Consider the following 280645-nt stretch of genomic DNA (forward strand, 5'->3'; position numbering starts at 1 on the left):
GGGTTGAGATCTGGAGACTGGCTAGGCCACTCCAGGACCTTGAAATGCTTCTTATGAAGCCACTCCTTCGTTCTCCGGGTGGTGTGTTTGGGATCATTGTCATGCTGAAAGACCCAGCCACGTTTCATCTTCAATGCTCTTGCTGATGGAAGGAGGTTTGCACTCAAAATCTCATGATACATGGCCCCATTCATTCTTTCCTGTACACGGATCAGTCGTCCTGGTCCCTTTGCAGAGAAACAGCCCCAAAGCATGATGTTGCCATGCTTCACAGTAGGTATGATGTTCTTTGAAGGCAACTCAGCTGCATCGATGACTGCTCCATCGAACTGGTGCCTGGAGCCAAACTCCCACGATTGAGGATGTATGCTATGTCCCCTCTCGAAATGGAAGAGATGCAGCGATACATGAACAAAAACCTAGCGGGGTTTATCGAATGGGCCAAATCTTCTGTGGGAGCCCCTGTGTTGTTCAAAGAGAAAAAAGATGGGTCTCTTCGTCTCTATGTAGACTATCTCAATGCTGTGAGTGTGGAAAATAAATACCCCCTCCCCCTCCTAAAGGATTTATTGACCCATCTGGCTAAGGGGAGTGTCTTCACTAAGTTAGACTTAAGAGAGGCATACTACCTGGTGAGAATAAAAGAGGGAGACAAGTGGAAAACTGCCTTCAACTGTCCTATGGGAAGCTATCAGTTCAAAGTCATGCCATTTGGACTACAGGGGGCCCCAGCTGTATTTATGCAGTTGATTAATGAGGTTCTACATGATCACTTGTACAAAGGGGTTTTGGTGTATCTTGATGATATCCTGATGTACAGCACGAATATGACTGATCACATAAAGCTAGTGAAAGAAGTGTTAAACTATTGAACGACAAGCTTTATGTCAAATTGTCGAAATGTGAATTTCACCAAACCCGATTAGACTATCTTGGCTACTGAATTTCCAACGAGGGTATTGAAATGGATCCAGCCAAGGTGAAAACTATAATCGAATGGCAGCCCCCAAGGACTCGCAAACAACTCCAGAGTTTTCTGGGCTTTGCCAACTTTTATCGTTAATGCATCCCCTCTTTTGCCGAGATTGCCCTACCTCTTACAGAACTACTCAAAACAGGCAAAGGAGGAGGGAAGCCACAACCAGACCAACCACTAGCATGGACAATGAGCTGTCAAACAGCTTTTGAGAATTTAAAGAGACTATTTGCCGCTGAACTGGTTCTAAAGCACCTCTACCCAGGGGAACCCTTTGTGATTCAAGCTGATGCCAGTGATGTGGCAGTTGGAGCTGTGTTACTGCAAAAAAACAAAAATGGGATCCTGCAACTCTGCACCTACACCTCTAAGAAATTACTGAGAGCGAGCGGAGATGGGCAATCTGGGAAAAAGAGGCCTTCGCGATTAGATGGACGTTATTAAACAGGCGACACTATCTGGAAGGGAGCAATGAAAGGTATGGACAGATCAGAAAACCTAGAAGCACTGAAAACTCCCCGCAAATTGTCCCCAAAGCAAGTACGGTGGGCACAGTACTTTAACTCCTTCAACTTCACTCTAAAGTACATACCAGGAGGAAAGAACTTCCTAGCTGATGCGCTATCCCGGTTACCCCAGTACAAAAGCAAACAAGAGCAGGTTAACGAGGTGATTATTCCCAATCCACAAACTGTCGCTCAACTTACACCTCACAGGGTCCCCAATCCTGATGACCCTGGAACGAAGAAAATAAAACAAGAGCTCCTTACCGACCAATGGTTCAGAGATAATCAAGCGTCCCTAACATGCAGGGATGGCTTGGCTTACAAAGGGGGGAAGCTATACTTGCCAGAAGCGCTCCGTCTTAATGCTCTCAAGCACAGCCATGATGTAAAGTTTGAAAACCCTACAACTCACCCGCCGGCAATTCTGGTGGCCGGGGCTGAAAACGGATGTGGAAAACTATGTAAAAAGTTGTACTGTATGTGCCACAATGAAAAGAATGCTGGGAAAAACTCCTGGGTTACTAACCCATGGCAGACCCTTCTCAACCCTGGGAAGAAATAGCTATGGACTTTATAGTAGACCTACCTGAAAGTAGTAGAAATACTGTCATCTGGACTGTAATAGACTTGTTCTCGAAGCAGGCTCATTTCATCGCCTGCAAAGGACTCCTACCTGCCCAACGACTGACCAAACTGTTCCTGGAACATATTTACCGGCTGCATGGCGACCCTAAGCAAATAATTTCAGAAGGGGGTGGAGTTCACAACAAAGTTTTGGAGAAGTTTTCTTAAATTAATTGGATCATCTCAAGGTTTATCATCTGCTTTTCATCCGGCCACCAATGGGGCCGCAGAAGCCGCTAACAAAATGGTGGAGCAATATGTTAGATGCTACGTTTCTTACCAACAGACGAACTGAACTGATCTCCCTTTTGTGGAGGTGGCATACAATAATTCTGTACACAGCAGCACTGGCTACACACCTTTCAGAGTGGCCACAGGAAAAGAGTTCAACCCAATATCTGAATATCCTCAGTTGCCCTCCGTTTCCCAGACACTTGATCAGTGGGTGAGAGGGTGGGAAGAAGTTTGGAAAAACACAAAAATTGCTTTAAAATAGACTTTTGAGACCTATAAAAAGCAGGCTGATAAAAAGAGGGCTCCCCAAAGAATATTCCAAGTTGGGGAAAAGGTCTATCTGTCAACTAAATATCTACGCCTCAAATTGCCCAGCAAGAAATTGGGACCAAAATTCTTGGGGCCTTTCCCCATAGTAAGGATCATCAACCCGGTCACAATAGAACTAAAACTCCCTAGAATTTTAGGGAAAATTCACTCAGTTTTCCATTATAGTTTGTTGAAGCCTTTATCGGGGCTCCACTTTAAGACCACCTCCGAAGAAGGTGCCTGGGCCCCTCGTAGTCACAGGACAGACCCACTATGAAGTAAGACGTATTCTTGATTCTAGAATTTTTAAAGGAAAATTGCAGTACCTAGTCTAATGGAAGGGATATCCATTGTCTGAAGCCACCTGGGTGAAATCCAGTGAAGTGAAAGCTGACAGATTGGTCAAAAGGTTTCATATGAAACACCCCAACAAACCAAAAGATAACCCTTAACACATGCTTTTGTTTACTTTACAGGATCTGTCCTTCTTGTAAGGGGGGCCGGATGTCAACGCTACAAATATTGTATATTCTTGCTTTTGACAATATGTAGAATTGTCTGGTAATTATGGGATTAATACAGAGCAGAAGGGGCGTTGGGGGTAAAGCCCAGGAAAAAAAGAGGAAGAAAACATTTGACCTTCACACTAATTGGATAATGTGAGATATGACGGGTAATTTAGGGAGGGAATATGCTGATAATTTAACTGCTCAGAGGAAGAGAACTTAGATCCTAGCATCCCTCCGTTGTGCCTGTGCCGACATTTTGTAACAATAAAAGACTTTTAGGAAAATAAATGCCTGGAAGTTCTTTGGAATGTTTCATTAGCCAGAACCACAACATTAGCATTCTCTCTCCTCCAAACACGATGAGTTGTGTTTCTACCAAACAGTTCTACTTTGGTTTCATCTGACCATATGACGTTCTCCCAATCCTCTTCTGGATCATCCAAATGCTCTCTAGCAAACTTCAGATGGGCCCAGACATGTACTGGCTTAAGCAGGAGGACATGTCTGGTACTGCAGGATCTGAGTCCCTGGCGATGTAGTGTGTTACTGATGGTTGTCTTTGTTACGTTGGTCCCAGTTCTCTGGAGGTCATTCACTAGGTCCCCCTGTGTGGTTCTGGGATTTTTGCTCACCGTTCTAGTGATCATGTTGACCCCACGGGGTGAGATCTTGCGTGGAGCCCCAGATCGAGGGAGATTATCAGTGGTCTTGTATGTCTTCCATTTTCTGATTAGTGCTCCCACAGTTGATTTCTTCACACCAAGCTGCTTGCCTATTGCAGATTCAGTCTTCCCAGCTTGGTGCAGGTCTACAATTTTGTTTCTGGTGTCCTTCGACAGCTCTTTGGTCTTCACCATAGTGGAGTTGGGAGTGTGACTGTTTGAGGTTGTGGACAGGTGTCTTTTATACTGATAACGTTCAAACAGGTGCCATTAATACAGGAAATGAATGGAGGACAGAGGAGCCTCTTAAAGAAGTTACAGGTCTGTGAGAGCCAGAAATCTTGCTTGTTTGTAGGTGACCACATACTTATTTTCCACCATAATTTGCAAATAAATTCTTTCCAAATCAAACAATGTGATTGTCTGGATTTGTTTTCTCATTTTGTCTCTCATAGTTGAGGTCTACCTATGATGACAATTACAGGCCTCTCTCATCTTTTTAAGTGGGAGAACTTGCACAATTGGTGGCTGACTAAATACTTTTTTGCCCCACTGTATCTAGAGTTGTTTATGTGGTTTTGGTCAATACATAATTCTTAATGTTGGCTTTCATTGACTGATATTAAACTTTGGAAAAATGAAGAAGATTGAATATTGACATGTCCTGTCCTGCCCACCCCACTCATGCCAGCAGAGTGGGGTGGGCACTCCAGATCCCATTGGTTAAAGGACTTCCAGTTGACAGGATCCAGGAGAAAAGCCTTGTATGCTCTTATCACCTCTTCTTTGTAATATTCTGTCTTTTGGGGTAAGATCTGACTTCAATCTCCTATCACTCCATAAGAGCTTAAAGAGGTTAAAAATTGGCCTGAGGACCCAATAGGGGAGCACCAGTCTAGTAGATGGCTACTAGACTGATAGCATTCTCTACCTCCCTCCTGTGCTTTTATTTCAATCCATTTTTAATCTCATATTGTTTTTTGCATTGTTTATTTTTACTGTTAATTACTTTGGTATTGCTACATTTAAACTTCAATTTTATATTTTTATTGTTGTAAGCCACCCAGAGTAGCTCCTTGGCAAGATGGTGAAAAATAGATTTAATAATAATATTTGCTAATAAGTTCAGTTTTGCTCCTTTTGTATTTCCCATAGTCCTTCTTGCAAGCCCATCCTTCTATCTATTACTATAATAATTGAAAATTCATAATAATACACTTGTTTCATTCATAGGTTTTATATCTGGAACATAAAATCACTAATATTTAGATGCCAACTAATAATTTCATGAAACTGAAAAATTACAGTACACTTAAAATATAAAAAACTATGCAATAATTTGATATATTTTAAATGTGCCTTTGTAAATTTTAAGTTTTGCACACTATATTACTGATCACAACTGAAGCTGTAAAACAGTTAATTCATAAATCAAAAGCTACTAGTTTTAAAATCAGTATGAATAATATCAGTTTAAGTTTGCTTTTATACAATTGGCATATGAAATAAAAGCTAGAACCTTTACAATTATTTTAAAGGAATTATAAAAGTAAACTATACAGAAGCAATGAGCTTGTTTAAACAATTTTTAAAATATTTATTTCATGATGAAAAAGAGTACAGTACACTTCAAAATAATCCCAAATACTTGTATACTTAAGGGCATTCATGTGAAGACCAGTTAGGGATTTGAGTTTCTGCAGAGGTCTTTTATAGGAAGATTTCCTTTTTCCTTCTACTTTTTTTGGTAATAATTGAATACAGTTTTGTTGATTCCCTAAGGCAATTTCTGTAAACAATCTTCTAATTCTTTCCCTTTCATCAAGCGGGATTAAAAAAGGTGTCAGTACAGGAAGGGACAAAATGAAAGTGTTTTTCTTCCATCTTCCAATGTGTTTCAAAATTGAAAGCAGCAGCTTTAGGGAATTGGCACTGTGGATTTAAAGAAGAGGGGATAAAAAGGAACAGAAATTATCTCACTGTGGTGGCTATTATTGTTTTTCTTGTTTCTCAGTTTTAAGATAAAAATTGCCAAGGAGAAAACATCTATCCTAAGGAAGTCTATTCATTGGAAAAGAAATAATATAATGCACTGGGTTGAACAAAAGATGAAGGAACCTTTTCTGTCCCCATCCTGGTCAAAATTAAAAAGCAGATGACAGCAGTGAATGTTCTTAAAAGTATGCCAACGGAGCCAGTTACCAAAACACTATGTCATCTGTGAATTGGCTGGAATTCAAATAGACGCTGGAACCCTGGGGGAGTAATAACATTGCTTTTAATATACTGTTCGCCTTGTTTTCCCTGCTGTCACTAGCTCCCTAATAAAAGTTCATTTTGAGACAATGCCTGTTTCAAGAGTTCTACTTTCTTGGGAGGCTTAGATGAGGTACGTCCTTACAATTCTACTGATTACCAATTAAGTTGAAAATGGTGAAAAACATACAAAAATGTTAACTTTAAAGAGATTTTAAGAATCCTATACTCTTACTAAAGCTCCACAAGTATTGAGTCATTTTATAATTTATTTCATTTATATACATACAGATATAAAACACATTCTGTTGACTTCTACTGTAGTTACATTGCTAACCTAAATGTTCACACGGTAGCTATTTGATAAGGTTGTAATAATATTTAAAATTATAGATACTGATCATATCAGATTACCTATAAAATGATTTTAAGGAACAAGACCCTGTAACTCAAAAATTTTTTAGATGTATACTCACTTGGATCAAGTTCAATTCATTATTTAATTTATTCAATTTCTTTCCAACAACTCCTTAACTCTCTGCCTATTCAAATTCTCATTTCCATGAAGTTACATGGATGAGCAATGAAACATCTGTTTTAATAAACTTTGGTCCATTTGCCATGATTTAACCTTTTAAGATACTTTTGGCCTGGATGATTGAATCTTCTTTTACATGATCTGGAGGAATAGTAAAATACTGTCAGAATCCAATTATATTTCATCTCTAGTTATTAAATATAGAAAACCCCAATTCTGCCTTCTCTGGATTCTGCCATAAGAGGGAGAGAAGGGGGAGAACAAAGGGGCTTTTTGGCCCTCACTTCCTTCAGTATACTTCTAAGGAACTGAATGTGTGTATTGCAAAAGAACTAACCATAAGAATGGGGCCATTTCCTTTCATGTAGTTTCTTTGAAGTCATCCAGCTGGGCAGTAATGAAAAGGGGGTGGAAGTGTAATGCCTGAGACTGTCGCTGAAAGAGGAGGTTGACTGGGTGGGGCTACTGGGGAACCCCTTAAAACCTTGAATCAGAGAGCTTGGACCCCAAGTCCTGTCTAGAACACCTGCAAACATTTTCTCTTAATAAAGGATTCCTGTTGGAAGAATTATTAAGTCTGATGAAATTACATTTAATTAATTAAATTATTAATGAGATCCCTGAGGTTGATGCTGCGAAACTAAATACTGGATATCTGGCTCAATTTTTGTAAGGAACAAACGAAGATCTCCTCTTTTGGAAATATTCAGGCAGTTTCTTTCTTTGGTCATAATACGATTAACAGCACTAAAGCCTGATTCCACAAGATATGAGGTAGGGAAAGATATCAATAAACTGAATATCATTTTCCACATATTTGGATATAAGACAGGCATTTTTTTACTTTGCCATAGGTTTTCATATCCACCACTATTGAATTTATGTTTACTTTCTTCATCATATCTAATTTCTGACAGTTCTTCTTGGCAAGTTGTATCAGCCTCTTCAATGTTTGCAGTAAAAGGATTTTTTCTCCAGTCATACACCTTCAATTTCAAAATATCTTCAAATCATTTTTCCATGTCCAATTTAAGTTCGTTGAGGTGGCTACTGAATCTGTCAATATTCTCTGGAGTTACATCATCTTTTATAGATGATAATTCAGGAAACTGATGAAATCCTCTCTTCAACAGATTATAACGAAGTAGTTCAAGTTTGTCAATAAATAATGACACAATACTTTGGCAACCGTTTTATTAGCTCCTTGAAGCTGCAAATTGACATCATGAAATCTCTTGAAAATCTCTGCCAAATAAAAGGCATCATTCTTTACTGTTTTTAACTATTGACACAAATTGGTCTCATTATTACTTTCAAAAAATTGTATGACACTATCATCTAATCCTACAAAATAAGACAAAGATGTTCCCTTTGACAGCCACTGAACTTCTGTGTGCAAAAGTAATGTAATAAAATCTTCATTATTGTCCTGGCAAAGCTGTCAAAACATTCTATCATTTTTTGCATTGGATTTGATCTTGTTTATGGCTCGAATTATTATAGTTAATGATGAATAGAGACTTGAACTTAGATATTTTCCTACAAGATGTTGTCTGTGCACCACACAATGAATGCATAAAACATTTGGCACTTCTTCCTTCAAATAAGCAACAAATCCACGATAGTGACCTTCCATTGATGGTGCTCCATCAGTAGCACATGCAACAATATTATTCAAAGGAGTATTATTTTTTCTAAAGTATGATTTCACAGTATTAAATATAGGTAATCCTCTTGTATCTGTAATGAGATTTATTACGAATAGCATTTCTTCTCGTAATGTATTGTTTTCATCAAAATAATGTACATATACCATCAATAAAGCATTATTATCTGCAATGGTAGACTCGTCCAATTGCATGGAAAATGAAGAGTTTGGAGAATACTTATCAGTTTGTTTCAACATTAACTGCCATTTCTTCAATTCGTCGCTTTAGTGTGCTATTGCTTAGGGGCAACGTTTTTAAAATTTCAGGTGATAATGCATTACTGTTTTTTTTTAATTGAAAGTTTTTAAATTTTACAAAACAAATCCCTTCCCCAGACCCCCCCACCCTCCCATACCCTCCCCCCTCCCCAGACCTCCCATACCCTCCCCCAACCTTCCCAGAGTTGAGTACAGGCTTAATTAAAATTTTTCAAAAAAAAATTAAAACACATAAATCCTAAGCAAATCTAAATACATTAAATTAAACAGATTATCTTCTCTAAAAAATAATTACAATCATTAAACACGTTATAATATACTCTAAACATTTTCTAATATCATACTTATATTATTATCCATCATTCTTTATAAACTCCCTCCAAAACACAAATTTAAACATTACTTTAAATGTCTATACCTACAATATAAAATCTAATCTCTCCCTCTTTCTTTATCCTAAAACAAAAAAATAAACATATAAACATTCATTATACCATTAAGACTAAATACTCTTTTGAATACTTAAACTAAGTACTTAAACTTAAACTTCTTATCTAAAATTTTCATTCAATCTCTCTCCTAACAAAAAAAAACAAACTTGAAAAACATATAGTTCCTAAACAAATCTAAATACATTTAATTAAACGAGTTATCTTCTCTTAATAATAATAATAAAAATAAAAAAACTCAACCATTAAACACATTATAATATACTCTGAACCTTTTCATATCATACTTATATTATTATCCATCATTCTTTATAAACTCCCTCCAAAACACAAATTTAAACATTACTTAAAACATTGAAATTCCCTTATACATTCTTAAATCTTTACCAATAACAAATTCCATCCACAATAAACACATTCCTTATCAGTCTCTCTTATCCATAAACCTCAAAAGAAATACTTTGAAATCTGCCCTTAAAGGTAGCTCCAAAAAGTTTGTGAATCTTGCTTCTCCCACAAACTCAGTACTTTTGAATACTTAAACTAAGTGCTTAAACTTAAACTTCTTATCTAGAATTTTCATTCGATCTCCATAATCTTCTCTCCAATAACCAATTCCATCCACAGTAAACACATTCCTTATCAGTCTCTCTTATCCATAAACCTCGAAAGAAGTGCTTTAAAATCTGCCCTTAAAGGTAGCTCCAAAAAGTTTGTAAATCCTGCTTCTCCCACAGCAGGAACCAATACTTGTGGGGCTTCCTTAATCTCCTTTTTCTGTTGCTCTTTTTCTTTACGTTTATATGTTGCACGAGTTGTCCTCTGCTCCTTCATCTCAACTTGTTGAGGCCCCTCGAACTGAGATTTCCCATTTTTCAATAATATAACCTCTTCAGACTGCAATTCTACCCTTAAAGGTTGCTCCAAAAAGTTTATAACTCCTACTTCTCCCGCAGATTCAGAAACCAATACTTGTGAGGCTTCCTTGACCTTCTTCTGTTGCTCCTTTTCTTTACAGTTATATATTGCACAAGTTGTCCTTTGCTCCTCCATCTCAACTTGTTGAGGCCTCTCAAATTGAGATTTCCCAATTTTCATAAGTATAAGCTCTTCCGACTGCAATTCTACCTTCTTTTCTTCCAAAACTTTAAACGTAATAGATGGCGATGAACATACCCCCAGGACCGAAGTATAAAAGTCTTTTGCTTTAGAAACAGTATTAAGTCTATAACGTATCCCCTTACCATCTTCTCTTTAGTGGACCTAGTTTCCCTAACCTTTTTGTTGTTAATATGTTGAAACTAACTTTTTTTTTTAATCCTTGATTTCTGTTGCAAGTCTTTGTTCATTCTGAGCCTTTGCTTTCCTGACTTCATTTTTGCATGTTCTGGATGTCTGCTGATAATCAATCTTAGTTATGTGTCCCTCTTTCCATTTTTGTACTTTTGCCTTTTTTTGTATTTTTTGCCTTTCAGTTTGTGGTTGGATTATTTTCTACTGCTTGTTTGCATTATATTGAATTCTAGTATGACATTGTCACTTTCACCCAAGATTCCAGCAACTTCAAATCCCTCTATCACTTCTACTCTATTAGTAAGAATTAGGTCCAGTATAGCTTTACTTCTAGTTCCCTCCTCCACCTTTTGGATGACAAAGTGGTTGGCTAGGTTGGTTAGGAATCTGTTTGATCTCCCACTCGCTGCAGAGTTTGTCTCCCAGTTGATATCTGGATAGTTGAAGTCTCCCATTACTATGGTATGCTTCCTATATATGTTTGTTAACTGGTTGGCAAAGAGTTCATCTATTTCTTCTGATTGGTTGGATGGCCTGTAATATATACCTATGGCAATGCCACTTTTTCTCTTATATATGGCCCATATATATTCTGAAGGGATTTTATCTTTGATCATGTGCATTTCTTTAGATACGTAGTGTTCTCTTACATATAATGCAATCCCCCCTCCTCCTTTTGTAGATCTATTTCTTTTGAACAATTTGTATCCATCCAACAGTACATTCCAGTCATGGGTTTCGTCCCACCAGGTTTCTGTAATGCCAACTGTAATGCCACACCTGACCTCATGTACTATTGTTTCTAGTTCACCCTGTTTGTTCATTTGTATATAAGCATTTAAGACTTTTATTACTGTCCGTGGGTACGTTTCCTGCATCTCCTAATTGTTGTTTCTCTCCATCTTCTCCATTATTTGTCCTTTTATTTGTCCATTATTTTGGAATTGTTTTCTCACCAAAAATACACACCCACTTTCTTCCCATCTTTTTCTATAAATTTCAAGCCATCTCTCTAAATTGCCACCTCTTGCAGAATTTAATATGTAATCCTATGTATACACAAATGGGAATAATCATTGATTTTATGACAGGGATTTCTTGTAGATTTATAGCAGCGGTTCTCAACCTATGGGTCACGACCCAATTTGGGGTCGATCGACCATTTCATGGGGGTCGCCAAGCAAGGCTGTCTGCCATTTTTTCCCCTTTTCCGGCGGGTGCCTTACCTTCCTTGGGCTGGGCCAGCTGGTGGCCCAGCCGGTGGTCGGCCTGCTCCATCTCTACTGCTTGCCAGCTACGCCTCTGTCGGCACAGGGGGCGGCACCACGCATGCGCGGCGCTGCCGGGCAGGGAAAGTCCTCGACTTATGACTGGTTGGGTAGTCCTCAACTTACGACCGATTTAGTCCTCAACTTATGACCGGTTGGGGTCGCAGCATTAAAAAGGTTGAGAACCATTGATTTATAGGATTTGATGAATGACACAATACAACAATTTTATTGAGTAAAGGATATTAAAAATATATTAAATCTAGAGACATCAGTTTCATTTCTACTGGTCTCTTTCTTCAAGAAAATACAAGTAGCCAATACCGTATCAATCTACTTTACTTTCCAACAATACTGTCACTTGATGTTTTAAAATACCTTACAGAACTTTTTCTGTATTACTAAATATAACCTAAGTCTGTGGTGGCGAACCTATGGCACGGATGCCACAGGTGGCACACAGAGCCCTCTCTGTGGGCACGCGCACCTTCGCCCCAGTCCTAGGCCTTCAGCTGGGTTTTATAAAACCTTTTCACTTTAGGCCTCAGCCACCATGTGCAAACCAAGTTCAATCAATCAATTTTAACTTCTCACGGGAAAAAAAAAGATCTTGCAAAGTTGGAATTGATTGATTGAACGTTTCAATTCCCACCTAGTCTGCTGTTTCCACTGCAGCCATGCCCACCCAATAGGCCACACCCATCCAAGGCGCCACACCAACCCAGTGGGTCATGCCCGCCCGGCACCCGACGATACATAAGAGGATTTTGGGTTGCAGTTTGGGCACTCACTCTCTAAAAGGTTCGCCATCACTGACCTAAGTTATATTTAAGGGAGATGGGTGCTTCAGAAATATGAAAAATGATTTTCTTTAACTTCACACATATTCACAAGCTATAATTTGCTGTAACAGTTATGTGCACCTGGTTATTTCTATTTAAATTTTATTTTAGAAAGCTCTGGATGTAGAACATCTTGTCTGTTTAACTTTTCAGGAATCATTTGAATTGAGAAAACAAAATCCCTGGTGCATCCCTCTTTGGGTTTTCAGTGAATTTTCTGAAGTGACTGAACATCCATTTGAACTGCAGAGAGGCAGGGCCTATTCAGGCAGCCCTCCAGAAGAGATTGATGGATCCAGTAGGTTATTCCTAAGTCTCTGGCACATGGATTTGACAAAACATGTCATGGGTTGCAATGACCGCTTTGGATTTTTCTTTAAATCTTTTTATTTCTCATCCAAGAAGCTTCTTCAGTTCAGGGCAGAACAATCTTCTTGGATGAGAAGCGAAACAAACATACCAAAAAACCATTTTTATTTATCATTAATAATTGCCTAGTAAGTCTTAAGGTACTGTTAAGATACGACTTTCACTAGCACTAGCATTATTTTTACAAGAGATATAAAAGGTATTTTGATAGTCATCTAGTTCAAAGAAACAACACAAAATCATAGGTATTCCAACTCCAAGGAATGTGTCAAAATTATTGGGAACAATAACTTTTCTTGGAATTCCCCTAATAGTAAATGGCATCTTGATGACCCAAACAAAACAAAACCTTTAAATATATAGAAGTAATTTATTATATATGCAATAATTGAAAAAAGAAAGCCTAAATTGTTCTTCAGGTTAAGAATTCATAGTTCTTAATTAGCAATCTTGGTAGGTAGAAAAACAAAGTGAGAATGTGGGTAAAGAAAATTACCACAAAACAGAGTAGGAAAGAGCATATCAAACACAATCTGAAAGCTTTGCTCGTTCTTCAAATTGCTTGTCCACTGCAAGTGATAAAGCTTGAAGGAAAGTTGTCATTATGACATTAGGAGACTAGAAGGAAAGATAAAAATGTTAAGTGCCAGAATAAAAGCTTTTAAATTCATTATATAAAAAGAATTGAACAGTTATTTAACTTTTTATATGAAATATTACAAGTATTACATAAAGGAACACTTCTAATGGCATTTCTACAGCATAATTTATGCAACATTATTAAGCAAGCAGTTGGGTACCTCAGAGTTCTCTCTCGGGCACAGTGCTCTTCAACAATGGCTAAGGGAAGTAAATATTTTATCCCAGGGACACCCGCAACCCTTGGCTCACTTCTAGGCTGCAGCCTGCTTGGAACTGGGCCGTGCAAGCGGTGGGCAAACACATCCACACAGCTCCATTTGTATGAGCAGTGGGTGCATGTGCCTGCTACTTAGGCAAATGGAGCTGTGCACGCTCACACACCTACTACTCACACAGGACCATCTCCCCGACTAGGCCACCAAGCTGGAAAGGTTGGGGACCACTGGTGACATGATAACTATCTTTCAATACTTGAAGGGTGTCTCAGGGAAGAGGGGAGCTGATTTATTCTCTAAAGCACCTGAAGGCAGGAAAGAACCAATGGGTGGAAGCTTGTTACAGAGAAATCCTATTTGAAATTAAGAAGAAATTTCCTGACAATAAGAACAATTAATCAATGGAACAGTTTACCTCCCAGAGTTGTGGGTGTCTACTGCTGGACATTCTCAAGAAAAGATAGGACAATCATTTGTCCGGGACAGAATAAGGAGTTCTGCCCAGGGCAGGGTTTTATACTAGGAGACCTCCAAAATCTCTTCCAGTCCTATGATTCTATGTTACTAACCTAATTAAATCTGAATTATTATTTATTTTGCTATTGCGTATGCTATTGCATATTGTTTATGCGTATTCTTTGTAGCTAATAAGTACCAAAATTAAAAATGTCAAAATTATAGTTATCATTGAGTGAAAATCAAGCTCATGTATAGGGCTATTTGTGTATTTTATGATTTTTATAAAATAAAATCTTACTTGAATATACAGTGCATGGGCTAGAAAAGGAAGCTTTCTTAAGCTACGGCCGCTAAGTCCTTCGCTTTTCCTATAAGCAGAAATATGTTATGTATTAGATTTAGTTTTGTCAATACGAACGTATAAGGAACTTGGAATATATTTCAAAACATAATATATATTGAACCAACTTGCTATTGGATGGTGGGCCTTGTTTGTTTGATGGTTATATTTTTAGATTGGAAGCGGGATCTCATTTGATTGAATTCACTTTCTATAAAGATTACACATTATTTAAGTATATACTTGCATAATACTACTCAAGGTAAAATAATTAACAGTTGTGCAAAATATTAATCTCACACCTTTTTGAGCTAGGAATAAAGGTTCCAAACTCAAAAGAAATTTTGAGGATATATTTTGTGATTTATAGAAATATTTTGTTTTTGCTTTGTGTTATTTTAAGTGCCCCAGATTTGGATTATTGTTTTTTTAACCTGCTTTTTTTTAATCTTCTAATATTCGCCAAGTAAATTGCAGGCCAAAAGAACAAGTAACAAGAAACCTATTAGAGCCAGCAAAATATACTGTTTATACTATATAGCAGTAATGATTTTGCTATTATTTGTGTAATCTATGTTCTGTTAAGGATATATAAAATATTTCAGACCTTTCCAAAGCATTAATTTGAAATACCCCTTCAATCACTTATAAACTAGCTGTTCAATTTCTCAGCTTTTAAAATAACTTATTTTAAATATCTTCTTCAATTTCTTAGCTTTTAAAATAACTACTTTCAGGTTGCAAACACCGCAAATTTAAGTAGGCTTTCAAACCAGTGGATGCTATAAATAGATGTTCCCGGAATTAAATCTGTCCTTCAGCAATACTAGATGTTTCTTCTTATTGCAAAGGTATTGCTTTTTCTTTTTGAACAAAAATGAACTGTCAGTATGCATTCAGTTTTTAGCTTTCAGAGTAGTGAATGTAAATGTATTACTTTTTGGCATTCTTTCTAAGTTTTGCTGAGAAGTTAATATGAGAATGCAGAAATACACTTATGCAATGTGCATTAGGAAGAGGTTTCCGACAACAGCCAGAGATGAGTACTTTTCTGCTGTTAACAATCATACTATACAGAATAGAAAAAGGCAGCCAGGACAGACTATCCCTCAAACAATTTTATATATCTAGAGCAGTGGTTCTCAACCTGTGGGTCGGGACCCCATTTGGGGTCAAATGACCATTTCACGGGGGTCGCCAAACAACGCAGCCCGCCATTTTTTCCCCCTTTTCCTTAGCTGTGCTACTCCCTTTTATTCTATTGGCTTTTGAAAGCCAATAGAATAGACTCTCTTGAATAGAGTCTAATTCTATTGGCTTTCAAAAGCCAATAGGAATTGTCCAGACTGTCTCTGCCCTGCTGAGCCCACCCAAAGTCCCATTCTGCAAACGGTGCTGCACCAGTTGAGTAGTCCTCGAGTTACGACCAGGTGGGGGGTCACGGCATTAAAAAGGTTGAGAACCACTGATTTAGAGGAAAAAGGTATAAAGCATTAGGTTTTATTTCCATTGTTCCCTAAAGTAAAACTTTTAAACTATTTCTAATTTTGTCCCAACGTAGCTTTCTTGAGACTTTGTGAGATTGAGTGTAGAGGGCATTCTACTGTGGGGTACCAGTGAATTTTCTTTGGAAGGTAGTATCTGATGAGGATTGCTTGGTAGCATAGCCTTTAGGCTAAGGAGTTCCATCTTATTTTATTATTTAATATCTACATGAAATTTATGAAAGTGTTCATTTAGAGCAGTGGTTCTCAACCTTTTAATGCCACGACCCCCAACCGGTCGTAAGTCGAGGACTACTCAACCGGTCGTAAGTCGAGGACTACTCAACTGGTGCAGTACCGTTTGCAGAATGGGACTTTTGGCGGGCTCAGCAGGGCAGAGACAGCCTGGACAATTCCTATTGGCTTTTGAAAGCCAATAGAATTAGACTCTATTCAAGAGAGTCTATTCTATTGGCTTTCAAAAGCCAATAGAATAAAAGGGAGTAGCACAGCTAAGGAAAAGGGGGGAGAAATGATGGACTGCATTGTTTGGCGACCCCTGTGAAATGGTCGTTTGACCCCAAATGGGGTCCCGACCCACAGGTTGAGAACCACTGATTTAGAGTATTAAAATTAGGTACAGTGTTACAAACATTCAATTCTATTACTCCTTCTCATTAAGACAAATGAAAACGTTGATGCCGAAGAATCTTGTCCAAATTTGATATGAACCTGAGATAAATCCTGAAAATGTGAATGTGCTGTTGATTAGTAAAAAGTATTGCTCATTCAACCTGGTGTAGAAAAGTTATATTCTGAAAAATCAGATGTGTTTAACTGGGATTCATCGATACTATGCTATACTTTAATTATTTAATCAGAAATAATTATAAGACAGAATCACTCTCTCAGCCTTAAGAAAGGGGTAATATCAAACTACTTCGGAAAAATGTCAACAAAAAAACTGCAGTGAGTAGTCCAGACAGTTGACAGATATCACAAACTGATTCAAAGGCATCCCTCTCTCCAAACATACAAATAACTCAATATTGCAAAGTGCATCAATTTTTCAATTGCTTTTTAATTGTTGAGGGATAATCTAACTAAGAAATCAGCTGTCTCATTATAAAGTTATTATTAACATCTGTACGAAGGGAATTTTTGTTGACATCATCACAAGCAAAGATCCATTTATTGAGCACAGACGAAAAGCTCTCCTGAGTTGTCCCTAGTTCTTTCCAGGTACTATCTATAAGTAGATACTGAAATACTGTACTTTCCATTTCTACTCCAGTCATGGTGGAGATCCAGTAGAAGAGTTAATCCAGTGCTTGGGGGTTGTTATAGTCTGAAGGAAGCTGAAGTCAAATAGAGATGTTATTTGTTTCAGACAGTTCCCTGCCAGTATCAGATGGAGATACAGTCTATGAAGATCTCTGACTTGGGCTTCTCCCGCACTTACAGTTACCAACTCCATCTATTTATGTAGCAAAGACATAGGGTGTATGTCAGATTTGGCACTATCTGATATGTGAAATCTTGGCTATTCGATTCTGAAAACACATGTTTGATCTTATGGAACAATAATCAAAAGAAGCATAAAACAAAACAAAAAGTTAGCAAAACTAAGCACTAATATATACCTTGAAATATCTTTTAGCAGGAGACTTAATTTTGACACGTCGTTTTCTAAGTAACCAATCACCTCTAGCTCACGGAGTGTTAACAATTGCTGACGGGGATATATTATCTGGCACTTCAGGAAAAAAGTTTTTATTTACAAAAAATATATATCAAGCTAAAAATCAGTTATTTAAAATGTGCTAACCACTAATTCAATAAATATAAAGACAATATTCAAAGCAAAGAAGTTATTAAAAAGGAATGGGCATTGCTTCCTTATCCAAGTTAAATAAACAGAAAAAATACATTATCAAGAATAAAAATAAAAATTATTTAAATATAATCCTTTCAAGGATAAGAATTATGCTTTGAAAATTTAAAAAAAAAAACAAAATTACCTTCATTAGTTCTTCTATGCAAGAATGATAGATTTTGAATATTGCTGCAGGAGAAGGTGGCCCAATGTATTGTTTAATATCAGCTCTATCTACAAAAGCAATATCAATTTTCTCTGTAATATTTGAAGTCGTCAGTATAACCACATTGGGATACCTTTAAAATCACAATTGCGAGAATGTCACCTCATATATTTAAGAAATACAGAAAAATTTCTGATTCAAATAGTTTATCAAAACATAAAATACAGAAGTACCAAAAAAAAGAAAGAAAATTAAGAGGAAAATAAGGGAGGAAAAGGGGAAGAGAAAAAAGTGTAGGGAAGAGAGAAAAGAAAAAGAAACATACTTTTGACTCTTTGATGCAGTAGAATAAGGGAGTAACATAAAATCTCAACTTTTTACTTTGATATACTAACCATTTCTGTAACAACAAAGCTATCTAATCAGCAAAATCAAACTTTCATTTTTTCCATCTCAAGCACAAAGTCCAAAAGCAGTTTCCAAGCAGAAACAAAAATAATTGTGTTCTCTTCTTTAATCACAGCAGTCAATCTCTGCTAACTCTATCAACTTTTGATATCAATTTTATTCTTTAAAATATATATAATTGAATTTTTTCACAAGTTTCTCTGAAAGGAATATTTTCTTGCCTCAAGGTAGTCCTACTTTATTTCTGACCTTTTATAATAAATGATGATTAATGGTTACCTTTTGATCTGATCAATTTGTGTCAATACAGCATTTACAACACGGATTGCATCAGAAGGCTCAGTACCTGCTTGAAAAGCATTACGAGCAGCTGTGAGACTTTCCACCTGCAAAAGAAAAAAGATTGCTTTCTATATATTTTTTGAATAGCAATTCAAAGAAAAAAGAAAAAAAGAGAGTTCTGCCTGATCTTTTAAGCAATGTGTCATTTCTATTCTTTCTTTAAAAATTATATACTGCCTCAGAATAAAAAAAAAATTAAGATATTATATATTACTGCAATTAAAAAGACAGTGAACATCTAACACAGAGCTTTCTAAAAAAAAAACCAACCAAAAAACTTTGCTGCCCAAAAATTCAGCAGAGAAAATCCTTGGACTCCTAGGAAGTGCAAATGGTTTTGCTGAATTTATTTTTGCCTAGATTCACTTTGATGGAGTTGGATAACCATATAATTGTTTAAAATAAAGTAAAATTTAAAAAATTGAAAGAGAAATAGAAATGAGATTTTGGAATCCCACCAAATGTTAAAACTAAAAAAATGTTCTTCCCCAAAGATGTTTCCCTGATGTTTGTATGCCAAATCCAAATTTGAAAGTTGTGGCAGTGAACTATTCTCAAGCCTGTAAATGAGCAGCCATAAAATAGAAATGTTAAAATAATCAGATCTATTCAATTTATCATTACCAATATCATGATTTTCTCCTTATCCCCAAAAAACTAAATGATATGTCATACTTTTGTTGTTAAATGATCAAATTTTGTGATTAGTTTGGAATTTCCATGTCTTCTAAAAATTTATATAATTTGTACTCTGGTTAGGGCCATAAGCTTATAAAATCTAGCCATCACTGAATAAAAGAAAAAAAAAACCTAACACAGATGGATGTACAAAGGAAAATGGCTAACACTTTCACTATAAGTCTAAGCTTACTAGTATGTGAATCACTGAAACCACTTCTTTCTTCCAGAGAGAAAATATTGTTGGTTTATCAGTGAACCTGATTAAAGACTTTTGTCCCTGATGTTACATAGCTCTGCAACATTTGCAGTAGAAGTTAATCCCAGCCTGCACACCTGATTCTTAAACTAGACTGTAATTAAAGCAGTATTTCTTCAGAAGCTTTGGCTCTGCTATTTGTGAGTTTAATCTCATGCTTCTCTTAGTTCTTCTGGGTTACTTGGGGGAATGTGACAGCCTGGCTCTGGGAGATTGTCTATGATTTGTTAAGTGACAGAATGTTGTTATTTTAAAGAGGAAGTGATAGGCCTTCTTCAAAAATCCTTGTTGAGCTAAAATTTTTAGACAACTATTTTTTTTTCTAAGAAGTCAGCAACAGAATATCCTTAAAGATGCAGGCATAGGATGAAAAGAGCATTGATCATTATTGTCAATAATCTTAAATGGAAACTAGATGGAAAACAGTACACCCCTTCTAGTCCTATCACATCTCTCCATAGCAGGATACCATCAACCATGGCATCCTCCAGTTGACATTGGGAGTAGGAAGCTTTGTGCTTTAGGAGTTTATATAAATGGGAAATTTCAATTATCAGTAGAAAAATTAGTCTAGTGGAAACCATATGTAGGTGTCTCAGACCTCATACAATGTAAAGACTGTAACAGCCACTATGTAAGATAGATAGAAGACAGCAGAGTGCATCCATGAACTGCCTTTGGAAATACGTCTCTAACTTATAAAGTTCTATAGTATATGGCTTGCATCCTAGGTATTTCAGATGACTTTCTCTGTGTAAAATTGACCTGTAGGATCTTTCTGGAGTGTACACTGAAACAAAATCTTTTTTATAAACCAGTTTCATGAAAGACAAATGCTCACAGACAGTGTCAGTGCAGGATATCTCCCTCAAAAACCGGCTTTCTAGAAATTAGTAAAAACAAAATTAGTTCAGAAAACATTTGAAGTGTGAAAGTAAATTTTCATTGGTACTAAGGTGTCAAGACTCAATATGTAGGGATATAAAATATAAGAGCATGATGTATATTTTCTAATGTTCTAGATATAAAAACTGAGAAAAGTATAGCCTCTAATAATGTCTAGCGCAGATTTTAGTAGAAGAAATGTAATTGGAGCCACAAAAATCTGAACAAAGTTGAAAGCTAGATATATTTGCAAACATTTTGTATAAAAACTATAATAAAAATAATTATCAAGTTAATGTTTCTATATTGAAAACAAGTATCTTCAGAAAATGAAAAAATATGATCTCAGATTATAAAGATTATTTGACTAAGGAAGGTACGGTAGTACTTAACCTCTATTTGGAATTATTATCTTATAATGAAAGACAAAAGGCAGAACTGAAACTAAAATAACATTTTACTTTGAATTTAAATATCCAGAGTAAAATGCATCCAAGAATAAATCTTGCCAGATCAACCTTACGGTAGTTTTTGATAAGACAATTTCTTCAGATTCTAGGAATGGTACATGGACAATTTTTCTAGATTTTTATGTCAGCCAAGCATTCAACAAAGTATCCCATTACTTTTTGATGAAAAAGTTAATTAAGTGTAAGCAGGATAACTGAATGGTATGCCATTTAATTAATTACATAACTAACATAAAAACTGTAGTCAAAGAATGCTGATATTATGGTCTCAATGAATCCTCTAGCCAGAGGCTGAGGAGGTAATTAGTCTGAATAGTCAGTAGAACAATCAGGCATTTGTGGCAACTTCCAAGTTTGAGAAGATGAGTCTGGATTCAAATGTGGGAGCAGATTCTGGCAGGCTGCCTAGAATTAGAACAAACAGGTAATAACACAACAGCAACTGGAGTTGAGAACAGCCTTTAGCTCCTTTCTGTTGGAAGCCAACTCTCTGGCTATGGATTTGCATTTGTGCAGGTAGTCTCCAGGTTATGTTTATTTGTTCAATGACAATTCAAAGTTAGGATGATGCTGAAAGAATGGACTTACAACTGATCCATGTACTTTTGATTGTTGTTGCTGTGGCAAGGTGGAAGCAAGCAATAAAAAGGAACCTTCAATCACATGAAGCCATTTTTAGGGTGGCCTTAGCTGCAGCTACACCTTTGTAACATGCTGCTCTCTGCTCTGGTCTTGGAATGTGCATGTGTTCTGCTTAAGGAATTCTTGCCTATGAAAGCACTACATAAACTGGGTCTGCTCAGGGGAAGGCACCATTGCTACTCATGGTCTCCATGGTGAAGTTTGACCAACCTGGCCAGGCCTTGGGTGGGAGAGGCAATGTAGGGCTTGGTTGTAGGAGAAACTGTATCTCTAAGACTGGGCTAGGGTTGGCCTGGGCAGACAAGGAAGGAAAGGGAGGGAGGGAAATATGACAAAGATCAGTTGAAGACAGAGGTGGGGGACAAGAGCAGATTTCAGTAGCCATCTTGGCCACGTTGTACAGGGTGGCCAAAAGGGGAGAGATGGATTGAAATAGACAGTCAAGCACCTAGACTGCAATCACATGACCATAGCGATCTGCAAATCATAAATGTAAATCACTTTTTAGTGCTGTCATAAATTCAAAACAATGGTTCAAACAAATGGTCAGAAGTGGAGGATCATCTATATGCATCTTTATATGTTTTAAGTGCTTATTAATTTATTATTTCTTCCTGTTTTTTGTATAGTATGAATTTAGACCACTTTCAGGCAAGAGTTATTATGGAGGCATTCTTGGAGATATTTGTAGGTGACCTATGGCAGAACTAGGCTGGAGCTAATGCATCAATTCTTGTGCCTCTTGATCTCTTGTGGCTTTTGATATACAATATTCTTTTGAATTGGTTCCAGGGATTGGAAACATTATTTTATGGTGATTCTCTTCCTTTCTTTTGCAACAGTTTCAATCAGTGTTGGACTATATGATAGACTTGACTCTCTAGGTCCTTCCTTTGTGGAGTGCCAAAGGGCTAAATGTTTTCTCACCTCACCTGTTTAACATCTACATGAAACCACTGGCTCCATTGGTTTAAGGTTCAGTGTCATAAGTATGCCTTTCTTCCAGAATGAGATTTCCTGAGAGACCTGTGTGGTTCATCCCGTTGGCTTTCCGAAAAGTTTTAAAGATTAGGCTCTTCTCCCAGACCTTGAGCTAAGGTTGGAGGGAGGGGCTATTAAATATATTTGTGTGCATGGATGTTGTTGACCACAATTGATATCTTGCTTTCTTTTTATCATTACTGTTGGTCTTTTGTCTTGTTTTATTGTAAGCCACTCAAAATTAGTTTACAGTCAGTCAGTGCCTAAACTGAACCAAATGTATTTTTACTTGTAAACTAGCATAAGTCATTCTGAGTTCGGTGGCCTATGAATCTGCACTATAAATATAAATTAAAATTCAGATTAAAAATATATTATGCAAATATATCTGATGTAAAGTTTTTATGAATAGGTGTATATATATTTAAATTTGCAAACAAACACAAGCAGAATCATGAACATATTCAGACTTTAACCTAAGGATTGAAAGTACTATAAATGTAACCCGTACCCTACAGATGGATTTTGAATTACCAATAGAACCTGCAAGGATTGAAATCTGATTTCTTTGCCTTCATACAGCCCAGCTTGGATTTTAATAGAAAAGTGACATAGAATTTTGTAATCAGTATACCAGTAATATTTTAGTGCAAACAATTTTAATACTGAAGTACTACTATAATCATACCTCATCAATAAGTACAAATACAAGGGCATCTTTGTCATCAATTAATTCTTGAATCTTCTGAAACATTTTTGTAACAAGTTTGCCACTCTAAAAAAAAGTAGTATATAAATTGATTTACTTTTTTTTATAGGATATTAACAAGGGTTACAATTTAACACCTGCTGGATTATTGTTTATTCTCAAGGCAATGTGGTTGCATATTTGCTGCTGACACAAATTTTGCATGACTGAAACAATACGTTTCACTTGTAAAATCTTAATTATGAGTGTTCCCCCAAGAAGAGATATATGGAAATTTGTCAGCAAAAAAAGAAATCTGAATTTGTAATGTATTGCAGTTGCGACTTGAGCCTGCTTAACCCCCCTAGTTGGGGGCTGCAAGGCAAAAGAGATTATATATATATATAGGAAGTTTTTCAGACAGACCGGTCTGATTGATTACACCTTGACATTTTTAACTGCTATACTGCAGTTATACTTTTTACAATTTTTTTACATACATACATACATACATACATATATATATATATATATATATATATATATATATATATATATGTTTTCTGAGGTTTTCGCGGGTATTTGTATGTAGGTCTTTGGTTATTCGGGTTTTCTCCCACGTAAAATTGGAAGTGTCTTGGCGACGTTTCGACGAAGTCTCATTCGTCACCTTCAGGCTGGTGCTTTCGGTTTCGTGCTTCTAGGAGCAATGTGTGATTGTAGCTGTTTCCTCCTTTTAAATGCCAGTGGGGGTATGAACTGATTGGTTAGGAGCTTGGCTGTGCTCTGATTGGCTGGGGGGTTGGCTGTGCTGATTGGCTGGGGGGGTTGGCTGTGCTCTGATTGGCTGGGAGAGTGTTCTGTTTGGGTGGGGGCTTTGTTGTGCTCAGGTTAGTCTGAGTTGCAGAGGGATTTAAAATGGTGAGCTGCATTGCTATTTTTTGGCCTCGCGTTCGTGGTCGTGCCTCATCTTCATGGTGGGTGTCAGTTTGCTTCATGTATGGATTGGAGGGGTTTAAAGTGGCTAATGATGCAGCTGTGGTCTGGCTTCTGGTTTGTGATCATGCCTCATCATCGGTGTGGCTTTGGGTTTGCTTTTTGCGTGGATGTGTGGTGGTGACATCCTGTGTGGTTTTTGTGAGTGTGGGTCTGGTGTCATTTTTTGTGTTAGGGAGTCGTTTGTCAATAAGGGCGGGTTTCCAAATGGCTGGTAGGCGGGAGGTATCATCTCGTTTGTTCATGCTGTGTGGGCGTTTTTCTATCTCGATGGCTTCTCTAATTATTCTGTTTTTAAAATGTTCAGTTTTGGCGATAGTTCTGGTCTTTTTAAAGTCAATTTCATGTCCTGTGATTTTAAGGTGTTGGACCAGGGAAGAAGTTGGTTCCTCTTCTTTGACTGAGTTCTTATGTTCTTCAATGTGTGCACTTATTCTTCTGTTGGTTTGTCCGTTGTATGTGGTGGGACAAGTGGTGCATGGGATTTCGTATACTCCTTGATTTTCTAATTCAATTTTATCTTTGGGGTTTCTTAGGATGGTGGATATTTTTCTGTTTGGGCAGAATGCTGTCTTAATGTTGTGTTTGTGGAGGATCTTACTGATTCTGTCTGTGGTGCCTTTTATGTAAGGGAGGAGGGCTTTGCCGTTTTCTTGTTCTCTGTCTTGGGTTTTAGTGGGGGTTTCTTTTTGGATTAGTTTGGTAATCTTATTTCGTTGGAATCCATTGGATGTAAGTACATTAGTGAGAGTGTGTAGTTCGGTTTTTAGGTGTTGTTCATCAGCTAAGCGTTTTGTTCTAGAGATGAGTGTCTTGGCTACGGAGTTGATCTGTGCTGGGTGGTGGTGTGAGAGAGCATGCAGATAGCGGTTTGTGTGTGTTTTCTTCTGGTAGATAGTGTGTCTTAGGGAGCCATTGGATTTCTTGTAGATTAAGACATCTAAGGAAGGGAAGTTGGTTATTAACTTCTGTTTCCATGGTGAACTGTATTTTGGGGTGTAGGCTGTTGAGGTGTATGAGGAAGTTGTCCAGTTTTTCTTTCTCGTGTGGCCAGATTATGAAGGTGTCGTCTACGTATCTGAGCCAGAGTTTGGGTTTGTGTTCAGATTTTTCTAGAGCTTGGGTTTCAAAGTGTTCCATGTAGAGTTTGCAATGACAGGTGAGAGGGGTGATCCCATGGGTGCTCCTTCTATTTGTTTGCATTTTTGTCCGTTATAGATGAAGTATGTGTTGGATAGGCAATGGTTGGTCAGATCTAGGATGTGTTTTGGGGGGTTATATTTGTTTTGGATAGCTGTCAAGGCTTCTTTGATTGGCACTTGGGTGAACAGGGATATGACATCGAAGTTCACGAGTAGGTCGCTGGGCTGTACGTTTTGTTTCTTTATGATCTCTAAGAAATGGAATGAATTTTTTACGTGTGAAGTGATGGATTCTGCATAGGGCTGTAGTCGTTTGGCGAGAAATTTGGATAGGTTTTGTAGAGGTGAGCCTATGGAGCTGACTATGGGTCTAAGTGGGGTTCCTTCTTTGTGTATCTTGGGGAGACCATAGATACACAAAGAAGCCGAGATCAAAATTTAATCCCCACATGTTTCCAACTGAAATTCCACTCCAACTCTGCAGCTACCAAACGCATCCTGAAAAGAACAGAATTGGCCCTAATCAGAAATGAACTTCACACAAAAAGATTCCTCCTAGACCGAATTAACAAAGATCTCCTCACACTTCACCTCAAACTCAGCAACAAGATCCACCCCGCACTTTGGGACAAATCCAAACAACTCGCCGTCTGGAGAGCTGAAACACAGACCACCCTCAAGACAGACACACACACCAATAAACTCCAAAGACTACAAGAACACCAGAAACAAACCCCTCCTCCCTCACAGCCACACATGAAACAAACAGTGCATAACACCTCAGATAGGATCATCACCAAAGCCGAAACCAATGTCCTTTCCAAAGGATTCAACTTTGCAGTTGCTCCCAAACACATCCCCACTGAAACCATTATATGTGGAGTTGAAACCAGCGTGACCAAAATCAATCCTGACGACGCTAACAGAATCAGACTCGAAATCACCAACATCCTCTGCACCAGCAAGCCACCCAAAAGCAACTTACCCAAAGAGGAACAGACAGCACTACGTAACCTGAAAGAAGACACCAGCATAATAATCCTTACCAGCAGACAAGGGCAATGCCACGGTGGTTATGAACATATCTGACTACCAAACCAAATTAACCAACCTACTCCAAGACTCTACATACAAACCCCTAAACACAGATCCCACCACCTACCTGGAAAAAACCACCAGATCCAAAATAAAAGCCTCCCCCATTAGCGAAGAGATCCAGCAAAGAATCATTCCCAGAGAGAAATCATCCAGATGCCCTAAGCTCTATGGTCTCCCCAAGATACACAAGGAAGGAACCCCACTTAGACCCATAGTCAGCTCCATAGGCTCACCTCTACAAAACCTATCCAAATTTCTCGCCAAACGACTACAGCCCCTATGCAGAATCCATCACCTCACACGTAAAAAATTCATTCCATTTCTTAGAGATCATAAAGACACAAAACTTACAGCCCAGCGACCTACTCGTGAGCTTCGATGTCATATCCTTGTTCACCCAATCAAAGAAGCCTTGACAGCTATCCAATCAAAGAAGCCTTGACAGCTATCCAAAACAAATATAACCCCCCAAAACACATCCTAGATCTGACCAATCATTGCCTATCCAACACATACTTCATCTATAACGGACAAAAATACAAACAAATAGAAGGAGCACCCATGGGATCACCCCTCTCACTTGTCATTGCAAACCTCTATATGGAACACTTTGAAACCCAAACTCTAGAAAAATCTGAACACAAACACAAACTCTGGCTCAGATACGTAGACGACACCTTCATAATCTGGCCACATGGGAAAGAAAAACTGGACAACTTCCTCATACACCTCAACAGCCTACACCCCAAAATACAGTTCACCATGGAAACAGAAGTTAATAACCAACTTCCCTTCCTTAGATGTCTTAATCTACAAGAAATCCAATGGTTCCCTAGGACACACCATCTACCAGAAGAAAACATACACAAACCGCTATCTGCATACTCTCTCACACCACCACCCAGCACAGATCAACTCCGTAGCCAAGACACTCATCTCTAGAACAAAACGCTTAGCTGATGAACAACACCTAAAAACCGAACTACACACTCTCACTAATGTAGTTACATCCAATGAATTCCAACGAAATAAGATTACCAAACTAATCCAAAAAGAAAGCCCCACTAAAACCCAAGACAGAGAACAAGAAAATGGCAAAGCCCTCCTCCCTTACATAAAAGGCACCACAGACAGAATCAGTAAGATCCTCCACAAACACAACATTAAGACAGCATTCTGCCCAAACAGAAAAATATCCACCATCCTAAGAAACCCCAAAGACAAAATTGAATTAGAAAATCAAGGAGTATACAAAATCCCATGCACCACTTGTCCCACCACATACAACGGACAAACCAACAGAAGAATAAGTGCACACACTGAAGAACATAAGAACTCAGTCAAAAAAGAGGAACCAACTTCTTCCCTGGTCCAACACCTTAAAATCACAGGACATGAAAGTGACTTTAAAAAGACCAGAACTATCGCCAAAACTGAACATTTTAATAACAGAATAATCAGAGAAGCCATCGAGATAGAAAAATGCCCACAGAGCATGAACAAACAAGATGATACCTCCCGCCTACCAGCCATTTGGAAACCCGCCCTTATTGACAAACGACTCCCTAACACAAAAAATGACACCAGACCCACACTCACAAAAACCACACAGGGTGTCACCACCACACATCCACACAAAAAGCAAACCCAAAGCCACACCGATGATGAGGCACGACCACAAACCAGAAGCCAGACCACAGCTGCATCATTAGCCACTTTAAACCCCTCCAATCCATACATGAAGCAAACTGACACCCACCATGAAGATGAGGCACGACCACGAACGCGAGGCCAAAAAATAGCAATGCAGCTCACCATTTTAAATCCCTCTGCAACTCAGACTAACCTGAGCACAACAAAGCCCCCATCCAAACAGAACACCCCCCCAGCCAATCAGAGCACAGCCAACCCCCCAGCCAATCAGAGCACACCAACCCCCCAGCCAATCAGAGCACAGCCAAGCTTCTAACCAATCAGAACACACCTCCATCCAATCAGAACACAGCCAAGCTCTCATCCAATCAGTTCATACCCCCACTGGCAGTTAAAAGGAGGAAACAGCTACAATCACACATTGCTCCTAGAAGCACGAAGCCGAAAGCACCAGCCTGAAGATGAAGAATTAGACTTCATCGAAACGTCGCCAAGACACTTTCAATTTTACATGGGAGAAAACCCGAATAACCAAAGACCTACATACACACACACACACACATACACACACACACACACACACACACACACACTGTACATACATATACATACATACACACACACCATCAACATTAGTCTCACTCTGTGTGTGTTTTGTTATTATGACATGTTCATAAACTATCAAGGGTAATGGTTTCAATAAATTTCCCATAATGTGTACTAATTGTAACATTTTCTCATTTTAAATGGGTTAACATTAAACACAGTTAAACTGCAAGTATAGAAGGCCTATTTTATAGGGAACAAATTATACAGATTAAATCCCACATATTGTTCAAGTTTATATTTACTGATTTCAGTTTCTACTTAGTTCTCAGTAAAATTTAATTAGAGTAGTTTTGGCAGGATTCTCTCCCTTTTTTTGTTAATATGTGACTAAGGACTGTTATCTTGTTCATAAGAAATTTATATATGCATGTACTAAATCAAATATGTTAAAAAGTAATTCTCACTGATATAATAATTTGTAAATTAAGGAGACTGAGCATATTTATGAGCACTCACCAGGAATAGTAAGATTAGGAATTATATATGAAAAGAGTGCTTCTGGATATGGCTACAACATAATTATAGAGGAAAAACATTACAGGGGAAGGCTTTGGACATCATAGTAGTGACAAGAATGGGACAATATGATAGGAGACAGGGAAGTAAAGCTCTTAGGGAAGACTGGCTTAGTATTTAGTACCAATGTTGCATTCTAGCCTCTTGTGCTCAACCCTGAAGATCATCTTCAGAGCTTCACTGCTTTTGGTCTCTGTTTGTTTTTTAATATAATATTAGTCTATAATAAGATTCTCCTCATCCACGATCTAATCATGAATGAAAGGACCAACTAGATGCATTACCAATACCCAGATATACTTGAATGTGCTCTCCCTCTTGGAAATGTGCTTTCTTTTGTTTTGAGGGTGGTACCACCTATACAGCTTGAACAGGGTAGCGGTATGGCTGCAGGTGTCAGAGAATTTCTGGTGATTTTTTAGGGACACTACACTTGACAGATGCAAGATCCTTGACTCCATGGACAAATTGGCAGTTCCTCCAAATGATCATTATGAGGGATTTGATCTTGCTTTCTCTGAGTTACCATGGACCTGATCTAGAATGCTGCATGCCAAACTCATAGTGGAGTAACATGTTGTATTTGGTTTATGCAGTGGTACAGGCCATTTATATTATGCAAATATATTAAATATTACTGGGCTAATATGATGACAAGCAAAGGAAATTAGATGCCTGTTCTAAATAATAAGCCATTCACTTCTACTATTATTAAACTTGTTCTTTCAAACTCTATTTCTACAATGATTATAATTGCTTTCTTCTAAATCTGAGGAAATTTTAAGTGTGCAATATCAATAATTCATTTTGTTTGTTAAAGGGGTACAATGGAAAATATGCTTCCCCAATACTGTTACAGAGGGGCTGGCTACCCATAGTGTGAAAGAAAGATGGGAGGTCTCAAGTTTGCTTTCTTCTCCTGAGATTATTAGCTCCACTTCTTGCTATGAGAAAGGTTTTATAATACTTTCCTACTTTAACCTCTAAATTGTGATAATAGGTCTGAATTGATCTGGCACACTACTATGAATGTTGATTATTATATTATTGAGGATAACAATTTGTTTTGGTTTGTTAATTTTGTCCCCTTTTATCCTTTATTTCTGCTGTGTAATATTTTTTCATTTTTATATGGCGGTTGTTTTATATAATACTTTTATGTGCTTGCCAAGAGGTGCTTTTCATCGCAATGACATGCAAATATATTTAACAATAATAATAAAGTGGTATGGAAAAACTCTGTGGCATCACTTTGAGATGTGTGGATAAGATCTAAGATTTAAAACCATACAATGGCACAAAACATTTAGGACTTGATATACCACAAATTATAATAAATTTCACACATTCAATGGGTGGGTCCTGAGGATCAAAGGTTAAAGTGTTGAAAAAAGATAAGAATTATTTGCTTTGTTTAAGAACAATAACATTTAATTACAAAAGTTACAAGAAATAATTAAGCAGGAACAGGTCCCATAAAATAAAACTTAAAATCTTATGGTAAGCCTATACGTTGGAGACAAATAAATTTCTGCAATAAAACTTCTTACTATCTTTCTAGGATATATCACTTTGAATTTTGCTCAGAGATTTAGCAGTAATTCTTCCATGCTCCTCTAGTCTCTCTCCTTTCCAGAGATGTTTCTCAGCCATCTGCCTCCATTCCCCCCCCCCAAAGTTCTCTTCCTGAAAGCTCAGGAGTACCTAATTTACCTAAGGGTAATTTACATTCAAAGTCCATTTCAGCTTTACCCTACTCTACCATCAAGATTTATCACACAACATTCTTCATCTATTTCACTTGGAGAGCTCTCTCTTCAGAATCTCCCTCAAACCTATTTTCTTTCTCTTATCAGCTTTTCTTCCCAATCTCTTTCTTTATTTCTAGAAGTTGCTTTTTTGGTTTTGCTCTCTTCTTCCCCCTCTCCTCTAGATATAAGGATTCTAAAACAACTAAGCTTTTGTTCTCTTTAGCGCAAAGGAAAAGTATGATTTATTCCCTGCCCCTTCCCTTCATTATTAGGCATATCCTTCTGGAGAACAAAAGTATGGAAACCCTGTTTGATTCATCAGTGTTAAATAGTCTTTTGGGCTGAGTCAACCTGCCTACTTTTCCAGTACGTGGCAGATTCTGTAATAAATAGTGGCTTGTCCATTCATTATACAGGTTCATTACACTGAGATATGAGAGTTTATTTTTACACCAAAAAGGGAGTATAAATTCCTACCAACTCAACATATCCCAGAAATCACAAATGGAAGTTAAACATCTGAAAAAAATATATAAATACATACCTCTGAGAACCATTTAGAGAAGAGGCTATGGCTATTTATCTCTATCAACTGTCCATAGCAGTACCTAAAAGTTCAATTAAAATTAACCCTTAAAACAAAGAATATTATTTCTGTCATGTCTTTATAAAGCATTAGACCAAATGAGACTTTTCCCAAGTCTTAGACTTACTTTACTGTGAGAATTAACTAAAACAAATGAAGCTGAAACAGGGTCAATAAATAAATATTATTAAATAAGGAAATTAACTTTAAATAATAATTATTATTATTTAAAAATAACTTTAAATAATAATTACTTAAAATAACTTTAAATAATAATTATTTAAAAATAAAGGAATGAACAATTTCAGAGTTATTACGGGTTATGATGTTTCATTTATATTGCTCTGAAATACACAAATACTTTTGTTTTCATTTAGATCTTACATTGTTGTGGAAGTGGAAGTTGTACAATAGGAATGGAATGATGTCCAAATGAAAAAGGTTCAGATTAAAAGAAGAACAGCATACATACAATAATATTCAACCTTTGCAAATTAAGGTTGAAATGCTAGCTTGTGAATTAAATGCTATTTTAATTTTGAATATAGAAAACATTACTTAAAATTACCTATGTGAAAGTCTAATAGTCAACTTCTGAGCCATTGCTCTACAAAGAGATGTTTTACCAGTACCAGGAGGACCTACAATCAAAATATAGCATACTATTAAATAACTTAATTCAGCATGTTTCTGACCACATCAGCTGACAGTATTTGCTACTGAATTATGGCAGTCTCACAATAGTGACAAATCACACAAAGTAGTCCAATATATGAAAACACAGTGCAAGGCAGTAACTGGGACTATATTTTGCTCCATCTTTCAGCTTCCATTGTAGTACAGTAAGGGAGAAATAATACTGATTTTCTTACAGGATTATTCTACAAATTATTTAATCACTGAAGAATACAGTCATACAAAATGCTGTAAGTTAAGTATTACATTAAAGTATTCTAGCTGCATACATTTTAATTAGAAAGACAATAATTACCATGTAATAGAATAACTCTGTTCCATGATATCAAGTTGTTATCAACACCTCGGTCAGAGAATAGTAATGTTGTGGTCACATAATTTAATAGCTAATTAAAGAGCAAAGTAGAAAATAACATATTAGAATAAAAATGAACATTAAATGTTTCCATCAATGTGAAGAGCAAGTCAATTCAATGATATTAAGGCATAACAAAAAATCTACAACTAACCTAATATCTAATACTTTTATTATAATGTCATAATAAAATTATTAGACATTAGGTTAATTGTAGATTTAGTAGACTTGAATAAAAACAAAAATCAATTTTTAATTTTATCATCAAATGCTGAAAAAGCCTTTGACAAAATTGTAGCTGTTGATACTATATTTTGTTGTTTATTTTTCCTTTTTCTATTGTATTTTTCACTTTTTATCTTCCTGGGCTCCAAGATCACCACAGATGGGGACTGCAACCAAGAAATTAAAAGACGCTTGTTCCTGGGGAGGAAAACTATGGCAAATCTAGACAGCATACTAAAAAGCAGAGACATCACCCTGCCAAGAATGTATAGTCAAGGCCATAATTTGCTCAGTTGCAATGTATGGCTGTGAAAGCTGGACCATAAGAAAGACTAAGTGCAAAAGAATTGAGGCCTTTGAACTATGGTGGTGGAGAAGACGAGTCCCCTGGACTGCAAGGCGATCAAACCGGTCAGTCCTAGAGGAGATCAACCCTGACTGCTCTTTAGAAGGCCAGATCCTGAAGTTGAAACTCAAGTACTTTGGCCATCTAATGAGAAGGAAGGACTCACTGGAGAAGAGCCTAATGCTGGGAAAGATTGAGGGCAATAGAAGAAGTGGACGACAGAGAATGAGGTGGTTGGATGGGGTCACTGAAGCAGTAGGTGTGAGCTTAAATGGACTCTAGAAGATGGTAGAGGATAGGAAGGCCTGGCGGAATGTCCATGGGGTCGCGATGGGTCAGACACGACTTCGCAACTAACAACCACACAATCCATATTACTGTATTTCCTCTACTTTCTGGCAATTCAACAATAAAGTCCATAGCAATCTCTTTCCATGGCTGAGAAGGATCTGCTACAGGCTGTAAGAGTCCAGAGGGCTTTCCTGGGATTCTTTTTGTGGTAGCACAGACTGCACAACTTTTTACATAGTTCTCCACATCTTTCTTTAAGCTTGGCCACCAAAATTGCCTCCAAATTAAACGTAGTGTCTTTAAATATCCAAAATAACCAGCTTATTTAATGTTGTTGCTATGCTGGAGCTCTTGGAGTCTGAACGATTCAGACAAATACAATTTCCCCCTTTTCCAAGCTAATCCATCCTTATGGGTCAGGATGGTTTGGTTTTCTTTGAGCCATTTGTCATTTTCCAGTTCTGGCTTTAATTTCTTTGTTAATGGATTGTCTGGGTTAGGTGACTTCATGTGTCATTGTTTCCTAGGAGTTATTTGAGAAATGAATTGAAGCAATAACATAATTAGAATCTATGATCTGTTTACATTGGCTTTTATACTGAGGCAGTCTAGAGAGGGCATCAGCTAAAAAATTCTTTCCTCCCGGTATATATTTCAAAATAAAGTTAAAGCGATTAAAATCTTGCGCCCAGTGTACTTTTCTGGGGGACAATTTACGGGGAGTTTTCAGTGCCTCTAAGTTTTTGTGATCACTCTGTACTTCAAAAGGCACCTTGCTCCCCTCTAGGAAGTGAAGCCAAGTCAATAAGGCCCATCTAATTACAAAGGCTTCCTTCTCCCAAACGGCCCATCTTCGCTCCGTGTCAGTGAGGTTTTTTTTTTTCCAAAGTGTAAGCACAAGGTTGTAATTCTCCTTTATGGTTCTTTCGTAAAAGAACTGCCCCCACAGCCACATCACCGGCATCAGCTTGAATTACAAATTTCTCCTTAGGATGAGGGTGTTTGAGGACTGGTTCTGCAGCAAATAGTCTTTTTAAATTCTCAAAAGCAGCTTGGCATTTTATCAACCAGTGTAGGAGTTTACCTGGTCGCAGCTTACCCATCCTTGCCAGTTTTTAATACTTCTGTAAGAGGTTAAGCAAACTCAGCAAATGAGGGGATAATTGGCAGTAGAAATTAGCAAATCCCAAAAAACTTTGGAACTGTTTCTGAGTTCGTAGGGGCTGCCATTCAATTATGGCTTTTACTTTAGTAGGATCCATTTCAATGCCTTCACTGGAGATTCTGTAACCCAGATAATTCAAACATGTCTGATGGAACTCGCACTTCGAGAGTTTTGTGTAGAGTTTAGCATTCAGTAGTTTTTTGAGTACTTCTCATACTAAAATTGTATGTTCTCCTATAGTCTCTGTATAGATTAAGTTGTCATCAATATAAACCAAAACTCCTTTATATAAATGATCATGCAGTACTTGGTTGATCAGCTGCATGAACACAGCAGGAGCTCCTTGTAATCCAAAAGGCATGACTTTAAACTGAAAACTACCCTGGGGGCTGTTGAAAGCAGTTTTCCATTCATCTCCCTTTCTTGTATAATAATACACCTATCTTAGGTCTAACTTGGTAAAAATTTGTCCCTTTGCCAGGTGGGCTAACATGTTTTTCATTAAGGGGAGAGGGTACATATTCTCCACACTAACAGCGTTTAACCTTTTAAAATCCACACAGAGCCTCAACAATTCATCTTTTTTTTCCTTAAAAAGTATGGGGGCAGCCACTTTGGATTTTGCGGGTTCAATAAAACCTCTTGCTAAATTCTTATTAATGTATTCCCTCAATGCCTTCACTTCGAGGGGGGGTCACTGCATACACCTTTGGCTTTGGCAATTTATCTTCTGGTAGGACCTCAATGACACAGTCAGTGATTCTATGGGGGGTAGGATATCATATTCAGTCTCACTGAACACTTCAGCCAAGTCTCGGTATTTGCTGGGAATGAGAGGGTAGGGGATTTGGTGCCACATTTAGGGTTTCAGAAGGCTGATCTGGGATCCTGCTGGTGTCATTAGAGGGGTTGGGGGGTGATGGCCTTTTGGCTAACCTCAGAGTTCTCATTCCATTCTCCCACAATATTAAAGGTTTCCACTTGTCCAACCAGACTAATCCTAAAATCACTACCTCGGTCATTTTTGGGACCGCCACAAATAAATAAATAATGGATAAATTCCCAATGCTCCCCACCTCTAGTCGTACTGGTTCTGTTAGGTGGGTGACTAGGACTCTGCCCATAAGGACCCACCCACCTCATGGGGGAGGAAAGCTTTTTTAGCTCTGATGCCTAACTTGAGAACGGTAGGGAGGTTGATTAGGCATTGTGAACACCCAGATTCTATCAGTACAGGTAAGTCCATCTGTGCTCCATTCTTAGGGACCATGAGCTTGGCATAGAGGGAAAAAGGTGGAACAGGCTGACTCACTATTGGGTAGTTTTCTCCTTCATCATCGCTTTTATACAGAGTGGGTGAAAGACTGGCTTCAGACAGGCCTCGGCTTTCTCTTAAGTAGGGGAGGTGACTTGAATGGCTTGCTCTTGGTTAATCCAACTCGATTTTTCTCTGGAGGATTGCAAGCTCTATTTTGGTTTTACTGACATGGCCAAAACATCTGAGCAGAAGTCCAGCCAACGCTTTTGGAGCTCCTGTGGTCACGGCTGGTGGGATTCATCGGGAGAGCCGACGCCTCGCTGGATCTGGTTTTAGTCTAGGTCCAGGGGCCGTTGGCTTCCTGTAGTGGTTTAACTTGATGTCTAAATTCATGGCCGATACCATTCGTGGAGTTGATCAGGGATCTCTCTGAAGACGCATGCCTCGAACAGATCTGGTCCTATCTGGACTTGAAATGAATTAGTGCAGGGCTTTTCAACCGGTGGTACGCGTACCACTTGTGGTACATTAACAAGGGGCAGGTGGTACACAGCCCTGCCTAGCCAAGTGTAGTGGAGGAGGGAAAGAGCCAGTGCAGGCAAGGACTTACTATGAGAGTCCTCTGGAGCTACAGAGTAGCTGGAGCGAGGCAAAGGCCCCAGGCTCTCTTTTGGCTCACCCTCCCCCATGAGAAAGGAGGAGGGGGGCGGAGACAGAAGAGGCTATAAAAGGAGGCAGTTTGGGCGGGAAAGGGAGAGAGAAAAAAAGAAGCAGCCTTGGGAGGAGGTGGAGTCAGCTCTAGCTGCACCGAAGGGGAAGGAGGAGGGGGGGCAGAGATCAAGCAGGCTGGCCATGAGCCAATCCACAACTTCTGTGGCAGCCACCTGTGCTGGCAGCAACAAACAGACAAGAAATGCAACAGGGGAGGGGTTGCCCTCCATGAGGAATGAAGAAAGGTAACATCAGCTGGAGGTGAGACACGGAGGGAGGGAGATTGAGAGTGGAAGGATTCTTATGTGCTTTTGTGACTTTGAAGTTCTGGGATTTGTGCAATGAGGGCTTTGTGTTCTTAAGGAGTGTTTGGAATTTGTATTTGGCTGATGGCTGATGTCACGTGTTAGCTTCTATTGCTCTGCTATTGTTAGCTGTAAGTTTTGTTGCAAGGGATTTTGAAGTATTTTTCTCCTGAATGGATTTTGCCTGTAGCATTCCTTTACTTATGAATGGAGCCATTTGGGGAGGCTGCCTTAGCTGGCAGCCAATACTTACTACTTTTTTTTTCTTCCTTAAGTGCTGGCTGCGCTCCTTAACTTTCCTTTCTTGCTAGTAGCTAATTCTTAAAGGGAAATGTACCTTTTAAAGCTAGTTCACTCAGCAGCTTGTCTTTTCTGTCTCTGGAGGCTTTTCCTTGTTTGATGAATATATAGAAGAGAGAAAATATGGGGATATGTGTGTTCAAATTCTTCCTTTAGAAGGAGGTGGGCATGAGAAAGAGGAGGCAGGGAAGGAAGTCCCGCCTTAGCACTTGGCCACCAGCAGCCCTGCCATTGACTTTGCTTGTCAAAAGGTTGCAAAAGGGGATCACATGACCCTGGGACACTGTGACCATCATAAATATGAATCAATTGCCAAGCATCCAAATATAAATCACATGACTCTGGGCATGCTGCAATGGTCATAAGTGTGAAACATGGTCATAAGTCATTTCAGTGCAATTGCAACTTTGAACAGTTATTTTTGTTTTTTTTTGGTCATCAAGTTTTTGACACCTTTCTAGGTGGTACCCGAATATTGCCATATCCTAAAAGTGGTGCAGTCGGTGAAAAGGTTGAAAAGCCCTGAACTAGTGATTGCTCAGGCCACTGCACAATTCTGCTAGCCACTCTCCGGAATTCACGCATGTATTCCTTTGCTGACTGACCTGTTTCACCTCATGAATGTCTTTTTCAGCTTGCAGGGCTAGGGAACCATCTTCAAATCTGGCCCTTAGTCCTTGGATAAACAGGTTGAAGCTCCATAGCTCAGGTGATTGCTCGTTGTACAAACCGTTCAACTACTCCGCTGCCTCCCCCTCTAAGTTTGCCACCACCACATCGACCATGTTGGCAGATTCTGGATAGGCATTGGCATTCTGGTTCATGTGGGAGTGCACTTGATTCAAGAAGAAAGTTATCTTCTTGGGATCACCATCAAATGTGGGATTGAAAGGAGGGGCTTCCATGGGTCGTTGATGCTCAGGACTTAAGTCACCGGGGGTACCAATCAGGACTGAGTCTGTAATGATAATGGTTGGGATTAGCATGATGCCAATATCAATCCGGACTAGCCCAACATGGATATCGATCAGGGCTATCCGAGTATTGCAGTGATTGGGACTTGCTCGATGCCGATAGCGTTCAGGGTTGACTTGGTGTGGGTACTGGTCAGGGCTCACATAGCAATGGTACCAACCATTGCTGACGGTCAGGGCTGGTATAACATCTACGGCAATCAGGGCTGACAGGCTGCTGACACTGGTCGGGGCTATCGTGACACTGACACCAGTCTGGGCTTTGCGTCCACACAGGGCTCGAAGTTAAAGCTGGTGGCTTTGGTCACTAGGAGGTGGCTTGGGCCCCAGCTATGGGACTTGGGCTTCACCTGGATTGGGGATGGTCTTTGGGTCATCTGTCATCCTGTTCACTGGAAAGTAACTGACAGGTGACCTGCTCCTTTCCTCCCACCTCCAGTCCTTCAAACTTCTGTCTTAAGTGCTCGACGGATTGGCTCCAAATTGCAGTCAGATATTTCCACTCACCCGACTCATCCCAAGCTGCTAGTTGTTTGGCGCCTCTTCGGTCAGGAGAGTGTGATTCGTGAAAAGCAGTTAGCGGGAATTCAGCTTCAGCGGCCTTTACTGAACTCTTTTTCGGTTGGGTTGTTTCTGAACACCAAGCGTCTCCAATAGATAGGACTCCCTCAGATAGCAATAAGGGCTCCAACTGGATCTCCTGTTCCTTTGGTCTCGCGCCTGCTGCTGGAGCCACCAAAGTCACACTCTCCATTGGGGTGATGGCCTGCACTCCATCCACTGATGTGACTGCTGTAGTTTTGAGGCCAGCAGCAGGCTCTTCCTTTTTCTCCATCATGGAATCTTCCCTGAGTCTTTGTCGTCCTCCCATGACTTTGGGTAGGCAACCGGAGCTCAGGACTCCATGGTATTAAAAGAGTATGGAGTCTTGGGTTAATGTCATGGTTCCGATAGATGAGACCAATTAAAAGAGCTTCAAGGCAAGGAATTCTTCCTCAAATAACATTTTTATTTGGCTACAAAATAATGGCACGTACAAAGGTCAATCCAAGAGTAAATTCCCCTTCCCCTGACTGCAAAGTTGCAAGTTGCAATTCCCACCCCAGTTAGATGTCATAAATCACATTCATCAATTGTTACTAAACGTGGGCACTCCTCCCAGATTTCCAGCCCACCAAAATGTTATCAGTAATGATCTTGGTTCCCATACTTGAGAATTGTTATGGCTAACCTAAAACTACACTTCCCCCCTACTTCCTTTCTAAATATGTGGCAACTGAAAACGAAGTGAAAATGGCTTTAGTTCAATCCATTGCAGCGTTGACATTTAATCTTTTCACGCTTTCACTCAGATGTTACATATCCTAATTAAAAGGAAGTTTTTCAAACTGTCTTCCTTCAAATGATATGACTAGCCTATAAAAGGGAAATAGCTTTTGACACTTAAGTATTGTAATATATATATATTTGTAAACTAGACTCCACTTTGCAGGATGCATGAAGTCTTATTTTCAGGTATCCAATCCATTTTATTTTTAATTCCACTTTATTTTTAATATTCCTGTAATACCATTTTTATTTTGCAGAGATCAGAAGGCACCAAGTTCTTCCAGGAACTTGGAAACATAGTGAAGTAATTTAAGTAAAGTTATTAAAAAAATACTTGTTATCAATCATGGATGGAGGAAATTCCTGTAATTAATAATGTAATTCTAATCCTGTAAAATCTCTGCAAAAAAGGCATCTTTTTAAATGAAGAAAATCTGACATAGCCAGTTTGACCCAATTTGTATTAATTGGAGTTAGAACTGAATAAATTTCTTCGAGGGAAATCAAAATGTTTTTAAAGGGAAAAAAAAGTCCAGTTACCTTTTGATACAAGTATCTTTGGGATACTTGAGGTTGAGGTTGAGAATCTCCATAGACCTAGCCATACTGACTTTGTCAATCTGATAAATTATAAATTACATTGTTTCAAACATAGACAACCATTTAGAAACCTGATAAAATGCAACTTACATCTGATTTTATTTCAGCATCATAAATCAGACTTTCCCACAGACAATGAAACTCAACTGTGAAAGACAAAAACTGTATATTATTTTAAAGAGAAAAAAAGGCAAACTATTAAAAACAATATAGTTGGCAATAGAAATCTTGGAATTTTTGAAGTAGAGTATAGTGATTATAATAATGAGGAACTGAGTATTTTACCCATATTGCTATACTGGCCAGTCAGAAAACTCCCAATTAACTGAAAAGAAAGGTTTGCAGAAATGAAAAATTGAAACCACATGGCTTCTAAGTAAAAATGAAACCAAAAATAGTGATAATTTTGTAAATTTTGTAAAAACATACAAATAGTGATTGTATGTATCTTTTTTTTTATTGAAAATTTTTAGTTTTACAATAAAATAATCCCCCTCTCCCACCCACCCCCTTCCCCCCCATCACCCTCCCCCATCCTTCCCAGAGCTGAATACAGGGTTAATAAAAACTAGAAAAAACCTTACAACTTAAATAAACATCAAACAATTATAAATACATTCAAAAAACAAAATTTTAAATACTTTAACTCCAATATATAAAAACAAAACAAAACAATAATTCTAATCGTTTCTCAACTTCTTCATTTTAACTTCACAAAAAATAAACAAACTTAATAAAATATTCTGAGTAACTGAAAGAGATTTATATCAAACCCTAGTATTGGTTTTAATATAAAGTTAGTCAAATTCCAATTTAATCAAATTCCATTCAGATGGAAAGAATTTTCCATTAAGTAGTGATTGTATGTATCTTATGGAGTACTCATTGTCTTCCTTTAAAGTCTAAATCTAAGGAAGTGCATTTCTGAAGAAATAACATCCTTTTTGATATGATCATCTTTGCCTACACTATTCATGAGGTATAAGCCAAGAGTATCCAACCCCTGGCCCACTACTGGGCCTTGAGCCTTTCGGATCTGCACTGTGGAAGTGGCGGACAATCGCAAGCAACGAGTGTGTGAACTCCATTTGCACGAGCGGGAGGCGCACATGCCTACCACTCGCACAAATGGAGTTGTGCACTCGCTTGCCCACTGCGCATGCAGAACTCCTCACACACACACGTCAATCCACAAAGCTGAAAAGGTGGGGGAACTCTGATATAAGCCAACTGTTAAAATTTTTTTCCCAGTTTCCAGGAATTTTAGCATGAACGCTCCTCAGTTCATGCTTCATTTTCCCACTGGCATTTGAAAATTTTTAAGATACTATGTCTACTAGAATACACTTTTTTTTGCCTCAGAAATATTTCCAATTTCAGAAAGCGGTATACTTCATTTCAAAATGATGTTCAATTTGCTTATTTTTTTAAAATCCCCATTTAAACAAAATCTTGTCCATTTAAATAACCAATCTGTACTTAGGTTCTTTTGAAATACCTGTGGGTAATAACCAATGATTAGCTGCAATGATATGCTCATCCTCTGCATCCAGATTTTCTGTACTAGACCCTTCCTCATTGAGATGAAAAATATGGATTAAAAGTTTGCATTTATTCAAGCTGATAGGCTGCAGTGAAGAAGATGAAAACAAGTTAGGCAGCAATTAAACCCTTGCTTACCTAAAAATATATTGCAATTGTCATGACCCATTGGACCCTGGTTCAGAGGAATTGAAACCAGGACCATCCAACAGGGGGGCACGTTTCCTTTGCATGTTTGGAGAGGCCAGGAGCTGAGGACGATGGTGTCCCTTAGGTATTGGGGTAGGTGGTCAACCAGATGGAGAGCTGCCTATCTTTACAGACACAGGAGAGGATCAGCTGCTGATAGGCAGTGGTGCTGATGGGCAGCAGATCCCCTCTGATGAGGAACAGCTGCCACTTCCACTGATCCAAGAGCACAGAGAGCGGCATGTAGACAAGCTCAGAGAAGAGCTGAAAGGCTACTTGGGAGGAGGTCATCCCATCCCTCCTCACAAGGAACATCTGAAGTGGAGTGACTTAAGGAGAAGCCATGGGGAGTTAGTCTTTGCCAGGAATAATTCTTTTGGCTTATACTCCCCTGGCTTTGATTCATGCCTTTTGCTTTGCCTAGCAGCGAGGACCGTCTTCTGCCTTTTGTCTTGGACTTGTCTTGTGGACTGCTGTTTGTCCTTTGCTTTGCTCTGTTTTTGAATTGCCTTTTGCCTTGTACCTTGTCTTTGCCTTGAGAATTACCATTTGTCCTGTGCCTGAATTTTGCCTTGTGGACTAGTTTGTCTTGTGGATTCACTTAGCTGGGTGAACTGGACTTGCAACCCTGGATTTTGCCCTGTGAGCATGCTCCTACTCTGTGGACTTTCTAATATATGGGCCGTTGTTTGGAGGACTGAGAGTATCATGGGTGCAGACTTACATGTTGTTGGAGGGGCGTTTGTTGGAACATTTATTGAGAGTAATAAATGGACTTTCTAGAGGTCTGCCATGAGAAGTACTTCTTGATATGTATAGACTATCACAATCACCCTTTATCAATTATTTTAGAAATCTCTTAAATTTATGATTAAATGTTAGAAAAAATACTGATAGTTCATAAAAATATTTAATATGGTTTTCAAAAATTAATTTAAATGGGTCTTATCCAACACAAGACAAGGATGCATCTACCTATAAATTAGAATGAGATAGTACTGTGTCTTCTTTTATTCAGTTGGTAGTTTTAGGAAACACATTCTTTGTTATATATTTTCAATCTGCAGTGAGTTTTTCATCTAAGATGCATTTCAACGTGTGATCCATTATAGATGGTGGCATAGTTCATCTCTAGAATCATGGTTTTGCATTTTTATGATTAAATTATGGCTTATATAAATTATAGATTTGGGGAGAAGAGAAAAACTTTGGATCACTTTTTTCATAATTAATGCAAAAATAATTGTGTTAGACTTTGCTTTCACTTTAGTAAACTTGTTCTTTGGAAGAAATTGTTAGTATTTTATCGAAAGTCTTGCAGCACTGTTTCTAACAATTTTATTATTAAAAGGGTTCATAAACTTTGTTAGCCAGAAAAGGTGCTATCAAAGATTACTTTTTGCCACCACAAACTTATATGGCTCTCTTCCTACAATAATAATATTTTACCGGTAATTATACATAAATGTGTTAAAAATCACATTTATTAAAATAACAAATTAATGATTGAATCGTTAATTTGACATTAAATTTTTAACAATATATATTGAGTTGATTTTTGTAATTGACTGCCCAATTACAAAAACTCTGAGTGACTTACAAGTAAACATCTAAACTAGAATAAGAGCAGCAGAACAACAAAGATAACAGAATTAATTGAAGCCAACCAAGCATACAACATCTTTTTCTAAATAGGGTCGTCATGTATTCTGATCCAATGCCCAAGGGAAGAATCAGGTTTTCAGGTTTACAGAATAACAAAAAGACCAGGACCATGTTATTCCACAAACGAGGCATTAAAATAGAGATATGGCAGGTTTTGGAGTCTATCAACTGATACTATTTCATAGAAAGAATCTGAAGCATGCCTAGGTTGTTGGATTTCATGGATCAAGCAAAGATAATTGGAGAAGATGATTCCTCAAATAACTTGATCCTATGCCACTAAGAGTGGTGATACTGATTATGTGCCATCAAGTTGGTGACATCTCTTAGCAATTTAAATTGCAATTACAAGCTTATATAGAGCCAATGCAAATACAAATAATATGCTATATGGATGCATGCTTTTGTGAATACTCATGACACTGCATAACTAATCATATTTTTAAAACTTTTCAATTTTAATAATACATAAAATATGCAACCTTTTGGTAACAGCTAATTATGGAGAAGCAAATGAGCAAAAGAATTACCTGCCTATCTTTCAGCGTTAGTTCTGTATCCACAACTGCAATTGACTGTATATTATTTGTTAGGAAGCAGTCATCAAACTCAATCCATTTGTAATCACCAAAAATAACACTGTGCCTGTTTAGTAGCTTTAAGACACTTAGTTTGATATCTTCTTTTTTTGCAGTACTGGTTAAATAGGAGAAAAAAATAATCAGCGTCACCCACAATCAATTATACCCAGGAAAAGATAGAATGCCACTTATTTCAACCAGCTGAGACACAAAATATCATCTGCTGTGTTATCAGAGGAAGGTATGCAAAGGACACTTCACTGATAAATGACAGTCTTCTGATTATAATACCCTCAAACAATTGAAGACAATGTTCTAAGCTGACACCAATATTAAAAGAAACTTCAAAAAAATCTAAATAGTTATGATTATATTAAATCTTAACAGCACAAAGAATCTCCTGTGAGTACTCATGTACCCATTTACCAAAATACAAAGTAGCATTACTCCCTCCCCCCCCCCCAACTTTCTAGGATGCTTATCATTTTTGTATTTTTGTCAGGTTGGTACCCAACACTTTTTAAAGAATGCTCAGAGAGCTCATAGACAAATTTCTAAACAAAAATTACCCTGGAGGCTAAAACTTTGTAGGTTCCCTTATATTAGTTAGGAAAAGGATTTTAAAACTTTTTTTTAGGCCATGGAACTATTAATTTAAAAAATCCCAGATCCTTGATCTGAAAAATAGTGGTTGTAGTATTTTTTTTCACAGGAGAAAAAACTTTCTACAGTATGTTTGAAAAACAGCTACCGTATCAAGTCTCTGGCTGTATTTGAGTGAACTTTTCGTGGTGGTGGGGTTCTGTCTGTTGTCCCACATGAAATCTATTCATGAGGGGTAGAGTGAGAAAGTTCATGTGAAAAAAACTGAGTAAGGAGACTGGAAAATACTTAAAACAATCTACAACTCTTATAACCCCTTATCTTTGCAGAGGATGGTTTCATATGCTTAATGTGCCTATTATATCCATTGCAATACTGATTTGTCAGTATTTTTGCTTCTCTAAATGTTATGGATAAAATGAAGGCTTGCATCCTTTAGAACAGTGGTTCTCAACCTGTAGGTTGGGACCCCATTTAAGGTCGAACGACCATTTCACGGGGGTCGCCAAACAACGCAGTCTGCCATTTTTTCCCCCTTTTCCTTAGCTATGCTACTCCCTTTTATTCTATTGGCTTTTGAAAGCCAATAGAATAGACTCTCTTGAATAGAGTCTAATTCTATTGGCTTTCAAAAGCCAATAGGAATTGTCCAGGCTGTCTCTGCCCTGATAAGCCCGCCAAAAGTCCCATTCTGCAAACGGTGCTGCACCAGTTGAGTAGTCCTCAACTTACGACCAGTTGAGTAGTCCTCGACTTACGACCAGTTGGGGGTACACGGTATTAAAAAGGTTGAGAACCACTGCTTTAGAACTAATCATGTGTCCACCAACCTACAGCATGTTATTCATTTGATAAAAATGGTAGGACACTTTCTACAATATGAACAAAATCTTTTAATGCAAAACCAACCTGTTTGATTTCTGATGAACTTCCACATGTATCTGCAGGGATTCACAATCATTTTGAAGAGGCAGTTTTAAATCACCTGTTGCTTCATCCATTTTATATAAACCTAATTAGGGAATAGTTATGCATAAAAACAGGCCTAGAAATAACTTATTTGATCACTTGAAGCATATTTTTTAAATTTTTATTAGCCAATTTCTTTTTATTGTTTTCATTTCTGATTTGCTTATCAGACACATTAAAGCAAAAGTGCTTCTATGACTACTATTTTGTGGACACACCCTTGTCATTTTCTAGAATTTTCAATCTGGCCATTGGCTGAGAGATTTAAGTTCTGAATAATGAGCTCAAAATGAATTTAAACCTGTTGGAATATTCATGAGCAGGAAGAGTCGTGTGGTAACTCAGTCAACCAATGTGAAGAAAGTGCTGCTGAGTCTGTGCAAAAGGGTATTGAGTTAGGAGCTGGATTTCCAGTCTCAGGTTTGTCTCTGTATCTCTCTGTAAGAAGTATTCATTGAGCTATGTTGCTGTAAAGAAGAATGTATGGTATTGTAAATATTTTGATATAAAGAAGTTATTCTGAATCAGCTAAATGCAGTCAACTATGAGAGCTTCTGATTTATTTTTTCACCAACAGAGAAATTAAAATTCTCTAACAGTTTATGGGCCCAGAACTTACTAAGGACTGCATTGTAATTTAAAGCTGGAAGAAATTGTCTGTGTTTAGAAAGTATAAGAACAAGGCAGAATAAGCAGAATGGCTGCAATGGAATTTAAGGAAAGCTCTGTGCCTCGTTTAGGCCAGAAGAATTACATTATATGGGCTGCAAAAATGGAATGTTTGCTGAAAGCTAAAGAACTATGGTATATTGTAGAAAATCCACAAGTATTTGCAGCAGCTGATCAGAAAAGTCATGATCAAGCAATAGCTTATCTCATCTTGAATTTAGACGATGAACAATTTCTAAATGTTGCAAATTTAAAGACTGCAAAGGACATTTGGTTGAAGTTGAAAGCTGTGCACATGAATGTTTTTGCATGCAATATAGTGCAATTGTCAAGAAAACTTTACAGGGCTTGTTTGCAACCAGGTGAATCTGTGGAACAGCATTTAAATAAAATGCAAACTTTATTTTTGGACTTAGAACAACATGGGATTAAATTCCCTGAGCCCCAGAAGGTTTTATTGGTGTTGAACAGTTTAGATAAAACCTGGGACACAGTTTGTACGATATTTGAGTGTAAAGAAGAGCAAAACTTAAATTTTGAGGCTTTAAAGGCATGTTTGCTTAATGAAGAAGAAAAGCACCATTTTAGAAGCAGCCACGAGGAGGTGAAATTCCTGAGGAGGGGGTCCAGACTGCAAGTCTCCGAAGAAGAAACATTTTGCAAACAAAGGGCTCAGTGAGAAAAGAATTGCTACATTTGTGGAGCAAAGACACATCTGAAAAGGAACTGTTTGCAGAGGAACAATTTGCAGCGAAGGACATTTGTGAAACCAAAAAGGACTGATTGCAAAAGGAACATTTTGGTGTTGCAAAAGTTTGCTATAGCAACAACAGAGACAAGTGGCTAATAGATAGTGGGGCAAGTCAAACAATTGTTAATGACTCTGAATTATTTTGCAGGTTTGTTCCAGTAGCACAAGAAGCTGTGGCTTTGGCAAATGGCCAGAAAGCAAAAGTCATAGGAAGAGGCGATGTAAAAATTCCATATTTGGAATCAAAGTTTACCAATGTGCTTTGTGTACCTGAGATGGAACATAATTTGTTAAGTGTGTCTAATTTAGACAAACAAGGATTTGAGATCATTTTTGTAAATGGGAAGTGTTTCATCAAAAGAAATGGGAATATTTGTGCAGAAGGCATAAAGGAAGATAATCTATATGTATTGCAGGGACAAAAGGTTCAATGTTCCCAGATATTTAAGAATGTTGGAGAGCATGATTTGTGTGATCATCTTCTACATAGAACATTTGGCCATGCAAGCTTTAAGGTTTTGCAGCAAATGCAAGAGTTTGCAGAAGGGCTAAATTTGAAGGGATGCAAAACATATTTGGACTGTGCAGTATGCAAAGCATCGAAATCAAAGGCATTCCCAGTTAGTAAATACAGCACAAGACAAACAAAAAGAGCTCTAGAGCTTGTCCATGCAGATCTGGTGGGACCTATGCAAGCCAGTTTGGGAGGAGCAAAATATGCACTGGTAATTGTTGATGATTATAGCAGGTATTCATTTTGCTACTTGCTTAGAGGAAAGACAGCGGTGCTACAACAATTCAAACAGTGGGTAAGTTTTGTAGAGAGAAGGTACAGACAACAAGGGTGTCAGTTGCAAACTGACAGAGGTACTGAATTTATGTCAACTAAATTCCAACAATGGTTGGGGCAGTTGGGGATGAGACAGACGTACAAATCCTTACACAGCAGCAGAGAATGGTGTAGCTGAAAGAAGGAATGGTATTTTGCAGACAATGAAAGATTCATTATTAGAGGATCCTGGTATGAGCAGGTCATATTGGGGAGAAGCCATATTGACTGCCAATTATATAGTTAACAGGCTGTGGAATTCCTCCATTAATAATACTCCATATGCCATTCTATATGGCAGAAAGCCATCACTGGCACATTTGAGAATTTTTGGAAGTACTGCATGGGTACATATTCCGAAAGCAATCAGAAGAAAGGGACAACAAGAAAGCTCAGGTTTGTGGGCTATGAGCCAGGGTCAAAAGGATATCGCTTTAGCGATGGAAGTAAAAGAATTGTAATTTCAAGGTCTGCTAATTTTGCAGAACAAAACTGGGACAGAATTAATGCAAATTCTGGGTATGTCTCACTTAATGATGGTGATCTATTTAACAACAATAACTCATCTAATAATAAAAAAATGATTATTGAAGATGTCAATGTTCAGGGAGGAGAAGCTGAACAAGACATGAAGCCAGAAAGACTTGAGACACAGAAGCAGTTAATACCACGTAGGTCAGAGCGATGTAATAAAGGAATTCCGCCTGACAGGTATTCTGCCAGCAAGGCAAAGGTTTGCAATGTGTGGTATGAGCCAAGAAGTTATAAAGAGGTGTTGGCATTACCAAAAGCTGAACAAGAAAGATGGAAGGAGGCCATGGATAAAGAGATGAAATCCATGGGAGACCATGAAGTATTTAAATCAGTGACTTTGCCACAGGGAACCAAAGCTGTGGGTTGTAAGTGGGTATATAAGAAAAAGGTATTGCCAAATAATGATGTACAGTATAAGGCCAGGTTAGTGGCACAAGGTTTTTCACAATTAAAGAATGTGCACTACGATGAAGTATTTGCGCCAACTGTGAAAAGTGAGAGTATAAGATTAGCACTGGCGTTGGCAGCAGCATATAAGCATCAAATCTGGCACTTTGATATCACAACTGCATTCCTCAATGCTGAGTTAGAGGAAGAAATATATATGATCCAAGCACCAGGATATGAAATTGCAAAACCTAACATGGTGTATAAATTAAACAAGGCTATTTATGGGCTGAAGCAGTCAGCCAGAAACTGGAATATCTGTTTAGATACTGCTTTAAAGCAGTGGTTCTCAACCTGTGGGTCGGGACCCCATTTGGGGTCGAATGACAATTTCACAGGGGTCGCCAAACAACGCAGTCTGCCATTTTCCCCCCCTTTTCCTTAGCTGTGCTACTCCCTTTTATTATATTGGCTTTTGAAAGCCAATAGAATAGACTCTCTTGAATAGAATCTAATTCTATTGGCTTTCAAAAGCCAATAGGAATTGTCCAGGCTATCTCTGCCCTGCTGAGCTCGCCAAAAGTCCCATTCTGCAAACGGTGCTGCACCAGTTGAGTAGTCCTCGACTTACGACCGGTTGAGTAGTCCTCGACTTATGTCCGGTTGGGGGTCGCGGCATTAAAAAGGTTGAGAACCACTGCTTTAAAGGGTCTTGGATTTAAAAGTTGCAAAGATGATAATTGTATATATACTGGACAGTTACAAGGAGGGAATTGTCTACTGTTATCATTTGTGGATGATCTTTGCTTCATCGCAAAGGATGCATCACAAGTCAAGGAATTTGCTGATAAATTAGGAAAGAAATTTGAATTAAAGAATTTGGGAGAAATAAAAAATTATCTCGGTGTAGAGATACAGAAAAATGAAAAGGGTGGTTATATTCTCAAAGGAGAAAAATTGAGCAGTTATTGGAGAAATATAATATGAAAGATTGCAATACTGGTCCCACACACATGAATACGGATTTTTATAATAGTTTAAGTGCAGACAAAGATGAAACCTGTGATCAAGAGATATATCACTCAGCAATAGGGAGTTTGTTATATCTTTCACAGTGGTCCAGACCAGACATAGCTTGCGCAGTAAGCATTTTGAGTCGTTTTACTGCTGCACCTACAAAGTTACATTGGATGGGTGTAAAAAGAGTTCTCAGATATTTAAAGAGAACTATAAATTTCGGTCTTCAAATACAGATTACTGAAGAATTGAAATTAAAGTGTTTATGTGAACAGTGACTATGCAAATAACATAAACACAAGGAAATCAAATTCTGGGATTATAATATTGTTTGGAGGGACTCTGATTGGATGGAAGTCCAGAAAACAAACAACTGTTGCTATTTCAACAGCAGAAGCAGAGTTTATTGCTTTATCTGAATTGTGTTCTGAAGTAACATGGTATGTACAGTTGTTGCAAGATTTAAATATTAATGTAAAAGAATCTGTAAAGGTATTTGAAGACAATGCTGCCTGTATAAAAATGGCAACTGGTGACAGGGTGAAGAACAGAAGTAAACATGTAGACATTAAGTATTGTTATTGTCAGGGAAGCTGTAAAAGGAAAATTGATTAGTTTACATCATTGTTCTTCTGAGGATAATTTTGCAGACATGATGACTAAACCATTGGGTGGTGTTCACTATGGAGAATGTATTAAGTCAATAGGTCTGATGTCTCTTCTTGTCACGAAGGGAGGAGTGTTGGAATATTCATGAGCAGGAAGAGTCATGTGGTAACTCAGTCAACCAATGTGAACAAAGTGCTACTGAGTCTGTGCAAAAGGGTATTGAGTTAGGAGCTGGATTTCCAGTCTCAGGTTTGTCTCTCTATCTCTCTGTAAGAAGTGTTCATTTGTGCTATGTTGCTGTAAAGAAGAATGTATGGTATTGTAAATATTTTGATGTAAATATAAAGAAGTTATTGTGAATCAGCTAAATGCAGTCAACTGTGAGAGCTTCTGATTTATTTTTTCACCAACAGAGAAATTGTCTAACAAAACCAAGTCTATTTGCATTTTAAATATCCCTGGAACAATAAAAACACATTGGCTTGCAACCAAACACTGCCTTTATACCACTTAGAAATAATGGTATAGAAAGCTTCTAGTCATGCAGGTTATATTCCTATGTCAGGTTTCCATGTGACTTACTGTACATATACATACAGGTGGTCCTCAACTTACAACAATTGAGCCCAAAATTTATATTGCTAAGCAAGATATTTAAGTGGATTTTGCCCCATTTTACGATCCTTCTTCCAACTTGTTAAGTGAATCACTGTAGTCATTAAATTAGTAAGCTTGACTTTGTCAGAAGTTGCAAAAGACAATCACATGACCCTGGGACACTGCTACTATCAATTGCTAAGTGTCTGAATTTTGATCACATCACTATGGGAATGCTGTAATGGTCATGAAAAATGTTTATGTCACTTTTTTCAGTGCTTTTGTAACTTCGAATGATCTAAGTTGAAGACTACAGGTATTAGGATGAAATCATTTCCTAGATTGGTAACAAACTACCTGTGCTCCCAATTTATTTAGGTTTTTCCCTTCTTTGTCTTTTGTTATTACTAAAACATGGAAAAGTATGGAAGAACCAGCAGTAGGCAAGTTAAGTCCACAATTTTTTCTTTTCCAGAAAAGAAAGCTAGTTAATTAATTTACTTATTTTATATTTCTAGATCGCCCATTAGGCAAGATTAGAGCTGCAGAAATCCAGACAACCACTAAATGACAACAAAGAGTTAATTTTAATTTCTATCTCTTTGCTCCATCTAATGATTGCTGGGAATTTTGCAGCTCATCTATATATAGCAAATAACGCATTTCTTTAATGTATTTATAGTGGTTTGGCTATTTAAAGTTGAAAGCAATTTGGTTAATTACATGTTAAGCCTAAGAACATTTTTGTTGTTTTTTCATTGCAATTTTTGTTTCAGATACCAAGAAAATTAAACAATTGCTGTGTCCATCCCTCCTTCCCTTGTCCTTTCTAATTTTCTGTTGTCTCCTTTGCCTGTTCAAGTTACTGGTAATCCTAGACTAGCTACCTTCTATGTCTGCCATTTTGTGACCAGCCAAGTCTTCACAGCAGCCACTGTATGACAGGGCTCCCCTTCCATCTCCAAAGGTCTAAATATGTTCTCAAGATCTCCAAAGTTGCTCACTCCCAACTTACTCAGAAGGAGTCTGAAGTTTTATGGCAAATATTCAGAAACAAATTCAGCTGAAGTAAATATTGTTTCTCTTATACATTTAGCAATCAGGCAGTTGAAGAGTTGAACTCCCCTATCTTAGATTAGTGAATGTTAAATAACTAAGGATTTCTTGCATCTTAATTTTAGATAAAACTGCAAAACGAATGCTTGACTTTTTGTATCAATTTTTTTTCCCTCTGGGCCCGCTTTCTGCCACAAAGACTTTAGCTTAAGTTGATAAATCATTTGTAAAAAGCCCAATAGGCGACTGATTTTACCCGCCCACTTCCCAGTTTTATTATTTAAGTATTGTATGTAGCACTATTTTCGCCAATAATCTCTCAGTTTACTTACGCAAGAAAACGAAAGTCACATCCACAAGGCTTGTAATTACATCCGTCTATGGAATCCTACTGCTTTTTGTTTTCTTTTCCCAGGAATGCGCTCAGCCTATTTAAAAAAGGCAGATAAAAATCAAATTTCCTTCGCTTCCCTCATAAGAAATGATTTTCCAAAGCCCTAAAAAATTTGGAACAATTTTAACTTATACAATCTCATCAATTCACACATTTTATAAAAGGCGAGGGTAAAAAAACCTCTTGACTACGTACCCAATAACCAAAATGTCGTCAATTGCTATCAAGAACATATGTTGGTCAATTATTTACCTTTATACAAATTTCCCGCGCTTCTTTCTTCACTAACCAGGATCCTACTTGAATCTGAAGTATTTCCGTGTTAGCATCTTACGTCATTTCCTTCCATTTCCGTGTTCCCTAGATTGGAGGAAGAGTGGCTTCAAGGTTGGCTGGGAAAAGAGGGATTTACTAGTTATAACTAATTATAATTATGGGGAAGAAACATAAGAAGCATAAGGCGGAATGGAGATCAACATCTGCCCCAAGTGTTACTGCTACTGGAACTGGCGCTGCTGCTTATGATGGTAGGTTAAATGAGCAATCGTGGAAGAGGAAAGGGAGGTAGGAAGGGAGTGGAAAGTAAATCTGGAAAAACGTTCCGCTTTGCGCACAATTTGCGCCCCTTTGTCACTGAACTTCGTCCCATTTCCCCCAGGCTGCGATAGTACTTCGTGGGGAATGGTATTTTTTATCTCCCAATAATCTATCATTATTCTGGAGGAATCCACTTCTTTCTGTAAATGTGTGAATTAAAATCAAATAAGATTTCACATATGTGACAAGCAAGCGCGATATGCTGCCTGAGCCTTTAAATGGGAAGTATATTAAAACTGCCAGCTTTGCAATTGTGTGTAAAACTTGGGAGGTTACTGACGTTATTGATTCCTTAGAGGAATTCATGGATTGATTTTTTTAAAAATTGCTCTGGTTCTCAAGAGTTCATCTCTGATGTTATTTTATTTCAGTCAGATCTTGCTGTTAGATCTGAACTGAAATAAGGCTCAGTGCCCCTTTGTCACTCTCCTACTTCTGTAATTTATATGATTGGGGCATCTCTACATTAGATGACATTGCAACAGTAGGATATATAATATTTCAGTATTAACAATCCTGTCACTATGTGCACTTATTATAGCTTTTATTTGTGTAGGCACCTGTTATGCTGTATGAAGATAAAATTATGAAGAACTTAAATTATGAAGTAATAAGGATTTCAGCAGAGAGTGCTATGATATAAATTAGAAGGCTTTAGGCTTAAATCATGAAAAAATTATAAGATCCATTTGATCCCCAAGTTCACTGTGAACATTGAACAATTTATAAATATGGTTAGCTAATTCTACCTCAAAAATCATTTGTAAAGAAAAAGGACAATTTTCTCTGTTCCAGACTAAACATATCCAACTGTTTTTCCTTTGAAGCTTTTATCATCTTTGTTGCTGTCTTCTGCACATATTTCAGTTTGTCCTTCCTAAACCTCTGTTCAGAATTAAATGCAACATTCTACATCAGTGGTGGCGAACCTATGGCACGCGTGCCAGAGGCGGTACTCAGAGCCCTCTCTGTGGGCACGCGCATCATGCCCTGGAGATGGCAACTGTCCCTCTTCAATCAGCCGGCGCTAACTCGCTGAGGTCCCACGTGGCTGGATGCATCCCAGCACCCATGCGCTCGCTGGCCTCTGTGAGCAGGGGCCGATGGTGTCAGGTAGCAGCTGCCCTGGCCCCTGCCTCACCTTGCCCTGTAACAATGGCACCTCCGCCCTGCCTCGCCTCTCCCTGCAGGATAAGCCTCCTGCCCACCGCCCCACCTGCCAGAGACCCCCTGGATCTCCCCCAACCCTGCCTGGCCCCCACAAGCATCCCTCCCAACGAGCAACATTGAGGTGATCACGCTCACCTTGGCCACACCCACCCAATCTGCCATGACCACCACAGCCATTCCCATCCAGTGGGCCATGCCCACCTGGCATTCGGTGATAAATAAGTGGGTTTTGGGTTGCAGTTTGGGTACTCGGTCTCTAAAAGGTTCGCCATCACTGTTCTAGATGCTGTCTGATCAATGTAGAATAGAGAGGAATTATCACTTCTCTTGAACTGGATAGCATATTTACAGGGTACTTTAGTTTTTTTTTTTTTTTCAGATGCATTGCAGTGTTAGTTTCCCGTGTTTGTATTATCTGCAAATTAGCAGTTATATTTTCTGAACCAGGTTATTTTATAAATATGAAAATAGGAATTGAGACATCTATTTCCAACTTGATTTCATCAATTTTTTTTGTAACGCCTTTCATTTTTTTGTCTAGCCTAGTTTAATTTTAAAGAAATCAATCAAAATTGCTATGTGTTTTCTTCTAATATTTTTCCAGGAATCAATATCTGAGTGGACCCTCCCTTATTTGATGGTATAGAGAAGATTTGTTATAATCTAATTCTCTGTGATTACTCAAAAATATTCATAAAACTATTAGTTTCTTCAGTATTTTGCAATGCAATTCCTCTAGTCCTAGATATTTCAAATTAAAGTAAATATAAATATTATCTGATAATGTTTGATCTCATGATTCAATCTTGCCCCTTAATCATGTTTTTTCATAGTTTCCAGGTAGAACACAGGAAATAGATTTTCTATTAGAAAAAAAATGAACTAATTACTCAATAGCATTTTTCCATTTTTTTAAACTTAGTAGCTGGTAGGCTGATTTTTTTCTTTTTATTCTGAACATATCTAAAGAAACTCTTTTTATTTTTATTTATTTTGGCCAAAGATCAGCATTAGATAACATTATAACTAAGATTATGACTCTTATCAAACTAGCAATCTGTGTATATGAATTATAAGCAAGATAATTAAAGGATTCAGTTTGCAGTTTACTTGCCAGTTTTGTTTGATTTGTTTAATTCCCAGCAAATTTTATAGGCTTTTGTATAGAACTTAGCAATGTTACAGTAGTGATAAAAACAGAAAAAAGTAAAAAGATTCTGAATTGATCACTGGCCAGACAACCTGTAAAAGGTTGGATAAGCTCAGTGTGCCCAGACTAACTTATTCTAGAAAAGCAGTCTTTCTATAGCTTCCATTAAGTACTTTATTTAGCCTAGCTGCTGTCTACAGCATTAGCAAATTCATTCATTTGGACATTTGAGGATGAATTTTTTTCCATATACATAGCATCTCATTTTCTACTGTTTTGTTTCTTTTGAACAAATATGGTATGATAGATATACTAGTCTGAACTCCCAGGAGGGAGAGGATTCATTCCAGAGGAATAAGAGCTCAGTTCAGATATTTTATGTGAGGAAAAGAGGGTGAAGGAGTGAGTATCTACTATCTCTATACCATTCGTTGCTGCATTTTTTTTATTGAAAAAGTTTTATTAACAATTAACAAAAAAAAAATTTTTAACCCCCAAACCCTGGATATTCTGAGCCCATTTAACCATACAATCTTTAACCAAATCCATTTCCGAGTCCAATTCTATTAATGCATTATAAATTCTTTTTATGTGGGCCTGATTCTGATCTTTAATCTGAATTACCAAATTTTCATCTCCTAATGTTATTCCAACTTTCTTATCTAAAGTCCACCTATCCACTAATTGTAAATACTGAAACCATAACTGTAAAATATTTTCTTGCCTTAATACATCTAAAGATTTTAATTGCCAGTCAGTACCTGACCAGGCTGCATTTATTTTGAACCTGGACTTTATACAGTCAATTTTTTTTAAAAAAAATAAATAGAACCAGTGTATAGAATAGTGTATCTTTTTAATAACTTTATTTTGCTTAGAAAACAAACAGATACAGGGTGAAGAATATTTCAATTAACAGATAAAAGAATACACATTAAAAACAATTAGAGTAAAAGACTGTAGTTAAAATTTAAAAAATATCATAGTATAATTAACAAACTTATAAAAAAGTTCTGAGAACAAAAGACTCCAACAACAATTTTGTATATATTGGAGTAAACAAAAAGAATTTTCCCTATTATGTTTTGCAAAAAAGAATAACTTTGTCCCAAATTAAAACAAAGTATATCCCAACACCTCTCATTTTTTTATATATCAAAATTTTCCACAGTATAAACACACACACACACGCACACGCACACACACATCAGAGATGGAGGCCCTGTATTTTTCTTTATAGTCATTTTTATTGAGGTGTACAGATCCAAAGATAAACTAATACAAACTAAGAATATACATACATACATACATACATACATACATACATACATACATACATATACATTGTCTCTAATTATACTAAAAATGCGAATCCCGGGTATATTCATGTTGAGAAAAGTAGTCGAACACCGAGATAAATATAAACAACTGTTTAATAAACTAACAACTGTTTGATAAACTTAGCTTTCGTTGGCTAACTGCCGACGTCGTCAGTGGAATGTTGGAGGTTCAAAAGGCTGCTCATAAGACCGGCAGTTTGTGCGCTCTGCTCATAGAACGCATCACCGGTCTACTCACCCCAGTTGACCATATTGCTTCTAATAATGGCAAAGAAATACGACCAGCAAAGGGGAGAAATCTCCAAAAGAGCCACTAGGTCTTAATTTCCGAGAATGTCTTACCTTAGGACCACCATAACCAAGCCTCCCACACCCCGACATCTGTTGCGCTACTGCTTGACTTCTTCTGCAGCCACTTGTCACCACTTGATGCTTTGTGCCATTTCTGTTGCTCGCAGCAAGAAGCCACACGCGTTTCGGGCCATTTCTGCTGCTTGCAGCAGGACACCGTGTGGCTCTTCAGGCTGTGTCTGCTACTCATGGCAAGAAGCCACTTGGCACTTTGGGTCATTTTTGCTGCTTGCAGCAGGACACTGCATGGCTCTTTGGGCCATTTCTGCCAGCAGCATCCTGCCGCAAGCAGCAGAAACGGCCCGAAGCGCTGTGCAACGTCTTGCTGCGAGCAGCAGAAACAGTCCGAAGAGCCACATGGCATCCTGCCAGGAGGAACAGAAATGGCGCAAAGCCCCATGCATCATCCAAGCAGCAGCAACGGCTCGAAGCGCTGTGCAACCTCCTGCTGGGAGTGGCAGCACTGATGTGATGAGCCACATGGCTTGACAAGTGTCGGCATGGGAGGCCTGGCTACAGCAGTCCTACCAGTAAGGTAAGTGGGTGCGGAGCACATGGGGCAGCTTCACCACTCTACCCCCTCCCTAGTTTGATTTTTAGACGTGCACTTCGCCTTAAAACTAGGGCTTATTTTGGGAATAGGGCTTATATTAGGACCACCCCCCAAAATAAAACTAGGCCCAGAGCTTACTTTTTGGCTGGGTCTTACTTTCAGGAAAACATGGTAGCAATCTTTTCCACAGAAAGTTTTTTAATAGTTTGTTAAAGTCAAATCTTCATTATTTAGCACTATTTAACATTTAGTATGATTTCAGCATTTATTATTATTATTTAAACAACCCATCAGAAGGAGTCATAATTTTTTTTATGTCCCCCGCCCTTTAATTCATTTATAACTTTCCTAAATCAACATTCTAATCACCTTTTGCTGTTTCTTCATGAAACTGCTATCATGAAGAATAAAAGGAAACTCACTTGGTGTAATGAAACCTGCCTTAATTTTTTTTATTGAAATTTTTATAAACTTTTTACAATAAAATCCCTCCCCACCTTCCTCCCTCCACCCCCCCCTTAACCCTCCCCCCCTTCCCAGAGCTGAATACAGAGCTAAAAACAGCAGAAGAAAAAACATAAAAATTAAATAAATTCAATCAACTATACATAAATCCTAAAAAAATAAAAAAAACCTTTAACTCCATTACATTAAAATCAACAAATTTAACCATAACAACTTTACACTATAAGTTATTCAAAAGCTAAATAATACTTTCTAATCCCATATTTATTCTGAACAAAATTTACCCATCTTTTCCATACAGAATTATATCTCTCTTGTGAATGGTCTTTCAGATAAGCCGAAATTTTAGCCATTTCTGATAAATAAGAAACTTTAAAAAACCATTCCTCTAAGGTAGGCAAGGAATCTTTTTTCCAATATTGCCCAATCAATAATCTTGCCGCCGTAATAAAATTCAACATTAAAATAATCTCTTTACTATCACAATCTTCAATAATACCTAACAAAAATAATTGTGGTGTAAATTTTATCCTTCTATTAAAATTTTTTGGGATATTCCACCAAATCTTAATCCAAAAAGCCTTTATATTTCTACATGACCACCAAATATGATAATATGTTGCATCCATACAACCACATCTCCAACATTTGGGCTGTAAATTGGGATACATACGAGACATCTTTTGTGGATCAAGGTGCCATCTATAAAACATTTTATAAAAATTTTCTCGTAAATTTTGAACTTGGGTAAACTTAACATTCCTCACCCAAATTATCTCCCATGTATCTAATGGAATCGGCTCTTCAAAATTTTGAGCCCATTTAACCATACAATCCTTAACTAGTTCTATTTCTGAATCCAATTCCACCAAAACATTATAAACTTTTTTTATATGGGCTCGATTTTGATCTCTAATTTGTTTCACCAAGTTCACATCTTCCGTGGTAAAACCCACATTTTGATCTATACTCCATCTTTCCAATAATTGCCTGTACTGAAACCAAGAATAAGTGATATTTTCTTGCATTAACTCCTCCATCGATTTTAATTGCCACTTATTCCCTTCCCACTTAGTCAATTGCTTATAAGAAATCCTATCCATTTTCACTCCTTTCCTTATCCCTTCTATAGGATGCCCAGGAATTCCCCACAATGGTATTCTAGAATTTACCCTATAATATTTCTTCCAGACACGCAGTAATGCAGTTCTTAAAACATGGGATTTAAAAACCCTATCCACCTTTTTATTATAAATTAAATACGCATGAATCCAAATAATATATCCCATCCTTCCAAAAAAAGTATATCTAAGTTTGTTAAGTTAACCCAATCACTAATCAAAGTCAAAACCACCGCATCATAATACAATTTTAAATTCGGCACCTTGAGTCCATCTCTCTCTTGAACATCTTGAATAATTTTAAGCTTAACTCTTGGTTTTTTCCCCGCCCAAATGAATCTATTAATACCCCTCTGCCATTCTTCTAGATTTACCTCTTTCTTTAAAATAGGTATCATTTGAAAGAGAAATTTTGGCAGAAGATTCATTTTCACTGCAGCAATTCTCCCTAACAAAGATAGTTGCAATTTCTTCCAATCATTCAAATCCTTCTGCATTTTGAGCCATAACATTTCATAATTATTTTTATAAAGTTTTGCATTAGAAACAGTTATATAAACCCCTAGATATTTCACCTTTTTTACAATTTCGAAACCTGTCAAATTAACTAACATTTCCTTATCCAAATTAGACATATTTTTTGTTAAAATTTTAGTCTTATTATTATTAACTTCAAAACCAGAAACCTGCCCATACTGATTTATAATCTGCAACAACTCTACTACTGAATCAGTTGGTTGAGACAAAGTAACAACCAAATCGTCTGCAAAAGCTCTTAATTTATATTCTCCCTTATTAATCATTATTCCCTTTATTTTAGATGATTCACGAATTTTAATCAACAAAATCTCTAATGTTAGAACAAACAACAATGGAGAAAGAGGACACCCCTGTCTTGTACCCTTTTCAATTTGAAAAACCTCAGATAAAGCCACATTAATTATAAGTTGCGCTGATTGTTTTTGATAAATACTTCTAAAAGCTTGCAAAAATTTTCCCCCAAAATTCATTTCTTCAACCAACCTCAACATAAACTGCCAATTTAACTGATCAAAAGCTTTTTCCGCATCTCAAAAAATCAGACCCGCAGGGATCTGGTTATTTTTATCCAAATATTCTATTAAATTAATAATTTGTCTAACATTATTCTTCATATACCTCCCAGTTATAAAACCAGTCTGATCAGTATGTATAATTTGATTCAATACCATCATAAGTCTATTCGCCAAAATTTTTGCAAAAATTTTATAATCTGTATTCAAAAGAGATATAGGTCTATAATTTTTAGGTAAAGTAAGATCTTGATCCTCTTTTGGAATTAAAGATATAAAGGCCCTTCTCCAAGATAGAGGTGTCTCCGAACCCAATAAAATTCTATTAAAAAGTTCCTTTAAAGGCTCAATCATCTCCTCACTTAAAGTTTTATAATAAATTGATGTCAATCCATCTGTACCAGGTGCTTTACCAACTTTTAATTGTTTAATTGCCTTAATAATTTCCTGTGAAGTAATTACCCCATTAATCTCATCTCTTTGATCATTAGTTAATCTAGGAAAATGAGCATCTTGTAAATATTTATCTATATCCAAACTCTGAACCTTCTAGCCCATATATAATTTTGTATAAAAATCTAAAAAAGATTTTTTTATCAATTCTTTCTGAAAAACCACCTTACCATTATAATTTATTTTATCTATAATTCTCGACCTCTGTTTCTTCCTTAATTGATAAGCCAACCACCTGCCTGGTTTATTTGCATTACAAAATGTATTATGTCTCATAATAAATTAGTTGCAACCTGGTCAGCCATTAACATATTAAATTGTGATTTAAGCAAATTTATAGAAGCCTTTACATTCTTGCCCAAAGGATTCATAATTAATATTTTTTCTTTTATTTTAATCTCCTCCTCCAAATCTTTACATTTTTGCATTTGTTTTCTCCTATAAGAATTATTCATTTGAATCAAACCCCCCCGCATATAAGCCTTACTTGCATCCCACACCATTGACATTGAAGTTCCCTTAAACATATTTAAAGTAAAAAATTCCTTTAAATGTTCTCTAAGTTTCAATACATTCGCTTCATATCTAAATAAATTTTCATTCAACCTCCACGATCTTCTTTCCTCCTTTTCAGGAGTTAATTCCAACTATACAGGACTATGATCAGTAAGTGTTCTTGGAAAATTTTTTACATTTTTAACACTAAAATATAAATCCATAGTAATAAAAAAAAGTCAATTCTTGAAAACAATTGGTGCCCATCAGAAAAAAAAGTGAAGTCCCTCTCATCCATATTACGCTCCCGCCAGATATCTCTCAATTCCAAATCTTCTTTCAGTTCAAAAAAAGCCTTTGGTAATTTAGCTTGCTTGAAAAAAGTAGAAGATTCTTTCTTATCCTTGTATGTATCCAAAACACCATTCCAATCTCCCATCACGATCACAGATTTATGATCCAATGAAATCAATTTTTGATGTAAAAACTTAAAAAACTGTTTTTGTTGTTGATTAGGAGCATACAAGCCCACTATAAGCAATTTCTTTCCATATAACACTACTTCAATCATAACATATCTTCCTTGAAAGTCTGAATCTATTAATTTAGCTGACAAATTTTTCTTAACATAAATAACACCCCCTTTTTTCTCTGGAGCAGAAGATACAAAATGAGAGCCCAGTCGGGCATTTATCAAATATTTTTGATCCTTTGAGATAATATGAGTTTCCTGCAAACAAATAATATCATTATTATATTGTTTCAAATAATGAAATATTTTCTTTTGTTTCTGAGGAGAATTTAAGCCATTAACATTCCAGGTCAGGAGCTTTGCCATCTCCTCCAGCTGCAAGCCTGGAGAAGACTGCTTGAAGATCTAACATCGAGGATCGAATCGAAGATCTCTTGGGTGTTGCTCCTCCCACAGGCTCAGAAACAGATTCTTGAGTAGACTCTTTTATACCCATCTCATATTGCTCTTTTTCTCTTCGTCTATGAGCTGCTCGGGTCATTCTCTGCTCTTTTACCTCAACAGACTGCTGCACAGCCTGTAATTTTCCAGCTTTCATTGATGCAGCATCTCCAGCCAATTGCTCTCCCTCTTTCACAACAAGAGCTTTAAAGCATAAAGGTGATGGTGAGCAAGCTCCCAGGACAGACATATAAAACTCTTTTGCCTTTGCAACTGTATTAAGTCTATTTATTTATTTATTTATTTTATGAGACTTATATACCGCTTTAAGTGCGAGCACTCTCTAAGCCACAGGTCGGCAGCCTGCGGCTCCAGAGCCGCATGCGGCTCTTTGAGCCTTCCCCTGTGGCTCACAGCCTCCTCTGCCTTTGCAGAGAGAGACAGAGACAGAGAGAGGCAATTGCGCTTCCCTGCTTCTCTCTCTCTCTGTGTGTGTGTGTGTGTTTGTGTTGTGTGTGTGTGTGTGTGTGTGTGTGTATAAAAGAGAGTGCACTCACAGTGTTCTCCGAGGAGCTGAAAAGCTTACTGGGCGGAGCTCCTCCCTTTGCTGCGTCTCTGCAGGAAGCAGGAAGCAGGAAGGGCAGGAGAGAGCTAGCTAGCCCAGCTAGGCTGACTCAGGAATTCTGGGAGTTGAAGTCCATGAGTCATAAAAGCGACGAGGTTGCCTACCCCTGCGCTTGCTGGACAACAGCTTGAAGCTTGCCAGGTGAGCAGCAGATAGGAGGGGGGGAGAGAGAGAGGGAGAGAGAGAGAGAGAGAGAGAGAGAGAGTGGGGGAAGAGGAGTGGCAGACCAAGGGCAGATAGAGAGGGAGGGAGGGAGAGAGACAGAGAGAGAGAGACCCTTTTGAAATCTAAAATGAAGATAACACTGCATATATCCTTTTTTTACCTGTGTGTGTATGTAATTTTATTCTCTTAAAGCATTCTCTTGGTGATCATTGTTTTAATAGTATGGATATTCCCAAGAGTCATATTTTTACGTTTATTTTTAATGTGTGTGTGTGTGTGTGTGTATGTTTTCTGAGGTTTTCGCGGGTGTTTGTATGTAGGTCTTTGGTTGTTCGGGTTTTCTCCCGCGTAAAATTGGAAGTGTCTTGGCGACGTTTCGACGAAGTCCCATTCGTCATCTTCAGGCTGGTGTTTTCAGCTCGTGCTTCGAAGCACGAAGCTGAAAACACCAGCCTGAAGATGACGAATGGGACTTCGTCGAAATGTCGCCAAGGCACTTCCAATTTTATGCGGGAGAAAACCCGAACAACCAAAGACCTACATATATATATATATATATATATATATATATATATATATATATATATATATATATACACACATACACACACACACATATACACCCACCCACACACACACACACACACACACACACCCCTATAATAAAGGTAAAAGATATATGCAGTGTTATCTTCATTTTAGATATCAAAAGTGTTTTGCGGCTCCCGGTGTTTTGTTTTTGGTGGGAAACGGGTCCAAGTGGCTCTTTGAGTGTTTTGGGTTGCCTACCCCTGCTCTAAGCGGTGTACACCAGTAAGCAATGTAGATATATTTACATTGCCCCCAACAATCTGGGTCCTCATTTTACCTACATTGGAAGGATGGAAGGCTGAGTCAACCTTGAGCCGGTGAGATTTGAACCGCTGACCTGCTGAACACAGTCAGCTAAAGTGGCCTGCAGTACTGCACTCTAACTGCTACGCCACCTCGGCTCAAGTATATAACGTGTCCCTGCATGGCTCACCACAATTCCAATTGGGATATCCCATCTGAATGGCATCTGCCGTTTTTTAAGTTCCTCTGATAAAAAGGCAAAATCTTTCCTTCTTCTTAAAATTTTTGATGGAATCTCCTTTAAAATTATCACATCCTGAGCAGCAATCTGAAATCTCTGGTTGTAAAATGCTTGTATTACTTCATTACGTAAAGATCTTTTTCCAAAGTAAACCATCACATCTCTTGGTAAATTTGTCTGCTTTGCAATCCATGAGTTAACTCTAAATATTTTCTCTATTTCCCTCAATATCTCTTCTGGTTCCCTCTCAAGTATCACAGCAATATCATTTGCCACCACCTCCCTCAAATTTTCTTGCATGTTTTCCCTCAAGCCTCTGATTCTCAAAGTGAACTCCATTTCTCTATACTGAGACATGAGAATTTCATCCTGTGAAGTCTCCACCGTTTTTTCCACATTTTCAACACAGTCTTCTAATAAATCCACTTTATCAACAACATCCTCAATACAATTGTCCAGCTTTTCAACAACAGAGGCGAGTCCTTGCAAAGTGATTACTATATCCTCCCTCATAACTCTATTTCTCTCTTCCAAAAGTTCCTTCATTTCTTGTCTAATTTGACATACATTACCCATAACATCTTGAATATCTTTTACCGTGAGTGATGGTACCGGCGGTGAGGGTGGTGGTGATCTAGCTTTAGGTTGTTGAACTGTAAGTATTGCCGGAGAGGAAGCCACCTTAGGCACAGCAGAAGTTGCTTGACGCTTCGAAGCCATCTTAAGAAAAACTTTTCTCCAAAGAAAAAATCCAAAAGACCAGAAAAAAAAACAAAAAAAGAGGGAACAAAAACCCTCTTATAATTATATATAAAAAGGGGGAAATAATAATATATTTACCCTTCTCATGCAGCCACTAAAAGTCCCCAAAATTACCACTTTATAACAATCAAAAAAAAAATTGCATGAGAGGGAAAAACATCTCATCGCCATTTTACTTTTCCCTTATAACAAGAACAAAAGAGAAACTCTTCTTCCAGGAGTTAAAGTTCAAATTAAGCTTGTAAATCAGTTCCCCTGATCAGCTCTGTCCGCATTTAAAATTAACTCACCGGTTCACATAAGTTGCGGAGGTGGGAGCTTTGTCTTGCTTCATCCCCCCCCCCAAAAGGGACAAAGGCGTCTGAGTCGTGGAGTTTGCCTAGGACTCCGTGGGAGCTCACCCTTCGATCCCGAAAAAAGATCTTGAGATCTTAGTGGCTCTACCACTATCCGCAAGGCAAAAAAGCTCACCTCTCTCCCTTTGCCCGGGAGAGAAGCTTCAAGCCGCGGGACAGCTGATCTTCGCTTTCACCGCGGTTTTCACACGATCTCAGGCGGACGGCTACAAAGTAACCGCCATCGGCACAGAACAATGCCACCGGAAGTCCAAACCTGCCTTAATTCTTAATATTCAAGTAAGCATAAACAAGCAGTTTTCAGAAGTGATTAAGAAATAAAGTGTGTGAACCTTGTGTCTATATAGCCTCCAAACTATGAGCTTGGGAAAGACAACTACATCCTCAACTCCCAGTGACCTAAATCCTACTGGAGACTGCTGTTTTACAGTTTCCTTCTGGAGAGCATTATATGGAGCGCTTATGACAGTTCTGGTCATCTCCTTGCTGGGAGACATTCCAAGCCACTGATCCATTCGCTGGCATCTCGTTTCACTGTGTTCATCGGTTTTACTCTCCTCTGTATTGTGCTATAACCAACCTTGCAACAACCATCATGAATTGAACAGTAATGTTTTCAGTTCTATGAGTTATCTCACTAAATAATGACAAAAAACATAGTTACATAACTGTAACTATATTTTCCAATATCCATGCTGTTAATCTCTCTTTACTTCTGTTCAGAAACTTTGTATAACTTCACAGGATCTCATATATGCATTGAGGTGTTTTTCATTTTAGCATATATCTGTCTAATTCTCAATCATCCAGGTCATAGTTGTCCCAAAAGTACTTTTCAAAAGACAGTTGGACTTTTTTGTCTTTTTCTTGAAGACATTTCATTTCTCATCCAAGAATCTTCTTGAGTTCAGTTCAGTTTAGCATACAGTCCAACTTTTATTTGGGATTAATTTTAGTCATTTTAGTCTTTTGGGGTATAAATACTATCTCTGAATAATTTTAATGGTTTTTTTTTTTATCTTTGCTCATATGGATCATAATGTGTGGGTCTTCCAAAGGGTAGCCCAGTGGTTTTCAATCTTTTCTTCACCACGGACCCCCTTTAAATACCTTTTGTGGCCACAGACCCCCAAGATTTAACTCAAGATTTAAATCATAACATTTCTTCAAGACAACATTGCAGCCCTCAGGGGTCCTCAGACCACAGGTTGAGAACCACTGGTGTAGTCCATTGTATGTCTGAGATATTCTTAAATCTAACTCCCAAGTTTCTTTGAGAGATGTTGATCCTACTTTGACCATTTTAACAGAATTTTGTATGTTTCAGATATTAGAACTTTATAGGACTGTGACACAAATGTGTTTCATTAATTAGCAGCCAATTAAGGTTCATGCATGCCAATTTAAAATAACTTCTGGAAATATTTGATTATTTATGAAGTAATTCCTCAGTCTAAACAAATTCCCCATACAGTACTGGATAGCCCTGCTAGGTTGTTGGGGAAACAACCATGATCCATATTTGGCATTGGGGGGGAAAGAAGTGGAACTATATTTTTTCCCAATTTCCAAATTCTCAGTAAACAGTTGAAAAACTTTTAACACATATTGAATTTATCCATACATCTCTTGCTTTAAGAAAGAGTATCAGTTCTGTTCTTTAATTTATTAATTATTTAGTCTCCATTTGTGCCCACTTTCTATATTCTTCAGGCAGTGTGTCAAATCTAATCATTATTAGAATTAGAAATTCTAATTATCTAATCGGATAATTACTATTACTACTTCACTATTAAATCTATTCTTTAAAAAACCTTGGAACTAATGTAATCCCGTCCCTCTGCTTAATGCAATTCTTATCAGAGTATCTCTGACTCGAGATGTCTCTTTGAAGTTCCATACCTTGCTTCTTGGGGACCCTTCTCTTCAATTACTTGACCCAATTATAAGTATGGCTAACTGTAGGTTGTCCCACACTTCTTTGAAATAGAGTGATAGAAGGCATCTTATTAAATTCTTCTACAAAATTAATTAAAGGGAAATCTACATTAGCTTTCATATAGTTGTCAGTAATACTAATAGAAACAGAAATGCATCCAATATTCATCTCTTCCATTTGAAGCTCTGAATTTTGTTTAATTGATACGGGGAAACATATCGTCGGAAACATAAATAAGATAAATACTATTTTTTAGATCCTTTTAATAATTTTTTATTTTATTTTTTATTTTAAAATTAATTTTATTATATGTGTTCTTATCTATCATTAGATCATGCTCAGTGTATTTTTATACATGAATGTATGTAAGTAGGCTATAATTGGATACTTTTCTGTTTCTGGCTATATGGCTGTAATAAACTGATTTGATTTGATTTGATATGAAGATAAATAAAATGTGGATTAGTCTTTCCTTTTTGACTTTTAAAATCTCATTCTGGACTCACAAAATAATTGCTTTGTCTGTAGAAATTTCTGATAATAAAATGTCAATCATTTTGAAATATTTTGCTGCTTTAGTTGGTTTTAAGATCCCAGGGCTACTTCTATGCATTTATTTTGTCCATACTAGTCTAAGAATTATGAAAACAAATATTCACCTAACAGCTAGCTTATTTTTTCTTTATAAGACAATAAATTCTAATACTTTACAAGAACTCTCTTCCATAGCTTGTCTATGTATACTCATGTAGATTTTTATATAATCATCCATATAGGGCAGGGGTGTCAAACTGCTAGCCCGTGGTCCAGACGCATCACACGGAAGATGCGCCCACCCCATTGCCTGCAATGGCAAAACCGTCCCAATACGATATGTGACGTCACATGACGTCACAAGTTTGACATGTCTGATGTAGGGGGTAATATATATATATCTTATGGAATTCTTGAAATACCAGATGAAAGTGTTCTATTTCCATTACTTCTGTTTCCCATTCAGACTATTTAATTTATTTAGCATAGTCATTAAATAATTAGATCCTTTGCCATGTGGGTCTTTACAGGTCATAACCAACAAGGTATGCATGGAAAACCATTGCTCCACATCTCAAAAATTAAGTTGTCAAAATACCAACAATTTGAGTGAAAATTAAAAATGAAAATTAGTGAATTATGAAACATTTTTAATAAAAGACATTTGAGCAATGAAACTAAAAGAACAAGAAATCCCATCTAATTTGACAGAAACATTCTGATCCTGTTTCCTGATTACACCATGTCAGTAGAACTAACAATCAAGAATTATAAATTGAGATATGCTACAGTAATTCGTTCCTTCTTTGATTTCCATATAAATTGTAGAAAGTGACAGAAAAGTTAATTGTAAAAGTAAATGGTATACAGATATCGGGAATATTAGTTTACATATATAAATATGTTTCTAAAAATGTTTAACATAAAAATATTTTACACTTTGGAGAAAGAGATTGAGTTAGCAGAATAGGCTGTAGGCTTATTTTTTCAGAGAATACCAGTGTATAAGGACCAAAATGGAAAAGGCCAACGTATAGCACAATTCTATATGTGGCTAAAAGAGTGGAGTAAAGGGGAAGGCTTTGGATATATTTGTCACGATGTCAGCAGCTGGTCCAATGAAAAAATGTACAAAAGAGATGGTTTGCATCCATCAAAGAAAGGGACTGAGTTACTTGGCTATAAATTCAGATTTTCTGAAGGAACATTTAAACTAAACAGCGGGGACAGTGAGCTAACTGATACAGAACATCCCTGTCCCCAGCAATCTAATAATTATAGGGCTATCAGTGCATGTAACATAGATGTGTGTGTGGACAAGAACATCAACCTTGCTGTCAAGCAAAATCAAGCTCTTAATAGCGAGTGCCACACAAAGTGCACTAACCAAATAGGTGGTAAGACATTAGGGGAATTCAGGCACCACATAGGTTATGTAGGAAGTAAACACAAGGTCAGTCATAAAGGACTCAAATGTCTATACACCAATGCACAGAGTATGAACAGCAAACAGGATGAACTAGAAATTCAGGTTAATAAGGGCAGATATGATATTGCCATTACGGAAACATGGTGGGATGAAACCCACAAATGGAACAAACAGCTAGAGGGATTTAAATTATTTAAAAGAAACAGACCAAATAAAAGAGAAGATGGAGTTGCTCTCCATATAAGAAATAACTACATCTCTACAGAAATAGAGCTCAATAATGATGAAAACTGTGTTGAATGCATTTGGATCAATATAAAGGGGGGGGGGGAATGACATTGCTATAGGTGTATACTATAGGCCACCCAACCAAACAGAGGAAAATGATGAACTTTTTGCTAGTCAGCTAACTAAGGAATGTAGGAAGCACATCACAATAGTAATGGGGGACTTTAACCACCCTGACATCAACTGGGAGACAAACTCTACACCAAGTGGAAGATCAAACAGATTCTTGACAAACCTAGCAGACAACTTTGTCTCCCAAAAAGTAGAGAAGGGAACTAGGTGATTAGCCATTTTGGATCTAATTCTCACTAATCGAGATGAAATGATAGAAGGTGTTGAAGCCATAAAAACCTTGGGAGGAAGTGATCGTGCAATATTGGAATTCAACATTATGGAAGCACAAGGAATAGAACACAGTCAAACTAGAGTCTTGGACTTCAAGAGAGCTAATTTCAATAAACTTAGAGTTTGGGAAGGATTCCATGGATGAGAATCCTCCAGGGGAAAACAACTCAAGAGGCTTGGGAAATGTTGAAAAGTGAGATAATAAAGGCCCAGTCTAGCACAATACCAACAAAGAGGAAAAATAACAGCTCTTAAAAGAAACTGGCATGGCTGCATAAAGAATTCTCTGACAAATTGAAAGATAAAAAGGACAAGTATAGAAAGTGGAAAGAGGGACACATAACTAAGTCAGAATATCAGCAAACAGCCCAAGCCTGCAAAGATGAAGTGAGGAAAGCTAAGGCTCAAAATGAACTAAGGCTTGTGACCAAAGTTAAAAATAACAAAAAAACTTTTTTCAACATGTAAAAGACAAGAAAAAAGTGAAGGAAACGATTGGTCCATTAGTGGATGAAAGTGACAAGGTGACAAGCAACAGGGAGAAAGCAAAATTATTTAATTCGTTTTTCGCATCTATCTTTACACAAAGGGAAAAAACAGACCAACCTATCAAAAATAGTGCCATAAAAAACAAAATAGAAATACAAGTTAAGATAGGCAAGAAAATGGTAAGTGAGCACCTGTCCAGTCTAGACGAGTTCAAATCACCAGGACCAGATGGATTACACCCAAGGTTCTCAAGGAACTGTCAAATGTGATCTCAGAACCACTGAACTATATTTTTCAAAGATCCCGGAGCACTGGGGAACTACCAGAGGACTGGAAAAGAGCCGATGTAGTTCCCGTCTTCAAAAAAGGGGGAAAAAAGGACCCAGGAAATTACAGACCTATCAGCCTGACCTCAATACCTGGGAAGATTCTGGAAAAGGTAATCACAAAACAACGAATCAGCAAACACCTACAGGCAACCTAAGTCATTACTAAAAGCCAACACGGGTTTGTCAAAAACAGATCATGCCAGAGAAATCTTATTGCATTCTTTGACCAAGTGACAAAATTAGTGGGTCAGAGGAATCCTGTAGATATAATTTACTTGGACTTCAGTAAGGCATTTGACAAAGTAGATCACAACCTACTACTTGATAAGATAGAAAAATGCGGGTTAGATAGCATCACCACCAGATGGATCCGTAGCTGGTTGACCGGCCGCACTCAGCGTGTGGTCCTCAATGGAACGACATCTACATGGAGGAAAGTGTGTAGTGGGGTGCCCCAGGGCTCTGTTCTGGGCCCAGTGCTCTTCAACATCTTCATCAACAATTTGGATGAGGGGATAGATGGGGAACTCATCAAATTTGCAGATGACACCAAGCTGGCAGGAATAGCCAATGCTCCAGAAGACAGGCTTAGGATACAGGAGGTCCTGGACAGACTTGAACACTGGGCATTATCTAACAAAATGAAATTCAATGGTGAAAAAAGTAAGGTTCTACATTTAGGCAAGAAAAACCAAATGTACAGGTATAGTATAGCTCAATAGTAGTAACTGTGAGAGGGATCTCGGAGTCCTAGTGGACAATTATTTAAATATGAGCCAGCAGTGTGCTGCAGCTGCCAAAAAGGCCAACACAGTGCTGGGCTGCATTAACAGGAATAGAATCAAGATCACATGAAGTATTAATATCACTTTATAATGCCTTGGTAAGGCCACACTTGGAATACTGCATCCAGTTTTGGTCACCAAGATGCAAAAAAGATGTTGAGACTCTAGAAAGAGTACAGAGAAGAGCAACAAAGATGATTAGGGGACTGGAGGCTAAAACATATAAGGAACGGTTGCTGGAATTGGGTATGTCTAGTTTAACGAAGAGAAGGACGAGGGGGGACATAGCAGTGTCCCAATATCTCGGGCTGCCACAAAGAAGAGGGAGTCAAGCTATTTTCCAGAGCGCCTGAAGGCAGGACAAGAAGCAACAGGTGGAAACTAACCAAACAAAGAAGCAACTTAGAACTAAGGAGAAACTTCCTGACAGTTAGAACAATTAACCAGTGGAACAACCTGCCTCCAGAAGCAGTGAATGCTCCAACACTGGAAGTTTTTAAGAAGAAACTGGACAGCCATTTGTCTGAAACGGTATAGGGTTATCTGCCTGAACAGGGGGTTGGACTTGATGACCTCCAAGGTCCCTTCCAACTTTATTATTATAATTATTAGTTGCCTTAATTTGTCAGGCTCCAAAAGTATAATTTAGCCAAAAATATCCATTGAGTTTCTATGGCTAAGAGTGAATTTGAATTTGGGTCTCCCCTGTCTTTGCCCAACATTTTAACTGTTACGTAGTATTATGTCTCCAGGAAGTTTGACTGTGTTCTTCAAAAACTAATAAATTGTTAAGTTATTTGAAACATAGATTACCAAAAATGTAGTTTTCTGACTATAGAGAGTTGGTCCCAATACACATCTTCTTTGATATGCATTTCTTCAACCATTTGTATTATGGGTATTACCTGAATTTAATGGTGTCTTGATGCTTGATTAGTTAGTTAGTAAAATCCAGAACACATAACTGTTGTCTCATATTTATATATATTATCTTTCTGCAAGGGTTAGTTCAGGCAGAAGTGTCTACTCGAGATATTTTGGAAAAGATTTCATTCAGATTTGCTGCAGTGCAAAAATATATAAATTTTATATTGTTTTGTTACTGTTACTTTTTTTGATTAGATTATATGGACAAACCTTTGGAAAAGCCATTGAAACTGGTGCTGAAAGTTGGAGGCAGTGAAGTGACTGAGCTTTCAGGATCAGGACATGATTCCAGTTATTATGATGACCGATCAGATCATGAAAGAGAGCGACATAAGGAAAAGAAAAAGAAAAAGAAAAAAAAATCAGAGAAAGAAAAAGAAAAGCATCTTGATGAGGAGGAAAGGCGGAAGAGAAAGGTAAACAGCAATTTCAAGTAATACATGTTGTGTTGCACTTTTAAATATGTTTAAACACTGTCATCAAATCATATAACTAGAACGATCCATTTTGTCCTACACGGATATAATCTGTATGTCAGACCTGCCCCAATCTGGTCCCTTAGGAAAGAAAGATTTTCAATTCCATTAGGTTGAAGCAGAAGCTTCTTTTATTAAGGAAGTTGGTTGCAGTAAAGTCAGGCTAGCTCTAAGGTTTTCCCACATGAAAAAGATATAAAAAAGATTATCTTCTCCCATTCCCCCTGTTACCAGTCTGTGCTTCACCTATCAGAGCACAATCATATTTACCATTTGTCCCATACTCCCCCTCCAGCCTTTGATGGCAAGAACTGGCAGGACCTGACATTCTGCCTTGCTGGACAGGTATGTTAGTCCGGCAAAGGAAGAAAAGAGGGGAAGGAAAGACACAGAATGTTTCATCATTAGTAATTGGTTCAGTAGGATTTGTCATAAAACCTCTTAAGCAATCTGGAGGCTTTAATATGTTTGGAATCAACCCATTCAGTCTCTGAGGGAGGAAAATCTTTCCATGCCACCAGATATTGGTTTTTCCCCACTACACAAGAGTCCAAAATGTCTCTGACTTCAAAGTGTTGTTCTCCCTCAATCATGATAGGATCAGGAGCTGGTTGCAACTTTGGATGCAGGGAAGTGACCTCCGGTTTCAAAAGACTGCTATGAAATATGGGATGTATGCGTTTGAGCATTTTTATAGTTAAAGTTCCACGATCACTGGGTAAATAATTCTTTTTATGGGGAAAGGTGCAACTTATTTGGCACTATTTTTTTGGATGGTTGTCTAGACTGGAAGAATTTAGTAGACAGATAGGCCTTATCTCCCGGTTTAAAGTCCTTAAGCTTTGTGCACTTTTTATCGGCTTGCCTTTTGTACGGTTTTTCTGGCTTACTCCAAAACCTTTCTCACCCCTGGCCAGGTGGTTTGTAATTGGGCACCCATTCCTGCAGTGATACAATCGATGGGGTAGCCTGAGGCAATTCGGGGATAGATACAAAGTTTTGTCCCATGGCCACTTTAAATGCAGTGAACCCGGAACTACTGTGTATTGAGTTATTGTAAGTGATTTCTGTGAAATGGAGAAGGTCCATTCAATTGTCCCGCTGGTAATTAATATAGCATCTGAGGTACTGCTCCAAGATCCCATTGGTACGTTCACAGCCACCATTAATAGCTGGATGATATGAGGAGTTGAGCCCCTGAGAAGTCCCCAAAAGTTTTAGGAATTCTTGCCAAAATTGCAAAGTGAATTGGACTCTGTGATCTGAGCTGAGCCACTCTGGAATGCCATGTAACCAGTAAACAATAAAAGTTTAGCAAAAATGCAAGCGGAAGAGATTTTATGGCAGGGAACAAAATGTACCTGCTTGGAAAATAAGTTGGTTATCACCCAAATTACTGTGTTCCCTGAACTTTCGGGCAGTTCTACTATAAAGTCCATTGATATCGCTTTCCATGGAGATTTTGGTTCTGGTTTGTGGTCGTGCTTCATCATCGGTGTGGCTTTGGGTTTGCTTTTTGCATGGATGTGTGGTGGTGACATCCTGTGTGGTTTTCGTGAGTGTGGGTCTGGTGTCATTCTTTGTGTTAGGGACTCGTTTGTCAATAAGGGTGGGTTTCCAAATGGCTGGTAGGCGGAAAGTATCATCTTGTTTATTCATGCTGTGTGGGCGTTTTTCTATCTCGATGGCTTCTCTGATTATTCTGTTATTAAAGTGTTCAGTTTTGGCGATAGTTCTGGACTTTTTAAAGTCAATTTCATGTCCTGTGGCTTTAAGGTGTTAAAGGGAGGGGAGGGAGGGAGTCTGGGCTCAGGGACGGATTGACAGCCGCCCTCCAAGTGCTTGCACACGCTCTAAAAGAGCACTTGAGGATTGTCAAACAACCAGTGGAGCCAAGGGCAGTTTGCCTGATACGGAACAACTTGGCGCAATATGGATTAATACAATCAACGGGCCGATGATGCGCTCAAGGAGCCGGGCACAGAGGCAGGAAGCTATATGAGCTGCCTTCCTGATCTCCTTCTATTCTAACTCTGATGACGCCGGCAGTTTTTGGCCGGATGAATGCTTAGTGGCTCTTCTTAACCACAGGCTTGTTTATATTAAACAGGCTGGTTTATTATATCCTGGTGTTCGTTTTTTCTTTTATTTGTTAATATATATATATTTACATTTTTGCAGCTATCAAGGATATACATATATGTATATGTATATATATGTTTGTGTGTGTGTTTGTGTGCGTATGTGTGTGTGTATGTGTGTGTGTGTGTATATATGTATGTATGTATGTATGTAGGTCTTTGGTTATTCGGGTTTTCTCCCGCGTAAAATTGGAAGTGTCTTGGCGACATTTCGATGAAGTCCCATTCGTCATCTTCAGGCTGGTGTTTTCGGCTTCTTGCTTCTAGGAGGAATGTGTGATCTTAGCTGTTTCTTCCTTTTAACTGCTAGTGGGGGTATGAATTGATTGGATGGGAGCTTGGCTGTGTCCTGATTGGGTGAAGGTGTGTTCTGATTGGTTAGAGGTTGGCTGTGCTCTGATTGGTTGGGGGGCTGGTTGTGCTCTGATTGGATGGGGGAATGTTCTGTTTGGGTGGGGGCTTTCATCACAGGACATGAAATTGACTTTAAAAAGACCAGAACTATCGCCAAAACTGAACACTTTAATAACTGAATAATCAGAGAAGCCATCGAGATAGAAAAACGTCCACACAGCATGAACAAACGGGATACCTCCCGCCTACCAGCCATTTGGAAACCCGCCCTTATTGACAAACAAGTCCCTAACACAAAGAATGACACCAGACCCACACTCACGAAAGCCACATAGGATGTCACCACCACACATCCACGCAAAAAGCAAACCCAAAGCCACACCGATGATGAGGCATGACCACAAACCAGAAGCCAGACCGCAACTGCATCATTAGCCACTTTAAACCCCTCCAATCCATACATGAAGCAAAGTGACACCCACCATGAAGATGAGCATGACCACGAACACGAAGCCAAACAATAGCAATGATCACCATCTCAGATCTCCATTCAACTCAGATTAACCTGAGCACAACAAAGCCCCCATCCAAACAGAACACTCCCCCAACCAATCAGAGCACAGCCAACCCCCCATCCAATCAGACCACAGCCAAGCTCCTAACCAATCAGAGCACACCTCCATCCAATCAGAACACAGCCAAGCTCTCATCCAATCAGTTCATACCCCCACTGGCAGTTAAAAGGAAAAAACAGCTACGATCACACATTGCTCCTAGAAGCACGAAGCCGAAAACATTAGCCTGAAGATGATGAATGAGACTTCATCGAAACGTTGCCAAGACACTTCCAATTTGACGCGGGAGAAAACCCGAATAACCAAAGACCTACATACAAACACCTGCGAAAACCTCAGAAAATATCTCTATCTCTGTCTGTCTATCTATCTATCTATCTATCTATCTATCTATCTATCTATCTATCTATCTATCTATCTATCTATCTATTTCTAAAATTTGGATTGCTAGCAAGTATATGTATACTTTTCTTGAATTCAGTCACATTCAAGTATCCAAAACATTTCATCCCTCTTAGAGTGGTGTGTTTCAATTTTTTTCTATTTCTTTAACCATATTCAAACACATGTTTCTTTTTTAAGTATTCTCTCTGATATGTCCCATTATCTATTTTCTTGGTTTTCATCTTAATCTTTTTTCTTTGCCCAGAATCTTTCTTAATCAATGTACTTTGCTGAATCCAAAGGTTTTCCCATACGATCGTAGGTGTTACTGTAGATGTAGAAAGTAAATCAATGTGGACGAGCCATATTTCTATGGCCGGTCCGTTTGTTCGCCGGTTTGGAGGAATCGCCAGTTCTAACAGGAGAGTTGCTGCTCTCCTGCGATCCAGTGAAAGCCTCTCCTTGCTGGTCGCCTCTTCAGGGTGACTTTCCGCCCTTTTCAGGGGCCCCCAGTGATGCGGCCACGTGACAAACCGGAAGGCAGGAGATAAAATATCTTTGTCCACACTTTATATCTTCTTTGAGTTCTATTTCAACAGCCATTGTACTGTTTCCGGCTTATTTTGTTTCTTCTGTACAAAAACTATCTTTCTATGCGACCACTTCAACTAAAGGAGGAGACAGCAGTGACTATTGTTCCTATTGCTGCAGTTCCCATATTGACAGTATATTTGGAGAAATCATACCTAACAACTCATCTCAGTTCTCTTTTGCCTAGAGTTGATAAAATGAGGACCCAGATTGGTGGGAGCAATATATTGATTCTCCAGCATGATGAGTGGAGAATCCACCAATGGGTTCTACTTGTCTTCTGCCCATAGACTAAGTCAGCCAATTATTGCTCTGCCTCCCCTCTTGGGATGCCCCACTTTCCCAGTCTTGATTTAGTCTCAAGCCCGGACAGACAGATTTTTTCTTGGCTCCAGACTCAAAGACGTTAAAATCAGGTCATATTTCTTGATTATTATTTTAAATCGAAGGGGGGGGGGGAAGGAAAGAACAAACAGAGGTTCGCTCTAAATGTTTCTCATTTTGGTCAAGCGCAGCGCAGCCATGAGGCTTTCCCTTGGGCCAAACGATCCCAGAGGGAGAACAAAGAGCTGGACACCATTTTTGGCTCCGCGTGGACTCTAGGAACAGGAGAGGATCCCCCCCATCCATACCAACGGAAGGGATCACCTCAAATTCCTCAATTTCCTCTTTTCAGGACAGCCAAAAATCCTTTAAAATCAAACAACCACAAGACGGGGATTCCCGAAAATTCTCCAAAGCCCAGCTGATCTGCAGAAGCCCAGCTGGCTCGCGGACAACTAACTGGACTCTGAAGTCTTACCGAGCCTCACCTAAGCGCAGCCGAGCCGTGGAGGGCAACAAATTTCTTGCGATTTTTTCCCCCTTAATCCAGCTGATCCGTGGGGAGCATCAGAGCTCCTGCAGCTTCCCTTGATAAACTGCGGCCTCACTGAAGCTCGGCCGGTCGGCAGGGAGCTTCAAATTGCAGCACGCTTTCCCTTGGAACTCTGCCAACAGGCAAAGTGCAGAAGAGGCTTCTGACGAGTTTGGGGATCTCAGCCGAGCTGCGGAGAGCTACCAAGAAATCTGATCCTCTCCCGTTATCCCTCGTCTCTATCCAAGTTATTATTAGTTAAATAATAATAATAATAATAATAATAATAATAATAATAATAATAATAATAATAAAATTTTAAAAATACAGGATTGTCACAGGCCAGATTGTCCCGTGACTAGATTTTCACCATACTAATAGAGACCTCTCTCTCTCTCAGCCCGCACTGGGATATCTCCCCTTGACAAATGGCGGACACAGACGCTATCCAGACAACACAGGAAGCTTCCATTAGCCCCCCCAGGCCGTAAGAGGCAAAAATCAAGAAGTGGCTGGCAGGATTAAGGCCAAGGCAATATGCGGTAAAAGACCTTCTAAGACAGCAGATAGGGAGGCCAAACGCCGACACCAGGCTCTGGAAAAACAGTTTTCTAATACTGAGAAGAGGCAATGCTCAGGGGAAGATGGGATAGAACCGCCTAGTTACAAGGAGGAGGAAATATTCAGCCCAAAAAAACCTAGTCAGGAACCTGAGCAGGGGAACGGATCTCCCCTATGCGAGGGGCCTGGAGGTCCGGGGACGGAAACAGGCACCCGTCTTTCAGACAATCAGGGAGCAGTGTCATCAGCACACTTACAATCCCTGATATCTCAGGTTGTCTCTCAGGCCATGGCTTCCTCAAGATACCATTGGTCCAGAACAGGGTCTGTGGTTTCAAAGGGTGGCTCCTGCCTTTCCCAAGAGGAAGCCTCTGTGTATCAGGACTCAATTTCTCCCTCCCGGTCCTCCAGAAGCAGGAGGTCTCCTGCGGAGGACCATGAGCTGACAGATCAGTGGCTGTCAGAGGAAGAAGATATATCCCCAGATCCTCCTCCATTCGTGGGCCTCTTTAATCCATCTCTATTCAAACCCCTGCTTCACAAGGCAAGCAGCACTGTGAAGATTAGGAGACCTTTGATTCTCAGAAAGGACCCTCAACTAGTCAGGTCACAAACAACGAGGTGTTTTCACAGCCCGCTTACACACAACAATTTATCTCCTGCCCCCCTCTCTTCTTTGATTCTGTTCAGAATAACATGGGGGCACTGGGGTCTTTCCTCCCAATGGGGGGGGGACAGACAAGAAAATGTTCAACATAGATCAGGCACTATTGGAGGTAATAGAGGTTTCGACAGTAGATGCATATCTGCTCTTTTTTCTCCATCCACGGTAGCCGGGGATGCAGCAGAGGCCCTGAAATCAGAAGATAAGAAGATGGACCTCACCTTCCGCAGGGCACACCAGGCACAATCAAGGCAGCCATCTCTACATCCTTTTTCGCTAGGACTTCGCTACTCTGGCTGCGCCAAGTCCAGGCGAGTATCTCCCCGGAGAAGGAGAGAACCCACCAGAACTTAAGAAGGTTAGTGATGGCAGCGGAGTTCATGTCAGATTCATCCTTACACGCATCAAACTATTCTGCTAGGGCAATATCATACAACACCGGAGCACCCAGATTGCTGTGGCTCAAACAGTGGAGAGCCGACATGAAGGCAAAGTGGCGGTTAGCGGCAGCACCCTACAAGGGCGGCCGGCTTTTTGGTGAGGCCCTTGATCCTTATCTGATAGAAAACAAGGACAAATGCAAAATTCTGGCCCACCTGACAAGGAGAACGAAGAGGAGAGTCTCCTCCTACTGCTGCAGACCGTCCTTTCGATCTGACACAGGCACAGAGCAAGGTTCCTTTTCTCGCCCTATTAGCCCAGGTCAGACCGACAGGGTGAGAGAACCAGCAACAGGGACAGATTCAGACAACAGTTCCAATCAAAGCGGCCCTTTCGAGGAGTGGGAGGGTGCCCCTACCGAAGATCCAAGTGACAGCGGGGAGGAGTCCCCCATTGGTGGCAGGCAAGCTCTCTTCGCTCACAAATGGCAAGCCACACCACGGACCTTGGGTCCTAAATACCGTCAGATTCAGTCTCTCACTGGAATTCATATCAACACCCCCAAAACGTTTCATTCCTCGTCCATCTTCAAAGGATCCAACCAAAAAGAACCTTATAAGGGAGGCCATCCAACATCTACTGGACATCCAGGCTGTAGAACTGGTAGGGAAAGATCAGCGGGGTCAGGGATTCTATTCCATCTTGTTCATAGTCCCGAAGAGTTTGTGGGGATGGAGAACAATCCTAGACTTCAAAAGCCTCAACAGCCACTTGGCTTACAGAAAGTTCAAAATGCAAACTCTACAGTCAATATTAGCAAGCATCACAAGGGGAGACCTTCTGACGTCAATAGATCTGACAGATGCCTACCTTCACATTCCCATACTTCCAGAACATCGGAGGTTTCTCAGATTTTGCCACACAGGGCAACATTTTCAATACAGGGCCCTGCCTTTTGGACTTTCTTCAGCTCCCAGAGTATTCACAAAGATACTGGCGATACTCGCGGCACATCTGCGAACAATTCCTATGTGCATTCAATGTTATCTGGAAGACATTCTCATTCAATCTTCATCAGTTCAGACAGCACAGTCAGACCTAGCACTGACCCTAACAACCCTTCAGGAACACAGTTTCTCAGTAAATTTTAAGAAGAGTCAGACGGTCCCATCGACCCATCTTCTACATCTGGGGGCTGTGATAGACACACTACAGTGCAAGGTCTACCTCTCTCGAGATCACCAAGACAGCATTCAAACCATGGTCAGATTGGTTTGAAAGAAGCGAACCACCACTGGCCACACTCTCCCAATTATTAGGAAAGATTATTTCATGCCTTGCAATCGTGCCCTGGGCATGACTACACTCCAGAGATCTACAGTGGTTCCTATTCCCGTTCCAAAAGAGGAGACTGAGCTCATCCAACTGAAGAGTAAGGATACCACCAGGGGTCCTAAAGTCCCTCCAGTGGTGGGTGTCTCCAGCACTCAGGAAAGGACACACGTTCAAGGACACCAACCGGGTCATTCTGACCACAGATGCCAGTCTATTCAGCTGGGGAGCACACCTACAATCACAGCTGACACAGGGCCAATGGTCAAGGGAGGACCTAAAATACAACATAAACTGGTTAGAGCTCAGAGCCATTCACCTAGCCCAGACATGTCAAACACAAGGCCCGGGGGCCGGATGCGGCCTGTGAAGTGGTTTCATGTGGCCCGCGAAGCCATCCTGGAAACAGTGAGGGAACGGGCCCTGCTGCCTTGGCCCTGGCCCAGGCCAGCCGGGAGCCAATGTACAATTTTGTGGTGGTCATCTATGCTGAAATGCATTCAGTCTTAGCTCCACACGGCTGTCTGGAAACAGTGAGGAACCAGCCCCTGCCATGTTGGCCCCGCCCTCTGGGTGCATGCTGGGGAGGTGTCACCCTTTGTGAAGAATGAAGGAATGGACCATGCCTTGGTGCTTGCCCTGGTCCCACCCCCTTCTGCCAGAGACCCTCAGATCTGTCCCAAGCCTGCCCAGGCCCCCACAGGTACCCTTGACGCAAATGATATATAGTTGGCCATGCCCACCCAATAGGCCACACCCACTCCAGCCATGCTCACCCAGTAGGCTGCACCCACCCTGGCCACACCCACCTGGCCCCCCAAGAGCAACTGCAATGCTGATGTGGCCCTCAATGAAATTGAGTTTGACACCCCTGACCTAGCCCTTTGCCACTTTCACAACACAGTTGCGGATCAGCATGTCCTGGTTCTCACAGACAACGTGGCAGCCAAAGCCCATGTCAATTGACAGGGGGGCACCTGATCCAGGGCACTGGGCAAAGCACAGGCACTGGGATCCTGGGCAGAAAGCAACCTAGCCTCCCTCAAGGCCGAGCACATATCAAGAGAGGCAAATCATCAGCGGATTTCCTAAGCAGGGCGACGGTAGACCACTCAGAGTGGAGTCTGCACCCTGCTCTCTTCAGGGAAGCAGCGGAGAGTGCTGGATCTATTTGCCAGCCCCAAGAATGCTCAGCTCCCAAGGTTCTTCTCCTGTTTTCCATCACCAGGGGCAGAGAGAACAGATGCACTTCGTGGTCATTGGCCAAAAGGATTGCTATATGCATTCCCACCACTTCCTCTGATACAAGGCACCATCAGAAAGATATTGCTGGAACAAGCAGAGGTAATTTTCATTGCACCACACTGGCCAAGACGGCCGTGGTTTGCATACCTCATAAGTCTCTCTACATCCCCACCATTGGGGATTCCATATTATCAAATCTCCCTCAACCAGGGGGCTCTACTTCATCCAGAGCCACAATGGCTCCAATTAGCTGCCTAGCACTTGAACAAAGCATCCTAGAGGAGGAGACTTTTTCTCAAGGAGTCATCAGGACAATGCAGGCCTCTAGAAGACCTACAACTAACAGAATCTATGACTCCACGTGGAAAAATTATTGCAGCTGGTGCACAAAGCAGCAGCTGGACCTTTTTAGTATTTCGATTCCAAGGATCTTAGACTATCTAGCACAAGGTCTGGATAGGGGACTGGCACCCAACACAATTCGCAGATAAGTGGCTGCCTTATCCACCATTCTCACCTATGGCAACTCTGAACCACTGGCCAGACATCCAGTGGTATGTTTCTTCATTAAGGGCACAACAAACGACAGATATCCCTCCTGGGATCTATCTAAGGTCCTACAGCAATTACCTTACCCCCATTTGAACCGATTCGGACCTGCGCCTTACAGTACTTGACCCTTAAGGTTGCCTTTCTGGTCACTGTTACCTTAGCTAGATGCATTTAAGAGTTGGCAGCACTATCAGTTAGAGAGGACCTGTGTATCTTCCATTCGGACAGGGTGGTCTTATGTTTGGACCCTTCCTTCATTCCCAAGATCAATTCCCTTTTTCACAGAACACAGGAGGTAGTGCTACCAGATTTTTGCCCCAAGCCCTCCCATGAATTGGAGTGCAAGTGGCATACCTTAGACATTCGCAGGGCCTTAAGACGATACATTAAATGGACAACACCCTTCCACAAATCAGAAACCCTGTTTGTCTCCTTCCACTCTCACACAAGAGGTCAAAGGGTCACAGCTTCCACAATTGGAAGATGGATTAGGTGGTGCATAGCAGAGGCATACAAGGGACAGTCGTTAGCAGTCCCCAGGCAAATCACTGCACACTCCATATGCAGCGTGCCACCTCGGCAGCCTGGGCGACGCAGGCATCAATTGAGGAGATATGCAGGGCAGTGGCATGGGTGTCACCTTCCCTTTTTATAAGACACTACAGACTAGATAAGTTCGCATCTGCGGAGGCCTTCTTCGGCAGGAGGGTCCTCCAAAGTGTAGTTTCAAGGAGTGGGACACAGACCCAGATTGACCCCCGCCCGTAGGGACAGGGAGGCTTTGGTATGTCCCATTGGTGGATTCTCCACTTGTCAAGCTGGAGAAGGGGCGTTGTCTTACCTGAACGCTTTTTCTCAGCATGACGATGGAGAATCCACTCCCACCCTTAGGGCCAGTCAGGTCCTGTGATGGGGGAAGATTGAGCCAACACAAGATTACATAGCCAACAGCTGTCGCCTCAGTCGAGACTGGGAAAAGGGGGTGTCCCAGGAGGAGAGGCAGAGCAATAATTGGCTGACTTAGTCTATAGGCAGAAGACAAGCAGAACCTATTGGTGGATTCTCCATCATCATGCTGAGAAAAGGCGTTAAGGTAAGACAATACCCCTTCTGTAAACAGCTTAGAGAGAGCTATAAAGCACTATGAAACATATATAAGTCTAAGTGATATTGCTATAAGCTACAAGGTTGAAGGAGCCATTTTCCCTTTTAAAATCTTATAGTCATTCTCAGTTATTTTTGTTCTCAGTTTAATATAATTAAAGTGCTTGCTAATCTTTATATTGCAATAATAAATGTTTTTATAAATAAGTATTTATATTTTATATGAAAATATTGACCATATTTTTTTAATATCAGGAAGAAAAGAAAAGAAAAAGAGAGAAGGAACATTGTGATACTGAGGGTGAAATGGATGACTTTGATCCAGGAAAAAAAGTGGAAGTTGATCCACCCTCTGATCGTCCAGTCCGGGCCTGTAGAACTCAACCCAGTGAGTAATTTAAATTTGGTATATCAGTAATGTCAGTCATGATATGCATTTACAACAGTCATTGCAAACCTATAATATGCATGTCAAAAGTGACATGCCATGATATTTTGGATGATACCAACATTCACCAACACTCAATGACTATTCTGAAAAGCGCACGTCCCATTCTCACCTGGTTTATAGAGACTGTGAGAATGGAGTGTATACTCACAGGGCCTCTGGACCCTCCAGAAGTTGTATGCGAGGGCTATACTCTTACATAGCATCCAGAGACCCTGAAATCATGTGAGAGGGGAACATGCTTTCATGCAGTTTGGGGATTTCAGAGGCTACAGAAGGGTATTATCCAAAACCACTTCAAGAGTGAAGGCCTTGTACAATCAGTTGCAGTCTTGGGTAGGCTAGAGCCTCAACAAAAAAAAAGAAAGAGAACACCACCAAAAGCAAACAGTGTGTGGTAGATCCTGGGACCACAAGGCAGTGGTCAGTGATGGCATTAGGGCTGAAGTAGGGGCCCATATCTTTACTTCAGGTCCAGACTTAGCATTACTGTTAGGCTTGTCCGAACTTAGATGTTTAGGAAAGAAAGACCCTTGACTCCATTCTTTGAACTGAAAGGTTCTTTTACTAAAGTCAAGTGGTTACAGTGAAAGCAAACTTGGATCTGAGTATTCCTGTGCAAAGGTTGTAATTTTCCCCTTCCTTTGGCCCTTCCCTATTGACCAGTCCATCAGCATCCAACAGTATTCCTTTTTGATTATTTGGGAATGGCTTTGAAGGTTAGCACCTTCAAGTTTCACATACTGTTCTCAGGCATCATCTTTGATCGGCTGGTTTAGTCCAGATGAATACCTCTGGTTCCTATCACTCTGGCATTTTGTGCCATGCCCTAAGATTCCCTATTCTTGCACATTTCCTTGTCCAATTCTTACTTCCACAGAGTCGTGGTGGCGCACTGGTTAGAATGTAGTACTTCTGCTGACTGCTGGCCGCCAGTAGTTCAGCAGTTCAATTCTCACCACCTCAAGGTTGACTCAGCCTTCCATCCTTCTGTGTTGGTAAAATGAGCACCCAGTTTGTTGGGGGCAATATGCTGACTCAGTAAACCGCTTAGAGAGGCTATAAAGCACTGGGAAGCAATATATAAGTCTAAGTGCTATTACAATTTCTATTCCCCAATTGCCTTCCCCCCTCCCTTGCATTTTATGCCAGGATGCCAGTGATGTGAGGTATGCTGAAGGTAGCAGGTGTGACATTCTGCCTCTTTTGAAAAAGATGTTTGTCCTGTAAGGAGACAAAAAGGAGAGAAAGATAGAGTTTAATTAGGCTTATCTGGATATTTGTGGTGGAATTTACGAAGACGTTTTGGCACTCACATGTGTTGGACATCTACCATTTTGTCTCTGAGGAAGGGAAATCCTTCCACCCAATTAGATATTAGATTATCCCTCGGCGTCTACAAGATTCCAAAATGTCTTTAACTTCAAAATGCTGTTCTCCGTCAATTAGAATGGGAGATGGTGGTGACTTCATTGCAGGGCATACGGAAGAAGTGATTGCTGGTTTCAGTAGGCTATAGTGAAAGATTGCGTGGATAGGCCTGAGGATTTTGAATTGTTATTGAATTGATGACTGTTGACAGAGAAAGTGCCAATGTATTTAAGACCCAGGGTTTTTTTAATGGCTGCCTAGACTGCAGTTATTTGGTAGAGAGATAGACTTTATTGCCTATGTTAAAATCTTTTGGTTTGGAGCATTTTTTGTTGGCATGCTTTTTATAAATTTTTCGCACTTCTTCTAGCACTTTGCAGACTACTGGCCAAATACTTGAAGCTGTATAATCCATTCTGCTTGTGATGTAGTTTATGACTTGGCCTGGAGCATGGCTACAAAGTACTGGCCCATGGCGACTTTAAAGGTAGTGAAGCCCTGCTACTATGTATTGCATTATTGTAGGCCACCTCTGCAAAGGGGAGGAGCTCAGCCAGTTTTCCTGTTGGTAGTTAATGTGATATCTTAGGTATTGTTTCATGATGCCATTTGTACATTCACATACATACATCCCATTTGTCTGGGGATGATGGAAAGAGCTAAGCCAAGCAATGCCAAGCAATTTTAGGAACTGTTGCCAAAATTGCAAAGTGAATTGAACTCCGCAATCTTAAATGATGAGATCCAGGGCTCCATGGAGTATATATACATGTTGCACAAAAAGTTTGGCTAGAGAGCAAGCTGAGGGAATGTATTTATTCGGAGAAAAGGTCTGTTATCACCCAAATTTTCTGGTAGTTCTACTATAAAATCCATAGATATTTATTTCCAGGCACTTGGGATTTTGCCATTGGTTGGAGGAGACCTGGCATTTTTCCTAGATATCTCTTTGCCACTGAGCAGATGGGGCACTAACCACATATGTTTCAATGTTCTTTTTCAGGGACGGCCATCAGAATTAGCATTTTACAAGATGTAAAATTTTCACAAAACCAAAATGTCCCTGTAAGGACCCACCCCACTTTGCATCTTAAGAAGACAGAACTCTTGGAATAGCTCTTCCAACAGGAATCCTTTATTAAGAGAAAATGGTTGCAGGCATGCTAGACAGGACTTGGGGTTCAAGCTCTCCCATTCAAGGTTTTAAGGGGTTCCCCAGTAGTCCCACCCAATCAACCCCCCTTCCAGTGATAGTTTCAAGTATCACAATTCCATCCCCTTTCTTCTTCCGTCTGGATGGAGACTTCAGATAACTACATGAAAGGCAATTACTCTTCTTTGATATGTTAAAGCTTAGAGGCCACAATAAACACACATTCAGTCCTTTGAAGTGTGCTGAAGGAAGTGAGGGCCATAAAGCCCCTTTGCTCTCCCCCTTTTCTCCCTCTTATGGCAGAATCCAGAGAAGGCAGAATTGGGAGTTTCTATGTTTGATAATTAAAGATGAAATATAATTGGATTCTGACATCCGGCCCCTCTTAACAATAAGAGAGATCCACCTGAAAGAAAACACAAGTAAAGAATTTAGTTAGGCTTGTTAGGATACTCTGTGTGAAACTTCTTCAATAGCTTCGGAGCTCTGACGTGACGTTTATGGACCCACTCATTTTGTGAGGCAGGGAGGTGTTTCCAGGCAACTAGGTACTGAGTTGTTCCATGATATCTCCTAGAGTCAAGGATCTCTTTTATTTCGAAGTGTTGTTCCCCCTCCACCATGATTGGAGGTGGTGGGGGGGGGATTTTTGGCCGTAGAGGTGACTGATGCTCTCTTTTCAGCAAGCTGCAATGAAAAATTGGGTGTATTTGCCTGAGGTTTTTGGGTAATTCTAATTCTACTGTTACTGGATTTATGATCCTTTTAATTGGAAAAGGTCCTATATATTTTGGTCCAAGTTTTTTACAGGGCTGTAGGGACTTTAGGTATTTTGTAGATAAGTACACCATTTCTCCTATAATGAATGGTGTAGGCTCAACCCTTTTTTTATCGGCTTGTGCTTTGTATGCCCGCCTAGCTTCATCTAGTGATTTTCTGACTATTGGCCAGGTGTTTTGTAGGTTTTCCATCCATTCTTTCAGTGAAGGGATCGTTGGTTCTTTTGGGGTTAACTCTGGCATAGGGTTGAAACTTTGGCCGTTGGCTATTTGAAAAGGAGTGTAGCCTGTGCTGGAGTGGACTGCATTATTGTAGGCAACTTCTGCAAAAGGAAGTAAGTCCGTCCAATCACTCTGTTGGAAATTTAAAAAACATCTCAAATATTGCTCAAGTACCGACTGGCACCGTTCCGCTTGTCCATCTCCTTGAGGGTGGTGGCTAGATGTCAATCCCTGAGTGGTCCCTAAGAGGGATAAAAATTCCTTCCAAAATGCAGACGTAAATTGCACTCCCCTATCAGAGATGATGCGTTGGGGTGCCCCGTGCAATCTGTAAATGTGCTGGATGAAAAGTTTTGCTAAGGCCTTTGCAGTGGGAATTTTTTGGCAAGGGATAAAGTGCACCTGTTTGGAAAATAGGTCCGTGACTGTCCAGATAACAGTATTCCCATTGCTTTCAGGCAATTCCACTATAAAATCCATGGCTATTTCCCTCCAGGGGGCTGAGGGACTTGCCACTGGTTGTAACAGCCCTGGCGATTTCCCTTGCAACCTCTTTGCTGATGCACAGGTTGGGCAGCTGGCAACATAACTTTCTATGTCCTTTTTTATTGATGGCCACCAAAATTGCCGTTTAATTAAGTGTAAAGTTTTTACAAATCCAAAATGCCCTGCTGATTTTGTGTCATGGCAAAGTTGCATGAAAGTTAGTCTTTGAGTTGTTGGTATATATAACTTTTCCCCTACCCAAGGCAATCCGTCTCTCATTGTGCACACATGTTTGTTTTTCTGGAACCAATCATCTGTTTCCAAACTTTTTCTGAATTCAATCCCAGTTTGGCTGTCCAGTTGTGGTTTTATTTTGGCTTGGGTTCTTGTGGTTACTGGCGCTGCCAGTTGTGATTCTGCCATTATTGGTCTAGAGTCTGTGGTTCGTGCGCTGTTATATTGGGGCATGCGAGATAGTGCATCTGCCAGGAAGTTCTTTCTTCCTGGTAAATGTTTGAGCTTAAATTGGAATTGGTGAAAATGCTGGGACCAGCGGGCTTGTTTGGGATTGAGTTTCCTGGAAGTTTTCAGGGCTTCTAAATTTTTGTGATCAGTCCATACCTGGAAGGGGATTTTGTTGCCTTCCAGGAACTGTCGCCACGTGAGTAATGCCCAACGTATCCCATAAGCCTCCTTCTCCCATACGGGCCAGCGCTGTTCTGTTTCCGTGAGTTTCTTAGATGTATATGCACAGGGTTGCAATACTGCATCATCATTTTCTTGTAATAGCACAGCCCCCACTGCCACATCACTTGCATCTGCCTGTATTATGAAGGGCTTGTCCATATCTGGGTGCCTTAGTACTGGTTCGGCAGAAAAAAGTCTCTTTAGTCTCTCAAACGCTGCTTGGCACTCCATTGTCCATGTTAGTGGCTGGCTAGGTTTTACTGAGGATGTTCCCTTCGTTTTTAGTAAGTTGGTGAGGGGCAAGGCTATCTGTGCAAATGAGGGGATGAATTGGCGGTAAAAATTTGCAAAGCCCAGGAAACTTTGTAGTTGCTTTCTTGTGCGGGGTGGTGCCCATTCTAATACTGCTCTGACCTTCTCTGGGTCCATTTCAATGCCCTGTGGGGATATGCGATAGCCTAGGTAGTCTATCCTTTCCTGGTGGAATTCGCATTTTGAGAGTTTGGCATATAGGTGAGCGGCTCGCAGCTTCTTTAAAACCGCTCTGACAAGTTTGACGTGTTCTTCTTTTGTTTCGGTAAAGATAAGAATGTCGTCCAAGTAAACAAGGACCCCCTTAAACAGGTGCTCCCTTAGAACGTCATTGATTAATTGCATAAAGACTGCAGGGCCCCCTTGTAATCCAAATGGCAAGACTTTGAATTGATAGCACCCCATGGGGCAGTTAAATGCAGTCTTCCATTCGTCCCCTTCCTTGATTCTCACGCGATAGTAAGCTTCCCTTAAGTCTAGTTTAGAAAAAATTTTCCCTTTCGATAGGTGTGACAGCATGTCTTTCATGAGGGGCAGCGGGTATAGGTTGCTTTCACTGATTGTGTTCAGGGCCCTATAATCCACGCATAAACGTAAAGAGCCATCCTTCTTCTCTCTAAAAAGGACCGGGGCAGCCACTTTAGGCTTAGCTGGTTCAATGAAACCTCTCTCCAGGTTTTTTTTTATAAATCTTTCCATTTCCTCCTTCTCCTTTGGGCTCATGGAGTATAATCTGGGTTTCGGGAGTTTTGCCCCAGGCTTGAATTCAATGGTACAGTCTGTGGGTCGGTGGGGGGGAAGCTCATTCGCCCTCTCCTCACTGAAGACTTCAGCAAGGTCCCTATATTCCTCTGGTATTTCTGTTAATCTTTTTTCCTCTCCTATGGATGCTTTTTCTATTCTTGATTCTGGTAGCCTCTCTTGGGGTTTTAAGTCCATAGGGTCCCCCTTCGGGAATTTGATTTCTGTCGTCCTCCAATTTACCCAGGGGTTCCATTTTTTCAACCATTCCATCCCTAGAATCATTGGGCATTCCATACCTGGGGTCACCACAAACGTTAAGTCCTCTTCATGGTTGCCCAGGGAGAGGTGTATTGGCAAAGTGGCTAGGGTAGCTGGCACCCCCCCTGCTATGGATCCATCTAGCTGGCCAAATGAGATTGGTTGTTCCAGTCTCCTGGATGGGATGCCCAGATTCCCCATTAGTGTTGGGCTAATGAGGCAGCGGGTGCAGCCAGAGTCTATTAAGGCTTTCACCTTCACAGCTTCGGGCATGGGGGGGATTAATATAGTCACTGTTTTGAAGATGGGTGTGATGCGTCCACTTACCAGGGGTTCGCCTTCCGAGCTGTCATCTGAGGCATCCACCGTCCCTGTGGTGTAGGCTGGAGTTCTTTCCCCTTGGTGAGCAGAGGTGGGGTTTTCTGCAATTTCCATCATTTTCATGGCTGTTTCTTTTGGCTTAGCTGAATACCCTCTGGGTTTGTTGATTGGGGATCTGTCTGGGTTGTGCTGGGGGGCCTTTGAGCGGCATTCTACAGCTCGATGCCCTTCTCTTCCGCACTTGAAACACCCCATCTGCTTCTTGGCTGTATCCGATGATTTCACCGGTTGGTGTGTCAGCTCAGGCGGGGGGCGGCTCCATTGTTTTCCTCGGCGATGCCTCTTCAATATGTCGATCTCTGCTTCCTCTGCCAAGACGTACCATTCCTCAAGTCGATGTGGGTCTCCTCGGGGCAGGCAAGCATCATATAGATCATAGTTTAGTCCGTCTTTGAAACGGCCAAGGAGGATGTCTTCTGGCCAATTCAGTTTGCTGGCAATGGCTCGGAATTCTTGTGTATACTCAGCCACTGGGCGTTTGCCCTGCCTCATCGTTGTTATTCTTTCACGGGCTTTGCGATCAGCCAGGGGGTCTTCAAATCGTCTTCTCAACGAGGACATGAAACGGTTGAAGTTACTGAGTTCTGGGGCATTGGAGTCATGCAGGTTCACCACCCAATCTGCAGCTGGTCCATCCAGGGCAGATTGCACGATCCGGATGCGGGCTTTGTCGCTGGGGATGTCCTGCCCATATTCCTCCATGTAGCTGAGGACTTGGGTTAGGAAAAACCCCAAGCGTGTTGGCTCCCCTTTGAATTTCACCTCCAACGGTGGACGTCTTGGAATGGATCGGTGCCTCCATTGTGGGTGGTAGTGTCTTCCGTCCAGATTTCCATCTGTGGTCCGGTAGGGGGTGGGAGCTCCTGGATCAGTAAATGTCCCTGGGGTTGCAGGTTCCACGTCCCCCTCGGTGTCTCTCCCTTTGTGGCTCCAGGAACTGGGGCGGGCGTAGGGCTCAGGAATCTCCTCTCCTAGGGAGCTGAGAGTTCTCTTCATCAGGTCAATAGCTCTCTCTAGGATCCAGTCTGAGTACGGCATACAGCTTCCTCCCTCTTCACTTGCGTGCAGGGATTTCTCCATCTCCTGCTTCCATTCTGGTTGCTTGGTCCCCCGTCTCAGGGTCACTTTTCTTGATTCCTTTCCCCACTCGCTTTTCTTTCCAACGCCCATCGACCAGCGAGGCTTGTGGTCCTGTGTCTCCACCACTTCTTCTTCTGAGAAATCTGGCCTCTCGGATCCCAACATCTGGCAAGGTTCCAACTGGGTCAGCGGCTCTCTTTCCAGGGAGTTTTCTCCCTCTCTTGCTTCGTTGTCTGACATGGTAAATTTTTGCAAAATCCCCCGGCAAGGGTCTACCTTCCAGGTGGATTAATTTTGCAAGTCCTGTCTAATGTAAGGACCCACCCCACTTTGCATCTTAAGAAGACAGAACTCTTGGAATAGCTCTTCCAACAGGAATCCTTTATTAAGAGAAAATGGTTGCAGGCATGCTAGACAGGACTTGGGGTTCAAGCTCTCCCATTCAAGGTTTTAAGGGGTTCCCCAGTAGTCCCACCCAATCAACCCCCCTTCCAGTGATAGTTTCAAGTATCACAATTCCATCCCCTTTCTTCTTCCGTCTGGATGGAGACTTCAGATAACTACATGAAAGGCAATTACTCTTCTTTGATATGTTAACGCTTAGAGGCCACAATAAACACACATTCAGTCCTTTGAAGTGTGCTGAAGGAAGTGAGGGCCATAAAGCCCCTTTGCTCTCCCCCTTTTCTCCCTCTTATGGCAGAATCCAGAGAAGGCAGAATTGGGAGTTTCTATGTTTGATAATTAAAGATGAAATATAATTGGATTCTGACATCCCCCCAGTTTTTGAATCCAGGATTTTTTTAAAAGACCACGGTTCATTAGCTTTCCAGGATGTATAGTTTGGTATCCACCCAAGCTAAGCCATCACTCAAGGTGCAGTCAGATTTGTGAGTTTTGAACTACTCATCTTTTTCCAATGCTGCTTTTAGCATGGCGAGTAGTTCATCTGACATTTGCCATGTGGTTTCCCCCCCTCCTGCCCTGGGGATGGCAGTAGGTGCTAGTTGTTGGGAGGAGATTACCAGTATAATGACCAGAACTTTAGAGCTGTTAAATTAGGGTGGTCTCGAAAGGCATCGGCTAAAAAATTCTTCCTGCCTGGGAAATATTATAGGATGAAGTTGAAGCTATTGAGATACTGAGCCTGACATATCTGCTTTGGGGATAGCCTTCTAGGAGTTTTTAACGCTTCTACGTTTTTATGGTCTGTCCACACCTCAAAAGAGATTTTACTTTCTTCTAACACTCCAGGCTAAGAGTGTACTATAGCGTACTACATATGCTTCTTTTTCCCAAACCACCCACCTCCACTCTGCCTCAGATTGTTTCTTGGAGGTATAAATGGATGGCTTCCGAACCATTTGGTCAGTTTTCTGAAGCAATATGACACCCACCGTCATGTAAGACAAACAGAGCGTTCAGGTCCAGGTACTTCAGAATAGGCTCAGCTGCAAACAAGCGTTTTGAGTTCTTTGAATGTCACTTGGCATTCCAATGTCCACTTTAGGAGTTGAATGGGTTTGAGTTTCCCCTCATCATTGGTCTTCATTGGTTATGAGCAATGCTATCTGGGTGAATGACAGGATGAATTGTTGGAAAAAATTTGCAAACCCCAGGAAGCTTTGGAGTTGTTTTCAGGTGCGTAGGAGTGCCCACTTTAATACAGCTCATACCTTCTCGGGGTCCATCTCCACCCCCTCATGGAAGATGCAATAGCCCAAATAGTCCATTTTACATTTGTGGAATTCATGTTTGGAGAATTTGGCATAGAGTCAGATAGCACAAAGTTTCTTTAGCACTGCTCTGACTAGTTTTACATGCTCTACCATAATCTCAATATAAATCAAAATGTTATCTAGGTAAACTAAGACCCCCTTAATAGATGTCCATGCAGGACTCCATTAATCAGCTGCATGAAGATGGCGGGGGCACTTTGCAGTCCAAAGGTGAGTGTGTGAAGTTGAAAACATCCCAGAGGGCAATTGAATATGATCTTCCATTCATCCTCCTCTTTAATCTGCTATAAGGACCTGTCTCAGCTAAACCTCCTAAGAAAGCAGAACTCTTGAAATGTGTATCATTTCAATAAGAACTTTTATTGGGGTTGCTGACTACAGGGAAGTAAGCAGGATCTGATGGTTTCCTATGCAGAACAATACATTCAAAGTAGGAATCCAAAAGCTCACCCCAACTGTCCATCCAGTCGGTTCAAACAGAGCCAATTCAAAGGTGTCAAATTGTTGTGGGAACGAACCGATAAGGCTCAAGATTGTCAGATCTCGTCGCACCATCTTCCCTCCACCTGGAGATAAGGCAGATGGCTGGAGGCACATTCCTTTCTCACCCCAAGGAAGGGATGGGATATTTCAAAGAGAAAGAAGAAAGCAAAGGAAATACACTGCAGAAAGCCGCATGCCCCCTCCTCCCCCATTAGAATGGCAGAATCCCGAAAAGGTAAAAGGGGAATAAGGAATAGGGGTTCTGACATTTGTGCTCTGTAGTAGACTTCCCGCAGGTCTAATTTTATAAAAAAATGGGCAAGCATGTCCTTCTTTAATGGCAGGGGGTAGACATTCTCAATGCAAATTGCATTTAATCTGTGGTAATCCAAGCATAAATGAAGGGCTGCCCTTCTTTTCTTGGAACAGTACTGGGGAGCCACCCGTATTTTATCCGGCTGAATAAACCCCGTGCACGTTTTTGCCTATAAAAGTCAGGAGCTCCTTGAGCTCTCTTGGGCTCATGGAGTACAATTTAGGTTTAGGTAGTTTGGCACCTGGTATTATTTCTGTGGAGCAGTCAGTGGGACAATGAGGGGGAAGTCCTCTTCACTGAAAACCTGTGCTGTCTTGCTCCCCCCCCCCACACGTACATCAAGAGTTCTACAGGTGTTTATTCAAACCCTCCAAACATCTTCAGAAAGCACCCCCATCCACAAGTCCGGATTCCAAGTCAATGGGTAACTGAATCCATTAGGCACACAACAAGTCTAGAAAGGTAGTCCATGTTTCCAATGGGTCAGGATACACCGCACTAGCATACAAGGCACGGAATTGGGCACATTGCTCCAGCAATGCTCAAGTCCTTAGGGCAGGATTAAATAGGCAACACTAATGCAGCCCTTCATGAGAGGTGAAACTGCCTTTTCACAAGTAGTCTAGCTGACTGGTATTGTGCCTGTCTCCTCTCTGCTTTATGTGTCCTTAGATCAGGAGGAAGTGTGGACTCTACCTCCTTCTTATTGCTAACAAATGGCAGCAGTTCCTGTCCTAACCTAGAGTCTACTGGTCAACTTGTGCAGCTGTGCCTCGCCTTGCCTCACACAACCTCAGCCTGTTGCTGGTCCTATTGAACCAGCTGAGGCTGCGGTGTCAGGCTAGCACTTTCTCCCGATCCTGACCAACACTCAACTCTCTGCTTTCCTCTGCTGACTCAAATTTACACTCCTCTTCTGAACTTGCATCCAGAGAGCAGTCTGGAGGCAGATCCATGATAAAATCTGTAAATCCCAGTACTCTTGGAGAATACAGGGTTCTGCCTTAGATTGTTCTCGCACCACAGCAACAGCCTCCCCTTTCACTTTTCCACCCAGCAGTTTGGACGAATGTTGTGGGGGCTCCCCCTGCCACTGAGTCATCCAGTTGACAAAATGCCACTGGTATCTTCAGTTCTCTGAGTTGCACCCCCAATTTTACTATTAATCCAGGGCTGACCGGGCACCTCATATAGCCTGAGCCCAATAAGGCAATCAGATTTTCCCAACATCCCAAGGAATACAGCTCCAGATCTATTGGAATTGTTATGTGTATCACTGGGTGACTTACCAGTGGGTTGTCATTGCTGTCACTTCCCATAGGACTCCTGGGTTGTGAGGTTGGAATTCCCTTGCCTTTGCTGGGCAATGGACTGAATTCAACTATCCCACTCCTTTAACATTCTTTCTCGGGGTTCTGCAGGAGGCTTTCCCACCTTCTTGATGGGACTGGGGATTGGCTTTTGTGTCAGACAGATCAGCAGTCGACAGCTCAGTGTTTCTCCTTCCCACATTTGAAGTATCCAATGGAGCAGCGCTATGGGTTTTATCTCGTCCTCTTTACTTTGGAGTCTCCCTCCTCTCCACAGGGAAGGATCAACCTTGGTTTGGGTGGTTATGGGATCTGGCTAAGTAGATTTCAACCTTGTCAGCCAGGATGTACTACCTATGGAGGGTGCGTAGTGTGCCTCTGGAGATACAAGTATTGTAATGTCATTATTCAGCCTGTCATGGAAGGACTATCAGCATGTCCTGTGGCCATGGGTCATCTTCTTTGGGTTATGGTTTTAATCCTTGTCCTGGCTTTTCCATCGAGGAGGGAGTCCTCAAACCTTTTCCAGAAGGCCCCCATAAATTGGTTAAAGTTGCGTAGCTCTGGGGCATCATCATTGTGGAGAGTCACCATCCACTTTCCTGCTCTCCTTCCAGATCATGCTCTGTACCTTGGCCCCTTTGGATGGTAGATCGGCCCCTACTCCTGCATTTTGGTCCACACTTGGGTCAGGAAGAATGCCAGTTGTTTTGGATTATTGTTGAATTTCACACCCAAAGCCGAGGGTCTGTACTTCCTTCTCCATAGTGGGATGGACCACACTGGCAGTGGTGGTTGAGCTAGTGGTGCTGGTTGTCCTGGTTGTCATGTTGGTGTTGGCTGTGGTGCTGATGTTGGCAGAAGCAGAGTAAGTGCTACCCCAGCAGCAGGTACAACAGTGCCATCATGCACTTGGTCTGGCACCAGCTGGGTGGGCAGCAGTGCCAATCCATCCAGGGTTTCACGGACTCGGTAGCTCCCAGAGGCATCTCCTAGGAAATTAATGGCCTGTTTGAAGAGGATATTGTTGCGGTCCACTTCACATCTCACTGCCCTGCACTCATCTTCGACATGTGTGGATCTTCAGTGACTTCCTCAACTTCCCTGGGTGAAAGTTATTCCCAAGGGCTTTTCCTCACAATCGTCCTTTCTGCCGACCCCCAATGAGCAAGGGACTTTGGCTGATTGTCAGAGCATTGTGCCTCCTCTTTTCAGTCAGAGTAGTCTCCGCTGCTCTGGGATCTTGAAGCAGGGTCTTCTCATGCCTCCATCTCCTGTTTGTTTTCGTGTATAGACATCTCGTGCATAGTCCCCACAGTAGAAGTGGTTCTCTGGATTGACCGCTATTGCAAATCCAGCTTAATGTGAAGCTTATTCCGGCTTAGACATTTAGGAAAGAAAGACTCTCAACTCCATTCTTTGAAATGAAAGGTTCTTTTACTAAAGTTAAGCTGTTACAGCAAAAGTATAGTTGAATGTTAGCATTCCCATGCAAAGGTTGCAGTTTTCCCCTTCCTCCAGCCTCCCCCCCCCCTTGACCAGTCCATCAGTGTCCCATAGGTTTTTTTAAAAAAATGTTTTGGGAACATTTTTGAAAGTTGGCACCTCTCTGGTGCAGTTTCACATACCATTTTTAGGCTTTGTCTTTGATCAGCAGATTTAGTCTAGTTCGACATCTGATTCCTGTCATCCTGACATCTTTCTTCTTATCCTTACATATTCCCATGCCCAATTCTTATTTTCCCAGTTGTCTCTCCCCTTCCTTGCATTTTATGACAGGATGCCAGCGGAGCAAGGTATGCTGATGATGGCAGGCCTAACAGCTACTGCTGATTGCTATTGTTCATGATGGCCTGGAGATAAAGAATTGTTTATCTTTTTTTTTTTTTGCAGGGGGTGACATGCAAGCAGAGTCAAATTAGGCATTTTCTGAATTTTTGACATACCAAGCCCAAAAGGTCAATATCATTGGATTACAATGAGATCAATAACACTGTTTCCAAAATGCTGTGTCAAAATGTATACAGATAGTCTTTGACTTATGACCATTAGTTCAGCAACCATTTGAAGAATGGCAGTACTAAATGAAGGGACTTATGACCTATGGCCAAACGTACGACCATTGCAGTTCCCCATGGTCATATGATCAAAATTATGGCACTTGGCAGTCCAACTGCACTTATGACTACAAGGACACTGCAGTATCTCTCTCCCACCTCTTCCCCCATCTCTGCTGTTTAAGCTACTATGCAGCCTCCCTTTGGTGGCAGCAAGCAGCCCCAGAACTACAGTGTGCCAAAAAGTTATCTCAGCTGCACCTGTCAGTTGGAATGCCAAGGAGTTGCAAAGAAAGGATCCAGTGGAACTGAGCAAAACTGAGGTTTGACTTTGCCACTCCACTCTTCCTGCCCCTCCTTGCCTTTGCAAACCTCAATCACCAGTTGAATTTTTCAATATAAAAGCAGCAATACCCTTTCCCCATACACACACCTTATTTTTAGGCTATGTCTGCAGACAATGACTTCCCTCCTTAAAAAACATCTGCCACTAAAGGAAAACTCATGGGAATGAGGCAAACTGAATGAAAGCTTTCTGCCCCCTCCCTTTCCAGTTTGGAAGAGAGATCTTGACTGAAGATGGATCGTGTTAGGGAATTTTAATTTCTCTATTGGTGAAAAAATAAATCAGAAGCTTTCACAGTTGACTGCATTTAGCTGATTCAAAATAACTTCTTTATATTTATATCAAAATATTTACAAATACCATACATTCTTCTTTACGGCAACATAGCTCAATGAATACTTCTTACAGAGAGATACAGAGACAAACCTGAGATTGAAAATTCAGCTCCTAATTCAGTACCCTTTTGCACAGACTTTCTTCACATTGGCTGACTGAGTTACCACATGACTCTTCCTGCTCATGAATATTTCAATACTCCTCCCTTCATGAAAAGAAGAGACATCAGACCTATTGACTTAATACATTCTCATAGTGTATATCACTCAATGGTTTAGTCATCATATCTGCCAAATTATCCTCAGAAGAACAATGATGTAAACTAATCAATTTTCCTTTTACAGCTTCCCTGACATTACAATACTTAATGTCTACATGTTTACTTCTGTTCTTCACCCTGTCACCAGTTGCCATTTTTATACAGGCAGCATTGTTTTCAAATACCTTTACAGATTCTTTTACATTAATATTTAAATCTTGCAACAACTGTATATAACTATGTTACTTCAGAACACAATTCAGATAAAGCAATAAACTCTGCTTCCATTGTTGAAATAGCAACAGTTGTTTGTTTTCTGGATTTCTATCCAATCAGAGTCCCTCCAAACATTATTATAATCCCAGAATTTGATTTCCTTGTGTTTATGTTATTTGCATAGTCACTGTTGACATGAACACTTTAATTTCAATTCCTCAGTAATTTGTATTTGAAGACCCAAATTTATAGTTCCCTTTAAATATCTGAGAACCTTTTTTACACCCATCCAATGTAACTTTGTAGGTGCAGCAGTAAAACGACTCAAAATGCTTACTGCGCAAGCTATGTCTGGTCTGGACCACTGTGACAGATATAACAAACTCCCCATTGCCGAGTGATATATCTCTTGATCACAGGTTTCACCTTTATCTGCATTTAAACTATTATAAAAATCCGTACTCATGGGTGTGGGAGTGGTATTGCTATCTTTCATATTATATTTCTCCAATAACTGCTCAATTTTTCTCCTTTGACTGAGAATATAACCACCTTTTTCATTTTTCTGTATCTCTACACTGAGATAATTTTTTATTTTTCCCAAATTCTTTAATTCAAATTTCTTTCCTAATTTATCAGCAAATTCCTTGACTTGTGATGCATCCTTTGCGATGAAGCAAAGATCATCCACAAATGATAACAGTAGACAATTCCCTCCTTGTAACTGTCCAGTATATATACAATTATCAGCTTTGCAACTTTTAAATCCAAGACCCTTTAAAGCAGTATCTAAACAGATATTCCAGTTTCTGGCTGACTGCTTCAGCCCATAAATAGCCTTGTTTAATTTATACACCATGTTAGGTTTTGCAATTTCATATCCTGATGCTTGGATCATATATATTTCTTCCTCTAACTCAGCATTGAGGAATGCAGTTGTGATATCAAAGTGCCAGATTTTATGCTTATATGCCGCTGCCAACGCCAGTGCTAATCTTATACTCTCACTTTTCATAGTTGGCACAAATACTTCATCATAGTGCACATTCTTTAATTGTGAAAAACCTTGTGCCACTAACCTGGCCTTATACTGTACATCATTATTTGGCAATATCTTTTTCTTATATACCCACTTACAACCCACAGCTTTGGTTCCCTGTGGCAAAGTCACTGATTTAAATACTTCATGGTCTCCCATGGATTTCATCTCTTTATCCATGGCCTCCTTCCATCTTTCTCCCAAATTCTTTAATTACCAAATTACTTTTGGTAATGCCAACACCTCTTTATAACTTCTTGGCTCATACCACACATCGCAAACCTTTACCTTGCTGGCAGAATACCTGTCAGATGGAATTCCTTTATTACATCGCTCTGACCTACGTGGTATTAACTGCTTCTGTGTCTCAAGTCTTTTTGGCTTCATGTCTTGTTCAGCCTCTCCTCCCTGAACATTGACATCTTCAGTAATCATTTTTTTATCATTAGATGAGTTATTGTTGTTAAATAGATCACCATCATTAAGTGAGACATACCCAGAATTTGCATTAATTCTGTCCCAGTTTTGTTCTGCAAAATTAGCAGACCTTGAAATTACAATTATTTTACTTCCATCGCTAAAGCGATATCCTTTTGACTCTGGCTCATAGCCCACAAACCTGAGCTTTCTTGCCTTTTGCTGTCCCTTTCTTCTGATTGCTTTCGGAATATGTACCCATGCAGTACTTCCAAAAATTCTCAAATGTGCCAGTGATGGCTTTCTCCCATATAGAATGGCATATGGAGTATTATTAATGGAGGAATTCCACACCCTGTTAACTATATAATTGGCAGTCAATACAGCTTCTTCCCAATATGACCTGCTCATACCAGAATCCTCTAATAATTAATCTTTCATTGTCTGCAAAATACCATTCCTTCTTTCAGCTACACCATTCTCTAATGCTGTGTAAGGATTTGTACATCTGTGTCTCATCCCCAACTGCCCCAACTATTGTTGGAATTTAGTTGACATAAATTCAGTACCTCTGTCAGTTTGCAACTGACACCCTTGTTGTCTGTATCTTCTCTCTACAAAACTTACCCACTGTTTGAATTGTTGTAGCACCGCTGTCTTTCCTCTAAACAAGTAGCAAAATGAATACCTGCTATAATCATCAACAATTACCAGTGCATATTTTGCTCCTCCCAAACTGGCTTGCATAGGCCCCACCAGATCTGCATGGACCAGCTCTAGAACTCTTTTTGTTTTTCTTGTGCTATATTTACTAACTGGAAATGCCTTTGACTTCGATGCTTTGCATACTGCACAGTCTAAATATGTTTTGCATCCCTTCAAATTTAGCCCTTCTGCAAACTCTTGCATTTGCTGCAAAACTTTAAAGCTTGCATGGCCAAGTCTTCTATGCAGAAGATGAACACTTGAATCATGCTCTGCAACATTCTTAAATATATGGGAACATTGAACCTTTTGTCCCTGCAATACATATAGATTATCTTCCTTTATGCCTTCTGCACAAATATTCCCATTCCTTTTGATGAGACACTTCCCATTTACAAAAATGACCTCAAAACCTTGTTTGTCTAAATTAGACACACTTAACAAATTATGTTCCATCTCAGGTACACAAAGCACATTGGAACTTTGATTCCAAATATGGAATTTTTACATTGCCTCTTCCTATGACTTTTGCTTTCTGGCCATTTGCCAAAGCCACAGCTTCTTGTACTACTGGAACAAACCTGCAAAATAATTCAGAGTCATTAACAATTGTTTGACTTGCCCCACTATCTATTAGCCACTTGTCTCTGTTGTTGCTATAGCACCTTCTTCACATTGGCTGACTGAGTTACCACATGACTCTTCCTGCTCATGAATATTCCAATAGATCGGATTTGGGGTCTACATGACAGGGACCTGCTAGCAGAGCAAATGCAAACTCCTGTATGAATGCTTTTCCATTGGGTGAAAACATTTTCAGCTTCCCTGTCTGGTTGCTCTGCCACGTTGGGATGATGTTGGTGCAGCACAACTTTGGGACTGTTTGCCATCTGCAAAAGAGGATGCAAGGTGGCCAAAAAGACAGAAATGAGATAAGAAATAGGAAAGTAGAGGAAGGTGGAAGCTGTCCCTATCCATACTGAGGCTCTAACCTGGAAGGGCTGAAACCTGGAGTGGCTTTGATTGGAGTCTGTACTTGCTTAGCAACCCTGAATCTCTGGTTAACAACAGCAGAGAGTTCCTGAATTGTCATTGCTAAGCAATGCAGCCACATGATATCTCGTTTTATGACTGCATCGTTTAATGATAGAAATTGCAGTCTTCCTTGTTCTTCAAGTACTACCTGTATATATTATAGAAAATTTTAATGGTAAAAAATAGTCAGAGATTTATCCACTTACACAATTTGTTTGTTTATTCTGGAAATTATTTACATAGGTAGAAACATATATTTATCTTACCTTCAATATTCCTTTCTTGTTTGTAAACGAGCTGAGTTGAAGGTACTTTGAATTAAATAAGTTAATGATAAATCTGTTACCACGCACAATCAGCAACCAGAAATCTGGCTGATCCCTAACTTGTACTGTGTACCATAGAATCAATCATGAGTAGACTACTCCACTGCAACAGCTATATTATACTTTTAGAAATAGCTTTTCTAAATGAATCCTCATTAACTGAGGATTACCATTCATCCTTCTTTGTTCTAAGTACAATTCATTCAGCAACCAGAGTTCAAAACTGAATGAGTTGTGGTTAAAGTCTTAAACATTGCAGCATTCCTGAGGTCACATGATAACAATCCAGGTCTATTGGCAACTAGTTCATATGTTATGATGTTTGCAGATCAGGCAAAGTCAATGGGGAAGCTGCAGGAAAGGTCACAAATCGCTCAGGTAAATTTTCTCCATCTGCACAGTCTCCCCCATCCTCTCCAGGCACACATATACCCTCCCCGATCCGGGCTACACTTGAAATTCTCATGCATCCTGCTCAGCCACTTGTGCACCCTTCCTGAGCCTTCTATAGTTTCTCCACCTCTGTCAGGTCACTGATGCCAGGTCCCACTCAGCAATAGCTAACTCAAGCTACAGTGCACTTGTGCCATGCTTTTCTTACCACTTACGCATTATCTCCAAATCTCTATACTTGGGCCATGCCTCTTCAGCCACTTACCCAACTTTCCCCACCCAGCAGCAGCCACCTGAAGCTCCGCCACATTTGTGCCATGCTTCTTGCACAGGCTTCTGCACTCTCACTCACCTGGCAGCAGAGATTTCAAATGCCATTGGTCTCACATCACACCTCACTGGGCACCCACACAGCCCCTTGCTCCATCACTCACCTAGCAACAGCCACTTTCTTGCCTGCTGTCTTATTTGTAAGCTACTTGGGATTTGCAACTTCCTACTGGCTTCACCACTGACTTTGATTGTTGGAAGGTGGTAGGAAGTTCAAGTTGTTGCTTGCCTAACAACCCAGAAGCCTTTCTTAATGGTGGCAATGGGGACTGCAGGGATTGACAACATTAACCAGTGACATTACATCTTATGTCTTCATTGCTTCATAGTGAATCCATTTGGCATTAGGACTACACTTCCCACTTTGTTCCAGTTTCTCAAGAAGAAGACTGCCCTGCTTTGTCAAATGTTTTATTAAAAATCTACATCAACTATATCTATATCCTCATTAATCTTTATTAACATTATCAAAGAAAGGAATAAGATTTATCTAGAACAACCGTTTAAAGAAAATTTTTTTTCCTTGTTATGGCCATATTAGTTTCTAAGTATTTGTAAGCTCATGTTTATCTTTTCCAAGATTTTCTCAAGCTGTTTGATTGGGCTATAGTTTTCAGGGTCATTTTTTTTTCTTTTTTTAAAAAAATAAAATAATATTAGCACTTTTCCAGTGTTTTGATATTTACCCTGTGCTCCAGGATCTCTTAATGATTTCAGTCAGTGATACTGAGATGATATCTGCCAGGTCCTTTAGTACCCTGGGGTACTAGTCCAGGAGATGTTATTTAAAGCAACAAAGTGTTTTCTTACCAGTTCTTTATCTATTTTGATCTGCATTTCTCTTCTGAAAGTTGAATTGCTCTTTCCTTTGGCAAAAAGACAGAAATAAGGCAGAAATTAAGCAGCTTTATCATTGTGTGTCTTCCTTGTAATGTTTTTTAATCAGCATTCTTCTTCCTGTTTCCATGACTTACCCTTTGTCCCAGTCATACTTAAATAACCTTTTTGTTATTTTTGGAATTTGTAGAAATTTCATGCTGAGCCTTACTATTCTGATCTCACCTTTGCAGATTTGGGCTGTTTCTTGATGTTTTGTCTTTGTTACTGTCAATAGTCTAGTAGGATCCATTTTACAATCATGAGGATTACCTGTATTGTAACATCTGGATGTATGTAAAATAAATTAGTATAGGTAGTCCTTAAGAACTGTTCATTCAGTGCCTGTTCAAAATTACGACAGTGAATGGAGAGAGAGAGAGAGAGAGAGAGAGAGAGAGAGAGAGAGAGAGAGAGAGAGAGAGAGTGTCACCCATCCAACCTTCTTTCCCAAGGCAGGACTAGAACTCAGAGTCTTTTGATTTCTAGGTTAGCACTGCACCACATCTTCAGTTAAATCTTCTGTAAAATTAAATTAAGGCATGATCATGGGATGCTGTGCTTGGCATGAGTTTGAAGGCGGATTGTAAGTATAAAGACCCACTTCAATCCTACATCTTAAGAAAGCAGAACTCTTGGAAACAATTTCTTCTGACAGGAACTTTTATTAAGAGTAGTTGATAGCAGGCATAATAGACAGGATGTGAGGGATTCTTTACAGATCGATACTTTAAAGGGTCCCTAAGCAAACCCCACCCACAGTTCATCCAGACCAGTGGTTCTCAACCTGTGGGTCGGGACCCCATTTGGGATCGAACAACCATTTCATGGGGGTCGCCAAACAACGCAGTCCGCCATTTTTTTCTCCAGCATGATAGATGTAGCATCCACCGATTGGGTAATCAAAGCCCTCCTGCTCAGATTTAGACTAAGACCAAACTTTAGCCACGCCTCCCTTGGGCGCTCCTTTCCCAGTTTTGTCTTAGTCTATGCTCAGAGAGGACACAGTTTTGTTAGCTCCTCAGCAATTGTTAGTTTAAATAGTGTAGCATTAGGATTGTTAATATAGCTTCCTGTAGTGTACTCTTTACATAATTTTTGTTTTTTTAGTAAAGGACAGTGAATTAGCAACCTTGGTGAGTTGCTTTCCAGAAGGCCTAATTGGCCTCGTGGATCGTCGGAGCTTTGCCACTGAGGCAGTTTTCAGCTCAGAGTATCTGTTCAGCACACTGAGGGAGGCTTCCCTTGTGTGTGATAACAATTTTTATTGCTAGCGTTTCTGGAGAATTCAGCTGATTACCAGAGCTTCTCTCTTGCCTCGTGGCCACGAGGCTCTATCCAGGATCACACAGAGACTCCCCCAGGCTGCAGAATCGCAAGTAGTTTGTGGTGCCTTATAGCTGTAAGGGGGGAAGTGTGTGTAAGGTTCCCTCCGTCCTTTTGCCTGCCTGAACGGGGACTTCAAAGACGAGGCTGGAGAAGCTGTCTTACAGCTCTGACTAAGAGGAGAGGCCATTTTTAGGCACAAAGAAGACCTGCGGCCGCCATTTTGAATTTGGTGCTGGGCGTGGTCGCCATTTTAAGGTTGCTGTTTGCCTCCAATTCAGGCCTAGCATTAGTGACTCACTGCGTTGGGTCCTCTTGGGGGTTTAGCTGTTGTTTTTTCGACGCATTGCTTCTCAGAGATTGATTACAAAAGTAAAATAAAATAAGATAAAATAAAATAAAAATAATAATAACAATAATAACACCTATTATCTTAAATTGTGGGGTTCCTGACCTGTTCTGTTTAGCTCCCGGCGCTGTGCCGGCAGGGCCCAGCAGACAGTTTTAGACAGCTGTTCTGGCTGTTTGCCATTGTGGTTGTCTTAGGGCGTGGGAAGCTTCCCTCCCGGACAACTTGATCTGCGTAGTTACCCCCATCCCAGGGCTTCTCCTACCTGGAAAGCCTGGGCACAATGGCAGATGGTGAGTCTCCTCAGGCTTTGCAGGGTTCTGATACTCCCCCCATTCAAGCAAAACGCAGATCCTCTGATTCAAATACAGGGGGGAAGAAAAAAGCTAAAACCAAGCATTTATCAACCAAAGAACCCTCCAAGACTGCTGAGCGAGAGGTCTCGAGGAGACACCAGGCACTGGAGCAAGAGTTCTCCAAAGCACAAAGGCTCAGGTCCAGAGAAGCTGAATTGGTTCCCCCTGCTTCTCTGGCCAGCTCACCTTATGAGCCCTCACTGGTGCCGTCTTATCAAGCCCCCAGGGCAGGGTCTCCTCATGGGGGAAGTGAACAGATCAGTCTATCTGCCCCTAGACAACATATCCCTATATCCCCTCTGCCAGGGCCTTCCATTTCTCCTGTAACATTAGTACGCATACTCCTGAGACCACCGTTGCTGGTGTGCCTTCAGCTGAGCGATCCTTATGGGCTCAACAGTTTCAGAGCTTTATGCACCAGGCCTTCAATCAATTCATGTCTTCTTCCTTAGCAGCTGGTCCCTCACAGGTTTCACCTTCTCCACCCTTGCCCGCAGACCGCACTGGACGTCCCCAGTCAGCGGGTTCAGGTATTTCTGAGACTTCATCTCAGTTTGGGGAGACTGAATCTGTTGACCTGGTGACAACTGAAGGAGCTATGTCTGAGGATGAGGAGGTAAATCAGGATCCAACTCCAACATCGGGGCTTTTTGATCCAAACCTATTCAAATCTCTTTTGTTAAAAGCCTGCACAACAGCCAACCTGGTCTCGGAGCAGGAACCCAACTCGGCTGCACAAGAGTCAAACCCTTTGTTTGTTAGAAAGGTGGTAGAGGAAAAACAAGTTCCTTGTCCAGCTGTTTTCCACGAGACGGTGGAAAAAGAGTGGACCTCACTGGCCACCCTACCCTCTCCTAACAGCACAGAAAAGAGATTGTATAATGTATCTTCTGCATTCTCTTCCCTTCTAGAGGTTCCCACAGTGGACGCTCCATTAACATCTTTGTTCTCCACATCCACTGTTCCTGGAGACATGGCCGAACATCTCAAGGCGGAAGATAAACGTTTTGAGTTTTCTCTCCGCAGGGCTCACCAGGCCTCTGCCTGGGCCATCAGGGCGTCTTCGTCCTCGTCCTTTTTCGCGAGAACTTCTATCATGTGGCTCCGGGAACTACAGGCATTAATTCCTCCAGACCAGGTACGCGCACATCATACTCTAGGTAAACTAGTAACAGCGGCGGAATACATGTCAGATGCTTCCCTCAACTCCACCAAATTTTCAGCCAGATTTATTGCAGCCACAGTTGCATCCCGCAGATTCATGTGGCTCAAACAGTGGAGGGCTGACCTAAAGTCAAGATGGCATCTTGCTACAGACACCTACAGTGGCAAGAATTTATTTGGCCAAATCCTAGAGCCGTACCTGGTTGAAGGGAAGGATAAGAGAAAAACCTTAGCTCATCCATCCAAGAAGACGGATAGGAGACCTCAACAAGAATTTCGCAGGCAGTCCTTCAGGGCCGGAAGTTCTTGGGGATGGAGGCAGCCCTTTCGATCAGGGCAGTCCTGGGATTGGCCCAGAGTTTCCCGATCCTTCTCCCCCAGACAGGATCGCCAACAGGACTGTCAGAATTCAGGAGCCAGGGGTCAGCTCCAGACCAAGCGTCCCTTCAGGGGGACGGGAGGCCGTCCATTCCGAAGGTCTAAGTGACGCCAGATTGGACCCTCCCATAGGCGGACGCTTAACCCTGTTCAGCGACACTTGGGAGGTCACCACAAACGATACCTGGTGAGAGAGACCATAAGATTTGGTCTAGCCCTAGAACTAAAGTCCATACCACCAGACCGTTTCCTTCAGTGCCCCGCCTCAAGACACGCACACAAGGCCGAACTAGTGGACACAGCAATATCACACTTATTAGAAATAAGAGCCATAGAATCAGTTCCTCCGGAACAAAAAGGAAAAGGGTTCTACTCCATTCTCTTCGTGGTTCCCAAGCCCTCAGGGGGATGGAGAGCGATATTAGATCTAAAGGGACTCAACCGCTTCCTAATCTACAGGAAGTTCAAAATGCAGTCCCTCAAGTCCATTCTAGCAAGTGTCAGGAAGGGAGATTACCTCTCCTCCATTGACCTGACAGAAGCCTACCTTCATGTTCCTATCAGACCACATTACCGCAGATTCCTCCGTTTCTGCCATGCAAACAGACATTATCAGTACAGGGCACTTCCCTTCGGTCTATCCTCGGCACCACGGGTATTCACAAAGATACTGGCAGTATTAGCGGCACATCTCAGATTAATACCGGTAAGAGTACAATGTTACCTGGACGATATAATCATTCAGTCCAGTTCATTCCACACTGCTCAACTAGATTTACAGACTACAATAGAGACACTTCAGAGACATGGCTTCTCAGTAAATTTCAAGAAGAGCCACACCACCCCTACCACTCGGATCTTGCATCTAGGGGCGGTGATAGATTCAGACCTATGCAAGGTCTACCTCTCCCAGGAACGCAGGGACGGTATCAGATCCTTAGTTCGCAGGATCCAGAGAGAGAAGGTAGTTCCCCTTGTCCAGTTGTCACAGCTGTTGGGGAAGATGATTTCTTGCCTAGGAATAGTGCTGTGGGCCAGTCTTCATTCCAGACATCTACAATGGTTCCTGCTTCCCTTCCAGAAGCGGAACATGAGTGCCTCCACACGGAAGATGAGAATTCCGTACCACACTCTACAGTCACTCAGATGGTGGGGGTCACCAGCCATACACAAGGGGACATTCTTCAAGGAGCCTCACAGACTTATCCTGACCACGGACGCCAGTCTGTTCGGTTGGGGAGCGCACATGCAGACACATATGGCTCAGGGTCAATGGTCCAAGCACGACCTCACGCACAATATAAATTGGCTAGAACTCAGGGCAATACACCTGGCTCTTTGCCAGTTCTCCAACATAGTGAAGGGGAATCATGTCCTGGTAATGACGGACAATGTCGCAGCCAAGGCTCATATCAACAGACAGGGAGGGACCAAATCTTGGTCCCTCATGCAGGAGGCCCTAACATTGGGTCTGTGGGCAGAATCCCATCTGAAATCCATCAGAGCAGAACACATTTCCGGGGAGGAGAATCGTCAGGCAGATTCTCTAAGCAGGGCGAAGATAGACCACTCGGAGTGGCGATTGGAACCGAACCTCTTCAGGGAAATATCGGAGAGGTTCGGGCAGCCTCAGGTAGACCTGTTTGCTTTGCCAGCAAATACTCAGCTTCGCAGGTATTTCACGCGGTTTCCGTCACGGGGGGCGGAGGGAATGGACGCGCTACGCAGCAGATGGCCCAAGGGACTTCTGTATGCCTTCCCTCCACTTCCCCTGATTCCAGCTGTCATCAGGAAACTCCTATTAGAGGGGGCAGAATTAATCTTGCTGGTCCCACATTGGCCAAGGCGTCCTTGGTTTGCAGATCTCGTGGACCTATCCATCTCCCCACCTTGGAAGATTCCAGCAGATCGCATCTCCCTCAGTCAGGGTCAGCTCCAACATCCGGACCCGCAGTGGCTTCAACTAGCCGCTTGGCACTTGAAAGGGAGAGCTTAATTAGACAGTCCTATTCGACTGGAGTGATTGCTATAATTCAAGCCTCCAGACGTCCCTCCACTAACAGGATCTACGATGCCACGTGGAAAAGTTTCTGTGCATGGTGTAACACCAGGAGGGTCAACCCACCGGCTACCACCATTCCGATATTATTGGACTACCTTTTAGACGGACTAAACAGGGGACTGTCTCACAATACCATCCGTAGGCAGATCACAGCATTATCCACGGTCCTCATTTGCGAGGATCAGGTACAGCTATCTCATCATCCAGCTGTTACGGCCTTCCTTAAGGGAGCCGTTAATACAGGTCCCCCTGTAGTACACAGATATCCCACATGGGACCTGCCAAGGGTTCTGCAGGTTCTTACCAGTTCACCATTTGAACCCATCAGATCTTGTTCACTACACTTCCTTTCATTGAAAGTAGCCTTTTTGATAGCCATCACCTCAGCAAGACGCATCTCGGAACTTGCTGCACTCTCGATCAGGGAGGATCTTTGTGTTTTTCTGGATGACAGAGTGATCCTAAAATTGGACCCTTCTTTCATTCCGAAAGTCAATACTAGCTTCCACAGGTATCAAGATCTGATTCTTCCGGACTTTTGTCCGCGACCTTCTCACCGTCTTGAAAGATTGTGGCATACATTAGACGTACGCAGGGCTTTGCATCACTATGTGAAGCGAACCACTGCATTTCGTAGATCGGAGGCCCTGTTTGTATCTTTCCAACCTTCTTCCATGGGTCTGAAAGTATCATCCTCGACCATTGGTAGATGGATTAGGGCCTGCATCTCTCACGCTTACAGGACTCAGTCTCTTCCTGTTCCTCCTCACATCACTGCTCATTCTACACGTAGCGCTGCTACATCTGCGGCCTGGTCCACTCAGGCCTCGATTGAGGAAATTTGCAGGGCAGCCACCTGGGCTTCCCCCTCTTCATTTATAAGGCATTACAAGCTTGATAAATTCGCTGCCTCAGACGCATCCTTCGGCAGAAGGGTTCTGCAGCAGGTAGTCCCTATGCATGAGCCACAAGCCTAGACTTCCCTCCCGACAGGGACACGGGTGGCTTTGGTATGTCCCAATCGGTGGATGCTACATCTATCATGCTGGAGAAGGGGCGTTGTCTTACCTGAACGCCTTTTCTCAGCATGAAGATGTAGCATCCACACCCACCCTTAACACTTAGTCTAGTCAGATTTTTTTCAGGAGGAGCTACTGTGTCGGACCTAATGAATGCTTCGCCTCGACAAAACTGGGAAAGGAGCGCCCAAGGGAGGCGTGGCTAAAGTTTGGTCTTAGTCTAAATCTGAGCAGGAGGGCTTTGATTACCCAATCGGTGGATGCTACATCTTCATGCTGAGAAAAGGCGTTCAGGTAAGACAACGCCCCTTCCCCTTTTCCTTAGCTGTGCTACTCCCTTTTATTCTATTGGCTTTTGAAAGCCAATAGAATAAACATTTAGCCACTAGTGCTGAGTTACTTGATTAATTGTCAACTGTTTCTGATGTGAATTCTATTGCATTTATTATAGGCAGTAGTTCCCAAGAAGCCTGGCCTTCTCCCTATCCCAGCACATCTGGAAAGCCTCAGTTGGCTAGACCCAGCGGCATGCGGCATCCTGCTGCAGGCCTCAGAAGACCTCAACTAGCTAGGTCATTCAGCTTACAGTCCTCCTTCCTCCCCCACCCCTCAAGAAGCTTAGCCTTCCTCCTCTCTCCACTGGCCTTCTTTCTGCTCACCATGCCCAATCCATTTACTTGTCACTTCCTTGCAGGAGATGACAGTTGTGCTCAGCTAGAATGTTAGCAAAGGCAATTTTCCTCAAGGTTAGAGAGGCAGTACTTCTCAAGCCTGGCCAAGAATAGGAACTTTGCTTGCTGGCTCCCCAAGGCCTTCCAGCCCATGGCAGGTTTCCACACACTAGTGGGCCTAGCTGACAGAGGCCTTCTGCACATGATGGGGAATAGGAGAGGTAGGGAGCAGACCAGTAGAGAAAAGGACAGGATTATTGTGAGTGATGGTGGGGAGGCACAGGGCCTATGCACTGCTGGACTTAACTGGCTGAGAGCTTCCAGCCCTTGGCAGGTTTCTGCATGCCAGTGGGCCTAGTTGACTGCCAAGCACCCAAATTTTGATGACAAAATCAGTTAGGTGCTGCAATGGACAGTGGTTGTAAGTCTATTTTGGTCATTGAGCAAATGGTTGCAAATCAAGGACTACATGCATTGAAACAGTTTTGTTCTCAAACTTTCTACAAGAAACTTTTGAAAGAGATCATTTAGAGATCTATTCAAAACAGGTTTGGGTACAGCTGTTTGAAATACTTCCTTCAGCATAATTCTGGATCTGTTCAACCTTCTTATATGTAATGATATGTTTAAGGTTTGTTGATGATTGCCTGTGTAAGGCTCTTCTTACTGCATTGCCCCATATATAAAACTCCACATGTTGAAAGTTTTCTTCTTCTTCGCTAGTATCTCTCTAGGTTTTTTTTAGAAGATACTTGATTTATCTGTCATTTAATTTTATTTATTGCAATTTTAATTGGGGTATTTTGGGTCTTTACTATTTCTTTTTATGTATATTTTAATGAATTCTATTTTTAACATTTGCATATTTCATAAGCTCTTTTGATTAGTCCTTTTTCTGGGGAGGAAGATAGAGTATGCATTTCTTAAATGAATGATTAATTTATTATCTTTCTTGTTTAGAAACACATTCAATAGTAGAAGCCCTCTGTAGAAATAGCTTATATTATTAGAATTGAAAAAACATGAGAATTACTAACAAAACCTATTTTTTTATGTTGGATTGTAGCAGAAAATGAGAGCACTCCTATTCAACAATTATTGGAACATTTCCTTCGTCAGTTACAGAGGTAAGAATATATAATATATAAATATAATAAGATGTACAGCTGCTGTTTTGAGTTTTGAAATTTAGGTGCTTAACAATGTGTTCTCTCTGATTAAGAGATGTTTTAAAGTTTTTTTTCTATTGAGAGTGTAAGCAAATCTTTCATATAGATTCATGTCTGTTTTAATCTTGTTGAAAGTCCTGGTTTTAGAAATACAAGTGCTTTGGACGTTCAACATTCTCTCTGTCAAGCTGTCCTTCGTTGGCTGAAAACAGAATCCAGGAACGCAGTGACCAACGGGGTTTTATTCCATGCAAAGTTATTCCCGTGCAAACCACTGGGAGTGGTTTTGCTCCCAGTGTGTTACATAGAAGATCCCCGCCCTACAACCCCGTCCCAAACAGCAAGCCAGCATCCGGTCTGTGAATGTAAAAGCGACAGTTCTTCCGGCCTCCCTCCTGCCAGACTTTGCACTGCTGCCTCCCTCTCTCCGCTGGTCCAGTCATTCTGTTGCCGGATGATCTCTGGCAGCATCCCATGGCAACCGGTGTCCTCCCTGGCCTCAGGCAGTGCTCCGCAGTGTGTGGTGGCGTCTGGCAGTGTCTCCACCTCCTAGCTGATTCAGCCAGCGACCGGCTTCCTCCCTGGCCTCCGGCAGCGTGCCGCGGCGCATGGTGGCATCCCGCGGCGTCTCTGATGCCCAGCTGATGTGCTAGGTAACCGGCTGACTCCCTGGCTTCTGGCAGCGCTCCGTGGCGGGCGTTGGCGTCTCTGACACCCAGCTGGCCCATCCAGTGGCCAGCTGACTCCCCGGAGTTCAGCGGCATGGCGGCAGTCAGCTGCTTGGCTCTGGCTGGCTATTGGGTTCCTCCTCCCTCCCATATGTGTCGAGCCTACGGGGCTTGACAGGTGACCCCTTCTACCAGGGCTTCACCTGCAAGGCAAGAAGACATGGGTGAGTGCATATCAACCCCCCAGACAATTCAGTGGACCCGTCCCCCGGCTTTCCAGGGTGTTGGTGATGGAACTCCCGCACCAGCCGTGGTGCGTGGACGTCCTCCCTTCTCACCATGATGCTTCCGAGAGAGGGTACCCCTTCCACCTAACCAGATATTGCACCGTAACAGGCCCGGGAGTCCAGGATCTCTTGTAGTTTGTATTACTCACCAGAGACTGGCCCCAGTGTTTTGCTCATGGCCCTGGGGGGGGGGAACCCTGAACTGGTTTCAATAGGCTTCCATGGAACACAGGGTGTACCTTCCTCAGGAATCGGGGTAGCTGCAGCCGCACGGTCACTGGATTAATGACCTGGATCACCTGAAAAGGCCTTACGTATATGGGACCTTACAAGGCACCCCCAGGCGGAGGTATTTGATTGACAGGTACACCCAGTCACCAACCTGAAAGGGCTTGTGAGCTGCCCGTTTATTGTCGGCCTGTGTTTTTGTTTCTGCCTTGGCTTTTACTAAGGCATTTTTCACCATCCCCCACAACCCTTCTAAACGTGCCATCCATTCCTGGGGTATACATGGTAAGGGGCCACTCAGGGATAGGGACAAAGTCCACCCCATGCACCACCTGAAAGGGGGCAAACCCCATGCTACTATGCACTGCATTGTTGTAAGCTACTTCAGCAAACAGCAACAATCCGACCCAGTCCGTTTGCTGATAGGAGACGTAGCTTTGCAGATAGCGCTCCACCATGGCGTTCACACATTCAGCTGGTTTGTTGGTGCTGGGGTGATACGCTGAGCTGAGGCTCTGGATGACCCTATGTGCCAGAGAAATTCACGCCAAAACCGTGCTGTGAACTGCACCCCCCCCGGTCCGAAATGATTTGCCGGGGCACACCGTGCAGACGGTATATTGTTCGACGAACAATCTAGCCAACCACTGGGCGGATGGTAGCCCCTTGCATGGGATGAAATGGGCCTGTTTGGAGAACAGGTCGATCACGGTCCAGATAACGGTGTGGCCCTGGCTCTCTGGCAACTAACCTACAAAATCCATGGCAATGTCCTCCCATGGCCTGGTTGAGTCTACTACCTTCTGCAGTAAGCCCAAAGGCTTACCTGTACAGGGTTTTGTGGTGGCACAGATGTGGCAGTCCTTCACATAGGTCTCCACATCCGCCTTTACTCGGGCCCACCAGCATTGATGCCTTACCAAGTGCAAGGTTTTCAGGAAGCGAACATGTCCAGCCTGTTTAGCGCCGTGGCACTGTCAGAGGACCGCTTGCTTCAGGACCTCCAGGACATACAGTTTGTCTCCTTTCCAGGCCTCCATGTTAATAGGCTTGGGTAGTCCCTCAACCATGGATCGTCTCGGACTGCCTCTTGTAGCTCTTGGACCAGATTACCTGTCACTGGGCGAGGAGCCGCCCAAGCTACGCATTGTTGGTACGGAGGCATAATGTCTTCCGCCACCTCCTCCCACTTGCTATGGTACAGAGGCATGTGCGACAAAGTGTCGGCTAAAAAGTTCCTTCCTCCCGGCACGTACTTTAAGGTGAACTGGAAGCGATGGAAGTACTGTGCCCACCGGACATGTTTGGGTGACAAGCATCTTGGTGTTTGTAGTACTTCAAGGTTTTTATGATCTGCCCATACCTTGAACGGCTCCTTTGTTCCTTCCAATAAGTGCATCCATGTTGAGAGCGCCCACCGCACCGCAAACGCCTCCTTTTCCCAAATGGCCCCTGTCCGCTCAGCGGCAGTGAACTTCCGCAAAGTATAGATACATGGCTGTAACACCCCCTGACCATTCCCCTGTAGTAGCATCGCCCCCACTGCGACATCGCTGGCATCGACTTGCACTACAAATGGGTTCTCGGGGTCCGGGTGGAGCAAGACCAGTTCTCTAGTGAACAGGGCTTTCAGGACCTCGAACGCTTTCTGACCCGACATGGTCCAACCTATCGGTTAGCCAGGGCGTGGCTTGTTCGCTGTGTGCTTCATGTGTAGCAGATCCGTCAGGGAGGGCTACCGCGGCAAAGGAAGGAATAATTGCTGTTAGAAATTTGCAAATTCCAGGAAGCTTTGCATCTGGCAACGGGTTCGGGATGTCTGCCAGTCCAACACTGCTTTCACCTTGTGGTGGTTCATTTCTATGCCGTCCCCTGATATTCTGTAAACCAGATAATCCAGACTGGTCCGGTGAAACTCACACATGGAGAGCTTCACAAATAGGTGGGCATCGAGCAGCTTCTGCAGTACCTGCCGGACCAGGTGGACATGTTCCTCCAGGGTGGTGGTATAAATGAGATTATTGTTCAGATAGACGAGAACCCCGCGGTATAAGTGTTCATGCAATACCTGGTTAATCAGTTGCATGAATATCGCGGGAGCCCCCTGCAGACCGCACAGCATCACCTGGAACTGATAACTGCCGAGCGGGCAGTTAAATGCCATCTTCCACTCATCTCCTTGTTTTATACAGACTCTGTAGTATGCCTCCAGCAGGTCCAATTTCTTGAACACACGCCCCATATCCAAATGGGCCAGTAGATCTTTCATCAGTGGGAGAGGGTACAGGTATTCCACGCAAACCCCGTTGATACCTCAGAAGTCCACACGAGCGGGAGGGAACCATCCTTCTTCTCCTTAAACAGGACACACCGAAACACACAGGCCTGGTGCAACTCCTGGTAAATGGTGAACGAGGAGGCGTTCTGCCCAGGAGCGCAGTCAACCAGCCACCCACCAAAAGTCACAGATATAATCAGTCACGGTCCGGCCTCGCTGCTGCAGTGCCAACATCTCTGCCTCAGCCTGCTGGATCAGGGAGGCATCTTCAAAGCAGGAACACAGCACGCCAGGAACAGGCCAGCATCGGCCAACTCCCGGGCATAGTCACTGTAAAGGTCCGCTGACCACGCTGCTGCTTTGCCTTGCAATCCTGCCGTAACCGCCACCACCATCACCCACTAGGACGGGTAGAGCTGGGCATACCGATCCAGTTGGCTTATAACGTGGCTCAAAAACATCACCAGGCGATCCGGGTGTCCATCGAATGTGACAGGTATCGGTGGTGGGTCCCAAACCATCTTGGGATCCCAGGGCCTATAGGCTGACCCAGTCCTCGTGCTGCATCGGCCATGGGTGGCAATCCCTGGTTACCAGAATCCACACCCTGCGCGTCTGAGCTCCTCCCAGAAGGCATCACCCATGGGTCAGGTGCTGACCTACCTGCCCACACAGGTTGGAACTGCACCTGCGGTGCGCTCAGACCAGGACCCCCTACCATAGAGGCATCCAGAGCAGAAGGCCTTCACAGTCATGGGCTAGCCAGACGGAACCGGGCTGAATCGGGATGTCTCGCTGGTGCCTCCATCTGGTGCCATGAGGCTATCTCTCTTGTTGCCGCCCATCTTGGCCATGAGGCGGTTTCTTGGTACCCAGTCTCCCCAAGCCAGTCTCTCAAAACCTCCATGGTGTATTGTCCGGGCGCTGTGGAATAGCTCCATTCCTCCTCGTCCTCCTCTGTCAACCGCCTCTTCCTTCATTCCAACAGAGGGGCCTGGCACCCGGAGTATATGCCCGTCCAGCTCTTGGGTTGGCCAGCGCAGGGCTGTGCCACAACTCCCCCAATGCCCCAGGGACCCCAGTCTCCTGAGTCCCTTGTACAGGGGCCGCAGGCCGTGTTTCCAACTCCTTTGGCCTCACTACCGGCTGTACCTTCTGGGCCAGGCACAGGTCCCGTTCCTCCAGCCGGGTCAGCTTCGTCTGCCACCAGGGGAGCCTCCTGTTTATCCTCCACCATCCCCATAAAAGTTCAAAGGCAATAGGAGGGGAACATAAAAGTTTTGAGTGCTGACTTACTGTCAAGCTGTCCTTCGTCGGCTGAAAACAGAATCCAGGAACGCAGGAACAAAGTGATCAACAGGGTTTTATTCCGTGGAAAATTAAAGTCAGCCCTGCAATCCCACCCCAAACAGAAAGCCAGCATCCAGTCCGTGAATGTAAAAGCTGCAATTCCTCTTCCGGCCTCTCCCCTGCCGGAATTTGCACTGCCGCCTCCTTCTCTCCGTCGCTCCAGTCATTCCGTCGCCAGATGATATCCAGCGGCGTCCCGTGGCAACCAACGTCCTCTCCGGCCTCCGACAGTGCTCCGCAGCGTGTGGTGGCATCTGGCGGTGTCTCCGCCGCCCAGCTGATTCAGCCGGCGACCGGCTTCCTCCCCAGCCTCTGGCAGCACGCTGTGGCGCATGGTGGCGTCCCGCAGCTTCTCCGATGCCCAGCTAATGTGCTTGGTAACCGGCTTGCTCCCCGGCTTCTGGCAGCGCTCCGCGGCGGGTGGTGGTGTCTCCGACACCCAGCTAGCCCATCCGGTGGCCAGCTGACTCCCCAGAGTTCGGCGTGTGTGGCGGCGGTCAGCTGCTTGGCTCTGGCTGGTTGTTGGGTTTCTCCCCCCTCCAATATGTGTCGAGCCCACGGGGCTTGACACTCTCCTCTATAGCTTCACAGGGACACTTTAATATTTATTATTGAACCAGACAAGGCAGGAAAGTGTTTTGGATTTGATCTTCTAACAGGGTTTTGGAGCATGATGAGCACAAACTTTCATTCAACACCTTAAAGTACCATAACCTATTTCTAACTTATTAAAGTTCCCAGGCCTCCCAAATCAACTTTTGAAAACTGATTGCAAAGTGCTGCACAGCTCTAGTTGAGGACCAGAGGAAATCAAATGTATACTTAATAGTTAATAAACTTAATACTGAACTTAAAAATGTGCAGTCAGCTTTCTCTTTCTTGCTAACATACCTTTCAGTATGATCACTTATGTGTCTGTTTAGGTAAGCTTTACCAAACTTGTTAGAACTTATTTTCAAGTAAGCAAATTATGCTTAGAGAGTTTTTATGGACAAGGAAGAGAATGAATGTCAAAGACAAGCATCATCCTGTTTGCTCCAGCAATTCCCCTTTCCTCCTGGACCCTGGGACACAGTTTCCCTGAATTTTATTATCAATCTTCCAGCTAGGCAATGACCATTTTGATCATAGAAAATTTCCTTACCAGTATGATTCACTTTATTCTTTGCAATAAGAAAAGGGCTCAGGAGACTCTGGAAATATTTATGGATCACATTGCTTAGTATAGGTAGATGAACTTTAATCATGGTTCTTAATTTACCTTCTGGTTTGGAAGACACTTTCCCACTTACTGGACATTTATATTCATTTATCCTCCTTTATTGTATGGAATTTAATGTAAGAGGAAAAGTTGACCACAGTGAACTATATTTGCATTGCTATGTCTTTTATCAGTGGGATAACTAAACTGAATTATTGTCTTTTGCAGATTCTATCTTTAGCAACTGATAAATCTCACTTTCAAGCAAACTATAATTAACAGCACCAGCACCAAGCTTCTTGTCCTCAGAGCACTTGTTTCGAATTTCTGACTTTCTCCGGGAAAATAGGCTGCTGAGATCCTCTTAAAGGACCAATTAGATTTGGCTTAGGCCATGTAGGTGTACATAGCAGCATCAAGAGTATAATGGATGATTTAGTTTTTCACTAAATTTGCGCTTTCCTCCTACGTACCCAAGACATAAAGTCTATAGGTCCTTTCATGGTTATACATCAAATTAGCTCAGTGGCTTATATCTGCAATTGGTTGCTTCAAAAAAGATTAATCCAATACAGGTAGCCCTCAATTTAAAACAATTCATTTAGTGACAAAAGTTAAAATGGTGCTGAAAAAAGTGACTTACAGCTAGTCCTCACACTTAACAACCTTTGCAACATCCCCAGAGTGACATGATCAAAATTCAGGTACTAGGCAACTAGCATATATTTTGATGGTTGCAATGTCCCAGGATTATGTGATTGCCATTTGTGATCTTCCCAGATGGCTTTTGACAAGCAGAGTGAATGGGGGAAGCAAGATTTGTTTAATGACTATTCACTTAATTGCAATGATTCACGTAACAACCATGACACATACTATCTCATCCTACTTCTAATGGATGAGAAAGAAGACTACCAAGCGAATATATTCACTGGAAGGCTAATCTAATCAGAGAATTAGTGGGAAGGAACAAAGAGTGTCTAGTCATCACAATTTGTTGTGAGTTTTATCTGAAATTCTCCCATAAACCCCATCCTTATGAATTGCCTCCAAAATTATTAAAGCTTATCTCCCAGGATGAAGGAACTTGACTTTCGGTCATGTCCAATACCTCCTTTGTGTTTGCTGTGTAAAGGAAGAGATAGACACTTCCCAGTTATATCTAGTTCTGCTCTGCCATGCTTGCCCCTTAAACTTGGCAAGCTGCTCAGCCCATCTTCAAGCAAAGGAGGTGGGGAAAGATTATGTGTCTATTTTCTTTCTGATGGATAAAATGATGTGATGAATACAGATCTGACTTTCAGAAAGGAGAAGAAAGCAATGAAATTAAAAGGAAGGAAATGACAATTCAGTCCTGAAAAAGTGGAATGTATTAAATAGAAACTCTAAAAAACCTCAGTGATTTTATTTGATATAAGATGGGACAGATAAAACTCTTGAGAGGCTTTCATAATTGTATAATGCTATTTTGTAACAATGAAAAACATTTCTGGAATTCTTTATGGTTTAATTTTATCTACATTGAAAGACTATTAAAAGATTTACTGGATTGTTTGGTAATTAAGTGCTGAAGGCATCTAGCTCAAGATAAAAAGGGATATCTTATCAGGAGTCTGCTGCAGATCCCCAAATGACCCAGAAGAACTTTAGTCAGATAAATTAAGCCTTAAAAACTTACGAAGGCATCTCTTGGAAATTTAATTGTGCCCTAAACAAGAAGTCAGATAATTTCTGACTTCTCTTTGCCTTTTTCTTTTTCCTTTTTTCCCCCTTGCCCTTTTCAAGGGGCAACCTTGCAGCCTTGGACTGATTGATTGACTGATTAAATTTATATGATGTCCATTACACTGTCAAGCAACTCTGGGCTTCAGTCTATACTATCAGAGAAAGTAGTTGATTGAAAATCTCAAAGTGGTAGGAATTTTGAGTAAAAATGATTATTGTTAGAATTCTTGATTTTATTTTTTTTTTAAATAGAGCCTAGATTTTCAGAGGGCCAATTTTAATAACTCGGAGAAATAGTAAGATATTCTGGGAATAAAACTTTAAAATCAAAGAGGTTGTAATTGTTAGAGATTTCTTCATACAGCAGTTAAAGATGCTGAGCTTGTCTGCTGGAAAGTTGACAGTCCAGGTTGGAGACCCAAGTGCCGTGCAATGGGATGAGCTGCTGTTCCTGCCTCAGCTCCTGCCCACCTCACAGTTCAAAAGCATGCAAATGTAAGTAGATTAATAGGCACCACCTTGATGGAAAGGTAAAGTGTTCTTTGTGCCTTTGGCAGATAGCCATGCTGGCCACATGACCATGGAAAATGACTTCAGAAAAAACTGACTCCCTTGACCAAGAAACAGAGATGAGCACTGTACCCTAGATTCAGACACGACTGGATAGGGAAACCTTTACCTAATCTTTACTCTTGAAAATAGAACTAAGACTAATGTAATCTCAAACAGTATCAGTGAGAAAAAAAATGAGACATCTAAACGAGCCAATATGATTAAATAGGCATGTTGCAAAGAAGTAAAATTAAATAAGATTCCTTATAGGAAATAGAAGAAGGGCTAACAGCCAAGGAAGTCTATAGTCCGCTCTTCAAGCTAGGTCATGAAACAGAGCAAGTATTTGAAAAATTCTACTTTACTATTGTAGGATATAAAAATAGACTATTGAAAGTTTGGTAGAATATCCCTTTGTTCCCTCATATACCAAACAGAATCATGGCAGGTTACTTTAAGTTTATTTCTCATGCCTTCTTCTTTCTTAAGACTGAATTGTCATTTACTTACCAATCCTTGGTAAGTAAATCCAATCCTTACCAATCCTATGTCTTCATCAAAGTTGTACTGATACTCCACTATATCTACTCTATGAAGTTTCAGCCCAGTAGGAATGAGGTCAGGAAAGCTACGCTAGCAAAGTCATCAATAATGACTTTTTAAAAATATGTGAATAGCAAGAAAAAAATAACAGACTCATAGCCTCTGTAGAAAAAAAATAAGATGAGCAAGAAAAACAGAGGAACTCAACTCCTATTTTGCCTTTTCTTTACATCTAAAGGATCTAATGATTTAAATAGCATTTGAGGAGTCCTGGAGAACTGGCTGGGGGTGCCAGAGGATTGGAGAAGAGCAAATGTCTCCCTGTTCAAGAAAGGGAAAATAGAAGATCCTAGTGATTATTGAACAGTAATCCTAAAATCAATACTTGGAAAGATATGTTAGAGCAGATAATAAAGCCAATCATTTGTAAGTTTCTTACAGACAGTGTTGTGATTTGCTAAGAGTCAAAAGTAGGCCATTTGAGACAAATGTTATTTTCTTTAACAAAGCAACCATTTTAGTAGTTGGGGGAATACAGCAAATATAATTTGTGATTTTAGTAAAACTTTTAACAAGATTCCATGTGTTGTATTCATTGACAAATAGCTAAAGTATGGTTTGGATGGTTCTACAGTAAAGGGGTCACAACTTACTAACCATATTCAGAGTCAACATGGGTCTCTCTTGGGACCAATACTATTCAACATTTTTATTAATAATTTAGATAAAGGAATTGGTAGACTACTTGTTAGTTCATGGATGACACAAAATGGAAGGTCTGACCAACCTGGGAAGATAGAACAAGATTGCATTGTAATCTGGACAAGTTGAAAGACTTGGATAAGAGCAACAAGGTATCCTTCAATAGGGATAAATCTAAGTTATAAAGTTTAATGAAGGGAAATATTTGGCATACATAAAATTTGGGGGATTTTTAGCTTAGAAACACTCATTTGAACAAAGATTTGATTATGATCATTGCCAACAAGCTGCACATGAAAAACAATGTACCGTATATTCCGGCGTATAAGACGACTGGGCGTATAAGACGACCCCCAACTTTTCCAGTTAAAATATAGAGTTTGGGCTACACTCGCCGTATAAGACTACCCCTCTTCCATGAGGGAGGGGGAAAGGGAGCACAGTTTCTGAGTTCTCATTGGCCACCTGTAAGTCCAAATGAGTAGCTCAGGGTGTGTGCGTGCACGTGTAGGCATGCGTGTGACTCCCCGGGTCCCTTCCATTGCCCCTCCCCCAGTAGCAAGCTTTGGCTTGGAGCAAGCAGGTTGCACACAGGGATCTCCTCCTCTCAGTTTTCCACCCTGCGAATCCTCCACAGCCTCTCCAAGCTGAGTGAGCAGAAAGCCTGCCTGTTTGTCAAAGGGTCTGCCTTGTCAATCGCACACACACCTTGATGAAAATTGCCCTGCCTGCAAAAGGACTTCTCAGCAATTTTTTTAAAGCAACACTACCAAGAATGAAATTGGAGACAGCCAGAATGTTTAGGGAAGAAGGAAAGGAAGCAGTTAACAAACCAAGTAAGAAAGGCATTCGCCCTTCGAAAACTTGCATTTCCACAAATGTGATAAGTTGCTCCCTTGGGGGGGAGTAAATGCTTTCCTTTTAATTTGTTATTAAAACTCAGTGCACTACAGTACTTATAGATGGGAGCCAGATTGACCAGCCAGGATCTGTCATAAATAACACCACAAATGCACCATGCAAGTTTATTTAGGCGGGGGGGGGGGAACTGTTTGCATAAGCTCGGTGGAAGTTGACAGGCAAAAGGATTGTGTAGCTGTTTTCTGTGCCCACTCCATTCCTGCTTCGTAAATCCGAGAGGAATTTAGCTGACACCCCTCCCCTTCCAGACCCATAAGCTCCACCTCCCCCAAGCTACTCTCACCGGCAGTGAGAGGTAAACGTTGAAAAGCCTGCATGAAGAAGCACTGAGAAGTGCCTCGAATGGACGCAGATGCTTAGGTTTGTTTTCATTATATAAAAAAAACCACCCTACAACTCTTTTCCCCCCTTCCCCATTACATGGGCCATCCCTTTCTACTTCCTTTGAATGAATTAATCAGGGGATGGCCACTACCAATCCGCAGTTCTGGAGGGGTGGGCAAGGAATTGGGATGCAAAAGGGAGGGAAGAAGAGAAGAGACGGTTTGCAATGTAGCATTATAGAATGGGGATTAAACCTCCAGGAAATCTTACTGTCACGACAGCCAGATAATGCCTATCGTACTCCCAGTATAGAGGCTGGAAAGAGATATCTTTAGTTGATCGGCTGGTTTTAATAATAACCCTAGGACTCTTTTTGAGTGAGAGAGAGAGGGAGGGGAGAGAAAACTTGCTGAGTAAATATTTTTCCGGCATATAAGACGACCTCCGACTTTTGCGAAGATTTTAAGTGTTTAGAAAGTCGTCTTATACGCCGGAATATACGGTAAATGTAAGTCAACTTCTAGAAGGGCTTATGCAATTCTGGGCTACATTAGAGTTATTGCATGAGAAATGTGTGAAATCTTTATTCCCCTCTTTTCCACACTATTAAAACCATATCTGGAGTTCTGCTGTCTTCTCAGCTGTCCTTACCACTCACTGTATGGACCTTCTATCTGTGGCACTGCTACCACCAAACCAAACAATGATGCAGTTTGTTAAAATACTCTCAATCATGTGTCTGTAAAAAGTGGCCAGGACAGAAGTAGAAAGATATGCTTTCCTCATCCGATGCAAGAAATGCAAATGCTGGTTTGCATGCTTCCCTAAAGATAATGTTTGAAAAGACTAACTAGTTTGTTAGTTATTTGCACTGCCAAGTACTTAATACTATTGACTACTTCCGAAGCTTCTGGTTTGGTAGAGAATGAGACAGACATGAGAGGCTGGAACTCCAGCTTCTCAGTCTGGTTTCGCTTTGCCCAACCTCTCTTAAAGGGATGGAAAGTTGCCCTGGAGGGGCAACGAAGGAAGGATACTTCAGGAGCTTGGATCTGGTGGCGACCGATCTGGGCGAACTGGAGTCCCCTCTAAAGGGGCAAAAGGCAGGCTGCCGGGGGAGCTGAGGCAGCCCAAGCTGTCTACAGCCGGAAGGGAAGCTATGCAAAACAACTGATCTTCAACAACGAGCTGAGTCTGGGTGAGCTGAAGTCTTCTCCTTCTCCTTGGGATTGAAAATGTTGAGACCCTGAAAGGGAGAACCTGAAAAAGTAAAGACCCCCAGAGAGACTATTCAAAAGCGGCAATTTATCATTAAGGAGAAGCAGTTCATGAATATTAGAGTATTGGAGTATTGGAGACTGATAAATACCATATATGCCGGCGTATAAGACGACTTCCGGAAGCACTAAACTTGGCGCCAAAGACGGGGGTCGTCTTATACGCCGAATCATCTTATACGCCGGAAATACTGGTAGTTTCCGGCATATAAGACGACGTTCTAGGAAGGTGACTCGGCGATAAAGATGGGGGTCTTTATCCGGGTCGCCTAATACGCCGGCATATACGGTAAGCCGAGGAGGACATCTAGTGGCAAAAAACAAGAAATAAAAAGAAAAAAGTCTTATATTACAAATGACCTTGGAGAACTTGAGAACAAACAGTGCCTTGGTTTGAGATTACAAGTGAAAAGACTGTTTATAGCTATACTTGTTGATGCTGGCCAAAACCAAACAGACACTATCTGGAAAAAAAGAACATTTTAGACTTAAGACGTGACTGGAGGAGGTGGATTTGCCTCACAACAGCTGATTTCTGTTTACACTTTGGATATAGGTTTAAGACTGTGAACCACAAAATGAGTATATCCAATATTTCCAGACTTGCAAAGAAAACCTCTTTAGTGTCTTCTGTTGGACAAGCTAGCCCAACAACTCAGAGTTCTGTTGGTACAATGCTACAACGTGATAAAGCAAACACTGCTCAAGACGAAATGCAGGTCTCATTAAAAGTAATTCAAGAAATGATGCAGAGAAATTATGGGAAGACACAAAGCAAACTGGAAAGAGTAAATGAAGAAATTCTGGATATAAAGGCACAATTTGAAGCTCAAAATCAAAAGATCATTAAAAATGAACAGAAAATCCAGGAAATGGAGAATAAAACTGAGGACATTGTTAAAAAGGTGGAAATGTTATTGCAGAAGAATGAAGAATTAGAACAAACAAATCAAGAGCTAGAACAGGCTATGGCAACGGTAGAAATGGGAAAAGCCGAACATTATCTGAGATTCCAAAATATTCCTGAAGATAGTAAAGAAAATATAGAAATGGTGATTATTGAATTATTGGCAGAATTCTTAAATGCAAATAGAGCAGATATCTAAAACAAGACAGATAGATATTCTGCATGAATTCAAGCTACGCAAGAAAAAACAGACTACCAAGAGCGTCTCTACATGTGAGATTCATGAAGAAATCAGCAAGAGATGAAGTATTGAGAAAAGTGAGAAAGGAACCATTACAATACAAAAATAAAGAAATTGTGGTCCTAAAGCAGATACACAAGAGAGTAAGGGATACTCGAAGACCCTACCATTTTCTAACTACAAAGTTGATTGCCAAAGGCATAAATTTCAGATGGCTAATGCCGGAAGGCATTCTAATAAACTGGAATAATACAAGATATCGACTGGATTCAATTTGGAAAGTAGAGGACTTCGAAGTAAGAAACAGAGCAACTTTGGATGAAGGACTGCATCACAACAAGGGGACAAGTAAACGGGAGAGATGGCCCAAGGAGCAACGGCACAAGTAGAACAACAGAAGGAGAAAGATGAACAAAAGGGTGAAGGGGAAAGAACTGCCAGAGAACAAAGGACTACAAGATAGACTAGACCAAAATATAAATAATGGAAAAGGAAATGGAGAAAAAAAAATGGATTTTTTTCGGTAAACGTAAATGGACTAAACTCCCCATTAAAAAAGAAATAAAAAAATTAGGAAACTTCAGAAATTAAACACAGATATAATCTGTTTACAAGAGACACACATAAAAAACAACATTATAAACTATTGGAATACCCCAAAATGGGAAAGCTTTATTACACATCAGCACAACAACAAAAAGAGGGCTTATATAGAACAATGGATTATAAAAGTAACAAACAGGAAAACCCGCAAGAAGAAGACTACCCAAGACATTCTTTAGTATGGCAGAGGAAATTGGAATACAAGATGTCTGGAGAGAAATTAATCCACAAAACCGACAATACACTTTTTATTCAAATAGCCATAAATCCTGGTCAAGAATTGATAATGATTTGGATGACTTCTGAATTGAGGATGGATATACAGAAAATTGAGATAGAAATAGGTACATGGGCAGACCATAACCCTCTAAAAGTGACATGGAAAAGAACACAAAAAAAACTAAGATGGACTTTAAACCAATCCATACTAAAAGACAAAGAATTCATAGAGTTAGCGAAAAGAGAAATTGATTTTTTCTGTAAAGAAAATAAAGAAGAAGATACATCAGTACAAAATCTATGGGATACAGCCAAAGCATATTTTAGAGGCATAGCTAATGTATATGGCAAAGAAAAATAAACAGAGAAGACAGCAATATTCATCCTTAAAAGCAAAATTTAGAAAGTTAGAGATAGAATTACAGAAAAAAAACCCACAGAAAAAGACCTTGAAAAGAGTAATAGAAATAATAAAACACAAGCTAAATTTGTTGGACTCAGAAAAATTGGCAGAACAGATAAAGAGAGCAAAACAAAACTTCTTCGAAAATGCCAATAAGCCAGGAAGATAGGTAGCCTATAAGCTTAAAAAACAGAAAAAGAAGAAAATAATACATAACTTAGTAGATGGGAAAGGTTGTTTACAATTCAAAAAGGAAGAAATAAAAAAGATAATTAAGGAATACTATAAGGAATTGTATGATAAAGACGAGGCTGTAAGAGAGAGAACTGCTCAATACTTAGAAGAAAGTAAATTGCCAAAAATTCCAGAGACATTTAAAACTATGTTAGAAGAAAGAATAACAATGATGGAGATATTAGAGGCTATAAAACAACAAAAAAATGGGAAAACACCAGGCCCAGATGGGCTCCCGGCGGAACTTTACAAAAATTTGCAAGACATATTAAGCGAACCACTGAAAGATGTTTGTAATGGACTATTGTTAGAAGCTAAACTTCCAAACACATGGATAGAAGCAAATATTACTTTGATACCAAAAGAAGATTCAGACTTGATGTATATTAAGAACTATAGGCCGATTTCATTACTTAATGTGGATTATAAAATTTTTACTTCAATAATGGCAGAGAGATTGAAAAAAATACTTAGTTGAATTCATACATCCAGATCAAAACGGCTTCTTACCAAAGAGATAAATCAAAAACAATTTAAGGGTGATAATGGACGTATTAGAATACTATGAATTACATCCAGGGAAACAATTAGCATTAGTATTTTTAGAAGCTCAAAAGGCATTTGATAATGTCTCTTGGCAATTCATGATTCAGCAACTGCAAACAATGGTCTCTGGAAAGAACTTTACAAATATGATAAAAACAATATATAGCAACCAGACAGCAAAAGTGATAGTGAATGGAGATTACACTGAGAGCTTTGAGATAAGAAAAGGCACGAGACAAGGGTGTCTACTATCTCCATTATTATTTATCTTCACTTTGGAAGTGTTAAATAGAAGAATTAGACAGGACATAGAAATTAAAGGATTGAAAATAAAAGACGAAACATATAAGTTACAAGCATTTGCCGATGATCTAGTATTTATCTTGGAAGAACCTTTAGAGACAATTCCTAAGCTATGGGGAAAGATAGAAGAGTATGCAGAAATGGTGGGATTAAAAATAAATAAAGAAAAAACTAAAGTAATAGTTAAGAACCTCACAGATAAACAAAAAAAGCAAATGCTAGAGAAAACAGAGGTACAGATGTGAAAAAAGTTAAATATCTAGGTATTCATCTTTCGGCTAAATGCTCGTTAATAAAAGAAGACAACTATATTATTGAAGCAAATAAAGCTAGACTTGGAAAGATGGAAAAATCTGCAACTCTCAATATTAGGAAGAATTGCTACAGTAAAAATGAATGTATTGCCGAAGATTTTATTTCTATTTCAAACAATTCCGATAACACTTGAGAAATTTTTTTTCAAGATTTAAATTCATTAATTTTGAACTTTATTTGGCAGGGGAAGAAAGCTAGAATTAAGATGAAAACATTATAAGATGCTAAGGAAAATGGAGGATTTGGGCTGCCGGAATGGGTGTTGTACTATCAAACATCTGTTTTAACATGGGTGAAAGAATGGATAATGCTTAGAAACAAAAGGTTGTTGTGTTTAGAGGGACATGATTTACAATTGGGGTGGCACGCTTTTTATGGTATGGGAAAAACAGAGTCCATAAGTATTTTCAAAATCACTTTATAAGAAATGCCTTGTTAACAGTATGGGAAAAAATTAAAGCTAATATATATCTAAAAATTCCATGGTAGCTCTCAGCGATGGAAGCATTTGTATATCCGAACTTGGTAGACTTTGAAAAAATATGGGCATATAGAGATATTCTAAATACTGATGGGAATTTAAAATCTAAACAAGAATTGGAAAATCAGGGAATCAACTTGTCATGGTGGGCACATTTACAGATACAAAGTAGATATGAAAAAGATGTAAAAATGTATGGATTTTATAAGGATCAAACAGTGTTTGATAAGATTTTGTTAACCTCAGATGAGAAATTAATTAAGAAAATGTATAATTTTTTTGTTAATTTTGGAAATGGAAAGCGAACAAGTGAAAGAAACAGTGATAAGATGGGCAAAATTTTTTGGTTACAATATAGAACTAGAAAAATGGCAAATATGGAAGAGAAACTACAAACTAACAATGTCAACTTCATATAAAGAAAACTTGTATAAAATGTTTTATAGATGGCACCTGCCACCAGCAAGATTAGCAAAAATGTTTAAAAATATGTCAGATAGATGTTGGAAATGTAAACATAATATAGGCAAGTACTACCACATTTGGTGGACATGTGACAAGGCAAAGGCTTATTGGAAAAAGATACATACGTGGTTAGAAAAAATATTGGGTGAATAAGTTGATTTTAAACCTGAACTTTTTTTACTAGGTATAATGTCTGAAAAGATTAATAAGCAGAGAATACTGGGGAATCAACTGGTGTGAGAGGGAACAGCTGTTGGTCAGTAGCCGGACACCGGAGATGCCGCTGAATGCCAGAGACCACTGGTGCAAGCAGCTGGCCATGGGAATCGCCGTTTCAAGTCTAAATATTTATGATTCTAGGATACTTTTCATACATATAAACACTTTCTCAGAAAAGGGGAGTTAATTTACTGGCAAAGGAGTAGAAAGAGCTGGCAATTTTGAACAGAGAAGTTGAAGGAAGAATAATAATGATTCCTTCTGACACAAAATGGATTCTGGGCGGCATTGGCTACTTCAGCTTGTTTGTTCCAGGGGAGCCCAAGACCATTAAATCAGCGCAAAGGACAATGGAATAAAAATCTTGAAATACAGCTGTATATGATTCAAAAATCATTAGAGAAGGGAGATGGGAGTTGAGGGCATTTCTTTTTGGTGCAGATGGTCCTGGGAAGGAGGGTTTATGTAGTTGAATATAATAGACTTCATCTTAGCTGCCTGAAAAAGATTTCCATTCAGTTAATTTATGCCCTCAGTCTGGAATGGGAAGATTGTAGAAATACTATGCAAAGTTCTTTTTTTTTTTTTTTTTTTTTTGCTTCTGCTTTCATTGGGAACAAAAATAGAAGGGTTTTTTGTCATAAGTTTGCACATCCAGGTGGAAATAATGGCATATGCTGAATATTTGTTATTGTAAGGACCCACCCCATTTTTCATCTTAAGAAGACAGAACTCTTGGAATAATTCTTCCAACAGGCATCCTTTATTAAGAGAAAATGGTTGCAGGCGTTCTAGACAGGACTTGGGGTCCAAGCTCTCCCATTCAAGGTTTTAAGGGGTTCCCCAGTAGCCCCACCCAATCACCCCCTTCTTCCAGCGACAGTCTCAGGCATTACACTCCCACCCCCTTTTCCTTACTGCCGGCTGGAGGGAGACTTCAGAGAGGAGTACATGAAAGGTAATAGCCCCATTCTTATGGTTAGTCCTTTTGGTGATATCCACATTCAGTCCCTTTGAAGTGTACTGAAGGAAGTGAGGGCCATAAAGTCCCTTTGTTCACCCCCTTCCCTTCATCGTATGACAGAATCCAGAGAAGGCAGAAATGGGGTTTTCTATAGTTGATAACTAGAGATGAAATATAATTGGATTCTGACATCCTGCCCCCTTAAAAAAAAGACAGATCCACCTGAAAGAAAACAAAACAGGTATAAAAGTTAGTCAGGCTTGTTAGGATAGTCTGTGTGAGACTTCTTTAATAGCTTCGGGGCTCTGACATGACGTTTATGGACCCACTCGTTTTGTGAGGCAGGGAGGTTTTTCCAGGCAACTAGTACTGAGTCGCTCCATGATATCTCCTAGAGTCAAGGATTTCCTTTATTTTGAAATGTTGTTTGCCCTCCACCATGATTGGAGGTGGTGGGGGGGGATTTTTGGCCGTAAAGGTGACTGATGCTCTCTTTTCAGCAAGCTGCAATGAAAAATTGGGTGTATTTGCCTGAGATTTTTGGGTAATTCTAATTCTACTGTTACAGGGTTTATGATTCTTTTAATTGGAAAAGGCCCTATATATTTTGGTCCAAGTTTTTTACAGGGCTGTGGGACTTTAGGTATTTTGTAGATAAGTACACCATTTCTCCTATAATGAATGGTGTAGACTCAACCCTTTTTTTATTGGCTTGTGCTTTGTATGCCTGCCTAGCTTCATCTAGTGCTTTTCTAAATATTGGCCAGGTGTCTTGTAATTGTTCCATCCATTCTTTCAGTGATGGGATCGTTGGTTCGTTTGGGGTTAATTCTGGCATGGGGTTGAAACTTTGACCGGCTGTCCAGTTGTGGTTTTAATGTAGCTTGGGTTCTGGTGGTTACTGGTGCTGCCAGTTGTGACTCTGCCATCATTGGTTTAGAGTCTGTGGCTCAAGCGCTGTTATATTGGGGCATGTGAGTGCATCTGCCAGGAAGTTCTTTCTCCCTGGTAAATGTTTGAGCTTAAATTGGAACTGGTGAAAATGCTGGGACCAGCGGGCTTGTTTGGGATTGAGCTTCTTGGACGTTTTCAGGGCTTCCAAATTTTTGTGATCAGTCCACACCTGGAAGGGGATTTTGTTGCCTTCCAGGAACTGTCACCACGTGAGTAATGCCCAACGTATCCCGTATGTTTCTTTCTCCCATACGGGCCAGCGCTGTTCTGTTTCCGTGAGTTTCTTGGATGTATATGCACAGAGTTGCTATACTCCTTCATTGTTTTCTTGTAATAGAACAGCCCCCACTGCCACATCACTTGCATCTGCCTGTATTACGAAGGGCTTGTCCATGTCTGGGTGTCTTAGTACTGGTTCAGCAGAAAAAAGTCTCTTTAGTCTCTCAAACGTTGCTTGGCACTCCATTGTCCATGTTAGTGGCTGGCTAGGTTTTACTGAGGATGTTCCCTTCGTTTTTAGTAAGTTAGTGAGGGGCAAGGCTATCTGGGCAAATGAGGGGATGAATTAGCAAAGCCCAGGAAACTTTGTAGTTGCTTTCTTGTGCGGGATGGTGCCCAATCTAATACTGCTCTGACCTTCTCTGGATCCATTTCAATGCCCTGGGGGGATATGCAATAACCTAGTAGTCTATCCTTTCCTGGTGGAATTCGCATTTTGAGAGTTTGGCATGTAGGTGGGCGGCTCGCAGTTTCTTTAAAACTGCTCTGACAAGGTTGACATGTTCCTCTTTTATTTTGGTGAACATAAGAATGTCGTCCAAGTAAACAAGGACCCCCTTAAACAGGTGCTCCCTTAGAACGTCATTGATTAATTGCATAAAGACTGCAGGGCCCCCTTGTAATCCAAATGGCAAGACTTTGAATTGATAGCACCCCGTGGGGCAGTTAAATGCGGTCTTCCATTTGTCCCCTTCCTTAATTCTCACGCGATAGTAAGCTTCCCTTAGGTCTAGTTTAGAAAAAAAAATTCCCTTTCGAGAGGTGTGACAGCATGTCTTTCATGAGGGGCAGAGGGTATAGGTTGCTTTCACTGATTGTATTCAGGGCCCTATAATCCATGCATAAGTGTAAAGAGCCATCCTTCTTCTCTCTAAAGAGGACCGGGGGAGCCACTTTAGGCTTGGCTGGCTCAATGAACCCTCTCTCTAGGTTTTTTTTAATGAATCTTTCCATTTCCTCCTTCTCATTTGGGCTCATGGAGTATAATCTGGGCTTCGGGAGTTTTGCCCCAGGTTTGAATTCAATGGCACAATCTGTGGGTCGGTGAGGGGGGGGGAGCTCATTCGCCCTCTCCTCACTGAAAACTTCAGCAAGATCTCTGTATTCCTCTGGTATTTCTGTTAGTCCCTTTTCCTCTCCCATGGATGTTTTTTCTATTCTTGATTCTGGTAGCCCCCCTTGGAATTTTAAGTCCATAGGGCCCCTTTTCGGGAATTTGATTTTTTTAACCATTCTATCCGTAGGATCATTGGGCATTCCATGCCTGGGATCACCACAAATGTTGTGTCCTCCTCATGTTTGCCCAGGGAGAGGTGTATTGGTAAAGTGGCCAGGGTAGCTGGCACCCCCCTTGCTATGGATCCATCTAACTGGCCAAATGAGATTGGTTGTTCCAATCTCCTCGACGGAATGCCCAGATTCCCCACTAGTGTCGGGCTAATGAGGCAGCGGGTGCAGCCAGAGTCTATTAAGGCTTTCACCTTCACGGCTTTGGGCATGCAGGGAATTAATATAGTCACTGTCTTTAGGATGGGTGCAATGCATCCACTTACCAGGGGTTCGCCCTCTGAGCTGTCATCTGAGGCATCCACCGGCCCTGTGGTGTAGGCTGGAGTCCTTTCCCCCTGATGAGCAGAGGTGGGGAGTTCCGCAATTTCCATCATTCTCATGGCAGTTTCTTTTGGCTTAGCTGAAGACTTTCCGGATTTGCTGATTGGAGATCAGTCTGGGTTGTGCTGGGGGGCTTTGGAGCGGCATTTTACAGCTCGATGCCCTTCTCTTCTGCACTTGAAACACCCCATTTGCTTCTTGGCTGTAGCCAATGGTTTCACTGGTTCGTGTGTCAACTCAGACGGGGAGCGGCTCCATTATTTTCCTCGGCGGTGTCTCTTCAATATGTCGATCTCTGCTTCCTCTGCCAAGATGTACCATTCCTCAAGTTGGTGTGGGTCCCCTCGGGGCAGGTAAGCATCATATAGGTCATAATTTAGTCCGTCTTTGAAATGGCTAAGGAGGATGTCTTCTGGTCAGTTCAGTTTGCTGGCAGTAGCCCGGAATTCTTGTGTATATTCAGCCACTTGGCGTTTGCCTTGCCTCATCATTTTTATCCTTTCACGGGCTTTGCGATCAGCCAGGGGGTCTTCAAATCGCCTTCTCAGAGAGGACATGAAACGGTTGAAGTCGTTGAGCTCTTGGGCATTGGAGTCGTGCAAGTTCACTACCCATTCTGCGTGCGGTCCGTCCAGGGCAGATTACACGATCCGGATGCGGGCTTTGTCACTGGGGATGTCCCACCCATATTCCTCCATGTAGCTGAGGACTTGGGTTTGGAAAAACCCCAAGCGTGTTGGCTCCTCTTTGAATTTCACCTCCAACGGCGGACGTCTTGGAATGGATTGGTGCCTCTGTTGGTGGTGGTAGTGTCTTCCGTCCAGATCTCCATCTGTGGTTCAGCGGCGGGTGAAGACTACTGGATCATCAGATGTCCCTGGGGCTGCAGGTTCCACTTCCCCCTCGGTGTCTCTCCCTTTGCGGCTCCAGGAGCTGGGGTGGCCATAGGGCTCAGGATTCTCCTCTCCTAGGGAGCTGAGAGTTCTCTTCATCAGGTCAATAGCTTTCTCTAGGATCCAGTCTGAGTACGGTGCCCAGCTTTCTCCCTCTCCACTTGCGTGCAGGTATTTCTCCATCTCCTGCTTCCATTCTGGTTGCTTGCCCCCCGTCTCAGGGTCACCTTTCTTGATTCCTTTCCCCACTCGCTTTTGTTTCCAATGCCCATTGACCAGCGAGGCTTGTGGTCCCATGTCTCCACCACTTCTTCTCCTGAGGAATCTGACCTCTCGGATCCCGACATCCGGCAAGGTTCCAGTCGGGGCAGCGGCTCTCTTTCTGGGGAGTTTTCCCCCTTTCTTGCTCCATTGTCTGACATGGTAATTTTTTGCAAAATCCCCCGGCAAGGGTCTCCCTTCCAGGTGGATTAATTTTGCAAGTCCTATCTAATGTAAGGACCCACCCCACTTTGCATTTTAAGGAGACAGAACTCTTGGAATAGTTCTTCCAACAGGCATCCTTTATTAAGAGAAAATGGTTTCAGGCGTTCTAGACAGGACTTGGGGTCCAAGCTCTCCCATTCAAGGTTTTAAGGGGTTCCCCAGTAGCCCCACCCAATCACCCCCTTCTTCCAGCGACAGTCTCAGGCATTACACTCCCACCCCATTTTCCTTACTGCTGGCTGGATGGAGATTTCAGAGAGGAGTACATGAAAAGTAATAGCCCCATTCTTATGGTTAGTCCTTTTGGCGATATCCACATTCAGTCCCTTTGAAGTGTACTGAAGGAAGTGAGGGCCATAAAGTCACTTTGTTCACCCCGTTCCCTTCATCATATGACAGAATCCAAGGAAGGCAGAAATGGGGTTTTCTATAGTTGATAACTAGAGATGAAATATAATGTAGATGCTCTAAGATTTTTGGCACTTCGGTAGGTTAGGGATTGTATTTCAATTCTTTATATTTTCCATTCCTTGGCTTTGCCTTCAGATATTGCATACTGCAGAAAGTTGTTAATTGACATTAATATGTGGGAATATTATGCCTAAATATAATATTGTATGCTTTTTTTTAGGAAGGATCCTCATGGTTTTTTTGCCTTTCCAGTCACTGATGCTATTGCTCCTGGCTATTCCATGATAATAAAACATCCTATGGATTTTGGTACAATGAAAGAAAAAATTGTAGCAAATGAGTACAAGTCAGTAACAGAATTCAAGGTAAATTAATAGAGATTTATTAACCCAATATTAATGTTCATATGAATGTTTTTTTCTCTGTAACAAAGATAAGATTCCAGAGATAGACATAGAAATATTTGTATTCTACAGGAATATGCTTCATCCTATATCTAAAAAGTCAAAGCTATTCAGTGTGTTCAATGTATTATATTACTACTTGCCATAAATAATATGCATTTTATAAACTAAAAAAGTTTGTTTTAAGATTTATAGCAGTCTTCTAATAATTTAGTGCCTTCATTTTTATTGTTTTTCAGATATGCCTCATAAGTTCCTTGGAAAATTGCTTAATTTTTTTTCTAAATATATTACAAAACAGGACAAAAATAAATAGTGAAATGAAATAGGTTTCTTTATTTTGGGGGGGATCTTGGAAGCATTTTCTTTCTAGCTCTTTTTCTGCCTTTGCCAAGATAAACCCTGTATTTCATACTTTTTCCTCCTTTTCAATCAAACTATTCTCTAAATAAACTTGCCTCGTTCACTTGTCCTTCCTTCCTTCTTTTTTTTTGCTAGCTTTTTTTCATTCCAGAGAAAAAGTAATCTAGAACTCCATACTCTAAGAAATAACATTATTTCTTGAATGGATGAATAACAAAATTTTCACTAATAGTTCCAATCTAGACTAATTAATAGAATATTCTAAAGGCACCTATCTTTTGCATCAATATTAGAATATTATATGAGGTTTAGAAATAAACAAAAGAATATCATCTGCAGATAAAATATATGTTCAATTTAGCTATATACTATTTTGTAGGTCTCCCTATTTTATTTAATTACACAAGCCAAATATTAAAAAGCAAAGATGAAAGTAGACCTTGTTGGGTTCCTCTAAATCAGAGGTCCCCAAACTTTTGGGCACTAGGGACTGGTTCGATGGTTCTGTGGAGAAAAGTTTTTCCCCAGACTGGAGAGCGCGTGGTTTTGTGTGCTGCCTGGATTCCATGGATGGGGCTTTGCTTGTTTGTGTGGACCAGTTGCTAGCATGCTATGGCCCGGTACCAGTCCATGGACCAGGGGTTGGGAACCCTGCTCTAAATAGTAGAAAAATAGGAGAAAACATTCCATTAACCTTCACTGTAGGCAACTCATTTAAAACCTTAATCCATTTTATAATTTAAAAGGAAATCCAAATCTATTAGTACAGCAATCATGTACTGGTTATGTATTTTGTCAAAGGCTTTTTCAGCATTTAATATTGAATTTATCATTTTTAATAAATGCAATCTATTTACTAATATTTATGTTAAATTCTTTGTATCAACATTAATGATATAGGACAATAATTAGCACTCTGAATATGTTCTTTAGTTATTTCTAGTATAACCATAATATAATCCTGATTAAATGCCAGTGATAAAATTCTCTTACCAAATATGTCTTTATACAAAGTTTTGGCACCAAAGATATATAAATGTTTTATACTATTCAATAGGGAAAAAATTTAATCCTGGTATTTTGCCATTTTTAAAATTATTTGTTTAATAATCTCTACCTCATATAATGGAGCAAGTAGAAATTGTTTGTATGTATCATCTAAATATGATAAATTAATTTTATTTAAAAACACCTCTATATTTTAATCTGATATATCCTCAGTTTACTATATAATTGTGAATATGTACTTTATATGCTTCCCATTCAAAAATTCATGCACTTGTTGTTTCTGAATTCAAATCAAGATATTGCAAGGTCTACCCATATTTGATATACATTTTTTTTACCATTCAGTGGAAAAATGTTGAATGCCAATTTCCCAATACCATAATCAATTTTTGAAATATACAGCTAAAGATAACTGCATAACATTAGATGCATAACAAACCTTAATATTACATTCTTGAATTTGATGATATATAAAGTCAGTCATTAAAAAACAGTCAAGTCTAAAGAAATTCTGATAGATATGTGAATAAAGTGTATATTCTCTTTTAGTTGGATGCATCAAACGCCAAGGGTCCATTAAATTCAATTCTTCTGAATAAATATTGTTTCCCTCACTTTCATGCTGGCATATTTCTATCAACCTCAGGAACCAATAGTTCACTCAACTCTCTTTTTCTTATCACATCATTAACACACTTATTCAAATATTGAAAACATTCATATAACATAAGGGAATGTAAATTAGATCTATAAAGATTAACTATAGCTATTACAATCTCTGCTATATTAGCACATAAAATTAAATAAGCCTATTTACATCAGTAATAAATTGTTGTACGTCAGTAATAAACTGCTCTACATCAATTCGGAATCTCTTTCAAACCAAAATGACTATACCTTTAGCTTTTGTTGAAGTATCTGTGTGGTAAACCTGTCTTACCCAATTCTTTATTAATATAAATTTATTCATTTCCATTAAACGAGTCTTCTATACATATGCAATATCTGCTCTTAATTATTTTATATATACTAATACGTGTCTAAATTCTCATGGGTGTTTACATTAAGACTCACTAACTTCATCTGTAAATTTTATTTTGGTCCACTTATCAATATTCTCCTGATACCAATTCACTTTATGATCTGTATCATTTAACAAATGTCTAAGTATCTTTTTAATGTTTAAATATTTAACATATTTTCTAGTGTTGCTCACAGACATAGAGTCTCAATTTAATATTCAAATAGCATTGCATTAAAACATATTTTTTTAAAAAAACATGATTATGGCATAAAAATTAAAAAATGAGATTCAAAAAAGTGCTAAAAATAGAAAATAGAATATATAAGTTAAAAGAATGAAAAAAATATTCCCAAAGGTGATAACACAGTGATTTCATCTTTCTTATTATATTGAAAATAACACAGCAGTACTATTTGTTAAAACTAATGTGTAGAATTGATCATATGCTCAGATTCTCGATCTTTGAAATAACCAAAATATGAATTCAGAAGAATATGTTAAAAAAAAATAGAGATATAGAGCTTTTTAAATTGAGATTTTTACAGCAGGACTATGGGCAAACTCAAACTTTTTCTGCAGCATATTCCATGGAATGAAAAGTTAGGCTTTTCTATCAGCATATTTTAAAGATAGGATAAAGGTCTGTATTGAGATTATTGAATCTGTGAATCTGATCTTGATAGTTAATGTAGAATGTAGCTGGATTATGCATTAAACATTGAAGTTGTAATCTGATGAGGGTTTCAGCTTTTGTAAACATCTTTTTTTTTCCTGAAACCTCCTTAGTGAAATCAGGATAAATTGAACCCCAATTTCAAAAGTCTTGATTCCTGGCAACATATGTGTAAAATCTCATCTCTTGTGGTAACATGGAAGAAAAATACAATAAATATTGGATCCGGTTCTAGTCAGTGTAGTATTATTTTCTTGACAAATTTATGTTCACCTCTGGTTATTTTTGTCCAAATGCATACAGATCCTCTTATAATAGAATTTCCTCAAACATCTAAACAGCGGGGACAGTGAGCTAATTGATACAGATCATCTCTGTCCCCGGCAATCTAAAAATTATAGGGCTATCAGTGCATGTAACATAGATGTGTGTGTGTGTGGACAAGAACATCAACCTTGCTGTCAAGCAAAACCAAGCTTTTAATAGCAAGTGCCACACAAAGTGCACTAACCAAATAGATGGTAAGACAATAGGGGAACTCAGGCACCACACAGGTTATGTAGAAAGTAAACACAAGGTCAGTCATAAAGGACTCAAATGTCCATACACCAATGCACAGAGTATGAATAGCAAACAGGATGAACTAGAAATTCAGGTTAATAAGGGCAGATATGATATTGTTGCCATTACGGAAACATGGTGGGATGAAACCCACAAATGGAACAAACAGCTAGAGGGATTTAAATTATTTAAAAGAAACAGACCAAATAAAAGAGGAGATGGAGTTGCTCTCCATATAAGAAATAACTACATCTCTACAGAAATAGAGCTCAATAATGATGAAAACTGTGTTGAATGCATTTGGATCAATATAAAGGGGGGGGGAATGACATTGCTATAGGTGTATACTATAGGCCACCCAACCAAACAGAGGAAAATTATGAACTTTTTGCTAGTCAGCTAACTAAGGAATGTAGGAAGCACATCACAATAGTAATGGGGGACTTTAACCACCCTGACATCAACTGGGAGACAAACTCTACACCAAGTGGAAGATCAAACAGATTCTTGACAAACCTAGCAGACAACTTTGTCTCCCAAAAAGTAGAGAAGGGAACTAGGTGATTAGCCATTTTGGATCTAATTCTCACTAATCGAGATGAAATGATAGAAGGTGTTGAAGCCATAAAAACCTTGGGAGGAAGTGATCGTGCAATATTGGAATTCAACATTATGGAAGCACAAGGAATAGAACACAGTCAAACTAGAATCTTGGACTTCAAGAGAGCTAAATTCAATAAACTTAAAGAGGGTTTGGGAAGGATTCCATGGATGAGAATCCTCCAGGGGAAAACAACTCAAGAGGCTTGGGAAATTTTGAAAAGTGAGATAATAAAGGCCCAGTCTAGCATAATACCAACAAAGAGGAAAAATAACAGCTCTCAAAAGAAACCGGCATGGCTGCATAAAGAACTCTCTGACAAATTGAAAGATAAAAAGGACAAGTATAGAAAGTGGAAAGAGGGACACATAACTAAGTCAGAATATCAGCAAATAGCCCGAGCCTGCAAAGATGAAGTGAGGAAAGCTAAGGCTCAAAATGAACTAAGGCTTGCGACCAAAGTTAAAAATAGCAAAAAAAGCTTCTTTCAACATGTAAAAAACAATAAGAGCCGAAGTTTGCGCAGCAATTAGAGTGCAGTACTGCAGGCCACTTTAGCTGACTGTGTTCAGCAGGTCAGCGGTTCAAATCTCACCGGCTCAAGGTTGACTCAGCCTTCCATCCTTCCGAGATAGGTAAAATGAGGACCCAGATTGTTGGGGGCAATGTAAATAAATATATATATATATATATATATATATATATATATATATATATATATACATACATACATACATACATACATACATACATACATACATACATACATTGCTTACTGGTGTACACCGCTTAGAGAGTGCTTGCACTTAAAGCGGTATATAAGTCTCATAAAAAATAAAAAAGAAGAAAAAAGTAAACGAAATGATTGGTCCATTAATGGGTGAAACTGGCAAGAAGGTGACAAGCAACAGGGAGAAAGCAGAACTATTTAACTCATTTTTTCGCATCTGTCTTTACACAAAGGGAAAAAAACAGACCAACCTATCAAAAATAGTGCCATAAAAAACATAATAGAAACACAAGTTAAGATAGGCAAGAAAATGGTAAGTGAGCATCTGTCCAGCCTAGACGAGTTCAAATCACCAGGACCAGATGGATTGTACCCCATGGTTCTCAAGGAACTGGCAGATGTGATCTCAGAACCATTGAACTATATTTTTCAAAGATCCTGGAGCACTGGGGAACTACCAGAGGACTGGAAAAGAGTCGATGTAGTTCCCATCTTCAAAAAAGGAAAAAAAATGGATTCAGGAAATTATAGACCTATCAGCCTGACCTCAATACCTGGGAATATTCTGGAAAAGATAATCGAACAACGAATCAGAAAACACCTAGAGGCAAACAAAGTCATTACTAAAAGCCAACAAAGTTTTGTCAAAAACAGATCATGCCAGACAAATCTTATTGCATTCTTTGACCAAGTGACAAAATTAGTGGACCAGAGGAATCTTGTAGATATAATTTACTTGGACTTCAGTAAGCCATTTGACAAAGTAGATCACAACCTACTGCTTGATAAGATAGAAAAATGCGGGTTAAACAGCATCACCACCAGATGGATCTGTAGCTGGCTGACCGGCCGTACTTAGCATGTGGTCCTCAATGGAACCACATCTATATGGAGGGAAGTGTGTAGTGGGTGCCCCAGGGCTCTGTTCTGGACCCAGAGCTCTTCAACATCTTCATCAACAATTTGGACGAGGAGATAGATGGGGAACTCATCAGATTTGCAGACGACACCAAGCTGGCAGGAATAGCCAATACTCCAGAAGACAGGCTTAGGATACAGGAGGATCTGGAAAGACTTGAACACTGGGCGCTATCTAACAAAATGAAATTCAGCGGTGAAAAAAGTAAGGTTCTACATCTAGGCAAGAAAAACCAAATGTACAGGTAAAGTATAGGGGGTACTTTGCTCAATAATAGTAACTGTAAGAGGGATCTCGGAGTCCTAGTGGACAATCATTTAAATATGAGCCAGCAGGGTGCTGCAGCTGCCAAAAAAGCCAACACAGTGCTAGGCTGCATTAACAGAGGGATAGAATCAAGATCACATGAAGTATTAATATCAGTTTACAATGCCTTGGTAAGGCCATACTTGGAATACTGCATCCAGTTTTGGTCACCAAGATGCAAAAAAGATGTTGAGACTCTAGAAAGCGTACAGAGAAGAGCAACAAAGATGATTAGGGGACTGGAGGCTAAAACCTATAAGGAACGGTTGCTAGAATTGAGTATGTCTAGTTTAACGAAGAAAAGGATGAGGGGGGACATGATAGCAGTGTTCCAATATCTCAGGGGCTGCCACAAAGAAGAGGGAGTCAAGCTGTTTTCCAAAGTGCCTGAAGGCAGGACAAGAAGCAACGGATGAAAACTAATCAAAAAGAGAAGCAAGCTAGAACTAAGGAGAAACCTTGACAGTTAGAACAATTAACCAGTGGAACAACCTGCCTCCAGAAGCGATGAATGCTCGAACACTGGAAGTTTTAAAGAAAAAATTGGACAGCCATTTGTCTGAAATGGTATAGGGCAGTGATGGTGAACCTTTTAGAGACTGAGTGCCCAAACTGCAACCCAAAACCCACTTATGTAACGTAGGGTGCCGGGTGGGGGTGGCCCATTGAGAAGGCATGGCCCATTGGGTGAGCATGGCTTCGGTAGTAACGGCAGACTGGGCGGGACTAAAAAGTTCAATCAATCAATTCCAACTTTGCAAGATCTTTTTTTCCCCGCCAGAAGTTGAAGATTGATTAATTGAACCTCTTTTTTTTTTGCACACGGTGGTGGAGGCCTAAAGTGAAAAGGTTTTATAAAAACCAGCTGAAGGCCTAGGACTGGGGCGACAGTGCGCGTGCCCACAGAGAGGACTCTGCGTGCCACCTGTGGCTCATGTTCCATAGATTCGCCACCACGGGTATAGGGTTACCTGCCTCAGCAGGGGGTTGGAATTGATGACCTCCAAGGTCCCTTCCAACTTTATTATCTGTAAGGACCCACCCCACTTTGCATCTTAAGAAGACAGAACTCTTGGAATAATTCTTCCAACAGGAATCCTTTATTAAGAGAAGTGGTTGCAGGCATGCTAGACAGGACTTGGGGTTCAAGCTCTTCCATTCAAGGTTTTAAGGGGTTCCCCAGTAGTCCCACCCAATCAACCCCCCTTCCAGTGATAGTTTCAAGTATCACAATTCCACCCCTTTTCTTCTTTCTTCCGTCTGGATGGAGACTTCAGATAACTACATGAAAGGCAAATACTCTCCTTTGGTATGCTAACACTTCGAGGTTACAATAAACACACATTCAACATTCAGCCCTTTGAAGTGTACTGAAGGAAGTGAGGGCCATAAAGCCCCTTTGTTCTCCCCCTTCTCTCCCTCTTATGGCAGAATCCAGAGATGGCAGAATTGGGAGTTTCTATATTTGATAATTAAAGATGAAATATAATTGGATTCTGACATCCGGCCCCTCTTAACAATAAGAGAGATCCACCTGAAAGAAAACACAAGTATAAAATTTAGTCAGGCTTGTTAGGATACTCTGTGTGAAACTTCTTCAATAGCTTCGGGGCTCTGACATGACGTTTATGGACCCACTCATTTTGTGAGGCAGGGAGGTGTTTCCAGGCAACTAGGTACTGAGTTGCCCCATGATATCTCCTAGAATCCAGGACTTCCTTTATTTCGAAGTGTTGTTCACCCTCCACCATGAGTGGAGGTGGTGGTGGGGGGATTTTTGGCCGTAGATGTGACTGATGCTCTCTTTTCAGCAAGCTGCAATGAAAAATTGGGTGTATTTGCCTGAGGTTTTTGGGTAATTCCAATTCTACTGTTACTGGATTTATGATTCTTTTAATTGGAAAAGGTCCTATATATTTTGGTCCAAGTTTTTTACAGGGCTGTAGGGACTTTAGGTATTTTGTAGATAAGTACACCATTTCTCCTATAATGAATGGTGTAGGCTCAACCCTTTTTTTATCGGCTTGTGCTTTGTATGCCCGCCTAGCTTCATCTAGTGATTTTCTGACTATTGGCCAGGTGTTTTGTAGGTTTTCCATCCATTCTTTCAGTGAAGGGATCGTTGGTTCTTTTGGGGTTAACTCTGGCATAGGGTTGAAACTTTGACCGTTGGCTATTTGAAAAGGAGTGTAGCCTGTGCTGGAGTGGACTGCATTATTGTAGGCAACTTCTGCAAAAGGAAGTAAGTCCGTCCAATCACTCTGTTGGAAATTTAAAAAACATCTCAAATATTGCTCAAGTACCGACTGGCAGCGTTCCGCTTGTCCATCTCCTTGAGGGTGGTGGCTAGATGTCAATCCCTGAGTGGTCCCTAAGAGGGATAAAAATTCCTTCCAAAATGCAGACGTAAATTGCACTCCCCTATCAGAGATGATGCGTTGGGGTGCCCCGTGCAATCTGTAAATGTGCTGGATGAAAAGTTTTGCTAAGGCCTTTGCAGTGGGAATTTTTTGGCAAGGGATAAAGTGCACCTGTTTGGAAAATAGGTCCGTGACTGTCCAGATAACAGTATTCCCATTGCTTTCTGGCAATTCCACTATAAAATCCATGGCTATTTCCCTCCAGGGGGCTGAGGGACTTGCCACTGGTTGTAATAGCCCTGGCGATTTCCCTTGCAACCTCTTTGCTGATGCACAGGTTGGGCAGCTGGCAACATAACTTTCTATGTCCTTTTTTATTGATGGCCACCAAAATTGCCGTTTAATTAAGTGTAAAGTTTTTACAAATCCAAAATGCCCTGCTGATTTTGTGTCATGGCAAAGGTGCATGAAAGTTAGTCTTTGAGTTGTTGGTATATATAACTTTTCCCCTACCCAAGGCAACCCGTCTCTCATTGTGCACACATGTTTGTTTTTCTGGAACCAGTCATCTGTTTCCAAACTTTTTCTGAATTCAATCCCAGTTTGGCTGTCCAGTTGTGGTTTTATTTTGGCTTGGGTTCTTGTGGTTACTGGTGCTGCCAGTTGTGACTCTGCCATTATTGGTCTAGAGTCTGTGGTTCGTGCGCTGTTATATTGGGGCATGCGAGATAGTGCATCTGCCAGGAAGTTCTTTCTTCCTGGTAAATGTTTGAGCTTAAATTGGAATTGGTGAAAATGCTGGGACCAGCGGACTTGTTTGGGATTGAGTTTCCTGGAAGTTTTCAGGGCTTCTAAATTTTTGTGATCAGTCCACACCTGGAAGGGGATTTTGTTGCCTTCCAGGAACTGTCGCCACGTGAGTAATGCCCAACGTATCCCATAAGCCTCCTTCTCCCATACGGGCCAGCGCTGTTCTGTTTCCGTGAGTTTCTTGGATGTATATGCACAGGGTTGCAATACTGCATCATCATTTTCTTGTAATAGCACAGCCCCCACTGCCACATCACTTGCATCTGCCTGTATTATGAAGGGCTTGTCCATGTCTGGGTGCCTTAGTACTGGTTCGGCAGAAAAAAGTCTCTTTAGTCTCTCAAACGCTGCTTGGCACTCCATTGTCCATGTTAGTGGCTGGCTAGGTTTTACTGAGGATGTTCCCTTCGTTTTTAGTAAGTTAGTGAGGGGCAAGGCTATCTGTGCAAATGAGGGGATGAATTGGCGGTAAAAATTTGCAAAGCCCAGGAAACTTTGTAGTTGCTTTCTTGTGCGGGGTGGTGCCCAATTTAGTACTGCTTTGACCTTCTCCGGGTCCATTTCAATGCCCTGTGGGGATATGCGATAGCCTAGGTAGTCTATCCTTTCCTGGTGGAATTCGCATTTTGAGAGTTTGGCATATAGGTGAGCGGCTCGCAGCTTCTTTAAAACCGCTCTGACAAGTTTGACGTGTTCTTCTTTTGTTTCAGTAAAGATAAGAATGTCGTCCAAGTAAACAAGGACCCCCTTAAATAGGTGCTCCCTTAGAACGTCATTGATTAATTGCATAAAGACTGCAGGGCCCCCTTGTAATCCAAATGGCAAGACTTTGAATTGATAGCACCCCATGGGGCAGTTAAATGCAGTCTTCCATTCGTCCCCTTCCTTGATTCTCACGCGATAGTAAGCTTCCCTTAGGTCTAGTTTAGAAAAAATTTTCCCTTTCGATAGGTGTGACAGCATGTCTTTCATGAGGGGCAGCGGGTATAGGTTGCTTTCACTGATTGTATTCAGGGCCCTATAATCCACGCATAAACGTAAAGAGCCATCCTTCTTCTCTCTAAAAAGGACCGGGGCAGCCACTTTAGGCTTGGCTGGCTCAATGAAACCTCTCTCCAGGTTTTTTTTTATAAATCTTTCCATTTCCTCCTTCTCCTTTGGGCTCATGGAGTATAATCTGGGCTTCGGGAGTTTTGCCCCAGGCTTGAATTCAATGGTACAGTCTGTGGGTCGGTGGGGGGGAAGCTCATTCGCCCTCTCCTCACTGAAGACTTCAGCAAGGTCCCTATATTCCTCTGGTATTTCTGTTAATCTTTTTTCCTCTCCTATGGATGCTTTTTCTATTCTTGATTCTGGTAGCCTCCCTTGGGGTTTTAAGTCCATAGGGTCCCCCTTCGGGAATTTGATTTCTGTCGTCCTCCAATTTACCCAGGGGTTCCATTTTTTCAACCATTCCATCCCTAGAATCATTGGGCATTCCATACCTGGGGTCACCACAAACGTTAAGTCCTCTTCATGGTTGCCCAGGGAGAGGTGTATTGGCAGAGTGGCTAGGGTAGCTGGCACCCCCCCTGCTATGGATCCATCTAGCTGGCCAAATGAGATTGGTTGTTCCAGTCTCCTGGATGGGATGCCCAGATTCCCCACTAGTGTTGGGCTAATGAGGCAGCGGGTGCAGCCAGAGTCTATTAAGGCTTTCACCTTCACAGCTTCGGGCATGGGGGGGATTAATATAGTCACTGTTTTGAAGATGGGTGTGATGCATCCACTTACCAGGGGTTCGCCCTCCGAGCTGTCATCTGAGGCATCCACCGTCCCTGTGGTGTAGGCTGGAGTTCTTTCCCCTTGGTGAGCAGAGGTGGGGGTTTCTGCAATTTCCATCATTCTCATGGCTGTTTCTTTTGGCTTAGCTGAATACTCTCTGGGTTTGTTGATTGGGGATCTGTCTGGGTTGTGCTGGGGGGCCTTTGAGCGGCATTCTACAGCTCGATGCCCTTCTCTTCCGCACTTGAAACACCCCATTTGCTTCTTGGCTGTATCCGATGATTTCACCGGTTGGTGTGTCAGCTCAGGCGGGGGGCGGCTCCATTGTTTTCTTCGGCGGTGCCTCTTCAATATGTCGATCTCTGCTTCCTCTGCCAAGACGTACCATTCCTCAAGTCGATGTGGGTCCCCTCGGGGCAGGCAAGCATCATATAGATCATAGTTTAGTCCGTCTTTGAAATGGCCAAGGAGGATGTCTTCTGGCCAATTCAGTTTGCTGGCAATGGCCCTGAATTCTTGTGTATACTCGGCCACTGGGCGTTTGCCCTGCCTCATCGTTGTTATTCTTTCACGGGCTTTGCGATCATCCAGGGGGTCTTCAAATCGTCTTCTCAAAGAGGACATGAAACGGTTGAAGTTACTGAGTTCTGGGGCATTGGAGTCATGCAAGTTCACTACCCAATCCGCAGCCGGTCCATCCAGGGCAGATTGCACGATCCGGATGCGGGCTTTGTCGCTGGGAATGTCCTGCCCATATTCCTCCATGTAGCTGAGGACTTGGGTTAGGAAAAACCCCAAGCGTGTTGGCTCCCCTTTGAATTTCACCTCCAACGGTGGACGTCTTGGAATGGATCGGTGCCTCCGTTGTGGGTGGTAGTGTCTTCCGTCCAGATTGCCATCTGTGGTCCGGTAGGGGGTGGGGGCTCCTGGATCAGTAGATGTCCCTGGGGTTGCAGGTTCCACGTCCCCCTCGGTGTCTCTCCCTTTGTGGCTCCAGGAACTGGGGCGGCCGTAGGGCTCAGTATTCTCCTCTCCTAGGGAGCTGAGAGTTCTCTTCATCAGGTCAATAGCTTTCTCTAGGATCCAGTCTGAGTACGGTACCAGCTTCCTCCCTCTTCACTTGCGTGCAGGGATTTCTCCATCTCCTGCTTCCATTCTGGTTGCTTGGTCCCCCGTCTCAGGGTCACCTTTCTTGATTCCTTTCCCCACTCACTTTTCTTTCCAACGCCCATCGACCAGCGAGGCTTGTGGTCCTGTGTCTCCACCACTTCTTCTCCTGAGGAATCTGGCCTCTCGGATTCCAACATCTGGCAAGGTTCCAACTGGGTCAGCGGCTCTCTTTCCAGGGAGTTTTCCCCCTCTCTTGCTTCGTTGTCTGACATGGTAAATTTTTGCAAAATCCCCCGGCAAGGGTCTCCCTTCCAGGTGGATTAATTTTGCAAGTCCTGTCTAATGTAAGGACCCACCCCACTTTGCATCTTAAGAAGACAGAACTCTTGGAATAATTCTTCCAACAGGAATCCTTTATTAAGAGAAGTGGTTGCAGGCATGCTAGACAGGACTTGGGGTTCAAGCTCTTCCATTCAAGGTTTTAAGGGGTTCCCCAGTAGTCCCACCCAATCAACCCCCCTTCCAGTGATAGTTTCAAGTATCACAATTCCACCCCTTTTCTTCTTTCTTCCGTCTGGATGGAGACTTCAGATAACTACATGAAAGGCAAATACTCTCCTTTGGTATGCTAACACTTCGAGGTTACAATAAACACACATTCAACATTCAGCCCTTTGAAGTGTACTGAAGGAAGTGAGGGCCATAAAGCCCCTTTGTTCTCCCCCTTCTCTCCCTCTTATGGCAGAATCCAGAGATGGCAGAATTGGGAGTTTCTATATTTGATAATTAAAGATGAAATATAATTGGATTCTGACATTATCATTATTATCATCATCATCATCAGAGTGAGTGTTCTGTGGTTTGCTGGATTTTTTTTCCCTCCTCCCCCCACTTTTCTTTTGACTATAGGAACAACAATTGCTGTCATCCAGATATCTGGTACTTCATTCAGGATTTCTCAAATACTAAAGTAGAATAGAATAGAGCTGAAAGGGACCTTGGAAGTCTTCTAGCCCAGTCCCCTGCTGAAGCAAGAGAACCTATACCATTTCAGACAAGCGACTCTCTAGTCTCTTCTTAAAAACTCCAGCACCCATGATTTCTGAATGCAAGCTGTTCCACTGGTTAATTGTCCTCACTGTTAGGAACTTTCTGCTTAATTCCAGGTTGCTTCTCTCTGTGGTCAGTTTCCAACAATTGTTTCTTATCTTGCCCTTTGATGCTTTGGAGAATAGTTTGACGCCCTCTTTGTGGCAGCCCCTCAAATACTGGAATACTGCTATCATGTCACCCATGTTTCTTCTTTTCTTTAAACTAGCCAAACCCAAGTCCTGCAGCCATTCTTCATATGTTTTAGTCTCTAGGCCGTTGATCATTTTAGTTGCTCTTCTTTGATCTTTTTCCAAAGTCTCAACATCTTTTTTGTAGTATGGTGACCAAAATTGGTTGCAGTATTCCAGGTGTGGTCTTACTAGGGTTTTATAAAGTGGACTAATACTTCACATGTTCTTGATTCTATGCCTCTGTTTATACAACCCAGGATTGTATTAGCTTTTTTGGGTGCTGCTGCACACTGCTGGCTCATAGTGAAGTGATCGTCCTCTAGGACTCCAAGGTCCTTCTGACAGTTACTGTTTTTGAGCCAGGTCTCACCTAATCTGTATTTATAACTTTGATTTTTCCTGCCTAAATGTAAAACTTTGCTTTACTGCACATTGAAACTCATTTTGTTGGATAGGGCCTATTGTTCAAGTTTGTCAAGATCTTTTTGGATCCTGAGCTTGTCTTCCTGCCAGTTTAGTGTCATCTGCAAATTTGATGAGTTCCCCTTCTGTTCCCTCATCTAAGTCATTTATGAAGATATTAAAGAGTACTGAGCCTAAGACAGGGCTTTGTGATACCCCACTGCTTACTTCTCTCTATGTGAATGTAGTACCATTGTGGATTACTCACTAAGTACGGTTTGTCAGCCATCTACAGATCCATCTGGTGGTGATGTTGTCTATCCCATTTTTTTCTAGCTTACTAAGCAGCAGGTTGTGATCTATTTTGTCAAATGCCTTACTGAAATCTAAGTATACTATGTCCACAGCATTTCACTGGTCTACTAATTTAGTCACTTTATCAAAGAATGAAATAAGATTGGTTTGGCATGATCTGGGTTTTTTTTTTGTAATATTTTATTAATATTCTAATTTTACATTTAAGTATTTAAAAAGCAACGTGGTGGTTGGGTTAATCGATAATTCAATAACATACAAAAATCTTTAGTACAAATCTCAAGCTACCACATCAAATGTTTCCTCTCTTTTTCCCTTAATATCTACTGTATAATATTTGAACTAATACAGTTCTTATTATATCAATTAGGTAAAAATAGCATTGTTACGTTTATCAATAAATTTTAGCTTATAGATATCCTAGTTGCTTTAACATTCAATCTTTATAGACAATCAATGTCCTATTATTAGTTTTTCCCAATTTTTAATTTCCCATCAATATTTAAATTTAACATTTGATATTTATAATTTCCACGTTTTAGGTAACCAAAGTTTCCTTTATCTCAATTCATAACAAAGTCTAATATTCAAGATACACATCTTATCTATTTGAGTATATTCTATTTCCCACCACCTTACATCATCTAGTTAATAGTGCAGTATAACATTGTTATTTTCAACTAATTTCCAAGTGTCTTAAGTTTAATGACCAAAATTTCCCTTATTTCAACATCAAACATTTCGCTAATACAGTTCTTATTATATCAACTAAGTAAAAACATGTTTATTACATTTATCAATAAAATTTTAGCTTATACATTTCTTAATTACTTTTACATTCAATCTTTATAGACAATATCCCCAATTTTTAATTTCCCATCAATATTCAAATTTAAGTTTTAATATTTATACTTCCATGTTTTAAGTGACCAAAGTTTTCTTTATCTCAATTCATAAAAAAAATCTAGTATTCAAAATACACATCTATTTGAGTATATTCTATTTTAATTAGTAATATAAAATCCTCTCTAATAAATCAAAACCCCAATTTTCTTCAGTCTTATTCTGGCTTTCTTCCTTTACCAGCTCGCCTTCCATATCAGTACTTTTAAGTCATCAAATAGATCTCCCTCTGTTGTTATATATATTATTTGAAATAAAAGAGACCATCCAGTCACCATTTTTTTGGAAGTGTTAGCGAATCGTCTCTGTTATTCCAAATCCTCATAGTTGTCCTGATATGTTTGTCTTCCCTTCGATCTGTTCTTCTTCTGGCTCCTCAAGTTTCTTCTGATTTATATAGAAAGTCTTTTCCATTTTCAGTGTTGTCAGTCCCTTTTCTGGATTTTCCATTGACTCTGTTTGTTGGTCAGTTGAATCCTTTATCATACTATTTAATTGTTCCACTTCTTCTGTTATCTTCTGCATAGTTGATTCTTTAATTATAGACAAAATTTGGGTTCGTCTATTTAGGCTGACATCTTGTTCTTTGCTGTAGCATCTTATTTCATCACAAGCTGAAAGAATGGTTTCATGTACTGCTTTCAACATAAAAAGAATCTGTTCCTGGTCTTCATCCATATTCTCTTAATGGTGTGTTAAATTGAGGGCTTTAAAGTCAGAGAATGAAAATAATTTTATAGCTGAGTATAGAACACAGCTGAGCTTCTCATAGTTGATATATGTCAAGGTTGAAAAAATCTTATGTGTAGTCTGGGCTTCAAGTCAAGTCTCCTTTAGACAATAACAAGTTGTAATATCAAACTTGGCCACAAGATGTCACCAATGTTGTTTAAGGTTTTTTAAGTCCAAAATTTTTATAATCCTTTTTCCAATTTTATTTCCTTTTTGTAAATAAAAAACAAAGTCTTCAGTGAACATAAGAAATCTTTTGGTCCCCAAATTTTAGAAGCATATAAATCCAGTTATATTAAGGTTATTCTTTCAGTGTTTTAACTCCCGTGGATAGTCAGTCGCTGCTATTCTTAGAGGGTGGGATAGAAATTTCATTCCCTCTTTCCTCAGAGGGGGGAAGATACTTTGGGCAGCTTTTACAGGAAAAGAAAATACTTAGGATTGAAGAGAGGTTCAGATCTCACCCAGTCTCATCCGCGCTGCTTTAGAAGTGCCTGGTGGTAAGTTTGGCCTTTCTGCAACCTAGTGACGAGCCACATTTCTATAGCCGGTCTTTCTTCACCGGTTTGGAGGGCTGCCCCGGATTGAGCGGAAGGGCTACCGCCCTCCTGCGATTAAGCGAGGATCCCTCCTTGCTTGTCGCCCCTACAGGGAGACTCTCGACCCTTTCCAGGGTCCCCCAGTGGAGCAAAACTGGACGCGGAAGATGGAGTTTCCGGCGGCCATGGTAGCCGCAATGGCAAACCAGAAGTCAGCATGATCTGATTTTAACAAACCTGTGCTGGCTGCTAGTTATAACTTCGTTTCCTTCTAGTTGTTTGCAGATCTGGGTTTTTTTTTAAATCTTTTCCAGGATCTTCCCAGGCATTGATGTTAGGCTGATTGGTCTGTAGTTTCCTGGGTCTGTTTTTTTCCCTTTCTTGAAGATGGGAACCTCATCAGCCCTTTTCCAATCCTCAGGTACTTTCCCAGTGCTCCAGGATTTTTGAAAGATATGGTGCAATGGTTCTGAGATAAGATCTGCCAGCTCCTTCAGGACTCTAGGATGTAATCTGTCGGGTCCTAGTGATTTATATTCATCAAGGTTGGATAGGTGTTCTCTTACCATTTTCTTATTTTAATTTTTGTTTCTAGCTTGTCTTTTACAGTAGTTTTTTTGGTATAATTTTGGTACAATGATTATAATTCTTTTTGTGTGAAGACTGATGCAAAGAATGAGTTAAGCAGCTCTGCTTTCTCCCTACTGCCTGTTACTTCCTTGGCATCTTCTCTCTTTAGTGGACCTTCAGTTTCCTTAACTTAACCATTCCTTATATGTTTTAGCCTCCAGTCCCCTGATCATCTTTTTGTTCTTCTCTGTACTCTTTCTAGAGTCTCAACATATTTTTTACATCGTGGTGACCAAAACTGGATGCAGTATTCCAAGTGTGGCCTTACCAAGGCATTGTAAAGTGGTATTAATACTTCGCATGATCTTGATTCTATCCCTCTGTTAATGCAGCCTAGCACTGTGTTAGCTTTTTGGGTAACTGCAGCATGCTGCTGGCTCATATTTAAATGATTGTCCACTAGGACTCTGAGATCCCTCTCACAGTTACTGTAAGGACCCACCCCACTTTGCATCTTAAGAAGACAGAACTCTTGGAATAATTCTTCCAACAGGCATCCTTTATTAAGAGAAAATGGTTGCAGGTATTCTAGACAGGACTTGGGGTATAAGCTCTCCCATTCAAGGTTTTAAGGGGTTCCCCAGTAGTCCCACCCAATCACCTCCCTCTTCCAGCGACAGTTTCAGCCATCACAATCCCACCTCCTTTTCCTTTCTGTAGGCTGGATGGAGACTTCAAAGAAAACTACATGAAAGGCAACAGCTCCATTCTTATGGTTAGCTCTTTTGGCAATACACACAATCAGCTGCTTTGAAGTGTACCGAAGGAAGTGAGGGCCATAAAGCCCCTTTGTTCACCCCTTCCCTTCATCGTATGGCAGAATTCATAGAAGGCAGAAATGGGGTTTTTTATAATTGATAACTAGAGATGAAATATAATTGGATTCTGACATCCTGCCCCTCAAAAATACAAGAGATCCACCTGAAAGAAAACAAAACAGGTATAAAAGTTAGTCAGGCTTCTTAGGGTATTCTGTGTGAAACTTCTTCAATAGCTTCGGGGCTCTGACGTGATGTTTATGGACCCACTCGTTTTGTGAGGGAGAGAGGTGTTTCCAGACAACTAGGTACTGAGTCGCTCCATGATATCTCCTAGAGTCAAGGATTTCCTTTATTTCGAAGTGTTGTTCGCCCTCTACCATGATTGGAGGTGGGGGGGGGATTTTTAGCCGTAGAGGTGACTGACGCTCTCTTTTCAGCAAGCTGCAATGAAAAATTGGGTGTATTTGCCTGAGATTTTTGGGTAATTCTAATTCTACTGTTACTGGATTTATGATTCTTTTAATTGGAAAAAGGTCTTATATATTTTGGTTGAAGTTTTTTACAGGGCTGTAGGGACTTTAGGTATTGTCAGAATCCAATTATATTTCATCTTTAGTTATCAAATATAGAAAACCCCAATTCTGCCTTCTCTGGATTCTGCCATAAGAGGGAGAGAAGGGGGAGAACAAAGGGGCTTTATGGCCCTCACTTCCTTCAGTATACTTCTAAGGAACTGAATGTGTGTATTGCAAGAACTAACCATTAGAATGGGGGCATTTCCTTTCATGTAGTTTCTTTGAAGTCTCCATCCAGCCAGGCAGTAATGAAAAGGGGGTGGAAGTGTAATGCCTGATACTGTCACTGAAAGAGGGGGTTGATTGGGTGGGGCTACTGGGGAACCCCTTAAAACCTTGACTTGGAGAGCTTGGACCGCAAGTCCTGTCTAGAACGCCTGCAATCATTTTCTCTTAATAAAGGATTCCTGTTGGAAGAATTATTCCAAGAGTTCTGTCTTCTTAAGATGCAAAATGGGGTGGGTCCTTACAGGTATTTTGTAGATAAGTACACCATTTCTCCTATAATGAATGGTGTAGGTTCAACCCTTTTTTTATTGGCTTGTACTTTGTATGCCTGCCTAGCTTCATCTAGTGCTTTTCTAACTATTGGCCAGGTGTCTTGTAATTGTTCCATCCATTCTTTTAGTGATGGGATTGTTGGTTTGTTTGGGGTTAATTCTGGCATGGGGTTGAAACTTTGACCGTTGGCTATTTGAAAACGAGTGTAGCCTGTGCTGTAGTGGACTGCATTATTGTAGGCAACTTCTGCAACAGGGAGTAAATCTGTCCAATCACTTTGTTGGAAATTCAAAAAACATCTCAAATATTGCTCAAGTACTGAATGACAACGTTCCGTTTGTCCATCTGTCTAAGGATGATGGCTAGATGTCAGTCCCTGAGTGGTCCCTAAGAGGGATAAAAATTCCTTCCAAAATGCAGACGTAAATTGCACTCCCCTATCAGAGATGATGCGTTGGGGTGCCCCGTGCAATCTGTGAATGTGCTGGACGAAAAGTTTTGCTAAGGCCTTTGCAGTGGGAATCTTTTGGCAAGGGATAAAGTGCACCTGTTTGGAAAACAAGTCCGTGACCGTCCAGATAACAGTATTCCCATTGCTTTCTGGCAATTCCACTATAAAATCCATGGCTATTTCCCTTCAGGGGGCTGAGGGATTTGCCACTGGTTGTAATAGTCCTGGCGATTTCCCTTGCAACCTCTTTGCAGATGCACATGTTGGGCAGCTGGAAACATAACTTTCTATGTCCTTTTTTATTGATGGCCACCAAAATTGCCATTTAATTAAGTGTAAAGTTTTTACAAATCTAAAATGCCCTGCTGATTTTGTGTCATGGCAAAGCTGCATGAAAGTGACTCTTTGGGTTGTTGGTATATATAACTTTTCCCCTACCCAAGGCAACCCGTCTCTCATTGTGCACACATGTTTGTTTTTCTGGAACCATTTGTCTGTTTCCAAACTTTTTCTGAATTCAATTCCAGTTTGGCTGTCCAGTTGTGGTTTGAATTTAGCTTGGGTTCTTGTGGTTACTGGTGCTGCCAGTTGTGACTCTGCCATCATTGGTTTAGAGTCTGTGGCTCGTGCGCTGTTATATTGGGGCATGTGAGTGCATCTGCCAGGAAGTTCTTTCTCCCTGATAAATGTTTGAGCTTAAATTGTAACTGGTGAAAATGCTGGGACCAGCGGGCTTGTTTGGGATTGAGTTTCCTGGGCGTTTTCAGGGCTTCCAAATTTTTGTGATCAGTCCACACCTGGAAGGGGATTTTGTTGCCTTCCAGGAACTGTCGCCACGTGAGTAATGCCCAACGTATCCTGTATGCCTCCTCCCATACGGGCCAGCGCTGTTCTGTTTCCATGAGTTTCTTGGATGTATATGCACAAGGTTGCAATATTCCATCATCGTTTTCTTGTAATAGAACAGCCCCCACTGCCACATCACTTGCATCTGCCTGTATTACGAAGGGCTTGTCCGTGTCTGGGTGCCTTAGCACTGGTTCGGCAGAAAAAAGTCTCTTTAGTCTCTCAAATGCTGCTTGGCATTCCATTGTCCATGTTAGTGGCTGGCTAGGTTTTACTGAGGATGCTCCCTTCGTTTTTAGTAAGTTAGTGAGGGGCAAGGCTATCTGGGCAAATGAGCGGATGAATTGGCGGTAGAAGTTTGCAAAGCCCAGGAAACTTTGTAGTTGCTTTCTTGTGCGGGGTGGTGCTCAATCTAATACTGCTCTGACCTTCTCTGGGTCCATTTCAATGCCCTGGGGGGATATGCGATAAGCTAGGTAGTCTATCCTTTCCTGGTGGAATTCTCATTTTGAGAGTTTGGCATATAGGTGGGCGGCTCGCAGTTTCTTTAAAACCGCTCTGACAAGGTTGACATGTTCCTCTTTTGTTTCGGTGAACATAAGAATGTTGTTCAAGTAAACAAGGACCCCCTTAAACAGGTGCTCTCTTAGAACGTCATTGATTAATTGCATAAAGACTGCAGGGCCCCCTTGTAATCCAAATGGCAAGACTTTGAATTGATAGCATCCCATGGGGCAGTTAAATGCGGTCTTCCATTCGTCCCCTTCCTTAATTCTCACGCGATAGTACGCTTCCCTTAGGTCTAGTTTAGAAAAAAAAATTCCCTTTCGAGAGGTGTGACAGCATGTCTTTCATGAGAGGCAGAGGATATAGGTTGCTTTCACTGCTTGTATTCAGGGCCCTATAATCCACGCATAAGCGTAAAGAGCCATCCTTCTTCTCTCTAAAAAGGACCGGGGGAGCCACTTTAGGCTTGGCTGGCTCAATGAAACCCCTCTCTAGGTTTTTTTTAATGAATCTTTCCATTTCCTCCTTCTCCTTTGGGCTCATGGAGTATAATCTGGGCTTCAGGAGTTTTGCCCCAGGCTTGAACTCAATGGCACAGTCTGTGGGTCGGTGAGGGGGGGAAGCTCATTCGCCCTCTCCTCACTGAAAACTTCAGCAAGATCGCTGTATTCCTCTGGTATTTCTGTTAGTCCCTTTTCCTCTTCCATGGATGCTTTTTCTATTCTTGATTCTGGTTGCCCTCCTTGGGGTTTTAAGTCCATAGGGTCCCCCTTCGGGAATTTGATTTCTGTCATCCTCCAATTTACCCAGAGGTCCCATTTTTTCAACCATTCCATCCCTAGAATCATTGGATCCAGTCTGAGTATGGTGCCCAGCTTAATGTCATGGTTCTGACAGATGAAACACTTCAAAAGAACTTTGAAGCGCTGTTTACCTTAAAGCAGCGATGGCGAACCTTTTAGAGACCGAGTGCCCAAACTGCAACTCAAAACCCACTTATGCATCGTCGGGTGCCTGGTGGACGTGGCCCATTAGGTGGGTATGGCCCATTGGGTGGGTGTGGCCAATTGGGTGGGTGTGGGCCATTGGGTGGGCATGACTGCAGTGGTAACAGCAGACTGGGTGGGATTAAAAAGTTCAATCAATCAATTCAACTTTGCAAGATCTTTTTTTTCCCGCAAGAAGTTGAAATTGACTAATTGATCGAACCTTTTTTTTTTTGTACATGGCAGTAGAGGCCTAAAGCAAAAAGGTTTTATAAAACCCAGCTGAAGGCCTAGGACTGGGGCGACAGCACACATGCCCACAGAGAGGGCTCTAAGTGCCGCCTCTGGCACCGGTGCCATAGGTTGGTCACCACTGCCTTAAAGAATCTTTTATTCGAGTAGCATAATTTCGACACTACATAATCGAAGTGAAAAACTGAATTCCCCTCCCTTGGGCACATAAAGCATAATTCCCTCCTCCAATTAACAGTCATAAATCACATTCCCCAATTAGCTTGAAGCGCGGACTTCCTCTCCAGTTCTCCAGCCCGCCAATTCTTTATCAGCTCTGGGCTCAATAATCTTGATTCTCACACTATGCTTAGTGTTATGTCTAGCTAGAGTCTAGACTCTCATTCACATTCCCCCCTCCCAGAATCATTTAATTCTAAAACGAAAGGGAAAAAGATGGTTATATTTGTATCTGTTGTCAATGCAAAACATCCGATGTTAGCAGTGTTGACATCTGGGGCACCTTACAAAAAGGACAAATCCTGTAATGTAAACAAAAGCACAGGTTAGGGATTGCCTCTCGGTTTATTAGGATGTTTCTTATAGAACCTATTAATGAGTCGGTCAGCTTTCACATTGCTAGACTTCACCCAAGTAGCCTCAGACAACGAATATCCCCTCCATTGTACTAAGTACTGCAATTTCCATTTAAAAATTCTAGAATCAAGAATACGTTTTACTTCATAGTGAGTTTGTCCTACCACCACGAGGGGTCCAAGTGCCTTCTTAGGGGGAGGTCTTAAAGTGGAACCTCAATAAGGTTTCAACAGTTTGCAATGGAACATAGGGTGAACTTTTCCTAAGAGCTTAGGGAGTTTTAATTCCATTGTGACCAGGTTAATGATATTTACAATGGGCAAAGGTTCCAAGAACTTTGGCCCTAACTTCTTATTAGGTAATTTGAACCATAAATATTTAGTTGACAGATAAACCTTTTCCCCAACTTGAAATGTTCTTTGAGGAGCCCCTTTTTATATGCCTGCTTTTTGTATGTCTGGAAGCCTTTTTTAAAAGCAGTTTTCGTGGATTTCCAAACTTCTTCCCACCCCATCACCCATTGATCAAGTATCTGGGAAGTGGAGGGTGCCTGGGGGTATTCGGGTATCAGGCTGAACTTTTTCCCTGTAGCCACTTTAAAAGGCATGAAGCCGATGCTTCTGTGAACAGAGTTATTGTAAGCCACCTCTTCGAAAGGGAGGAGGTTAGTCCAGTTCGTCTATTGGTAGCTAACAGCATCTGAGATATTGCTCCACCCTTGAGTTCGCAGATTCAGCCGCCCCATTAGTAGACGGGTGAACAGCAGATGATAGACTTTGAGATGAGTCGATTAGTTTGAGAAAACTTCTCCAAAACTTAGCTGTGAACTACACCCCCCTATCCGAAATTATTTGTTTAGGCACACCATGCATCTGATAGATGTGTTTCAAGAACATTTTGGTCAGTCGTTGGGTGGACGGGAGCCCTTTGCATGTGATGAGGTGAGCCTGCTTTGAGAACAGATCTATCACAGTCCAGATTATTGTATTTCCTTTACTTTCAGGTAGATCTACTATAAAATCCATAGAAGTTCTTCCCATGGTTGGGAAGGGTCTGCTACTGGTTGCAATAACCCAGGGGGTTTCTCCAGAATTCTTTTCATAGTGGCACATAAACACAACTCCGGAAATAACTTTCCACGTCCCGTTTCAATCCTGGCCACCAGAATTGCTGGCAGATGGGGTGTGGTGTTTTTAAATATCCAAAGTATCCAGTTTGTTTTATGTCATGGCCATGTCAGAGAGCATTAAGGGGGAGGGTCTCTGGCAAGTATAGTTTCCCCCCTTGTAAGCCAAACCATCCCTGCATGTTAGGGAGGTTTGATTGTCCTTGAACCATTGGTCGGTGAGGAGCTCTTGTTTTATTTTCTTTGCCCCGGGATCATCAGGGTTAGGGGCTCTTGAAGGTAGGACTCTGGGGCGTGAGTTGAGAAGCTATTTGTGGCTTGGAGATAATTGCCTCATTAACCTCTTCACACTGGCTTTTGTACTAGGGCAATCCTCCCAGTATGTACTTTAGAGTGAAGTTAAAATAGTTAAAGAACTGCGCCCATTGCACTTGTTTCAGGGACAATTTGCGGGCAGTTTTCAGTGCTTCTAGATTTTTGTGATCAGTCCATACTTCAAAAGGCACCTTGCTCCCTTCTAAACAATGTCTCCAGTTTAATAAAGCCCAGTGGATTGCGAAAGCCTCCTTTCCCCACACAGCCCACCTCCTCTTGCATTCAGTGAATTTTTTCAAAGTGTAGGCGCAGGGTTGTAGGGTCCAACTCTGGTTCTTTTATAGTAGTGTGGCTCCGACGGCCACGTCGCTTGCATCAGCTTGAATTACAAAGGGCTTCCCTGGGCAGGGATACTTTAAGACTGGTTCAATAGTCTTTTTAAATTTTCAAAAGCGGTCTGACAGTTCATAGTCCATGCTAGTGGTTGGCCCAGTTGCAACTTTCCTTCTGTTTTGCCTGTTTTTAGCAAGTCCATAAGGGATAGGGCAATTTCGGCAAAGGAGGGGATGAATTGACGGTAGAAGTTGGCGAATCCTAGGAAGCTCTGGAGCTATTTGCAAGTCTTTGGAGGCTGCCATTCAATTACGGCTTTTACTTTGATCAGGTCTATTGCAATGCCCTTGCTAGAAATTCTGTAACCAAGATGATCTAATCGAGTCTGGTGAAACTCATACTTCGATAGTTTGACATAAAGTTTGGCATTTAACAGTTTCTTTAGCACTTCTCTTACTAATTTTACGTGGTCAGTCATATTGGTGCTGTATATCAGGATGTCATCAAGATACACCAGAACCCCTTTGTGTAAATGGTCATGTAGAACCTGATTAATCAGTTGCAGAAAGATAGCTGTTAAAAGAAGCCTTCCACTCATCTCCCTCCTTTATCCTCACCCGGTAATATGCCTCTATCAGGTCTAACTTAGTGAAGACACTTCCCTTTGCCAGATGGGTTAGTAAGTCCTTTAGGTGGGGGAGGGGGTATTTATTTTCCACACTTACTGCGTTCAAACCCTTATAATCCACGCAGAGATGAAGCGACCTGTCTTTTTTTTCTTTAAACAACACCGGGGCTCTCCCAGCAGTTTGACCTGTTTGATAAATCCCCTTGCTAAGTTTTTGTCCACACAATGTTGCATCTCCTCCATTTCAAGGGGGGACATAGCATACATCCTCGGTTGTGGGAATTTGGCTTCTGATAACAGTTTGATGGAGCAATCATTGGGTCGATGGGGAGGCACAGCGTCACATTCTTTCTTACTAAATGCATTCCGCTAGTTCCCAGTACTCACTGGGGATGAGTGGCTCGCCTGGTTACGATAAGGCAGCCATGTGCACTAGCTCATTGGGTGGGCTAAAATCTCCTGTAACATCCATCGAGTTCTCATTCCCTTCTCCCACCAAATAAACAGCTTCCATTTGTCCAACCCTAGGATCACAGCCTCAGTCATTTTTGGAGCCACCATGAAACGAATGAACTCCCAGTGCTCACCTATTTCGAAGTGTAGGGGTTTGATTAATTGTATGACTAAAGTTCCTCCCATTAGGGAGCCATCGGCTTGCTCAAACCTCACGGGTTTGGAGAGCAGTTTTGCCACTTTGAGTTTGGCAGGTAGTGGAAAAGGTAGAACGTGTCAACTCACCATTGGGTCATTCTCTCTTCGTTGTCGCTTCATAGGAGCATAGAGCAGTGGCAGGTCCAGCTTGAGTCTCAGCACTCTCCTGCATGGGGTACAGGTTCAATAGGTTCCTGCACAATCCAGTTGGTTTTCTCTTTTATTGGCTGCTGGGTTGGTTTCTTCCTCACTGGTGGTCCCAGTCTATTCTGCTGCTGGGGATAAGGGACTGGGCAATTCACTGCTTGGTATCTCTGTTGTTTACATCTGAAACACTTGATCGGTGGCCCAGCAGGTGGTCTAGGATTCTCAGTAGCCATAACAGTTGGAGGCTTTCAGGGGGGGGCTGTCGTTTGGGTTGATTTTGGCCTCGACTCGGCTTCTTGTGGGGGTGGCTTCTAATAGCAGGTGAGCTGAACATCTAGTCTTACTGCTGTCTGGTACCACTCTTGCAGCTGATTAGGGATTGCTCAATAGATACAAGCCTGGGAGATGTGGTCGTCTATTCTGCCGGCTACCTTGCGAAACTCTCGTACATATTCTAGGGCAGGCCTGCCAGCTTGTTTTATTTTGTGGACTTGCTCCTCCACTTTGAGGGCAATGGATGGGTCCTCAAACCTTACTCTCAGTTCTAGGAGGAAGAGGTGGGAGTCCTCTAACTCGGGTGCTTGCTCGTTATACAAATTGTTCAGCCAATTGGATGCTTCTCTTTCCAAGCTGGATGCAATCACATCGACCATAGCAGCTGGGTTTGGATAGAAACAGGCACAGCAGTTCAAGTGAGAGCATACCTGATTGAGGAAAAAGATCAACTTCTCCAGGTCCCCATCGAAGGTGGCTCTAAAAGTTGGTGCCATCAGTGGTTGCTGGCCTCCCTACTATGGATGTTGCATCCCCAACTGTTGCTGGCCCTCCCATGGTGGCTGCCGCATCCCCAGTTACTGCAAGCCTCCCAGCGGTTGTGCGCCCAGAGGCTGTTGCCACCCCCACAGCTGTTGTTGCATTGCCGGCAGCTGTGGCACCTCCAATTGCTGTCCGGCCCCCACCAGTCTCAGCGGCTGCTGTAATGGCGCCCCCAGCTGCTGTGAGCCATCCACCAGTTGCTGCATAGGTGGGGGCTGTTGCCATCCCCACTGCTGCTGACCTGTGGGGGTTTGTGGTGCCCCACAGGCCAGCAGCAGTTGCTGCAGGCCCTCCTGCGGTCCCAGAGGCGATTGTTGCTGGATCCCCATTGGTTGCGGGCCCCTCAGTGGTTGCTGCATGCTTCCAGCAATTGCTGATCCCCTGGTGGCTACATCATCCCCAGTTGTTGCAGGGCCTCCATCTGCTGCTGCACATTCGGGGGCTGTGGCCATCCCCAGTTTGGCTGCTGCGCCTCCAGCAACTGCTGGCTTCTCACCTAGGAAGGCTGAGACATTCCCCATTGCTGTATGGGCCCTGGGTTGGGTGGCTGGTAAGCATGTCGATCTGGAGTTTGGCTGTCCCAGTGATGGCTCGGGCTCTTTTCCCATCAGCGGCGATCTGGCTTTGGGAGGGGCGACAACTGGAGCTGTCCCTCCCACGGGGCTGGAGGCCATGGTCGGTGGCTTCAAGGACGAGGCTGTCTATTCTGCACAGGGGAGACTGGGGGTTCCCCTTGGTAGGAGTTGGTGACTGTCTTGCCGATCATCATGATTGCTCGCATATGGGGAGCAAGAAGATTGTTCTCCACTCTTCATTTCTAGCTCTTCAAAGCTTTCCACTAACCTCTCCACTGACTGACTATGAACTGCGGACAGGTACTTCCACTCACCCGAGTCCTCAGCAGCAGACAATTTTGTGGTTTTCCATAGGTCTGGGGAACATGGTGTGCGAGAACCCCCTCTTTGCAGCTCAACCTCATCCACCTTTGAAGCATTTGATGGTGGCAAGGCCTTCTCAAGGTGTCTGGAGTCTCTGCTGGGTAGGGTCCATTCAGATGACCAGATCAGCTGTCCTTGTGGCTTGGGCTTTCCCCAGCTGGGAGGCCTGAAAAAATTTCTTCTCCACTAGTGCGCTGGCTGTCGCTCCCCCTTCCGGGGTAGCAGCTGCCACCGGGGTGCTAGTTTCAGGTTCTCTATCTTTCTCCATGTTGATATCTTCTCTGAATCTTTGTCAGCTTATCCCTCGATTCTAGGGACAGTGACTGGGGCTTGGGACCCCAAGAAAGTTAAGGGAAAATTGGAGTTTTTGGCTTAATGTCATGGTTCTGACAGATGCAACTCTTCAAAAGAACTTAGAGGCATTGTTTACCTTAAAGAATCTTTTATTTAAGTAGCGTAATTTTGGCACTACATAATCAAAGCGAATAATTGAATTCCCCTCCCCCAGGCACATAATATCAAAGCATAATTCCCTCCTCCAATTAACAGTCATAAATCACATTCCCCAATTAGATTGAAGCACAGGCTTCCTCTCCAGTTCTCCAGCCCGCCAAACTTTTTATCAGCTTTGGGCTCAATAACCTTGATTCTCATGCTAAGTTTAGAGTTGTTATATCTAGCTAGACTCTCATTCACATCCCACCCCCAGCATCATCTAACTCTAAAAGCGAAAGAGAAAACGATGGCTACATTTCCATCTGTTGTCAATGCAAAGCATCCGATGTTAGCAGCATTGACACGCTTGTACCTGAGGGGGGGTTACCTGTAAGCACGTTGTTTTTTCAACTGCTCTCCATTTTTCTCCCCTTGTTGGAATTTTTTGTACAGGTACAGGTAGTCCTTGACTTACAATAGTTCATCTAGTAACCGTTCAAATTTATAACAGCACTGAAAAAAATAACTTATGATCATTGTTCACACTTAACAACCATTGCAGCATCCCCCATGGTTATATAAGCAACATTCGGACGCCTGGTAACTGATTCATATTTATGATGGTTGCAGTCTCCCGGGGTCATGTGACCACCTTTTGCAAACTTTGGACAAGCAAAGTCAGTTAGGATATGGGGTAAAACTAAATTAAATGTCTCAGTTACAGAAATTTTGGGCTCATTTGTGGTCACGTGACCCCTGGACTACCTGTTATAATCCTCAAGTTATAACTGGTCATTTAATACTGTTTGAATTACAATTGCCTCATAAAATGGTGCTTTACAACCTATTAAGCACTTCTGGGTATTATAAAATGTTGTCCATGCAGCCCTGTGATCATATGATCGCAATCTTTATGCTTTGTTGGCATTTATGTCAAGTTGTCAAGCACCATGCAAACATGTACTATTATTTGCAATCTTCTCTGCTGGCTTCCTCAGAAAGTCATTGGGGAAGTCAATAGGGAAAACTGCATGCTGGTGCTGAGTGGACTCCCTCTCATTCTATCTGAAAGAGCTGCTTGCTGAGCAGGGGAGCTGAACTCAGTCAGCCACCAGAGATGAGAAAGAGCTGAAATCCAAGCAGAGAGCAGGGAAGCAGGGCAGTAAGGAGTATGGGGTGCCTCAGGTAGGTAGGTGGGACCCTGGGAGCACAGGACTGCCTCTCTTTTTTAAGAGCTGAAAATCCCGCTGATATTTGTACAAGGAGAGTTTTCAGCTTCTGTGTGAAGCCTGCCAGGGTTTTCCCTGCCTCTTTACATTGTAAGATTCTACTGAAATTGAATTTCTTAGGATATAAATCGTTTTTGAAAATATAGCAATGATTATGTTTATGTTTTCCAGGCAGATTTTAAACTGATGTGTGATAATGCAATGACTTACAACAGACCAGACACCGTGTATTACAAACTGGCTAAAAAGATTCTCCATGCTGGCTTTAAGATGATGAGTAAAGTAAGACAACTACAACAGAGAACATATTGGGACCAAAATTAACCTTTGTAGAGGATCACAGTACAACATTATTTTATACTTCCAATTTAGACTTAGTTTCAAAAAGGAGGTTCAGATGAATGGGATGTGAATGCAGCATGTGTCTACCAGACTTATTACAGCAATTGCTTATAATGCTGCATTCATACTTCTACATGCTCTTAAACATTTAACTTTACTTTAAATAAAGTATTCTGTTGTAGATTAAATATTTATAGCCCCAGAGTGTCTTTATAAAATAAAACTGGAGATTTAAGGAAATTGAATTTGTTCTTAGTGTTGGTTTCCCAGACTACTGGATTTACTAAAGGTCTCGTTGGTATTTCCATTATATATCTCTTTTCTTTTAAGGTGAATACTACTATTTTAAGATTTGGTTTATTCAAGATAAAAATGTTAAATTGAAATTTTCACTGAAGAAATAAACATTGTCTTATTTAAATAAACTTGGAACTATTCTAAAATGTTAAGCATTTTGTTATTTTTATGTTTCTTCCCATAAAATATTGGAAGAAACGCATACATACTCTTTATTTTAAAGTTCTTTGATTATATATTTAATGAGTTCCTAAATACAGTATCTTTTCCTTCACCTATTGAATGAATCAGAAGAGTATAATGGAAATGTTTATATAAAATAAGCGAAAGATGGATTTGTGTAAGCCATACTTATTATATAATACTATTTTTCAAATTATAAAAAGCTGAATAATTGATTATCTTGTATGAAGATTTGTACAGGTAGGTGGCCATTTGTATGTATGGTTTCCCTTCTGAAATAGGTTGCAGGTGTCCCCGTGTCATGCTGTCATGATTGAATCACCTTGCATCCTCATTGAAGACGTAGTTCTTAGGTGCAAAGCCATGGCCATTCCCATCCCATCCCATCATCATAGCATCTTCGCTATGAGGGAAAGGTGTAAAGTCCCTGCTGCTCTGTCCTTTCTAATTCTAGGAACGGCTGTTAGCTTTGAAGCGCAGCATGTCGTTTATGCAGGACATGGATTTTTCTCAGCAGGCAGCTCTTTTGGGTGATGAAGATCCAGCTATTGAAGATCCAGTGCCCGAAGTTGTTCCTGTGCATGTAGAGACTACCAAGAAATCCAAAAAGCCAAGTAAAGAAGTTATTAGGTAAATGTTGGAGGAAGTGTTTTGCTCTTTTATGCCTTTATTTGCAAATTAGCACACCTATTTTTAAAATGAATTAATTAAACCATTAATTTATAACTTTGAAATACTAGGCACAACATATAATTATTTTTCAAGGAGCACCTTGGGCATCTTGAGCAGAATCATTATGCATCCCAGAAGTTCCTTCTGGAATTTAGAGCCAGTATAGGTGGCATTCGATAAATATTTTGAAAATGAGCTGGAAGAATTGACAGTTATGAGTACAGAATATTCTTTGCATTCGTTGTAAGTTTTCACATGAGCCAGAAAAAAGATACAGTTGCAAGAGGTGCTTTAATTTTAATGATCTTAAATCAACCACATCTTTTTGGAGGATGGAATAGAAGTGAAAAAAGAGATATTGTTTTCATGAATAGCATGACATGTGTTCATTCTCATGCAAGAACTAAAGCAATTCTTCAAAATTATTTTAAAATGAGGGGTCCTTGGTGCTCTCTGAGCTTGCTTGTTTTCTTGCAAATGCTTCGTTACCCAAACTAGGTAACATCATCAATGCTAGTAAGAAGTACTGTTTGCTGTCAGTTTATATTCTAATGCAGTGGTTCTCAACCTGTGGGTCAGGACCCCATTTGGGGTCGAACGACCATTTCACAACGGTCGCCAAACAACGCAGTCTGCCATTTTTTTCCCCTTTTCTTTGGCTGTGCTACTCCCTTTTATTCTATTGGCTTTTGAAAGCCAATAGAATAGATTCTCTTGAATAGAGTCTAATTCTATTGGCTTTCAAAAGCCAATAGGAATTGTCCAGGCTGTCTGTGCCCTGTTGAGCCCGCCAAAAGTCCCATTCTGCAAACAGTGCTGCAAGTTGTCTGCAGCGAAGGCGAGCTGTCTGGAAGTTTCCACCCCTCCCTGCTGAGCAACTACTAAAAATGTAAGTAAAAGAGGGCCAGGGGTGGGGAGTGGATGGCCGGCAGGCGCAGGGAGGGTTGCTGGAGCGTGTGGGGCCCGGCGGGTGCCTTACCTCCCTTGGGCTGGGCCAGCTGGTAGCCCAGCCGGTGGTCACCCTGCGCCGTCGCTGCCTCTTGCCAGCTATGCCTCAGCTGGCGCAGGGGGCGGCACCACGCATGCGCGGTGCTCCCTGGCAGGGAAAGTCCTCGACTTACGACTGGTTGGGTAGTCCTCGACTTACGACCAGTTGGGTAGTCCTCGACTTACAACCAGTTGGGGTCGTGGCATTAAAAAGGTTGAGAACCACTGTTCTAGTGGCTTGCCTGCCACTGTTGGTGAGGGTGCTCTTAGAGATTCTTTGATTGGGCTGTTTGCTGTTGGCTTCTTTGGCAATTTCTTGATTAGGGTATAGTTTACTTGACTGTCGATCTGATGCTAACCTTGGAGTTAATTTATGCTAATCTGGGTGCTGATTGCTGATGAAAAGGTGCTTTGGTCATTTTGTTCACTTTTGGGCTGGGTGAAAGTCTCTTTTGCATAGCCTATCGATGTTGTTAATGTCTATGTGTCTTTTGATGACTGGTTTTTCAGAGTGCCTGTCTTCTAGAAATTCCCTGGTGTTTTGAACTTGCATTGGTCTAGGATGGTTACATTTTCTTAATTGAAACTATGGTCAAATCTGTCTATATGTTGTAAAATTAAAAGATTTTCATCATGTCTTCTGACTGCCAGTTAGTGTTCGTGGATGCATTCTGCCAGTCTTCCGCCTGTTCGTCCTACATAGTTGTTGTTCCAGTTTTTACACTGTATGTTGTAGATCAGAGGTCCCCAACTTCTGGGCCACGACCCACTACTAGGCCATGGCCTGCTGGCCACCGCACCGCAGAACAGATGCATGTGTGTGCACGCAATCACTCCCACTCGCACTAACATCACTGCTATGAAAACGCAATGCTGCACGGCTAAAACAGGGTGCCATGTGGCAAAACTGGGTTGCTGTGCAGCAAAAACAGGGCGCTGCTAGGGCCAGCACAACAAAAATGAGGCGATGTTAGGGAGTGTCACGCAGGTGCTAGCACTACCCCGTTTGTGTCGCGTGTACTTGTGACGGCATTTGTGCACATAAAATGCTTCACCCTCCCTTTCCCTCTGGTCCACCAACTGAGAAAGGTTGGAGACCTCTGTTGTAGATGGTTCCTGTTTTTTCTTCTGGGATTGTTTGGTCTTTGGTCTGCTTAGGGTGTTTTGAAGGGCTTTAGTTGGCTTGTGTGCTATGCTGATTCCATGTTGTTGTAATAGTCAGTTGGTGGTTCCTGAGATATTCTTGATGTATGACAGTGTAATTCTTTTTAGACTTTTTGTTGATGTGCTGTATTGTGTTGAGTGGTCCAAGACTTTTGATAACATTGCACGGATATCCATTTTGATGGAATATGTTATATAGATGCTCTACTTCCTTTTTCTGCTGTTCCAGGTTGCTGAACGCATCCACGAACACCAGCCATCAGTAGACACATAGACATTAACAACATCTATAGACTATGCAAAACAGACTATCACCAAGTCCAAAAAGGAACAAAAAGACCCAAGCACCTCTCCACCAGCAATCAGAACTCCAATCAGCATAAATTAACTCAGGAGGCCCCAACCTCTGGGTCACGGCCTATTCACAACTGGGCCACATGAATAGTGGGCTGGCTCAACTTGCATGAGCAGCCTGCTGGCCCACCACTCATACAGGCTGGTTCCCCTCTCCCCACCCCCCAGCCAGGCCACCAAGCTTGAAAGGTTGGGAACCATTGGATTAACTCCAAGGTTAACATTAGACCAACAATCAAGTAAACAATATTCCAATCAAGAAACTACCAAAGAAGCCAACAGCAAATAGCCCAACCAAAGAATCTCTAAGACCACCCTCCTCAACAGTGGCAGGTAAGCCAGTAGAGCAGAAATGTCAAACACAAGGCCCATTGGCCAGATCCAGCCCACAAAGTGGTTTCATGTGGCTCATGAAGCCATCCTGGAAACAGCGAGGGAACAGCCCCCACTGTCTTGGCCCCGGCCCAGGCCGGCTGGTAGCCAATGTACACTTTCATGGTGGCCATCCTTGCTGGAACACATTCAGTCTTAACTCCACAAGGCTGTCCTGGGAACAGCGAGGGACCAGCCCCTGCCATGTCAATCCTGCCCCCTGGGTGAGTGCTGGGGAGGAGTCACCCTTTGAGAGGAATGAAGAAATGCACCATCGCCTGGAAGTGGCCAGCAAATGGCCCTCTCCTACTTCACATATCTGGCTTGGTAGGCTCTGGGGGAGGTCGATGTTACCTGCACAACGCCAGGCAGCAGGCAGCGAGGTGCTCTCATAGCGACGAGAAGCTGGGCAGGGCAGCACAAATCTGGTGAGAAGTGCAATGCTGCCCAGCCCCCAGCCTACCTGGTTTCGGCAGGCAGTGGGGCACTCTCCTCACAGCGCCGAGAGGATGGGCTGGATGGCATGAAGCTCATCAGCTTTGCTCTGCCCAGCCCAGCCTCTTGGTGCTGTGAGGACAGTGCCCCACTGCCTGCTGAAACCAGGCAGGCTGGAGGCTGGGCAGCGTTGCGCTTCTTTCCAGCTTTGCACCACCTGGCCCAGCTTCTCAGCACTGTGAAAGTGTCCCGCTGCCTGCCAAAACCGGGCAGGCTGAGGGTGGGGCGGCATTGTGCAGGTAATGTCAACTCTCATGCTGCTCATGGCATTCCCCCCCTCCCCCCGGAGCCCACCAAGCCGGATTTGTGAAATAGGTAAGAGCCATTTGCTAGCCACTTCCAGGCGATGGTGCATTTCTTTCATTCCTCACAAAGGGTGACACCTCCCCAACTGCGTTTCTTGCCTGCTTTTCTCACATATTTTCCCGCCGTTCTAGAAGGAAGGAAGGAAGGAAGGAAGGAAGGAAGGAAGGAAGGAAGGAAGGAAGGAAGGAAGGAAGGAAGGAGATATTGATGAGAGGGAAGGAGGGTCTGAGAGAAGTCCTACCTTAGTCCTGCCCTACTGTCCTTTTGCCATCCCCTTGCCCTCTCTTCCTGGCCTATCCCAGAAGTCTCCCATCCTATCACTAAGGATGTTTTGGTTACAAAGCCGGGTTTCCTCACATGGAGAGGGATGGGCCTCCCTCTGACCCACTCACTTTGCCCTCCTGCACCCACCATGAGCAGCCTGGCTAAGGAGAGCAAGCAGCAGCTTTGAGGAAGAGGTGGCTAGGCTAGGTGCCGCAGGGCAGTCAATGCCACTGTCCAACCCCCCCCCCCACATGGCCTGAGAGGGATGGTGAGATTCTTCAATGGACCGTGCCCTGTCGCTCACCCCGGTCTCACCCCCCTCTGCTGGAGACCCTCGGAACTACCACAGTCCTGCCCAGGCTCCCACAGGCATCCCTGACATGAGCGACATCAAGCTGGCCATGCCCACCCAGTAGGCCACATCCACCCCATTCACGCCTACCAAGTAGACCACGCCCATCCCGGCCACACACACACCCCTGAGCGCAACCACAATGCTGATGCGACCCTCAATGAAATTGAGTTGACACTCCTGCACTAGAGTATAAACTGACAGCAAACAGCTCTTCTTACTAGTACTGATGATGTTACCTAGTTTGGGTAATGAAATTCTTGCAAGAAAACAAGCAAGCTCAGAGAGCACTAAGGATCCTTCAGGACCTCTTTGCTATAAATATTCTTCTTTATTATTATTTTTAAAATGTTTACTGTTCTGATTGGTATTAGCTGGCACAAATTCCTATAAAATTCAAACTCCAGGTAATTTCCAATATTTGAGTGTAGCATTACAAGGGACTGTGAGTAAGTGGCCTGTCTCTTGTTTCTGTTTATGTTAAAACATTATAGTAACGTCAAAAGGCTACAGGAATTTCCATGAAACAATTTTAAAACTGTTGACATTAACATTTGATTTTTTCATTTATAAAAATAGATTATGTTCTTCTCTAGTTAGTAATTCTTTTAACAAATACAATACTTTTTAAAATGAAAGTTTCTTTTAATTTCTATATTATTCATTAAAACCGAACTTTTTCTTTTCATTCTTCATAATATTTTAAAACATGCTAATTTAAAATTAATTGTTGCTTCTGAAAATTTTTCAGCTCCAATTTGAAATATCTATTATTCTAAAACTATGTGTTTTTGATACAGTTGTGAAATTTTCCTTCATTGTAGCAAAATAGTTTTCATGATGTTGCCGATCAGCCTCTCTGTATTTATAAGAGAATATTGTAATTCATATATTTGTTTATCAGCATAGTTGCAGGTAAACATTTGATTGGTTTCAAAGGGAGTTGGGGGAAATACCGACTGATCTGCTACAGGGTCCTACAGAGGCCCTGGTGGCTGTCTGGAATAATAATGGGGCCTTAGACAGGATTGTGTCTATGCCATCTCCCTTAGCCTATCACTCCTGGTTACACCATATAGTTTATGAAGGAGTTGAGATTGTTGGCAAGAATCAAGAGATGCCAAGAGCACTGTTAATGGAAAACAAAGAATGAACTTGACCAAATGTAAGTTAAGACTGCTATTAAAGTTTACCTTATGCTGGTAAGAATGGTGAAGCACCAATACTTCTCTGCTTTGATTACATCTACAGAATGCCAACAGCATCCCTCTTTAACGTTACTTGGACTTGTCTTGGGAAGGGGGAGGTCCAGAGGCCCATCTACAGGGCAGTGCAGAGGAATTTTTCATGCATCTGGATAAAATTGCTCAGATTCATTTCCAATTAGATACCAAGCATGGTGAAAATCCTGCAGAGATGCCAAGGGAGCAGACTTATCCAGTTGTCTGGTTATTATTTGATTCTGTTGGACCTTAGAAAGTGAATAGAGTTCTCTGGAATGTAAATATCATCACCTGTGCATTAGATCACAGGCTAGTTAAGGCGGCCTGGGAAGTGTCATGAGGATAGGTCCAAGTGACGGTGAATTCATTCTTGTTGAAAGGAATGTTCCTAGCTCCTTTTAAAGAGCTGTGGTGTGTCCCCTCCTCAAAGAGCCATCATTGGATCCTATCATTTTGGACAACTTTTGTCCAGTCTCTCATCCCCTTTTTAGAGAAAGTGGGTTGAGAAGGTGGTGGAGTTACAATTCCAGAGGATCTTTGAAATGGGTTATTCAGCCTGGATATCGGACTGAAACAGCATTGATCACATTTGTGGATGATCTCTGGCAGAAGTAGTGAATCATTCTTGCTGTTCTTCTTCTCTTTTTCTCATTGGCTTTCAATACCATCAACCTTGGTATCCTTTTGGGTCAAATTAGTGAGTTGGGGATGGGTGCCACAGTTCTGGGTTGGTTCACTCCTTCTGAGGTCGGTCCTAATTGGTGTTGCTAGGGAGCAGGAGCTCTTAGTCTCTGCTTTGTGGGATACCGTAGGGTAGGGCTTTTCAACTGGTGGTACGCATATCACCTGTGGTACTTTGGCACATGGCAGGTGGTACACAACCATCCTAGAGAAGTGTAATGAGGGAGGGGAATGAGCTGAAGCGACCCAAGCCTGAGGGAGAGGTAGCTGGAGCTGCAGGACTGTCGGGGCTTGGCAGAAGCCCCAGGAGCACTGGCAGGGCTCCATCTGATTGGCTCCATCTGATTGGTGCTTCTGGAAGCAGCGTGGAGCTGGAGATGAACTGAAGAAAAAGGGGGGCGAGGAGAGGATATAAAAGGAGGTGGTTTTGGTGGGAAAGGAGAAAAAAGACAACAGGGAAAGAGAAGGGGACAGAAAGCAGTTGTGGAAGGAGAGCTCAGCAGGCAGGGAGGAAACAGGGACAGGAAAAAAGCAGCAGCTTTGCTGGAAGAAAAGGTCCAGCAAAGTTGGTTTGTTTTCTCCAGCCAGGAGAATGCAATCAGCACTGATGAAATGAAAAGCCAGGAGATGAGCATGTTGGAAAGGAGGTGGGTTTATTTCAGAAGCCAGTGGGTTCCTGATCAGTTGGCAGCTTGAATAAGGACTTTTATACAGTTTTTACAGCATTTTGTAATTCAGAGGCTCGGTGCTTTGGTTATTGGAATATTTTAGTCTGTTTCACAAAGGCTAGCAATGAGTCCAAAGTGTTGGCTTCTGTAGGTTTAATTCCTTTAAACAAATGTAATTAGTTTTACTCCCTTATCTTGATTCTGTCTATGGCTTTTAGCAAGTTTTCTTTGTAGGTAAACAGCCTTAATTTAAGGTTATTGCTTTTTGCAATTGCTGAGCCTTTGCTACATTGTTTAAACTGAGACATGCCTGAGGCAGCTTAAAGAAAAAAAAATACAGAGTTTAGTGTTTCTTTATTCTGGGAGGTTTTTTGTGAGCCTTTCTTGCTTTGCACTTGATTCCTGTGTCTTTAAGGGTACAGGGAAGGGACTGGGAGGGTACATTCTTACTACACTGTGGAAGGAGAGCTCAGAAGGCAGGGAGGAAGAAGAGGAGGGGGAGAGAGGAAGAAAGGCCAACAAGGTAGCTCAGGGGTCTACAAACTTAGCAACCTTAAGACCTGTGGACTTCAACTCCCAGAATTCCTCAACCAGCCATGAAAGCTGAGGAATTCTGGGAGTTGAAGTCCACGAGTCTTAAAAGTGCCAAGTTTGAAGACCCCTGAGCTAGCTGGTAGAGGTGCATATTAATAAACATGGATAAATTCATCATACATTTGTTCAATGCAAAGGGAAAATGATTCAGCAAAGGAACAGCCACTGAAGAAATTAAAACTAGTACTTTTTAACTTTTTTCTACAGTTTGTAACATTTTATTAGATTATAGAATAAAATACAAAAGCAAATAGTAGGATACAGTGGAGAGGAAAAAGGGGGAAAAAGTGAGGGGGAGAAGGGAAAAAGAACAGATTTCCTCTGCAGTAGAAGGAAGCATTAACATCAACTTTCTACTTTTCCATAATACAATAAACTAGCCATTTCTATAACAACAAATGAATCTAATCAGTAAAACCCAAAATCTCCCCCCTTTTATTTTTTAGTCATCAGGTTTTTGACACCTTGCTAAGCACCAGTGGTACTCAAATATTGTCATGTCCTAAAAGTGGTACAATCTGTGAAAAGATTGAAAAGCCCTGCCATAGGGCTTGCTGCAATCTCCTCTCCTTTTTAACATTTACATGAAACTATCTGGTGGATAATATCCAGTTATATATCTTCCTCCTGGATGAAGTGAATGAAGCTGTGGATATTCTTGCGTGGTGCCTGGAGGCTATGGATGTCTAGATGGGGAACAACAGACTTCAGCTGGACCCTGGTAAGATGGGGTGGCTGTGGATGAGGTTGCACTACCCCAGATAGAACTGGTACGCCTGCATTCTTGGCTCTGGCTTGAAAAACAGGTAGCAGCAGTGACCATTGCTCAGTCTTGTGTTGTGCATCAGTTTTTCTGGATAGGAAAGTTCTCTGCTCAATCACTCATGCCCTAGTCTTCTTCCATTTGGACTATTGTAACATGATCTACATGGGCTATTTTTGAAAAATATCCAGAAGCTTCAGCTTGTATAAAATATGGCTGCACGGGCTATTTTAGGCATCCAAAGAAAAGTGTATGTAATACCTCTGCTTTGCAAGCTGCATTGGGTGCCAGTTTGTTTCCCTGTCCAATTCAAGGTGTTGGTTGTCAACTATAAAACCTACATGGCAAATTTCTTATGGAACAATCTTCATCCCATTACATCAGCCTATCCCACCTGGTCAGCCAGGGAAGGTATTTTGCAGACCCTGTCACTTAAAAAACTTTGACTGGTGGGGTCTAAGAAGACAGCTTTCTCTGCTGTTGCCTCCCTTCTCTGACATATGGAATATTCTTCCTCCGAAGGTGAGGCAAGCCTTCACTCTTTTGCCTTCTGAAAAGAAGTTAAAAACATAGCTATTTGGCCCTTGGAAGCCCTCTCTTTACCTTCTAGCTAATTTTAATCCCTTGCATCCTCTTAACATTTTTAACTTTTATACATACATACATACATACATACATACATACATACATACTGTTTTATATTTTATTGTACATTGCTCAGAGTCTCTCTTTGAAGGAGATGAATTTAAAAATAAAGACAAATAAATAAAATAAAAACCAGTATCGTACCTAACTCATTGGATATCATCCATAACTTCAATATTAAAATCTATTGTTTGGTATATGCATTACATTTCTTCCATTGTGAAATTCCTTATCAACATTTGAGTTTTCTCTTTATTGATCTGGTAACTTGATACTGAACCATATTGTTCTACATGTTCCATCAGCAATGTTAAAGAGTCTTTAAGCTGAGCCATTTAAATACAATATCATTAGTAAATAATAAATTTTAATTTATATTCTTTCACATTTTATTTTTTTGAAATTTTACTATCCTAGTATAGCTAATAGGCCATGGTTCTGGTGCCAATAAAGATAGGGAATCATCCTTGTCCCCTTTGATATAATATATTGCTGTGAAATAAGAACATTTATTTGGCTGCTTTTTTTTTATAAATGTTGTATGAATATAAGAATTACCCATAATCTATTTTTTTTTCAAAACTTCAAACATAAAAGCCCATTTGTTTAGCACCAAGAAATACCATGGCCAATTTTTTATTTTTCTGATGTACCTTATTGATAATAATTAAATTATATATAATATTGTTCCACGTATATTTGTTTGAGACAAATCCGTCTAGTCAAAGGACCCTAACCCTAGTCATTTCAGCTAAAAGCCACATTGAGTCACCTTAGATAGTGAGACAAGTGTCATATAAATTTAATAAATATATGACAATTTTGTTGAAGAAAATGTATAATTGACAAACAGTAAAGAGATAAGGTCTATGTTTCAGAATGAGTTAGATCTTTTTCTTCTTTTATAAATCAAAGAGATGAAGCTTTTTTCCATGACATATGAGATTTTTGACATAATTGTATCTCATTACTTAAGTTTAAGAATTTATTGAAAAATTCGGCAGCAATTTGTAGATATACTGTCAGGTCCTAGAACTTTATTCAATGACATTTTTTTATTGACATTTTTTTATTTTCATCCAGCATGATGAGTGTAGAATCCACCAGGGGTAATGTCAGCCTTCCTGCTCAGTTAAGACTAAGTCAGAAATCTGCCACGCCTCCTTCTGGGTGGACCTTGCCCAGTTTTTGACTTAGTCTTAGCTCAGCAGGACGCAAATTATTTGGCTCCTCTGAACAGATTAGGTTAGATTAATTAGAGCAATTAGATTAATTGGTTCCTATTTAATTTACAAATTTGTTGATTAATTTGGCTACTTTCAATACCAATTCTAAATTCCTTTCAAATTGGGGACTCTGAACTAGTATTAGGCTCATCTTGCAGCTGCCTACAGCCTCGGCTTTAACGAGCCTCGCAGGCTCCATCGCAGAGCCTTCGCTCTGCCAGTCTCTTCCTGAGCGCTCTACAACTGATCCGACAACCGCGCTACAGCTGTTCTTGCTGAATATTTACTCAGCAATCCCAGGGAATGCCTGTGAGGCTGCTCAGCTTCTACCAGCTTTTCCTTCACACTGAGGCTTCCTGCACGGCACTGAAGATCTGGATAGCAGCGGAGGCTGCGCTGCGCAACACTTCTAAACGAACTGCAAGTGCCTTCCCGGTTCCCTCTGACTGAGGGGAGAATCCCTGTAGCCTACCTAGCTCCCGGGGTGCCATAGGGTCTGGAAAGACCCAAACTTCTTTCAGTGGCCGTTATTTTTGGTGCAAACGCCATTTTGGATGCCCAACGAGGCGCAGCCGCCATTTTGAAGGCCTATTAAGGCACGGCCACCATTTTGGAAGCCTCCTCGTTACTACAGCCTTTTCCCTTTTAATCCCAGGCTTTCCAAATTCTCCTGCTGTAACAGGCATGGATGGGGGGGCATCAGCTAAGGCCTTGGTCACCTCTTATCACCTCAATACAGATTCTGCCTCAGTGTGGCTTTCACCATTTTGAGGCCTTCCCAGCCTCAGCTCTCACAAGAACTGACAGGCCTTGGGATTCTGGACAATTTGACAGATCCTCTCAGAAGCAAAGTTATAAGACTGCAAGTCCCCAGTGTCCTCTTGCTTAAAGACATAATAGGTTGTGATTGTGATTTACCACACTAATATTATTTTCACAAATAGTTCCTTTAAGAGGGGGAATTTTGGTTAGACCCCACCTGTCCCAACTAGCCCATGTGGCGCTGTGCTGCAAGGCCTAGCAGACAATTTTAGATAATTGTCTGGCTGTCTGCCATTGCTGTTGTTCAGAATGTCAGGTTTTACCTCTCTGACAACTTGATCTGTGTACTTCATCCCCCCCTCCCTGGACATCTCCTTTCTGGAATATCCAGGCGGACAATTCAGCCTCTCAGCCATCACAGGGCTCTTCTATTCCCCCCAAAGAAAAAAAGTGCAGATCATCTGAATTGGAGGCGGGGGAACAACGAAATCTAAGGCAAAGGCCTCGTCCATGAAGAAGCCATTCAATGCTGCTGAGAGGGAGGCCTCGAGGAGACATCAGGCGCTGGAGAGGGAGTTCTCCAGAGTTCAAAGCCTCACTTCCAGTGGGACAGATGTGGTTTCCCCCCTCCCACTGGACTTCTCACCATTTGAGCCTCAATTTGTACTTCCACAGGATGCCACTAGGGTATGTCTCCTCAGGGGGAAACTGGACAGGTAGGTCCCCCTCTCTCCGTTCCCCAAGGGAATTTACCACCCCCAATAACACAACCTCTGGAAGCCACATATACCCCTACGGCAGCGGCATGCGCCACTCTAACCAATAGGGCACGTGGCCAGAACAATTGCAGGCCTTTATGAACCAGGCCTTTGCGCAATTTATGGCCTCCTCCATGGGTCAACAACCTTTGCCAATGCCCCCTCCCCCCCGCCACCCATACCTCAAACAGACCCTACCCAGTTACCTGACTCAGACATCTCAGAGGCATCCTCCCAGTTAGGAGAGGAGGGATCCGAGATCATTGAGACTTCGGATTTACCCATGTCAGAAGATGAGGATACTTCCCTGTCATCGGGGCTCTTTGACCCTTCCCTATTTAGGTCACTGCTTCTCAAGGCTTGCACTACGACCAATCTTACTCCTGAACAGGACACTAAGACTTCAACCAACACCACCCAGGACTCCAACCCTCTTTTCTCAGAGCCGGTGGTTGAGGAAAAACAAATCCCATGCCCCTCCTTCTTCCGCACCACAGTGGAGAAGCAGTGGTCTGCACTGGGCACTCTACCATCTCCCAGCGTGACTGAGAAAAAACTTTACAATGTTTCCTCATCTTTTTCTTCTCTCCTGGAAGTACCACTTGTAGACACTCCTCTTATTCTCTACCTCCACCATTCCAGGAGACCTGGCAGAGGCCTTGAAGGCAGAGGAAAAGAAATTTGAATTTTCTCTTCGCAGAGCTCACCAAGCATCGGCCTGGGCAATCAGGGCGGCTACATCAGCTTCATTCTTCACCAGATCATCCATCATATGGTTGCGTGAGCTCCTAAGAACTCATTCCGCCTGATCAAGTGCGACCACACCAAATATTAGGGAAAACGCTCGCAGCGTCACAGTATGTGGCGGACACATCGCTCCACTCTGCCAGGTATTCCGCAAGGTCTATCGCTGCCACGTCTCATCCTGTAGACTACTTTGGCTAAAACAATGGCGAGCCGACCTTAAATCTAAATGGCGCTTGTCCACTGCCCCTTATTCTGGCACGCATCTTTTTGGACCAGTCCTTGAATCGTACCTCATAGAGGGAAAAGACAAGCGCAAAGTGATGCCTCAACAGGAGATCTGTAGGCATCCCTTTCGTTCTAACTACTACTGGGACTGGAGGCAGCCCTTTCAGGTCAGGCAGTCCTGAGATTGGCTCCGGAGCTCTAAGTCCTTTCCACCTAGCTAGGACCGCCAGCAAGAGCGTCAGAACCCTAGAGCCAGGGCCCACAACCAAGCGACCCTTTCGGGGCTCGGGGGGCCGTCCATACCGATGGAGCAAGTGATGCCAGGGAGTCCTCTCCCATAGGGGGTCATCTGTCCCTCTTCAGCGACACTTGGGAGACAACCACCACAGACGCATGGGTGATAGACACCATACAACATGGCCTCTCCCTGGAGTTCTGGTCCATACCTCCAGAACATTTCCTAGCGTGTCCCAACATAAGAAACGCCACCAAGGCAGGACTCATGGCCAAAGCCATATCCCACCTACTGGAGATAGAGGCCATAGAGCCAGTACCCACAGAACAGAAGGGACAGGGGTTTTACTCCATTCTGTTCATGGTACCAAAGGCCTGGGGGCGCTGGAGGGTGATCTTGGACTTGAAAGGTCAAAACCACTTCTTAATATACAAAAGATTCAAGATGCAGACCCTCAAGTCCATCCTGGCCAGCATCAGAAAGGGGGATTTTCTTTCATCCATCGACCTGACAGAAGCCTATCTGCATGTCCCTATCCTCCCCGAACACCGAAAATTCCTCCGATTTTGCTACATGCATTGGCATTTCCAATACAGAGTGCTCCCATTTGGCCTTTCCTTGGCCTCACGGGTGTTTACAAAGATCCTAGCGGTCTTGGCCACCCATCTGAGGATGATTCCGGTGTGCGTACAATGCTATCTGGACGATATCCTGATCCAGTCTTCCTCCGATCTGCCCAGTTGGACCTGGACATCACCATCAGGACTCTTCAAGCTCACAGATTTTCCGTGAACTTTCAGAAGAGCCACACGGTCCCCTCAAACCGCCTACTCCACTTAGGGGCGATTATAGACTCAAACCTATGCCACGTCTTCCTCTCCCAAGAACGCCGGAACAGCATCCGATCCCTTGTTCACCACGTTCGGAGAGAGAGGGTAGTCCCTCTGGTTCTACTGTCACAACTTCTGGGGAAGATGGTCTCCTGCATGGGAATCGTCCCATGGGCCAGACTACACTCCAGAAGTCTCCAGTGGTTTCTCCTCCCTTTCCAGAAGCGGAAAATGAGTGCTTCCACCCGGAAGGTGAGGGTCCCACATCAAACAATGTCCTCCCTTCTGTGGTGGACCTCATCAGCAATGACCAAGAGGTCTCTATTCAAAGAACCTACAAGGCTCATCCTGACCACGGATGCCAGCCTCTTCGGCTGGGGTATTCACCTCCAGACAAACCTAGCCCAGGGGCAAGAATCCCGTTCAGACCTGAGCCACAATATAAACTGGCTAGAACTAAGGGCGATCCATCTAGCACTCCAACACTTCTCCACCTTAGTGATGACAAACACCTAATACTGACAGACAATGTGGCAGCAAAGGACCCGATCCAAGTCCCTGATGCTCGAAGCCCACAGCCTGGGCTCTTGGGCAGAGGCCAACCTAAGATCCGTCAAAGCAGAGCATATATAGGGGGAGGCAAACCATCAGGCGGACTCCCTGAGTAGGTCCACAGTGGACCACTCAGAATGGAGACCCACTTTTGTTCAGGGAGATAACAAGCAGATTCGGTCAGCCACAGATAGACCTCTTTGCTTCTCCAAACAACTCACACCTTTACCAGGTACCTGTCCCCACGGGCGGAAGGAACGGACGCCCTCTGTAGTGAGTGACCCAGGGGGTTGCTATATGCATTTCCCCCACTCCCGTTAATACCAGCAACCATCTGCAAGTTGCTCCAGGAGCAAGTGGAGGTCATCTTAGTTGCTCCACACTGGCCGTGGCGACCGTGGTTTGCTGACCTGGTGGAACTATCGATCTCTCCGCCATGGAGAATACCTCCAGACCGCATCTCCCTCAGCCAGGGGGCCCTCCAACACCCAGATCCCCAGTGGCTTCAATTCGCCGCCTGGCACTTGAGCGGAGAAATTTAGCTCGACAATCCTATTCGTCCAGGGTGATCTCGATGATCCAAGCTTCCAGGCGCCCCTCGACCAATAGGATATATGGTGCCACATGGAGGAACTTCCCCCTGTGGTGCACTAAGCACCAACTCCAACCTCTGTCTGTCAACATTCCCAATATCCTAGACCAATGGTTCTTAACCCTTTTGACCAAATTGCCCTCTTGAGCCAGTGAGGAAGTTGTCATCGCCCCCCCTCCCCCAACATAACCTCTCAATCACAACATAGGAAATAATTCTTCAATTTATGCAAACACTTTTTTTTGTTTTCTTTAAAATTGTCATCAGGACATATCAATACAAATAGTTTATTTCCAGTCTTTTTCCTATATCTCAACTGTGTGAAAAATTTTGGTGCCACCTGTCACTTTATTCCCGAACTTCATGATACATGTATTTCATTATTATCTTATTTATTCAAGACACTTAAATGTAATGATCACTAAAAACAAAATTCAATTGCAAGAAGGTGAAATGCCCGAAAAGAAAAACAGTAACATTTAATGATTGAATTACAAGTGAAATTTAAGACACAAAAAGAAATATAAAAAGGGCATAAGAACAAACCGCAATGCAGGAACTAAGAATTTCAAGACGAAAACTCTGAAACTAAATTAAGATTTGAGGAAAGTATATATAGTCACGCACACTGTAAAAAGGATTAAAAAGACACAAAGAAAATATAATATCAAACTGGAGTGCATGCTAAAAAAGTACAATACAAAGAGACACACAAAATGTTTTACAGAGCACAACAAAAATTAGAAAACGAAGCTGAAAACTTAAACTGTGATGTCAACATTACAGCTGACGTGAAACATTCATGTTTCTGATTTTAAAGTTAATAATTATAAGACTAAGATATTATCTAAGAATATGTCAGTTAAAGAAAGGGAAAGTTTGATTAAAGCCACAGGTTTTCAGATGGTAAAAAAGGTTAAATACTTGGGAGTATATCTAACTGCTTCAAATGGAAAATTGTATAAGAACAATTACGAACCACTATGGGCAAAAGTCCAAAAGGATTTAAGAGATTGGAAAAAATTGCAATTGTCATTGTTGGGGAGAATTTCAGCTGTAAAAATGAATGTTCTACCAAAGTTTCTTTTTTTGTTTCAGATGATACCTATTCTTAAAAAAGAGGCAAATTTGGAGGAATGGCAAAAGGGTATCAATAATTTTATATGGGCCGGGAAGAAACCAAGGGTTAAATTTAAGATATTACAGGATGCTCGAGAAAGAGGGGGACTTAAGGCACCTAATTTGAAATTATATTATGATGCAGCCGCCCTAACTTGGTTAAGTGATTGGCTTAATTTAACAAATATGGATATTCTTTTTTTGGAAGGTTGGGATTTAATATATGGTTGGCATGCATATTTAATTTTTAATAAGAAAGTTGATCGGACTTTTAAATCACATATTTTGAGGAATGCCTTACTTCGTGTTTGGAAGAAGTATTATTATAGATTAAATTATAAAATACCTATCTGGGGGATTCCCAGACATGCAATTGAGGGAACTTCTAAGGGGACAAATTTTGATAAAATCTCGTACAAAGAATTGTTAATTTGTTCTGGTTCGAATTGGCATTTGAAATCCCTAGATGTATTAAGGCAGCAAAATATTCTACAGTCATGGTTTCAATATTTACAAATAATGGATAGATGGACTGTAGACAAGAAAGAGGGTATAGATGTCAGAATCCAATTATATTTCATCTTTAAATTATCAAATATAGAAACTCCCAATTCTGCCTTCTCTGGATTCTGCCATAAGAGGGAGAGAAGGGGGAGAGCAAAGGGGCTTTATGGCCCTCACTTCCTTCTTTACACTTCAAAGAGCTGAATGCTGAATGTGTGTTTATTGTAACCTCTAAGCGTTAACATATCAAAGAAGGGTAATTGCCTTTCATGTAGTATCTGAAGTCTCCATCCAGACGGAAGAAAGAAGAAAGGAGGTGGAATTGTGATACTTGAAACTATCACTGGAAGGGGGGTTGATTGGGTGGGACTACTGGGGAACCCCTTAAAACCTTGAATGGGAGAGCTTGGACCCCAAGTCCTGTCTAGCATGCCTGCAACCATTTTCTCTTAATAAAGGATTCCTGTTGGAAGAATTATTCCAAGAGTTCTGTCTTCTTAAGATGCAAAGTGGGGTGGGTCCTTACATTAGACAGGACTTGCAAAATTAATCCACCTGGAAGGAAGACCCTTGCCGGGGGATTTTGCAAAAATTTACCATGTCAGACAATGGAGCAAGAGAGGGGGAAAACTCCCTGGAAAGAGAGCCGCTGACCCAGTTGGAACCTTGCCAGATGTTGGGATCCGAGAGGCCAGATTCCTCAGGAGAAGAAGTGGTGGAGACACAGGACCACAAGCCTCGCTGGTCGATGGGCGTTGGAAAGAAAAGTGAGTGGGGAAAGGAATCAAGAAAGGTGACCCTGAGACGGGGGACCAAGCAACCAGAATGGAAGCAGGAGATGGAGAAATCCCTGCACGCAAGTGAAGAGGGAGGAAGCTGGGCACCGTACTCAGACTGGATCCTAGAGAAAGCTATTGACCTGATGAAGAGAACTCTCAGCTCCCTAGGAGAGGAGAATCCTGAACCCTACGGCCGCCCCAGTTCCTGGAGCCGCAAAGGGAGAGACACCGAGGGGGACATGGAACCTGCAACCCCAGGGACATCTACTGATCCAGGAGCTCCCACCCCCTACCGGACCACAGATGGCAATCTGGACGGAAGGCACTACCACCCACAACAGAGGCACCGATCCATTCCAAGACGTCCACCGTTGGAAGTGAAATTCAAAGGGGAGCCAACACGCTTGGGGTTTTTCCTAACCCAAGTCCTCAGCTACATGGAGGAATATGGGCAGGATATTCCCAGCGACAAAGCCCGCATCCGGATCGTGCAATCTGCCCTGGATGGACCAGCTGCGGATTGGGTAGTGAACTTGCATGACTCCAATGCCCCAGAACTCAGTAACTTCAACCGTTTCATGTCCTCTTTGAGAAGACGATTTGAAGACCCCCTGGCTGATCGCAAAGCCCGTGAAAGAATAACAACGATGAGGCAGGGCAAACGCCCAGTGGCTGAGTATACACAAGAATTCCGGGCCATTGCCAGCAAACTGAATTGGCCAGAAGACATCCTCCTGGGCCATTTCAAAGACGGACTAAACTATGATCTATATGATGCTTGCCTGCCCCGAGGGGACCCACATCGACTTGAGGAATGGTACGTCTTGGCAGAGGAAGCAGAGATCGACATATTGAAGAGGCACCGCCGAGGAAAACAATGGAGCCGCCCCCCGCCTGAGCTGACACACCAACCGGTGAAATCATCGGATACAGCCAAGAAGCAAATGGGATGTTTCAAGTGCGGAAGAGAAGGGCATCGAGCTGTAGAATGCCGCTCAAAGGCCCCCCAGCACAACCCAGACAGATCCCCAATCAACAAACCCGGAAAGTATTCAGCTAAGCCAAAACAAACGGCCATGAGAATGATGGAAATTGCAGAAACCCCCACCTCTGCTCACCAAGGGGAAAGGACTCCAGCCTACACCACAGGGCCGGTGGATGCCTCAGATGACAGCTCGGAGGGCGAACCCCTGGTAAGTGGATGCATCACACCCATCTTCAAAACAGTGACTATATTAATCCCCCCCATGCCCGAAGCTGTGAAGGTGAAAGCCTTAATAGACTCTGGCTGTACCCGCTGCCTCATTAGCCCAACACTAGTGGGGAATCTGGGCATCCCATCCAGGAGACTGGAACAACCAATCTCATTTGGCCAGCTAGATGGATCCATAGCAGGGGGGGTGCCAGCTACCCTAGCCACTTTGCCAATACATCTCTCCCTGGGCAACCATGAAGAGGACTTAACGTTTGTGGTGACCCCAGGTATGGAATGCCCAATGATTCTAGGGATGGAATGGTTGAAAAAATGGAACCCCTGGGTAAATTGGAGGACGACAGAAATCAAATTCCCGAAGGGGGACCCTATGGACTTAAAACCCCAAGGGAGGCTACCAGAATCAAGAATAGAAAAAGCATCCATAGGAGAGGAAAAAAGATTAACAGAAATACCAGAGGAATATAGGGACCTTGCTGAAGTCTTCAGTGAGGAGAGGGCGAATGAGCTTCCCCCCCACCGACCCACAGACTGTACCATTGAATTCAAGCCTGGGGCAAAACTCCCGAAGCCCAGATTATACTCCATGAGCCCAAAGGAGAAGGAGGAAATGGAAAGATTTATAAAAAAAAAACTGGAGAGAGGTTTCATTGAGCCAGCCAAGCCTAAAGTGGCTGCCCCGGTCCTTTTTAGAGAGAAGAAGGATGGCTCTTTACGTTTATGCGTGGATTATAGGGCCCTGAATACAATCAGTGAAAGCAACCTATACCCGCTGCCCCTCATGAAAGACATGCTGTCACACCTATCGAAAGGGAAAATTTTTTCTAAACTAGACTTAAGGGAAGCTTACTATCGAGTGAGAATCAAGGAAGGGGACGAATGGAAGACTGCATTTAACTGCCCCATGGGGTGCTATCAATTCAAAGTCTTGCCATTTGGATTACAAGGGGGCCCTGCAGTCTTTATGCAATTAATCAATGACGTTCTAAGGGAGCACCTGTTTAAGGGGGTCCTTGTTTACTTGGACGACATTCTTATCTTTACCGAAACAAAAGAAGAACACGTCAAACTTGTCAGAGCGGTTTTAAAGAAGCTGCGAGCCGCTCACCTATATGCCAAACTCTCAAAATGCGAATTCCACCAGGAAAGGATAGACTACCTAGGCTATCGCATATCCCCACAGGGCATTGAAATGGACCCAGAGAAGGTCAAGCAGTATTAGAATGGGCACCACCCCGCACAAGAAAGCAACTACAAAGTTTCCTGGGCTTTGCAAATTTTTACCGCCAATTCATCCCCTCATTTGCACAGATAGCCTTGCCCCTCACTAACTTACTAAAAACGAAGGGAACATCCTCAGTAAAACCTAGCCAGCCACTAACATGGACAATGGAGTGCCAAGCAGCGTTTGAGAGACTAAAGAGACTTTTTTCTGCCGAACCAGTACTAAGGCACCCAGACATGGACAAACCCTTCATAATACAGGCAGATGCAAGTGATGTGGCAGTGGGGGCTGTGCTATTACAAGAAAATGATGATGCAGTATTGCAACCCTGTGCATATACATCCAAGAAACTCACGGAAACAGAACAGCGCTGGCCCGTATGGGAGAAGGAGGCTTATGGGATACGTTGGGCATTACTCACATGGCGACAGTTCCTGGAAGGCAACAAAATCCCCTTCCAGGTGTGGACTGATCACAAAAATTTGGAAGCCCTGAAAACTTCCAGGAAACTCAATCCCAAACAAGCCCGCTGGTCCCAGCATTTTCACCAATTCCAATTTAAGCTCAAACATTTACCAGGAAGAAAGAACTTCCTGGCAGATGCACTATCTCGCATGCCCCAATATAACAGCGCACGAACCACAGACTCTAGACCAATAATGGCAGAGTCACAACTGGCAGCACCAGTAACCACAAGAACCCAAGCCAAATTAAAACCACAACTGGACAGCCAAACTGGAATTGAATTCAGAAAAAGTTTGGAAACAGATGATTGGTTCCAGAAAAACAAAAATGTGTGCACAATGAAAGACGGGTTGCCTTGGATAGGGGAAAAGTTATATATACCAACAACTCAAAGAGTAACTTTCATGCACCTTTGCCATGACACAAAATCAGCAGGGCATTTTGGATTTGTAAAAACTTTACATTTAATTAAACGGCAATTTTGGTGGCCATCCATGAAAAAGGACATTGAAAGTTATATAGCCAGTTGTCCAAAATGTGCCACGGCAAAGAGGTTGCAAGGGAAAGTGCCAGGACTATTGCAAACAGTGGCAAGTCCCTCAGCCCCCTGGAGAGAAATAGCCATGGATTTTATAGTGGAATTGCCAGAAAGCAATGGGAATACTGTGGTCTGGACGGTCACGGACTTGTTTTCCAAACAGGTGCACTTTATCCCTTGCCAAAAGATTCCCACTGCAAAAGCCTTAGCAAAACTTTTCATCCAACACATTTACAGATTGCATGGGGCACCCCAACGCATCATCTCTGACAGGGGGGTGCAATTTACGTCTGCATTTTGGAAGGAATTTTTATCCCTCTTAGGAACCACTCAGGGACTGACATCTAGCCACCACCCTCAAGGAAATGGGGGGGCTGAAAAAATGAACTCAGTACTTAAGCAATATTTAAGATGTTTTCTTAGTTTCCAGCAGACCGAGTGGGCGGACTTACTCCCCTTTGCAGAAGTTGCCTACAATAATGCAGTCCACTCCAGCACAGGTTACACTCCTTTTCAAATAGCCACCGGTCAAAGTTTCAACCCCATGCCAGAATTAACCCCAAACGAACCAACGATCCCCTCGCTGAAAGAATGGATGGAAAAATTACAAAACACCTGGCCAATAGTCAGAAAAGCACTAGATGAAGCTAGGCAGGCTTACAAAACACAAGCCGATAAAAAAAGGGTTGAGCCTACACCATTCATTATAGGAGAGATGGTGTACTTATCTACAAAATACCTAAAGTCCCTACAGCCCTGTAAAAAACTTGGACCAAAATACATAGGACCTTTTCCAATTAAAAGAATCATAAATCCAGTAACAGTAGAATTAGAGTTACCCAAAAATCTCAGGCAAATACACCCAATTTTTCATTGCAGCTTGCTGAAAAGAGAGCATCAGTCACCTCTACGGCCAAAAATCCCCCCCCCCACCACCTCCAATCATGGTGGAGGGTGAACAACACTTCGAAATAAAGGAAGTCCTTGACTCTAGGAGATATCATGGAGCAACTCAGTACCTAGTTGCCTGGAAACACCTCCCTCCCTCACAAAATGAGTGGGTCCATAAACGTCATGTCAGAGCCCCGAAGCTATTGAAGAAGTTTCACACAGAGTATCCTAACAAGCCTAACTAAATTTTTTACTTGCGTTTTCTTTCAGGTGGATCTCTCTTATTGTTAAGAGGGGCCGGATGTCAGAATCCAATTATATTTCATCTTTAAATTATCAAATATAGAAACTCCCAATTCTGCCTTCTCTGGATTCTGCCATAAGAGGGAGAGAAGGGGGAGAGCAAAGGGGCTTTATGGCCCTCACTTCCTTCTTTACACTTCAAAGAGCTGAATGCTGAATGTGTGTTTATTGTGACCTCTAAGCGTTAACATATCAAAGAAGGGTAATTGCCTTTCATGTAGTATCTGAAGTCTCCATCCAGACGGAAGAAAGAAGAAAGGAGGTGGAATTGTGATACTTGAAACTATCACTGGAAGGGGGGTTGATTGGGTGGGACTACTGGGGAACCCCTTAAAACCTTGAATGGGAGAGCTTGGACCCCAAGTCCTGTCTAGCATGCCTGCAACCATTTTCTCTTAATAAAGGATTCCTGTTGGAAGAATTATTCCAAGAGTTCTGTCTTCTTAAGATGCAAAGTGGGGTGGGTCCTTACAATAACACTAGAAGATAGACAATTGGTTATTCAGATTAAAAACCAAGGTCCGGCTCATATAAAAAGAATATACAATATTTTATTAGAGTTAGATTCGGAAACAGAATTGGTTAAAGACTGTATGATTAAATGGGCTCAGAATATACAGGAGCCGATTTCATTGGATTTATGGGAGACAATTTGGATAAGAAATTTACACAAGCTCAAAATTTGAGAGAAAATTTTTATAAAATGTTTTATAGATGGCACTTAGATCCTAAAAAATTATCTTGTATGTATTCCAACATACAGCCCAAATGTTGGAGATGTGGCAATAATGATGCGACATACTTTCATATTTGGTGGAACTGTAAAAAAGTAAAGGCTTTTTGGATTATGATTTGGTGGAACATTCAAAAGATTTTTAGAAAAAAGATAAAGTTTACTCCTCAACTATTTTTACTTGGTATTTTTGTTGACTTAAATGAAAAAGAAACTACTTTGATGTTGAATTTATTAACTGCAGCAAGGTTACTAGTAGGTTTATATTGGAAGAAAGATTCCTTGCCTACTTTAGAAGAATGGATATTTAAAGTATCTAGTTTTGCAGAAATGGCAAAAATTTCTGCTTATTTAAATGATCATACACAAGAAAGATATATTACTGTATGGGGAAGGTGGATAGATTATATTCAGAAAAAGTATGGAATTAAAAAGTTTCATTTATTTTATGAATGAATATCAAATATTATAGAGAATTGTTTTATAGGTTATGGAGTTAAAGGTTAATTATGATTTTTTTTCTTCTCTTTTTTTCTTTTTTCTTAATTATTATAATTTTCTTTTTTTTAACCCTGTTTTCTGCTCTGGGAAGTGAAGGGAAGGGGGTTGGGGGTGGGAGGGAGGGTAAGGGGGGGTTCTCTATTTTAAAATTTTATTGTATTTTTATAAATGATTGTGTTTTAAAAAATAAAAAAATTTCAATTAAAAAAAACATTACAGCTGACGTCACAGGGGACAGCCACTCAGCATGTGATGTTTCGAAAGAAGCGCTCCCCCCTCCATCACTGCCCATTCTGGCGCGCCACTGTATGGGCAGAGGCTGCTGCGCAATGCGCATGAATATAAGCGATGCGTATTCACATATGTACTGAAGCTAGCTGGAGGAACATTTGAAAACACAATTCAATCCACTAATAGCGAGCGATCTGATGTTTTTGTATGACAGATATACAGCGATTCACTGTACAAAAAAGTCCCAAAACTTCTTGCTCCATTGCCCCCATATTGCCCCCTTTTCATTCTTTCGCCCCCGCATAGCCCTTTTTTGTTCCATCGCCCCCCTGAAAAATGAAATTGCCCCCTGGGGGGCAATATCGCCCAGGTTAAGACTGTCCTAGACTATCTCTTAGAGGGTATAGACAAGGGACTAGCATCCAACACCATTCGGAGACAGGTAGCGGCTCTATCCACAGTCCTGTCTTGTGACAACATGACTCCATTGACACAACACTCAGCAGTAACTGCCTTTCTCAAGAGGGTGACCAATGCCAGACTACCGGCGATTCACCGCTACCCCTCTTGGGACTTACCTCGGGTACTACGAGCATTGATTTCGTCTCTGTTTGAGCCCATCAGGTCCTTTTCATTAAGACTCCTTTCTCTAAAGGTGGCATTTCTGATCGCAATCTTCAATTTCTACTGAATTAGGTAGTAGTTTATTATAAAAGTTCAAATAAAGAATGATATGCTGCACCATATGCTTCATTGTAGAAACATGTTTAACATTATCTCAAATGTAAGTGCTTATTCGTTTTTGTTATTGTCATTGTTCTTTACTCACTTGATGGCTTATTATGTTTTCAAAATATTTATGCTGGGTGAAGTTATTTTTTTGGCTCACTGCCAATCAGTTATAATGGTTCCTTATTGCTTGTATCTTTTGCTTTACATATAAAATTGGATTGAGCTACTTCTCAATCTAGGCTTAGTTCTAATTGTTCAGATTGTTCAGAAATATATCTTTCTGATTTTGCATAACTTTCTGTTTGATTCAGAGAAATAAAGAACTCTACAATAAATGCTTTACTTGCCTCTCATACTATAAGCAAGGAATATTTCAGAAGTTAAATTGCACTGCATTTCTAAATGTCAATAAAAATGATGGTTTAAAAAAAAGGAACTTGACAGGAGAACTTATTTTCCTTGGAGATCTGTTCCCAATGGATAGGTCCAGGGAATTGTAAATCTTTATAAAGTAATGGTCAGTAATTATGTTGATAAGAAATTCTTAATCTGCACTTAATAGATTTATGGGTTAAAATCTCACAGGGATTTTTCCCTGAATTTCTGGATATGTATTATATCGCTTTTCCCAATCTTTGCTGAAACTAATTAGGACATTACTGTGGAAAGGAAACAGGGCACTTGAAAACTTCAGTCAATTTTTGTGCACTGCCGCCTGCCTATGTGGGAAGAAAGCTGGATGCTTGCAAGCTGCAGCTGCTGCAGCCAACCTTAGTTCTCTATGTGGAAAGGAAGCTGGACACTTGCTAGCTGCAGCTGATTTATGCACACTGCAGCCAACCTGAGCTAAATGAGTTGTTTTAAGTTGAGAACTATTTGTATTGGTTTTTGATTTTCCTTTTTTTATAATTCTTTAAAGGTTTAAGTTAATAGTTTGGGTAACATACAGTAAAGCAAAGGTATTTGAGAACTTTTTTAAAGATTCTGGGATCCTCTACAGTACAGATTTGCACAGCATTAAGCTTTCAAGGTGTTTCTGAAATTAAGAACTTCAGAAATTTGCAGCTATAGATCCTGGACTTATTAATATAAGTTACGTTACTTTTTATAATACAATTTTAAGAGAAATTTACTTTGCTACCAATAATATTTACTAAAAGGTATGTTGGAATATTCATGAGCAGGAAGAGTCATGTGGTAACTCAGTCAGCCAATGTGAAGAAAGTGCTACTGAGTCTGTGCAAAAAGGTTATTGAGTTAGGAGCTGGATTTCCACTCTCAAGGTTTGTCTCTGGTCTGTCTCTGTAAGAAGTCTTCATTAAGCTATGTTGCTGTAAAGAAGAATGGTATTGTAAATATTTTTATATAAATATGAAGTTATTTGAATCAGCTAAATGCAGTCAACTGTGAGAGCTTCTGATTTATTTTTCACCAATAGAGAAATTAAAATTCTCTAACAGGTTATGGGCCCAGAGCTTACTAAGGACTGCATTGTAATTTAAAGCTGGAAGAAATTGCCTGTGTTTAGAAAGTATAAGAACAAGGCAGAATTAGCAGAATGGTTGCACTGGAATTTGAGGAAAACTCTGTGCCTCGTTTAGGCCAGAAGAATTACATTGTGTGGGCTGCTAAAATGGAATGTTTGCTGAAAGCAAAAGAGCTGTGGTATATTGTAGAAAATCCACCACAAGTATTTGCAGCTGCAGATCAGAAAAGCCATGATCAAGCAATGGCTTATCTCATCTTGAATTTAGATGATACACAATTTCTAAATGTTGCAAATTTAAAGACTGCAAAGGACATTTGGTTGAAGTTGAGAGCTGTGCACATGAATGTTTCTGCATGCAATATAGTGCAATTGTCAAGAAAACTTTACAAGGCCTGTTTGCAACCAGGTGAATCTGTGGAACAGCATTTAAATAAAATGCAAAGTTTATTTTTGGACTTAGAACAATGTGGGGTTAAATTCCCTGAGTCCCAGAAGATTTTATTGGTGTTGAACAGTTTAGATAAAACCTGGGACACAGTTTCTGCAATATTTGAATGCAAAGAAGAGCAAGAGTTAAAGTTTGAGGCTTTAAAGGCATGTTTGCTTAACAAAGAAGAAAAATGCTATTTTAGAAGCAGCCACGAGGATGAGAAATTCCTGAGGAGGGGGTCCAGACTGCAAGTCTCCAGAAGAGAAGAAACAAGCAGATCAGACCCGGACCAAATTGCAACAAAGGAGAGATTTTGCAAGCAGAGAGCTGCTCAGCGGGAAAAGACTTGCTACATTTGTGCAGCAAACAACCATCTGCAAAGGAACTGTTTGCAGAGGAACTGTTTGTAGCAAAGGACATTTGTGCAACCAAAAAGGACTACTTTGCAAAAGGAACATTTTGGTGTTGCAAAAGTTTGCTATAGCAACAACAGAGACAAGTGGCTAATAGATAGTGGGGCAAGTCAAACAATTGTTAATGACTCTGAATTATTTTGCAGGTTTGTTCCAGTAGCACAAGAAGCTGTGGCTTTGGCAAATGGCCAGAAAGTAAAAGTCATTGGAAGAGGCGATGTAAAAATTCCATATTTGGAATCAAAGTTTACCAATGTGCTTTGTGTACCTGAGATGGAACATAATTTGTTAAGTGTGTCTAATTTAGACAAACAAGGTTTTGAGGTCATTTTTGTAAATGGGAAATATCCCATCAAAAGGAATGGGAATATTTGTGCAGAAGGCATAAAGGAAGATAATCCATATATATTGCAGGGACAAAGGTTCAATGTTCCCATATATTTAAGAATGTTGCAGAGCATGATTCATATGTTCATCTTCTACATAGAAGATTTGGCCATGCAAGCTTTAAAGTTTTGCAGCAAATGCAAGATTTTGCAGAAGGGCTAAATTTGAAGGGATGCAAAACGTATTTGGACTGTGCAGTATGCAAAGCATCGAAGTCAAAGGCATTCCCAGTTAATAAATATAGCACAAGACAAACAAAAAGAGTTCTAGAGCTGGTCCATGCAGATCTGGTGGGATTTATGCAAGCCAGTTTGGGAGGAGCAAAATATGCACTGGTAATTGTTGATGATTATAGCAGGTATTCGTTTTGCTACTTGCTTAGAGATAAGACAGAGGTGCTACAACAATTCGAACAGTGGGTAAGTTTTGTAGAGAGAAGGTACAGACAATAAGTGTGTCAGTTGCAAACTGACAGAAGTACTGAATTTATGTCAACTAAATTCCAACAATAGTTGGGGCAGTTGGGGATAAGACACAAACGTACAAATCCTTACACAGCAGCAGAGAATGGTGTAGCTGAAAGAAGGAATGGTGTTTTGTAAACAATGAAAGATCAATTATTGGAGGATTCTGGTTTGAGCAGGTCATATTGGGGAGAAGCTATATTGACTGCCAATTATATAGTTAACAGGCTGTGGAGTTCCTCCATTAATAATACTCCATATGCCATTCTATATGGGAGAAAGCCATCACTGGCACATTTGAGAATTTTCAGAAGTATTGCATGGGTACATATTCCAAAAGCAATCAGAAGAAAGGGACAGCAAAAAGCAAGAAAGCTCAGGTTTGTGGGCTGTGAGCCAGAGTCAAAAGGATATCGCTTTAGTGATGGAAGTAAAAGAATTATAATTTCAAGGTCTGCTAATTTTGCAGAACAAAATTGGGACAGAATTAATGCAAATTCTGGGTATGTCTCACTTAATGACAGTGATCTGTTTAGTGACAATAACTCATTTAATGATGAAAAAATTATTATCGATGATGTCAATGTTCAGGGAGGAGAGGTTGAACAAGACATGAAGCTAGAAGGACTTGAGGCACAGGAGCAGTTAATACCACGTAGGTCAGAGCGATGTAATAAAGGAATTCCACCTGACAGGTATTCTGCCAGCAAGGTAAAGGTTTGCAATGTGTGGTATGAGCCAAGAAGTTATAAAGAGGTGTTGGCATTACCAAAAGCTGAACAAGAAAGATGGAAGGAGGCCATGGATAAGGAGATGAAATCCATGGGAGGCCATGAAGTATTTAAATCAGTGACTTTTCCACAGGGAACCAAAGCTGTGGGTTGTAAGTGGGTATATAAGAAAAAGGTATTGCCAAATAATGATATAAAGTATAAGGCCAGGTTAGTGGCACAAGGTTTTTCACTATTAAAAAATTATCTTGGTGTAGAGATACAGAAAAATGAAAAAGGTGGTTATATTCTCAGTCAAAGGAGAAAAATTGAGCAGTTATTGGAGAAATATAATATGAAGGATTGCAATACTGCTCCCACACCCATGAGTGCGGATTTTTATAATAGTTTAAGTGTGGACAAAGGTGAAACCTGTGATCAAGAGATATATCACTCAGCAATAGGGAGTTTGTTATATCTATCACAGTGGTCCAGACCAGACATAGCTTGCGCAGTAAGCATTTTGAGTCGTTTTACTGCTGCACCTAGAAAGTTACATTGGATGGGTGTAAAAAGGGTTCTCAGATATTTAAAGGGAATTATAAATTTGGGTCTTCAAATACAGATTACTGAGGAATTGAAATTAAGGTGTTATGTCGATAGTGACTATGCAAATGACATAAACACAAGGAAATCAAATTCTGGGATTATAATATTATTTGGAGGGACTCTGATTGGATGGAAGTCCAGAAAACAAACAACTGTGGCTATTTCAACAGCGGAAGCAGAGTTTATTGCTTTATCTGAATTGTGTTCTGAAGTAACATGGTATGTACAGTTGTTGCAAGATTTAAATATTAATGTAAAAGAATCTGTAAAGGTATTTGAAGACAATGCTGCCTGTATAAATATGGCAACTGGTGACAGGGTGAAGAACAGAAGTAAACATGTAGACATTAAGTATTGTAATGTCAGGGATGCTGTAAGGAAAATTGATTAGTTTACATCATTGTTCTTCTGAGGATAATTTGGCAGACATGATGACTAAACCATTGGGTAATGTTCACTATGGAAAATGTGTTAAGTCAATATGTCTCTTCCTGTCATGAAGGGAGGAGTGTTGGAATATTCATGAGCAGGTAAGTCATGTGGTAACTCAGTCAGCCAATGTGAAGAAAGTGCTACTGAGTCTGCGCAAAAAGGTTATTGAGTTAGGAGCTGGATTTCCAGTCTCAATGTTTGTCTCTGGTCTGTCTCTGTAAGAAGTCTTCATTAAGCTATGTTGCTGTGAAGAAGAATGGTATTGTAAATATTTTTATATAAATATAAAGTTATTTGAATCAGCTAAATGCAGTCAACTGTGAGAACTTCTGATTTATTTTTCATCAATAGAGAAATTAAAATTCTCTAACAAGGTATTTTAGTACTTAAAGCTGATTCCATTGATTTGATTGGTAGATTGCTTAATATAGTACTTTTGTAAGGACCCTCCTCAATTAGTCCTCCCAAGAAAGCATAGCTCTTGGAATGGCATCATTTCAAAAGGAACTTTTATTGGGAGATGTTGACAGTAAGAATAGAAGGCAACGTTTCCTGAGCAAATCAAGTAATCAAAAGTGTCCATAGACCCCAACTGTCTATCTGGATGGTTCAAACAGGCCAATCCGCAGGTGTGAAAGCACGTGGGAAAAGAATGATAAGGCTGTTAGGTGTTTGTGCCATTTCTTCCACGGCCAGAGATAAGGCAGATGGCCGGAGGCACATTCCATTCTCACCCTATTAGAGAAACATCAAAGAGGATAGAGCAGAAAATAAAGCAAAGGAAATACACATCAGCATCAAAACTTCCCCCTCCTTCACGGAGTATGGCAGAACTTGAAAAGGATCAGAAAACCCATGCCCATAGAAAGTTAGGGTTCTGACATGCCATACCCCCCTTTAAAATGAGAGATCCACCTGGGAGAAAATAAAACAATAATAGGGAGAGAAAATTACAAATAGATTAGTTGAGCTTGTCGGGGTACTGGGATTGGAGTTTTTTTTAACAACCTAGGGGTTCTGACGTGTTGTTTATGGACCCACGCGTTTTGAGAAGAGGGGAGATTCTTCCAGGCTATCAGGTATTGGGTAGACCCATTATGTTTTCTGGAATCTAGGATTTCTCTGATCTCAAAATGCTGTTCTCCCTCTATCATAATAGGTAGAGGAGGAGGAACTGCAGCTGGCCTTAGAGGTGAGTTCAACTCACGTTTAAGCAGGCTACAATGAAAGATCAGGTGAACTTTTCTGAATGTTTTGGGAGGTCTAATTCTACGGTTACTGGATTGATGATTCTTTTTATGGGGAACAGTCCTACAAATTTTGGTCCTAATTTCTTTGGTGGTTGCAATGATTTTAAGCCACTTTAAATGGCTTACATTCAACCTGCTTCTTATCTGCTTGCACTTTATATGCTTCCCTAGCCTCATTTAATGCTTTTCTCACTACTCGTCATGTATCTTGAAGTTATATAATCCACTCCTTTAGGGAGGGGATGGTGGGTTCATTGACTGGTAGTTCGGGCAATCAGTTGAAACTTTGTCACGTTGCCACTTGGAAGGGGGTGCAGCCTGTGCTGGAGTGAACACGTTATTGTAAGCCACTTCTGCAAAACGAAGTAGATCGGTCCAATTGTCTTCTTGATAATTAATAAAACATTTTAAGTACTATTCTAATACTGAGTTTGAATGTTCTGTCCCACCATTCATTTGTGGATGATGACTAGATGACAGGCCCTGGGCGGTCCTCAGGAGGTCCAAAAATGCCCTCCAGAACTCTGAAGTAAATTGCACCCCCTTGTCTGAGATTATGCATTGCAGAGCCCCATGTAATCGGTAGATATGTTGTACAAACATCTTGGTTTGAGGCTTGGCCATAGGAATCTTGGTGCATGGGATGAAATGCACCTGTTTAGAGAACAGGCCAGTTACCATCCGAACGACTGTGCAACTCACTATAAAGTCCATGGAAATTTCCCACCAGGATGCTGATGGGCTTGCTACCGCCTGTAATAGTCTCGGTGTTCTGCCCTGTCTCCATTTTGCCACCGCACAGATGGGGCAGCTAGCCACATAGATTTCAATGTCTTTCTTTATGGACGGCCACCAAAATTGCCTCTTTACTAGATGGAGCATTTTTACAAACCCAAAATGTCCAGCTATCTTTTAGTCATGACATAGTTGCATAAATTTCAGTCTCTGGGCTTTGGACACATATAGTTTTCCCCCCACCCAAGGCACCCCCCACCCAAGGCAGTCCCTCATTCATTGAGCAGAGAGTTTTGTGATTCAGGAACCATTCATCCATTTCCAGAGCCTGTCTAAACTCCACTCCTGCTTCGCCGTCCAGAGGCTTTGGTTTCTTTGCTTGCAAGCATGTGGTTACTGGGGCCGCTAATTGTTTAGATGGCATTAGGGGATCTACTACTTCTGTTTTGGTACTGTTATACTCTAGCAACCTTGACAAAGTGTCCACTAAGAAATTCTTTCCCCCAGATAAGTATTTGATGGTGAATTTGAATTAGTGGAAATGTTGAGACCACTTCGCTTGTTTTGGTGACAATTTTCTGGGGTTTTTTAAGGCTTCAAATTTCTTGCAGTCAGTCCATACCTGGAAGGGGATTTTGCCCCCTTCCACGAAGTGCCTCCATTTGAGGAGGGCCCAGCGCACTGCATAGGTTTCTTTCTCCCACACTGCTCACCTCTGTTCCATCTCCATGAGTTTTCTGGATGTGTAAGCACAAGGCTGCAGTTTGCCTTCTTGGTTTTCTTGGAGCAGCATTGCACCTACTGCTACATTGCTTGCATCTGCTTGTATGATAGAAGGTTTCTCTGTGTCTGGGTGCTTCAGGACCAGCTCAGCTGTGAAAAGTCTTTTCAGCTTTTCAAATGTGGCTTGACATTCCATAGTCCATTTTAATGATTGGCTAGGTTTTGGTTTTCCCTCCCCTTCCATTTTTAGCAAGTTCGTAATAGGAAGTGCAATCTGGGCAAAAGAGGGGATGAATTGACGGTAGTAATTAGCGAAACCCAGGAAACTTTGTAATTGTTTCCTCGTGCATGGCAGTGCACTTTCTCTGGATCCATTCCTACCCCATTATGAGATATGCGGTGTCCTAAATAGTCAATCTTTTCTTTATGGAATTCACTCTTTGACAGCTTGGCATAGAGTCGAGCAGCTTGCAATTTATTCAGCACTGACCTGATTAGTTTTACATGCTCCTGCCTCATCTCAGTGAAAATTAAGATGTCATCCGGGTACACAAAGACTCCTTGTAGAGGTGTTCCTGGAGGACTTCATTAATCAGTTGTATGAAGACTGTTGACACTCCCTGTAGTCCAAACAGGAGAGTACTCTAAATTGGAAGCACCCCATGGGGCAGTTAAATGTCATCTTCCATTCGTCCCCTTCTTTAATCCTAACCTGGTAATACGCCTCCTGTAGGTCTAATTTTGAGAATATTTTCCTCTTTGCTAGGTGGGCCAGTATATCCTTCATTAGTGGCAAGGGGTAGATATTGTTTTCGCTCACTGCGTTTAAGGACCTGTAATCCATGCAGAAGCGAAGAGACGTGTCTTTCTTTTCCTAGAATAAAACCAGAGCCTCTATTTTCAGCCTTGCCGGCTGTGTGAAACCCCGTGCTAATTCATTTTCTATGAATATCTACAGTTCTTCTGGTTTCTTGGGTGTCATTGAATACATTTTGGGCCTAGGTAATTTGGCCCCCAGTAGGATTTCGATGGTGCAATCTGTGGGCTGATTGCTCTTCGCTGAAGACCTCAGCTAGATCCCGGTATTCCTTGGGTACTACTTCCATCCCCCAATCCTTCGCTGCTGCTACTACCTCCAGGGTCCATTTTCTCTTTGTCTTTCTGCCTCCTCCCCGGGTGGCAGGCTTTTCTTTGGGAACCTCAACTCTCTGGTCCTCCAGTCCATCCTTGGGCTCCACTTGCCCATTCCCATCATCTCCAAGATTAGGGACCATTCCATGCCTGGGGTCACTATAAAAGTCAAAGTCAATCCATGAGTTGGATTGGCTGGGTAGTAAGGGTGGCTGGGGTCCCTCCTGCAATGGACCCATCTAACTGGCCAAATGAAATTGGCTTCTTCAGCCTCCTCACTGGGATTCCTAAGTTACCCACCAGGGTTAGGCTTATGAGGCCCCAAGTGCAACCCGAGTCTACTAGGACCTTCAGGGTTACCTTCCTCAGCATCCATGGACTCAATGGTTCTATGGTTCTGGTGAGGGGCACAATGGGTCAACTTACCAGGGGTTCATCTTCCGAGTTTGTGTCAGGGGATTCGGGTGGTTTTCCAGCTGGAGTTGGAGTTCCTTCCCCTGGGATTCTGGGGGGTTGGACCTCAACAACCTCAGCGCTCTTCATGGTGATCTCTTTGAGTCACTGTGAGGTCTTCCCAGGCTTCCCTCCACTGGATCAGTCAGGTTTTCTCACAGGAGTCTTCGAGCGGCATTCCGCAGCTTGGTGCCCCTCGCTGCACTTGAAGCAAGCTGTTGAGTCTGGCGTTGCGGGTGTGGCCTTGCTGCAGCTTATTTTCCCTGAGGGGGAGCATCTTCAGGTTTCCCCAGACATCACTGCCTTCGGGCTTGGTTGATCTTGGCTTCTTCGGTTAGGATACACCAGTCGTGGAGTCGGTTTGGATCTCCTGTAGGGACACAGACACGGTACAGGTTGTCATTTAGCCCATCTTTGAAATGGCCCATTAGGACATCCTCCGATTAGTTGAATCAGCTTGCCATGTCTCTAAATTCCTCCGTATACTCAGCTACTGGGCAACGACCTTGCCTCACTGTTTTGATGCATTCCGTAGCCTTCCGGTTGGCTAAAGGATCCTCGAACCTCCTCCTCAAGGCAGCCATGAAGTGCTTGAAGTTCCGCAGCTTGGGAGCATCGGGGTTGTGCAGGGTCACCATCCACCGAGTGGCTGCTCCTTCTAGGGCCATGGTTACAATCCTCACCTTTCCGTTGTCACTGCGGATATCTCGACCATATTCCTCCATGTAGCTCAGGACATGGGCTAGGAAAAACCCCAGCTGTTAAGGCATCCCATGGTACTTCATTCCCAAGGGTGGGAATTTTCGGCAAGACCGGTGGATTCTCCGCCTGGCCCAGTGCCTGTCTTCCCCAGCCAAAATGGTTTGTGCTGATGTGGCAGCCTCTGCCATGACTTCTGCAGGCTCTGATGTGCTGGTAGAGGGGCCTGGGTTTGCCAACTCACACTCCTGGCACTCCTGCCATCCCCGTGGCTATCGAGCCCTGGCATGGGTCTTCCTCCTCTCTTTTAGGGACTTGAAAGCTTCCACCATGAGATTGATGGCTTCCTTGAGGAAGCAGTTGGATCAGGCTGGTCTCTCGTCCTCCTCGCTGAGGTTGAATGTCCTCTCCATCTCTCACATCCACCCCGGCTGGTGACTGCCACGCTTAAGGGTTATTTTCCTGGCTTTTGCCTCCCAGACTTCTTTCTTTCCAACGCCCATCGACCATCTCAGTTTCTCCCAACTTTCTCTGGCCACGGTCTCGCCGGATGAATCAGAGGAGTCCAAGCTGCTCTCACTCAGGCCAATCTGGGGGGGAGTTCCTCACCAAGGTTGCCTTCTCGTCTTTCACCGCCATGGTTCGACATCTTTTGCACAGTTCCTGCAGTAGAGGTTTTCCCTCTGGGTTGACCACCTTGTGATCCTGCCTTATGTAAGAACCCTCCTCAATTAGTTCTCCCAAGAAAGCATAACTGTTGAAATGGCATCATTTCAAAAGGAACTTTTATTGGGAGATGTTGACAATAGAAATAGAAGGCAGGATCTGAGGGTTTCCCATGTGAATCAAGTAATCAAAAGTATCCATAGTAACCCCATCCCAACTGTCCATCCGGATGGTTCAAATCTGCAAGTGTGAAAGCACTGTGGGAACAGAATGATAAAGTGCCACTTCCAAGGCTGTTAGGTGTCTACACCATTTCTTCCATAGACGGAGATAAGGCAGATGGTCGGAAGCCCATTCCATTCTCACCCCATTAGAAAAATATCAAAGAGGATAGAGCAGAAAATAAAGCAAAGGAAATACGTATCAGCACCCCAAGCTTCCCCTTCCCTCCCTGGAGTATGGCAGAACCCGAAAAGGATAAGAAAACCCATGCCCATAGAAAGTTAGGATTCTGACAACTTGTTTGATATTACAATGAGATTTTTTCCTACATGCTAGTCCACCATTTTGATGCCAGAACCTGTTGTGTTTTCAGACTGTTTTCTTCTCTTTAACTACAAGAGGCCATTTCACCACAAAAATCATAAGTGAACTTTTTACACTATTATTACTTATTTGATAGATTTCCTTTAATTTCTAATTATATGATTATATGATTGGAATTGATCTGCTTTCATCGGTATCTGATGCTTGCTTGTTCTGTTTCCTTTTTCTTGCTGTTCATCTTAATTAGCTTTTATTATCAAAATATATTCAATTAATCTGTTATGATAATTTTTGCTGCATGTTTTTATATCAATTATTTATTATTCATTTGTTTTATATCAAACATTATTGATATTTTAAATATTTTATTCTCAATGATACAATTTGTTTCATTGTAATGCACAGAAGTTTTAGGCGTAAGAATACTTTTTTTAAGGGTAAAATAAAGAAAGATTTTCAGGTTGGAGGTCCCCAGCATGATTTCTCTGGTTCTTTTCCACAATCCCAAGATCTTTTGTATGAGAGATATATGTAATAGAAAATAATCTCTCTAAATTAATCCATTGATCACATCAGAAAGTGCAAGGCAACTTTAATTCTCTCAAGGTAGATCTCAGTTATAATAGATATGATAATTTGGTACCTAAAGATGAACTGTAAAAGAAAGAAGTTAAAGAACTGAATACTGAATATTTAGAATATAATTGAAACTGAGTTGCATAAAATTTCAGAAGTATATCAGAATATTTTGGTAAATAAGATGTAGAAAAACAACTTAATCTGCTTAAGATCTATTTTGATCTATAAGTACATGAAATTTTGGAAATCCAAGAGACATATGGACAATATAAATAAAAACCTCCATATTTGATAAAGTAAGCAAACCTATTGAAATTTTGACTTTTTCATTATGTTTCAACATAGAGTTATTTGATCTTCATTTCAACTATAGATAAATGAGATATAACATAAAAAGCATCATGCACCAGTTACACACTGTAATCCCATAATTTAAGCAAGTGCAAATTTAGCACACCTACATTTATCACTATCTTAAATCCGTAAAATTAGAATCAGGTACAAATGATTAAAACATTGGGATCTGGAAGAATTCAGTCTTAATGAAACCTCAGACATTTAGTTTGATTTGCTCTTTGTTATTGAAGTGTGTGTTTTACCATGCTTGGATTGAAAGAGCTCTCTGAGGCCTTCAGAAAAAGATTTCAGAAGTCTATGAATCTGGGAAAAGATTTTAAAAGATCACCAAATAATTGGACATCATTCATTTCTCTGCCGAAGATCATCTACAAATGAAGATTTAAAACAACTGCCAACTCAACTGGGCCAAGTTCAGCTGAGAGCAGAATGCAAGATTTTGAAAGAAGTCTTTGAATATTCCCGAATTTATCAGGTGACCTACAGGTAGCTCTCACCACAATTGATATTAAAGTGTATGAATCCACCATTAGAAAGAAGCTGCAGAAATTAGATTACTTGGGAGATTCCAGAAGGAAACAATTGCTGTGCAGAATGAACATCAGAGCTAAAATTAAAGTTTGCTCATGAGCACCTAGCTCAGGGGTTCCTAACCTGGGGTGCTCGCACCCCCTGGGGATGCGAGATGATATTCCAGGGGGTGCGAAAACTTATAGTGTATATGCATAATTCATTGCTGTTATTTCAAACTTTTGTAAGGGGTGCGAGAATATATCAGAAGCGTTCTAAGGGTGCGGGGTATAGAAAAGGTTGTGAGCCGTTGACCTAGGTAAAGAAAGGACTTTTGCAATGTATTCAGGACAAATGAGGCAACAATACAGTTATTTGATCATAATAGCAGAAGATATCAAAACCAAAGACAGCATTTCACAAGAAGAACCTTGTTGGAATATTCATGAACAGGAAGAGTCATGTGGTAACTCAGTCAGCCAATGTGAAGAAAGTGCTACTGAGTCTGTGCAAAAGAGTATTGAGTTAGGAGCTGGATTTCCAGTCTCAAGTTTTGTCTCTGGTCTGTCTCTGTAAGAAGCCTTCATTAAGCTATGTTGCTGTAAAGAAGAATGGTATTGTAAATATTTTTATATAAATATAAAGTTATTTTGAATCAGGTAAATGCAGTCAACTGTGAGAGCTTCTGATTTATTTTTTTACCAATAGAGAAATTAAAATTCTCTAACAAACCTGATTACCAGTTGTAAAATGTGGTGGAAATGTTATGCTTTGGGCCTATTTTGCTGCATTAGGGCCTAGTAGCTTATCTTCTTAGAATTCACTATGAGTTCTTCATGGTACTAGAGGGTGCTTAAAGATAATTTGAGGCCATTTGTCAGAAAATTGAAGCTCCACTGAAAGTAAACTTTGCACATTGGCAACCTAAATATTCCAATAAATCTATCAAGGAATGGCTCTAAAAAAAAAGAAAAAAAGAAATGGAAGGTTCTGGAATGGCTGTTAAAGTCGGATCTAAATCCAGGAAGATGTGGTGAGGTGATTTGATACAGACAATGCATGCAAGAAGCCACTCAAACATTACACACTGAAAAACTTCTACATCAAGGAATGGGAAAAATTTCTCCCTGTCAATGTCAGAGTTTGTTACACAGTTGTAACAAATTCTATTGCACGCTGTTTTGCCAAAGGGAATAGTACCAGATGTTAGAATCAAGGATTGCCTACTTTTCCCACAGAAGGAAATGACATGACTTAATATTTTGTTGAAAAAATGATTGCAAAGTAAATTTTATATAGCTTTTTGTACAGTTGCATCATCTTTAAATATTGTTGAATGACAATAAAATATTAATATGTCCACATATGTTAATAAAAGAAAAGCTTTATATGTGGTGTATTTACATTTTCAGATGACTATACTTGACATTTTCACATGACTTTATATAAATTATACCTGATTTAAGACTAAAGAGGCAGTATTGGAATTAAAAAGAAATTAAATTTTAAAAGTGGAGGATACTATAAAATTTTTGCCAGGTAGTACTGTGAGATATTCTTAGAAAGAAGAGAAATTTAATTTTTTTTATAATTGCCCTTTAGGAAAAATGGATAAAATATACATAGGGTACTCCATAATATCTTGATATTTTTATAGATGCAGGCAAAGCTGTCACTTACACTGTAAAGATGCAAATAAAATGGTTTGACATTTTTCTGTAACAAAACAAAGGTGCAAAAGACTGGAACTTAGATTAGCCAATTGGCATTTCCGAGAATGAGAACTTTGACTAAGCATCTAATATTTCTTCATTAAATAATTCAGAATTGCAATCAAGGATCACCTCATTATATTTGCTAGATTTAATGACTTCAATAATCCATTTAAAAATGAAAAATTGAAAAAAGAGGCACATATTTTTTATAAGGAACTCATATTATAAATTATGGTATAATCAGTTGGAATGCATTCTTGGTCAAAAAATTGTGGCTTTAGAGAAAAAATGGAGTACCCATATCTATATCTATAAAAAAATAGAAAAATATATGAAAAAATATGAGAAAATAATGATCACACTTTCAGATTTAATTTCGAAAAGTAATTATTATCTCAATTTATATTTCTCATTGACTTTGTCAGAAGCAGTAAAGGTTGCAAATATAAATCGTGATCACAGGACACTGTAATATTGTAATTGTAAGCAGCTTGTGAAGTGACCCAATTGCAATATAATCGCAAGGACACCGTGACAGCTGAATAATGACTGTTCATAACACACTTTCATTCGGTACCATTATAACTTCAGTTTCTGAATGAGACTGTTAAATGTTGTTAAATGTCCTGTAAAATAAAATTTTTATTTATTTATATATATATATATATATATATATATATATATATATATATATATATATATATATATATATATATATTGTAAACTGCAAGATGGAGATATTTAGATATTTTAGTACAAGAATATAAACGGGGTCTTAAATTTGTTTTAATATACTTTATATGTGGCTGTCTTTAAAGTTTACTCAGAAGCTGCAGATAATCCAGAACACAGCATCATGGGAAGTTATAAGCATACCACAGTATAATCATGTAATTCCTCTGCTTCATGAGTTGCACTGGTTACACCCTAGGGCAGGAGTAGGCAATCTTGGCTCTTTTATGACTTGTGGACTTCAACTCCCAGAATTCCTTAGAGTTGAAGTCCACTAGTCATAAAAGAGCCAAGGTTGCCTACTCCTGCCCTAGGCTTTTGGGTACAATTCAGGATACTAATTATCAGTCATAAAGCTTTTTGTATCATAGCCCGGATGTCTGAAGTTCCATCTCCTTAAACCTTCCACAAACCTTAAAGCCTGGATCTTCCGCTAGGCTTTGGATTAAATCAGGTGGTGGAAGTGATAAATGTGAGAGGATACTTGGTTTTACTCCTCATAGATGGCTTTGTTGTTGCTGTTAATTTTGTTCTTAATATTGTCTGTCACCTAGAATCATGATGGAGCTGGGTAGTCTTATGATATTAAAATTAAAAAATATAGTAAGATGAAAAGAATGCTGACTTACCCAGGAAATTCATTATATTTACCTAGGGGTCAAAAAACTCAATGGCTTAGAACCTATTTCTGGGGAGGGAGTGCATTTGATTTGTTATTTATTTAATAATTTGTACTTTGTTATAGCTGTATATTTGAACCAGAAGGAAATGCATGCAGTCTGACAGACAGCACAGCTGAAGAACATGTCCTGGCCTTGGTAGAGCACGCAGCAGATGAAGCACGGGATCGGATCAATCAGTGTCTCCCAAACAGCAAGGTCTTGTTAAATTAATTCACAATGTGTTTCGCTAATTTTCTCAGGAATTTTTGCTCAGTTGGATAAGAATTTTTACATAGTTTTTAGCACATGAATATTTTTTGTATGAGGAGTTTTTATGTTAAATCTCTACAATAAAATGACATGTTTTAGACTTTGGTTTGCATATAAATGGAAATTAAATGATATGTTCTTACTATTCTATCATGAAGGTCTTCTTAAGAATTCAGTTATTTAACCTACATGTTAATGTTGCTTATGACAATACTCTACAATACTCTATATCAAACAGTATAACCCAACTAGAAGAATTAAAGTTAAAATTTGATGAACAATATCAGCTGATTGTGTTAATAGAAGATCTAAATGAATACATTGGATAATTCCATTTTTCTTCTTTTATTTAGAGCATTTATATTCTATTCTATATTTTCTATATACTATATTTTCAGAACAACACAGAAAATTGTGTTTTAGTACAATGTGTGGATCCAGTTTCATTGTATATTATATTTAAGAACAGAAATATTCATATCCTATTCAAGAAGTTACTTATTAGATTGCATAGGCTCAGCTCTTCTTTCAGTGACATATTCAACATCAACATGGTAGCAGGGCTGGGGAATAGAGAACTGGACCATGCGAGTGGGGGGTCAGCGCACATGAGCATGCACAACTCAACTCACACGAACAGTGGGCAGGCACACACACACATGCGTGCATGCTAGCCAGCCACTTGCGCAAGTGGAGCTGTGCACGTATGCGCACCAGCCCACCACTCAACAAGAGAGGAGCTGTACCCTCGTGTGCGCTGGTCTGCCTCACACATCCCAATTCTGAATATAACACAGCCATTTAGTGCAGCAGTTCTCAATGTTTGTGTGACGGTGACCCCCGTCACACAAACGTTATGCGCATGCTTGGCGCGGCGGCGCCCCATGCGCGGTGCGCATGCGCGGCGGCGCCCCCCCTGCGTGGCGCACATGCACGTCGGTGCCCCCGGAGGCGCGCCGCCCCCCCATGCGCGGCACACATGCGCGGCGCCGCCCCCGGAGGGGAGAAAATGGCGGATCGCCGCCTTTGGCGACCCCCGAAAAATGGTCGATCGATCCCAAATGGGGTCGCGACTCATAGGTTGAGAACCGCTGATTTAGTGGATTGCGGGCTGGGGACTCCTGTGCTAACAATCTCTTAGTATCTGTTAATATTTACTGGTTAAACAGGAAACATTAAAAAAAAAACCCTGATTCTGCTTTTGTTATACTTAAATACAGATAGGCTACCTGAAAAAGAATATTGATGGATCTTTGATCTTCAGTGTACTCAATCCATCAGATCCTGAAACAGAAGGTAATTTTCAGATAATTGTAATAATTTATATTTTGCATTGTAAATGTTTTTAATTATGCATAACTAAGCTTGTGCTTTTACCTTGTTTACCAAAAGAAAATGTATGTTTTCATCTTTATTTAATAGACATACGTAACTTCATTTGAATATTAAATATGCTTTTGTTTCAGAATTGGCAACAAAAAGATTTTGCAAACTGAAATATATTTGGTGAGCTAATATTGACATATTCGAAGGCTTTTGGCTAATACTCTAGTAAGGTCATAGCACAAAACTCAGCCCCAAGCCATCCTAGCAGCCAAGATGCGTATTTGCTTTCTCAGCAGGAGGAGCAAAAAGATAATGAAGGTCAGTTGGGGTGACCTCTTTAATTAAAGCATACATCTAAAATTGATTGGAACGATCATTTGAAGTTACTACATAAAGCTTTAATTTTATTTTTCATTTTCTTAGGTAATCTTGAATTATAACTTGTATTTCAACATTTATTGGTTAACCGAACAATTTAGTTTATTATATGTCAAACTCTTTCATGTTTATATTGCTAATTATATTTTAATAATTATCTTTAATGCAATTTCATATTTTACATGTTCAATTTCTTGATTCATTCATTCAGAAATGTCAAAATTAACTTGTTCATTAATTTTCTTGCATCAATTTCTCAGAGTTAATGCAACATATTTGACTCTTCGTTTTAGTAAAAGAAATAAATTCTTTAGAGAACAGTTTCTAAAGTTTAGAAAGTTCAATACTACAAAGAAGGGGGAAGTCACCAATGCACAGAGTATGAACAGCAAACAGGGTGAACTAGAAATTCAGGTTAACGAGGGCAGATACGATATTGTTGCCATTACGGAAACATGGTGGGATGAAACTCACACATGGAACACACAGCTAGAGGGATTTAAATTATTTAAAAGAAACAGACCAAATAAAAGAGGAGGTGGAGTTGCTCTCTATATAAGAAATAACTACATCTCCACAGAAATAGAGTACAACAATGATAAAAACTCTCTTGAATGCATTTGGGTCAATATAAAAGGGGGGGGGAAATGACATTGCCATAGGTGTATACTACAGACCACCCAACCAAACAGAGGAAATAGATGAACTTTTTGCTAGTCAGCTAACTAAGGTATGTAGGAAGCACACCACAATAGTAATGGGGGACTTTAACTACCCTGACATCAACTGGGAGACAAACTCCGCACCAAGTGGAAGATCAAACAGGTTCCTGGCAAACCTAGCAGACAACTTTGTCTCCCAAAAAGTAGAGAAGGGAACTAGGGGATTAGCCATTTTGGATCTAATTCTCACTAACAGAGATGAAATGATAGACGGTGTTGAAGCCATAGGAACCCTGGGAGGAAGTGATCATGCAATATTAGAATTCAACATTATAGAAGCACAACCAATAGAACACAGTCAAACTAGAGTCTTGGACTTCAAGAGAGCTAATTTCAATAAACTTAGAGAGGGCTTGGGAAGGATTCCATGGATGAGAATCCTCAAGGGGAAAACAACTCAAGAAGCTTGGGAAATTTTGAAAAATGAGATAATAAAAGCACAGTCTAGCACAATACCAACAAAGAGGAAAAATAACAGCTCTCAAAAGAAACCAGCATGGCTGCATAAAGAACTCTCTGACAAATTGAAAGATAAAAAGGACAAGTACAGAAAGTGGAAAGAGGGGAACATAACTAAGTCAGAATATCAGCAAATAGCCCGAGCCTGCAAAGATGAAGTGAAGAAAGCCAAGGCTCAAAATGAACTAAGGCTTGCGACCAAAGTCAAAAATAACAAAAAAAGCTTCTTTCAACATGTAAAAAACAAGAAAAAAGTGAAGGAAATGATTGGTCCATTAGTGGGTGGAAGTGGCAAGAAGGTGACAAGCAACAGGGAGAAAGCAGAACTATTTAACTCGTTTTTGCATCTGTCTTTACACAAAGGGAAAAAACAGACCAACCTATCAAAAATAGTGCCATAAAAAACAAAACAGAAACACAAGTTAAGATAGGCAAGAAAATGGTTAGGGAGCACCTGTCCAGCCTAGATGAGTTCAAATCGCCAGGACCAGATGGATTACACCCCAGAGTTCTCAAGGAACTGGCAGATGTGATATCGGAGCCACTGAACTATATTTTTCAAAGATCCTGGAACACAGGGGAACTACCAGAGGACTGGAAAAGAGCTGATGTAGTTCCCATCCTCAAAAAAGGAAAAAAAATGGATCCAGGAAATTACAGACCTATCAGCCTGACCTCAATACCTGGGAAGATCCTGGAAAAGATAATCAAACAACGAATCAACGAACACCTAGAGGCAAACAAAGTCATTACTAAAAGCCAACAGGGGTTTGTCAAAAATAGATCATGCCAGACAAATCTTATTGCATTCTTTGACCAGTGACAAAATTAGTGGATCAGAGGAATGCTGTGGACATAATTTACTTGGACTTCAGTAAGGCATTTGATAAAGTAGATCACAACCTACTACTTGACAAGATAGAAAAATGTGGGGTAGACAGAACCACCACCAGATGGATCCGTAGCTGGCTGACCGGCCGTACTCAGCGAGTGGTCCTCAATGGAACTGCATCTATATGGAGGGAAGTGTGTAGTGGGGTGCCCCAGGGCTCTGTTCTGGGCCCAGTACTCTTCAACATCTTCATCAACGATTTGGATGAAGGGATAGATGGGGAACTCATCAAATTTGCAGATGACACCAAGCTGGCAGGAATAGCCAACACTCCAGAAGACAGGCTTCAGATACAGAAGGATCTGGACAGACTTGAACACTGGGCACTAACTAACAAAATGAAATTCAATGGTGAAAAAAGCAAGGTTCTACATTTAGGCAAGAAAAACCAAATGCACAAGTACAGCATAGGTGGCACCATGCTCAATAGTAGTAACTGTGAGAGGGACCTCGGAGTCCTAGTAGACAATCAGTTAAATATGAGCCAGCAGTGTGCGGCAGCTGCCAAAAAGGCCAACACAGTACTAGGCTGCATTAACAGAGGGATAGAATCAAGATCACGCGAAGTATTAATACCACTCTTCAATGCCTTGGTAAGGCCACACTTGGAATACTGCATCCAGTTTTGGTCACCACGATGTAAAAAAGATGTTGAGACTCTAGAAAGAGTACAGAGAAGAGCAACAAAGATGATTAGGGGACTGGAGGCTAAAACATATAAGGAACGGTTGCTAGAATTGGGTATGTCTAGTTTAACGAAGAGAAGGACAAGGGGGGACATGATAGCAGTATTCCAATATCTCAGGGGCTGCCATAAAGAAGAGGGAATTAAGCTATTTTCCAAAGCACCTGAAGGCAGGACAAGAAGCAACGGGTGGAAACTAATCAAGGAGAGAAGCAACCTAGAACTAAGGAGAAACTTCCTGACAGTGAGAACAATTAATCAGTGGAACAGCTTGCCTCCAGAAGCAGTAAATGCTCCAACACTGGAAGTTTTTAAGAAGAGACTGGACAGCCATTTGTCCGAAATGGTGTAGGGTTTCCTGCCCGAGCAGGGGGTTGGACTAGATGACCTCCAAGGTCCCTTCCAACTTTACTATTATTATTATTATTATTAAATACTTATCTATATTATTTTTAGAAGTGTTTTCCTTTTTTTACATTTATAACTAATAATATAGTGAAGATTTTAAACTAAAATGTATACTTTCTTTTCTTATCATAAAGACAATTCAGTGTATACTGGTTGATATAAGTAATGTTTTATCGAGCATTGTATAATTTCAGTCATTATCTATTTATAGATCTTTTTTTAAAATACACCTCTGTTGTAGTTTTAAAAAAGACAAGGCTGAAAAAAAAGAAAAATAATTCTTTTTTGCTTAACTATATAACCTAATAACACTTTTTATTTTTGTTCATTATCATATTTTATTTTCTGCAGCTCAGTTGTTCTTTACTAACATATTAAAACAAACTGATACTGTTTTAAAATATTAACAATTTCTGAATAGCCTTTTTAGTAATTTCAGGCAAAAATTCTTAAAATCCATGATAGTGTGTAAGAATATCCTATTACTTTCAAAAACTTACTAAATATTTATTTATATGTTTATTGTTGAAAGTAGAGGAGGAAAGCCATCCAGTGGATCTGAGCTCCCTATCCAGCAAATTACTACCTGGTTTTACAGCATTAGGCTTCAAAGATGAAAGAAGGCATAAAGGTAAGTTCTGTGATGCAAAGAATGTTTATATTTATAAGATTAAATATTTGTATTCATATTTATAAGATTTTTTCATTTAATTTTGAATTTTTTTAGAATGTAATTACTAAATATCTGGTGATTCAGGTAGTCTGGTCCTGTAGGTCTCATTGCAATGTGAATGATTGATTTCATTTGGATGTAGGTACCATAATGCAAGCTTTTCTCAAGCATACAAAAGTCTTTGTGGTGTCCATAACTGGCTTAAAGACCAAAGAATGCTTATCTGTAGTTCCTTGCTGAACTAAAGAAATATTTCAGTGGTATGGTCAGAATTCTGTCCTTGGGTCAGAACCCTTCAATTTTTTTTTTAAAAAAGGTTAAGTCATTTTTAAATATGTTTATGTCATTTTCATTTATAATATCAAGCAACAACATTTATTTAAAAATCAACAAGAAAAGTTCAAATACGATTAAAATATGCATCACAGTACAATTAAATAATTTTAAAACTTTATTAAATGTGAAAAAAGAGAAAAATGGAAACTGACTGAATATGTAAAGGTTGTATGTTGACAATTTATTAACTTGTGTTATTAGTTTTTTAGCTGTCCAAGATGAAGTTTGCAAGCTGTAATATGGAAAAAAGAGGAAAAGAGGAAATTAATTAATCTCTGAAGACTTTATCATTTTTAAAGTTTATAAAGTTGGAGTTGGAGGCCCTAGTGAGCAGGAAGAGAACAATCTCCAGGGAGATAGCTTTATTGGAATGTTGAGGTTATTGCCATAGGTATCACACAGCTGAACAAGTTAGGAGTTTGCAATATAGAATGCTATTTCCAAAGGCAAGAAGCCCAGCAATGGTGATTAGAATTCTTGCCAGAATATTGCTCAACTAGACCATTAGAGAGTAGAGATGAAGTTTCTAACTTGTTTGACTCTTGTGGGATGGGGACTGAGAGGAGTAAGTGGGTTGGATAGGGTGAAAAAGAAATATATCAAATAACATGATTTATGCCAGACAAGCTGAATATGTAGGAGGCCTATGAAACTGTTTCTAATAAAATGGAGGAAAAAAGAGTGGCTTTGGCCTTACTTTTTAGATAGAGGAGAATGTTGGAGAAGAAACAGAGTAATCAGGGACAGAAGAAGAAAAGAACAAAGCTACTGGCTATTTGTGTGAGTCACAGAATTGGAAAAGAGGAACTCCTCCCTGGAATGGGAAATCAGGGAACAAGTTCTTTTACTTCATTCTGACCCAGCTGGCTGAAAGCTTGCTGGAGATGGCGAGTAGGGGGTAAGGAGGGAAAGGAATGTTTTTTGATATTGTAGAAAATTATGGTAAATTTGATATAGCTGTCACATGAAAATTTTTGATATTGTGATTTATTTGCACTTGGTAGGGATTATTTTTCCACATAGGTGAAATGACTGGGAGTAACTGGGAGTGTATGGGAGTGGAATGACCTGGACGTAACTGGGAGATAGAGTCAAAGTAAAGACAGAGAAGCAGTTAATGTTAGTAATGGGCAGATGTATTAGTATTCTACACTTTTGCATATAGATCTGCTCACAATAAAATTAGTGATATCCATTATTTAATGTTTAGTTATGGATGAGAGACCCAATCTGGCATATGTCAGTGAGACTTGGCTGATCAAAGAGCTGGGAATCTTTTGCACTGAAATCCATCCAGACAATTTCCATATCTTGCATTAGTTTTCACCCTGAAGCAGGGAGATGATATGGCATTGTATGTGGAAACTGGCTGTTTTGAAGAGCTATAACCACACATGAGACCATATTTGTGAAGCTGGGCCAGAAGAAAAAACATGAATGCTGCTCTTACTGTATATCTTTCTCACAGATTGATGACAGTATCCCATCCTGAGTTGTTCAGTCCCATTGTGGAATGGTTATGGATTCACCCAGACACTGCAATTTTATCCTCTCCTGTCTGGGGCCACAGATAACCTGGAAATTGATGGCTACCATGACAGCTGGGAGTTTGTCCCAGATTATTGCCAAGACAAACCACATAATTGGCCATGCACTTGATCTGACCTTTACCATGAAGCAGATATATATGATCTGGTTCTGGGGAACATTTTTATTATCCCCTTGTCATGGAAAGATGTTGATATTAATTGAAGCTAAGGCCAGTTAAGATGGTTCTTGCAAATGCATGATAGTCCATAAGGCTTTTATACAGTGCTTGGGACTTAGCAATCTGCAAGGCATTTCTACTAAATATATTGTAAGTTTCTGCAACTCAGCAATCACTAGTCTGCCAGATAGCATTGATGTCTCCCTTCATGTTGATCCTAACCAGCTCCTTGATTTTCTGAGATGTTCCAGAAAATGCAGTAGGTAAAAAATTACCTGAAGTAACTCCAGATGAAAACATTAAATGAATATGATAAATGGTTTCAAGTTTACTATATTGGATAGAATTGGTAAAGAGGAAGAATTTATCCACCCCTTTTGCGTGTGTGGAATCTCAGCAGTGTTCCAAATTTGTGTAAATTGAAGTTATACAAACTATAGGCATACATTTACTTACATTTGATTTTTAATTTATGATTGATTTCACTTGGGCCAAACAGATATAGCCAAAGGGCCAGATGTAGTCAGGGGGTATAAAATACCCATGTCTGATGATCAAGATTCTCAATATAAACAGCTGGGCAGGAAGAAGAAAGGATAAACTTGGTTGAAAATCACCACTTCCTTCCTTCTCCAGGCTGGCTGCTGTTTATTGCTTTGACTTTAATTTATAATGAGTGTCTTTAGACTGCCTGAGCTTTGCAGGATATCAAAGATCAAAAGTCCTGCTCCAAGAAGATTCCACTGAAAATGTCGCAAAAGTATGGGATAATAAGAGAGAGGTTGGCATTAAAATAAGAGAAAACACTTTGTAGAATTGTTTATGAACAATGCTTAGAAGATAACTTCAAAAGACTCTAGTGTTTTCTGTCTTATTCTTTCACCAGACTCTTTATTCTTTGGAAAAATTGCACAAATTGATTTATAATTTTAGGAGTCACACTATCACAGAACCCAAAGTATAACTAGTTATTTATTGTAATATATATATGAAGCCCAAGAGTTACATCTTCTTTTTTGAATATTCTAAACTCATTTTTTATATTTCCAGTTACATTTCTTTCAAGTGCTAATACAGTGGTTTCAATGCAAAATCACTCTATCTTTCATGATCTGAAAATGGATGAAATGGAACTGCTATATTCAGCATATGGGGATGAGACTGGGATTCAATGTGCTTTAAGGTAAGATTGTTGAACTGCAATATTAAACCCCTGATCCTATAACAGTGTTGGCAATATACACGGCCTTAGCATATGAAGGAACCCAATTCATTTAGAAGCTAATATAAATAACAAAGAGAACAGCTTTAAAGATACCAAAGAAAGATAGTCAAAAGCAAAATGAATGCATCTGATATTTGTTTTACACTGAATTTCTTGTAGTCTTCAAGAATTTGTGAAAGATTCTGGAAACTATAGTAAAAAAATAGTAGATGACTTGCTGGATCAGATCACTGGTGGAGATCATTCCAAGTCTATTTATCAACTAAAACAGGTAAGTGTGCCCATCAGACTTTCCTATCAAAGCCTACTTTATAATACAGAATTGAAGTTGTTGAAATTCAATAGTTTATAACTGAAATTATTTTTACTGCTAGCTTTGTTATTGAAATAAATTATTCACATAATCTAAAATGGACTATAGCTAAATTACAACTAAAACCTCTACATTCCTTTTTTAAGATCAAAAATTGTGACATAGTCATAAAAAGTATCCTTTTTACCACAAGATAGTTTAAAGGTCTAGGAGTACTCCTTCCTTTTTTTAATAATGCGCATAGATAAATTTTTAGGGGTACTATTCAGGTCATAGAAGATATCTACAGTAGATATAGAAACTCCATCCCTGTTAAAATGTCAGGTTTTTCGGATGTAAAAAAAAAAAATCAGACCAGGATAAATCACTTTAGAGTTTTTTCCACTTTTAATAGAACAGAAAAGAATAATGGAGTTGAAAAGAACCTTGGAGGTCTTCTAATCCAACCTTCTGCTCAAGCAGGAGACCTTATTCCACTCCAGACAGTGGCTGTCCAATCTTTTCTTAAAAACCTCCAGTGATGAAGCATTCACAACTTCTGAAAGGAAACCATTCCACTGTTGTTCCCACTGTTAGGAAATTTCTCCTTGGTTCTAGGTTGCTTTTCTCCTTGATTAATTTCCATCCATTGTTTCTTGTCTTCTGGTGCTTTGGTAAATAGGTTGACTCCCTCTTCTTTGTGGCAGCCCCGCAAATATTGAAACACTGCTATCATGTCACCCCTACTCTTTCTTTTCACTACACTAGCCAAAACCAGTAACATAGCCTAATAATATATCTTAACTACAATAATATATAAATATAATATGTAATTGTACAATTCAGTTGAAAAACAAACTGAAATCTTTTCAGGGGAAAAAATAAAACTTTATAATAATGTGATTTCGCTAAGTGTGCACACTCTTAAACTAATACTTCTTTGATTTTATGACAGTGTTCAGTCTTTTCAGACAGGACTCTATCAGCTTGTCTTGGGAATCTTAATCCACTCTTGCAGAAGTGCTCCAAATCTGTCAGATTGCAGGGGAATCTCCTGTGCATAGCTCTCTTCAGATCACTCCACAGATTTTCAATTGGATTCAGTTCTAGGCTCTGGCTGGGCCATTCCAAAACTAGGAAAGCCATTTTTTAATTGATTTGAAGGTAGCTTTGGGTTGTTGTAAAGTTGAAAGTTGAAATTCTCTTCATCTTCAGCATTATCAGAGACCTGAAGGTTTTGGGCCAAAATTGACTACACTAGTTGGAACTATTGGTCTAGTGGAGGGGTAGGCAACCTTGGCTCTTTTATGACTCATGGACTTCAACTCCCAGAATTCCTGAGCTGGCTGGCGTGCCTACCCCTGGTCTAGTGGTTAAGACACCAAGCTAGAAAGCAAGAGCCCATGAGTTCAAGTCCTGCATTAGTCATAAAAGCCAGCTGGTTGATCTTGGGCAGTCACTCTCTCAGTCCAATCCACTTCACAAAGCTGTTGTTGTGGGGAAAATAGGAAGAGTAAGGTGTCCCAGATAGAAGGTGTGTGTGTGTGTGTGTGTGTGTGTGTAAATTAAATAAAGAGAATGTTCCAAGCCTTGTTTCATTCTTCTTCATTCTAACTGGTGTTAGAATAACAGGTACAATACAAAGTTCAAAAGGATGAAAACTCATTAATTAATGAAATGTAACAGCCCTATTAGCGCAGAACAGCCCCAGTTTGTTATAAAACCCAGTTCTCTTCAAGGAGCTGAAAAGAAAGATTAAAAATAAAATTTAAGCATAGCAGTAGATTATAGACAAGTTGAAAGGCTACCTATTTTAGAAATAAATATAGATCTTCCTAGAGAGTCCTTTATCATAGATAGGAGGAGACTCTATATCTATAAATAATAATGGAGATAACTGCTGCAAATTGGAATATATTTTTGAATAAAGAAGAAACAATATAGTGTAATTGACTCATATAATTTTAAAGGATATATTAAAAAATAATTCCTAAAATAATCAAATTTCCAGTTATTGGAAAAAAGCTTTGCATATACCTAAGATCACAGATCTGTTGTAGATTTACATCTATATATGGCTATAATTCTATGAGAATCAGAACTGAGAAAAACAAAAAATATAAAATAAAAATGAAATATAATTTTAATAAAATTTGTGTATGTTAATTAAAACCTGTTGAAAATAATACTTGAAAGTACCTTCAAAAGAAACAGTACTAAAATGCTAAAACCATTATCATACATATCTATAAGTAGAACATAAAGTTAATTAAAACATTTTCATGAATGAAGGCAAATTATACATGTCCCAATATAACGTTGCAGGATCCAATCTGGGTCAGTCACTGGAACCAGAGGTTTAGACTTCTGAGCTTTTGGACTCATGGTGGCCCATCTTCCAGGATGGGCTCCAGCAAAGTCCAAAAGCTCAAAAGACTAAATAAACTTCTGATCCCAATGACTGATCCAGATTGGATCCTGCAAGACATTTTCAATTTCAATATAAATCAAACACCACTGCTAAGAAATTTGATTTTCTTACTGAATCAAATTATTGTAAATTGGAGGTAGTCCTTGCTTAACCATTCATTCAGCGACCATTCAGCGTTATAACAGTGCTGAACTAGTGGCAGCCACAACCAGTTCTTGAAGTTTTGGCCATTCAGCATCCCTGTAGTCATAAATAAAAAAATAGATGCTTGGCAACTGCCCTGCATTTACAGCTGCAATGTGTTCTTCAATTCCCCCCACCCATCTATTTCCCCCCTCTTTATCCTTTTGGCCATTCTCCACTGCCACCCCCCTCAACAGACTTCTTTCTCTTACTTTTGGCCCCAAATCCAGTGTTGTGTGAGGGTGCAGCCCTGGGATATGCACAGTGAGTGCAGCAGGACGTCAAAGCCTTGTCTGCCGAAAGGAGGTTGCCAGGTCCAATTTGGAAGAGTCAGTAGGACAGAGTCAGCAAAGGTAGCAATAGGACTAACAGTTCCCTAGATGATTATCAGCCTTATACAATGCTACCACCTTTACACTACCATGGCTCCTTTACCAACTCTATCCTTCTGCTTCCTTCTTTGATGGCCCAGCAAGCTCCCTTCAATATATGAAAGTCCGCTACCTTGTTGTTCTTACTGAACATGTCCTAGAACCAGGTCCTCAGTCAACCCCTGGATCCTAGGCAAGCAGAGGAAGGAAGAAGTAGTGAAGGTTAAAAGAGAATGGCAGGGGTAGGTGACAGAGTGCTGGGTAAACAAAAGGGTGAAGACAGGAGAAAATGGAGGGGAGTTGACGTGGGGGGAAGATAGTACTGTGGAGCCTTGTTGGCTGATTGGAGCTTTCCAGGCCCAAACTAGCTGTTCACACAGGACAAGAGAAATGCGAGGTCTTTGTTTAACTACTGCAACCAAGATGACCAGAACTGTTACTAAGTGGAGCATGATGTTTTGCCTAATAATTGTTTTGCTTAATGATAGAAATTCCAGCCCCAATTAGTTGTTAAGTAAGGACTAATTATCAGAAAAACAGCAAGATTATTTTTAATTTATTTTTACTATTATAATTTCAGAGAAGAAACATTCCAATGAAGCCACCAGAAGATCTCAAAGTAAGTTGCATTGCATCTGTAAACCTTCCCTTCTTGTAAAAAAATATACTTTTTTTTTTACTGTAAATGGTTCTGAAAATATAAAGGAAAGATTTTATTTATATAATAAATGAAGATAATAGATAGTTTATTATTATAAAATTGTTTACTCCAGTATTCCTCATCTTTATAACACTTTTAAATTTTACTCTTATTTTAGGAGAAAAGAATGTCATGTACTTTTTCCATAATTTTTCCTATTAAATTATTTTAAAGTCCTTAAATAAAAATCATACTATTTTCCTGCTGTAACTCTAGTGATGCAAAAATGATAGTTCTATAAGGAAAATGATTATAAAGTATAAATTAGCTTTAAATGTAATGTTTTTAGATTCCGTCAGTCCTCATAAAAGAAGAACATAAGTTAAATAATACTTGCCCAGATGACTCCAAGCAAAATATGGTAATATTTTTTTTTAAGTTTAATTCTCTCTTAACTTATTTCAAATAGTTGGTTCTTACATTTCCTACCTCCTTTTTAATTTTTCTTTTCTTTCTTTTTTAAGATTACAGGCCTTATTCTTTGTCACTCCCTCCCTCCCTCTCTCTCCCCCCCCCTCTCTCTCTCACACACACACATACACACACACACACACATCCAGGTCAAGAATACAGGTAGTCCTTAAAACTGTTCGTTTAGTCACTTACAAAGTTACAACGAGACTGAAAAAAGTGACATGACCATTTTTCACACTTATGCCTGCTGTAACATCTCCATAATCATGTGATTTACTTTCGGATGCTTGACAACTGATTCATATTTATAAGAGTTGCAGTATCCCAGGGTCATGTGATCACCTTTTGCAACCTTCTGATAAGCAAAGTCATTGGGGAAGCCAGATTCATTTAACAACTGTCTTATTAATTTAACAATTGCAGTAATTCACTTAACAAATGTGGCAACAAAAGTTGTAAAGAGGGACAAAACTTACAATAAATTTCTCACTTAGCAACATAAATTCTGGGCTCAATTGTGGTCATAAATCAAGGACTATCTGTACAGAATTATCAAAGGAAAGAGTTCAGGGTGCAATGGATAGAAATTCCAGTAAGGATTGCTTGCTAGCAATGACTTTAAAATAGAGTCTCACCATATGCAACCAGTCACCAGTAGAAATGTTCTTGCCTTACAAGAGCCAAGCAGACCTCCTTCACTCAACCCCCTATGCCTTAGGCCTAGAAGGAATCCAGAATCAGACCCCTTTTCTTCTACTGCATTTAACTACTTCACACACTATGCAGCCAAATCACCCCAGGTGTCATAAAGCCTTTTTCCTAAAGGAAGATGCTATCCTAACATTATAGGGGAGAGTATTCCATAATATTAGAAAAGCCACAAAAAAAGACCTGTTTCTGCAACATAGAAGCAGATCCTTTCTAAAAAAACGTACAGTACACAGGATAGACAGACTATGGTCAGGGAAGAGAGTTCTGCAAATACTGAGGGCTTAAGTCATAAACAGCTTGATAAGATAATGACAAGCACTTTGAAATTTACCTGGAAACAAATGCAGCCTCTGCAATACAGATGTTTTTCTACTGAAATGATATTGGTCAGTCAACAATCAGGCATTTTTTATTTTGGACCAATTATAATTTTGGAACAATCTTCTAAGGGGCCCCCAATGCATGGTCCATGGACTGGCATTGGTCCACCATATGCCAGCAACTAGGTCGTGCAAACAAGCAAAAGCCTATCCATGGGATGCAGGCAACATGCAAAACTATGCCTCCTCTGATCTATAGAAAAAACTTTCTCCACAGAACTGGTCCCTGGTGCCCAAATGTTTGGGGGCCACTGTTCTCATGAAAAACACATTACTGTGATCCAGCCATAATGTAATGAAGCTGTTTGTAACTATTGACAGAACTTCTCATTCCAAGATCAGTCATACCGAGTATACCAACCTAACTCAGTCAAAGGTATCCCAATCATAGCCCCTATCTACTGCTCTAGAAATTCTAGAAATCTAGAATTTCCAGATCATGTGACTGATCTTTCTAGGTTTATAGAACCCCATTTTAAGCCACAGTTGGAACCAACCTAGAGCCAAATGCTTTTCTGGATAAGTGATCAATCTTTCTTGCTGGGATTTAATCTGAACTGTTTCTATCATCCAGTCCTACCCAGCATCCACACAGAGGTAAGGATCTATACACCATCTCCTGCTAAGTCAGTAAAGCAGGGTATTACTGACCTATTGATGACATCAGTTTCATGTAGATATTAAATAAAATTTTAAATAGTAATTATAAACACTATTCAGATATAATACTCCAGTGTTTCAGAAATGACTTTAAAGTAACTAATGGATGAGTATATCTTGAGTGTCTGTCAGTATGTATGTCACTGCATGTACTAATTCGTTTGTGGGATGGTACAAGAGTATGGTAGCTCACAAAGTAGTCCTGAATTAGACATAGCTTGCACATAATAGTTCAAATAGACTTGAAGTAAAACTCAGCTTTGTTTGCACGTAAGTATACTGTCCACAATATGCTCAAACTAATCAGTTTTATATGACTTATATGTACAAGGAATGTTGTATGTGACAGGCCCAGTAAATATGATAATTATATCTATGTCTATTAAAATTTTGTGGATGCCTTGATTGATCAAAGCAAGGATGGGCAATGATAATCAATGTATGGGCCCATCAGTGATATCCATGATTTCTAAGGTGAGTGTAAGAGAAATATGAAAGTACAGTAGTTTGATCTTGTCAAGTTGATGAGTCAATTCTAGAAATAAACATTTAGGTTTAATTATGAAGGAACAAAAAGGCAAAAATGTATGTCAAAAAGTATGAATTGTAATTTCATTGGTGTAATTTAGGTTGTATTTATGAAAGTAGGATAATCCACACAGCTTTTGGTTAGGAGTTGTATTGAACAAACTTACATTACAAAATGATTCTGCAAACGTAACATTTGTTTCTGAATAAGAAAGTTGTTGCAAATAGCATAATTACATATTTGCATAGTAAGTATTTTTTGACATTTGGCTGCTGTGTAGGAATAATGAAACATTTGTGAAATTTTACTTAGATTTTACTAAATATTGAATTTATAGCAGCATTAAGCACAATAATGCTTATTGTAGCTAATTAATCCATTAGATAGGTATAATTTCTTTCTTTTTTCCAGATTGGAGAAGCCATTGGAGATAATAGTAATTCTGTTTTGGACTTTTTATCTATGAAAACCTATTCAGATATGTCACTTGATATATCCATGTTGAGTTCATTAGGTAGGTTTTCTCATGCAATAGTTCAGCACTGAAGGTAAAAATACAGTACTATATATATAATTTGTTCTGTTAGTCCATTAAACTGCTTGGGAATTGCTGGGTTTTGACCAAAACTTTATAATATATACTTCGTTCCTTTTAATGCTTTGCTATGAAAATCATGGGTTCTGCTCTAGATGGCAGCACCAAGAGGGAGACAAAATTATAAAGACAATGTAATGTCTGCGTATCAGTATATGCTAAATCTCTTTACAGTTATAATATTGTGTGAATATGTGTATATGTATATATGTGGGTATAAATATGTATGTATATATATGTAAGTATATGCACAGTATATATGCATATACACACACTGTGTGACTATATATGTGTATGTGTGTATATACATACATATACATATACAGTATATATACTTGTAAATATATACACAGCCTATGGCTGTGCTCCCAATGCTAAAATATGCTTACTCAATTTATTCCCTCTAAACTGCTTGGAAGAGTGCTCAGTTCTAGCACTCCTTTTCTCAGAAAAGAATGTGTAAATCAAGTTGTAAGATAACATTAAGGAGAATCTTGCATTTTTAGCAGCCACATAATATAGTATCTGACAGGATTTCATCTGGAAGCATCGTTGTGCAAAATTAAGAGGTTTAAAATATTTTAGCTTTTTTTAAAAAAAAAATGTTTAATTTGGATTCTGCTCAGACCATCAACAAGTCATCATGTATATTATGGTGATTACAGGTACCAAGTTGCTGATTCCCAATTTTATATAGTCCTTAAAAGTTTTATGTAGTCCTCATATTATGTATAAATAAGGAAATCAGAAATGCTCTATTTAAAATAATTGTTTTAAAATCAGGAAGGATAAGAAGCTGGGTCAGCACCCAGGGAAGTTTCATATGCAACTTAGTCCCTATTAGCCTCATTCTTACATTTTATTCAGCATATATTGGTTTTATCTATCTTTATATAAAACTGATGGAGTAACAAATATTCTTGATTTTAACTTCTTAAACCATTCATCTCAAATTCATTTTGTACTCAATAATCTAAATTTATTGACAGGTAAAGTAAAGAAAGAACTTGATCATGATGACAATCATTTACACTTGGATGAAACAACTAAATTATTACAGGACCTTCATGAAGTACAGACTGACAGAATAGGATCCAGGCCTTCCTCCAACCTTAGTTCCCTCTCTAATACTTCTGAAAGGGATCAACATCATCTAGGTAAATGTGTACTAAATTCTTTTTATTTTCATTAAAAGTTGTTTGTAAGATTACGAGAGTATTAAGTATATTCATGTTATCTAAGTAAAGCTAGATGTCTTTTTATCATCTAGCATCTAGTAAACTAGTTTTCTCTTCCCATTCCCATACTACCTTCCTTATCTCAGAGATATTTTTATCATAAATGTATATTAGAAATCTTTCAAATGGCAGAATATAAATACTAAATTCTAAATAAATACAGATTGAGAAATTTGTCCAAAATGCAGCATTATTATGTATTTTTATTTAAGATATAGATTTAATATTATTTTACCAAGTTAACTGAGATGGCCCTCTCATAGTTCCAAATAGACATTTTAAATTTATAAACATTCAAACAAAATTATTGGCAATATAGAGAATCATAAAATATGTTATAAAAGTTATATTTTACAATAAAAGAGTTTATTAACCTTGGAGTTTATTATTCACAGATAATTTATTCCATCATTCTAGAACACTACAGAAAAGTTTCTGCTCACCTTTAATAGGAGAAAGTAAACGTAAATTAGATGAATGGAGTGGTAAATTTAATTATGAGGCAGAACATTTCAACAGAAGAAATGTTGTATGATCTTAATGTAACCTGCCTGCTAAATCTCTGCGAGCATTTATTTGTATAAAACTTGAAATGGTGGACCAGTCTACCTTTCAATCAGACCCATGTAGTAACAGCATAGTGTCAGGGCATTTATTGTTATATGTCTGGCTAGAGAAATCTTGGTCTGCCACTTTCTGTAGTAATCATGTCATATCAGACCAGCAGCACAAATCAAAATGGCCATGAAAAAAGTTGAAATAATGGACATACTTATAGGCAGAGCAATCAATAGGAACTGGTTAGATTTTAGCACTGCTATTACATTATCATAATTTCCACTGAAAGCTTGTATCAGGAGAAAATACCTGATCAGAAAAGCCCAAAGTTAACTGACCTCATTATATGCTGGAGATGAGAGGAAAGCTGTAGTATGCAGACATGTCCTTAAAAATTATATTTGCTGAGCTAAAATTTGGTCAGTTATGAATGAATTTCAATTTCAGAACTTTCAATGTAAAACTGCATTATGAATTAGTAATGGTACATACATCTAATTTCTTCTTCCTCAGACAAACAATTATACTATATAGTTTAGACTGCAATAGCTTAATAAATGCTTATGATTTATTATATTAAAACTACTTACCTAATATTAAAATTATTAATTTAAAGCCAATAATTCTAGACGCAAATGTCTATCACTTCAATTACCAAAATAACTCTAGGTGGATTACACATTAAGATTGAAATAACCATAAAATTATAAAATAGAAAACAAAAGTTATAGTCATACATTATGGAAGATAACCAACATTAAACAATTATAGCAATCAAGATTTAATTATCAAAGAATAGGTTATGTATCCTATTGCAAAATCTTCTGGAACAGCTTTATGAAAGCCTTGCAAGGAATACTGTATTCCACAGGGCAATGGAAAAGTTGCACTTCCTAGGTCTGACAGGATTGTAGTGCTTTACAGACTGACTTGGTATTCACCAACTCTGGTTGGACAGAGACAGCAGAAGAAATATAGTAACTGATCCATTAAAAGATAGGAAAAGTTAGTAACTGTAAGAATATTCTCCCATTCAAGAAAAGAATGCAACCAGCACCTCAGATTTATTTATTTATTAAGTTTCTGTGCTTCCCATTTTACAGTTCAAGGTTACTCTGGACAGATTTATGCAAAAGCCCTTCTGATTATTGAATCTAGGAGGATTCCCAAACTGTATCAGTTCTACTTGGAGAAATGTGATTCTGCCAAGAACTAAAGGGTTCAATATAAAGTTGGGTGTTATTTGTATACTAATGATACCTGACCCCATGCATGTGGATAGTCTTATCTAGAGGCCTCATGTTGATGTTCAATAGAAGTGGGGAGAGGATGAAGTTAGGTGGGATTCTGTATAGTAGGGGTCTTGGATTAGATGTCACTTCACCTACCAATACCAAGCGATATCAGCTCTAGAGGAAGGGTGAGAAAATAGACAATACCTATCATTCCCAGCCCTTGGAGATTATTATATTGTGCAGAAGGATGCTATGATTGATTTTATTGAACGCCACTGAAAAATCAGATAGAACCAATAGGATCACAATGCCCATTCCATTCTCACTATGCATAAGCACAGTCTCTGACTGAACCCAGATCAGTCTGAAAAGGATTCTGATAAGTCATTTCCTTCAGACCCCTCTAACATTGCCATACCTTCATCAGTTTCTGCCAAAAGTACATGATGCAACAATGAACAGGAGACATATCATTGTTTTCTTTAAGACTGGTGGGATAGCCCTCTAACTCGAGGATGAATTCATCATTTGAATCCAATCAGTAGTTAATTCCTGGGATTCCTTGGCCAAAAAATATCAGGAAGTAGCACTAACGTTACCAAGGACCTTGTCTGTTTTCTCAAGACTCACATGTTCAAACTCTTCTAGATAAATAGGGCAAACCTTCTCCCCAGTCAGTTCCACAGGAACTGTCCAGTCATCTTCAACTCTAAACCAATTGGGACGATTATATCCTCACAAAATGTGGTTTTTCTCACAGCAGTCCTTAAGATGTTCTTTATGTGACTTGCAGTCTCTGATAATTTTTTTTTACAAATATTTTATTAAAAAGGGAATAAGGTCAACAAAAATATAACAAAGGGAAACATACAAAAAGGTTAGACCAAGGGAAAAGGGTAAACACAATAGTGGGATTATTCCCACAAAATAACATCGCTTCAGCAAGTAAACCTGTCCGGGTATACATATTAAATCTTAATCATTACTCTAATATTAAATAGTTTACAATAATTAATTTTATCTATAGTCATGTAAATAACAAGTTGATCAATATATCTCATTCATTTTACTAGATAATCACTTTAAAGTATTAATATATTACTTATTAACTATAATTTACTTATTATTAAAATCACAATTAGGAAAAAGAAAAAAAAGAGATCATCAAAATAGACATGAAATGAGTACAAATGATCAATTATCCCTTTAAGTTTCATAACCTTTTCTCGTTCTATCATGTTGCTAACTACTGGTAAAATTTGTCCCATGTTTTAAAATAAATTGTGTCTTCTTTCTCTTTCATTTCTAAAGTTAATCTATCCATTTCTGCACATTCAAGTATTTTTGTTATTATAATCTGGTCAGATGGTAAATTTTCATTTTTCCAGAATTGAGCAAATACTATTCTCGCAGCTGTTAACACATGTAATATTAAATACTCATTCTCTTTTCCATAATTCAAACCTAATATTCCTAACAAACACAATTCCAGTTTAAATTCTATCTGTATTTTAATCATCTTTTCTAGCCACATATGAATCTTAAATCAAAATTTCTTAGCGTTAGGGCAAATCCACCAGAGGTGGTAGTAAGTGCCTGGTTATTGTTTACATTTCCAACACATATTTGGCATTCCAAAGAATAAACAATAAAACAAATTCCAGTCTGTAGCCTTCTCTGTACTGTTAAATTTGGCAACATTTTTTGACTATTAATAAAATTGGCATTATAATTTGGATCATGTTCATTTAAAAATTGTGATAGACATTTGAAAAGTGAAACTTTCAAAGTGCCTAATAATTAATATTGATTTAATTATTTTCTGTACATGTTTTACACAGGAAGCCCATCTCACCTAAGTATAGGAGAACAGCAAGATATGGTCCATGACCCCTATGAATTTCTTCAATCTCCAGAATCTACAAATGTCAATAATTAATCTCAATTATACTGTACATATTAACTGTATAATGGTTAATAGAATCCCATGAAACAGTAAGCGTTTCAACCCCAGCCTCCAAATAAGAATTAATGTTTAGTAATATGTATACATTTTACTTGGATAAAAAAATGTCATGGTATTTGTACTATCAGAAATAATATTTTTCCAATATGTGCAATGGACCTGAAGGAGTTACAAATTATGTACTTAAAAAAAGCTTGTTTATAAAAAATGGCTAACCAGCTATTTATCATGCTTTTGATTGTTACACATACTTGGTGTATGTATATAGAAAATTTGCTAGATAAATTTATTTCATTTGTAATACAAGTTTTAGAAATAGAATAGTTTTCATATTTTCTCTCCTGTCAGTTTTTCATTGCCAAGATGGCCTGATGAAAAGAAAGTTAATGACTCTTCATTGGAAATGAAAAATGAAAAAGTACTCTTTAGAACTTTTTAAAATTAAGTATTTGAAATTTGATATTGAATGATTTTTAAACATTATGTGGAAACCAGAATAATACATTCATTTACAGTATTCCAAATATTAATAAATGTGTATGTGTTCTGAAGTTTCCTGTTCATAATTTGTCAGCTAGTTGATAATTAGTCATCTTGAATTAATTATGTTGTTCTATATATGCATCAATTTAAGATTGTAGTTTCCTGTAGCAAGGGTCTCAAACCTGTGACCCAAGAGCTGCATGCAGGCTGCTGAATTATTTTGTATAGCCTATATCAACATCAAGCTCAGCTTCTCCACTTTTTTTTTGTCTCTGAAGGGGGTCTATGATGACTCGCTGCAGCCAGGTGGGCATGACTCAGTAGACGTGGCATCTGAGTGCTGCCAGGTGGGTGTGGGTGAGTGGGCATGGCTGGATCGATGTGAAGAATTAGGTGTAGCCCACTCGGGATGGATGATGGATGGGTGGGTGGACATGGCCAAGTGGATGCAAGTGTTGGGAAAATCACAGTGCATAGAAGATGTACCAGTTTGTTTTCTTTGGTTGCCTTACTTTATTGGTCTATGTCTTCCTATGCACATCATTCCTTTGGGCCTATCAGGCAAGAGATTCTCATACTGCAAGCAAGAGTAGCATAAGAACATAAATCATAAGAATATGAACAAATGCAGTGATAGCCCAAGCCTTTTCCTATCCTGTATTCTCAGAGACTGGACAGTCACTTATCTGAAATGGTCTAAGCCACGGGTCGGCAACCCGTGGCTCCAGAGCCGCATGCGGCTCTTTGAGCCTTCTCCTGCAGCTCCCAGCCTCCTCTGCCATTTGGAGAGAGAGGGGGGAGGCACTTGCGCTTCTCTCTCTCTCTCTCTCTCTCTTTCTCTCTCTCTCTCTCTCTCTCTCTCTCTCTCTCTGTTTGTGTGTGTATAAAAAGAGAGTGGCCTCACACTGTTCTCCGATGAGCTGACAAGCTTATTGGGCAGGGCTCCTGCCTTGGCTTTGTCTCTGCAAGAAGCAGGAAGGGCAGGAGAGAGCCAGCCCAATAAGAATGTGTGTCAGCTTGTTGGAGAACAGCTTGAAGCCACTTGCCAGGTGAGCAGAAAATCAAAGAGAGAGAGGGAGGAGGGGGGAGACAGAGAGAGGACAGAGAGAGAGAGGGAGGGGGGGAAGAAAGGGGGGAGAGAAAGAGGAAAGGGAGAAAAAGAGGGAGAGAAGGAGAGGAGAGAGAGAAGAAAGGGAGAGGAAAGGGAGAGAGGAAAGAAAAGGAGAGGGAGAGAGAAGGGAGAGAAAAAAGGGAGGGAGAGAAAGAGAAGGGGGAGAGGAAAGTGAGGGAGAAAAGAGCGAGAGAGAGGGAGAGGAAGGAAAGAAGGAGAGGAAAGAAAGGGAGAGGAAAGAGAGTAAGAAGCACATAGAGAGAACTCATGCACAGCAGCCTCTATTTCTTTTTAATTAAACTCTTCAATCAAGTTTTGTGGCTCCCAGTGTTTTCTCTGGGCTCTTTGAATGTTTAAGGTTGCAGACCCCTGGTCTCTTGCTGGAGCAGGGGGTTGGACTACAAGACCTCCAAAGTCCCTTCCAACTCTATTCTGATTGATAAAGTGAGAACTTGATATCTATGGGAAAGCCACCCCACTAGATGGCTGAATGTAAGTAATGTAACTAAGAATGCTAGTAAGGATGAATCCTTACTAAGAAATATAGATAAACAAAAATAAACAGAGGTTTCTCTGCCAACTTTGGCAGAGATTCCCCCCACCACATTTGGTAAAACTCTTTTTTGGGGGTGGTGTATTCCCACTGCCAGGGACTCAAATGTGAGCTGTTATTCCAACACACTCTCTGTGTGTGTCTCTCTTCTTCCCTCTCTCCTTGATTAGTTACCCCCACATTGTGACATCAATAAATTATAAAAAAGCGTAAGAGTACAACATAAAAAAACTTTTATTAAGCTATTTGATAATTGTAATGCTATGGCCCATAAATAGTCAATAGGGTTTCGATTTCCATATTCGCTTACAATCCTGGCAATGTGTTTCATCTGCCATATGATACTTCTTGAATTTTAGTGGAGGACCATGTCCAGAAAGGAACTATTCATAAAATGCATCTCTACCTTTCTGGACCTCCCTCAGACCATTGATCAATTTTCAAATGGTTGGATGGCACATACCCAACTGGGAACAGAGTCGCCAATGTGCAGCTTCTGAGTGATTGTTTTGTTAGACGAAATGTCATCGTAAGAGGGGTTAGTAAACCCCTCTTACGATGACATGTCGTTTAACAAAACAATCAGGAGAGGAGCATCCTTTCAGTTGTTTATACAGGGCAAAAACTTGACCCTGAGACAATGTGGGAGAGGATTTGGGGTTAAAAGCTTTGATACATATATTGCAAAAGGAAGGAATACATTGCACAAAACATCATCCACCAATCAAAATAGCACCAAGTGCCGAATAACATAGGATATTTCCCTGTAATCTTGTGGGCAACCAAACCCAAAGGCTTTCCCACTAAGATCCTAAAGTATCAATTTTCAAATCAGAGGCCAAATTGTGTAAAATATTGATCTGGTGCTGGATAGTTCGTGAATTATCAGAAATATTGAAACAACACATTCCTTCAAAACTTTCACAACCCAAATGCTGGTGCAGAAGCAAATAATCGATGACAGCGCGATTTTGCAAAATAGCCTTTCTCAAATCTTGCAGCTCATGGTTGATTGCTGAGTTAGCTGAAAAAGTAACATTAATTGTTTTTACTAAATTACATGCAATAGCATTGATGTTGAGGTGAGCACGAACAGCAAGTCCTGGTACACCCACCAGAGATACAGCCATTGCTATATATTCTGCTTTATGAAGTAAGGCTGTCTCAGAGTCACAAGTGCTGTCTAGCGTGACCCCACATCGAGAACGGTTCGAGTGAACATTGTTTGGAAAGCAAAACAGGAATCAGCTGGCTGAGGCAACACTGCGCTTCACTAATATTAGCAGGAATATAATTAAAAGTTTCTTGACCATATGTAAAAAACCATCCTTGCGGTAGCCAAACATGTCCAAATGAAAGAAAGTCTCTTCAAAAGCTGTGCAGTTTAAAAGAGGTGAGCGAATGCGGTAACTGAGGTTTTTTACCTGAAGAAGTACAATTAACTGTTTTTGCACATTATATTTGCAGGGATTGCTAACACTGGGGTGTGCAAAGCAATAGTGGGGTGGATAATAGGCAGTGACCCCCCCCCATCTAGATATAGCCTTATAGTTAAAGTTCCCTTTTAATAAAATTCTGCTCAAGCCAGTGAAGTTTTGAATTATTGCAGAAGGGGTGCAAACAAGGACTAAACATGTAGAAACCAAATTTTCCATGTCATATGCTTCAGATAAGCAAAATTTTGTGTGATGTTAGCCAGCTGTACCCATAGATTTTGCTTCATTCGTTGCTTGAAGGATTGGGTGGGATGACAGCTGCTGTTGCCAAAGGGCAGATGTTAACGATCAGACACAAACAAATGATGGCTAAGGAATTTGCAGTTAAAACTGCAAAAATGGTAGCGTACAGGTTCTCAGGGGTTTGCTCTACTTGCTGCTGCTGCAGCACTGCCTGTGCTTTGGTGGTCAAGTTCTTTACATCTCCCCGTGTCACTGGCCGACTGGCATGCAGGGATCGGATTGGTCGCTGTGCCATCTGTAGAGTCACCCTTGCCATTTCTGGGACCGGGTCCAGGGACTGATGCCACGACATCCCTGGCTGGGTGAACGTAATGTGCTGGAATCCACAATGGTCCTATAGGAGCAAGCACAGCAGCATAGCCTTGTCCCCAAGTGATCAGAGGGACTGGTCCCAACCATGCTTTGTCTGGTAATGCCCGATAATATACCAGAGGCAGAGGCAAGCTTGTTTTCTATTGAAAGTGTCTCTGATAAGCAGTGGAATTTTGAATGCAAACATTCAATTGGTTTAATGTAAATAATACTTTTTGAACCTGTTGTGTTACCCATGACAAATTGCGTATCCTAGATCTGTCCTTTTTTATTTGTTTGTGTAGAGGCAGTCCTTAAAGGACCGATTAGCACGTTCCACAATGGCTTGACCTGTGGAAGTATAGGGAAGACCATGAGCAAGAACAATATTCCAGGTTGTACAAAATTACAAAAAGGCCACTGAAGAATAGACTGGTTATCAGTTTTTAAGGAAGAGGGCTTACCCAAGGCAGTAATGGCCAAAAAAAGATGAAAAATAACATGTGCAGTTGTGTCTCCTTGTTGAGGTGTGGCCCAAATTGCTCCTGAATAGGTATCAATAGATAAATGAATATATTTCCAGGGAGCCAAAAAGAGAACATGGGTAACCTCCCTTTGCCATAGTTGATTAGAGGCAAAACCACGGGGATTAGGAAGACATAAAAAAAATAGGCCCAGAAAGGGAGGAGTGACTGCATATGTGAGAAATAAAATATAAATGCTTTCGGTGTTGTAGCAGCTGCTGCAAAGTTAAAAACAAAGCCATAAAATTGGGGTCGATCCTGGGCATGATGTAAGCACCTGGAAGATTAAAAATAAGTTGGTACACATAATGAAAGTCAGAGATTGTTAAAAGGCTGTTGAGAAAAGGTGTGAAAAGCTAAAATAGCAGCAGATAATTCTGAGCATTGTGGTGAGGACTGCATTGCAGTGTAGGACGCTTTCCAGGTATCATCATGAGGATCCTTGTAAGCAATTGCTCTTCTCGTTCGCACTCCATCAGAAAAAAACAGTAGGAGCTGGTGGCGAGGGAGAAGGAGAAAGCAGTGGGCGGACAGGAAAGAAAAAAGTCATTAAACAAGCAAGTCAAGGATCTTTAGGCAGATGATATGAAATAGAGCCTATATAAGTTAAAGCACACTGAAGAGATAAGTTATTCTAAAAATAAAATTGAAATTCAGATTTTGGGATAGGAAGAACAAAATTAAATCAGTTCCATTTCGACGGCAAGCTCTAAAGTTATTATTTCAGCAACCACCTGGATAAAAAATAAAACATTTTGGGATGGGGTGTGGGATAAGTAAAGCCATTCAATACAATATATTTTTGTGCTTTTATCACAGCTAATACTCCTGTAAGTAGCTTACTAGTAGGAAATATTAAAAGCGTTAACTGAAAATTTTATGTGGAATTCTGTCCACAAATTGAGTACTCAAAATATCATTAATTTGTTCAACTGCGGTAAGTGCTACAGGTGGAACTACAATGAGATCTCCAGGTTGTTTTCCTTTGGTCAATAAATCAAATAATGGACTGAGCAAATTTGTAGGCAAAGAAAAACATGGGCGAACCCAATTAAGGGTGTCTAACAATTGCTGTAAATTGACCAATGAAATAATTTTGGGTAGGCTCAAATGAGGAAAAGCTGGGGCAGAATAAGATTGCAACATTTTATGCCCTAAATAAAGATAGGGAGAATGCAACTGTATTTTTTCTGGGGCAATTTGCAATCCATAAAGACCTAAATTATTTTGTATTTCTGAAAGCCAATTAGATTGTATCTTTGGTGCTCCAATTAAAATATCATCATATAATGATATACCAAAGCCAATGGATGATGTTTGCGAAAAGGAGCCAGTGCTGCAGCAATATAAAGCTGACATAATGTGGGACTGTTTAGCATTGTGGCAAAACTGTCCAGTGATAAAGTTTATTAGGTTCTGAATGATTCACTGCAGGCACAATAAATGCAAACTTTTCCTTATCAGGGGGGCATAGAGGAATGGAGAAAAAACAATCCCTTAAGTCAATTACTATTATTTCATGATCTTGAGGAATCAAATTAGGGTTAGGCGTTCCACACTGCAAAGGGCCCATAAGTTGAATACAGGCATTAACAGCTCTAAGGTCATGAAGAAAGCGCCATCTATCACTTTTCTTTTTTATGACAAGAACAGGGGTGTTCCAATTTAATCAAATTTCATTCAGATGGAAACAAATTTCCAATAAATAGGTTAAACATTTATAAATCTAATCAAAACAATTCAGAGTCAGTTTTTTTAGTTAATGGATATATAGGTCTAACTAAACAATTTAAATTCAACAATTCCCCCCCCCCAAAAAAATATTGCCCAACAATTATTGTCTCCTCTTTTGAGTAAAAAATTGCAAGCTGAAACTGCAAGAGTGGGCATCAAATTCTCACTTCCACTCCATTCTCAAATCGGAAGTGTAAGCAGAGAAAAAAAAGTTTAAAACGAACAACTCCCCCTTCTTCTTTCTGTCTCTCTCGCTCTTAAAGCAAAACAGCCATTGGAGAAACGAAGGAGACAGGAAAAAAAATCTCACCATTAAAAAATAGTTTTCTCTCTTTCATATGCATTTTCCATAAATTCTCTCACACATCCTTCATGGAACTCTTCTCACATAAACACTTACTATTACTTTTCAATTTACTTTTACAACAATAAAATCTGCAGTTTACTATTTCTTTCACAGTGGATGGGGGTTGGGACTTGAGGGCTAACACACACACTTAGATAGCAACAATTTAACTCATTCACTTCCGTTCTAACTGCTTGCATAAACAATTCCACATACAAATATTTCATCTCATACTTTCTCCAGGCAAACCATTTATATTTTAATAAGGCCTTTTTGTATGTTGTTATCAGAGAGTATTTTGACCCTCTTTCAAGTCTTGGAAATAACACAGACAAACATATATACACAAATACTATTAAAACAACATTTATTTAAACATATGGCTTGTCCTGCAAGAAGCGAGAAAAATCATGAGGTGATTCCAACCAAACGTGGTTTTTATAGGGCCCTTTAACTATCTCCTATTTTTCTCACCATTCCAAGCCCAAGCATAATGTTCTGGGTGGCCACACACACACACACACACACACACACACACACACACACCAAATAAAAGAAAAAAAGAAAAAATGAACACCAGGATATAATAAACCAGCCTGTTTAATATAAACAAGCCTGTGGTTAAAAAGAGTTACTAAGCTTTCATCCGGCCAAAGCACTGCCGGCGTCATCAGAGTTAGAACAGCAGGAGATTGGGAAGGCAGCTCATATAGCCTCCTGCCTCTGCTCCCGGCTCCTTGAGCAAGTCATCAGCCCGTTGATTGTGTTAATCCTTATCACACCGAGTTATTCCACATCAGGCAAACTGTCTTTGACTCCACTGGTTGTTTTACAATCCTCAAGTGCTCTTTTTGAGCGTGTGCAAGCACTTGAAAGGTGGCTGTCAATCCGTCCCTGTGCCCAGTCCCCCTCCCTCCCAGGGCCATTATCCTCCCTCACCCCCAAGGCCGTTGTCGTAATTCCTCCACCCCAGTCCTGCAACAAGCAGCTGTTCCGGCATTTCTGCTCTCTGTCTTCCCCCTCCCTCCCCCTCCTTCCAGGTCGCCTCAGTGCTTCCATCCCTGGCTTAAGGCCATTTGGTCCATCATCTTGGTCCATGTGAGTTGTGGTTGTCCCATCTATAGAGCCATCGTTCCAATTATGTAAAACACTGTCATCTTCTTCCTTGGAGATCATGCCTGTCTCATCCATCATTCTACCACCCCAATCCTGCCAAGAAAGAGTTAAATGCCTTCTTAGTAGGCTGTGGTGCTGTTGTTCCCATCTCCTAAGCGTCTGGTAGGCCGGCACAAGGTTGATGGAATTTTCATTAGAGAGCCAGGCTTCCTTAAGTAGGCGGCCATCCTTGGTAGTCTCACGAGCTATAACCTCTGTGTTAGCTAGATCGAAAGTGTGGCCAGAGCTGGATATATGGGCCCACACTTGTGAGCGTTGCTCCTGTCTTCTAATAGCCAGTTCATGCTCATGAACCCTGGTCCTCAGTCTTTTAGTGGTTTCCCCAACGTAATTGCAATTAATTCTGTAAACCACAGATGATCTTCGACCATTGGGGAGCAGTTCTTTTGGATGCATAACCTTGGACCTAAGAATGTGCTTGAGCCTATCGGCAATGCTCACATTGTAGGGGGCCAACAGCCATACTGTGGCCTCAGAGACACCATGAATGTAAGGGAGGGTTATTCGTGTGGCCGGCATTGCTGTCATATTGGAGCATGCGTCTCTATGATTTCAATGTGGTCTATTATACCATCTCACAAACCCCATGGGATAGCCATTGCGCATGAAGATGTGATAGAGATGTTTTTTCTCTCCTCAGCTTTAGCTCTGCCCGTGCTACAATGGGAATTAACCCATTTAAACAGCGTTCGGATGCAGCTGATTTTATGTGCTACCGGGTGGTTGCTATTATAATGTAGCATTCTTTCTGTATGGGTGGGTTTGTGATATACAGATGTGCACAATGTGCCATTGGGGCGTCAGCTAATCAGTACACCCAGAAAGGTAAGACTGCCTTGGATCTCTTCTTCTGCGGTGAAGCAGATGTCTGGATATACTGAGTTCAGTTCCTCCAAGAATTTGGCGCTATCCTGTCTTTTGACAATCGCAAAAGTATCATCTACATAGCACGCCCAAAATTTTGGGCGATACCTAGACATTACTATTGACTCTAGCCGCTGAAGAATATATATATACACATATATATATATATATAAACAAAACACACTACACATCGACACAAAGCACCACCAGACATTGTCTGACAGGATTAAACGTAGCCACTTGAAATTTCAAAACATCCCAATTGTTCAAAACACATTGCAGAAGAGTACATTTTGAATTAATCTGTTTCTTTAAATTACGCTGACGATTCCCCTTATTATTATTTTTCTACTTCAAGATTGTTCCTCTAATATTTTCTCTGGTTGAGGGATATATTAACACTGGACTTAGAGTTAAAACCTGAACTCTTCTTGTTAGGAATAATGACAGAAAAATATGACAAGGGAACAATCTACCTACTGCTACACATCCTGACTGCAGCTAAGCTTGCTTTAGCGCAAAAATGGAAGAGCAAGGAAATTCCCACAGAGGAAGAGTTAATACATAAAATATTAGCATGTGTGGAAATGGACAGGCTCACAATGATATTAAAAGACAAATGTGGATCAGTTTATTATGAAACCTGGGATAAATTTTACCGCTGGAGGAATTTGAAGAGGATGGTCAGGATTAAAGAAGAATGTTAAGATAGAAATATATGTTATTTTAGAACAAGTATTGTATATAAAACTTAGATGTATATGTAGAGATGAAGAATTGATTGTAAAAAGTGGAATAATCTGATAAGAATGTATATACTGGAATGTCACGTTAAATTCAATGTTTGTTTGTTTGTTTTTAACTGTATTATAAATAAAATTTGAAAAAAAAAAGATTATTCCTCTAATATTTTCTTATGGGGGTGTATGATGGCTGGGAAGAAGCAAAAGAATTAGCCTCTTCAGAAGGAGCTGGAGATACAATTAAAGATACCTTAGGAGGTATAAGTTTTACTTGGTTGTAATCAGGAGTGGGGCTGGTGGTTAATTGCTGCCCTTCTGAAGCATCTGAACCATATTTTTCTACTGCTTGACAACACTGATGCCATTGATGTAATATCTATACTGGAGCCCGAGGTTCAAGATGTAAAGTATGACCTATCTTTTCCCAATCTCTTAGCCTGAGTGTCCCGTGCTCAGAATACCAAGGGCAATGTTTCCCTATCTCCTCCACCAGCTTCCTTATGTCTGCCTCAGGCACTGTCACATCTGACTTATGTAGCAGAAATCTGAGTTCCTGTGCATGTTTCTACTGGTGCTGAGATAAATTGCAACCCATGCTTACCACCAAGGGGTCCCGGAGGACGAAAGTGCACTTTGAGGTCTGTTCCAGATGCTGGTAAGTATGTTGGTTGTTGCTCTTCCTGGGGGGGGGGGTCCCAAAAGTCCCTGTTCGGGCAGCCAGCTGAAGGAATCAGTGCTCAGTCATTGCAGGGTGCAAATATAGCTGACTGCATTTGCAGTGTTTATTCTTTTTATACAGGTATTCAAATAGCATAAAGTAAGATGGCATCAGCATAGTAACAGCATTTCTATTGGTGAAACCCCTTGCCAATCCTTAAGAATATACCAGCCAGGAGGCCCCAGACAGGGAGCAATTTCTGCAAGATCCTGTTGATGTAACCTAGCTGATATCATGTGAACCAGTTGATATCATGTATCAGTCTGAGGTATTTCCCTATATTGCCATGGTGATGTGAATGGATGAGATCATATAAAGAGAAGAGGCACATAGGCTTTGGAAGGGCAGTTTGCTGCTCATGACCTCTACCTGGCTCCCATCTCTACAAGAGCATTTTACCTGGTTGCACAATAGAATTTTGGCGGGACTGGTGGTGATGGCGGTTATAGCTATTTTACAGGCATGTAAGTCTTCTCTCAGTGTGAACATCCAGATTCCTTCTGGTAGTGAGGACAATCTTTTTTGATAAATGTAGTGTGTGTGTATGTGTGTGTATGTATGTATGCCTGAGCACTGTGAAAACCGAGAGAATCCATTACACAGATTTTCTTTAATATGCATACTTTAATATGCATACTTTCTTCCTTTTGTATTTAGTATTTATGACAGGTGCATATGCAGCAGGACAATAGCAGAAATGGATAGATTTTTGCCTTAATCCATTTGAGTAGTGTATTTCAATTACTACAGTACTGTAAACATTATCTGGTCCTGGAGCATCCTGTTGCTGAGCCAGTGTAGTAGTTGAATGTTTAGTCCTGTGTTTCTTAACCTTGCCCTCTTTAAATGTGCTGATGACCACTGTCAGAATTCCTCAGCCAGAATTCTGAATGTTGCAGGTCACACATCTTAAAATGACCAAGGTTGCAAACATTGGCTTTGCCTCTAGTCAGGGATGAGAAAAAATACATACAGGGCAAGTCTAACAAGTGAAGTAAATTAGGCCTAGATCCTTATAAATGACCCATCTACAGGCACAGATTTCTGTGACTTTCTCACTGAAAGCATATATTCTAATCCTCCACAAAATTCCTAGTAGTAAATTTTAAGAAAATTAAGATATCCCCCCCAAACATAATTATTAATTTGAGATTTGACATTGGGGTACTAGGTAATGCTCCAATGGCCAACATCTGATAAATAATATTGCCTATATACTGAAACTTTATAAAGGACAGCAAAAATGACCAAGAAGCTGAAGCAACTTGCCTAACTGAAAATGAAAGAACTTAAGAAGACAGAACTCTTGGAATAATTCTTCCAACGGGGATCCTTTATTAAGAGAAAATGGTTGCAGGCGTTCTAGACAGGACTTGGGGTTCAAGCTCTCCCATTCGAGGTTTTAAGGGGTTCCCCAGTAGTCCCATCCAATCACCCCCCTCTTCCAGTGACAGTTTCAGGAATCACAATCCCACCCCTTTTTTCCTTTCTTCCGTCTGGATGAAGACTTCAGATAAACTACATGAAAGGTAAACAGCCTCCTTTATTATGATAAGGCCTTTTGGTGCTAACCACATTCAAACCCTTTGAAGTTGTACCAAAGGAAGTGAGGGCCATAAAGCCTCTTTGTTCACCCCCCTCTCTTTCTTTCGGGCAGAATCCAGAGAGGGCAGAAATGGGGTTTTCTATAATTAATAACTGGAGATGAAGTATAATTGGATTCTGACATCCGGCCCCCCTTAAAAATAAGAGAGATCCACCTGAAAGAAAACAAAACAGGTATAAAAATTAGTCAGGCTTGTTAGGATACTCTGTGTGAAACTTCTTCAATAGCTTCGGGGCTCTGACATGACGTTTATGGACCCACTCGTTTTGTGAGGCAGGGAGGTGTTTCCAGGCAACTAGGTACTGAGTTGCTCCATGATATCTCCTAGAGTTAAGGATTTCCTTTATTTCGAAATGTTGTTCGCCCTCCACCATGATTGGAGGTGGGGGGGGATTTTTGGCCGCAGAGGTGACTGATGCTCTCTTTTCAGCAAGCTGCAATGAAAAATTGGGTGTATTTGCCTGAGATTTTTGGGTCATTCTAATTCTACTGTTACTGGATTTATGATTCTTTTAATTGGAAAAGGCCCTATATATTTTGGTCCAAGTTTTTTACAGGGCTGTAGGGATTTTAGGTATTTTGTAGATAAGTACACCATTTCTCCTATAATGAATGGTGTAGGCTCAACCCTTTTTTTATTGGCTTGTGCTTTGTATGCCTGCCTAGCTTCATCTAGTGCTTTTCTAACTATTGGCCAGGTGTTTTGTAGTTTTTCCATCCATTCTTTCAGTGAAGGGATCGTTGGTTCGTTTGGGGTTAACTCTGGCATGGGGTTGAAACTTTGACCGGTGGCTATTTGAAAAGGAGTGTAACCTGTGCTGGAGTGGACTGCATTATTGTAGGCAACTTCTGCAAAAGGGAGTAAGTCCGCCCACTCGGTCTGCTGGAAACTAAGAAAACATCTTAAATATTGCTTAAGTACGGAGTTCATTTTTTCAGCCCCCCCCCCATTTCCTTGTGGGTGGTGGCTAGATGTCAGTCCCTGAGTGGTTCCTAAGAGGGATAAAAATTCCTTCCAAAATGCAGACGTAAATTGCACCCCTCTGTCAGAGATGATGCGTTGGGGTGCCCCATGCAATCTGTAAATGTGCTGGATGAACAGTTTTGCTAAGGCTTTTGCAATGGGAATCTTTTGGCAAGGGATAAAGTGCACCTGTTTGGAAAACAAATCCGTGACCGTCCAGACCACAGTATTCCCATTGCTTTCTGGCAATTCCACTATAAAATCCATGGCTATTTCTCTCCAGGGGGCTGAGGGACTTGCCATTGTTTGCAATAGTCCTGGCAATTTCCCTTGCAACCTCTTTGCCGTGGCACATTTTGGACAACTGGCTATATAACTTTCGATGTCCTTTTTCATGGATGGCCACCAAAATTGCCTTTTAATTAAATGTAAAGTTTTTACAAATCTAAAATGCCCTGCTGATCTTGTGTCATGGCAAAGCTGCATGAAAGTGACTCTTTGAGTTGTTAGTATATATAACTTTTCCCCTACCCAAGGCAACCCGTCTCTCATTGTGCACACATTTTTGTTTTCCTGGAACCATTCATCTGTTTCCAAACTTTTTCTGAATTCAAGTCCAGTTTGGCTGTCCAGTTGTGGTTTTAATTTGGCTTGGGTTCTTGTGGTTACTGGTGCTGCCAGTTGTGACTCTACCATTATTGGTCTAGAGTCTGTGGTTCATGCGCTGTTATATTGGGGCATGCGAGAGTGCATCTGCCAGGAAGTTCTTTCTCCCTGGTAAATGTTTGAGCTTAAATTGGAACTGGTGAAAATGCTGGGACCAGCAGGCTTGTTTGGGATTGAGTTTCCTGGACGTTTTCAGGGCTTCCAAATTTTTGTGATCAGTCCACACCTGGAAGGGGATTTTGTTGCCTTCCAGGAACTGTCGCCACGTGAGTAATGCCCAACGTATCCCATAAGCCTCCTTCTCCCATACGGGCCAGCACTGTTCTGTTTCCATGAGTTTCTTGGATGTATATGCACAGGGTTGCAATACCCCTTCATTGTTTTCTTGTAATAGAACAGCCCCCACTGCCACATCACTTGCATCTGCCTGTATTATGAAGGGCTTGTCCATGTCTGGGTGCCTTAGTACTGGTTCGGCAGAAAAAAGTCTCTTTAGTCTCTCAAACGCTGCTTGGCACTCCATTGTCCATGTTAGTGGCTGGCTAGGTTTTACTGAGGATGCTCCCTTTGTTTTTAGTAAGTTAGTGAGGGGCAAGGCTATCTGGGCAAATGAGGGGATGAATTGGCGGTAAAAGTTTGCAAAGCCCAGGAAACTTTGTAGTTGCATTCTTGTGTGGGGTGGTGCCCAATCTAATACTGCTTTGACCTTCTCTGGGTCCATTTCAATGCCCTGGGGGGATATGCGATAACCTAGGTAGTCTATCCTTTCCTGGTGGAATTCGCATTTTGAGAGTTTGGCATATAGGTGGGCGGCTCGCAGCTTCTTTAAAACCGCTCTGACAAGGTTGACATGTTCCTCTTTTGTTTCGGTGAAGATAAGAATGTCGTCCAAGTAAACAAGGACCCCCTTAAACAGGTGCTCCCTTAGAACGTCATTGATTAATTGCATAAAGACTGCAGGGCCCCCTTGTAATCCAAATGGCAAGACTTTGAATTGATAGCACCCCATGGGGCAGTTAAATGCAGTCTTCCATTCGTCCCCTTCCTTAATTCTCACGTGATAGTAAGCTTCCCTTAGGTCTAGTTTAGAAAAATTTTTCCCTTTCGATAGGTGTGACAACATGTCTTTCATGAGGGACAGAGGGTATAGGTTGCTTTCACTGATTGTATTCAAGACCCTATAATCCACGCATAAGCGTAAAGAGCCGTCCTTCTTCTCTCTAAAGAGGACCGGGGCAGCCACTTTAGGCTTGGCTGGCTCAATGAAACCTCTCTCTAGGTTTTTTTTTTAATAAATCTTTCCATTTCCTCCTTCTCCTTTGGGCTCATGGAGTATAATCTGGGCTTCGGGAGTTTTGCCCCATGCTTGAATTCAATGGTTCAGTCTGTGGGTCGGTCGGGGGGGGGAGCTCATTTGCCCTCTCCTCACTGAAAACTTCAGCAAGGTCTCTATATTCCTCTGGTATTTCTATTAATCTTTTTTCCTCTCCTATGGATGCTTTTTCTATTCTTGATTCTGGTAGCCTCCCTTGGGGTTTTAAGTCCATAGGGTCCCCCTTCGGGAATTTGATTTCTGTCGTCCTCCAATTTACCCAGGGGTTCCATTTTTTCAACCATTCCATCCCTAGAATCATTGGGCATTCCATGCCTGGGGTCACTACAAATGTTATGTCCTCCTCATGTTTGCCCAGGAAGAGGTGTATTGGTAGAGTGGCTAGGGTAGCTGGCACCCCCCCTGCTATGGATCCATCTAACTGGCCAAATGAGATTGGTTGTTCCAGTCTCCTCGATGGGATGCCCAGATTACCCACTAGTGTTGGGCTAATGAGGCAGCGGGTGCAGCCAGAGTCTATTAAGGCTTTCACCTTCACAGCTTTGGGCATGGGGGGGATTAATATAGTCACTGTCTTGAGGATGGGTGTGATGTGTCCATTTACCAGCGGTTCGCCCTCCGAGCTGTCATCTGAGGCATCCACCGGCCCTGTGGTGTAGGCTGGAGTTCTTTCCCCTTGGTGAGCAGAAGTGGGGAGTTCCGCAATTTCCATCATTCTCATGGCCGTTTCTTTTGGCTTAGCTGAAGACTTTCCGGATTTGTTGATTGGGGATCTGTCTGGGTTGTTCTGGGGTCTTTGGAGCGGCATTCTACAGCTCGATGCCCTTCTCTTCCGCACTTGGAACACCGCATTTGCTTCTTGGCTGTAGCCGATGATTTCACCGGTTCGTGTGTTAGCTCAGGCGGGGGGCGGCTCCATTGTTTTCCTCGGCAGTATCTCTTCAATATGTTGATCTCTGCATCCTCTGCCAAGATGTACCATTCCTCAAGTTGGTGTGGGTCCCCTCGGAGCAGGCAAGCGTCATATAGATCATAATTTAGTCCGTCTTTGAAATGGCTAAGGAGGATGTCTTCTGGTCAATTCAGTTTGCTGGCAATGGCTCAGAATTCTTGTGTATATTCAGCCACCGGGCATTTGCCTTGCCTCATCGTTTTTATCCTTTCATGGGCTTTGCGATCAGCCAGGGGGTCTTCAAATCGTCTTCTCAAAGAGGACATGAAACGGTTGAAGTTACTGAGTTCTGGGGCATTGGAGTCATGCAAGTTCACCACCCAATCTGCAGCCGGTCCATCCAGGGCAGATTGCACGATCCGGATGCGGGCTTTGTTGCTGGGAATGTCCTGCCCGTATTCCTCCATGTAGCTGAGGACTTGGGTTAGGAAAAACCCCAAGCGTGTTTGCTCCCCTTTGAATTTCACCTCCAACAGTGGACATCTTGGAATGGATCGGTGCCTCCGTTGTTGGTGGTAGTGTCTTCCGTCCAGATTGCCATCTGTGGTCTGGTAGGGGGTGGGGACTACTGGATCAGTAGATGTCCCCGGGGTTGCAGGTTCCACGTCCCCCTTGGTGTCTCTCCCTTTGCAGCTCCAGGAGCTGGGGCAGCCGTAGGGCTCAGGATTCTCCTCTCTTAGGGAGCTGAGAGTTCTCTTCATCAGGTCAATAGCTTTCTCTAGGATCCAGTCTGAGTACGGTGCCCAGCTTTCTCCCTCTTCACTTGCGTGCAGGGATTTCTCCATCTCCTGCTTCCATTCTGGTTGCTTGGTCCCCCGTCTCAGGGTCACCTTTCTTGATTCCTTTCCCCCTCACTTTTCTTTCCAATGCCCATTGACCAGCGAGGCTTGTGGTCCCGTGTCTCCACCACTTCGTCTCCTGAGGAATCTGACCTCTCGGATTCCAACATCTGACAAGGTTCCAATTTGGTCAGCGGCTCTCTTTCCAGGGAGTTTTCCCCCTCTCTTGCTCCATTGTCTACATGGTAAATTTTTGCAAAATCCCCCGGCAAGGGTCTCCCTTCCAGGTGGATTAATTTTGCAAGTCCTGTCTCATGTAAGGTCCCACCCCACTTTGCATCTTAAGAAGACAGAACTCTTGGAATAATTCTTCCAACAGGGATCCTTTATTAAGAGAAAATGGTTGCAGGCATTCTAGACAGGTCTTGGGGTTCAAGCTCTCCCATTCGAGGTTTTAAGGGGTTCCCCAGTAGTCCCACCCAATCACCCCCCTCTTCCAGTGACAGTTTCAGGCATCACAATCCCACCCCTTTTTTTCTTTCTTCCGTCTGGATGGAGACTTCAGATAAACTACATGAAAGGTAAACAGCCTCCTTTGTTATGATAAGGCCTTTTGGTGCTAACCACATTCAAACCCTTTGAAGTGTACTGAAGGAAGTGAGGGCCATAAAGCCCCTTTGTTCACCCCCCTCTCTTTCTTTCTGGCAGAATCCAGAGAGGGCAGAAATGGGGTTTTCTATAATTAATAACTGGAGATGAAGTATAATTGGATTCTGACACTTGGAGACCTTCAGTTTAGAAAAATGGCAAACAATGGAAATATAAAAATGTATGGGATGTGGAGACAGCAGATAGACACCTCTTTAATATTTCTGGAATTGAGTTCATATTATTAAAAATAATTAAGGTAGATTCTCTCTTCCTGCACCTTCCCCACCAAAAAAACCTCATAACCAAATACTTCACATACTGTGCATAGTTAGACAATGAAACTTGGTAACATAAAATGTGGCAAATCCCATCTGCAAACAGCCAAAAAAGGGGCTAGACAACTTCAAGTAAGATACATTTTGTTTATATTTGTTAGTGGAAAGGACCTTGGAGGTCTTGTAGTCCAACCCCCTGCTCCAGCAAGAGACCTTAGCTTAGACCATTTCAGACAAGTGACTGTCCAGTCTCTGAGAATACAGGATAGGACAAGGCTTGGGCTATCACTGTGTTTTTTCATATTCTTATGATTTATGTTCTTATGCTACTCTTGCTTGTAATCTTAGAATCTCTTGCCTGATAGGTCCAAAGGAATGATGTGCATAGGAAGAGATAGACCAATAAAGTGAGGAAATCAAAGAAAACAAACTGGTACATCTCCTATGCACTGTGACTTTCCCAACACTACATGTGGAAACAGAGCAAGGGAAATAAATGGCTGGAATGAGAACCAAGAAAAAAATATTGCCTTTTATTAAATACATTGTGATTATCTAAAAATTCAATGCCCAATAAAGCATAATACACGGTATATTACTGTAAAACTAGTTTGCCTCATATTCCAAAAATAATACCAGAACATAGAGATGGAAGGTGGTATCCAAAATCAAATTGCTAGGATATTTTATGGGGGGGGGGAGAGTCACAGGAAGAATGGATGTGTTGGATGCCACAACAAAGCTAGATTATGTCATATGGGGAATTTGGCAAGAACAAAGAATGCTAATTCTTTGTTGGTTGGTTGGTTATCACCTTCAAAGCCCTTCATGGCATAGGGCCAGGTTACTTACAGGACCGCATTCTGCCACACAGCTCCCAGAGACCGGTGAGGTCCCATAGATTGGGCCTCCTTCAGGTCCCGTCGGCCAGACAATGTCGGCCGGCAGGCCCTCGGGGAAGGGCCTTTTCTGTGGTGGCTCCGACCTGGTGGAATCAACTTCCCCCCGAGGTTCGAACTACTCCCACCCTGCCGGCCTTTAAGAAAGCCGTTAAAACTCTCCTGTTCCGGCAGGCCTGGGGCTGATGTCCCCGGGGGGCCGGGATATGATCGGACTCGCGGTATGACTGGATTATTTTATTCTTTTATGACTGTTTTTAACCTTGTACGCCGCCCTGAGTCCTTTGGGATTGGGCGGCATATAAATATTTGTAAATAAATAAATAAATAAATAAATAATTCACAGGGAATATGCAGGTATAAAGCTTATAACAATTCTGGCACACGCAGCAAACTGCCATGCTTCCCCCCCCCCCAAACCTCATAACCTTTTGATACCCTTTGTCCCAATGAAGCAGCCAGAAGGTCATCCCCTTTTGACTTAATGCCTTACCTAAATAGATAATATGCTTAAGTTACTTCCTATCTCTTCCTGCCTTTGTCAGTTCTTCCTCCTTCTGATCTATCTGTATTTGTTCTTACCTGGTCTTTGATCAGATAATGTGTTACTAGAAAATAGTTGCTTATATGAAGGAATTTTCCAATGAAGAAATTTTATGTCAGCATCTAATGGTTAAACTTATGAATGTAAAATGTCAGCATTTAATGGTAAAGCCTATGTATGTAAAAAGTATATAAAAACCAATAAACGCACAGACTCTCAAGCTGTCTCAAGCTGTGACAAGCAGCTCTGCAGCAGCTTCAAATCTCTGCTCAAGACATGCCTGAGTCTTTTTCTTAGCATCTTACATCTGGCCCCTGAATAGGGACATCCCCTCCTGATGGAAAACAGCAACCAACAAACTTGCAGTCGTCTGGAATAGACCCCTTGGTGCACCTTCTCGTCTTCTCGTCCTGCAAAATTTCTCAAACTGTAAGTATGGGCTGTGATATATCTCACCATCAGCAAAAGCATGTAAAAGAGTTAAAGTTTCTCTTACACAAATCAGGCATGATAATGCCTGAAAAGGAGCTTAGGAAGCTAGTGAGTGAGATAGGGAAAAACTGTCCTTGGTATCCTGAAAGAGGGATGCTCCAATGTAAGGATTGGGAAAGAATAGGTAACACCTTTCATCAGGAACCCTGAGCCTCAGTGGATGTTTTGCATTGTTGGCATCAATGTTGCCATGCAGTGGAAAAATATGGGGCTGATGCAGTACAATTAAGTTCGACTCCCTCTCTAGGTTTTGATCATGAAAAAGTTTCAATTTCATCAGCTCCTATATCTTCCACGATGGATGTGATACCTTCAGAGCAAAAGAATTCTAGATCTTATGTTTCCATTCGCCATGTATTAGAAAATCAAATGGTGAAAGGGGATGGAGATATGCAGGAAATAGCAGATATGCTCTCAGGTAGACTGGGCAGGTAGACCCGAATGGAGCCCCAGTGGTTGAGTATTGACCACTTTCTTATGCAATCTTAACAGAATTGCGTAAGGATATAAGACAGTGATTCTCAACCTGTGGGTCACGGCCCCATTTGGGGTCAAACGACCATTTCACGGGGGTCGCCAAAGTCCTGGAGTTTTTCCTCATAGAATCCTTATGAAATGCAGTCTGGCATTTTTTTTGTTTTTCCCCCCTTTTTCATGAGCTGTGCTACTCCCTCTTATTCTATTGGCTTTTGAACGCCAATAGAATAGACTCTCTTGAATAGAGTATAATTCTATTGACTTTCAAAAGCCAATAGGAATTGTCCAGGCTGTCTCTACCCTGCTGAGCTCGCCAAAAGACCCAGTCTGCAAACGTTGCTGCAAGTTGTCTGCAGCTAAGGCTTTCTGGAAATTTCCACCCCTCCCTGCTGAGCAACTACTAAATGTAAGTAAAAGAGGGCCAGGGGTGGGAGGGCCAGGGGTGGGAGGGCCACCCAGGAGCACCTGGGCCTGCCTGCTGCGGCAGCAAATGGGAAGTGGCCAAGGTAAGGCTAGCGAGGCAGTAGCGAGCACAGGGAGGGTAGCTGGCGCGCGTGGGGCCCAGTGGGTGGCTTACCTCCCTTGGGCTGGGCCAGCTGGTGGCCCAGCCAGTGGTCAGCCTGCGCCATCGCTGCCACTTGCCATGGCCGCCCAGGAGCGCCTGGGCCAGCTTGCCCCCACAGCGAATGGGCAGTGGCCAAGGTAAGGCTAGCGGGGCAGCAGCGGGTGCAGGGAGGCTACCTGGCCCACATGGGGCCCAGCGGGTGGCTTACCTCCCTTGGACTGGGCCAGCTGGTGGCCCAGCCGGTGGTTGGCCTGTGCCGTCGCTGCTGCTTGCCATGGCCGCCCAGGACTGCCTGGGCCTGCCTTCCACCGCAGCGAATGGGCGGTGGCCAAGGTAAGGCTAGTGGGGCAGCGGCGGGCACAGGGAGGGTAGCTGGCATGCATGGGGCCCGGCATGGTTTAACTCCCTTGGGCTGGGCCAGCTGGTGGCCCAGCCGGTGGTCAGCCTGCGCCGTCGCTTCTGCTTGCCATGGCTACCCAGGAGCACCTGGGCCTGCCTGCCACTGCAGCAAATGGGCGGTGGCCAAGGTAAGGCTAGCGGGGTAGCGGTGGGCACTGGGAGGGTAGCTGGCATGCATGGGGCTGACTCTCAGGTGGCTGTCGGGAGCTGGGTGGTGTGTAGTGGCCCCACCCATTCCCCACCGACATTTGGATGCTTGAAATGCGCCCCCGATGCTGCCCCGGGCTGGCTCAGCTTCGTGGGCCACCGGTCTGAGCCGAGCCCTCCGCATGATGAAATTGCAGGTGGCAATGCCTTGCCAGCTACGCCTCGGCCGGTGCAGGGGGCGGCATCACTCATGCGCAGTGCTCCAGGGCTGAGGCAGTTGCTGGGCGATGGCCCGTGTGTGCCCTCGGCCTGCCCGGCATGCGCGCCAGCTGCAGGAGAGGAGGCAGAGCCTGCACAACTCCTCCTGCCCCCGCCCGCAGGAAAATACAGGTAGTCCTCGACTTACGACCACCTGGTTGGGAGTCGCGACATTAGGAAGGTTGAGAACCACTGCTATAAGAGATACTGGGTTAGGAAGTTCTTATGTGCAAGGTATGTTAGAAGCAACAATGAGGAATCATGTTTTGGTACCAGAAGATTGGAAAACAACAATTTGTTTGTTATTAATACCAGCTCAGTATGTGGTATGGGATAGTGAGTTTAGACATCAATGTGCATTAAGAGCTGCAACCTCTGGAGGTGCTTACTTTCCAGAACACTTATATGGCTCTGGTAATTACACTCCAGTGGATGCACAAATTGTTTTGCCTATAGCTACTCTTCAAATATCCTCTGAATGTGCTTAAAAAGCTTTTGGAAAAGTTCCTAAAACTGGGAAACCATCTCAAGCATTTTCAAATATTCGTCAAAAGGCAAATGAACCATATGCAGATTTTATTAACCGTCTGCAAGATGCCTTGAGACGACAAATGGATAATCCTGATGCCCAAGCTGAATTGCTTATGAAATTGGCTAAAGAAAATGCCACCACTGAATGTAAACAGGCCATCATTGGATTGGGAGCAAAACCAGATTTAGCAGAAATGATTAAAGTATGTCAGGATATAGGGACTGCTTCTTTTCAAACTAATCTCTTAGCTGCAGCTCTTACAAAAGCTCAGAAAACTCAGGGGAAATGTTATAATTGTGGTAAAATTGGACACTTTAAACAGGAATGCAGAAATCCTGGAGGAGGAATGTATGCCTCCCGATCATTTAAAAATAATGCTGGCGTCCAAAAATAAAATGCCCTAAGTGTAATAAGGGATTTCATTGGGCTGATAAATGCCGGTTGGGAAACTTCAAAGCAGGCCGGTCTCTGGCCCCGGTCCAAATAGAGACCCTTCAGTAATTCCATCAACAATTAATAATACCCCTACAGCCATTAGAGGGAGTGCTGGGATAGATTTAATTATCCAACAAGAAGTGTGTTTCAAATTTCCAGGAGAAGTACAAGTAGTTCCTTCACAACTTTCTGGACCTCTCCCTTCTGGATATGTTGGATTAATTTTGCCTCGATCTAGCATGGGAAAAAAGAGAATTTTTTAATACCTGGAGTAATTGATTCTGACTATACAGGTGTCATCTTTATTCAATTATGGTGTCAACGCTGCAAATATTGTATATTCTTGCTTTTGACAATATGCAGAATTGTCTGATAAATATGGGGTTAATAAAGAGCAGAAGGGCCGTTGGGGGTAAAGCCCGGGAAAGAAAGAGGAAGAAAACATTTGACCTTCACACTAATTGGATAGTGTGAGATATGACGGCTAATTTAGGGAGGGAACATGCTGATAATTTAACTGCTCAGAGGAAGAGAACTTAGATCCTAGCACCCCTCCGTTGTGCCTGTGTCGATATTTTGTAACAATAAAAGACTTTTAGGAAAATAAATGCCTGGAAGTTCTTTGGAATGTTTCATTAGCCGGAACCACAACATCATGCTAGGATCTCACATTCTTTTCAATGGGGTCCCGAGCCCCATCCACTCTCTCTATTCTTTTTTTTTTTTTTTATTGAAATTTTTCAAAAGTTTTACAAATAAAAATCCACCCCCCCCTCCCCAACCACCCCACCCCCCCCCGACTTCCCAGAACTGAATATAGGATTATTTAACAAATATTTTAAAAATAACATTTGCAATTTATAAAATAATTAATAATAATAATAAAAATCACAGTAATAATATATATAGAAATAATATACATAACATAAACTTTAAAATGAATAATATATACTAAAAAAGAAAAAAAATAAAAAATAAAAAGAGAAGAGAGAGAGAGAAAGAAGAAAGAAGAAAGTAGACGAAAAATAAAGCATATATATATATAAAAAAAAAAATATATGAATAATAATACATTAAAAATGTATATATATAAAAAAGAAAAAGAAGAAAGAAAGAAAGAAAAAACAATCATTACAAATTATAAAAAGGCTAAATAATATTTTTCCATATCCAAATTATGTTGTATAAAATTTATCCATTTTTCCCATACCGCAAAAAATTTTTCTTGAGATTGCTCCTTTAAGAAAGCCGAAATCTTTGCCATTTCTGCCAAATACGAAACTTTATGAAACCATTCTTGTAAAGTAGGCAAAGATTCCTTCTTCCAATATTGTCCTATTAACAACCTAGCGGCTGTAATCAAATTTAACATCAATATAACCTCCTTAGCATCACAGTCAATAACAATACCTAGTAAAAATAATTGCGGAGTAAATTTTACCCTTCTTTTAAAAATTCTTTGAATATTCCACCATATCTTAATCCAAAAAGCTTTTATATGCTTACACGTCCACCAAATATGGTAATAGGTAGCATCCAAATATCCACATCTCCAGCATTTCGGCTGTAGATTAGGGTACATAATGGACATTTTCTTTGGGTCAAGGTGCCATCTATAAAACATCTTATAAAAATTCTCTCTTAAATTTTGCGCTTGTGTGAATTTAACATTTCTTATCCAAATAAGTTCCCAAGTATCCATTGAAATCGTTTCACCAATATTCTGTGCCCATTTAATCATACAATCTTTAACTAGTTCAAGTTCTGAATCTAATTCCACTAAAACCCCATAAACTCTCTTAATATGGGTTGGCCTTTGATCTCTTACTTGTTTTAAAAAAATTCCATCTTCTCTAAGCCAGCCCATTTTACAATCCATCTTCCATCTATCCACTATTTGTCTATATTGGAACCATGAATAAGTTAAGTTTTCATGTGTTAATTCTTCCAAAGATTTTAACTGCCAGTCTTGGCCATCCCATCTTAATAACTGTACGTAAGAGACCTTGTCCATATTTACCCCTTTCCTTATACCTTCTATGGCATGCCGAGGTATAGCCCATAATGGTATTTTGAAGTCACTTTTATAATACTTTCTCCACACTCTTAGCAAAGAGTTTCTTATAATATGAGACTTAAAAACCCAATCCACTTTTTTATTAAATATTAAATAGGCATGCCATCCAAAAAATAGGTCCCAGCCTTCCAAATGAAGTATTTCTGTATTTGTTAAATTCACCCAATCGCTAATCAATGTCAATACTACAGCATCATAATACAATTTCATATTTGGTACCTTGAGTCCACCTCTCTCACGAAAATCTTGCATTATTTTAAGTTTCACCCTTGGTTTTTTCCCTGCCCAAACAAATTTATTAATACCTTTTTGCCATTCATCTAAATTACGTTCGTTCTTTAAGATAGGTAACATTTGAAACAAAAAAATAAACTTTGGCAGGACATTCATTTTAATAACTGCAATTCTGCCCATAAGGGATAACTGTAAATTATTCCAGTTTTTTAAATCCTTCTGTACCTCCATCCACAGCTTTTCATAATTATTTTTATACAATTTTACATTAGAAGCAGATAATGTAACCCCCAAATATTTTACCTTATCAACAATTTCAAAGTCTGTTAAGTTAACTAGAGCCTGTTTATCACCATTAGTCATGTTTTTAGCTAATATTTTGGTCTTATTATTATTAATTTTAAAGCCAGAAACACGTCCATATTGTTGAATCAATTGTAATAATTTCACCACCGAAGAAACAGGTTGAGACAAAGTAACAACCAAGTCGTCTGCAAAGGCTCTTAATTTATATTCTTTTTTATTAATTTCTATTCCTTTTATTTCTTGAGACTCCCGAATTTTAATCAACAAAATTTCCAGTGTTAAAACAAACAATAACGGAGACAACGGGCATCCCTGTCTTGTTCCTTTTTCTATTACAAAAGCCTCTGACAAACCCCCATTTACAATAATTTGAGCAGTCTGTTTTTGATATATATTGGATAATACTTGTAATATATTTTGTCCAAAATTCATCTCCTTGATTAAACACAGCATAAACTGCCAATTCACTTGATCAAAGGCTTTTTCAGCATCCAAAAATATCAAGCCTGCAGAGACTTGGTTATTCTTTTCTAAATACTCTAATAAATTAATAATTTGTCTAACGTTATTCTTCATATACCTTCCAGTTATAAAACCCGATTGATCCCTATGTATAAACTGCTGCAAGATCCCCATAAGCCTGTTAGCTAAAATTTTTGCAAAAATTTTATAATCCACATTTAAAAGAGATATAGGCCTATAATTTTTAGGCAAAGTAAGATCTTGACTATCTTTTGGAATCAATGATATAAATGCATTACGCCAGGATGGAGGGATCTCTAACCCCTGTAATAAATTATTAAACAGTTCACACAACGGTTGAATCATCTCTTCTACTAAAGCTTTATAATAAATAGATGTCAACCCATCCGTACCCGGCGCTTTGCCCAATTTCAATTGTTTAATAGCTGTAACAATTTCTTCCTTAGTAATTAAACCGTTAATCTTTTTTTCCTGATCTTCTGTTAATTTAGGAAAGTTAACTTTGCCTAAATAATTATTTATATCTGTAATTTGAATATTGGTACCCTTATATAATTTTTGATAGTATTCTAAAAAAGATTTCTTAATCAATTCTTTCTGATAAACCAATTTACCATTATAATTTATTTTATCTATATTCCTCTGTTTCTGTTTTTTTCTTAACTGATAAGCCAACCATCTCCCTGGTTTATTAGCATTACAAAATGTATTTTGTTTCATAAATAGCAAATTAGTTGCAGCTTGATCAGCCATCAGCATGTTAAATTGTGTTTTTAACAATTTTAAAGCTCCTTTAATCTTTTCATCTAAGGGATTTGAAATTAAAAGTTTCTCTTTTAATTTAATCTCCTCTTCCAAGTCTTTCCGTTTCTGAATCTGTTTCTGTCTATGCAAATTATTCATTTTTATCAAAATACCACGCATAAAAGCTTTACTTGCATCCCAGACCATTGACATTGATGTTCCCTTGTTCATATTTAAAGTAAAATATTCCTTTAAACATTCCTTTAATTTATGAACATTTTTTTCTTGTTTAAATAAATTCTCATTCACCCTCCAGGATCTCCTATCTTCCTTCTCTACAAACAGTTCCATCCAAACTGGACTATGATCGGACAATGTCCTAGGAAAAATTTTTACATTCTTCACCCTGTTGTATAAATCTGTTGTGATCAAAAAGAAATCAATTCTTGAGAAAGATTGGTGTCTATCTGAGAAAAACGTAAAATCCTTTTCTTCTTGATTACGTTCACGCCAATAGTCTCTCAATTCCCAATCTTCTTTCATGTCAAAAAAGGCTTTAGGTAATTTAGCCTGTTTAAAAAAGGTAGAAGAGCCTTTTTTGTCCATTTGTATATCTAAGACACCATTCCAGTCTCCCATTAAAATCACGGATCTATAGTCCAACAAAGTTATTTTCTGATGTAGTAACCTATAAAATTGCTCCTGTTGCTGGTTTGGTGCATACAACCCCACAATAAGAATTTTCTTGCCATATAAACCAAGTTCAAGCATAACATATCTTCCATAAGGATCTGATTCTAACAAGGTAGCAGATAAATTCTGTTTAACATAGATTACCACACCCCCTTTCTTCCCAGGGGCGGGAGATACAAAATGAGATCCCAAGCGAGGATTATTTAAATATTTTTGATCTTTAGCTGTAATATGAGTTTCTTGCAAGCAAATAATATCATTGTTGTGTTGTTTCAAATAGTGGTAAATTTTTTTTCTCTTTTGAGGAATGTTTAATCCATTAACATTCCAGGACAGGAGCTTTGCCATCTCCCTTGGCCTTCAGCCTGGAGAAGATCCGCTCAAATTCTGCTGCTGATGAATATGTAGCAGAGCTTTTGGGTCTTGCTCCTCCCACCGGCACTGAAGCAATTTGCTGAGTAGATTCTTCAATTTCTTTTTCTTTTTCTTTTTTCTGTTGTTCTTTTTCTTTACGTTTATGTGCTGCACGGGTCATTCTCTGTTCTTTAACCTCTGGTTGAGACATCCATACCACCTGTCCAGCAGTCATCATCCCTGTACCTTCAGATTTCTGTTCCATCTCTTTGTCACTCAAGACTTTATGCATCATGGGCAAAGGAGAGCCTGCTCCCAGGACCGTTTTATAAAATTCCTTAGCTTTAGCAACTGTATTAAGTCTATAACGTGTCCCCGCATGGCTCAAAACAATGCCCATCGGAATCTCCCATCTAAATGGCATTTGTCTTGCTTTAAGTTCATTTACTAAAAAAGCAAAATCTTTTCTGCTTCTTAAAATTTTAGGTGGAATTTCCTTTAAAATAATAATATCTTGGGCAGCAATCTGAAATCTTTTATTATAAAAAGTTTGTAGAATCTGATTTCGCAAAGACTTCTTAGCAAAATATATCACCACATCTCTAGGCAAATTCCTCTGTTTTGCAATCCAAGAATTAACTCTATAAATTCTTTCCACATCCCCACGTAACTCTTCTTTATCAATATTCAAAATAACAGCCAAGTCATTAATCACCATTTCCATCAAATCTTGAGTTTTATCTTCTTTCAGACCCCTTATTCTCAAAGCATATTCCATCTGTCTATACTGGAACATAAGAATATCATCTTGTGAAGTCTCCACTTTTTTCTCCATATCTTGAAATTTATAATCCAAAAGTTCAACTGTTTCTTCAATTTCCTCTACTCTGGAGTCCAGCTTCACAACCACTGAGGCCATTCCAGATAGAGCTAGAAGTATATCATCCCTCAAAATAGCATTATTCTGTTCTAAAAGCTCCTTCATCTCTTTCTTCATTTCCTCCTTAGTTTCAGATTTATTCTGATCCAAAAGTTGTTTCATTTCCTCCCTAAACTGTGAGACAGCACTTACCATTATTTCTTTAATGTCTTGTGCTGATGTGCCAGATGGGGGAGGTGAAGGTGGAGTAGATTTAGGTTGCTGCACTGAGGGTATTATTTTAAGTTGTTGTTGCACAGTAGAAGTAGCAGGAGAAGAAGTTACTTTAGAAGCTGCAGTAGCTGATTGTCGTTTTGAAGCCATTTTAATTTATCTTCCTTTCTTCTTAAAAATACCAATAAAAATAAGTAATCCAAAAAAAAAATTAAAAATAAGATAAAATAGAATAAGATAAGATCAATCTAAGAGTCCCCAAGAATAAAAAAGTAAAAAAAGTAAAAAAAAAAGCAATATTAAACAACAATTCAGCCGATCCGTCTTTTAAAGGAAAAAAAAAACTTTCAAAACGCCATTTTACTTTCACTCTCACTTTTCCGCCCAAAAAAAAAAAAAAAGAGAAAGCTCAAAAAAATAAAAAAAAATCAGCAGATACTGAATAAACTAAATAAACTAAAAAAAATAAAATAAAGCTAAACTATAAATAAAATCCTTTAAACAGTTCTGTCCGGTTTAAGATTACTCACGGTTTCTTTAAGTACGGAGATGGTAGCGGCGTCTCGCTTTGTTTCCGAAGAAACAAAGACAGCTGAGAGGCGGAGAAGGCAATGAACTCCGAGGGAACCCTCTTTCTACCCCCCTAAAAATAAAAATCCAGGGAGAGTTAAGAGGTTCTACCTCTATTCATGCGATCTCTACCCCTTCCCTTCGCCCGGGAAGGGGATTGCGAGCCGCGGGCCAGCTGATAAACGCTGTGCTCCGCGGATCTGACACCTTCTCAGGAGGACGGCTACAAAGTAGCCGCCATCTCCACCGCTTTGACCACCGGAAGTCCCCCACTCTCTCTATTCTTGATAGGAGCTGGCAAAGATTCAGGGAAGATCTTAAATTCAACATTAAGATAGTTTCTTTAACATTAAAGTCCACGAAAATTCCCAAAAGAAACAGTTGGGGAGTAAACTTAATCTTCCTTTTAAAAACCTTTTGAATGTTCCACCAAATCATAATCCAGAAGGCTTTAATAACTTTACAAGTCCACCAAACATGAAAATAGGTTGCATCCAAGCAACCACATCTCCAACATTTAGGTTGCAGGTTTGGGTACATACAAGACAACTTTTTAGGATCCAAATGCCATCTATAAAACATTTTGTAAAAATTTTCCCTCAAATTCTGGGCCTACATAAATTTAACATTTCTAGTCCAAATTTCCTCCCATAAGTCCAACGAGATCGGTTCTTGAATATTCTGGGCCCATTTAATCATACAATCTTTAACTAACTCTGTTTCTGAATCCAATTTTATTAACTCATTATAAATTCTTTTAATATGGGCACATTTCTGATCCTTGATCTGAATTACCAAATTTTCATCTACTAAGGTAATTCCCACTTTCTTATCCAAAGTCCATCTCTGCACAATTTGCAAATATTGAAACCACGATTGTAAAATATTTTCTTGCCTTAACACATCAGAAGACTTTAATTGCCAATCAGTACCCGACCAAATAAGTAACTCTTTATACGAAATGTTGTCAAAATTCACCCCCTTAGAAACCCCCTGGATTGCTTGTCCAGGGATCCCCCAAATAGGTATTTTATAATTTAACTTATAATAATATTTTTTCCAAACTTGAAGTAAAGCATATCTTAAAATATGTGACTTAAAGACCAAATCTACTTTCTTATCAAAAATTAAATATGCATGCCAACCATATAATAAACCCCACCCTTCAAGAACAAGAATATCTCTATTTGTTAAATTGAGCCAGTCACTTACTAAAGTTAAAGTGGCCTCATCATAATATAATTTCAAATTTGGTGCTTTAAGTCCACCTCTTTCTCAAGCATCTTGTAAAATCTTAAACTTTACCCTTGATTTCTTCCCGCCCCAAATAAATTTATTAATACCCTTCTGCCACTCATCCAAATTAGCATCCTTCTTTAAAATGGGTATCATCTGAAACAAAAAAAAGAAACTTTGGTAGAACACTCATCTTCACTACTGAAATTCTCCCCAATAACGATAGTTGTAGCTTTTGCCAATCATTTAAATCTTTTTGAACTTTAACCCGTAAGCGCTCATAATTATTCTTATACAATTTTCCATTAGATGTTGTAATATAAACTCCTAAATACTTAACCTTATTAACTATTTCATAACCAGTTGTTTCAGCTATAAAATCTTTTCCCTTCCTAGACATATTTTTCAATAATATTTTAGTTTTATTCTTATTTATCTTAAAACCAGAGACCTGTCCATACTGTACTAAAATTTCAACCAAATCTTTGACCGAATCTGTTGGATGGGATAATGTCACAACCAAATCATCAGCAAAAGCTCTCAGCCTATAATCAATTTTACTTATTTTTATTCCTTTTCATCTAGATGAATCTTGAATTTTAATAAGTAAAATCTCCATTGTTAATACAAATAACAAAGGGGATAAAGGACAAGCCTCTCTTGTACCTTTTCCTATTTTAAATACATCTGTTAATCCCCCATTAATTATAATTTGCGCCGATTGTTGTTGATAAATGGCCTTGAGAGCAGACAAGAATTTATCTCCAAAATTCATTTCCTCTACAACTTTCAATAGAAAATTCCAATCTAATTGATCAAAAGCTTTCTCAGCATCTATAAATATTAAAGCAGCAGGGATTTGGTTGTTCTTATCCAAATACTCTATTAAATTAACAATTTGTCTTACATTGTTTTTCATATATCTTCACATTATAAATCCAGATTGGTCAGTATGAATCAATTGTTTCAAAACCTGCATTAATCTATTTGCCAATATCTTTGCAAAAATCTTATAATCTGTATTTAAAAGAGATATAGGCCTATAATTTCTAGGTTGGGACAGATCCTGGTCATCCTTTGGAATTAATGATATGAAGGCCATTCTCCAGGATGGAGGTAATTCTGCTCCAGATAAAATATCATTAAAAATATCTTTAATGGTTCTATCATTTCTTCAGATAACATCTTATAATAAATCGCTGTTAACCCATCAGTACCTGGAGTCTTACCAACCTTTGTTTAATTGCAAAAATAATCTCTTCAAAAGTAATTAAACCATTAATCCCATCACATTGATCACTTGTAAGTCTAGGAAAATGTGCTCCCTGTAAATATTTTTTTATATCTGAAGTTTGTATACTTTCACTAGCATATAATTTAGAATAAAAATCTAAAAAAGACTTTTTAATCAAATTTTGTTGGTAGACTTCTTTACCTTTATAAATTATTTTATCTATAATCCTCGATTTCTGTTTCTTACATAATTGATAAGCCAACCATCTACCAGGTTTATTTGCATTACAAAATATATTATGTCTCACATACCTCAAATTAGTTGCCATTTGATCTGCTAATAACATATTAAATTGCTCCTTCAACAAAGTAATAGAAACTTTTAACTTATTGTCCATTGGATTTGATATTAAAATCTTTTCCTTACATTTAATCTCATCTTCAAGATCTTTACGTTTCTGGGTCTGTTTACGTCTCCATACATTTTCGTGGACTTTAATATTAAAGAAACTATCTTAATGTTGAATTTAATAACAGCAGCAAGATTATTGGTGGGTCAATATTGGAAGAAGGATACTCTTAAATGGGTATTTAAGGTTTCTAATTTAGCAGAAATGGCTAAAATTTCTGCTTATTTAAAGGACCATTCACAAAAGATTCAGGGAAGATCTCATTATGGAGAAAGAAAGATTGCCTGAGGCCTTTCTTCATAGTAAAGATCATCAACCCAATCACAGTAAAACTAAAACTCCCTAGACTTTTAGGGAAAATTCACCCAGTTTTCCATTGTAGCCTTGTTGAAGCCTTATTGGGTCTCCACTTTAAGACCTCCCCTGAAGAAAGCACCTGGGCCCCTCATAGTTGCAGGGCAGACCCACTATGAAGTAAAACATATTTTTGATTCTAGAATTTTTAAAGGGAAATTGCAGTACCTAATCCAATGGAAGGGATACCCATTGTCTGAAGTCACCTGGGTGAAATCCAGTGAAGTGAAAGCTGACAGATTGGTCAAAAGGTTTCATATGAAACAACCCAACAAACCGAAAGATAACCCTTAACATATGCTTTTGTTTACTTTACAGGATCTGTCCTTCTTGTAAGGGGGGCCAGATGTCAATGCTGCAAATATTGTATATTCTTGCTTTTGACAATATGCAGAATTGGGTTAATAAAGAGCAGAAGGGCCGTTGGGGGTAAAGCCTGGGAAAGAAAGAGGAAGAAAACATTTGACCTTCACACTAATTGGATAGTGTGAGATATAATGGCTAATTTAGGGAGGGAACATGCTAATAATTTAACTGCTCAGAGGAAGAGAACTTAGATCCTAGCACCCCTCCGTTGTGCCTGTGTCGACATTTTGTAACAATAAAAGACTTTTAGGAAAATAAATGCCTGGAAGTTCTTTGGAATGTTTCATTAGCCGGAACCACAACATATGGACTAACATGCCATAGATTTTGCCAAGCAATACTAGTCCTGCACAATTACTCCATTTGCCCTATTTTGTCCCTGCAGGGGATCGTGATAGGGATCGAGGGGACAGCGAGTTTGGTTCCATGGATCCCATTGTAATTGCATTAACCACCCCAATCACCACCCAGCGACCCCTTCAGACAGTCTTTTTTTCAGGGTAAGCCTTTTGAGGGCATAATTGATACAGGGGCTGATGTTTCAGTAATTTCAGCTAAAGATTGGCCTGCACCCATGCCCTAATGTTTGGGGTGTAGGAGGGTGACAAGGTGCACAACAAAGTACACAATTTCTTTCTGCAAGTCTTCCCAATTCTACTGTAACTGTTCAACTTTGTCCTTTCATTCTTGACATTCATGTCAACTTATGGGGACAAGACTTGCTTAGTAAATGGGGGGCTACCATCACCTTCGATAAATAAAATGTTTGCCTTACCCTTAACTTGGTTAACTACTACACCTGTTTGGGTGGAACAATGGCCTCTTCCTCTGTACAAATTACAGGCCTTAAAAATTCTTGTTCAAGAACAATTACAAGCCAAACACATTGCCCCTTCCACTAGTCCATGAAACACTCCAGTTTTTGTTATCAAAAAGAAAAGTGGCAAATGGAGATTCCTATATGATCTCCATACTGTGAATGCATGTATTCAGCCTATGGGAGCTCTGCAATGTGGCACACCCAATCCAAATTTAATTCCACAGGATCATCAATTGATGATCATAGATCTGAAAGATTGTTTTTTCTCCATACCTCTGTGCATGGCAGACAGAGAAAAATTTGCTTTTACAGTACCAGCTATAAATCACACTGAACCCACTTGCCGTTACCATTGGACTGTATTACCACAAGGAATGTTGAATAGTCCCACTTTGTGTCAATATTTTGTAGCCAATGCTTTGGCTCCTTTTCGTAAGCGTCATCCAACAGCATTAATATATCATTATATGGATGATATTCTTATTGGAGTCCCTTCGATCCCATCTTATTGGCTTTCTGAACTTCAAGTAGATCTAGCCAACAGTGGATTACAAATAGCCCCTGAAAAGGTACAGCTTTGCTTTCAATATGTTTATTTAGGACACAAACTTCTCCAAAGTTATTCAAGTCCTAATATTCCACAGTTTTCTTTACCTTCTTCTATTTCGCTGGTTAAGCTACAACAAATTTTGGGCACTATTAATTGGGTAAGACCTTATTTTTGCTTACCTACAGGTCTGTTAAGTCCCTTATTTGAGTTATTCACCCAGGGCAAATCCCCTGCAGATGTAATCTCCATTCCTTCGGCAGTGCAAGATGTTATTAAACAAATTAATTCAATTATAAGAACTAAATTCGTTGACCTATTCCTGTTCTAAATTCTCCACTAACCTTATTAATCTTCCCCACTGAGAAATTACCTACAGCAGTCCTTTCTGCTATAAAGAACAATCAAGTTTATTGTATTGAATGGCTCTACTTACCAAACACTCCTTCCCATAATATTTTACACATTTTTCTTGCTATATCAGATGTAATAGTACAAGGCCATTTGCAGGCTCTTCAACGCACTGGCACAGACTTGGTGGACATTTGTATCCCTGTTGCTAAATCTAATTTTGAATTTGCATTTCAGACATGTCAAGCTTTACAAATTGCTTTGATAGACTATGTAGGGAAGATTTCCTATCATTTACCTAAAGACCCTCGCTTTACATTCTTAATGACTTCCTCTTTTCACATTTCCTCTATGCTTTCAAATCAGCCTTTATCTGATACTATTACTGTATTTTCTGATGACGGTAAGACTAGAGGAGCAATCACATATCAAGATGAATCAACAGCGAAATGGCACACTCTTTACACAGCTGTGGAACCCACACCGTAATGATCGGAACTTGCAGCTGCTATTCTTGCTTTTCACACTTTTTGCTCAAAAACCATTTAATCTCATTTCTGACTCTCACTATGTCTGTCAATTTATTGTTAATTTACCTGGTGCTTATCTAACACCCAGACTAGATGCTAATTTATTATCTTTGTTTTTAACTTTGAGGCATTTATTACAGGATCATACTCATCCATATTTTGTTTCATACATTCAAAGTCATTCCTCTTTTCCTGGACCTCTCTCTGAGGTGGACGCTGCTGATCTTACCCACTTTGTTTTCTGATCCCTTTTATAGTCACTTTTTTTTCCATCAAAATGCTCATGGCCTGACACAATCCTGCCATATTCCTCTAAACCAAGCGAAACAAATCATTTCCGCTTGTCCTCAATGGGCAGGTCTATCCCCTATAGGAGACACAGGTGTTAACCCACATGGTTTAGAAGCCAATCAATTATGGCAAATGGATGTTACTCACGTTCCATCTCTAGCACTTTGGAAATATCTCCATGTTTCAATTGACACTTTTTCCGGTGCCATTTGGGCAACCCCCCAATGGGGAGAAACCTCTAATCATGTCATTTCCCATCTTATGGCTGCTATTACGGCTTTGGGAAAACCGGCTGTTATAAAAACAGATAATGGCCCAGCTTACACTTTCACTACCTTCCTACAGTTTTGCACTACATGGAATATTCATCTTCGTCATGGCCTTCCCTATAATTCTACTGGCCAAGTTATTGTGGAACGAGCCAATTGTTCAATTAAAGAATGCTTACTTAAACAATTAAAAAAGGAGGGATCAAGGGTACCTAATTTGGCATGGGTAACTCATCAAGTCAGTAAGGTCTTAATAACTTTAAACCAGCTAAATATTTCTTTTCAAAACACTACTGCCTACCAGCATCACTTTCAGCAAAAAGCTGTGCTCCCTAATCCATTGGTATATTATAGGCAATTACCTGATAAAACCTGGTTAGGTCCAGTTCCCTTATTAACATGGGGATGAGGCTATGCTGCTGTGCTTGCTCCTACAGGCCCTCTCTGGATTCCAGCCCGGTGTGTGTGACCAGCCAAAGATGTCGTGGCATCAAATCCAGTACCCAATCCCGGAAATGAAGCAGGTGACTCTTCAGATAGCACAACGTCCCTTTTGCTCTCTCCATCGCAGTTGGCCAACGACCTGGGGCAATGTGAAGAACCTAACATCCAAAGCACAGGAGGTTCTGCGGCAACATGGAAAAGAATCTACACCAGAGAATTTATGCACTGCCATATTTGTGGTTTTGACTGCAAATTCTTTAGTCATTCTTTGCCTCTCTTTCCTTCTTAATTGCTGTGTGGGGGCTCAAGTTCTCCCACCTCATCCTTTAGAATCACGAATGAAATATAATATTTGGGTACAATTAGCTAATGTAACACAAGTGACAGACTTTTGTATTTCTGAATCATATGACATGGAAAATCTACTATCTGTCTTATACCTGTGTGTGTCCCAGCTTCAGTTTTATGTGTTGTTTCAATCTTTTTGATCAATCTGGCGTTATTCAAAAGCAAATTAATGTTTTACATATCTTGACTTCTGATTTAAAAATTGATATCTTAGGAAATTGGTGGAGTGCTCTATGGTCATGGCTTCCCATTGGCCTTCTTGGACAGATTGTTCAATATTTCATTATAATAGTTGCTATCCTTATCAGCTGTTGTTGTTTATTTCAATGTCTTTTCTCTTTACTTAAAAAGATGTCTTGCAATCTTCCATACTAAACTAAGACCCACTAACTACTCCTGCTTAGGATAATGTCCTCGCTAATAGAGAAGAGTGAGATATGGGGAAAAATGCATGCGCAGCAAACTGCCATGCTTTCCCCCCCACAAACCTCATAACCTTTCGATACCCTTTGTCCCAATGAAGCAGCCAGAAGGTCATCCCCTTTTGACTTAATGCCTCACCTAAATAGATAATAGTCTTATGTTACTTGCTATCTCTTCCTGCCTTTGTCAGTTCTTTCTCTTTCTGATCTATCTGTATTTGTTCTTACCTGGTCTTTGATCAGGTAATGTGTTACTAGAAAATAGTTGCTTATATGAAGGAATTTTCCAATGAAGAAACTTTATGTCAGCATCTAATGGTTAAACTTATGAATGTAAAATACCAGCATTTAATGGTAAAGCCCATGTATGTAAAAAGTATATAAAAACCAATAAACACACAGAGACTCTCAAGCTGTCTCAAGCTGTGACAAGCAGCTCTGCAGCAGCTTCAAATCTCTGCTCAAGACATGCCTGAGTCTTTTTCTTAACATCTTACAGTTAAGAGAGCTGATAAAAGTAACAAAGACTTAGGTATCTTGCAAGCTCAGCTACAAATTAGGAATAGAGATGGCCTGGAGCAATAGGATGTGTATTAGATAACTCCTGAATCATTCATTAGCCAAGGCTTAGGAATAGGGACAGCTAGAGACCAATAGAATAATTGTTAGATCATTATTGAAATATTTATTAGATGATATTTCTTATATATCCCACCCTTATCCCATCTTCTCCTTACTGAAAATGTATAAAGCTTTCTTAATTCTGTGGTTTGAGGTTCCTTGGCATTTTGGCCAGGTTCCCTTTTCTTGCAGCACTTCAATAAAAGAAAAGAAAAACCTGCACCTTGTGCCAGGTGTTCTTCATCAGCCTCAGCACCAGACTCAGACCCCATTTGGGGACAACAGAACAATGTCAAACTACTGAAAATATAAAATATCCACCCTCCCCTCCTTCTGTTTATCTCCTCCTTCTCCATTTCCACACTCCCTTCCTCATTTCTGTGGATTTGACCAAATGGGCAATGATGAATCCCTTTTTTGCTTCAGTGAGATTTCTGAATTTATAACTCTAAAGAAATGTAGAAGTTACATCCAGCACTGATCATCCTCATGTGCTCCATGTTGTGAACCAGCCCCCCAAACATAGCAGAGAAATCTCTGCTCAAAAAACAGCAAAAAAACCCCGCTCCTTTTCACTAAATGGGGGGGGGGAAATCCAGCCCCTCCCTTCCCTGCCAGAGAGAGCAATCTCTGCTCAGGAAACAGCAAGCAGACATGTCAAACACAAGGCCCGGGGGCTGGATGCGGCCAACAAAGTGGTTTCATGTGGCCCACGAAGCCATCCTGAAAACTGAGGGAACGGCCCCCACTGCCTTGGCCCTGGCCCAGGCTTGCTGGCCGGGAACCAATGTACAATTTTGTGGTGGCCATCTATGCTGAAACGCATTCAGTCTTAGCTCCACATGACCGTCTGGAAACAGCAAGGAACCAGCACCTGCCGCATTGTCCCCACCCCCTGGATGCATGCTGGGGAGGTGTCACTCTTTGTGAGGAATGAAGAAATGCACCATCGCCTGGAAGTGGCCAGCAAATGGCCCTCACCTACTTCATATATCCGGCTCCGGAGGAGGGGTTTCGGCAGGCAGCGGGGCTCTCTCCTCACAGCGCTGGAGGCTGAGCCGGGTAGCGCAAATCTGATGAGAAGTGCAATGCTGCCTAGCCCCAAGCCTGCCCAGTTTCAGCAGGCAGCAAGGTGCAAAGCTTGTGAGCTTTGCATCACCTGGCTCAACCTCTCAGCACTGTGAGGAAAACGCTCTGCTGCCTGCCGAAACCGGGTAGGCTGAGGGCTGGGCAGCATTGCGCTTTTTGGATTCATGCTGCCTGGCTCAGCCTCTCAGTGCTGTGAGGAGAGCGCCTCACTGCCTGCTGAAACTGGGCAGGCTGGGGGCTGGGCAGCATTGCGCAGGTAACGTTGACTCTCATGCTGCTCATGGCATCCCCTCTCCCAGAACCCACCAAGCCAGATATGTGAAGTAGGTGAGGGCGATGTGCTGGCCACTTCCAGGCAATGGTGCATTTTTTCATTCCCCATGAAGGTGACACCTCCCCAACTGCATTTCTTGCCTGTTTTTCTCCCTCCCTCATCTCAAATATTTTCTCACCACTCTGTACTTAGGAAGAAAGGAAAGAAGGAAAGGAGAGGGAGGGTCTGAGGGAAGTCCTGCCTTAGTCCTGCTCTGCTGCCCTTTCACCATCCCTTTGCCTATCTTGGGGGTCTCCCATCCTATTACTAAGGAAGCTTTGGATACAAAGCTGGGTCTCCTCCCATGGAGAGGGAATGGGCCTCCCTCTGACTTTGCCCTGGTACCCATCATGAACAACCTGGCTAAGGAGAGCAAACACAGCAGCAGCAGCCTTGAGCAGGAGGTAAGTGCAGCTGGGCTCCCCTTGGGGAAGTGGGGCTGGGCTTAGTGCCATGGGTGCTCGAAGGTCAGGCTGGGCATTTGACCTCTGCTGCCCAGGGCTCCAGGCAGCCTTCACCACCATCCAGCCCCCCCCCCGACATGGCCTGAGAGGAACAGTGAGGCTCCTCCAGTGGACCATGCCTTGGCACTTGCCCTGGTCCCACCCCCTTCTGCCAGAGACCCTCATATCTGTCCCACTCCTGCCCAGACCCCCACAGGCACCATTGACAATGTAGGCCACACTCACTTTATCTACGCCCACCCAGTAAGCTGCACCCATCCTGGCCACACCCACCCAGCCCCCCAAGGGTAACTGCAATGCTGATCAATGAAATTGAGTTTGACACCCCTGCTCTAAAGGGGTAGGGGGAAAGCCACCCTTTGCTTTTCAAATTTTCCCGCTTCCCTGCTTCCTGTTTGCCAGCACGTCTCCAGGTGATATTTGGTCTTTTGGGGTGCCAAGTTGGCTCTGCCTGAAGTTGCCTGCGGCGACTTGTTCTGTGCCTACCTGGCCACGCCCACCTGGTGCCCCCTAGCTAGCCACACCTACGTGCTTGCATCCACTTGGCCACATCAACCTGCCATCCCGTCATCCGCCCCTAGTGGGCTGCACCTAATTCTTCACATTGGGCCAGCCATGCCCACTCACCCACACCCACCTGGCGGCCACGCCTACCAAGTCATGCCCACCTAGCTGCAGTGAGTCATCATAGACCCCCTTCAGAGACAAAACAAAGAGTGGAGAAGCTGAGCTTAATGTTGAGTTAATGTTGGCTCCACCTCCAATTGTAACTTGTTCTGCACCTACCTGGCCATGCCCACTTGGTGCCTCCTAGCCAGTCACACTGACCTGCTTGTGTCCACTTGGCCACAGCCGCCCACCTGCCCCTAGTCATCTGCTCCGAATGGGCTGCACCTAATTCTTTGCGTCCATCCACTCAGATGGCCACACCTACCCAGTCACGCCCACCTGGTTGCATTCCCCTCTGAAGGCCTCAGTTTTCTGTCCTGCTTCGCAGGATTTTTTTTTCCCACTCTTCATATTTGCAGGAGTATTTTTGCAAGACTAAATCTCATTTGCAGATATGATGGCACGAGTGATATTCTAGATATAGGGTAACCACACTGAGAGCTAGAGAGTGTATGTCAATGCAGTGTGTGTGTACACAGAATAACATAGAGGCTGAGGTATGCAACAATATATAGGTTAAATGAGGAAGATCAAAATGCATCTGCTTCATTGTTGCTTGCTACAAGAACCCACAATCTTTTACTGTTTTACAATAAGTAACAGATTTCTGCTTCTATAAAGATCAGTAATATTTTAACTTAATTTTAATAATTATTAATATATTTTAATTTGTTATTTAATAATACATTTTAATATTTGTTGTCTGACCTTGGAAGTCTTCTAGTCCAACTGCCTGCTCAAGCAGGAGACCCTATACCAGTGTGTCAATGCTGTAAATACTGTATATTCTTGCTTTGACAATATGCAGAACTGTCTGGTATTTTTGGGGTTAATACAGAGCAGAAGAGGGTGGGGGTAAAGCCTGGGAAAGAAAGAGGAAGGAAACCTTTGACCTTCACACTAATTGGATAATGTGATATGTGACAGCTAATTTAGGGAGGGAACAGCTGATAATTTAACTGCTCAGAGGAAGAGAACTTAGATCTTAGCATAAACCTTCCGTTATGCCTGTGTCGACATTTTGAAGCAATAAAAGACTTTTAGGGAAATCAATGCCTGGAAGTTCTTTGAAGTGTTTTGTTAGCCGGAACCATAACAACATGCTAAGAGCTAAATCCTTTTCAAACGACCTGGGGTCCTGAACTCCATCCACTGCCTCTAGGCTTGAGAGGAGTTGGTAAAGATTTGGGGAAGATCTCATTATGGAGAAAGAAAGATTGCCTGAGGCCAGCCCCCTGGCTGCAACAATTTCCCTGGGGGGGGGGAAGCAACAGCCAGTAAGCCGGGGGAGAGAGGAATCTGGCAGATTTCTCAGCTGAGAGCAAAGACTTCATAAGCAGAATGGAGAGATAACAAAGTTGTGGGTGAATCACTGGAAAGATTTCAAAACTCAGAGATGAAAACCAGAAATCAATTCCTACAGAGTGAAGCCTACAGCCCTTCCATTGCAGATGTTCCTGCCAGGGACTCCAGCCCTGAAAAGAGGGGGAATCCCAGTCTGAGTCCTCTGCAGCAATGGGGAGATTGGGTTCCCCAGCAGGTGGCTGATCCATGTCCTCTGAACTTGCCACAGCTAATAGAGGCCTTGCAATGCCTTGGGGTGGTACAGAAGCCAGGAGATCAGCAGCTGGTGAGAGAACAGCCACAGCAAGGAGATTGGCCACAGCCCCCAAACATGCAAACCCTGGGCATAAATCTGCAGCCAGGATGGGGCCAACAGCAACTGGGGGGGCACAAGAGCAGTGGGGAGCCCAGCAACCATTGCACAAGCGGCCACAGTGGGGCCAGCAGCAACAGCCTGTAATTGCACCACCTTTCAGAGCAACCTTTGATGGGGACCCAGAGAAGCTGATTTTTTTCCTCAACCAAGTGTGTTCTCACTTGAACTGCTGGGCCTGCCACTATCCGGACTCAGGTGCCATGGTCGATGTTATTGCATCCAACCTATAAGGAGAAGCAGCTGAATGGCTGAATAATTTATATAGCGAGCAAGCCCCCGACTTGGAAAATCCCCACCTCTTTCTCTTAAGTCTGAGAGAACGATTTGAAGACCCATCCATTGGCCTCAAAGCAGCAGGACAAATTCACAAAATAAAACAAGCCAGGAGGTGTGCCCTGGAGTACGTGTGAGAGTTCCTCAAGATAGCAGGCCGAACAGAGGGTGGTCCGAACAATCCCTGATTCAATACTTTGTCGAGGGATTAGATGATCACCTCTCTCAGGCCTGCATCTATCGAGAAGTACCTGATCGGCTACAGGAGTGGTACCAGACAGCCATGAAGCTAGATGTTAAACTCTCTTGCTATAAGAAGCCTCCCCACATGAACCTGAGCAGCAACCAAAGCTACTCGGACAGCAATCACCCCCATGAAAGCCTTCAAATACTGCAAGGGCTGAGAGACCCAGGCCACCTACACGCTCTTCCTTCAAGTGTTTCCAGTGTGGACAAGGAGGACATCAAGCGGCCACTTGTCCAGTCTCCTACCCTGACTGTAGAGCAGACCAGAACCAGCAATGCGAAAGAAACCTGTTCAGCAGTTAATGAGAGAAAGATCCAACCGACTCATGCAGGAACCTGTTGCCCAGATTACACCCTCCACACAGGAGGATGCCGGGACTCGGGGTGGACCCGCCCCTACTCTACCCATTTTTGAAAGCGACGATGAAGGAGCCGATGGTGAATCGACAAGTCACGCCTTTTTCACTCGCCACCAAACTTATAAGCCCCAAGTCTGGGGGCACAAATGGACTTAAATGTACTAATTGATTCAAGATACACCCACTGCATTATTACTCTGGTGTTTGCCATGAAAATGGGCATATGGGCAAAACAGCTTTCCAAACCGGTGAGGTTTGAGCAAGCTGATGGCTCCCTGATGGGAGGTACTCTTGTCACACAATTAACCAAGCCCTTGTGCCTAGAAATAGGTGCATGATGAGAGTTTATTTGCTTCCTGGTGGCACCCAAAATGACTGAAGTGGTGATCATAGGGCTAGCCTGGTTAGACAAATGGAAGCCATTTATCTGGTGGGAGAAAGGAATGAAAAATGTGAGACTACCTATAGGGCCTGATCCCCCCCATTGATTCAACAGATGTTGCTGGGCATCTTAGGCCACCCAATGAGCGAGCACACATGGCCACCTCACTGCCTCCAGGCAAACCAGTCATCCCCAAGTAATACTTGGGACCTGGCAGAGGCATTTAGTGAAAAAGAATGTGATACCCTACCCCCTCACAGACCCAATGACTGCTCCATCGAACTGGTGCCTGGAGCCAAACTCCCATGACCGAGAATGTATGCCATGTTCACCCCTCGAAATGGAGGAGATGCAGCGATACGTGAACAAAAACCTAGCGAGGGGGTTTATCGAATGGGCCAAATCTACCATGGGAGCCCCTGTGTTGTTCAAAGAGAAAAAAGATGGGTCTCTTTGTCTCTGCATAGACTATAAGGGTCTCAATGCTGTGAGTGGGAAAATAAATACCACTCCCCCTCCTAAAGGACTTATTAACCCATCTGGCTAAGGGGAGTGTCTTCACTAAATTAGATCTGAGAGAGGCATACTACCGGGTGAGAATAAAAGAGGGAGATGAGTGGAAAACTGCCTTCAACTGTCCTATGGGGAGCTATCAGTTCAAAGTCATGCCATTTGGACTACAGGGGACCCCAGCTATATTTATGCAGTTGATTAATGAGGTCCTACATGATCACTTGTACAAAGGGGTTTTGGTGTATCTTGATGATATCCTGATATACAGCATGAATATGACTGATCACATAACGCTGGTGAGAGAAGTGTTAAGGAAACTATTGAATGCCAAGCTTTATGTGGTGTCAGGTAGATTTGGAAAGTACGATGAAATTTCATCTGCCAGCATGTGCAAGTGTTCTTTCACAGAAATGATCACTGTAGTCCTTTTGTCTGGTTCAATGTCATGTTCCTCAAAGAAAGCAGATAAGGTAGGCAACATGTAAATTTTTTTCATCCATTTTTTTTTGCCAAGCTAAAGTTTCATTTGGAATGATTGGATCTTTGCAGACAAATCGAGGTATGTTGCATTTGGTCCTTGCAGTGATAAATTTAACTCATTCAAGATGGCAAAGATGTCAACCAGTAAGCTATTTTCTGCAGTTCACTGTTATCGCTGAAAAGTGCCTCGAAGTGCGGTCTTCCTTTCTGCCTAAAAACATTTTGAGTTCATCACGAAGCTCAAAAACACATTTTAAAACTTTTCCTCTTGACAACCATCTCACTTCAGTGTGAAATAGCAGAGCATTGTTCGGTGCATCCAGTTTGTTGCACAGTTGGGAAAACAGTCGACTGTTTAAACTGCTCGCCTTCACAAAGTTGACAGAATTTATGACGCTTCTCATTACTTCTTGTAACTCTTGTGGCAGCGTCTTTGATGCTAATATTTGCTGATGAATCATACAGTGAGTTCCGATGACTTTTGGTGACTCATTCAGAACCAAACGTTGAAATCCAGAGTGACATCCTAGCATAGCTAGAGCACCATCTGTGCAAACACCACAAACCTTTTCCCAAGAGATGTTATGCTCTTTCAGAAATGAACCAACTGTGTCAAATACATCACATGCAGTAGTTGTTGTTTCAAGAGGTTTGCAAGAAAAAAAAACCCTCATCTTTAAAATCGCCATCATTAATATACCTCACATAAACTAGTAACTGTGAACAGTTTGCAGCGTCTGTAGATTTATCAAGCTGGATACTAAATATTGGAAGTGGAGCAGATTTAATTTCTTGGAGTACCTGACCAAGAATATCAGCAAACATGTCATCTATTCTTCTGCGGACAGTGTTGTTAGATAAGGAAATTGCATTCAATTTCGTCACAAATTCATCTCTGATCATAAGTTGAACAATGTCTTTGGCGCTGGCAACAGTAACTCCTCTGCAATAGTGTGAGGGTTCATAGCTCTGGTGATTCTGAGTGCCATCGCATAAGAAGCTTCAACAGTTGCCACGTTGTGTTTGTGGTACTTGCCACCAGTGTCAAGTTTGGCTTTCTTGAGTCCATCAGCCTTGCATCTAAAATACTTGGTATCCTTGCCAGCAAAGCTCGGATGCATGGTCTCAAAATGCCATTTCAGTTTGTTTGGCTTCATGGATTCGGCTGATAGGACTTCACAGCATATGACACATTGTGGTTTCTCTTTTCCAGCTGCAGTTATTGATGCAAAACCATATTGTAGAAAAGCCTCACAATATTTTCTTTTCTTAATGTTCCCCTCTGCACGATCCATAGTCATGGGATGGTTTGCTAATGAAAGTAATATATAACAATAGTTTTAATAATACAAAAGGTTATACATGGCGTAGTTCTGGCAATACAGTTCATTAAAGTTTCCTATGATTTACCATTCTCTGTGTTGTTTTTTTTGTTACATACATGTAACTATAACCCAATGTTTCTGAACCTTGATAATTTTAAGGCATGTGGACTTCAACTCCCAGAATTCCACAGCCAGCAATGTATAACCCAAAATGCATGCTTAAAGTGATGTTTGAATCCAGTCATTGCAAAGCAACATTTATGACACAGTGTATGTCCTAAATCAGTCAGTTTGGGGCATATTCAGGAAACTATGGCCTACTAATATGTGTCAACTTGTATAGAATATCCTCCCCTTCTGCTTGCAAGGAAACCTGATCTTAACTTGTACTGAAGAAAGCCAAAGTCTGCTCCGGGCCTGACTCGGAAGCCCCTTGGACCTCCCTGGAGCATAGAAGCGCCCAGCCATCTGTGGGAAGCTTGGCTTGGCCCCATGGGAGTCTTCAGCCTCCCTTCACTCCCTTCAGGGGTCTGAGCGGAGCCCTTAAAGCACGGAGGCTTTAGCGAAGGGATTATTGTTACGGTTAGCCAGTTATTGTTCATGCCCTGGCTTGCCTTGGGCGGGCTCCCGAGAGGGGATCCCCGTCTGGCTTTGTCAGCCTGGGAGGGGTGCAGGTGGGTCCCCAACACCCCCCCAGCTATGGCCACTCTCCGCTCAGCAGCAGTGCCACCGCCGCTCTTCAACAGAACCTTTCCTCCTCCCTGCATGCCTCGGGGACTCCCAGGCACCTGCCCTGCGCCGTCAGCTCACTAGGACTGCAGCCCCGATGCTGCTGCAGGCGTGGATGACATGGAGCCTGGCTGGCTGCTCAGCCATCCGCCGTGCCCCACGCATGGCACTTTTGCATGCACTGCCAGCCGCTGCCCCGCCAGAACCACCTCCACCGCCGCCTGTCCAATGCAGCCCCGCTGTGTGAAGCAGGCCCCGCGGCTCCCATTGCACCACCCACACACCACATTGATGGTGCAGCACTTGAATTCGCCACCTGAGCTGGATGCCAGTGGGGTGTGGCGGGAAGGTGAAGACAGCAGGCAGGCCCAGGCAGCAGCAGGCGGCATGGGCCAGGTGCTCCCAGGCAGCCACGTAGGCTCAGGATGAGGCAGCGGCACTGCAGGTCAAGCACCGGCTGGGCCAGCCTCCCCTCACTCCCTTCAGGGGTCTGGGCAGAACCTTTAAAGCCCGGAGGCTTCAGCAAGAGGGTCTCTCTCCAGGGTCAGCAGTGCTGCTCGCCCTGGGCTGCCTGTAGAGACACCCAAGAGAGGCCGGTTACTGTTCACGTCCCGGGACACCATTTGCCTTGGGCGGGCTCCTGAGAGGGGACCCCCATCTGGCTTTATCAGCCAGGGAGGGGCGCAGGCAGGGTCCCCTGAAACCCCCCCAGCTATGGCCACTCTCCGCTCAGTAGCAGCACCACCACTGTCGCCACTCTTCAGCAGAGCCTTTCCTCCCGTAGGGCGCAGACTGCGGCCCAGCACTTGCCTGCCAGCCTGCATGCCTTCCTGCCTCCCTCGGGAACTCTCAGGTGCCTGCCTTGTGCCATCAGCTCACCAGGACCGTGACTCCAATGCTGCAGGCATGGATGACATGAAACCTTGCTGGCTGTTCAGCCATCCGCCGTGCCCCACGTGTGCCACTTTCGCATGCAGCACCAGCCGCAGCCCCACCAGAACCACCTCGGCCACCGCCTGTCCCGTGCAGCCCCACTGTGTGAAGCGGGTCCCACAGCACCACCCGCACACCACACTGATGGTACAGCACTTGAATTTGCCGCCCGAGTGGATGCCAGTGGGCAGCAGGGAGGGTACGGATGGCAGGCAGGCCCAGGTGGCAGCAGGCATTGCGGGCCAGGTGCTCCTGGGCGGCCATGTAGGCTCAGGATCAGGCAGCGGTGGCGCAGGTCAAGCACTGGCCAGGCCAGCCTCCCCTCACTCCCTTCAGGGGTCTGGGCAAAACCCTTAAAGCCTGGAGGGTTCAGCGAGGGGGTCTCTCTCCAGGGTCAGCAGTGCTGCTCACCCAGGGCTGTCCTTAGAGATGCCCGAGAGAGGCCGGTTATTGTTCGCACCCCGGGATGCCCAGCTTGCCTCAGCCTGGCACTTGCCTGCCTGCCTTCCTCGCTTGGGGACTCCTGGGCGCCCGCCCTGCACCATCAGCTCACCAGGACCATGGCCCTGATACTGTTGGCGGATGACATGGAACCTGGCTGGCTGCTCAGCCATCCGCCGCACCCCACATGCCCCATGTGCGCCACTTTCGCATGCAGTGCCAGCCACTGCCCTGCCAGGAACACCTCCACCGCCACCTGTCCCACTCAGCTCTGCTGCATGAAGCAGGCCCCGCGGCTCCCACGGCACCACCCGCACACCACACCGATGGCACATGAGGTGAGCACGCTTTTTTGGCAGGGCAGAGTTAAGCGCTGCTATCCAACTCCCACCCCTGGTCCTCTTTTACTTACAGTAGTAGAGTAGAAGATGGCATTCTGTAATTGCTCAGCAGGGATGAGTGGAAAGTTGCTGCAAAGTCGCCTTTGCTGCAGAGAACTTGCAGCAATGTTTTTCAGATGGAACTTTTGGTGCACTCAGCAGTCCAGAAACAGAAACAAATTCCTATTGGTTTTCGAAAGTCAATAGAATAGACTCTATTCTATTGGTGTTCGAAAGCCAATAGATTAAGAGTCTATTCCAGTGGTTCTCAACCTGAGGGTCGGGACTCCATTTGGGGTCGACCGCCCATTTCACAGGGGTCGCCAAACAACGCAGTCCGCCATTTTTTCCCCCTTTTCCCTAGCTGTGCTACTCCCTTTTATTCTATTGGCTTTTGAAAGCCAATAGAATAGACTCTCTTGAATAGAGTCTAATTCTATTGGCTTTCAAAAGCCAATAGGAATTGTCCAGGCTGTCTCTGCCCTGATGAGCCCACCAAAAGTCCCATTCTGCAAATGGTGCTGCACCAGTTGAATAGTCCTCGACTTATGACCGGTTGAGTAGTCCTCGACTTACGACCAGTTGGAGGTCACGGCCTATTTAAATAGAGTCTATTCTATTGGTGTTCGAAAGCCAATAGATTAAGAGTCTATTCAAATAGAGTCTATTCTGTTGGCGTTCAAAAGAATAGAGGGAGTAGCACACCTCATAGAAAAGTTGAAAAAATCCATCAAAAAACATGCCGGAACACCATTCTGAGCGTTCTATGAAAAAAAAAAAGCCCTGGTCTTTGGCGACCCCTGTGAAATGGTCATTCGACCCCCAAAAGGGTTGCGACCCACAGGTTGTGAACCACTGTTTTATAGCCTCTCCTCTCTCCCCCCCACCTTTTTCTCCAGTTCACCTCCAGCTTTGAGTTGCTTCTGGAAGCGCCAATCAGCTGGAGCCCTGCTGGCTCCTGGGGCTTCTGCCGAGCTCAGACAGTCCTGCAGCTGCAGCTGCCTCTCCCTCAGGCGTGGTTCGCTTTGGCTCATTCCCCTCTCTTGCTACACATAATAATAATAATAATAATAATAATAATAATAATAATAATAATAATAATAATAATAAAGGCACTACCCCCCAGTGAGGCACTACCTTGACGTGGTTGTGGGGCTTGTGTACTCTGAGGAAGATGAGAGCTATGCCAGAGGTTCAACCATACTGGACAGGTCTCATCAGAGGAGTCAGACAAAGAGTGTCTCTCCCATACAAAATATGGTGAGACGTAAATTTCAGAATGCCATACCGGCTCGGATGTCGCCCGGGTTAACAGGTCCGCGCTAGATATTGGAGTTCCTGGATATCTGGTGAAAAATGGGTTACAGGACTCAGGACTGTTGGCTGAGCAACCAGGGCCAGCAGCTGCAGAACTACTGGAAGAAAAGGTGTTTACCCTTCGCAGATACACAGTGATGGAAAACAAAGAAATAATGATCTGTTACTACAGATCAAATCCAACAAGACAAGGATATCTAAAACGAATGCACCAGTTCTGGAAAGAACAACATCCAGAATCAGAAATAACAGAACAGAGACTAGCAGATCAACGCCGATTTATAATACGAACTAAAGTATTTACAGAAACAGAATTGGACGAACTGCAAAGGTTTACCCAGGGCAAAGAAATCAAAGCCTTACAAGAAGTAATTCAGAATGTAAAGGCAAACCAGGGGGAGTTGGCAGTGAAAGAATCCAGTAGAGATATACAACTGTTCTCATTTGGAAACCAGGCACCTCTTCCTCAGGAAGAACAAAACCCTCTAACTAAAGAAATAAAAGAATTGAAACAAAGAATAATTGAGCATCTAGAACAGCACAAAAACAACAGAATAAGGCTGCCTGCATTGAAGCTTGTTTCAAAGAAACAGCTAGCACAAGCATTAAAAGATGCAAATACTGCAATAGCAAGTATAAGCACCAATTCACTGCAAGAAACAAACCAACTAATGTACAGCACAGCTGCAGTTATAACTGAATACCTGGGATGCAAAATCAACAAAGGAAGAAAAACAAACAAACCGTGCACCACAAAAATGGAAAGTTAGACTAGAAAATAAGATCAGCAAGTTAAGATCACATGCAAGCAAGCTAGAACAGATGAAAGAAAAGCTGAAGAACAAGAAGACCAAAGAATACCTAATCAAGAAATACCACTTAGAAACAAGGAAAATCAAGGAAGCACTGGAAATAATAAAGCAACAAATAACAGCTATAGCCAGGAAAATCAGTAGATATGAAGCTCGAATTGCAAACTATAGGCAGAACCTCCAATTTCAATCCAATCAGAAACGTTTCTACCAATCCATCGATGGAGAAACTGCAATGAATCAGTCAGTACCTGACAAGGAAGAAACAGTGCAGTTCTGGAAGCAGATATTGGATAACCCAAAGAAATACAATAAGGATGCGGCTTGGTTAAAAGAGGTGGATGCAAATAAAACAGAAGTTGAAATGAAAGAACTAGTAATAACAACAAAAATGGTAGAAAAAAGAGCCAAGAAAATCAAAAATTGGTCAGCACCAGGTGAAGATGAACTGCATGGGTTTTGGTTGAAACATCTAACTGTTGTACACCCACTCATTGCCAAGCAATTCAACAATATACTACAAGGAGGAGAAATTGAAAAGTGGCTAACAACTGGAAAAACCTACCTAATAATGAAAAATCCAGCAAAAGGGGCAACACCAGGCAACTACAGGCCAATTACCTGCTTACCAACAACTTTCAAATTGCTAACTGGTGTGGTAGCTGATGCAGTACAACAGCATCTAATTGAAAACAATCTCTTTCCACCTGAGCAGAAAGGAAACTGACCCAATAGCAGAGGAACAAAAGATCAACTCCTAATAGACAAAATGATCTTGGAAAACTGCAAGAGAATGAAGACCAACCTGAATGTGGCATGGATTGACTACAAAAAGGCATTTGACTCTCTGCCACATGATTGGATAATCAAGTGCCTAGAAATAACAGGAGTAAGTAGAAACATCAGAAAATTTGTGCAAAGATCGATGGCACAATGGAAGACACAGTTGCAGATCACTGGTGAGAAGCTGGGAGAGGTTAATATCAAGAGAGGGATATTTCAAGGAGATTCATTATCACCATTACTATTTGTTATTGCACTGTTTCCTCTGTCAACAATACTGAATAACTCAGGACATGGCTATCAGACATCAAAAACATCTGCCAGACTATCCCACCTCCTTTATATGGATGATCTGAAGCTGTATGGAAAAACATCATCTGAAATAGAATCGCTGCTCAACACTGTCCGTATATATAGCCAAGATATTGTAATGGAGTTTGGCTTGGACAAATTTGCCACACTTACTATCAAACAAGGAAAAATAGTGAAAACTGAAGGAATCAAGATGCCCCACGAAAATAACATTAAGAATCTGGATGAGGAAGAGTACTACAAATACTTGGGTATCCTTCAGGCTGACAACATCAAGCACACTGAAGTCAAGAAAAAGATTAGAAGTGAATACATCAAGAGAGTGAAGAAGATCTTAAAGTCCAAACTCAATGGAGGAAATACCATAAAGGCAATCAACACATGGGCAATCCCAGTCATTAGGTACACAGCTGGAATAGTGGACTGGACTCAAGCATAACTAAAAGCAATGGATAGGCAGACCAGAAAAATAATGACAATGAATCATGCCCTTCATCCACGCAGTGACATTGATAGACTTTATCTACCAAGGCAAATATGTGGGCGTGGAATGCTACAAGTACATCAGATGGTTGAAGAAGAAAAAATGGCTTTGGAAGAATATCTGAAAAACAATGATGAAGATGCACTGAAATTAGTATATCAGGAAGGTTTACTAACTACTGGAGAGACCAAAGTGGCCTACAAGAAAGACCAAATGAAGAACAGAATAGAGGCATGGGAAGACAAAGCACTACATGGCCAATACATGAAAAAAATAGCTGGGAAAGCGGATAATAATAAAACCTGGCAATGGCTAAGAGCAGGAAAATTGAAGAAAGAGACCGAGGGACTAATTCTGGCTGCACAAGACCAAGCCTTAAGGACAAATGCATACAAGTCAAAATTGAGAAGACAGCAACAGACAGTAAGTGCCGCCTATGCAAAGAAGCTGAAGCAACAGTGGACCACTTGGTAAGCTGTTGCAAGAAGATTGCACAGACTGATTACAAGCAGCGACATGACAAAGTAGCAACAATGGTGCATTGGAAGATCTGCAAAAAATATCATTTGCCTATAAGCAAAAACTGGTGGGATCATTAAATAGAGAAAGTCATAGAAAATGATAAAATTAAACTGCTCTGGGACTTCAGAATTCAAACAGACAAGCACCTGCAACATAACACCCCAGAATTAACAATTGTCGATAAGAAAGACAAAAAAAGTCTGGATAGTGGACGTGGCAGTGCCTGGAGACAGCAGAATAGACGAGAAAGAACTGGGGGGGGGGGGGGGGGGGGGGGGGGGGGAGAAAATAACAAAATACTAAAGACTACAATAAAATAGAAAATACTGTGGCAAAAGCAATCAAGGGTAGTACCAATAGTCATAGGTGCCTTGGGTGCAATCCCAAAAGAACTGGAGCACCACGTGAACACCATTGGCATTGACAAATTCGCTATTAGTCAATTGCAAAAGGCGGCCTTACTAGGAACTGCTTCCATCCTGCGACGATATCTGTAATACCATCAAACATCCACATCGCCTATCCCAGGTCCTGGATAAGGACTTGATAGGTAGACAAAATGCCAATCCGGTCTGAACAATTGGCTGACTGTGGCGTGATCCATAATAATACTAATCGAACCATTACTATTTGTTATTGCACTGTTTCCTCTGTCAACAATACTGAATAACTCAGGACATGGCTATCAAACATCAAAAACATCTGCCATACTATCCCACCTCCTTTATATGGATGATCTGAAGCTGTATGGAAAAACATCATCTGAAATAGAATCGCTGCTCAACACTGTCCGTATATATAGCCAAGATATTGTTATAGAGTTTGACTTTGACAAATGTGCCACACTTACTATCAAACAAGGAAAAATAGTGAAAACTGAAGGAATCAAGATGCCCCACGGAAATAACATTAAGAGTCTGGATGAGGAAGATTACTACAAATACTTGGATATCCTTCAAGCTGACCACATCAAGCACACTGAAGTCAAGAAAAAGATTAGAGGTGAATACATCAAGAGAGTGAAGAAGATCTTAAAATCCAAACTCAATGGAGGAAATACCATAAAGGCAATCAACACCTGGGCAATCCCAGTCATTAGGTACACAGCTGGAATAGTTGACTGGACTCAAGCAGAACTAAAAGCAATTGATAGGCAGACCAGAAAAATAATGACAATGAATCATGCCCTTCATCCACGCAGTGACATTGATAGACTTTGTCTACCAAGGCAAATAGGTGGGCGTGGAATGCTACAAGTACATCAGATGGTTGAAGAAGAAAAAATGGCTTTGGAAGAATATCTGAAGAACAATGATGAAGATGCCCTGAAAATAGTATATCAGGAAGGCTTACTAACTACTGGAGAGACCAAACTGGCCTACAAGAAAGACCAAATGAAGACCAGAATAGAGGCATGGGAAGACAAAGCACTACATGGCCAATACATGAAAAAAATAGCTGGGAAAGCAGATAATAATAAAACCTGGCAATGGCTAAGAGCAGGAAAATTGAAGAAAGAGACTGAGGGATTAATTCTGGCTGCACAAGACCAAGCCTTAAGGACAAATGCATACAAAGTCAAAATTGAGAAGACAGCAACAGACAGTAACTGCCGCCTATGCAAAGAAGCTAAGAAACAGTGGACCACTTGGTAAGCTGTTGCAAGAAGATTGCACAAACTGATTACAAGCAGCGGCATGACAAAGTAATAATAATAATAATAATAATAATAATAATAATAATAATAATAATAATAATAATAATAATAATAATAATAATAATAAATATGGTGAGACATAAATTTCAGAATGCCATACCGGCTCGGACGTCGCCCGGGTTAACAAGGTCAGCACTAGATATTGGAGTTCCTGGATATCTGGTGAAAAATGGGTTACAGGACTCAGGACTGTTGGCTGAGCAACCAGGGCCAGCAGCTGCAGAACTACTGGAAGAACAGGTGTTTACCCGTCGCAGATACACAGTGATGGAAAACAAAGAAATAATGATCTGTTACTACAGATCAAGTCCAACAAGAAGAGGATATCTAAAACGAATGCACCAGTTCTGGAAAGAACAACATCCAGAATCAGAAATAACAGAACAGAGACTAGCAGATCAACGCCGATTTATAACATGAAATAAAGTATTCACAGAAACAGAATTGGACGAACTTCAAAGGTTTACCCAGGGCAAAGAAATCAAAGCTTTACCAGAAGTAATTCAGAATGTAGAGGCAAACCAGGGGGAGTTGGCAGTGAAGGAATCCAGCA

General features: G+C 40.9%; 2 protein-coding genes across 12 annotated transcripts; one reads left to right on the forward strand and one right to left on the reverse strand.

Moving 5' to 3' along the window:
• Window positions 1-13072: 13072 nt before the first annotated feature.
• TRIP13 (thyroid hormone receptor interactor 13) lies at window positions 13073-52906 on the reverse strand. 2 transcript variants are annotated; one of them, XM_039348018.1, is made up of 15 exons: window positions 52848-52906; window positions 52534-52629; window positions 45693-45795; window positions 44130-44295; window positions 41702-41831; window positions 40294-40349; window positions 32640-32730; window positions 32217-32289; window positions 31607-31670; window positions 23298-23384; window positions 18632-18738; window positions 17924-18077; window positions 17546-17658; window positions 14377-14446; window positions 13073-13380 (listed from the first exon to the last, which is right to left on the reverse strand). In XM_039348018.1, the coding sequence occupies exons 3-15, from the start codon at window positions 45782-45784 to the stop codon at window positions 13285-13287; spliced, it is 1299 nt and encodes a 432-aa protein (XP_039203952.1). In that variant the 5' UTR covers window positions 45785-45795; window positions 52534-52629; window positions 52848-52906; the 3' UTR covers window positions 13073-13284. The 2 variants fall into 2 exon arrangements, with proteins under 2 accessions (XP_039203952.1, XP_039203953.1); XM_039348019.1 differs by having other exon boundaries at window positions 52791-52875.
• Window positions 52907-52944: 38 nt separating this feature from the next.
• On the forward strand, window positions 52945-227328 carry BRD9 (bromodomain containing 9). Of its 10 annotated transcripts, none has more exons than XM_039348008.1 (17): window positions 52945-53122; window positions 72499-72719; window positions 83775-83907; window positions 112015-112075; window positions 134928-135072; window positions 164389-164499; window positions 165494-165669; window positions 205516-205648; window positions 206923-206998; window positions 211105-211203; window positions 214340-214472; window positions 214674-214785; window positions 218372-218410; window positions 218781-218852; window positions 221597-221699; window positions 222770-222937; window positions 226653-227328. In XM_039348008.1, exons 1-17 carry the CDS (start codon window positions 53029-53031, stop codon window positions 226748-226750), a joined length of 1974 nt encoding a protein of 657 aa, XP_039203942.1. In that variant the 5' UTR covers window positions 52945-53028; the 3' UTR covers window positions 226751-227328. The 10 variants fall into 10 exon arrangements, with proteins under 10 accessions (XP_039203942.1, XP_039203943.1, XP_039203944.1 ...); XM_039348009.1 differs by having other exon boundaries at window positions 211108-211203; window positions 226653-227274; XM_039348010.1 differs by having other exon boundaries at window positions 165554-165669; window positions 226653-227274.
• Window positions 227329-280645: the final 53317 nt, after the last annotated feature.

Source organism: Crotalus tigris, unplaced genomic scaffold, assembly GCF_016545835.1.
Source record: "Crotalus tigris isolate CLP2741 ecotype Arizona unplaced genomic scaffold, ASM1654583v1 scf7180000018106.563195, whole genome shotgun sequence".
Lineage (NCBI taxonomy): Eukaryota > Metazoa > Chordata > Lepidosauria > Squamata > Viperidae > Crotalus > Crotalus tigris.

Bases quoted from the DNA above. Each gene is read 5' to 3' on its own strand.
- BRD9 (XM_039348008.1), top strand. From the start codon at position 53,029: ATGGGGAAGAAACATAAGAAGCATAAGGCGGAATGGAGATCAACATCT. The intron at 83,908-112,014 runs GTGAGTAATTTA...GTTGGATTGTAG, and splicing joins GGCCTGTAGAACTCAACCCA to CAGAAAATGAGAGCACTCCT. The intron at 221,700-222,769 runs GTAGGTTTTCTC...ATTTATTGACAG, and splicing joins ATCCATGTTGAGTTCATTAG to GTAAAGTAAAGAAAGAACTT.
- TRIP13 (XM_039348018.1), bottom strand. From the start codon at position 45,784: ATGGATGAAGCAACAGGTGATTTAAAACTGCCTCTTCAAAATGATTGT. The intron at 44,296-45,692 runs GTTGGTTTTGCA...CTATTTAACCAG, and splicing joins GTTCATCAGAAATCAAACAG to TACTGCAAAAAAAGAAGATA. The intron at 14,447-17,545 runs GTATATATTAGT...TTCTGCTTATAG, and splicing joins CTGCTAAAAGATATTTCAAG to GAAAAGCGAAGGACTTAGCG.